We start from the raw sequence: 256,496 nt of genomic DNA on the forward strand, positions 1-256,496 counted from the left end.
ATTATGTGATTTTCTGAAATGAATGCAGAATATATCTTCTTTTAAATAACTATACTTTTGACTGTAAATTCTGACTCCACATTATTACAAAAAATGTATTTGCTGCTGATGACTGAACTCTGAACACTGCACTGAACCACCAGTGATACTCTGTAATGTCGAAGCACGACTATGTGAATATATTACTTGGAACTGGTTGGCGTTTGCAGCAGATTCCCACACTCTAACACACCTTCCAGTTGACTAATATGTGAAGGAGGTGATTAAAGCATAAAGACATATACAGAGATGCACCAGTGAAAGCAGTGCACAGACCTCTGGAGACAAATGAATGAGTCAGTGGAGTGACCGCCCCCTCCACACACACCGACACACACAACTACACGCACAAAGACACACAGCGATACAGCGCGCTGACAGGCGAGGCCTTAAAAGCTTATTTTATCCCATTTGATGGCAATTACCCACTCTTGACTCATCATCCCTACTTGCAATTTCTTTCACCTGTGGAAAGCCTGATAAATGTCATCTCAAATAGCCAAAGTTAGCATCACCTGCTGAGCCCACCCAATGTCAAAATGCCCGAGCTAATTGGCTGTAGCTTCAAGCAGAGATAGAAGATTTGCACTCGAGTAAATTTGTTACTTCACAATGTTTAGACGTGACATATGATTTGTTTCAGTTGATAGGATTGGCAAATTTTGATCAAAATTCATCACAGTTGCATAAACGTGGCCAGGGATCCAGATGACACACTCTACTTTACAAAGATGTGAGTCAGATCACTCTCCCCAGACTTCAGATAGGCATCATTGACAGGTGGATTAGCTAATGAGGGACATGCATGATCTGTCCTTATCAAAACAAATATGGCTGTTTACAAGGAATAAATAAAGGAAAAAATATACTAGGGGACTGAAAACATTCTGCAGAATCAATGAGCAAAGCACTAAACTCTCTGAGGTGAGAGAAATGTAATTTTATTTAAAATGATGAGTGACCAATGAGCTTCTTCATTTCACATGCATCACTGAAACAAACAAATCAGATGTGACGGAGGGTGTGGTAATTAGACTGATCGAAAAATATAAAATCAAAAATACAGACAGATATCATTCAAGTTTAAGAGCTTTTAGCAGTGCTCCCTTATTATTAGCCTAGTTTTATCTTGACTGATTTATGCATGTTTGAGTAATCATATATTGTCCTGCATTTGAGGCGTGAGTGCTCAGAAAATCTTTGTTTTCACCTACCCCCTATCTCCACCCACTATTCTGTACATGCAATTAATGTAAATTCAGCAAGTATTTGAGACTTGTATTAATTGATTTGTTCATTTATTCTAAAAATGAACAGGACATTGGAAGGTCACTGTTGAGTGATTATAGGATATAAAATTACTGATACATGACAAAACTCAAGTCAAGCGAGCGAGGCGTTCTTGAAGTAGTCCATGAGTAAATCCCTTCTGTATTTCATACCCACCGTGTAGACTGCACATTCCTCCTTGAGCAGACACCAGACCATGTTGTGGCGTGTGCTGGTGACTCACGGCGCCATCTGCCCGCGCTCTCACTCTGATTAGCGGCTGTCACCGTCGCCGTGGTAACAGTGATGGTGACCTGGTTGTGACAGGAGCCTGTGAGGTCAGACCGCAGTGAGATGTAGATGAGAGCTGCGTATTATCAAAATGTACAATGTTAACATGGACCTGCGGTGACAGTGTGACAAGTACACATGGCACAGTGTGAATGCAGGAGGGCTGACACGCAGCCACACGCTCTTTAGCATAAGGAAGACTTGAGTATACCACACGTTTTGTTTGAAATGCAGATGCTAAATGTGTAGTAGAACCAAATAAAATGTCTTTAGAAATAATGCAATGTCATACTAAATCAGCAAGTTACACACCATGTGATAGGACGGTTCAGTTTGTGACTTTTGGGGGAAATTCACTTGTGTCATTTGTCTCATTCATTCATGTTTTGTTTTCATTCATTGAATTGCAGTAGTGGAAAGAACAGTGAGAGAGAGCGTGGCTGCGGTACTATACATGAGAATTTCAGTTGTACTTTCCGCATGAGAGGAGGAATCCCCCAAAGACCCCAGATACACGTGTGGTTCTGTGTGAGTGAACAAGAAAAATGAGTAAAATACTCACTCAAAGTCTCTCGGTATGAGGTGGAGGAAAAGTCCTACAGTGGCCTCATATAAAAGAATGTATTTGAGTTAATAAGTTAATTATAATTTCTATTTTGTGATCACATTTTTAATCAGTCAATCTACAGTACACAGTAACAGTGTACAAGTTACAGTTTGATTAGATTTTTTCCTCTTTTTACACTCTACACCTAAAAACGCATAACTTCAGCATAACAGTTACCATGGTAATTATCAAGTTGAGCCCGTTGAAAAACACTCCCAAACCACAAATGAGTGCTGTGAGACTTCCTGAGATGAAACGCATTAGCAGCTATAAAGTTTAGTGGCACTGGCTCCAAAGGCTCATAAAATGCTGAATGAGTAAATGTTTTGAAGTCATAAACAAATTCTTTTAATGTGACAAGACACTTCAAATACATGATTAGCTCTACTTTAAAACTGAAGTGACAAGAGTTGACTGGCAGGTTTGGCAAAAGTGTAGAGTCAGCCGTTCTCAATTATAGACATGTCCCGAGGCTGTAGCATAATGTGAGTGTGAGAAGCTGACTTTCCTATTGGGGGCTGTGTTGTTCCTGTCGTGGGCAGGATGTCATCCTCACACAAAGAGGGGAGTTTTTGTGCATCCCCAGAATGAAAAAAAAAATCCCAAAACTTCAGATCTGTACTTTAAAGCAGCGTAGTCTCATGCACAGGTAAACTGGTGATGTTTTGAAAGAGTTTAGTGTTAAAATATATCATTGATACCACATGCAGTATATTAATCTCCTAATATACACCAATATGCCTTTTTATTTATTTTTTATTTAATTTTTTATTAATTTATTTATTTTAATTAGGACAGTGCATATTAATCAACAACATTTTAGGGCTCTATATGCCATACTGTGTAACATTTCAAGAAACACCACACATGAAAAGTTACTGCACCTTCAAGGCTGAATAAACTACTGACAATAAATTGCCTCTGTTGCCATCAGTGGTAGAAGTAGTAAAATATTGTACGCAAATATAGTTTTTAGGTATCTGTACTTTACGTAAGCACATTTTACAGCAGATATTTTTTAGTTTTACTGCTCTACATTTGGGAGCAGGTATCTGTACTTTCTACTCGACTATATTTTGAACTGGACTGAAAAGAAAAAAGTACTTTTCATATGATTAGAGGGGTTATTTTTACCATAACATCTTGACTAAATTTGTCAAGTTTAAGCTTCGGATATGAGCAAACAAAAATAAATACACAAAATTCCTAAGAAAAATTAAGAAATTCATTGATATTGTTACTGTTGAACTGTTTCATTATGTATCAATATCACTACATTTAACACTTTACAACAAATTAACAACACTTGTGTGAAATACTTTTTACTCTTTAAATTCTTTTTCAAAGGGGTACTTAAATATGTTTACTTGAGTAGATTTTTTCACGTGACACTTTTATTTTTTAGCTCTGCATCTGTACTTTTACTTAAGTAACAAAACTGAGTACTACATCCACCACCGGCTGCCACATATCAAATAATATCACATAGCAAAATGACAAAAGGCTCTTTTGTAAAGCATCTGTTACATTTCAGTGGGTTTGTTTGTAGGCGTGATGGTGAGTGCAGCGGCTCCGTGGGGGAAGGAAGCGTCTGGGGAGGGGCAGGGGTATCTGGGCTGACTCTACTCCGTCTGTTTACCACCAACATCCTGCACAAACAGTCCTCAGACCGTGGAGTGACTAATCTGTCAATCTGCACGGCTCCTCCGCTCCTGCCACCTTCCACGCTCTGCTCTGCACACACAATCTTATTTACATCTACACCTAATACAGCCTTGGCTAAAATGTATTTTTTGGTTATTTTCCGAGCGAGATGGTCTGGTAGCTCAGTTGAAAAAAGCGGTATTGTGTATTTCTGTTAGATTTTCCTTCAACTTGATGAATTTGATGATGTCACTCTCACGTTTTTGCTGAAAATCTAACTCTTAAACAGGACCATGAACACACGTATTGATCACAGGCTCTTGGAAAATGTGCTTTTTAAGTCCATTTTGTGTTTTTTTTCTTGCAATTTCAGACAATTTAAAAACTTTTTGGCGGTGTTTGCTAATGTGTCTATTGTGCCACCATGGTAACTCCTACAGATTCCATTATAGAGAGACATGTAGAACACCCCAAGCATGATGTCACTGCATAGTATCAGCTCTTTCTATCTTTATTGTGACAGGCCTGGATTTGTTTACCTCAATATCAAACATCTGTGACATTCTCCGAGCTCCAAAATGGCTGTCTGCGGAGGGGATGTGGTCTGAGGGCGGCAACTGACAGGTGTGACTTCGAAACATGAAAATATAAACGCTACTTCTGCTTTTTTACATTCGGCTGAGAGGAAACACTCACAAATGATGTACGCAAATTGGAAACACTGTAATTTCCTCTGTCATTTGCTTTGTATTCAAAAAAACACGTTAAAACATGGCAGCTAAACCCACTTCTATACATTCTGTACAAAACAAAGCCACCGTTCTGTGTTGCTGGGGGAGCGCTGGTGAGAAATAAGACGTCTGAGAGAGTGACGGGAACTAGGAGATGACAAATATAAGTGATATCACACTGGCAAAAACCGCATGGCGCCACAGCCAATCATCTGTCTCCATCTTCACCACATCCTCTTCACTGTCTTAACCTATGTGTGACCTCTGTGACCTACAACTAGTTCCCATGAGCTGTTATTCTGTGTACATGCAGTCTTATTGATACTTTGCAGCTCATGTTGTCAACATTCCTTGGGGGTGTGATGCTAACTGTAGGCTCTGCTCTGTCCCCGGTTTTATTAGACTTTAATCTGTGCTTAATTTTAACACAATCTGACCTAAATGAACTGAATTAGATTTAGACAGATGATTTGTGCTGTTAAACAAGTTTCTCACACGTAAAATTACAGTCACAAGCTACACTATCACGACTTTTGCTGAAAATAAAACACCTAAACAGGAACATGAACGCTCGTGTTGGTCACAGGCATCTGAAAATGTGCTGTTTAAATTCATTTTGTGTTTTTTCTTGCGATTTGAGACAACACCCTCGGTATGACGTCACTGCAAAGTACCAGTTCTACCTATCTTTGTCACACACACACACACACACACAAACTCCAAATGAACATGTATTTCTGGTTTCACCGTGTTATACCTGGGAAGCCCTAATTGCTGGGTTTCAGATGACATAACAACATTCTATAGGCTAATATTTAATACAGATAAAAATTATATTGTTATTATGGAGAATGCCAATTATTAATAGAAATTACCAGGATTAAACTCAAGTAATCACATTCTAGATTAGGTACACTTGCTAAAACTTTTAATAATGGCTCTCAACAGTGACCACCCAGTTTTCCATTCATTTTTCCCATAGACTTTCCGAAAAAGATTAACATTGTGTGAAAGCTACGGGATAACTAATACCACAAGACCTTTGATTTTAATTAAAGTCTTTGGAGTTATTAAAACATGCGAATTTTGAGTTTTAAATGTGCTTTTTAGACTTAAAACAACCACGTTATGGGTATAAGTCAGCACGTCGTGGGTTAGCCTCTGTGATGCTTTTGAACTCTTAATATTTGAATTTTTCTCTGGGGAAATATGGATGGAAAATCGACTACCGGAAACAGAGCGGACTTTGAAGTGGGCGGGACTGTTGAGCTTCATAAACAAACAATTTTCTGTTTTGGCTGCTCTCAACATTACGTAATATAACACTCACTTGTTGACCTGCCCAGTGGATTGAATAAAAAGAATGAATGATAAAATGAGAAAGAAGGTGTGTCCGTCTGAATCATGCGATCAATCATGTTTAATTTTCAGTTTCATGATGGAGTTTTTTGTTTTTTTTCATCTCTCGAAACAAACCGATGACACCAGTAGCAGCTCTGGGCTCTGACTCATACTGACAACCGCACACTTCCCTTTAGCCGCATTCGTTTATGTACAGTATTTATCAACAAAACAACACAAACTAGATAATTTCAGTAGTTACACATAAGCTTGTCACGATAATTACTATATCGACTTATCGTTCGGTAAACGAAAGCTGGAATAATATTTTTTGGGGGTCAGTATTTACCAAGTGTACGTTTTCTTGGGGGAGTTTTGGTTATTTTTTGGCTGTATGATAAGATTTAAACCGTCAAAGGTTGAATTAATAACTTGCATGACTCATTACAGACGTAAACTAAGAACTGAAAAGTGAAAAATGTTTCATCCTGCTGTTTATTTACTGCAGCTTGTGTTTTTTTTTATTTTTTATTTTTTTATAATATTTTAGGTTTACTGTAGGTTTAGTTTTTATAGTATAGTTTTTTGGTTTAAAACTTCTCTTTCAGTTTATCGTTTACTGTCTATATTTACTTGAGCAATATATCGAACTCCAAAATGTGTTTTAGTGACAGGTTTAATTAAATGTATGCTGTGTCCTGGTTTGGTCCTGGTTCGAGCCCAGTTTAGTAACAACGTTGACTTGTTTTGGTCCTGTTCTAGTTTGGGTCAAGTCCAGAATCAGTCCCTGTTCAGTCCCAATTGTGAACACAGCCTACATCAGATGCCCTTACAGAGAAACAAGGGTACTGTGAGGGAGTACATGAATAGAGCCTGGTGTATAATATGGGGAAAGATTTGTGCTATTTATTGATCAGGATTGATCAGGTTGTGAATTAAAGAGGTGAGGAAGCTAACCTCTTTGACACAGTTTTATGGGCTCAACTAGGTAAAACTTTGAGAACTGTTTTTTTCCTATCCTTTACCGCAGACATTTTGTTCATAGTGCATTCGTGATTCATAATGATACATTTTTGGAGGTGGCAGATGAAAGTCCTGGTAACAGTGTTGTGGAGAGCTGCAGTTGTCAAACAGTGAGCAGTTTTTATGTGTCATCTCCACACCCTTCTCTGCAGCCTCAGGCGTCTCAGCATCAGCAAACTACTCCTATGAACTGAGTCCAAGTTCAAAAATAAAGCTGACAGTTATGCATGTGGAAGTAATTACTCAACAAAATAGTTTGAGTTAAACAAAGGCATTTATTTGCTGTTAGTACTACATTTCATACTACATTTGCACTGTACACAGCAGGTTTTGCAAAGTTAAATCAAGTCCCGGGAAATTAATTTCAACACTTTTCAGTGTCTATATGAGACCAGCCATAAAAGTGTTAAAGTAACCCTTTTTGGGGGGTTAAAGGTCCTATATTATGTAAAATTGACTCTTGTGAGCTTTAAACCATGTTAGAATATAATTAGGAGTTGATTTATAACTTTTTCAGAGTAACATTTTAACTGTTATTAAGAGTTACATTTAAAAATGACTATTTTAGGGGTGTGTTTTTCAAACAAATGTTCAGTAACATGTTAACTTTATTAACATCAACATTTCTAACATTCTCTACTCAAAAATGTGACAATATGGTACGATATATGTACATCCAGCATCATTACTGGAAAACGGCCAATCAAAGGGCTTCAAGTATGTGAACTTATTAATATGAAAACTCCTCACTTTGCTCTTCTCACATTAGATGTGAAAATGTTCTTCAAAGTCCAGTGTCTGAACATTACAACAAAACATAAAAGCCTGGTGCCACTGGATTAGACTTGACTTCGTTTTGTAAAATCAGGCAGGTCATTAGACACTCCAGTCCATAAATGAAGTCCAAACTGGCAACAATCCATATTGTTACAGAAACATCAGAGGTAAAGTCCACACCCAACAGCACACCCAGTATTTCAGCACCTTTCAAATAATTCAGGCTTTAATCTTTACTGGACCAAACATAAACCTGGGATATAGGATAATTGTCACAATATAAAGCCAATTTATGCTGACACTGGTTAAATAATGTTTTGGTCAGGTTTTTGAAAATTTTCACAGATGTTGTGAAAATGTTGTGTTTAGCCAGATTTGTGTCAAAGGATCATTGTTTCTTATACACCTCAGATTATGCATCATCAGGTGGTGTCTTGGTCATAGATTGTATGAATAAACGTCTTTATACAGTCTCTGGATTGGGGATTCACTTTTGTTCTGGAAACACAGTTTGAAACATGTTATGTTGGTTCCAGAAGTGACTCAGAAAACACACCACACTATCTGTAAGAAGTTGTTGTTGTTTCCGCTTTTCAATTATGTCTCCAAATATAAGAGCTGTGCTGGGGATTAAACATAGAGTGTGGATTCAAACCTAAAGATTTGGTCTTATCTTTCATCTTCAAGCCATGCTCCAAAAAGCCATAGTTAAAACGTTGTATTCTGTCTGACAAAGTACTGATGTAACCATATAACCTTTTAACCATATAGTGGGACGTAGTAAGTTGAGCTCATATTGAACAAAAGCCTCTAATATGTCGTCCACAGAGACACTTTCACTATTATGAAAGTACGTAAATTAGTTGAGGACACTGTCTTTTTTAACAACATACACAAGAGATGGCCCAGATTCATTTTACGCGGCTTTAGAATCTTCAGTATGAAGCTCTTTAGATCACAGTACAATTCCAGATTCAGACTCAGTGAAACTAATTTGAATGACAAACAAAACTTCACCAATGGGATGCACTGAAAGAGAAACCCTAAGCTGTTCTTTGAAAGATTGTCTCCAGTGACTTGTAGTAATGTTCCACATAATGGTTCATCATGATATGGAAGTTTAATACTCTCAGTCTCTAAAATCGTCAAAGCACTCATTAGAGGCTTTAATATCTGTTCAAAACCATATTTTTCAAATCTTCCGTGTGGAACAGAGCAGCAAGATGAATATTCATTAGTATTGAATTGAACTTTGGTGTGTCTGCTTTTTCAAACTCATCAGAGTATAACAGAGTCTGCAGTGCATGTTTCCTTTTTGAAAATAACAGGTGCTTTCTAAAGAATGAACCATTGTGAATGTCTTTACATGTCCCATTTAAAAATTTTTTATCTATCTTATTATTTTTTTTAAATGATCTCAGTGCATCTAAGGGCTACATACATGTACTTATATGTTATAGTTTACATTCTTTAAGTACAACAATTTCCCACTTTTCATCAAATTACTGAAGTCTTTTGTTCTGTGTCAAATGAAGAAAAGGGATAATCAAGACTGTTAAAATTCTGCTCTATTGTTTCATAAATATCTGATGCAGTGGCGGGCCGTCAGGGCCAGCATGACCTTCTCTTCTGGCCTAAACATTCTCAGAAAAGTGAATTTATTTTATTTTCCAAAGCATGCGTATCTGTTTTAAAAGCTCCTGAAATTAAGTGCTGCTTGACTAGCCTATTTTGAGGTGATGTTGTAAAGTGTAAGTGGGACGTCACTGAAGGCCTAAGGGTGAACTGCACGGCCCGCCACTGATCTGACGCTAGGAGAGAGTTTTTAAAACCTCCTCTTGAGTTTCTCTTTGAGCATCGTTGTTTTAAATGGAAAAGAAAAATAATGAATCGAAACTGGACCAAGAGTAGGAAGGACACAGACTATTTTGGTGTCTATTTTTCAACAATATACAAAGCTAACTGTGAATATCACACAGCATTTGTGGTTAGAAGCACTGACATGTAGTCGTGATGATGTTGTCACGTTTGAGCCAAGTGGCTTCATCTGGAGGCTGACCTTCACAGAAAACCCAGTGTTACCTTCATAGAAAAACCTCATAGAAAAACTCCTTAATAGAGGCTAAATGAGGGTTATTCCCCATTGCATACCAGTCCGACAGGTCCACGGCCTGTCCAGTGCATGTGTGCTCTTTTTCTCAGAGGGAGAGTCGTTACTATAGTAACTGTGATGGTTAGGCCCTGTGGAGTCAAGGGTTAAAACAAAATCACTACTAAAAAAAACTACCTCATGACTCTCAATTTTAACCCCTACTATGAGACAAACAGGAGTGAAACAAAGTAGGAAGTGACTCATAGGGAGTAAAATCAACTCTACACTTGCTGAAAAAACATGAACCCTCAAATCTGAACACTTTTGAATTAGCTGTGCATGATAACAAGTGCACAGTACAAGTGATGCTGTTACTTCTACCACATATTATTCTTAAGTAAAGGTGCACTGTGCAACTTTTTGGGTGGGGGCTCCACACATGATAGTGCACGATTGAGTCAAGCAAGCAATCAAAATAAAAAAGGAAGAAATAATAGTTTGACTCATTCCATTTGCTGCATTCCACCTCTGACTCAAAAATGAATCGTCTGTTTAAATGAACAAGAGCCTGATGTGTTTTTAACCAGACTGTCATTGTTCCTGTCACCTGTGTAATATCCAGGTGCTTGGCTTGTATCACTGTGTGTTTTGATTTGTGCTTATGTGAAAGACCATTGCAGAACATTCTGGTCCTGCAGCTGCCTGTGTGTTTCTGATATTTACTCTGCGTCCCGCTGTTGACTCAGGACCTGGCAGCTGATCTGTTCAACACAAGTCACAGAACGAACCCAATCTACTGCATATAGACTCTAATCCATCAGAAAACCACATAAAACGTGCATGTAATCTCTTTTTCCAATGAGATTTCAGATCCTGCTGATCCACAGTGCAGCTGCCTCACCTGGTAATGTATGATTCACCGGAAAGGCATCTGGGTTTTTTTTAAGATGATTTATGAATGTGTGAATAAGTTAGTATAAAGAGAAACTTGTCAAAAATCATATCCTGATACTAACTGGTAAAACTTGTACTGAAACTAGAGACACATTTGAGTGATCTAGATTTTGTTAGAACTAGTATGAAACTACATGGTAAGATTAAAGAGACTACTATTATTTTGTATTGAAATAATCATTCTATTGTAAAATTAAAAAAATAATAATAAATAAATAAACAAATAATAACAATAATAATAATACATAAACAAATAAATCAAATAAATGAAATAAAATTATTATTATTATTAATAATAATAATAATAATAATAATAATAATAATAAGAAGAAGAAGAAGAAGAAGAAGAAGAAGAAGAAGAAGAAGAAGAAGAAGAAGAAGAAGAAGAAGAAGAAGAAGAAGAAGAAGAAGAAGAAGAAGAAGAAGAAGAAGAAGAAGAAGAAGAAGAAGAAGAAGAAGAAGAAGAAGAAGAAGAAGAAGAAGAAGAAGAAGAATGGTTTTGTAATTATTTTTACTGCATAGATTCAATATAAATAAGGCTCAGAACCTTTTCTTATCCTCAAAGGTAAAATCTTGTTCAGGAATGTGATGATGAAGACAAAAGCTGAGGATGGGTAAAATAATAGAAGATGATGAAGTAGGTGATGATACTGAGGAAGATGATGAGGAAGAATAAGAAAAGAAGAAGCAGAAGGAGGTGATGACATAGGAAATAATGTAGAAAAAGAAGTAGATCATGAAGAGCATGATGATGACGAAGAAGTAGATAATGATGAAGATGACAACGAGGAAGTAGATGATGATGAAGATGATGACGAGGAAGTAGATGACGACGACGATGATGATGATAATGATGAAAACGAAAAAGTAGATGATAATAATGATGATGAAGAAGTAGATGATAATGATGATTATGAAGATAATGGAGACAAAGAGGATGATGAAGAAGTAGTAGATGATGACGAAAAAGTAGATGATGATAAGAAAGAGGAACAAGATAACAAAAAGTTGTTGATATTGATGATGAGGAAGAAAAAGAATAGAAGAAACAGCCAGAGATGATGAAGGGGATATATTCAATTCAATTCAAGAAGCAGTAAGAGATGATGAAAACGATGATGATGATGACGATGATGAATGATGAATAGAAGAAGCTGGTGATGAAGAACATAATGAACAGGAGCTGAAAAAGGACAAAGAAGATGTTGAGGACAATAAAGAAGAAGATGAATGAATGATAATGAAGAAGAGAAACATGATGATGTAGTTTGAGCCAAACTACACACGAATATAGTTTGGCTCTTTGGATATGTGTCGTATGTGATTAGAGTACAGGGGGAGCCGCTGAGTCCCCGTGTGTAGTTTGGCTCTTTGGACATGTGTCGTATGTGATTAGAGTCCAGGGGGAGCCGCTGAGTCATTTAGCTGTTAGTTTGGATGACTCCTCTCAACTGTCTCACTCAGTATCTGTCACTGCAGCACATCTCCATGTGACTCTGCCTCGGGACATGTGATGGGCCCACCTGTTCCACACTACGGATCATATCAAACCCCTCGCTTTCATTTTGAGTATCTGACTCTGACAAAACATCAACTTGGTTAGTTCTGAAGAAGCAGCTTTTTTAGATTTTAAATAGTGTGACATAGAGTATAGTATAAGTATTGCGTATAATTCTAACCACAAATGGTACGTAAACATGTTCTGTGTCCAAATACCATGTGATTATTCTATGTTTTTTTTGTTTTGTTTTTTTTATTTCTTTGGCTACCCAGATAACATGTTTAATCAAATATGGAGTGGCTGTTGTAACTAAGGACATGAAAAACCTTATTTACATACACATATTTACATTTAAAGGCCCTACATTATGCAAAATTGACTCTTGTAAGCTTTAAGCCAAGTTATAATACTGTTACCTCCTCAAAAACAGACCTGGAGTTGTGTTTTGTTTCATTCACACATATTTGAGTAACACTTTATTATTACTCCGTCTATATCTCCAAAGTGCAAAATGCTCTGTTCCACCTTGTGACGTCATGAAGCAGTAGTTTTCAAGTTAACAGCACCTTTTACCTTTAGTTTCCTAGAGACTAGAAATTCCAGGGCTGAAATTATCAAAATGATTGTAGTGAAGGTGTATAAAGTTTAAAAACACAGTGGAGCACTTCCTGTATTATCACATGTGTGTTTTCTGTTTGAGAGGAGCCTAAATATACAAGGATTTCTGTGTTAATGTCATGATGTCAGTTTCCCTGTCCTCCCGTGCTCTCTCCCCCTCCCCTACCTGTGTGTCTGGAGCTGGGTGGAGTGCCTGACTCCTCCCGTGCACACCTGGGGTGCATCAGCCTAATCACCACCACCTGCTGCTGAGTACAAGAAGGCTTGGCAGTCTACACTCGGTGCCAGACCGTCCGCGTGTAAAACGTGAATGTTTCTTGCTAAGCTTTGTTATATGGTACTTTCCGGCAAATGCTCATTTGGATTTATGCACCCTCCAGATTCCTGCCTCTACTCGCCCAGCTCCTGCCGCCACGTTCCAGTCCCGGTATCGCTTCCAGCTCGTCTTGTCTCCTGCTCGTCTCGTCTCCTGCTCGTCTCGTCTCCTGCTCGTCTCGTCTCCTGCTCGTCTCGTCTCCTGTCCGGTCCTGGTCTCTGGTTTGTCACCCGCTCCCCGCTCTGGTCTTCGTCTGATCCGCCTGCCCTGGTACCGCACCTGCTTCTATCCCCGTCCTGGTCCTGTCCTGCCCGCCTCTACCTGCACCGCACCCGCCTGACCCGTCTCCCGCTCCCCGGTTCCTGTACCTGCTCTTGTGACCTGTTTAAAGACTGCATTTTCACCGCTGTAAATAAACACTGTTAAAACTGCTCTGGTCTGCATCCTTTGGTCCTATCCGCACCGTTACGACAGAACGGTCTGGCCACTATGGACCAAGCAGGCTCAGATCCGGACCAGACGCGCCGCCTCACGCACTCTCACCCCGAGGCGGTGCTGGGTCAGCATGAACAATCCATTCGGACTCTATTGGAGCTAAATCAGACATTGTCCCAGCAGGTGGCACAGCTTAACCACCAGGTGGCCGCGCTCCTCGTCACCCCGCCTGCTGCAGCCGGAGCGCCGCCACGCCTCCCGGAGCCGAGAGGCACGGATCCGGAGCCGTATGCTGGACAACCTCACCTCTGTCGCGGATTCCTGTTCCAGTGCGAGTTCATGTTCCAGCAATGCCCTTCTCGTTTCAGCTCGGGGGCCACCAAGATCCGATATATATGTGGATTACTCCGGGGCAGAGCTCTCCAGTGGGCAGAGGCGCGCCTAATGAAGACGTCTGTGGATAGCCTGGATTTTAATGAATTTGTGTCCACGTTTAAGCTGGTGTTTGACCACCCGCACTACCAGGACAATGCTGCCTCCCGGTTATTGACTCTCAGCCAGGGCTCCAGGACGGTAGCGGATTATTCCATTGAATTCTGGACACATGCGGCGGAGCTGGACTGGACGGACAGCGCGCTGCGGGCTGTGTTTGTGCGGGGCCTGAACGAGACTTTGAAAGATGAATTGGTTTCCCGGGACGAACCCCCCGACCTGCGGACCCTCATCTCCCTCACTCACCGTATAGACAACCGCCTACGGGCTCGTCGCCGAGAGAGACGCCGGTCACCGGTCCCGCCGGAGCCACGCGCTGCCCCGCCCCCGCCGGATGAGCCCATGCAACTCGACAGGACCCTTGTGTCGGCCGAGGAGCGTCAACGGAGGCGTCGTCTGGCCGGGGCTTGCCTCTACTGCGGTGAGCGCGGACATTATGTGGTCACTTGCCCAGTTCGGCCAAAAGGGGGGGCCCACCAGTAGCACTGGGAGTACTGGTGGGCGAGCAACACATCCTGGACTCTTCTAATAGACTGCGGCTCAGCGCCACCCTGTGCGTTCGCACAGAGACCTTATGCGTTTCCGCCCTTATCGACTCCGGGGCTGAGAGGGACTTTATTGATGCCCAAGTCGCGGAGCAGCTCGGGGTCTACCTGGAGCCCCTCGAACGCCCCTTAAATGCCCAGGGGCTCAATGGACGTTTTCTGGGGCACATCACTCACATCACAGAACCTGTCACCGTGATTCTGTCCGGCAACCACCAAGAGAACCGTCAGTTTCATGTCCTGTCCTCCTCCGCTTCTCCTCTGGTCCTTGGTTACCCCTGGCTACGCGCCCACAACCCTGTTTTCGATTGGGCCAGGGGCGGAGTTTCGGGCTGGAGTCCCGATTGCCACGCCAAGTGCCTTCGGTCCGCCCTCCCTCCGGCCGGGAGGTCCGTTCCTGTCGCTGATCCGTCCCCAGACACCCCCAATCTGTCCTCGGTGCCTGCTGAATATCACGACCTGGGGGAGGTTTTTAGCAAGAGCAAGGCCCTCTCTTTACCGCCCCACCGTCCATATGACTGCGCCATTGACCTCCTGCCGGGTGCCCCACTACCATCTAGCAGGCTATATAACCTGTCTAAACCTGAACGCGAGTCAATGGAGGACTATATCCGTGGGTCCCTGGCTGCCGGAATCATCCGCCCGTCCACTTCACCCGTGGGAGCGGGGTTCTTCTTTGTGGCTAAGAAGGACAAATCCCTGCGGCCTTGCATTGATTACCGGGGTCTGAACAATATAACTGTAAAGAATAAATACCCGCTTCCCTTACTGGACTCGGCATTTACGCCCCTCCACGGTGCGACCATCTTCTCAAAGTTGGATTTGCGGAATGCGTACCACCTGGTGCGCATCAGGGAGGGAGACGAATGGAAGACGGCCTTCAAGACACCCCTGGGACATTTCGAATACTTGGTTATGCCCTTCGGTCTCACCAACGCCCCTGCCGTATTCCAAGCCCTCATCAACGATGTGCTCCGTGATTTCCTTAACCGATTCGTCTTTGTTTACTTGGATGACATCTTGATTTTCTCGCGGTCCCCCCAGGAGCATCATCAGCACGTTCGCCAGGTTCTCCAGCGCCTCCTCGAGAATAAACTGTTCGTGAAAGCTGAGAAATGCGAGTTTCACGCAGAGGAGGTCAGCTTTTTGGGCTTCATTGTGGGGCGGGGCCAAGTAAGGGCTGACCCTGAAAAGATCCAGGCTGTCACTGAGTGGCCCGTTCCTACCAGCCGGAGACAGCTCCAGAGATTTATCGGCTTTGCCAATTTTTATAGACGTTTCATCCGGGATTTTAGTAGGGTTATCTCGCCCTTAACTAAACTCACCTCTCCTGCTTTGCCGTTTGCCTGGTCTCCTGAGGCGCAGACAGCCTTCGAGAAGCTTAAGAGACTATTTACCTCCGCTCCCATCCTGCACCAGCCCGACCCTTCACGGCAATTCATCGTGGAGGTCGACGCCTCCGACTCGGGAGTGGGGGCCGTGCTTTCGCAGAGGTTCGACCCCCACAACCGCCTCTGTCCCTGCGCCTTCTTTTCCCGGCGATTGTCCTCGGCCGAGGTCAATTATGACGTGGGGGATCGGGAGCTCCTTGCCGTAAAGCTGGCCTTGGAGGAGTGGCGCCACTGGCTCGAAGGGGCGGAGCAACCATTCATCGTCTGGACCGACCATAAAAACTTGGAGTACATCCAGTCCGCCAGGCGCCTCAATCCCCGTCAAGCTCGTTGGTCCCTCTTCTTCAGCCGCTTCAACTTTCTCCTCACCTACCGCCCCGGATCTCGGAACGTCAAACCCGATGCCCTCTCCCGCCAGTTCGCCCTGGAGGATAGCCCGGTCACCGCAGAAACAATTATTCCCTCCTCGTGTGTGGTGGCCGCGGTCCATTGGGATATCGAGGACACCGTCCGAGAGGCCCAGACCAACGACCCCGACCCAGGTAACGGCCCTCCAGGTAAACTGTTTGTTCCCGATTCTGTCCGGTCTCAGGTGCTCCAGTGGGTCCATGCCTCCCGTTTCGCCTGCCATCCTGGTGCCGGTCGCTCTCTCTCCCTCCTCAGGAGACGCTTCTGGTGGCCCACGATGGACACAGACACCCGGGCTTATGTCGCCGCCTGCCAGGTATGTGCTCGGGCCAAGGCCTCCCACTCACCCCCTTCTGGTCTCTTGCATCCTCTCCCAGTTCCTCGTCGCCCTTGGTCCCACATCGCCTTGGACTTCGTGACGGGCCTTCCCCCTTCCCAGGGGAACACGGTGGTTCTCACCATTGTGGACCGCTTCTCCAAGGCCGCCCATTTCGTTGCCCTGCCTAAGCTCCCCACAGCCAAAGAAACTGCCGACCAGCTGACCAGTCATGTCTTCCGACTCCACGGCATCCCGGTGGACATCGTGTCCGACAGAGGGACCCAATTCACCTCTCAGGTATGGCGGTCTTTCTGCGACGGTTTGGGGGCCACGGTTAGCCTCACGTCCGGGTTCCATCCACAATCTAATGGGCAGACGGAGCGGGCCAACCAAGACCTGGAGTCGGCCCTACGGTGCACAGCCTCCGCCAACCCCGCGACCTGGAGTACTCACCTGCCCTGGATAGAGTATGCTCACAACTCCCTCGTGAGTTCCGCCACTGGTATGTCCCCCTTCGAGGCATCGCTGGGATATCAACCCCCTCTCTTTCCCACGGAGGAGAGGGACCTCGCCGTCCCGTCTGTTCAGCGCCATCTCCAGCGCTGTCGCCGGATCTGGAAGAAGGCCAGGGCGGCCCTTCTTCGGGCTGGAGCGCGCACTAAGGCGACGGCCGATCGCCACCGTGTCCCGGCGCCCGTATACCAACCTGGCCAGATGGTTTGGCTCTCCGCCAAGACGGTCCCGCTGAAGACGGACTCCCGTAAGCTGTCCCCCCGATTCCTGGGACCGTTTAAGATCATGAGGATCATAAATCCATCGGCGGTGCGCCTCCAGTTACCCCCGTCTCTCCGGATTCATCCGACCTTTCACGTCTCCCAGGTTAAACCAGTCCGGACCAGCGACCTGTGCCCTCCGGCCGATCCCCCACCGCCCGCCCGAGTCATTGACGGCCACCCGGCGTTCACCGTCCGCCGCCTGATTGACGTTCGTCGCCGTGGTAGGGGCCTCCAGTACCTCGTCGATTGGGAGGGTTACGGTCCGGAGGAGCGATCCTGGGTGCCCAGGGCACGCATTCTGGACCCCGACATGGTGAGAGACTTCCACCGCGCTCATCCTGACAAGCCTGGGGGTCCACCAGGAGGTGGACCTTAGGGGGGGGGTACTGTCATGATGTCAGTTTCCCTGTCCTCCCGTGCTCTCTCCCCCTCCCCTACCTGTGTGTCTGGAGCTGGGTGGAGTGCCTGACTCCTCCCGTGCACACCTGGGGTGCATCAGCCTAATCACCACCACCTGCTGCTGAGTACAAGAAGGCTTGGCAGTCTACACTCGGTGCCAGACCGTCCGCGTGTAAAACGTGAATGTTTCTTGCTAAGCTTTGTTATATGGTACTTTCCGGCAAATGCTCATTTGGATTTATGCACCCTCCAGATTCCTGCCTCTACTCGCCCAGCTCCTGCCGCCACGTTCCAGTCCCGGTATCGCTTCCAGCTCGTCTTGTCTCCTGCTCGTCTCGTCTCCTGCTCGTCTCGTCTCCTGCTCGTCTCGTCTCCTGCTCGTCTCGTCTCCTGTCCGGTCCTGGTCTCTGGTTTGTCACCCGCTCCCCGCTCTGGTCTTCGTCTGATCCGCCTGCCCTGGTACCGCACCTGCTTCTATCCCCGTCCTGGTCCTGTCCTGCCCGCCTCTACCTGCACCGCACCCGCCTGACCCGTCTCCCGCTCCCCGGTTCCTGTACCTGCTCTTGTGACCTGTTTAAAGACTGCATTTTCACCGCTGTAAATAAACACTGTTAAAACTGCTCTGGTCTGCATCCTTTGGTCCTATCCGCACCGTTACGACAGTTAAACGTGTGAATGAAACAAAACACAACTCCAGGTCTGTTTGTAATGAGGAAACAACATTATGACATAGATCAGAAATAGCATAATATGGGCCTTTTAAATTATAAGTCATACGTTTTCACAATTTAATGAATATAAGTTGTCCCAGCAGCCCGGTATTGTTTATTATAAGCACAATGCTACTATTAATTCTTATAACACTGGCTGAATAACAGGTTGTGAGGCAAAAGTAGTCACTTGGTACATCTTTTTTACACACCCCTCAGTGAATTGTAGGTGTATTGGTCATTCAAGTGAGTTTTAAGTTTACTTGTCAAGACTCATGCTGATACTTGTAAATGGGTTTGGCCTTGTGATTGACTCAAACCCCCTCCTCTCTCAGTTAACATAACATCACAGCAGATGACTGGTGTGATGACAGGGATGACGTTAAGAGTGACTAACTCCAGAGCCTTGGTGTTAGCCGCAGATTGGCAACAATACAAGAATGGTGGTACGTCAGCGCAGTAGCACCTCCTCTTCTCCTCCTCCTCTTCTCCTCCACTTCTCCTCCTCTCCTCTTCTTCTCCTCCTCCTCTCCTCCTCTCCTCCTCTCCTCCTCCTGTGGTACAGTATAAGGTCCCAAAATATCAGAGAGGAATTTTGAATCTGATCTTGTTCAGAGGGACTGAAGTGTGAACACAAAGAGGAGAGTGTTGTGTTCCACTTGAGACTGGTGACCAAGTGTTGTATTAGTTAGAGCACTTTCAGTTTATATTAAAACCAGAAATAAAATATGTTTGTTTACTGTTGTTAAATGTCATATATTGCACAAAATTGACTCTTGTGAGCTTTTAGTCATGTTATAATGCTGTTACCTCCTCAAAAACATACTTAGAGTTGTGTTTTGTTTCATTCACACATGTTTGAGTAACCTTTTATTATTAGTCTGTCTGTATCGCCAAAGCTCAAAATGCTCTGTTCCACCTTGTGATGTCATGAAGCGATAGTTTTCAAGCTAACAGCTCCTTTATCAAATTATCAAAATGATTCTAGTGAAGGTGCATGGAGTTTAAAAAACAGTGATGCGCTTCCTGTATTACCACATGGTGACATCACAAGGTGAAACAAAGTGTTTTCTGTTTGAGAGAAGAGCTACATATGCAGGGTTTGTGTGTTAAACATGTGTGAATAAAAGAAAACAAAACTCCAGGTATGTTTGTGATATGGGCCCTTTAAAGACCTGCTGTTTTCCAGTACTGTAGTAAACTATAACATAAGAAGATCATTATTTTATCAGCTCAGACTTCCTGTTCCAGTTTGCAGGTGATAAGTAGATTATGTGTTTTTCTTGGTTTCATTGTTGAAACATGGCTATATAACATTTTGAATTGTACATGTATAACCCGCATATTTCTGAGCACTCATCTGTACAACTCTGTGTAAATTATTGATGAGGGAGGACCATTTAAACATAGACAAAAGCTCATTAAAAAGGTGATTTTGCATAACACGGCCCTTGAATCTTTTGCTAATGTTCTTGATTGTGTTGTACTCATTGCAGTGGACACAAAACTCACCTATGACAAGCGTAGTGGGCCTTGGTAATGGATGCCACTGTCACATGTCCCTGAGCCCTGTCAGACCTCATCCACTCACTCCTTTTTTGGTCAACAGGAAGTGACCACAGCATGAATCACTGCGCATAATACAGCGTCCTTATTGAATAAAGCCTTGAGATGCATGTTTTTCACCTGACTATTCATCTCCATGTGTAAGTCAACATAAGTGTTCACTCAGACCATTATTTTACAGCTCCTATGTGAGAGGCCTGGTAAAAGTTTGAGCGTGAGCTGATCTTGTGACGTGCTCTGTGTGCATTATTGCACTGTAATCAGGGGCACGCAGCTGATTTTTATTTTTGTTTTCATAGATTTTTTTTTTCATTAGGAGAGCACAATGAGAGCACTCTTTTTCATGAGTGCCTTGTTCAAAATACAGAACAAAAAACAGGAAAAATCAAAAAACAGGTCTATCTAAAACATAAAAAATGAGCAGATGTGATTATAAATGGTCATGGAAATAGTCACATTTTTATATAGCGCTTTTCTACCTTCAAGGCTCAAAACACTTTACATCAAGCAAATACTCACCCAATCACACACATTCATACACCAGTCTATGCAGACACTGGGGCGAGGTGGGTTAAATTTCTTGCCCAAGGACACAACAACAAGATTCAGCTGCTGGAGCTAGAATCATGCTGTCAACCTTTGAGTCACTGGATCTGACTGTTCAAACAATGAAGTTCAAATGTTCATCATCAGATTATTAAAGAGCATTAGTGGTAATCTATCCAGTTTTGCATGTCCTTGAAATATATTCTGTTTTTCAGAAGCAAAATAACCAAAAGCTTTTTTCTCATTTCAGTTCAAGTGCGTTCAGTTTGTATTAAAAGTTCCCGTATCAAAGTTCAACAAACGTGAGATTTTCAGTCAGTCTATTATCGTAGTCCCTTAAAAATTCATTTATACAGTGTTGTTCTTCTGACAGATAGCGATGGCCAACCTACTTTTTCATAGAGTGCACAGCGATGGGTTTTATATTCATCACCTGTTATGAAGCGAAGGGCTGAGTGAAAGAGTGAATGTAAAGGTTTCAAAGTAGAGCCTGAAGTCTGCATGGAGATTATATCTCCATAATCCAGTACAAATCCAGACAGATGATGTATGCATGCCTTTACTGAACAACATTTATATAAATACATCAATGAACTCCAGAGTATGGTTCCAGCTCTATATGATTAATTTCATTTCTATCTACATAGGTTTGCTGGAAGAACATGTTGAAGCATAGGTCCTGTCAAAGCATCATGGAGTGTCATTGTTAACATCCACAACACAATTAGATGTGAATGAATGTGAAGTGAATAGACTAAAACCATGTTATTTCTCCTGTAAAAGCACCATCCCTTTAGAGGCACAGGTCTAACAGAGTATTATGTGTTTGACAAGCATGACTCACCCTTTGATCATATATTAATGCTTTATTTATGGGTCTGCCTTTCTTCTCATTCCCTCTCTCTATCTCCCCTCTCTCTCCTTCTCTGTCTCTCTCTTTCTCCCTCTCTCTCTGTCTCTCCCCCGTTCTCCCTCTCTCCCTCCCTCCCTTTCTCTCTCTCTCTCCCTCTCTCTCTCTGTCTCTCTCCCTTTCTCCCGTTCTTCCTCTCTCCTATTCTCTCTCTCCATCTCTCTCTCTCTGTCTCTCTCCCTCACTCCCGTTCTCCCTCTCCCTCTCTCTGTCTCTCTCTCTGTCTCTCTCTCCCGTTCTCCCGCTCTCCCCTTCTCCCTCCTTCCCTCTCTCTCTCTGTCTGTCTCTCACCCTCTCTCCGTCTCTCGCTCTCTTGTTGACCCTCTCTCTCTCCTTCTTTCTCTCTCTTAATCTCTCTCTCTCTGTCTCTTTCCCTCTCTCTGTCTCCCTCCTTCTCTCTTTCTTCCTTTCCCTCTCTCTCCCTCTCCTCCTCCCTCTCTCCCTCACTCTCTCTTTCTCCCTCCTTCTCTCTTTCTTCCTTTCTCTCTCTCTGTTTCTTTCCCTCTCCCTCTTCCTGCCTCCCTCCCTCTCTCTTTCTTCCTTTCCCTCTCTCCCCCTCTCATCATTGCTCGAATCAATCAATTTAACTTTTCATTAATTTTCCATGTTTGCTCTAATCCGACAAAGAGCAGGAGGGAGTCAAAGGCAGAGCGGAGTGTGACGCCCGTAGGTGCTGTGTGATGTCACTGAGCGGACAGACAAAAGGTGTGACGCTGTATCTGCCTGGAGCTGCAGCCAACGGCAGCCTGTCCTTTGGCTTCTCTTCAGTCATTCACGGTGTGTCTCCAGCCGGTCCATCCAATCTGAGCTGGAGAAAAGTCTGAGTCCAGCAAAAGGAGAGAACGGTTATGTTTGGACTGACAGTTATTTTCAAAGGCAAATGTAAAAGGAAAAAACATATATAAACATCAAAAGAGCAGAGACCTGGTGAAAACATTTTGTCCAGCAGCTTTTAAAAGTGGATCATATAAAGTTGCTTTATATTTCTGGGTGCAAAAATGTGTGCGTGCATCATGAATGTCACTTAAATAGCTGAAGGTTGAGGTACTGTCGTATGTCTTTTAAATGTTGTATATTTAAAGAGGGGCTATGCATGTTTGGGTAATTTAGCGATCTCTCCAGGGCCATATTCAAACCTTTCTTATGCTTAGCTGTAAGATTCCCACGCTCCCACACGAAAATTCTCCATAAAGATACAAAAACATGATACAAAACTGTACACAGCAACTTGACAAACCTGATGTGATGTGCAGTAACTCCATTCGTGGGCTCTATGCTCATTGTGTTGTGCTAGGGGGAGTGACTTAGCACAGAGAGCAAAAGCAGGGGAGACTCCGAAAAAAAAATGAAACGTAAACAGGTTAATGCATTGTTTTCAGCAAATATAGCATTTTTAAAAGGAAACACGGTGATCTAAATATGTTATGTGTTAGCAGTGGAAGTAAAATACGTCATTTCTCAAAGTTGAAAATGCTTTGTCTTTGTATATGATGCCATACCATGAGAATAATCTTTTGTTACTTCCTGTTTAAGTTTATATCTTTGGCCCAATCTTGCAAACACAATATTTTTTTTATTGCCATGCTAATTGGTTTGCAGTGAGTCAAAAATTAATACATACACTGTGCTCAGAGTCTGGTTCTCAACAAAAAAAATATGTTTGATCAACTGATAAAATGTTTTTGTTTTTTTTAATCTAGCCATAATGTGTAGAAGCCTTAAAACTATACACCAACCAACAAACCAATGCTTTTCCTGTATATGATCTCGCTGTAATAGATGTATACAGTCTGGAGTATGATTTAAATGCATTGTGTGTTGTGAGGCAGCTCATTTAGCGTGGAGCAGGTGAGTGTGAGGTGAGATTATCATAAGAGAGGGGGCTGGTCCTCACAGCGCCTCTTGTGTTGTGCGTCATCCTTTAAAGACACAAAGGAGCCCCCTCCCTCATCGCTCACACAAATCACACTTCGGTTTTCATGCCGTCACACTGTACAAAGATATCACACCAGAGCCTTAATCCCACAGAGATACACGAGTAAAAGTACTGAGTGTGTCCACCTGCTCAATGGAATGACAGGTAATACAAATCTATATATACACACGTTAATGAACGAAAAACTCAGAAGGGTCACAGAAATAAATTGAATCTGATAAAAGTAATAATAAATAAAAATTCTGTGAAATTGAACCAATGAAAGACAGACATTGCTTTACTTATTTATATATTTATTTGACAGGGACAATGCAATCTGACATAGTTACAACATGAACATTACAGCTGATGTGATGCATATAGAGTTTATAGCAAGAGCTAATTCTCAACTCCCGTCCCTGGTTGGGCTTCTCCACAATTCACCAATATGCAAAGTGTATTAAAACACCTGCCCCTTAAAATAGTTACATCAGCGCCCAAATATACATTCAACACTCACACGTTCTCTCACTCACCAACTGTCCTACTACCTATTTACAAGTGAGTACAGTTTTGACTCATTTTCAGCCAGTTCTTAACCCTAGAGGTGAACATTTTCAACTCAGAAATGTTTTTTTTTTTCAGTGGGCAGTGAGTTCCACAGTTTGCAGCTCTGATATGAAAAGGCAGACTGTCCAAAAGAGGTTCTGCGTTGTGGGATTTTACAGTTCTTGTTTAAGGTGCCTCTTGTCACTCTGGTGCTGTTTAGTCTTTGTATAAATGTACTGAGTGGTTCTGGGGCCAAGCTATGAATACACTTAAAACATAATCTAGTAAAAAACTTTCAAAACTTAATAGATTATATTTTTGTCGTAACGGGTGTGTGTAGCAGACCAAGGGATGCAGACTCGGGGCAGATTTACAGTATTTATTGTAACAATGAAACAAAGTATGAACAGCGGGAGATCCGGAGGTGAACAGGTGCACAGGAACACACAGGAACCGACAGGAATGCAGGAACAGGCAGACCAGACGGGCATAGGGCAGAGCGGGCAGGAGACATCCAGGGCCAGAGCACGACAGGAACACATGAGGACGACAACGAACTCGCACTGGGTGTCTTCTCCCATCTCCCTTTATCCATGGCAGGTGTGGTGATTAGCCAGATGGAGAGCAGGTGCGCGCGGGAGGAGCCGAAAGCTCCGCCCAGCTCCAGGTACAGGCAGGCGAGGGAGGGGGAAGAGCACACAGGGAGAACAGGAAAGGCAGGATCATGACAATTTTTTAAGGATGTGACAATGATGAAAACGGATTGGCTTTCGATCCATAATTTTGATTGCTTGGTTGTACAAAGAACCAATGCACTTTGTGGCTGAGGGAGCTGCCTGGGCCCATGCTGTCATGCAGTAGGAGATATGAGAAAAAATCATACCATGCATGTACAGCAGGGCTGCCTGATTTGGAATATATTGCCTTATCAATTTAAAACAATTTAGATTTATTTGTATTGTTTTGGCTATACTCTTAACATGCTTATCAAATTTTAGTTGGGGGTCTAGGACCAACCCAAGATATTTAAAATCGTTAGCTACTTGTATTTTATCATTTTGCAAATTTATTTGAAATCTTTGGTCTACATTTATTTTTTTAATAGAAAAACACATAGAAGCAGTTTTTGCAAATTTTGAGTTAGCCACTGACTAACCTCAGCCATGCATGCGGACAAAACATCCGCAGCCTGCTCTGGTGTTTTGGCGGGAGCCATGTTTCAACAGAATTATTTAAAAAAAATAATAAACTCATGAAACAAAATGATGTCTATGTCGAGAGCGGGATTCGAACCACCAACCTTCAGCTCGGTGGACAAACACTCTCTCAGCTTATTCCGTTATTGACCTATTTTAGCTTATTCCTTCAAGAAATGCTAGATCAAATCCATCCTTTGACGAAACAGGGTTTAAAATGATACTGATCACTCTTAAGTTTCGCTCAGCTCACAAATGTGTTCTGAATATAGGCTCGTTCAAACTGGGTTGCAAACTGCCATGCTTTGCTGTCACATTTTCACTCAGTGGGCGAGGACTGATGGAGTAATGAGAGGCCAAAGGGACAGAATGACTCACCCCCAAATAGCAACTTCAAATATTTAACAGTTAAAAGTGTTTTCACCCTAATGGCAAAGTTAGCAGAGCAGAGATGGCTGGCAGTAGCAGTTTAATAGAGATGGTATAAGATATGGTTTGTACTTGTGCTTGTAGTAGTGATAGTTAGCAGCAGTAGTTGTTATTTTTGATGAAGTACCATTGCAGAAAGCCTCATACACACAACTCAAAATTAATTTCATGCAAAAACTCAAATCCTCAAACAAAAATCTGTATTTGCTCTCATCACTTATCCCCACCCAAGGCTGAGTTTTGGTAAAAATGTTTAACTGTGGCTTGCCTTGGTGAAAAATACCATTATGAAGATGCAGGGTCAGCAGCAGAGTATCAGCCCTGCCGTTGTGAACAGGAAGTCAATAGACCTATTTATCAAAATCCTCCCTTCTGCCGTTTTCCCTGTTGTTTCCCTCTCCCTTCTGTATTGTCTTGCTGTGCCGGTTGCACACTTCATCGGCTGCATTTGACGGGCACTTACATCACTTCTGGCGCGACAAGGCCTGTCCCATTTCATGTGATGCAGCTGACAAATGTGGCAAATGATCGGCTGTGAACAAAGCGTGCATCCGAGCAGACTTCGCGCACTTCTGTATCCCATCACGCACCGCACATGACTTCTTCTACGGGAGAAACAAGGTATATTTTCTTAAAGTTATGTAATACTAGCTACAATTGGGGGGGGAAAAAATCACCTGTAACGCTATATTTGTCTATTAATATTCAAAGGGAAAGATTAATTACTTACTTCAATCAATCTAAACAGAAATGCCTGACTCTTCTTCAATTAAACAATAAATAATTAAAAGTAAAACTGTAATTATTTCAGAGTCCATATTAAATGTTTAGCTCATTAGTCAGCGGCCATCATGGTTGCTAGGCGACGTAATGTAAGGACACGAACAGAAGTGGCGTAGGTCTCTCACATTTTGTCAACGGTGGCTACACAGAAGAGCACCCTTCATCAGCCGGGTACTTCGATCAGTACTTTGAAGTGTGCAAATGTTGAATTGGGACACGGCACCTGTTGTCTTCCTTCTGTGCAGTTCGTCTCTCCTCCCACCTGGGCGTCGGCTTACCTGAGCTGACAGCCGGCACTCCTGGATCCAGGTTCCCTCATTACCTGCAGTATAAGAAGCCTATATTTTTTGTTCATCACTGATACTACACAAAACAAGTTAACTAGTACTACAGCATGTACGTATCACATTCACCTGATTACTAGTTTGGACAATAAACAGTTGAAGTACTTACCAGTTGTGTGCTGCTTTTGGGTCCTAAGTAAAACCGTGACATTATTTCTGTTATGCAGTTTTACTATGCACAAAATGTAAGATCACACTGTATGTACGTGATGTTTGTGAATAAATACCATTACTATGTTCTAACAGTGCATGTTTAGCAGGACATAGTCACACGTCGGCTGATGGACAGTGACACATCATCAGGACTGTCTTTCTGCAGCGGTGGCATAAAAACAACACAAGTCAGCAAATCATGGAGGCACACTGGATCGGGATAAGGGGCAAAAAGAGGGGAGCGATCTGCCAAAGAATGGGGACGCGTAGTTGTTTGGGCAGCAGTCAGACGAAGATGCAGTGGTGAAGTTAGCTGACCGTTTATGAATTTAGCCGTGGCATCACTTTAGCAACGAAAACTTTGACTACACTTAAAGGTGCTGATCTGGTTTTTACAGCCTTAAACATGTGAAAAAAAACAGATCTAGTTCATTTTATTGTACACTGTATTGCATTGGTCCAAATGTATTCCTCACTTACCTTATGCATTCTGAGCATTTTAATAATTCACCATGATGAGTTTATAAGCACTTTTCACAACTTCAGAGGCCAGAGTGGAGTTTGTCGTCACGGTAACGCTAACAACAATAACAACACTTTATGATATAATGTAGACAGTAAACAATCTACCTATTTTGGCCTCAAGAGCTGCTTATACAATATATCTGTACTTGAGCAAGACACGTTTTTCTCAAATAGGCCAATATGGAAAAAAACAAAACAGATACAGGCTATCGTCAGTAATTAGACTGGCCGACCCGTCCCTGTTGTGTTCTCACATAACACCACTAGATGCTATTTACGTTCCTGCAGTCTGATCGTGTGGCAGCTTTGGACGGACAGAAGAAGAGGAGAGAGCACAGGTGAGTCTGAACAAAGATCAGATGAAGAACAGGTTTCACATCTGCCATCTACTCGTGAAAATAAATCAAATAGACTTATGGATGGTAGTGTTGTAGAATAAATTGCAGTAGCCCATTAGTTTGGACCCAGGATCTGAAGACATGAACCTTCAAGACATTGTGAGAGTGTTGTCCATTTCAGTTTAGTACAGTCCAGTCTGACCATGCTTCTGTTGTAGGGAGTATTATATCTCTGATGAAGCAGGCAAATAACAAGAGCCCTAAGAGGCACCTGCTGTTGGTATTTTTGGTTCTACAAAAATAATTTGAATAGAACTGAACTGAGCTGACAGAGAGGGACCTCATCAAAAACCCGCCTGAAGAGGTTTTACACATCATCCATCCATGTTTGAGTATTTTAGCGAACTCACCTGGGCCCTATTCTAACGCTCCTTACTGTAAGTTTCTGTCCAATGCTCCGTCCACAAGCCCACGTCACCCCTGCTCTCACACGACAATCCTTCATAAATATACAAAAGCATGATACAAAACTGCACTCTTCACCCGATGTGATGTGCAGTAGTTTGATTAGCCAGATGATTGCGCTGATTGTGCGGTGCTAGTGCTCTGAAGGGGTTGTGACGTAGCACGGGGAGCAAAGGGAGGGGAGACTCAGAGCATCAAAAATTAAAGTAAAAATTAGAAAAAAAATTTAATACAGTATGCTGTTTTTGGTGAATATAGCATTTTCAAAACAATTAAAGGCAGCATGGTAATCTAAATATGTTATGTGTTGGCAGTTAATGCACCATCGAAGTAAAAACGTGAATAGACAAACAGCACTAGACATTTTTAGACCCTACTATTCACTCTCATATGCATTCACTGTGGCCACTGATTCATATTCTGGTGAGGTCGTTGTTTTTAACATACCTCAGACCTATTCATACTTGATAGTTCACTATGTTATGCAAGTGTCAGTGCCAGATGCAGCCCTATGGAAATCAAATGGAGGATTGTAATAATAATAATAATAATAATAATAATAATAATAATAATAATAATAATAATAATAATAAACCAATTTTTTTTACTAATGCTAAAATAAGATGTATATTGATTGTGGCTCAGTAATAATAAATAAACCTTTTGACTCTCATATTTATGTATCTGTAAATATGTCAGAATGAGCCAGAATAAAACGTCAGCCGATATCTGATCTTAAAAGTAATATTGCTAAACTGTGAGAGGGACAGGACTGAACGTGGTCTAGCTATATCGGTCTCATCACAATTTCCTGCTGCACCTTTCCCCATCTCAAACTTCCATGTGGGGAAAAGCAGTATTTCGTTTCAGTTTGAAGCACACAAATGCTGCACATGTCCTTTTGTAAACCCTTAAGTGTGATACATTGTTCTCTGCTCTTTTTCTCGCCGTTATTTCAAAATGCTGTTCATTGACACTATTCGAACATTTGGTCAAACTCCACTCCCCCTCATCGGATATTTTGGCAAGCTGAGTCTGAAGTTCCAGGACTCTTTCTTGTTAGTTTTGTTTGTGTCGTTTTTCTGGTGATACATTTTACAGTGAAACAATGATGACAGAGAGTTATTCCAGATTGTTCAATCTTCAGACTTGAACAAAGTGAAAATTAAAAGTCACGTTTTCAAACATTTTAAAGATCCGCTATGTGATGGAGATGCTTTGTGAATGCTCCACAGTATGGCATTAAACGTCTCTAGTTCAATGAGGTTCAGCTGGTCTTCCGGTAATTTAATTATATAGATTCTTTTTTCAGACCGAGGTTTAGGTTGTTTTCATATCAGAGTTTCGACTTCTAGGGACAATAAACCGGGATGACGGGACCTTTTTACTCTCCTACACCTGGAAAACTGTCCTGAAGAAGTCAGACTGCAGATGGCGCTGTTGTCCTGCCTCCACCAGTAGCAAAACAGTGCCAAAACTTGTTTAAATCAGCTGACCAATCACGTGACAGCAACATCACATGACCAGCAGTCCAAACTGTCAAGTATAAAAACAAACTAAACCTTCATCTGGAAAAGGAATCCATTAAAATATATTAAACTTCTCTATCGCCATGGAAACGGGCAGGTGACACCAATGCCTGTGTGGTTTTCACGAGAATTTGAGCATTAATACCTTTAAATACATGAAATATAGATGCTATTTTCTGATTTATGTTATAATGCCGTTTCCTCATTACAAACAGACCTGGAGTTGTGTTTTATTTCATTCACACAAACAGTGCAGACTCAAAACACGCAAAGGGTTACTCAAATATGTGTGAATGAAACAAAACGCAACTCCAGGTCTGTTTTTGAGGATGTAACAGTATTATAAAATAGCTTAAAGTTCGCAAGAATCAGTTTTGCAAAATATAGGATGTTTAAGCTTGTTTCAACTCGTCAGTTAACTTCTTTATCTTTCAATTTTAGTTTTAAAGCTGCGGTAATTTGTGATTTTGATTCAAATAAGTGAGAGCCTTCATCAAGCCTTAGCAGAGGGGTTGGGATATGGCAGCATTGACCTCCTGCTCTGCGAGGTCACAGGAAGCTTATTTGTGTGTCGTGAACGGGACAGGTACCAGTCAGCCTCTTTCACATCACAAGGAGCACTCCAGAGCCCGCGCACACATTCGCATCCTTCAGAGAGAAAAGGCCTCACACAAAGCAAACGCAGGTGATTGTCCTGGGAGTGTCAGAGCTATTTGTGTCCGGGCGGCTAATGTGGCTAACTACATGCAGCGTCGTGTGAAAGCTCTTGACAGGTTTTGTTTGGAAGCTGAGTCACCTCACTGATTTGCCATCCAGGCCCTTGTTAGCGTGTTGAAGAGAAGCCAGAGGAAGAGGAGAGAGGAAGAGGACGATTACGTGACGGTCTCCTGACTCTTGACGCCACATGAAGGCATCTCCGTGTGTGATTGGGCGACGCTGGAGCCTGCCTTTGACAACCTGGCCAATCTCCAACACTCATTAACCAGCCAGAAACACAATGAGTAGCTCTGTTTGTTTACACCTGTTACTATCTTTAGAATCTGCCCTTTGATTTCTAAAGGCAATTGTTGATCTTTTAGTCATGCACTGGTTAAAAATAGAACAGATTTTTGCCATTTGAACAAGGTTAACTTTCACATACACAGTTATTATATTCTCAAAAATATTCAGCAGAAAGATATAGCTGATCATGTAGATAAACACCAGGAAAGACTTGCCTGGGGAGCAGAATACTGTACGCACATCTTCAGTACTTTACAAAGATGTGAGTCTGGTCACCGGTGAATCTGCCCGTTTACAAATGGGCGTGATTGAGAGGTGGATTAGTCATTCAGGGACAAGCGTGGCCCATAGGTATCGGAAAAAAACAAAGGAAAAAAATATCACGGGGCTGAAAAACATGGCAAATTTCTGCAAGATCTATGAGCAAAGTACTAAACTGTTAATCTGAGGTGAGATAAATTCAGTTTTATTTGTAAATCACAGGTGACCAATGAGCTCCTTTGTTTCACATGTGTCACCAAAAAAACAGATCTGATTGGACGATGACATTTGACTGGGCTTGAGACGCAACAGACGACGTGGAGACCAGACTCATATCAATCTGTACAAAAAATACAGAGAGATATCAGTGTGGATTTGCCAGGAAACAGGAAAGATGCAACTATACACAAACTACTGGACAGGGAATACACAATATTAGTGCAGTGGTGGAAAGTAACAAAGTACAAGTAGTAAAGTGCTGTACTTCAGGCGATTTTTAAGGTATCTGTACTTTACTTATACTGTTACTTACCTACATTTGAGGGCAGATAGCTGTATTTTCTACTCCACTACATTTCTGAACAGGCCCGAAAAGTAAAAAGTACTTTTCATATCATTTGAGGGGTTATTTTGACCATACTCATGGTACATCCTGACTAAAGTTTTTGAGTTTTTAGCTTTGAGCAAAGGAAAAATGAATATACAAAACTCACAAAAAATAAGTAATTGGTTTGCATTGTTACTGTTGACCAAAATATGTATCATTATCATATCATTTTTAATCAATATCACTACATTTACACTTTAACAAGTGAACAATACTTGCGTGAAATACTTTTACTTTTTTCTCTTAAAGTACATTTTCAAACGGGTACTTTAATACTTCTACCTAACTTGACTTTTTCATTTGCTACTTTTTACTTGAGTAACTTTTTACCTCTGTATTTGTACTTCTACTTGAGTAACAAAATTGAGTACTTGATCCAGCACTGTATATGTGCCAGGAAAAGAGCTGACTGCCTAAAAGCCCTGACTCATAATAAAGTAAGTGCTAGTGTCCCCGTCTCAGGCCCATAGTTTGGGACGTCAGCTCATTTTTGTGTTTGTCCACTGATCCAAGGTCTTTGCTCCTCTACATCTCCAGAGTAATTCATGAATGAATACTGTTGCTTCCAGGTGAATACTGTTATTGTGTCCTTGTGCAAGCACTTAACCTGCCCTAACCCTCATCTCTGCATACGTGGTTGTATGAATGAGTGGTTCCTTGACGTAAAAAGTTGTTCAGTGCCTTAACTGAGTGAATCAAACTGCACGTGCATGTGACCAAATACAAAAGAGTGACCCTGCTACTGTTATTTCACTAAAAGAATATGATGTGCAGCGAGCCACACTTCCACTCTGCATCCTTCAAATACAAAAAGACACTCTTCTCTTTCTCTTCAAATCAGTGTACTGCATCTTAACATACGACTGCATTAGGCTTTTCCTTGAGTGCATGTCTTTGGGGAGGGATTGTAACCTGTTTTGTAGCTCCCTCTCCTCTGTCTGGTTGAAGGATGTGTTTTGAAGCTGCGGTCCAGTCACAGTGGGACAGTGACTCATCCTCCCTAAAGCCCCAATGACCTGCTTTATTCACTCAGCCCAACTAAGCTACTGCTAATGCTCCCAGTTTATCTCTGCTCTTTAAAGGTCCTATATTACTAACAAAAATGCACTCTTTAAGTCATGTTATAAAGTACCCACATTTGTGTTTTGTCTGAGTAACCCTTCATTATTAGTCTGTCTACATCTCCAAAACTCAAAATGTTACACCTTGTGATGTCATGAAGTGGTAGTTTACAAGCTAACGTCTACCTTTTACCATATGTTTAGCAGAGATCGGAAATTTCCAAAAGCTGAACTGATCCAAATGAGTCTAGTGACTTTAAAAACATAGTAAAGCACTTCCTGTATCACTGCATGACATCACAAGGTGGAACAGAGTGTTTTTAGGTGAGAGAAAAGCTCCTAAATGTGCGGGGGTTGTGTGGTGTTTGTGTGAATGAAAGAAAACACAGCTCCAGGTACAGCACAATAACAGATCAGAAAATAGCTTAATATGGGCCCTTTAATTGTAATGTAATAGAGTCATTGCTGTGTTTTTACTGTTATAGGCCTATTCTAACATCCCATAGTGTAGCCTCTAATGTCAATGTTTGTACAAATCTACTGATAAAAATTGACCCCTCTTTAAAAAACCAAAAAAAAAAAAAACCCAATAAAAACCCAAAACAACAACAAATAAATAAATAACACAAGGCTTAGTCACCCTACTTCACTCTAGTGTCATTCTGGGCTTCCTGTCGCTCTAATCAGACGAGCTGCATCTCATTTGAATAATAGTCTATTTTCTTTCATAAATAGGTTATAAAAAGAACAATACGTGAACTGTGCTTTTTTTCCCCAAACGTGTTAGAATTTACTGGAAGGTTTTGGAGACAAATGTGTCTTTTTCTGAGGACAAGTTGTGGTCTGGCGTGGTCTCTTCCAGAAAAGTGCGTGGGACAGTGATAAAGTGCAGTGAGACTAGAGTGTTCAGAGCAGACTGCTGTGACAGAGCATGACGCTACTCAAAAATATGTGTCAAATGAGACTATGGTTTGAGCCACGCTGCCTATAAAAACAGAGATAAGCTCCTGACTGATTTTGGATATGTTTATGGTGAAGGGCTCTGACTCTGTCGACCTATGCCTTTGTTATCGTGTCTTATGTATTTGTAAGTTTTATTAATTCATTCATCCATGGTGTAGTGACAGTTCCTTGTTGAGTAGAAGCACAGCTCTTTAGCGCGACCCAGTGGCGAATTGGATCACAACCATAAACAGCCTTCCCCGTTAAGAATAAATGTCTTTGTTTTCTTTTTCCTTTTCTTGTTTTTTCTGCTGGGCTTACAAGATTTATAAAACAATAGGCTGACGGTGATCCACAGGTATAAGTAAGGCATTATAGCTGTGGTAGTTCATAGTTCATTCTGAGCCGTATAACGCAACACAGATTGTCCACTAGATGGCAGCAGCGCATTGATAATACAGTATAATTAGTGTGGCTGATTCCCAGGCTCAGCTGCTCAGGTTGTCCATTTTGTGGCTCTCATAATTTTACATGCACAATGTTCAGCTGTAATAAATGATATGCACCAGTGTTGTCGTGCAAATGTTAAAACAAATTAAAAAAAAAAAAAAAGTTTTGATCATGTACGTTATGTCCGTGTGGCCTCTAAACATATACACATATTATAATCAGCTGCTCTTCTCTGTGCTATGACAAATGTACTAACAGTGAATCCAGCACTTGGGAGGTCGTGTCTGTGAAGAGCTTCTGGCCTGCAGTTTACACAGAGTAATATGAAATGAGGTGGGTGCTCCTGTGACTGCTTTAGGGCAAAACCTCAATGTTTCACATGACTCCTTTGATCATACACACATCATGTGCCTTTGGAGATTTACAGCACATGCACAAGTCTGTGGTCTACCACACAAATCTGTAAAGTCTTTATTTTGACACTGGGGCTAAAACAGAACAAAATACACATGTAGTAATCCAGGTTTGAAAATCTTGTTTTATTGTAAGTATTGCATCTTCAACTTACACAGCTAATCACCATCATCACCAGAGTGCATGTTTACAGAGAATGGCCACAGGTTTTGGAGAGCAGGAGGACTCCCTTTGGGTTTGACTAACTTGACCCCAGCACAAGGGCGGTCCCTAACCCACTAACCAGAGCACTCGTCTAATCCTAGACACAGAGGTAAAGTATCACTTTGTGACCAGCTCATGAAGATATGCCATGTTTTGGAGTTCGCAGCAAAGCCAGAAACCATCATCAGACCGCGTGACTGACGTGATGGACCAGACTGCGCTGCAGTGTGGAGATTCAGTCAACAAATAAAAGCTGCATAGAGCCGTGCAAACTCCTCAGTGGTTAGATAATGGCTGAGTAATTGTGCAGCCGACAGCTCTTCTGACTTTGGTGTAGTCTGGTACATGGAGCCCACACACTGCACACTGTTTTACCCGTTTTGAAAAAAAAATAACAACACTGTTTCCACGACAGATAACAGCGCCTATCACCTGTACAATTTTTGGACAAGCATCAGTTCAGCGTCACAGCGGTCTGACTCAAGCCTGGAAGGTCTGACTCAGGTGAGACGTCTAATTTAACATAGTGGGACCTTTATCTTTTCAACAGTGCAGGTTTCCCGAAATACAAAGAAATGAATAAAGAATAGATGAAAGGTAATAATAACTTAAAGGGGCAGAGTTCATGTAAACTGTCCCCGGCAAAGAGAAAAGAGGACACTGAGGTGTTTGAGGTCGTTTTGGCATTTCTGTATTTTTTATATTGGAGCACCAAAATGGTGACATTCGGACTCTGCCATGTCGTAATAACCTCAACAGAGCTCGGGAGGAGCTGTTAAATTAGAACACCTAAAATGTTAATATGTCTTTCTTTACTAATTTGTTCTTTATACTTTAAATCCTCAATCCGAGGCATTAAAAGGTAAGACACACTTTGTCAACTGAAACAACACAAGTGTAATAGAGACTACAGTCCTCCTAATAGAGGACAGTGGAGTTTTAGACCCCCGTAATTGTTTAGTAGCTGGCTCAATGTTTGCCATTAAAGTCTATGGGTTAGCCCCATTCTCCAGGAGACCCCTGAGCCCCTGAGACAAATTACACTATGCATCTCCTTGTACCTGCTTTTAGAGAAACTGTTATAGGACTTTTACATGTTTTAGCTTTGCATGTGTCATAGGGGCACAACTGAGGGGTTAGCCCTGAACAAGGCTGGTGACTCTAACTAGGCGAGGCTCAGCACTAGGAGCAGCTTAGGGGCCAATTACATTTCAAGTGTCCATTGAATAAAACATCAGAAATAATGAAAACAACATGGCTACATTTTTGCCCTCCCCACAAAAACAATAAAATATACATTTGTTAAAATAAGGAATGAGGAATATGCATTCAAAGGAGTAAATAAGACCCAAAATAAGTTAACTCATTTTCTCATGTGTTTTGTGAGGGATGATAAATAAATATTCAGAGGGTGTTCTTGTTCCACACGTGGGGCAGAGGGACTGGGCTCTTAATGCCAGTGGAGGGTGAGTGTTTGGACGGCACAGCCGTGGCACCACACACCTGTTTGTTCTGCACCTCAGTCTCCTGCACTGAGCACTGACCCCGGTGAAAGCCTTTTGTGGCCATTACCCCCTTTAATCTCACAGTTCCATAAATACAAGCCACACAATCTCTTCCAGCTCAAGTTCTTCTGGTCAAGTCACTTTCAGCAAGGATTTCTTCTTGGGGCAACAACACAATGAATAACTTTCGAATGTTTCGATCAAGAGGAAAATAATAGTGTCCATGCCACTTTGAAGATAAAATTTTCCAAAATGTAATTGAAAATGCACAATAACACAGGGCAAACAGCAACAGAGGCAATAGATCTATCTGTGAGCTCTAACATTTTTAAAACCCATTTTTGTTAAAATTTTTTATGCTATTTGTATGTACAAAAACAAGAAATTTTGTTTTTTGGACGGCCACGTATTTGTAAGGGAATATGCACATGAGGAGTTAAACTGACAAAAAGACAAGAGTTATTGCTTCTTACTGCTGGAAAGAGGATGGACATGTATTCCAAAGTCTGTCATTTGATTGTTGCTGTTTTGTTTTTAAACTTTGAAACTTTCGCTTTGTGCTGTTTCTATTGACAGCTCTAAAGTAGGCAAGTGCAGGGTTGCTTGTTGTAGCTGCTTGTAGAGGGAAAAGGGAACCAAACAAAAACACACACACATAACAGTTTCCAGCCACATTCAACAGAAGTGCTCCCTCCTTCCTCTGCTTTTGTGGTGTTTTTCCTCTGGGTCAGACTGGAACAATCACTGCATACTTGCTGTTGGCTTTGAAAGCTTGATGGTGAATCTGAGTTTTCCCATTGGTCTGTTTGACAATAGCACCAATAAGTGTCCAAGCTTCTGCAGTGTTGAGCAGAGGAGAAAACAGACGAAGGGCTATAGGGGAATGTGTTGATATGGCATGTTGTTGAGCCAGTGTGACAGTGACCCCTCAAATCCTCATGCACGCACACACACAACACAATACTCTCCTATGACGTGAATTTAAGTGCATTTTGGATCCAATCAGGGGGTACACACAAAATAAAGGAAACATCATTCATCGCAGTAGTGTGGGTTTAAAAATTATCACTTCATATCAATCATGTGTCTGCTCTCCCTTTAAAGAAGTTTAAATCAGTTGGCAGCCTCACATGGACATCAGGACTAAAGCTAGGAGTGGGAGGGAGAGGACAGCGCCATTAGCTTAGCCATGTCATCCAGGAAGAGGTTGACATAGGTACGGCAGGAGAAAACGAGGGGGTGTGTGTTGGCAGAGGGGAGGAGGGGCAGACTCTAGGAGGAAAAGGCAAGTTTGACACTGCAGGAGGAGTAGCCCTCGTCACTGGCCATGCTCTGCAGGCTGCTGTGGTCGTCCAAGTCGCTGGTGCTGGCCGTGCTCACACTGTCCAGGTCTCCATGGGAGAACTCCGTGCTTTCTACATCCACCTCAATCTCCTCTGTGGACATAAACAGGAGGCAATTTAAGCATTCACCTAAACAGGCCTCACAACTTTTTTTAAGTTTTATTCTTTTACTTCTTCTACCAGGGCTTAACTTCAATCATTCTAAACTAAACCCTAGTTAACGACTAAAACAGATCAGGAAGTCCCCTAAGAACCAGCAGAGGAAGCTTGTAAATCTTTTGTATGTATAGAATAAACTGTATATAGCTGTAATAAACTGTGTCATGTTTGTGTGTGCTAGTAAAGGTTACTGTGTGTGTCATTCTGCAGACCAGAACAATTCCCTCTTTTGTCCAGAGCTCAGCAGCAGTGGGCTCACCTTGGTCGGAGTCGGAGCGGTCGGAGCAGAGGGTGGAGCCCACACTGTCCATGCGTATCCGCTCACTCTCCACAGGGCTGGGGGTGCTGACTCCGCCCCTCAGCAGCTCCAACTGCCGCTGGAGGTGCCTCTGCTCACGCTCCAGGGACTCCAGCTGATACTGGCTCTTCCTGTCCGCCTCTTCAAGTTTCTATTTAGAGAGAAAAAGAATGAATATTCAGGTTTGCACTAGAATAAAGGAGTACAGTCCATAAGTTTATAAAAGTTACGATTCAGCTTCAGGCCTCTAAGCAGGCTTAACCCCTGTGCTGAGCCCTACTGCGGTGTTTACCATGTTATTACACATTTACATTTGACCGTATTGAAGGCTGGGACAGTGGGCAGCACTTCTGGGCTGCTCTGGCTCTAACCTTGTACCTGATTTCAATGCTGCTGACAGTGACAAGCCTGACCCAACAGAAAACAATGGCTGCCAATTGAAAGCCAAGCTGAGAGCAGCAGTGTTGAATCAGACATGTTAGTGCCATATGAACCATCTGGCACTCTGAGGACCTCAGGAACCAGCTTCCTGCTTTAGTCCTGGCGTAGTTCTGGTTTAGTCCTGGTTTAGTCTCGGCTTCCTGCTGTTGCAAAGAGTCAGGACAAAACATGGGGTATCAGCGTTTTAGTTTTATCCAGCTAAAACCTGGAACAGTCTTCCTGAAGATGTGAGACAGGCCTCTAGTTTGGGCATTTATTTTTTATTTTTTATTTATTTGATAGGGACAGCGCATATTAATGAACATCTGTAAACACAGTGTAAATATGCCAGATTATAGCAAAAATACTAATTTCCATCGGTTGTCCCTAGGCAGGTACACAGACAACAAATACAACATAGACATTACAAAGATACAATAAAAGCAGCTAAAGGTGCTCACAGACCTGGTTTTCCTTCAGCCACAGTTTAAGGTGCAGTTTGGTGCATATGAGTGAAAGTTTTTCATTCTGCACTCTTCTCTTTTAATATTAATGTTATGATGATTATTTGTTTTGATTTGTTTGTATTGTGATTTTAATGTCTTTCTTATTCTGTGAAGTACTTTGAATTGCTTTGTGCACCAGTTGTGCTATACAAATAAACTTGCCTTGCCAGACACAACACTATATGAGTTCTATGACCTCTTGTGGATGGCTACTTTCTTTTTGAGACACTTATAGCTAGTGGTCACCTGAGATCTCTGCTCAATACACAACAAACAGATCAGTAAACGTCATCTAAAACCTAAAGGGACTCATCACTGGAATCATATTCATTATACAAGCCAGCCTCCATGTGGCTCACCTGTCAACAGGACAATTTTGACAGTCTAATGTTACTCCAGTATATTACACACCTCATCTTGCTTATCTAATCGATAAGCCTGGCTGATATTCCAAAGAATTAATATAATTTTCCAGAGGCTTGATCACAATTTCTATTTCATCACAATTCATAAACACAAAGTTGTTTTAAGAGGAAACTATAACTATAAACAATATATATCAGCTTCTCCTGAGAGATCACACTTAACTGTGATTAGCTAAATCCACCTGTCACTCCCTCAGGCTGACGAGTAGGTGGAGTGGGTGCAGTAAAGCGTCAGAAGATTGTCATAGGGAGATCACAATTCAGTTTTTATTGCCCTACCACCCAGCCCAACAATCGTTATACCTTTGTACTTCTTCTTTGCTTTTGAATGTTCACATGATGCTTAAAAGTGCGCGCCTCTCAACTAGCCACAATCACTTCTTCAGTCAGTAATTGTTTTGGCTAGATCTGGGACAAAATCCAGTGCAAAAAGATCTCATCCCATCTATAGTTTTTCCTGATAATGATAATAAGGTTCCTAAGTTATTATAACATGTCCAATTTAAACTTGATTTTGGAAAACACTAGATACTCAACCAATTCTGATACCACAATGATAATAAAAATCACTCTTTATTTAGACAGTGGAAAGTCTTTTCAACATTAAATTATAGTACTTTCTTTTATATCCCCATGTGGCCTTATATCTGTGTAATCCCTCAGTCGAACAGGTAGATTCCATAGTGGTCCATGGGCGTATACGAGTCTTTCTGGTCTTATGCTTGTTCTGATGCAGCTCAAGATCATTCTAGGTTTCAAGATTCATTTCTGTCTTGTTGTGAATGTGACTTTTTATTAGTACTGATACCTGTGCAAATGAGCATCTAGTTTCGGTAGTGATTAGTATCTGATTCGTGATACTCTGACGGTTAGTAGTTACCTTAATATGTGCTTTGGCTTTGTTGAGCAGGCCCAGAGTGGTGTGGCGGTTGCAGTCCGGCCCCAGAGGAATCAGGGCCTTCAACCTTTCCAGACACAGCCTCAGGTGAGCTCGTCTGCAAAACAAAACAAAACAATAAGCTGTTGGACTTTGCTAGGTAAGGTGCGGCTACAGACAGGAATTTACGCATCCTTTCTGTTGCTTTCGTTTTGAGGAAAAGTCCAAACCAGTTCCATGATCGTACCACACCCTTATTATCAAATAGAGACAATAGCGACAACCAGACAACAACTCCCTTTTGACAATAGGCAAATAAGAAGAGTAGCCATTCAAGTTTTCTGAAATTTTAAAACCTTAGTCACTTAAACGTGTCACAATCAAGTTGATATCACCAACAAAACAACGATTTACAACATGTTTTACACCACAAGTACATAAATGGATAAATGGAAAACTATTCTAAATGTACAATATATACACAAACTGCAAGAAATAAATGGCAGAATGAAACACTATAGTATTTTGTATCTATTTATGGGTTTCAAGCAAACAACTCCTTCCTGATTTGGACCTTTCCCCATTCAAAAGATATAATTTTGATTTGAATTGCTTAATTGCTATGACTACAGAAGACGGTTGCCTAGGTAGCTTGAAGCCCAGGAATAGCACATAGAACAGAAAAACAACAAAACCTATTAATACTAAGAAACAGTACCCCAAAAATGATTATTCCATCTCTCATGTAGTGCACGGTAAGTCGATATAGTATTTATAGTGACAGGCCTAGTTGAATGTACTAGTATTAATCTGGTTGGTTTCAAATTGTAGTATATGATAATGCTTCATCAGTCTCATTTACTGTCATGGAACAAAGACTGAATTTAAAGATTTAAAGCCAAATATAAAAAACAACACAACTCCGATACTACACATATAGAACCCACACTGACTTCATGTTGTGCGATACTAAATCCTCCTGTCTGGGATCCCTTTACCTTCTCGAATATTGCCCAAGAGCTGAGGAGGTAGAACAGTGCAGCCCTGGTGGTGGTGGGTGGGCCAAAGGGGGGGCAGAGGGGTGTAATGGTATTTCCTGGACCTTGGCTAGGTGCGTGCTCTCCATCATCCTGACAGTTCCTTATTCAGTGACAGCGGACGGGCCGGGGGTACTATCTATCCTGCTAATGGCCACAGTTGAGAGGTAAAGAGAGATAATTGAGGCTATAACATAATCAGTGGTCCATTAGCAAGAGCTGCCCTTTCAGTCCAGCCTAAAGGGAACATAGGATGGGCACGCAGAGGTGATGGGGTATACACGTAACCCCGGCAACCTCGGGGCAAGTGCAGTAGGTAAAAAGAAGAGAGAGGTAGAGAAATGAAACACACATATAGGGACTGGACAGCTGTCTGCCATGCCGTGACTGATGGACAGACGATGACTATTTGAGTCTGAGTGTAGGGAGGTCAAATTGTGCATGGCCATAACTGATAAGAGGGCAATATGTGTATTATGTATGTTCAAAAGAAGAAATGTTAACCACTTTGCCACCATGAGATAGTATAGAAATAATGTTTAGGGATGGGTAATATATTGTTCCCCAGATATCAATACTGGTCCCATATTGAAAATCATAATATTTGGCACTAATATATTTTCTGGACTGGCCCATGTAGAGTTCACAGTTTGTACATCCACAGCACATAAGATTTGTTTTCTTGAAATTCTTCAAAATAGAAGAAGAATCAAGCTAGAAAATATGGTTCGTGTCTGTTTAACATGTCCCCAACATGTCCCCTACCTCTGAGCTATCAATCACCTCTCAGTGACTGTGAGCCAATTCAGGGCATGCCACTGGGAAATGCCATGTGCCAGGCTCAGAGGAGGCCCAAGAGACACTTTCACAAATATATACAGCTGTATTTTAACATATTTGGGCCCAAGTGCTGCAAGTTAGAGCATTTACCCCTAAACTAGACAAACCAGATCAAGCCCCGGATCGTCTCACACTTTTTCACATTACTTATATTTATAGTACCTGTTTTTTACTGTCTTAAATACATTACAAACAATCATTGGTAAAGCTAACATACATTAGCATGCCAACAGCACACTTCCTGATTATCTGAGGATAAAATCCCTTATAATTAGATGCAGACAGCACACAGTGGACTCATTTATACCCCAAGAGTTGCTTACACAATATATCTGTACTGGGGCAAAACAACTTTAGTTCAACTACACTGGCCCCTTAAACTGTATAATTATCAATATCAATAGGGACGGGCCAATATGGAATCTGTGTCGCCCATCCCTAAAAATCAAATGATCAAATAATCTTTGGTGATGGCTGAAAGGCCAAACCAGGATACAGTAAGTTTGAACAGGCGTAAATAACTCTAGGGCTTTTTTTTTACTGAAATCTTTTGCCAGACAGCCTCAGATAACACTCCCAAACACTGTGCTGGTCTGCTGGAGGTTTTCCTGAGGTGAGACGTGATGTGGGACTGCACTGGCACAAGGCTCCGGACCAAAGACCTCATTATAGTCTTTTATTAGGCAGTGTGGAGTCATCGCTGATTCATCGCTTCATTTCAAAACCAACGTGAAAACCAGGCTCTCCTGCCTGATTTGTGAGTGATTTTCCAGTGTGTGTGATGATTCACAAGCTACAGGTTCTGGCTGTTCCCTGCCTCTTGAGATGGACTATTTGTCCTAATCTTTATAGTTACACGACAATCTCTCCTCTGGTACACACAGACTACAGGCACAGTCTGCCATAGCAATAACAAGTGTGTTCTTAGGTTGCAAAATGTGTTCAGGCAGCACTTTTGGAGATGCTTACACAACAGCTATTAACACTCAAGTATCTTTGCACAAACTTACTGCATTTAATATATCTTCAAGGTCAGCTCATTTATTGTGTCAAAGGTGGTGAGCTAATCTGTAAAAGGGCTTGTCTATCACATGGACCCTCAGCCAAAGATCTTAAGCCCTCTGCAGATTAAAATATGAGGGGCCACTTCCTGACTCCGCCCAATTTTGAGCACAAACAATCACCTGAGCAGAGCAGCAGACTAGTTAAATAAACTGTTGTGGATTTACACTTCAGCTGCTCAAACTAAGGCTGCTGGGTAAATTTAGACAAAGGAAGTGACATCACAGGATCTGCTGACAATTCAAGCAGTTTGAGTTTCAAGTTTGAGTGGAACAAATGAATGATGGCAGGATATCATGTGTTATTCACAACTTCAGAGAGAATGATAAAAAGGACACTTCCTCCACTTTTCCATGATAATGAATGGCCAAGTTGAATGAGTATCTCCATCTGTGATGGATTACGTAACACGTGGCTAGTTGCTACCACCAGGACCTGTGCTACAAACTGTCACACACAGTACGGACATCCAGTCCCTCTCGACAGCATTCAGATCTAGAGCCGAGTCCACATCGGGAAAGAAGATCATAAAGAAACATAATAGAATTCAAGACGGAGGAGTTACAATCAAACAAGTCAGATCAGATCTTTTAAGACATTGATCAGATGAGGAGCAAAGAGGTGTAATCTCATCTGTTGTGAATGTCAGAGTGAGAGAACGAGCCTACAGTGTGAGTGTCATAGCCCTGCATGTGTTTGCTCTGTGGTGTGTGCTGGTGCAGATGGGACACAGGCAGGAGACTGTGCCTCTTGGCTCTGACATGTGAGTGAGCGGCCAGCCTGCCCCGGGTCAGTGCTCCACACCTTTACCCCTGTCCACCCTCTCCCCCTGGGCTACCCGCGACACACACCACCGCCTTTTGGTGCTGTTTACTCTCTGCTATGAAGAATACTAAGCATTGTCCAAGAAGCACTTTTAAAGATATACATTTGTACATGCATGATGATGATTATCGAGACAATTATTGCAGCGTTTTGTAAATACCAAAGTCCTCATAATACATAATACATTCCATAGCCGCAGAGTACCATTCGGGAGTCTCTCTTGTACCTGTCAAAGCAACAACCCACCCAAACCATGATCAGTCTTTCATATTTCACAAATGTGCTTTCCTCTGCGCACCTCCTCTGCATCAGACTGCCTCCACTCTAACTCAAGTGGAGTCTTTTTAAGCAGCACTTTGAAGCCTTTGCCTGTCAGTGCTGGAGAGCTGCCCACATCAGCTTTGCCTGATCCTACGCTCTTTATATGAACACTACTCACCTCATGCTTTTTCTCCATTCACACACGTGTACATAGGTGACATTTATTTATTTTTCTGACAAACTTTGTCATTACGATCGGATGTATGTTTTAATAGTTGGATTCTGTTCAAAGTGCACATTTTAAACATGTAACAAATGGTAGGAACAAATGAGTAATTTTGCAGTTAAGAAATCATCTCAGAATGGCACAGAACTGAGCATTGGAAGAGGAATATTAGCAAAAATGCATATTCACTTTAGCCCCTTTTGTGTGAAATAAGTGGACCAATATAAAAGAGCACCTGGGCTTGGATTGTGAGTGAACTGTATTTTTAACTCTATTCAGAAAACCAAAGCAGCTGAAAACAACAGCGACAAAGCCAAGCATAATTTTCCATTGCATGTCCCCTGGAAGCTTCACTGTTAAGACGCAGCACAGGCGATGGGGGTTGAAAATGCAGGAAGGGAAAAAAATGGCTGCCCTAGATTCCAAACTTGTGAATGCGTTAAATAATAAATAAGTTCTCAAGCTATCCAAGATGTCTGACATAATTACTGGACGTGCTCTTAAAAGGGGAAGAGGTCAGATTTCAGGCCAGATACCAGTCAATACATTACAGTTTCCAGCCAATTCACCCGCACGCTTGTGAAGCATCTAACACACTCATAATATGACCTAGTTCAAACGCATGCAATGGGTGAGAGGAAATCTGACCCTTCACCTAGATATTACTCTAATTACACTTTACTAATGGTATTGTTAGAGCGGCCATTCTCAAAGTCTGCTGTGCTGTGGCCCCTCGTCCATGCAAACATCACAGGCCCATCACCATAATTAATATAGACATAACAGATGGAACAATTATTTTTGGAGGTCAATATTTATCATGGGTACTTTTCTTTGTACTACTGGGGAACTTTTTAGAATTTTTTGGTATTTTTCTGAAGATTTGAGCAGTAAAGGGTAGAATAAATAATTTCCATGACTCCTTAAGTGTTTCATTGACATATTGCAGCTCACATTCATAAAAAAATACTGCACTGAATCCTTTTTCTGGAGAAATTTAACTTTAGTTTCACTGGCATTAAGGCATTCAGTATTATCGCTTATCGTGTACAGTTGTCCTTCACTATAACGCGGTTCACCTTTCGTGGCCTCGCTGTTTCACGGATTTTTAGTGCAATTTTGCTTGGGTTTTTTTGCAGCGTATGAACGTGCATTGTGCTCTGCGTCCTGATTGACTAAGGGACTGTAGACCATTGTTAATCAATCTCCTCTGTGCCGTGTCTCCTGTACAGAATCCATTTTAAAAAATTACACACTCTAGCTAAATTTACATAAATGTTCGGTCGCTAGCAATGTGACTCTGAAGTGCTCTGTGTTTGCAAGTTTTCTCCCTGACAAAACCCACAATGTCGATGAAACGTTCTGCACCGACAAAGGCACCTATGAATGTTTGAACTCTCTGAGTGTTTAAATAAGAGAGAAATGTGAGAAAATGTTAATGCCTGTCTGAGAAAAGTCTATAAAGTGTGTGGTGAGGGGTTTTACAGTCTTAAAACATATATAATTGGAAAAAAATTAAGCTGACTACATCGTGGATTTTGCCTATTGCGGGTTATTTTTAGAACGTAACCCCGCGATAAACGAGAAACGAAAAAAATATTAATAATAATATTTTATACTGATTTGTGTGCTGTGTTTAGGAGACTTACTACTCACTGAAGCCTTGTTATCTTGGCCTATGTTATCAGAAGTACAATACTCCCTACAATGGAGGTACAGCCAGACCAGACTGTACTATACTTTCCTCAAATTATGTGATTTAAATTTACTCCACCAAGCCCTTTTTAACCACAAACCTATAAGTGACATTTGTTTTCACATTTTGTGCAGCCATCTCTTTGTATTAAAAGGTGTATTTTTAGGCGGAAGATTGACAGTCTCCGGAAACTCTCAGGCTACTAAAATTTATTCTACAACAGGTATCAGCAGAAAACAGGCTAAAATATGCATGAAATCATATATACCTTTGACAATGGGTAGAGATGACAACTGCCTTTGTAGCTATATTGTTTTTGAAATATAAAAAAGGTAAGGATCATACTCATTTAGCTTACCTCACATGTTCTAATCCTACAAAATGCCATATTAAATTCATATTAAATGAAAAGCGAGCCATGCCAGCTATGTGGAGGTTGCTGATCTGAAAACCTGGCTCGATATTTGGGGGATTATTTTTTTTTCCTAAATTGTTCCAAATGTTGTGTTAAAAATATGAAAAATGGTTTGCTGCTTAGAGGGTTCAGCATTTTATTTTCCCAACTCCTACGCTGCACATACTGAGAGAACATGTGGCACATTGATCCATACTCCGCAGATGGCCACATACAATATAGATGGAGAAGGCGACGTTTAAACCACATGGCAACTCTTTACATTCATATACCTTCAACAAGAGACCGCCATTTTGATCTGTTATATGATGAGCTGGATTAGTGTTTTTAATCTCACTTATGAAGCTATTAAAATCAACTTTGTCACTCAAAAGGAGCATCAGTAATTGTGGTTTTCCAAACGGAGCACAATATATGGCATATTTTTGTTATTACCAAGACATTATAAACCATATATACCGCAGATACTACAAGTAATATTGTGTTTGCTATATCTGTTTTCTAATATGGAGCTTGGGACGATATCGTTTATCATGATAAAAAGAGTAGGTGATAATGGCTCATGGGACATTTTATATAATCATGAGAATCGTCAACAGAGATAATCATCATTATATCGTCAGAATGTTCACAAAAAACTACTTAGCCATGATGCTTCTTCTAGATGGTAAATGGTGATATTTTTATATAGCTTTTCCACCTTCAAGACACTCAAAGCCCTTTACATCAAAGAACCACTCACCCATTCACATACACATTCACACACCAGTGTACACAGACACTGGGGGCGAGGTGGGTTAAGGTTCTTGCCTAAGGACACAACAAAAGCATTCATCTGTACGAGCTGGAATCACTCCACCAACTGAGCTACTATCACTCAATTAGATCAATGTTGTTTTCTCTTAAAACCAAGTACAATTATATAAAAGTTGTTAAAATATGAAAACTGTTCATAATATTAAAATCATAATGATTCATGTCCATTTTTAAACTGTAAGAAGGTTTAATAATTTCCGTAATATAATTGTTAAACAAATTGCTTCAGCCATGATAATCGTGACACCAAATTTCAATATCGTCCTAATGGAGCTAAAGTCTTTATTTTGAACCCAATAGAGACAGAACGTTTTAGGCTCATCCAATGCACTGGTCAATCAATCAAACTGTATTTGTGCTTTACACTTGACACCGCTGAACCAAAGTGCTCTCTGTAAGCATAGTACTGAAAAGAAAACATGTCAATGCCAGATAGCGATCAATGCTAAACTATTACACAAAGGCACTAGTTATTCATTTGAACAAGTATCGATTCTGAACAAAAATCACAAAAATAAACATTGATAAACAAAAGTGAAACTGAAGAAATGAAAAACTACAAAGCATGAGGTGATGGTATCTATCTGAAACGTTGCTAGAAGCTAAGATCACATGCTTCTCCACAGACTGACAGACAGAGGCACCTGACCAAATACAGGGTTTTAACAGGGAAGTTCAGGCACACACGATTACTGCACATGTCACACCACCGCAACAAGGGCCAATGAGCTACTTTATACTGTAGCTGTAGTTGACTCATTTTAGTTACACCTACACTGATGGTGCAAGTACATTTGGAGTGGGTGATAATGATCAAAATTATAACTTGATATCTTTTGGGATTATCCTAATGAAAATAATCAGATGACATTTTGGCAATCCAACAGAAATGTGTCTTAAAATGTATTAGTTGAGGTCTAAGTATCTGGCAACGCAAATGAACCGTGAAATTAACCAGCTCCTTTTGCAGCGTTTACAAAAGTCCCGATGGTGGGCAATTAATCACATTTTATTCAAGACTGAGATTGTATTATTTCTATTTGCCAAAGATCAGCTGGAGTCCTTTTAATTGTTAAGTATACAGCTAATCTTTTGTCAGAGAAAGCGCGTAGTTCGGGGGCAGACTTCACACTTTGGAATTAAAAATTTGACTTTTGTTGCAGTATTTAAAGCCATTTATATTTGTTTTAAAGAAGACCTGTTATGCTTGTGTCGGCTATATAGCTACAATCTTTGGCACCCGTGGATCATTAGGTTATAATTTGAGCATTTTAAACCTCTGACTTTCCTGGGGAGCTGACGGTGAAAACGGGATCGACAATTGATCAACAATATGGCATCTTTAGCAAAACAAACATTAAATTCTGTATTGGACAAAAGTTTTGTGAAGACTGAGTGTGAAGAGAGTGTGAAGAGAGTGAAGACTTTTGTTTTGCTATAGACCAAACCTTGACGACTGAGGAATTACACAGACAATACGGCATTTTGAAAATCAGCCATTGAAGACCACTCAAACATGCACAAATCGCTCCAAATACAACTAGACCTTCGTGATAACACATTTTGAAACACAATATATCGGTACAGAGAGATATTGAGATAAACGATAATATTGAAAGTACTTTATGCCACGGATTAAAATTTAAATCATTTAAGATAATCCTGGTAAACCATTTTTGAATACACTGTTTAATTAAAAGACATGAGCTGCAACAAATAAACAGCAGAATGTACCAATAATTAGCCATAAAAGAGACTTATTCACCTCTCCACAGCTCGAATCTTATTGTATTACAACAAAAAATACCCCAAATCTCCTCAATTTTGCAAAGAAAAAGTACTCATGACAATAATAATATTGAGGCAAAAAAATATTGTTGTTGTTGGGTGAGTAAATGGTGAGGAAAAACGACTATAACATCGTTAAAGCTCTGAGAAGTCCATTTTGTAGAATAGATATGCTTTAATATGACAAAAAATTAAGTGAAAATTGTGATTGATTTATAGGAGGATTTTTTGTTCATATCGCCCAACTTTACACAATATTAATTTTTTTCATATCTTCAAACTGCAGTTGCAATATTAGCAATAGCTGTGTGTGTGTGTATATATATATATATATATATATATATATATATATATATATATATATATATATATATATATATATATACATTTGCCACGTTTACTACTACTACATCACACTGTATTTAAGAAGTAATGTTAAGGTTTGAGCACAAAGTCATCAGTATCAATCCCCATTACCCACAGCACCGGCTCATTCAGACCTGTGTGATAAGGTCATATTTGGCAGCAGTTTCTCCGTGAGGTTCCTCAGTGTTGTAGACTCTTCCTCGATCTCTGAAGATTAGAGCGATTTGTGGCCTCCAGCGAAAGGAGGCCCTGCTTTTCTGATGCTTCCCTCATCTCTTTTATGAAACGCCGACAGATGGGATAGATGCCGAGTCGGAGCGAGATGCAGCGCTTATAAAGAGAGCGAGGGTGAAGGAGGTTGGTGTTCTCTCCCTCTCTCTCCCTGTGAATGTAATCTGCCCAGAAACGAGTCAACGCACATGACACTACAGAAGTTCCACTGGGTATAGGAACCACAAATAGCTATTGTGTTAGTTGTAATGTGGAAGCGAGTGCGTTAAGTTGATGTGTGCCTTTAGAGCATTGGAGGCTCATTTTGAACTTAGGAGCAACTCATCCAAGTATTTTGTGATTTCTATTTAATAAAAAGATAGGGCTGTCATGATAATTACTATATCGTCTTATCGTTCTATATATGAAAGTTGGAATTGCAATTGAATGGAATGCAATTTTTGGTTATTTTTTGGCTATATGATAAGATTTAAGCCTTAAAAATCACTTCTATGACTCATTACAGATGCAAACTAAGAACCAAAGTGTTTAATTCTGCTGTTTATTTATTGTGTTTAATGTGTTATCATGACAGGCCTATCAATAGCTCCTTTCCATCTGTTAGATTATTGCACCAGAAAAAAAAATACTATAAGGATTACTGGTAACAATGCGTAAAAACAAAGATTTACCATAAACAGATTTTAATTTACGAGTCATGGATATAAAATAAATACATGGATATTGTTAGTGATTGTGGCCAACTATGACATTTGTTAAGTGTGTGTTGCAATACTGAAATGACTGAAATAATTGGTGCACAAACTGTTAGCTGGTCGCTTCTACCAACAAACAAAGCCCAAACAAAGCTATCTGGACCAGTTAACTCCCAGAGCCTGCTTTTGTCACTGCTCCAAACTCAACCAAAGACCCAAACTATTTTTGGCACATCTCCCTACTTTCAAACTCCTCCACTGATACTGACAGCCAATAGTTACTTTCAACTAAATTATCAGGCAAATAATAGGAATTCTGTCTCCCACGCACCACTCCGCTGCAGAAACTCAACAATTATAACTTGGGATTCCATGGGAACCACACTGGATGATGACCCACATTCGGTCGGATGGCGGTGAACAGAAGAAATGCAGAAGATGGCTGCTGCTGCTGCGTGTGCGGGCGGGAGGGAATCTGACTTTGATATTTCTGAGCGTTCAGGCAGTAGTTGTGACCTCAATCCCCAAAAATGAGATTTAAACACAAAAAAAGAGGCTAGCTGAAAAAAAAAACTCACATGGAATCAGAGCATGGGCCAGATTGCTAAACAGGGCCAATAAAATGGAAACGACTGCTTAAAAAAATCAATTATGGTCCCAACTACAATCTACTTGAACCAATGGTGCAAAACGTGTTGATTATTTTTCTGTGTGTACAAGAGCATAACAGAATTTTACAGGGCGAGATGAATGCAGTGATGTGGCTTATACTCTCACGTGCGCACACTGGAATATGCATGCACGTGATGGGGACTCCGCCGGGAGAGAGAGAGAGAGCGCAGAGAAGAGAAAGAGGAGAAGAGAGAGAGAGAGCCATAGAGAGAGGAGAGGAGAGGGGGGTTGTGGCTCTGTAGTGCAGCGAGGCCGACCAGAGACCGAGGGGCTGAAACCATCACTAACGCACGGATTAGTCCACACGTGCACACTGCCTTTTAATCTGCCTGGCTCGCACAGGCTGCAGAAACAAGGCAAAAGACAAAGACTTCAAAGATTGGACAGCCCATAACACTTGATACTATAATACATAATGCATGCAGCTGCACTGTGTACGAAATAACAGGGAATGGTGGAATTGCATTAGTTAGATGTTGTATTGTTTTAAAATATATGTTATTAAAATTTTTACTCATCAGTCAGTAATTTTTTACTCCATTCTCTCAGAGCAAAAGGTTTAGATACAATTGTAAAACGTTTGAAATATGGAAGTTCAACCATATTTAGAAGTGACTCTCCATGTAAGTAAGGGATAGGGAGCTCTGCGTCTTTAGCGGTCTGCTCTGGTTGGTCGATATCAAAGCTTTATGATTGGTCAAAAGGAGACTGTGCTTTCCCCTTTTTCCCAGATGTACACACTAAAAATAGAGCCGGTAGTCTGATTGAGTCTAATTGAGTCTTATGTCTTCCACAAACATCCTATTTCCACACTTTCTATCTTTGTCGCTGACTTTCTCCTTATGGCACAGATTAACGAAGCTGTGCTCTTAACAACGCACGCTGCACCAGGAAAGAGCCAACGAAGTCAACACAAACATTTAAAGGAGACTCAAAGGTTTATATGATTTCAGTAATAGTAAAGTTCACTTTACCCTTAGCATTATGGGGAGAAATACAACCAATCCTGTTACACACTGGGTGACAGTGGGAGGGATACAGTCTTAAACAGGTAGCTCAGGGTTAGAGCCTTCTGACTGACAAGAACATGCTGACTAAGCTCATTCACCACTGTGGCCCTTCTCCATTTGGTAACAGTGTCCTTACCTATATTATATTCTAGTATAAGTATTCCATCCAAATGAAAGCTCTTTTCAGTTTTGTCTTGAAGTATCTGAATAAAAAGGTGTAAAAAAGTTAAATGAGGACACGGAGCTCCAAAAGTTACAGCTGACAAATCCAGCAGAAGGTGATTGAAGCAAAATCAATGAAACTCTCTCTCTCCACTGGCTAAGAACTACAGGCGCACATGACAGAAAAAAACACTATTCTAGCTCCCCTGAATAAACACTATACGCTCTTGTGGCGTACCTGGAATCGTGTCAAGGAAACTATTTAATTACATTTCATAGTGCAGTGCTCTGTCAGAGAAGGTGACAGGCTGTTAGAGAGTAACGTCTGCTGTTACTGACTTCAAGGGGCGCTGGTGAGTACAGGGTAAAAGGCCTGGTGTGCACACAGACACAGTAGTAGCACCCATGGGAGACCTGGTCTAACTACCTGAATCAGGAGGGAATCCTTCAACTCATCCCATCAGTGTATGAGATACTTCCTTGTGCTCGGGTGCATCTGTTAGAAAGTCTAAAGCTGTGCTTGTTAAGCAGCAGCGCTGGGTGGCCAGTGGGACGGGGCCCTGCACGTGCACACTCTGGGCTCACCAGACCAAAGATCAAGTTCCTTAAGCTGCTTTTCCAAGCCAAGAAAAGCTTACAGGTCGTCACGTTGGGAAGAACAAACGGTCCCAGTTTGCTGGTGCTGCCCTACAGCAAACTGGGAGACAAACAAGAGAAATCAGAGCAGGGCCATAAGAGCACAAAACATGTTCATGTTTGAGTGATTATTCCAGCCCATGGCTCCAGCATCACTCTGGAGCTGGCCATAAAGGTATTACTACTATAAAAGCACTGATGCTAAATACAAAAACTAAAGTTATCGTATGCACACACAAGTATAATCAGGAGTTATTGTTAAAGTGAATGTAGCACAAAGTGGCCAAAACAGAAGGCCAGCCACATTCTCATGTACTGGGCACACAGACCTGCTGTAACATGTATATGTGCTCTCAGAAAGGCCAGCACAGTAACACAGAAACGCTGAGCACTTGTACACACAGACAAGAGGATTTCATTTTAGCTTGACATTTCATGTGTTTGCATTGGATATGGAAATATGGATCCTACAATGACATAACAACAACTAAGCTCCCGGGGGTAAAAATGATCAAAGAAAGAAATAAACAACAAATCGTGTTATGTCAGATGAAAGACGAAATGCTGAACCGATAAAACTGAAATCAGCATAATTTAGTCACGACATGTGGAAGTAGTCCAATTTGAGGTCGATGATCAAAGCAAAACAGTCACCTCAAGGGGTGGGACGAGACTCCACTTCCACCAGACGAGACGGGACACAAGATTAGGTCCATATTTATTCATAATAAATACATTGTGTGGTTCTGTTCACAATTTGAGCCTCAACATTTTTAATTGACTTTATTTACTGTCATTGTGCTTTTGCTTTTTGGATCTACGACTTCTCAAGAAATGTAACTGGCCAGCACTTAACCTCTTTTTTGTCCTTCCAATCTGCTGCTGCGCCATGTGGGAATGTGGAATGAGTTTTTTGGAGTCCTTTTTATCAGTGCTCTGTCACAATGAGCCTACTTGTTGTCATGGGGGTTATCAGGACCTGCCCTGGCCATGCGCGACAAACCGGCTCACCACAATCAGATATGCAGCGTTAAACAAGGCCTATTCAGCCTGTGTGGGAGAGAAGCCCAATTTACAGACAGCCAGAACAGCCCGAATGGAACCGAGGCTTTCACTGCTACTGTAAAGGCATAGCTTAGACACACTCGGGTGAGCCACTGCGCCGCATACATACAGCTTACGGTAGGATCATACAGGAAATTGGATTAAGTGCGGGTGGATTATAAATGATACCGACTTGGCTGTAGTAGACGTATTATTTTTATTTCATTATTTTTCTGTATAGTTGAGCAATATTAGTTTTACCTGTTATTGTAAAGGCTGCTCTTATAGTACAAATGAGTCCACTGTGAGCTGTCTGCATCTAATTATAAAGCGTTTTATCCTCAGAGAATCAGGAAGTACGCTGTTAGCATGCTCGTTGTTAGCATTAAGGTGACGGCAAAGCTCTGAAAAGTTGTGAAACGTGCTTACAAATTAATTGCAGTGAATAGTTATGACGCTACCCATACATTAGGTAAGCAAGGAACTTTTGGAAACTGTTGAAGATGGGTTTTAGTTTGTTTTGTCACCTGCTCTCTTTTGCGAATAGAACATTATTTTGGGAGTTTTCCAGTACTCAGCAACAACGGAGTTCTTCCAGAGAGTTTGAGAGGAAGAGAAGACAAAAGTGGGGACAAACAAGATGTCAGTGTTATTTGGCTTTGGTACAGTAGTGGTGGGCGGGACAGCCTGTTCTGGGCAGGCTCTGTCCTACAGCAGCCTGCTCCAAAACGACATGTGAAAAACACCAAGGTGGAGCCAGGAAGAAGAGGAACAGGGCCACTTATAGCAGGAATAAAAACGGCAGCAAATCACTACCTGTCAAACTAAAGAATGAAAATGTACTCATCTAGACCTGTTATTATTATTACACGGTGCTTCTTTCAGCCTTCCTCTTCTGCAAATTATCCTCCTCTTCTAAAGAGAGTCAGGGGTTTTACATCAGACCATTTTAACACTACCCTCTTTTTATTTATGTTTGGGACTGGCGCAAAAACTATGGTGGTCCTCAGTGGCTGCTTAGTTTTTATTTAAATTTAAAGCAATTACATGAACCTTTGCCAATAATAGACTAAAATAGAAGCATGTTTATTCATTATGGATGTTTTTATTGCACTGAAAAACATAAAAATGTGTCCCTGCTCTGAACAGGCTTTTATCTCCACAAAACAAACTCTTATTTGGCCTCGAGCAGAGCCTCCTCCTGCAGGTTTCCATGGAAATGTTGCCCCTTTCACTATAATATTCCATAGTGTGACATAAAACACTTTCACTTTCTGTTTCAATGGAATCATACAGCTGACTTTCCACCACCAGAAAGTTGCATACTATCACTTTAAACATAACAATACATCATATTTTTGGCTCAATATCACCTATACATTTTTTTACAAGTGGGTAACTTCATGTTTTTGTAGTACGATAAGATCTGAGTGACTTAAGTGTTTCCTTATGTCATTTTTATAGCTGAGGTTTTCTGGGTTTACTTCTACTGAAGGGTTGTTGTGTCAGTGGTTTGAAGTAGTTTCAATATTATCACTTCTTGTTTATAGTTTTCTTCATCAATATATCTCCCCATTAAAATATATTATCGTGCCAGGTCTAGTTATAATATCACTTATTAGTAGCCGCTCATGGTCTGAAGTCAATGTGGTCTTTGTGCCTGGTCCAAGTAAAGATCATTCAAGAGGATTGTATCTGAAGGCACCTAGTTTAAACCCTATGTCTTATCAATCCTAAGCAGATCCCCAAAAAAGTCAAGCCAAAAGATAAATTCTGTTCATTTTTACTTAAATCAAACTAAAAATGGCTGACAACCTTTTCACTTCAGTGTGTTTAAAAAAGCTGTGAATCTGTTAATGCCCTTTGCTGAATGCTACAAAGTACAAGCACGAACAAAACCTAACTTCACACTTTGCGACAAACAAGTGGAGTTTTACAAGAATACACTGGTGTGGGTGGATCAGTCACAGCGCTGCATGGGTCCCACAGGCCGTATGGAGCCGTCAGCCTGGCCTTGAGAGCCGTCACATATGAAAGACCCAGATGACACATCAACTCCTGTCTATATTTAACTCAATGGACACCTCGCTTCCCGATGTTCCCGTCCATTTGGAACAAGCTGCAGTGAGAAAAACAGGCCGACTGATATGCAATTACACTGAATGGATCTAGCCTCCCACATACTTCCATTGTACCCACACCCTCAGAGATAATGAAATGGAGGCAAGCGAGCTCTTTTTTTTCTATTTACCATAAATCCAGCCAGTCTAGTCTGTCTTATTTATGGTGTTGAAGAAGACGCTGCTAGAACGCAAAAGTCACAGTGCAAAAACACCAGCATACAGGTTGTGTATAAAGCCGTTACTCTTGGGTCCTGGAGACTCAATGGCAAGTTCTTTGATACCTCTCAACAGATTAGATTTTTTTTTAAAACCCACACACACACACACACACACACACACACACACACACACACACACACACACACTTGGAAGCCCATAACAGGTCGAGACTGTTGAATGTGCTGCTTCTATACAAACTGAGAAAACATTTTATCACTACAAGCTCTGACCCTCTGGCTAACCGCAGAGCAAACCATTTACTTAAAGCCAAACAGGAAAATGACGGTGTCCTCCAGTAAAAATGTGTTTCTTTTCTTGAGGCAGTGAACTGAACCACATTAAAATATAAAAACACATGTTAGACTATGAGAAATGTAAACTTACCTATTCTTCTCCAGCTCATTATGTGTCGACCTGTAACAAAAAGCAAGGACAAGATGAAGAGCAAGTATGATTTATTAGTGTATTAATTAATCCCTGTTAAAGCCCAGTGCACACGGGGCCCATACATCAACAGTCGTTAAGGTAACCGTCTAGTGAGAGTGCATGTAGACATTATTCATTCCCCTGACCATAACAATATATAAGAAAAAAATGTATATGCGTGTGTATGTGCGTGTGTGAAAAAATACAACCATTTTGAAAGTTCCCAATGTCAGGTAATGGTAGAAGCGGACTGAAGGCATGCCCGTTCACACAAAAGTACACTCAGGGTTCAGCGCTGTGTTAATAATGTAAAGTGAATCCGCTGGTCCCTAAGAGTGTCTTTGTATGGCAACATTGTGAAAGGAGACGGGCCCGCCTCCCGATGCTTAAATGCACGTGTTTTTATCTACACAAAATGGCTTCACTTAACCTCGAGGGGACACATGTTTTAGGACGAGATGATGGATGGGAGTTGTCCTGAGTCATTGTCAAGCACATTCTCCGCCTGGTTGGTCAACTATCCACCCAGTCATTCTGCCAGTGTAACAATAATATTGAGAGACACTCTATTAGGAAGAATTATGATGCTGGGCTTAATGTATGCTTGGTACAGACATTGTAAAAAACCCACCCGAAACTTGCTTTTTAAAAACTTATTCTACAATACTCTCTTGGCCTGATAATCACATTTACAGAGCTTTAATGCACTATGCAGTACTGTGTGATTGCCACAGTAATAATTCTAGTAGTAGTAGTAGTACTGCAAATTAGTAGTAGTCAGAAGAAATATAGATGTTTAGTAATATGTGTTTGGTAGCAGGAAATTGCACTGTAACTGCAAAAAATATGGAGTTTTATTATTATTTAATAATTTAACATAATACGCCTTTGGATGCATTACGGCTCATATAGTTTGCTATGCAAGGCTGAAAAATCAAGTGAGCTGTGGTGGTATATTTGATGTAAACTGACAAGTGGAGGACCTGCTATCACGGCAAACACATGTTAAGCTAAGCATGTCCTATTTCTTGAAAACTGACAAGGGGCGAAGATCTTACATGAAGACTGACAGGTTTTAACTTACATATTCTTTAAGTGCTGCCCACTGTGGAAGTGCATTAGCTACACACTATTCATCAACAGCAGGAGTCCTTGCATTGAGTGTTACAGCGTGTGAGCTTTGAGCCATGTTATAATATTGTCCTCAAAAACATACCTGGAGTTGTGTTTTGTTTCATTCACACATGTTTGAGTAACACTTTATTATTAGTCTGTCTGCATCTCCAAATCTCAAAATGCTCTGTACCACTTAGTGATGTCATTAAGCAGCGGTTTTCAAGTCAACAGCTGCCTTTTACCTTTCGTTCAGTAGAGAATGGAAATGCAAGGGCTGAAATTATTCAAATGATACTAGTGAATGTGAAATATGCAGGAGTTGTGTGTGAATGAAATAAAACAAAACTCTATGTATGTTTTTGCAACAAACAACATAAATAAGAAAATAGCACAATATGGGACCTTTAATAGGCATTTCATATACCATTTTGCCAACAAAGATTATAAAATAACTGTATTTAGAGTTACCAAATAAAGAGTCAATATGGTTTAGACTAAAACAAAATGGTGTGCCAGAGTCCACTGTCCTATTGATTTCTCCAGGGCTTACAGCATTACTTCTGCAAGCTTTGTCAATCAGATATTTGAGCATTTAAAGCTTAACTAAAAAGAATGCAGAGTATGAACTTGAACCCATAATATTTGAAGTGTACAGCTGCTGTAGGTCTGCCTGTGTGAGTGCTTGGTGTGTGAGTGGATACATACACCAAGAGTGGGTCAATGAGATAACACAATCCTGCTATAAACAGTAGGCAGCAGAGGACAGCGTAAGATAAGCCCATCACTTTAAGCCGCAACATGCTCCAAAGAGAGGCCTATACGCTCAGAGTTGAAACCAGTGCAGTTAGAAGTGGAGGGCAAACAATGACCCCTGACAACACAACATGCTAATGCAAAATCTCAAGAAATGTGTCATGACACGTTGAAAATTACCTGCAAAAAAACTCCAAAATAGAGGTGTTTAATTGATGTAAAGCGAACAGTGACCCTGACAATGACACAGTGGTTTCTAAATATGGTTCAGCCAAATGTGTGACTCTACCCGGAATAAAATAAATTGCATCACAATATGAGGCAGGGAACTGTTTAGCACCATTTCAGAGGCAGACGTGACACTACCATCGTGCACTGTTATCAGTCGCAGTGCACCTGACTGGCCTCTTCTGCTGTCTCTGCTCTGCAAACTTCAAAGTATTCTCTTGACTCTATTCTTCCAAATCAAGAAAACACATAACCTATATTTGTTGATGGCTGTTGCTATGCAGAATTCAGTTGTGTTTGCTGCTCATGATGACTAATACACAGTTCCTGTTTGTAGCCTGCATTAATATTAAAATACTTGCAAGGAAAAGGGTCTTGATTTCATGCATGTGTAGATGGATCAAATAATATGAAGAACTTGCATAGAGCTATTGAATAGCATTCTTCATAAAGGGTTAACAAACATGCTGTCACTTTTGGAAGTAGGCACTTGAAAACTGTAATACATAAAACACTAATATAAATATGACAGCCTATGTATGTATGTATGTATCTTTTGACAAAAATAGCCCACTGGACATTTCCTAAAACTTGCGCTGTTAGATCAGCGACATTAATGTGTGTGCCTTATCCTCAGATAGGCTACAGCAGGTTATTTAACAATCAGCTGATGCAAAGCTAAAGGGCTCTATGTGCGTCGCTGCCCCAAACCAGCAACTAAGCACTAGGGTGGTCATGTGCCGCACATATACCTGTGCGCCACGAGCCATTCATGCTGTGCGCAAGACCATCACGTTAACACACCATACAATGCGCGCTTTCAAGTCAAATACAATAATGTTCCAGTCTATTCACCGGAACTCCACTAAAACATTTGGTAAAGATAAGACAGACAACTCATCCTCACGTAGCCTGCTAATGACTGACGTCTACTTTTACCACTGAACATACTCTGCACGTGCGGAACACCTGAATAAATTATGATTTAGAGGAACACAGGACTTACCTATTGTGGTTACTGCTGAACTTCTTATTTCTGAATTTCCTTTGCCGCTGGTAGTTCGTGTTTTGATTTGAGGGAAATGTTGAGGCATATCCATGTTCACACTCTGTGAAAAGAGACGCGACATCAGCAACAGGCAAAAGCTTTAACCTGAACAGTATAACCCGAGTTTACACAACACTCTTAAAAACATGTAATAAAAACAGTACCTCGATCTCTCCTCTCTAAATATTCCGCTGCTTCCAATAATCTCTGGATGTTTATGAGCTGGACAGCGGTCATTATTTTCCGGTTGACTTCTTTTTGGACGCTTTTTCCCTAGCGTTTTCTGGCACACGAGGTAATCTCTCAATTTAAACGCAAGGAAGACGATACATTTGTTGAATTTATATCTAGTTGAAATAAAGCGTAGTTTTATCTCCACTTGCTCATCAAGAGGATTTGTGGAAGAACAGGAGGAAAGAGGCTAACAAGCTACACCGAGAACAAACCAAGAATGTTCGAAGATCTCAAAAATGTCTCGGTCAAGTTGGTTTTATCAAATGTGATAGCAAGAATAATAGCTTTTTACAAAAGATCGTATAAAATTATAAAATGTCAGAGGAACCCTCCAGCCTCACAGCCTCCTGCTCGTATCCTCTCCTCACGGGTTTGTTTACCTAGCTTCACAGCTGAGGGGCGGAGTGTGACTGGAGGGCAGGCCGCTTTACACCAACTGCATTGTGGGAAATGTAGTCCACATGTTCAACGGCTACAAACCTATTTTAACCTATTTTCTATGTAATTTTGTTGAATTAACATTAGTGACTGTATATTTAAATTCACCCAAGCAACGTAAACCCTGACAAATAATAGGCTATATAAGATTGATAAAGAGACTAATGTTGAAATCAGTATTCTTATAATTAGTGCAGTAAGATAAGTAAAAATTCTTAGAAATAATTTAAACGAGATGAAATGTAGTAGAATATGAACACTCGAATGCAAGTTACCTTTTAGGCAAACTATTTTGACTTAAAGGATGTTTTAAGAAGATAACATCTGTCTTATATTAACAATAATACAGAGATGGTGGCAATAACGTAGCTTATATTTAACTGGTCAAAGTACTGAATGTTTATTAAGATCTACACTGAGATATTAAAAATGTACATTATGACATTCAAGTGAATACCGGATTTATACAGGACTCTGCTGTCCGCATAGACTACACTTTCCATGATTCTTTGCGAATGTGGGACGTACAGGCCGGTCCAAGCCAGGCCCAGCAACACGTGACGTAGCACCTACACTAGCAATTGATTGGCTAATGACTTTGACAGACATTAGGGGCAGGGATATTGACTGGCCAATCAGCGGAGGGAACTGCGCCATGTGGAAAGCAGAGCCACACGCCCACAAAGAGCAGGAAGCAAACAATCGAGAAGAGAGTAGAGCCCTGGCGACGCGACGTGCAGCTGTGCATACCTCGGTGAACTATAAAAGGTGATCATTTCATTAGCTGCGGGAAACGTGCACTTTACACCCCTTTTAATGGCCACTTTGATATGCGAATGATACCCTGAGCAAAGGCGAAGATGGCTCAAGCTTTAGACTCATGAGTATAAAGCTGCAGTCTGTCAGAAATTAAAAATGTCACGATTAACTCAATAAGGGGAGATTGTTTTAAGGACACCCGATGGGGAAAAGTAGGACTGGCAATGATGTAAGGGCTTTTGAACAAGCAGTGCACCGCAGCCTTCACACGCACATAATTATGTTGTCGAACACGTAATCCACGCAGTTTTCTCTATCATATTTCAATGCACCTCTTAGATATGCAGCCTATTCACAAAACATATCAAGTTTCGTTTTTTCCCTTCGATCCTGCACGAGCACAATGACATCATCCTAAACGCGGAGTTGGAGGGCGCTGCAATGTGCTCAAAATTATCACTGGAAATATGCCATGCACACCCACAGATTTAATCATAGCATCACAGTTCAGTTTGAATGCACATGTACATGTTGCAAAAGCAGAAAACCCACTAAAAAAGTATTCTGTTTTAAAGTGCCCTGGCTGACTAATCGCATTCGTCCGTGCTGGCATCTCAAAGCGCATTTTACACTGCAACAAGCCTACGTTATTATCATGTAGTAGCATAGGCCTATCGGTGAAGCCTTGTAATTCATTTTAATAAGGTCAACCATTTACTGTTGGAGTTTGATCACAGTGAGGGGTTGTTTTCTTGAATTTCCTAGGCTATGAAAGCAACGCAGTAGAATAAACTCACTTCCGTCCTTCCTCTCGGCGCTTTCCAGATACCTCGCAGCCTCCAGTAAAACTTGTACATTTTTCAGAAAAGTGTTGATTTGCTCCATGGGGGAGTCTTTGGAGTTGAATACGTCATCGAAGGGATAATTAGACATCTCAAAATCCTGCTGGTCCAGGAGAGACGCGTCCGAATCAAAAAAGAACTCTTCACTCTTCAAACTTCTTCTTTGCCTTTCGCTTTTGGCCATTTTTTTTGCTTTCAGTTTGTGCCGTGGCGTAGCGCTGAGGTCAGTAAACAACGGGTTGCAGCTAATGCCAGTGCGCGCTGCTCTTGTCTTGTCACAGAAGAGTCCCCGTTTCTTTTTTATGAATGCGGAGTGCTTAATGTGGAGCGCTGGCCAATGTCAGTAGATGGTGGTGCATGGGAAAAGGTCCGGCCCCTCTCCGCGTGAGGATGTGCGCATGGTCCCAAAGCCGACCCGATACCGCTGCATGAATAAGTGAGAAAATATGTAGGCTATTACTCATATGATATATCTTTTATGGTCTATAATAACACAATGTGACAAGGCAAAAACACACTCACTAATTATTACTTCTGACGACCCTATGTTTAAAAAACAGATAAGACAAATATATGTAGATAGAGTGAAAAATGTTTTGCTTTGATCAGGGCTGGCCCTAGCTTTCAGGGGGCCCCCTAAGCAGAATTTGTCTCTGGGACCCTAGGCTGTGGATGACCTGGGCTCAGCTATTGGCGATTCACATTTGACAGCCTTATGACCATGCTCTCATCACCTTGTCCAATCATGTTTCTATTTATATGATCAAAAGACTGAATGTTTTAATCCAACCTGTAAAACAGCCATTCAAAAGTACCTCAGCACACCTCGGGGTGTAAACGCATAGATGAAACAAATGAAGGCAGCAGATATTTTGCTATTGTATATTAAAAAAACAAACAAAAAAACAATAAATGAAACAAAACAAATGCAATCTTTATAGAGGGATATTTAGGCTGCTGTAAACACCTGAGCACTGTTTCCAGTATAACTTTACATATTATATTATTTTCAATACGAATATATGTGCTCTTTGGGGCCCCCTGGTAGCCTTGGGGCTCTAAGCAGCTGCTTTGTCTGCCTATAGACTGGGCCGGCCCTGGCTTTAATAAAAATCCACATTTGGAGGTTATCTCTGTTCACTGTGTTAGGCTAAAGTAGTTTGTATCATCTTACTCGCAGTAGACCTTTAGCTGAGCTGTTTTTAAACATCAACAAAGTCAGTTTTGAACCGGAACATGTCAGAGCACAGGCCTGCACTCAGCCGCTGTGATTCTCCCCTTTGCCACTTCAAAGAGCCAGCAGCAGTCCAGGCCTGTTTGATGTAAAGTTCACAGGGACACAAACTTTAAAGTCCGACACAGGGGGACCCGCCTCTGCTCCACCTCTCCGTACACTCTGCGGAGGAAGGAAACGCATTTGTTGGTGCTGATGTTATGCTTATATTTTCATAGGTGCTGATGGTTTTTCTACCAATATTCAATGGATGTGTAAAAAACTCACCTCTAGCTTGTCTGTTCATGTAATACTTGGTCATTTCTTGTGCAGGGAGACAATGAAGTGGCTGACACGTCACAATTTGGACCATTCCGGTCACATGCTGTGGAGAGGGGACAGGGGAATGCATCAAACAGGGGGGAGCCCAGGTCTCAGTGGGCAACTTTATGAAGGTATGGTCTTAGGAGAGGTATTGATGTCCTGCAGTCTCATTGTGAGTCACCTCCCCTTTAACACAAAACAGGTCGGCCCAGAGCTGTTTTACACTATCATTGTGTCTAACTAGTCTCTATAGTTTTTAATTTAAGGCCAACACCCCAAACAATAAGACTATTCTTAGCAAAAGAGACCCAGTTTAGACCTCTGGTGACAGGTGTATTAGGTTAAGCACTCATTTCTCATATATTATTTAGTAAAGTATAAAGTATGAAAAAGTATAAAGTGTAAAATACATTAAATAACAGAAATAGACAGAGGACCCATTACAGTAATACAGCTTTCAGCCTTCTTCATTCTTTGTTCAGCCTTTCTTTAATAAAAATGAAACACACATCACCAATGTGCAGAAAAGCAGCATCAGCAGCATCAGAAGTGTAGTACTGGAGTACTTGTGAGTTTGTGAAAGAGTTCACAGTCAGGCACTCTGTTTGAGCATGGACAGTATAATAATAAGAAAACTCTTGGGATGGACTTGGGATTCAACCGACCAATGAGGACTGGGATTTGGACTTGGACAATGAGGACGTGCGTCTGATTCAGACTCATCCATTAACAGGATTATTTATTGGCACCAGAGAGAAGCAATAGTGCTTCAAGACAATGAATAATCATATTAATGTGTGCATTCTGTCTGTAGTCATGACTCAACAATAGAATTGAGGTGTTACATAAACAGTTGTGATATATGCAGGATCTGCTGAAAGTGTGGCTGATTGCTATTCCTATTTCCCTTGTTGCTTATATTGGAAACATAACAAGTGCCCCCAAATGCATCTTAACATTTTGTACAGTATTACTTTTTGGAAATTACATCTGGCCTGGGAAGAATTGCAGAGTTTTTTGTTTTTTTTGCTGAAGACATTTTGCAACATCCCTGAGTCAACACCCGCTATTCAGCCTGTGTGTACTGAAAACACATTAAAAGGACTAAATGAGACTCTCAAATCTTCTACTGGCTCTGCCGTACAGACTGGAGATACATGGATGTAATAAAAGGCCTCTGTTATAATGGGGTCTTTCTCTTGGGTTATTGCTTTCATTGAAGGCCTACTGACATTTTTGTAAATGCCAGCGATTTACATCACTCTCTGAGGACTCAACTGGTGGAGTGTTCGGTGGTAATTACACTATGCTCACTATGTGCACTCTTGATGAGATGGGTGAAGTAACACTAGGGTTTGAAAGTGATATTTCGGTGATGAAACATAGCTTCTGTTGCTTAAGACATATGCTAATTTGAAACACCAAAGGCCCATAGTTATTGGAGTAGACCATTCCCTCAGCAGGCTATGGAGTGAATATTACTTTGTTTTTTTCTTGATCACACTGTTCAAGTGGCCTGTGGATTTGTCCATGTCACTTTCACCTTTACTGTTACTACAGTCTTCAGCTTCCTCTTACAACAGCTGCCCTTTTGACCTTATCAAAGTCTGTGTCTCCACTTCAGCTGCAACAGGAAGATTATTGTAAGTATTTAAAATTACAATATACATTAATGACACTGGGGGTAGAGCATGTGAGCGCTACCCTCTTCAATAAATCAGGCTCCCGTCTTTTGTTTTTGCTGATGTCCACTGGTGAGCTAACAAGGCCTATGAAAAAGCTGCTCATCTTAACCTCTATGTCCTGTCCTCATTGCCAACAATAGCTATTTGTTCTCTGTGGGAGGTCAGAGCTAACCACACAAACGCTGAATGCAAGCCCTGCCGCTGTAACTCTCCTCTCCTGATCAATTTCTGTATAGTTTGCATGTGAACCAGCCCTACTGTTTTACAGATCTGCAAATCCAGGGATTAGCTGGCTATTACCACAACAAATAACTATCTTTCAGCATGTTTTGGTGTCATTATTTACTGAGCTCAAAGCAGTGGCGAGCTTGTACAGGTGTTGTTGGATAATTGCAGGGTGAGAATGATGCTTTAAGTTTCAGTTACTGACCCCATGTTGACTCCATGTGTGTGTTATGTGAATATTTTCCCAAGGACCTTAAGCGTTGGTCTTAGTGCTGTGTCAGATTTTTTAAGGAAAGATAGAAATCTGCCTCACATTGAGATTGTTGTTCTTGTTTTCCTATGTTTGGTTTCAACTTCGCAGCTACTCTGGACTTCCTGAGAGTTATCTTTGCTGCAGGATATCCAGCCCTTCCTTGTGATACAGTATCAAAATAACACATTATAAAACTTGACCACGCCTTGTTCCTCAAATCACCCCTACTACAACTACTACAACGAACTACAACAATCACTCCCACTTCTGCTGCTACTACTACTCCCACTACCACTATTACTGCCACTACTACTACTACTAGTATCATTGCCACTGCTACGGCTACTGCTACTACTACACTACAACTACACTACAACTACCACTACTACTGTTCTGTTACTACTGCTACTATAACCCCCAGTACTACCACTACTACTACTTCTGCCGCTCTCATCACCACTCTCACATCCTGTCCCAACTTACACACAAACAACTCTTTAGTTAGACAGGCCTCAGAACACACTCTCTGATGGGATAAAAGGTGGGCTAAACATGTTATACAACGGACGGTTAGAGCCCATTCCCAAAGCCCTGGCCCATGGTTACAGCCCCTCCCCAAACCCCTGGCTCATGGTTAGAGCCCCTCCCCAAAGCCCTGGCTCATGGTTAGAGCCCCTCCCCAAAGCCCTGGCCCATGGCTCTCTCTGACCATTGTCTGCCTCTGTTCCCATGCATTGTCATCTGTTGACAATTGACACGATGGGAGAGAGGAAAGAGCCTTCAAGCAACACATGTACCAGCCACACGCGTCCAAGGCTGGATACTGCTAACCAAGCAGCCAAGAAGAAGAGCCAGATGGTGGGAGTAGAAAGACATAAAAACAACAGCAAAGTTGTGTATATTGTTAAAGGTGCACTGTGTAACATTTTAGTAGAGGATCCACTAACCTGGTTGTCTCCATGGATATGCTTTTTTTATTATTGCTTTACCAGGAATATTTCACAGTATGGTATTATGGCTGTCATGCATTTATACTGGTGTTTTTAAAGCTCAAAATGCTCTGTTCCACTTTGTGATGTCATGTAGCTGTAGTTTTCAAGTTAACAGCTACTTTTTACCTTTAGTTGAGAAGAGATTGGCAATTCAAGGGCTCTAAATGATTCTAGTGAAGTTGTATGAAGTTTAAAAGCACAGTGGAGCACTTTCTGTATTACCACATGGCATCACAAGGTGGAACAGAGTGTTTTCTGTGTGAGAGAAGAACTCAGCCTAAATATGCTGGATTTGTGTGTTAAACATGTGTGAATGAAACAAAACACAACTCCAGGTCTGTTTTTGATGAGGAAACAACATTACATAACATTACATATTACTTTGAGCTGGGTAGCCTCTTCACAGATCTGAACTGTCACTGGACCTGATTGCATTACCTGCTTCTCATTTCAGGTAAAGGAATGACACTTTTTTGGAGACAAGCAGATGGTGGAGACTCCATCAGAAAGGTTACGTAGTGCGGCTTTCACTAAAATTGAAGGTAGGTAATGTATCTTGGGGAAGGCATTTTTTATCATTGTGAAATTCAGAAAATGTTCACCTAAGCTTGAGTAATCTTTCAGCTCTTTATGAAATAGCAGCAGTGTGTTCATGTCTACGTCTTGTCATTCAAAATATGAATAATATCTTTGTACCTTCTAAACGTGTTTGAAACATTGGACCCACCGTCTGTTTATGCATAGAAGCCCATCATTTCACCACAGGGGTCACAGACTGCTGTCTCTGAGGCTCCAGGAGAAGGCGTGGCACTGGTTATCCTACTTGTCTAAATGAACCTTTACTCTAGTAGCGTGTCTAATGTGGGACCCTGCCAAATTAGCCAGGAGGGCCTTGGGGCGCTCTCTGTCTCCTCTGCAAATTAGAGAGAAAGAAAACAGAGAAGACTGAGGAGGAGTGGGTGTCGGTGGGACAGGGCAGACTCACAGACAGGCCCTGCAGGTTCACTGAGATAATGACTTCTTTTGATAGTCTAACAAGAAGCTTAACCACATGTACAATTTCTGTGAACAAGTTAGAATTTCTGTGTTCTGTGACATATATAAAACTGTCACCAAATAAGCAGATACCTTGTCTTACTTCAGGACTTGTTTAAATATAGGGCTAGTGCAGTTTGAACACATAGCTTTCTCTCTTTTGTAGAAAATGAAATATCCTGGACCTATGAAATCATATTACGTAGTATGTTGTAGTGCTAGAACAACCCAGATCTCTACACACAGTGGTTCAGCTATTTAAGAAAAGATTGTGCTCTTCAAATTGAATATGGAGAGCTTTAAAATATTCACTGAAAATTGAAGTTTTCTTATAGAATGTAAACTACAAACCTAATTCCAACACATGTATAAAAATGTGCCTATTTTGGAAAAGTGTTCAGCTCTTGTAGGTAGATTAAGACCACTTGTTGAAAGATCTTTATTATTTTTGAATCCCCCGTATGTTACCATGGAGGTATTCTATTTCGAGTTTTATTTCTCTGCCAACATTATCTGTTTGCAGTGTGTGCTCTCCTCTTTGGCTCAACTGCGTACGAGCAGTCTTGGACCTCAGGAGACTTTGCTGCGTGACGGCCTGTGCACAGAGCAGACGCTGAGGGGAGGGGGAGGAAGAGGAGGGAGGGAGAGGAGGGAGGAAGAGGAGAAGACAGGAGGGATGTGCTGCTGGGAATCCTCTGCCACTTTCACGCTGACTTCCTGTTGTCACCGCTCCCGTTTCCTGTCTCTGAGGAGCGCCTTTCTTCTCCTGCCCTGACACAATTCACAACTTTTGTTTTGTTTGTTTCACAGTTTCATCACAAAAAGCAGGCTGTCAAAAGAAATGCAGTTTCTTCTTTCATTAAGCTCTCTACACTTGAAAACTGTGATAGCTGGATGTGCGTATAAGTTTGTGTATATTTGATCTTTGCAGTTTACATATTTAGCTAGATATGTACATAAAACATGACAATGAGAGTGACTGTTAGGGTCACGATAATTACTATATCGAGGTATCATTCATTATATATTAGAATCTAATATATAGTGACCCCCAAAAATGATTGTTCTATTTAATAATTAAATAGAATTAAATAGGGGGTCAGTATTCATTGAGGGCACACGCCTCTAAACTGCGCGCGTGCGCAATTGCGCACTGCTGACACGGTCTCCGCGCACAGAAAATCTGTGCTGCGCACAAAAAAATCGACCCGGAATTGAAAATAAAATAAACACGCAACAATTCATTCTGCGCTATTTTTCAATGTGAGTCAGTGAGTGTGACCGGGGACGAGCTGCTCCAGCCAATTATGTGATTCACAGACGTATTTGCGCAGCTTATTAACGTCATTGACAGGCTCCTCATGCGCCGCTCCCAGTGTTTTAGCCGATGTGGAGTGAAGACTCGCTAATGATGCTAATGATGCTAATGATGCTAATGATGCTAATGATGCTAATGATGCTAATGATGCTAATGATGCTAATGATGCTAAGTGTTTAACCCCTTAACGTTCCCACGGCCCGCCCTTGGTCGCACTGTTACGCACTGTTTTGCAGCAGTTTTGCGTTTTAAACATGACGAAACGGACAAAACAAAGGAAGGACGCGACCGAGGACACTGTGGATGTTTGTACAAGTTAAACTAGAGGCATCTCGGACCTGGAGCGGTTCGTGGAACCGAGTGAAGATCTCATGGTGGACTCAGGAGCAGAGGACCTGATGATTTGATGGACTGGATGAAGTTCCTGGTCGGTAAGCGTGGTTTATTCTGCTATTGACCTAATTATGGGTCAAATGTGTATTATGTGTAATCATTAGCACCCCCCCCCCAACCTCTGTCACAGAATGACTGTCACACTGTCACATGTACGGTGTATTTTTAGTTTCCACTGTGTATTTGTTTACATTTTGAAGTGTGTGTGTGTTTGTTCACTGTTTGCCGTGTGTGGTTTGTAAATATATATTTATTTTGACCCATACCACTTGTTTTGAATATATTTTATATACAAATACACATTATATATTGTGTTTTGATATGATTTATAAATGTACAGTAATAGAGCAGCTGGGTGTGCAGATACAGATTCCTCTCAGTGTGTGTTGGTCATTGAATACTGTCATTATTTTATGAGTTGTAAAAATCAAGCAAAAGCTTCACACAATGGCTTATACTCATAATACAAGTCAGAACTTTATCATAAAAATGTTAAGTGTGTTTTCAACATTGGAGTTTACAGTTGTCTTGGTTTGGTTGGAAGCTCATGTTTTGCCATAGTTAAAATGAAATATTTACACTTCCAATAGCATTAACATACTACACAGCTCATGAGCAAGATTTTTGTCATTTTCATTGTATAAGTGGCTAAAGCACTTAATTAAAAGTATTATAACAGAAATGTAAATGCGGTAATTTGATTATTTTAATAAACCATTTAACTTGGATGGATGCGATGCAGCATGACCACAGTGCGCACGTCTGATGTTGCTCACAGTGATCCATGGGACCGCTCAGGGAGTTTGTGTGATTGCTCAGAATCGTGAAAAATTAGAGGGAACATTGATTGTGGGTACTTTTTCCTTGTAGTAGTAGGGAATGCTTTGCTATTTTTCTGTACTACAATTAGATTTGACCTGCATAAATAACTTATGGTCTATATGATCACATTTTTATATAGCACTTTCCACCTTCAAGGCACTCAAAGCACTTTACATCAAGGAACCACTCACCCATTCACACACACACTCACCATATACATGTATAAACCAGTGTACACAGACACTGGGGGCGAGGTGGGTTAAGTGTCATGCCCAAGGACACAATGACAGTGTTCAACTATGGGAGGTAGGGTTACTTATGGATCAGCCTGCTCAAAAGTGATGTTTATGTCAAGAACGGGATTCAAACTGTCAAACTTCTGATCAGCAGACAGACACTCAAACAATTGAGTGACTGCCGACACAAACTAAATGTTGTATATCGTATTGTACATTGAGAATCGTTTTTTGGGGATAATTCTGCTCTAGAATTCTTGTGTCTGTGGCATACATTTCAATATCATTGTTTATCGTCTACATTTTTTTTCAGCAATATGTCATACTTCAAAATTTGTTAGCGTGACAGGCCTAGTTACAGTGCACCTTGCGTTCAAATATTGTTTACTCTAACCACTAAATTGAATAACTTCTAAATTGGAGAATTGTACTTCCATCACTCTGATTTGCCCCCCTGCCTTCTGCCTTGTGTCGGGAGAGTAGACCTTGCATCATGGGCGTCTGGCTGCCCTGTAAGTGGGGCACCTTTCTTTCTTTCTGCCCTTGCTTGATTTCATTATTTGTATTATTGGGACTTCCACCGTGGCAATCCCATTATAGAAGACAGAGCCCAGCAGGAGAGGGTGTGCTGCCTGCGGAGAGCGGCTGCGTGCGGGTCTGAAAACATACTCAGACATGAAGCCTACCGTTTAATGCAATTGTTCGGGCATGGATTTTGGAATGTGATATCATTACTTTGGTTTTGTAAGGTGCTTTGGTATTTACACACTGCATTTCGTCTGTGGCTGTGTGTTTGGCTTGAATTGCACGTCACTACTACATCCTCATATTGTACAACATAAAGGTCCCATATTACTCTATTTTCTGCTATGTTTTAATGTTTTTCCTCATCAAAACATACCTGGAGTTGTGTTTTGTTTCTTTCACTCATGTTTAACCATAGACTGTACAAAGAAGTGGACTATAACTGGAAGTTATAGGGGCGAATTTGGAGCCGATTTCCGACCGCGAGTATCATAGCAACCAGAGAGCAAATCCGGAGACAGACTGTTGAAGGTAACGCCCCTTCCCACCCACACAACTGGTTTAGCACGGAGCTTAGCAACGCTGTCAATCAAATCTCTTGTTAATGCTAGCGGGAGCAACCTTGGGGAAAGAAGGCACCTGATTTGTCTGTTATTAATGTTCATATCTTGATTTAATAGCGAAATAAAAACACCAGAATCATGTAGAGCGGGTTAATACAAACATTTTAAGATCAAAATGATGAGCCTGACAGCAGTGGTTACAGAGGGGTGAAAGTTTTCCAATGTAAAGTGAATTGGAGTCTGAGTTGATGGAGCTGGAAGTGCGCCCATGCTCACTTCGTATTTGGAACATGGCGGATAGCAGGTTAGCTATCTCCATTTATATATACAGTCTATATGTTTAACACACAAACCTTACATATTTAGGCTGAATACACTTACACCTTCATTAGAATCATTTGGATGATTTCAGCCCTAAAATTTCCAATCTCTACTGAACTAAAGGTGAAAGGTAACTGTTAACTACCATGTCACGTCACAAGATGGAACAGAACATTTTGAGCTTTGGAGATACTCAGACATGTGTGAATGAAACAAAACACAGGTCTGTTTTCGAGGTGGTAACATGGCTTAGAGCTCATAAGTGTCAGTTTTGTGCAATATAGAACCTTTAAATATCATTCACAAGGATATTTTGCCCTTTTTCCTGCCCATGAGCATTTAAGATTAATTAATGTTTTGACTTCATGCTGGCTAAATTAAACTTAGTTCATATTTAACCATGCTAGCTCATCAGTTTTCAGTTTACAGTCTACACAGGACACTTTCGTTAGTAAATAACTGTAGTAAGTGTATGCAGTAACTATATTTAAAGTGCTGTGTTTGTCTCTGTCAGATACTCACCATGGGGACCAGAGGATGAAAATTAAACTACTTTTTGTTGACAGGAAACTTATTTTGCAGGTGTGATGTTTCATAGAGTCTTACATCAGGTGACAGAAGCCAAAGCACGTGGTGGTAGAGAAGAATGGAGACTCATTAGGCGAAAGGCATGCCTGCATATTCCTCCTCTCTCAGGGACAGTCTGTGGCGCTGGCTGATTGAGAATTATTGGGGTCTGAATGTATGTTAAAAGGTCGCTGTCTAATCCAATTACCTTGGGTAAACAGGGGCAATGTGTCCTGTAGAGGCTAAGACTCAAACGGGTTTATTAAAGGGGAGGTTTCAGCTCAGACCCTGGAGATTTTCATTAGAAATTGCTCTGGTCCAGTGTCCCTATGTTCCCCAAATAGTAAATACTTCAGTTGATACTCTGCAGTGATATCACACTGGGGGTGCTTTACATGTATGTGTATGGCAGAATGTTTAGAGGTTACCATGGTGACGCAATACACACATCAGCAAACACTGGCAAAAAAGTTTTAAGATGGTAATATGTTTGAAAACTCAAGAAAAAAAATACAAAATGGATCAATAGGAGCATTCATGGTCCTGTTTAGGAGTTTGATTTTCAACAAAAAGGTGAGACTAACTGAAAAACCTTTGGCTAATGCTAGCTAGCGACTGTAATGTTATGTGAGAGCAACTTGTTTAACAGCACAAATCAGCTCACCTGTAGTAGTTCCAGGTAAATTCTATCTTTTTGGTCAGATTGTGCTAAAATAAAGTTCAGATTAAAGTCTAACTTGAGTAACAGAGCTTCAGACAGAGCAGTGCCTATAGTTAGCATCACACCCCCAGGGAGTGTTGATGACATCAGCTGCAAAATATCAATAGGTCAAGTTAAAGCCTATTTCAGTGCATGTCCAAGTGAAACAGTGATTTCTTGATATCCCTGTAGGACTGGTGTACACTCATGTAAATAGGACAAACACTATACTGTATATACTGTTGAGTAGAAAGTATAATCTGGTTAATGCATGTGTTACCTCTCTTTACATAAACACACCCCTCCTATGTAAATGTATAGCTGCTACATGCCTATAAGCCTAATCCTTCTACAGTGCTGTCAGCAAAATAACTGCACTATCTGCATCAAACTGTACACAGGCTGTACATAAAGTGCTCCTGTTACATATAGACACAAAGTAAACCTGCAAAATCAATAAAGTATCAGGTTTATGTAGCAACAGTAAATATATATGAAGGGACATACTAGGAAAACATCTGATTTATATATTTCCAAGTTTTATTTTTTTTTTTAAATCAACTAGTGGTGAAAGGTAATGAATTAGTAGTAGAAGAACTTTACTTAAGTACATTTTAAAGTGGATACTAGAATCATTTATAATATATAAGATAAGATATATAAGACCTTTAAGTGTAGCTCAGGGAAGTTGTGTATAGGGAATGAATGAATAATGATGTACTGAAGCACTTTTAGAAATGTGTCCATGTTGTAAAGCAAAATAAATCCCAAACATTTATGATTAAACTGTTAAATATTGCGTTTTACTAGTGAATTGCTGAAATAAAATGATGTCACAATGTTTCTTATGTGTCTTTCTTTTGACTGGGTAAGTAGGTCCATAGCAAGTCCTCAAGCCCACAACCTCCCCTCCCAAAAGTAGGTCTTCCATTCAGCCTCTGGGACAAAGGGGTTCTGTGGGGCGAATGGGGCGAGACACTGGGGGTTCAGGGGCATAAGCTGGTACTAAGTGAAGTAGTAAATATACACAAGGACCAACATTTAATGTATGAAGTTATTTCTGTTGGAGATGGTATGGTCTTCAACAGAACATCTCCTTTTGGGATTTGTTACAAACGCTCGGCATATGATTCATTTTGGAAACACTGTCGTTTATCCAGAGCTGGGACTGACAAGAGTTCACTGATGTCTCATTGTGTTAAAGCTAAAACTCCTCAGTCTAAATTAGTCAATGGAATAATAGTTTTGCTGGTGTGCAGATTTGGATGTGGCCTTCTTTCCCGGCTCTCGTGATAGACCCTCCATGGTCCAAGTGCGTGTCCCCATTGAACATCTGTGTTGTATCCAAAGCTCTACCATCTTGTGTATTCTTCCCTCTCATAGGCTTTGAATGGTGATGTGATTTCCATTGTTCAACCTTCTGCTTGTGAACCTTGCTCTCAAGAAGTTTTTAAGACTGCAAAGTAATATGGATACTATGTGCACTGAAGCTCAGATTCAGACCATTTGGTGGGAAGGAGAAGTTCTTTCTCTGTTGTTGGAGTGTTCAAACATGCATCTTGAAAAGGGGGAGGCTGGTGTTTTCATTATGGCCAAAAATGTCTGGGCAGAGACAATGAGCTATGCGCACAATTTAGCCAAGTCAATTGGCAACTCCCAGTGAAGCCCGGCCCCCTTTTGTGAACCAACAGGAGGGAACAGTGGAGAGTTTAACTATTTATATTGTCAAACTTTACGTATAAGTCTGTTTCTTTTTTCAATATCATAAGCTGAATAGACTTTTGGGTTTCAAATATAATACAAAAAAGTAATCAACATTAAGGCAATTTTAAGATATACTCAGGTATTAGGGGCTTGACTAAACCGTTGAATGTTATCTGCCAGATGAAGTAAAAAATGTACATTGTTGAGTGAGAAACAGTGCAAACATGTCATTGCAAAATATGTCTGTGTATATATATCTGTTTGTATTGTGAAAAATCCATTTGTTGAGATTACATCGTTGGTAAAGTATGAATTTTTAGGTAGCTGGACTGTTGTGGCGAGCAGATTTCAATGTGCTGTACTCATATTGTCTTGTTCAGCATTTAAAGATCTCATTTCGGTGTGTGCCCCTTCCTGTGTTTGTCCGATCCGAAAAGCAGCACTCGCCCCCTCTCTAGACAAAGGGCACAGATGGCTGGGCCCTCCTTGGGTTCTCAGGGTGGGGTCCCATGAGCAGACGTCTGTGAGGGGAGCGCCTTGCACACCCCCCCGCCCCACGAGTTCATTTCAGTTCCCCGCTGCAGAGACGACAGACAGGGGGCCCTGCTTATAATAAGAAGGGCTTAGAGTGTCCCCCCCGAAACAGCCCAACGCCTCCTCAGGACTGCCCCATGACCCTTGCCCTTCTGCAGGTCACATGCACGGCTACAGAGGTGGGAGGAATGCCAACGCAGGCCAAACGCACAGGGAGGAACAACAGCACAACTTGGACATGTCAAGCTTGTCGTTAACTCCCTGAACTTTTTACCATCAACACATATTTTTATAGTTTTGAAGGACTTTGTTTTTCCAAATCTGCCTCATGTGTGTTTTGGTTTATAAAAGTGTTACTCTGGTTGCTCTTCCTGTTTTTTCTTCTCCAAGTTTCTCCATTTATCCTGTCTTAGGACGGTCACAAAGAGCGCCTTATGTGTTCAACCTTGAGTTTCTCCTAAGTATGCAACAGTCCCCAGATCATGTCAAAGAAGAGTACATATGAGAGCTACATGTAGTATAGTCAAAACGCTAAAGCAGTTAAGCTATTTACTGTTGTCATGGTTACAGCATCACTCATGTAGTGCTCTTTTTCGTACTGGTTTTACGCAGTGGTGGAAAAAGTACTCAATTTTGTTACTCAAGTAAAACCAAAAATTAACCAAGTAAAAGTGAAAGTGTCACATGGAAATAAATTAGTCAAGTAAGTATTAAAGTATGTACTTAATGATTTAAAGCTTCAAATGTAGTGATTTTGATTAAGATTTGTGCTGAGTTTTGTTCAACAGAAACAATTGCATAAATAGTTTTTCCTAGTTGTTATTATTTGTATATTTTTTGAAGGTGAATAAAAACTACAGGTACCTGCTCTCAAATGTAGTGAAGTGAACGTAAGAAGTATCCAGTTTAAAATACATGCATATAAAGTACAGATAGCTACATTTTTTACTTAAGTACAGGACTTTACTACTTTTACTTTGTTACACTTCACCACTGGTTTTATGTTGCATGACTTCCCTAATGGAGCATTTACGAACACCTCTGTGAACATATCTACAACAAAGTGGACTGGTAAAGTGAATCGGTCATGTCCAAAGAACGCCTGGAGTCAGACCATCTCCACTGTTATCTCCCCTGCTTCCTACACTTAACTGCATTGCTTCGCTCTCATCTGTTCTTGATAGCTTCTTGATAGCATGTTCTCATTTCAGAAGATACAGTTCGCAATGTTGAATAATCAATCAAGGTGCCTCTGATTAGCTGCGAGTCCATGTTTTGGCTCCGTCACAACATAAGACGGACTTTCCCTAAGCACGGTTTGATTAAGGCCAGTATTCGATGGGGGATAATCTGCGGGCGATTATCTGTACGAGATAGGAGGCAGGGACAGCGCGGCACATTCATAATTCCTATGTAATACACCGCACTTAGTCCGTGACCCAATGACCCACATCCAGTCTTGTAGATGGGGGAGTGTATATTGTGATACTGAAAGGCTTACAATGGCTTATGTGGAGGGACTTGAGGCACAGTGAGGCGCTTGTCAGACCACTCCTGATCCAGGGGATTGGACCACAATGTGAGCTTTATAATGGGGCGCGGGGAGTGGGATGGACGTGGGTTTGCTGGCAGCTGTCCCATGCACTGTACACAAAATGGTAAGGAGAAGAAAAGAAGAGGGGGGCTGTTGGCAAGTGTGTGTGATCAAGGCAGAAAATGTGGTTTGTATGGCAAAAGAGGACATGTGCTGTACGTGTGCAATGAGACTGTGGTCCAAAAGTAAAGTAAATACATTTACGGTCGTATCTTGTGTGGTAAATTGTACAGGTGCAGTAGTAGTACACAGTAGCATAGTCGTAGCACTGATAATAGAATCTGTAGGAATTAAGACTCATTTGTCAAAGTAGGCCAGTTTTGGAAGGACACATATTTGCAATTTTCTTCAGATCTGATGCATTTTTTCAGGATTCAGTTGACAATGCACATTGAGAAGACTGAAATATGAACTATATATAGTAATTTGCACTTCTTGTCCTACTTGAGTAATACAGAGTTTTTATTGTGTTCAGAATCCACTCTGGTATTCACAGCATAAACCTCTAGTATGCGGTTACTTACTAGTTAATTCAATAGTTCTCCGAACCAGTTTCTGCATGGTCCAGAAGACATATGAAACTTTAATGCAGATAGAGCCTAGATGCCAACTGTGTCACTTGCCGCATGCTAAACACAGTCAATGCATTTGTGTGGCTACAGTATAGTGTCCTGGCTCTGTGGAGTTGGAGGGATAAAGAACGGCCTGTTTTCAGTCAGTGTGCTTGAAAACATTGCATGTCATTAGTGTGTGGGAGTACACAAGAAAAGGTTTTGTGTTTAGCGGTTGTAGGCCTCAGTGGATAGTAGCGTCATACAGTGGACAGTGGGCGGGGCTTGTTAGTGTCCTGTGAGTGAATAGAGGTCAATGTGACGCCTGAAAAAGTAAAGGCACTACATGACAGAGGATGAGTCAACAGCACCCCCTATACACCCCCCCCCCCCCCCCCCCCCCCCGCTCAAATACATGTCGCTGTGTCCTATACGTACATAACTCTCTTCCTACTCCCTCCCCTGACAACCTCAGCACTATATAGTCATGTGAAAAAGCTTAGTATTTCAGTTTCCAATAGCCAATACTATTCAATATTACTAGAGTAGGAAAAGTAAACAACTATTAAGATAGAGACAACTTTTATTCAGTAATTGAGCAAATTGACCGAATATCATCTAATCCACTGCAGCTGTTTAGCTACGACATTAACTTGCTATGGCTTTTAAGTTAATTAATGTCTATTTGCTTAAGAAAGATGTATAAACTGTATAAAGAAGTGGACTAAGGCAGTATGACGTGAACCCAAATTGTTCGGCTCCAGTCTAATGAAGTTCATCGAGGCTCGCGGTTACAGGACGAATTTCGAGCAGAGTTATCATCAGTATCATAGCAACCAAAGAGCCTATCCAGAGCAAGGCTGTTAAAGGCAACGCTGTCAGCCTAACCTGTGGCTAATGCTAGTGGGAGCGACCTTAAGGAAATGTTCATATCTTGATTTACAGACAATATTGCAAAATAAAAACACTAGGATCATGTAGAGCGGGTTAATACGAAAATTTTTAGGCCAAAATGACGAGTCTGACAGCAGCAGTTACAGAGAGAGGAGAGACAGTTTTTCAACAGAAAGTGAATTATAGTCAGAGTCAGTGAAGCCAGTATATATACAGTCTCTGGTAGCATCAGAAAGGCTGAGAAAGGACTGGCTACAGAGGGTTGTGCATATAGCATAGTGCATTATAGTACACTTATAGTAGGCTCAGGGGTGTTACATTAGACAGAAAAAGAGGAAGTGAAGGGGCCCTTTGAGAGATCATAAAGAGTCGTCCCCCATGCCTGTGTGGTCTTTTGAAATACATTTGCCTAAGATATGTATTTAGAATATTAATATTGTAGAGCAGCATACGGTTACAGTGCACAGAAAAATGTCGGCATACACTTCAATCATGAAATCTAGAGCAGAGGCATTATGAAAACAAGACGATGATGCAAAACAGAGCAGAGAATAGAGCTGAACTCGTAATTCAAAGCACATTTATTTGTTCCATGTTCCCTCCCCTCCCTCTATCTGCATCTCCCCCTGTGTCTTTAGCAGAAGGGTTGTCACGGGGGACTCACACGCTCCTCACCCCTCCTGAGATTCTGTTGTTGTTGTCGCTCTCCCAAATCTCTGCGGGTTGAGAGCGAACAGGAAAGCCACCAGAAACCCCACCACGACTTCCACCTGTACTCTTCAAATCTGGACTGCTCCGATAAGCCTGATAACGCGGACTCATTCTCAACACGGAGAGTACTTTTCGGGACAGCAGGAAATTGTCCCTGTTTTTTTTCAGTAATCCGTTTTTAATATCAGGTTTGGGGCAAGTGGGTAAAGGAGAGGGAGAAGTAGGGAAGGAGAGAGGGGAGACAAAAGAGGGTTTGGGGCCAGACAAAATGATTGGCAGGTCCCGGGGGTACGATAGCGTGTGTAAATAACACACAGCTCAAGTTCAGGAGATGAATAGTTTGTCTAATACCGCTGTTGTAAAGCCAACCACCCAAGTCAAAAACATGCTTTGACTTTTTCTTTCAGAATATGAAGTTAATCCAAGAAAACTGTAACATGAGGCTTTAAGTGTTGATTGAAGGCGTGAATGGATGTTTGGGTTGTAAAGTTTGACTGAATTCAGGGATGTGGGTGACAACAGTAGCTGGAACTGGTCAGACCTGGTGTAATCAGCTGGTTTGACACGTGGCTTAAAGGGAGTGCATGTTTCTCTTTCATTTCACTTTATGTCATTACAATGTTTAGGTTTAGATTAGATTTGAACTATGGTGTCTCGTTTTCTTCCCCATGATCCAAAAACAACTTGAACAGTGATACTAAATTAACTATAATACAAACATACAGTATAGGTGAGAAAATAAGTGATACTTCACTCCCAGTGTTGTATTAAAGTTCCGAGTGAAGGTTCTGCCATCTGCTTCTCTCCATGGAGTTGTTATTGCTTTGACTAAAATGGTCATTTACTCAATTACAGGTGATTTATTGCTCAATAAACACACTTTCATGTGAACAGGCCTGACTCTCCACAGATCTGACTTGTAACTTGGCCTGGTGGCAGCACATGCTTGTCTAAAGATACATCAGAGCTTGACGCAAATGCTAGCACCTGATACAGACAAATCAGGCAGTAGAGATAGCAGGTGTGATTGTCATCGTTGCTAAGCGCCCGCTCCAACAGTCTCACTCCGGATTGGCTTTTTGGTTGCTATGATACTCACAGTATCATCGAAAACCTTGATGACCTTCATTTGACTGGAGCCAAACACGATGGGTGACGTCACACTTCTTTGTCCACTTCTTTATGCAGTCTCCATCCCTCCATCAGAAAAGTTACATAGTGTCCCTTTAAATAAAGAGTGCCACCATGGTCTCATCAGAAAACATTGATTTACTTTTACAAATGTTTTATATTCTACATCTGAAAATGTCTCTAATCTTGTTATTTAAAAAAAAAAGATGCATTCAATGCATGCAAAAGATTCTTTTGTAACTTTCCCCATACGGTTAAGTCCTTTCAATCATTATCCAAAGTCTGTCATCCTAAAACTCCCAACAGGGCAGTAGCCTATGCACAGCCCATGCACTCACACTGATAAGAGACAGGAGGATGAGCGCTCACTCTCAGACATTTATCAGTGTCACTTAGCTGGAGAATGGGCTCACATTAGCGTCCCATTGTAGAAACACGGCCTGACACAAAGAGCAGGACAGGCTCACGAGACTCTCCTCACAGTAGCTCAGTTGTACCTTATTGACCCGCTTTATGGCTGAGGCACCCTTTTTGTAAAGCGGATAGGCGTCTGTCTCACCCTCCCCTCCTTTTCCTCCCCCTCCTCCTCTTCTCGGGCCACTCCAGGGTGTGGTGAGGAACAGGGGATGGCAGAAGAGAAAAGGAAGCACACTCACTGACTGTCTCTATAAAGGTATTGTCCAACAAGCGTGTATTTAAGCCTCTCTCTGGCGCCCCCTGACCCCGGTATTTAGCGCATGGGTGATATATGACCGCACAGCACAAACCACACATGTGCATTATTTATCTAGCAGGGGTCAGAACTGCTGCTGTGGCGGGAGGTCAGGGCGAGAAGGGAGAGCGGGTCAAATAGCTGCACCCAGACACATGACTCATCGCTGCATGTGTAGACCTAAACCTGACCGCCACAAAATTACATCATTTCGTAATGTAATCCTTAATTTGTCCAGGAGTGAGTCAATGCATAGAAGGTTTCATCGGGAGTCATTTGGAGTCTGTGTTTGCAATCAAGATGTTTCAGCTCACATCCAGAAGCCAAAACGTCTTGATCGAGAAAAAAAACAGAGTCCAGATGAGCCCCAATGAAACCTTCTCTACATCAGTACACACTTTGTCTACTGCATATTGTACAGTATATGACAAGGCTTATACATATACATCTTCTGAACAAAATAAGCCATGGGTAGATCCACTATATAGAAAAACATGTCTTGATCAGTAAACATATTCCATGGATGACAGATCAGTGGCTCTCAAAGTGTGGCTCCTTCTGCTGGTATACAGACAGCTTTTCAGGTTATTTCAGGTTTGAAGTAAATTGTATCCACGTTTTTGTCCTACTTTCACTTTTTGGTTGTAACTACTATGGCCATGATGTAGTCCACTTTGGGTTAGCCCTAGAGTGGACTGGGAATAGTGCCATTATAGACCTGGTTTTGGTCTTGTACTCAGAAAAAGCCAAGTATTTACTTTGGTGGCCCTTGATGTGAAATGTGTGAGAGCCACTGGCCTGGAATATCCGGCTCAGACCAGAGCAGAAGACTAAAATGTGTTTATATAAGATTAGATTTTGAAGTTTGGTTATATCACCGAATAGAGTTCACGCTACCCACTAAAAAATAGCTAGCTAAAGTAGTGACTTATAATATTTGTGTGATATTGATACTTTGCAGCTGATGTGTGGGAGTTTGAAGCTAACTATAGACACTGCTCTGTCTAAAGCTCTGTTAGACTTTAATCTGAGCTTTATTTTAACCAAATCTGACCATAAGGAACGGATTTAGCTGGAACTACGACAGGCGAGCTGATTTATGCTGTTAAACAAGTCCCTCTCAAATAACATTACAGTCACAAGCTAGCGAGCATTCACCAGCAGTTTTTCAGTTAGTCGCTCTACGTGTTTGATTTTCAACAAAATGGTGAAACAGGACCATGAACCATGTATTGTACCGCAGGCTCCTGGAAATGCGCTATTTAAATCCATTTTGGGTTTTTTTTGGCTTGAGTTTTCAGACTATCTAGTGTTTGCTAATGTGCACATTGTGTCTCCATGGTAACGGCTGAACATTCCACTATAGAGACACATGTAGAACACCCCCAGCGTGACGTCATTGCAAAGTATCAATAGGTTGAGCGAGCGACCTATTCTGTATACAGTCTAATAAGAGAAATAACTTGATAATTTACATAGCAACGATTGGAAATGACCAATGTTTTGCTCTGAACATAAAAATCCGTTGTCAGTAATGTGATCAGCTGCTGAAATGAACTCAATTCTTCTGCCATATTTTCCACAACATAGCAGCCAGTGTTTGTCAGTAATAACATTTTGATATATCACATTAAGCCATTTGGTTATGCAGTTTACAAACCATAATGCTAATAAGCCATCGAAATCTAAAATCCCAGAAATCACCAAATGAAATTACAATCATAAACTGGGTTCACATAAGGCCACTTTGAAATAAAAGCAACATTGTGCTGCCTTTACCAAATCCCGCCATTAATTTTTCATGTTTGCCATTAGGAGTTCATTTGGAGGATCGCGCAGCAGCAGCAGCAGTAGGAGGAGTGTGCTAAAATGTGCAGATTCAAACTGATGTGGTAATAACACAAGGGGGAAGTGTCTGCTCAATTAAAACAACATGTGGGAAGAGTGTGAATAATACAACAGAGAAACGGGTTAAAGTTCCGCAAATCTGTGCCAACCCACGTGCATTGTGTTGCATTATCGCTAACATCAGGCCTACAGTTTCATTATTATTAGTTTAACGTTTTGGTTATCATATACAGTATACCATAAACTAAACAGTATTGACAGCGATGGGAAGAATACTTTGAAAACGTATTTAGTTTAGTAGTTTAGTAGTGAATACCTGCAGTAAAATGTATTTTGTAATGTATTCTGATCATAGACTGTATATATAAATGGACATCGCTAACCTGCTACCCGCCATATTCCAAATAGGAAGTGAGCATGGCCGCACTTCCGGCTCCATCGGCTCCAGTTCACTTTACATTAGAAAACTGTCGCCCCTCTCTCTGTAACTGCTGCTGTCTGGCTCGTCATTTTGGTGTTACATGTTCGTATTAACCCGCTCTACATCATCCTGGTATTTTTATTTCGCTATTGTGTCAGTAAATCAAGATATGTACATTATTAACAGACAAATCGGGCCCCTTCTTTCCCCAAGGTCGCTCCTCCTGGCATTAGCAACAGGTTTGATTGACAGCGTTGCTAAGTGGCCGCTCCCAGCTAAACCAGCTGTGCGCGCGAGAAGGGATGTTACCTTCAATAGCCTTGGCTCTTTGGTTGCTATGATACTGATAGAATTCCTAATATGGGACTCGGCTCCATAATTTGCTGCTATAACTGCTCTCACCTCGATGAGCTTCATTTGACTGGATCCGAATGCTATGGATAATATCAGTCTCACTTAGTCCACTTCTTTATACAGTCTGTGATTCTGATACATAGTCCAATCAGAGCACTGTATTCTGACAACTGAATATTCTGAATATTCTGAATACAAACGCAACTCACACAGAGTTGCGTTTGAAAACAGCTTTATGTTTGTTTCACTGTGGAGCTGTTCTGCATGTCTTATCACTAATTAGTGAAGGAAAAATTACACATGCACTCACCACAAGAGCTGGGTTTTCTATTTTTCTCACTAATACTGTGCAGTCTGAAGTATATATTTTGTAATCAAGAACCACCATGTATTCCTTTGATTTTAGAAAAGTAAGTGAATACCACCAAATGACAAAGTAACTGTACCAGAATGCAGGTATTCAAAATAAGTATTCTGAATATGTATTCTCGGTACATGTGTACAACACTGATTATTGACTTGAATAAAAACTGGCAAAAAGTCATCTCTCTAGTAGAATATAGCCAAGTAAAGTAAAGTTTCTACTGAGCTGTGAGGTAACATTTAAAATCCTTATAGTTTCAAATTGATCTCAAATTGAACGTGTGAGAGTTTATTTTAGAGTAGACATATTTAGACATATTGCAGATTTGTTGACCTGGTTTATGGTTAATATTACTGTAAATACCATAGTCCGTTATGAAACAAATACTGACACAAAGTTCAACAGCCCTGTCAGTACAAAAGAGAATTAAGAGAGATTTTTTTTCTTTTTCCCCATAATGACTTTAGAAAGTCATGCCATTATTAATCTCTCAGGGCGTGATTCATTCAAACGCAAACCCTAACAAATGGATTATACATTCGAATGTTTGAGTTTTTCAATTCAAGTTCATGCCAGTGTATTTATATAGCACATTTAAAACACCTTCAACTGACCAAAGTGCTTCCCAAAAACAAATATACAAGACAATACTTGGGAAAAGTACAAACACCAAGATATCCTGTCTAGCTAATATTAAATGCCAGGGAGAAGACATGGGTTTTCAGTCTAGTCTCTTAAACTGCGTGAAAGACTGAGAGGATCTGACAGGCAGAGGGCTCTGGGTGGGATATAGCGCTGCAGTAACTGCCTCAATGTCTGCACCCATAGAGTGGAGAAAGTTTGAACACAATAGTTTGAATTTAGTCTTGGTTCAGTTATAGTAAAAGAAAAATTCAAATCTGTCAACTGGACAAAAAGTGTTAGAGGGAAGACGTTTCACTGTTCATCCAAGCCACGTCTTCAGTTCTGGTCAGATCGCTGATGGACACTATCTTATAGCTATCTGACGGGAGGAGCTTACTACACTGAAACTAACACACCTGTTGTTTACTTTTTTCTGTTTGTTAGCAAGGTTTATTGAACTACACTAAGTGCAATCTGTGCCTGAGTCATATTTTGTATAAACATTCAGGCCCTTAATGGATGCTCTCATACCCATTAGCAAAAAACCTTTTGTCCAGTTGACAGAAGTTTCTCTTACTATGGATCATACCTGGACGACTCGGGGATTACAGAGACATCTCGGTTCAGTTATGGTATTGTGCGTGAGATATCAGGAGTTTCAGAATCATTGTTTGGACAATATAATCAGTTGTCCTGAAATGTTCCTACCCTCGTTATATCATAATCACACTTTATCATGTGCCTTCATCATGTGACTCAAAGAGCTGAAGTCAGTGCATCGCTTTGGCTTCTGTGCGTCTTCCTTCCTGGATCCCTGTGCTATGGCGATAAGGAGGTCAAAGGGCGCGGCTCGTGTGAAGGGCCTGACGGGGGGCTATAGATCACCCTGAGTGACCATAACATTTCCTTGTTTCTGCTTAGAATGCACAAACACTGCACTCTATCACTTCGAATCCCACCTTTACGGGTTCTGTTAAAGAAGAAACAAAGACAAGACGAGACAGAAAAGATCATCTTTATAGAAACCTTCAAATGTGATTATTTTTTAATTGTCTGGTCTAGCTATTGAACAGTAGACAAGCAAAGGGGAAATAGGACGCTATTGATCTCACATGCAGGATTAGATTTCCGATAGCAAATAGGATCCAGGTCTCTTTGTACAATGGGAGGAGTATGTGACAGAGTGCCCTATATATATCCCATAGCAGGGAGTCAATAGCCACAAGAACAAATGATACTGTGGCTAACGGCGATCAGGGCTAGCACTAACTCTCAGTGGTCTCTAGCCTGTCACGTGGAGAACTTAATTGTAAGATGAGACACAAAGATTTACAGTTGATGGGTGGTCCAATATGGCTAGACACTTCACTACATATGTAACGACCTTTTTCACTATTACCAGCCGTCTATGCCTCCACTCTTCACTGATATTGTTGTTGCTAGTCATGGCTACATTTTATATCAGATCTCCTCCCATGAAGCAAATCTTTACTTTCATTTATGCCTAAAATGACAAGAGTGAAAGTGAAAATGTTGACACTCCTCATGATGGCATTGACGAACTGTGATTAAAGTATAATTTGGACCAACACCCAAACCATGGATTTGATTGACACATGGTGAGATTGTGGTACAAAAGTCATTATATTGATAGATTGACTTGGCTTGTACAGACCATGACCTTTACTGTTGAGTGACTGTAGCTATATATCAGAGGGGGAAATACTTCCTTGTGCCCATGAAAACATATGGTGTGACAATGTCCAGTGTCCAATAAGGTTCATCTGATCTTCTGTGAATTTATTTGAATAGATAGACCAAGGTTTAGTTTGTTTTCATACTTAACATTTTTACTGCTCACTAGTACTGTTCCTTACAGTGGTCAGGTGATGTTACTGTGATGTGTCAAGTTAGCTATTTTAAGCAGGTTTTGGCACAGTCGTCCTATGTTGAAGCAGGATGACAGTGCCATCTGTAGTCCGACTTCTTCAGGACAGTATTCCAGGTGTGTGAGAGTAAAAAGGCCCCCTGTAAAAGAGAGAACCCCATGATAGACTGAGACCGAGGACAACAAACATTGGATTAAGGAGGCAATCGAAATACGTAAACATGCCTACAGGACTTTAAGCTGGGATGAGGGAGCCTTTTTACTTTCACACACCTGGGATACTGTCCTGAAAAAGTTGGACTGCAGACCGCCTCCACCAGTAGGAAGACGGTGCCAAAACCTGTTTCAATCAGCTGACCGAACACCTCACAGTAACATCACGTGACCCCTCTGAGGACGAGCACTAGTGAGCAGTCCAAACTGTCAGGTATGAAAATAAACTAAACCTTGGTCTGGAAAAAGAATCTATTAAAACAGATGGTGTGACAGGGCTGGCACTGGACGACATTGTAATTATATAGTCAGGTTTCATTAGTCAAAATCGATCATGTCAAGACATTTATCACTTTGTGTGTCTTCTGGTGAGGAGTCTGCCACCTGGTTGTCTCAGCTGAGATGTTATTGCTTTTCCTGAATGTTCCACATTATGGCATTATACAATCTGTCTCATCTTTATTCAATTACAAACACACATTCTTAGTGTGATGTAAGAATCCTTCAACAGAACCTACTAGAGCCATTTTGAGGCAATTGAAACATTTTGCATAAGTGTAAAATAAATGCTGTTTTTGTTCCAAACCCCCAGTTGCTCTCTGTGCCCTTTGTGCAGAGACAGGTATCCTCTCTGACAAAATGAAAATGCCACAAGAATGAATGTCCAAATGCATCTGGATCCTCTTTTATGGGTTCACAGTAATTTTCAGAAGAAATCAAGCGTTTGTGTGGGTTCTGAGTCATACATTTAAAAAATGTGGACTGGCAAAGTGGCTTCGATTGTTACTGTCTTGTATATAGAGAAATGAAATATTTCGAAAGAAGAAAAATCGTGATTTAAGACTGGATGACACTGGTCTCCTTTTCATACTTGGAGAAATGGATTTAATTTCAGCTTTTATGAAATATGCATAACAAATGTAGCCACATCTGGCACGATAAATTATGATTAGTCCTGGATCACAAAGGACAATGTCAGTTGCTGGTGTGGGTGGTCCTGGGGATGGGTCAGACCTGACTGACCCCTCTGTTATTTACCAAGGCCTAATTCGCTCTGTTGGCGTCAGCTCATCGTCGTCCTCCTCATGAGAGCGGTGAGGCTGTAGGGGTGGGTGCTCATTGGGTGGGTGCTCTTTGGGTGGGGTCTGTCCTAAAAAGACCTATCATAGTCCATAGTCCCTGGCTGGACCATCCATCTGGACACAAGTGCATTCACTGTTGTGACATTCCCAGCGTGGGGTTGTCTGTAGCGGGTGAACTGGAGTGGTCATTCTTCACCTCCTAAATACTAACCAAAGCTTTATTAAAGAAGACCAATCAAGTCTTTTAAACAAATAAAATGAAGTTGTGCAGTGCGCGATCATGTATGTGTTTGTATGGTCTATTAGTATGTAAGGAAGAGTTATATATAATGGGAGCTGAAGCTTTATTGATCCGAATGTAATTTCCTCCACAGCAATCAATAGCCTCATCTCTTGTATTATTTGTCTTGTCGCACACAGAATATTTACTGAACATAAATGAATTAAAGTGCCACACAATGAGACCCCCCTGAATCAAATGGATGCATACAGTATATTGTTTATTTTCTGAAATGCTTAAAATGCATAAGATACAACACAATGCAACCTGTCATTCATTTTGAAACAATCCAGAAATAAAAAGCCGTGTATTGACACAAAGCCACATAACAGGCCTGGATGCAGTATGTACTATTATATGTAAACACATAAAACACAAACAATACAATATTTCACTACTCAGAGGTTTCAACTTTCTGTTTTATAGGCCACATTTGAACAACATGATGACATTTCCCTATTCAAAAGATGTAATAATATATAATGTTTTGCATTCCTTAAGTGCTTCTAATTTTTGATTATTCTGAAACCCATGGATGAAGTTTACCCTATTTTCATGCACTCTCAGAAATGTCCTTCTACTTTTGTCTGGCTGGAGTGCATGTTTTATATTTTGTATCAACAAATTATTGTAAAAATTTCTTTGTATTAAGAATGAGTCTTAAAATATGTTTAAATCACTTGGAATGTGTGATTTACACAGTTGTCATGTTGGTGCGGGATAAGCAGAGTTGTAGCTAATATTTAGATTACAAAACAGGAAGTAATTAAATGTGACATCTATAGATTGTCTTTGGGGTTTTAACAGTGCAGATGCCTATGAACAGCATAGGTCTCCTGCAGCCCTGTGAAGCCTGACTAGTGATGAATCAACCTGATAGTGTTGTAAATGTAATTCATTAGCACTCAGTGTATGGCCAATGATGGGGACATAATGTCATAGACTATCACACTACATGTTTTGCATATTGTTGTCGTTTTCCATTTGAGTCAAGGCACATCGGCTGCTGAGACAGGTGCAGTTGCCTGGTTACGAACACAAGACGCCATATTTGAGTTTAATGACCAGCATGAGTCAATCATTTTCACATTTGGATCATCTGCCTCCACTTAAACTCCTCTGCACCCTTTACACTCACACCATCTGCCCCCAATGCAACTCCTCTGCACCCTTTACACTCACACCATCTGCCCCCAATGCAACTCCTCTGCACCCTTTACACTCACACCATCTGCCTCCACTTAAACTCCTCTGCACCCTTTACACTCACATCATCTGCCTCCACTTAAACTCCTCTGCACCCTTTACACTCACATCATCTGCCTCCACTTAAACTCCTCTGCACCCTTTACACTCACATCATCTGCCTCCACTTAAACTCCTCTGCACCCTTTACACTCACATCATCTGCCTCCACTCGACTAGTCTTCCTCTTCTCTTTGGTCTTCCTCTTTCCCTCCTGTATTTCAGTTCCTGTTTATTTGTCCACTCTCTACTTTACACGCATATAATTACAACTAGTAAGTGTGGGGCTTAAAGGTGCACCATGTAACTTTCCTGGTGAAGAGTCCACAATCTGGCTGGTTTCCATGGTGTTGTTTTTGTTTTGCACTTTATTTGAGGGAGTCACTGCACTGAGGAGGTCAGCTGGCTCGAGACCAGAGGTGACGGAGCCTTTTTTGTGGCAGTGCCCAGACCGGAACAGCCTCCCTCTGCCTGTCCGATCCTCTTAGTCTTTTACACAATTAAAATTAGACTGAAAACCCACCTCTTCTCCCTGGCATTTAATACTAGCTAGACAGGATATCTTTGTGTTTATTGTTATTTCCCTATGTGTTGTGTTAAAAGTCAAATGAAGTGAATGTAATTGCATGGAAAGTTCAACAGTAGGACAGTATCATTCTGTCTTGGATTTATTCATACTGGGGTTTTTATTTCTCCAAAATACTTTGAAAAGACTTTGGCCTGGTTGCACTTCCTGCTTCTCTTCATGGATATATAAGTAATAATGTCTCCATGGAGACAGCAGGTAGTGGACTCTCCTCCAAAAAGTGACATAGTGCACCACACATAGGAAACATATATATATAAATATATGTCATATATTTACAAATGGTTCAATAGATAAATAGTTTTTCTAAATGTGCTTGTGATTTACATAAAGAAAACTGGCTACTTAAATGCTCTATAATAATGTGCTGCAGCATAAGGACAATTTATCATTTTAGTAAGTAGTAACACGCTAACACGCACCTTAATAACAAAAGGCACCAAATATAAAAAATATATATTTCAGCTGTGCATTTCAAAGTAAAATGCTTCAGCTTTAGTCATTGGAATATTCTGTAAACTGATAATGGATCAAACAAAAATAATATGGGTTATGTTGAACGAAAAAGGTGTTGAAATGGACAGTGGCAATAAGGAAAATGAAAAACATAAATAGTTTAAAATACTGATTTATTTATGAATTTACACTGATTAGCAATACAACTAAAGCAACTCCATTAGATTAACCATTTATATAGGATTTTCACAGGTCACAATGAAGCTTGGCTCAATCTGGCATGCCAAAGCAAAAACACAGAAGGAGGCATTAGTAAAAGCATGGTGCAAACGGCAGGAAACTGAACAGAAAATGTAAATGGAGTATGCACATTCAATTCATCTTGGAGCATTTTCAGCTCAAATCAAATATTTAATAAAACAGCCTGCTTTCTGCGAGCTAAGAAAAATGAAACAAATGGATGACGATGACAGAAACGTTGAAAGAAAACAGAATAAACATGGTGTGCTGCTAGTGTCAGTCCATTCGTACACTTAAACTCATTTACCCTTGTTTTAGTACACGGACCAACTGCCCCTCCCTTGCTTCCTCCAAATCCAATAGTTCACATTGCTTTCTGGGATATTGGTACATCTGGTTACGCTGCAGGGGTTGCTAAGGGGGAGATGTGGCAACCCATCACACTTTGGTTTACAGAGTTCAACTGTGGGTCATTGGACTGTTACAGAATGATCGTGTATTAACTGCCCAGAGGGGGGCTGAGAGCAGACCTACTGATCACTGCACTGTAGCTTACATACACAGAATATTGTGGACATGTGCCTGATGTGGGTAGTTTTAGTTTTGTCATCACTACCTCACTAAGTAAGTCGCCCTATACACAATTAGTAACAATTGCACTGACTTTCCTGACACCTTTCAGAACCAGCTCTTCTTCAGCAATTTAAGTTACAGCAAACCACAAAATCTCTATTTCAGTTGGCGCAATTGGCTCTGTGCACAACAGCAACTACTTCCTGTCCAGTTTTATCTCTGAGGTTTTTGCGGAGTCACGCAAAAATGACTAAATATTTAAAGATGAGGCAGTGGACAGGGAGCTGTGGGTGGATGTGACTGACATGTTAAAAACTACACATATAAAATGAATACTTCACCCGTTAAGAAAGAGATATTTGTGTCTCAGTGCTAATACTAATGCTAATTTTGAGGCATAATAAATCGGCCTATTAAAATAACCACAAACTCAAGTATTCTAACATACAAAATAATTAGGAAGTCTTCACTCAGAATAAGCGACCTATTAAAATTCAAATTAATTCATGTTTTCCGATTTTAATAAAAGCGCCTGTTAGCTTTGAGACACAGTGAGCTAGCTAGCATCCTGCTGTGCACAGAGCCCATTAACAAATCACCAATATCCTGTGTTTTGATTGATCTTGTTGTACCTTTAATTTAGACCTCTACAAACTCATGTGTTTCTTATATTAGTTTAGCAGTCCATATTTCTTTTCTCATGTTAATACATACACTGCAATTTGATTTGTTCTAATATGTATTTCAGCAATAATAGTGACCACTGCAGGCAAAGTCCACTCCACATGAGCCACAGTTTTGCAAATACTTCTACCCAGTTCAATAGTCCTACTTACAAACACACGTATAGCCTGATCTACCATTAACCTCACCCATTAGTGGTCATTATCTTACGCCTAATCAGTATCTGTTATCAAAAATACAAGGCAATTTAAAATATAACATCATTTGTATATGTGTTGGAAGCCTGAGATGTGTCTATGCAGTCACTGGGGTAGTATTTGATGGCCAAAGCAGGAAGAAACTTAACCTTTGTCACATGAACAAAATAAAGCAGTAAAACTACAATATGGCTTTAAAATACACTCACAACAAACTAAAGACTTCAACGTTATCGACCCATTTTAACATGTGATTCTGGACTGGATTTATTTATTGAGAAAAGGAATTATTTCTTCTATGCGACACCATGGAAACGATATATTTCTAAATCTAACTTCCTGCCCCCTGGTGAGTTGCCCACTACTGCATCTTACGTGCTTGCACAACCAATCACTTCACATCTCCTTCACTGATGAAAATACCTGTAGCTAAAATGTTACTGTCTTCTACCACAAGAAAAGTGCAGCACGATAAAAAATATAATATAGTTAAAATATCCAGTTTTTATAATTCTGTGTTATGTAGTAGCTCTGTGTACATGCTAGCAAAAATAGTTAGCCACTCCTTTCTTGGAAACAGAGATGCTTAACAAATGTAATATACAAAACATGAAGACTAATACAGAATTTTCAATCAATAGAAATTAAATTCATTTTCAAACAAAAGGCAGAGACAGCACAACGAGATTGTTTTGTTCTTTCTTCCAGTTTGTTTGGCAAGAACAAAACACTGAGATGAAGACATGAGACGAACGAGATGCTACATAAACGATAGAGATGTTTGTAAATGCTCATAAAAGCTTCAGATCTCTGACCCTGTGGCTATAGTTTTGTTAAAGCAGTTTCCAGTGTGACTATTTCAATGCAGATTTCATTTTCAACAAAATAATACAAAAATAAGGGGGATTTAGTTACAGTTTGGCAGTCATTTTCCAAAGTGTTTTCGAGATGGGGTTTCAGCCTGTAGAGAACATGTTATTCAGGATTTAAATGGCCTCAAGTGACACTTTTTGGCTTTATCCAATGAGCCCTATTGAAGTACTGCATAAGTAATCAGGTGTGTGACATCCAACACCCACCGAGTTGCACAACGTCTTCTCTGACCCCACCTGATCGTTTCCCAAAGTCTTTAGGTCAAGTCGTAACATAAAAATATTTGTATGTAATCCTTTCTTTTTTTGCACATAAAATCTTTGTTAAAAAAAGTCAAATAACATTAAAAACAAAACGATAAAAGCGGAGACAAAATGACACAGACATGAACAGAAAAGGCGACTCTTGCTCGGGATCTGCTCTCACGCCTCCATCTTTTCTTTCTTCTTGTTTTTCTTGAGGAAGGACGGGGTGCGAAACTTCTTCTTCTTCTTGGTGTTGGGAGACTTGGAGGGCGAGCTCTCCTGAGACAGCACCTCTTCGATCTTGTCTCCGGGACGCACCAGGATCTCGACGCTCTCCACGCTGGTGGTTAGTTGACTCACACGCTTCGACAGCTCCTCGTCCAGGCTGTGGTGGTCTTTGCCGTTCACGAGGCCTGTGTGGTTGTCTAAGGGAGGCAGTTAGGGACAAGTTAGGATAAGGCAGACACAAGAAATTCATGTAGACTTGTGTATTGCTAAAAGTTCACTATGTAGCTTTTTTCTGGTCAGATCCACCACCTGCTTATCTTCCTGGATAAGTCATTGGTTTACCTAGAATGTTCCACAGTATATATCTTGTATATTTCTTATACATTTATCTTACATATTTAATTGCATTTTTTTGCCTTGAACATACCTTGAAAAAAATGCATTCCTACTGTGAACAGGTTTGCCTCACTCCTCATCTGACATCAGTAGTATGCCATTAAACCTGGCTTGATTTAATCATTAAATCAAGCCAGGTTTTAATGGCATACCATGGAACATTCCAGGAAAGCCAATAACATTTTCATGGAGACAAGCAGGTGGCAGACTTTCCACCAGAAATGTTACTAAGTGCAGCATTCAATTTTAATGTTATCCTTTATTTGACACATAGAGCATAACATTATGACCACTTCCTGCTTGTTTTAATAAACTGTGAAACAACATTGACTGTGCAAATATATGTTGTTTAATCCTCATGGTTACTTTTGAGTTTACCCTAGCACAACTACACACACACTGATAAAACAATAACACAATGGTATATGAACTCTTCTTGGGTCACTTCTCCAACTAAACAACCTCTCCTAGTGTCCAACTATTGTGAATGCATTAACAACATCAATCTTTCCCCATATAATCTTGGGGCAGTTATATCTACCCCTTCATACCTACCCAAACATATTTATGGACGTTCTGTTGCCAAACTCTAATGTACTAAGAAATCCAATACTCTCGCTCCACTACAGCAAATGACACATATTTGAGTGAGTGCTAAGAGACCCACTGCCCCTGTGTTCTGCATCCTTCATAATATCCTGCCATAAACCTCAGACCCGCTAGCCCGGAGAGCATGTCCTCCTTTCACCTCCAAAATGGGCCTTTTAAACCACTGCTGCTCCTCATTCACTTAATGAGTGTTCACGTAACTCACAACCCTTTCCCTGTTGTAACAAACAGATTAGGGGAATGCAGGGCAGTCGTATCATATTTCTACTCCTTACCACAAAAACACCGATATCTCCATGGCTTCATTTTACTTCAACACAAAACATGGCCACGTTAGCTAGACACTAGTATAACGTCTGACCTGTTTTTTTTCAGCATAACAACTGGGTGACCTCACTGCGATGGCGTCAGGAAAAATATGGGTCCCCAGCGCCAGTATGTTGCCATCGGTTAATTGTTACTTATTGTGCGTGGTTTGAGCTGCAGGAGAGTGCACAGGAAGTCAATGCCTCTGTGTCACACTACTATTGTCTTGCCTTGCATGGAGGCCAACCCACTTTAAATGATAGGGATTTTTACCATATAAGTGGGTCTGTGGGATTTCAACTTGTTTTACGCAAATGCCCACAAAGCTGGGAACGACATGAGAGCACATCACACCTGTGGCTCTTATTTCATATCTGTGCAAATCTAAATGTTATTGTGTTTAAATGTGTGCACTCTATGGGTCCTCTTTATTTGAGGGAGTTACTGCAGCTCTATACTCTACCCAGAGCCCTGAGGTCAGCTGACCAGCTCCTGCTGCTGAGCCCAAAGCCAGGCTCAAGACCAGAGGTGACAGCCTTTTCTGTGGCAGCGCCCAGACTATAGAACAGTCACAATAACTGCCTGTCAGTTCCTCTCAGTCTTTAACGTAGTTTAACAACCTACCACTTCTCCCTGGCATTGGGGCGACAGTGGCTCAGTGGTTAGTGTTGGTCCCCCAACACGAAGGCTCAGACCAAGTTCTGTTGTTGTGTCCTTAGGCAAGATACTTCACCCACATTGCCTAGTATGAAAGTGGTGTGTGCGCGAATGATAGGTGGTGGTCGGAGGGGCCGATGGCACAGATTGGCAGCCTCGCTTCCATCAGTCTGCCCCAGGGCAGCTGTGGCTACAATAGTAGTTTACCATCACCAAGTGTGGAAATGAATGAATAATGACTATAGTGTAGCGCTTTGAGAGGCTTTGAAAAGCGCATTACAAGTTTAAGCCATTATTATTATTATTATTAATAATACTTGCTAGACCTAGACCTGGTATCTTGGTATTTTATTGTTATTTTCCTAAGTGTTATGTTCTCTCTTGCTATATCTATCCATCTATCTGTCTATATAATTTTTTTAATTTTGACTGTAGACAGACGGCATATGACCCATATTTGTCATTTGCTGTCTGCCTGAACTATGAACTATGTAGTTATCTTTTATGTGATGTACTCTGATCAGCTGAAGTTGTTTTAAATTGAAATCTCAGGCTGAAAACAACCAACACTATAGACAACAGGGTGAAGTGAACATAAATGACTTCTTTTTCAAACCTCATAAGTAGTAGGAAGTTCTAATGTTATTCTCAAACTTTGAATTGCAAGTGAATTGAGTGAGCTCGACCTGGGCCAAACGTTTATGACTATAGACAGTTTGCAGATCTCTCAAAACTGCACTTCTGAATTGTTTTTACCAGGTCTGTAGTACGGTTGGTCCAAAGAAGGAACAGTAGTAAACCAAAAACAGTTTAAACCTATAGGGCCAGGGAAAAAGGCCAAGTTCTAAATATACATGAATAAAATATGAGAAAGTGGTCACAATGTTATGTTAGGTCAGATTTTTGATTTATACTCATGCAAACACATATTAATTATGTAGTAATGTTAAGACATAAAGCATTCATGGAGATATGTTGTCGTGAGTGATACCTTCTTTGGCCGGAGTGCTTTGTGCAGACTGGGTTACAGACAGAGACTGAGACAGAGTAGAGCCATCGTCAGAGGTTAGCTCGTGCTCGCCATCTGCAGGGAGGGAGGGAGGGGTTGCGGAGAGGAGGGGAGTGGTGAAGGGATTGTACAGCAGCAGGGGTAAGTGGATGAGAGGGCCAGGGTAAAGGGGGCGGTTGGAGAGATTCGGGATGAAGGGTTGAAGGGGTGAGGGAGTGGGTAGAGATTAGCAGTAACACAGACATGTTAGGATCAGGCCATGCACAGCTGCGACCACACACCCTAACTCACAAAATCCTCCACTGCTGCAAATGAGAGGGTCAAACAGTCACGATCATTCTGTTATGTAGCAGACAGATCCAACAGGGCAAGTGGGTATAACAGCCCTCTGCCAGTTTTGGTTTTAGTTTGCCTCTACAGTGTGGGAAACTCTTCTTTTGAGTGTTTCTTTTAGCATGTTTTAGCCACATGCCTATGTATCTATCATCAGAGTTTAGAGCTATTACAGTAAACACAATGGCACATGTGTCTTTCATTTTGAATGGCATTTGATATTTCTACATTTGGAGTGATCACAGTAGTCCAATATTTACTAGTATAATTATAACTTGCCTTATAATCTCAGAATCCATTTCCAATAAACTGCTCATACTGTTTTAAGGTCCGATATTACACAAAATGACTCTTGCAAGCTTTAAGCCATGTTATAGTGCGATTACCTCATCAGAAAACATACCTGGAGTTGTTTTTTCTTTTATTCACACGTGTTTGAGTAATCCTTTATCATTAGTCTGACGTCACAAGGTGTAAAAGTGTTTTCTGATTGAGAGAAGAACTAAGAAGGTTTGTGTGTTAAACATGTGTGAATAAAACAAAACACAACTCCAGGTATGTTTTTGATGAGGAAACAACATAACATAGATCAGTAGATAAGAGTAATATGGGCCTCGATGTCATTTTGCAGCAGTTACAAACACTTGTTATTGTATACTTTAAAAATAAAGTCTGCATTACTGGCGTCATTAGACTGGAATGCTGATTAGAGGAGCAGTGACTTTCCCATATCACTTTATTAACACCCTCATTAGCACATTCACTTGGCTGAGGTGCCATCGACAGTTCATTCATGCAACACTGAGCGGTCTGAGTGAGGCTATGTTCTGCAAAAGGCCTTCGTTCAGTTTAAGGCCAAAGTAAAGTTATATCATATTTGAACTGTATTACAACAACTATATTTAAAGGTGCACTATGTCATGTTTCTGCGGGATGTTTCGCCATCTGCTTGTCTCCATGGAGATGTTATTGCTTGGCCTGGAATGTTTCACAGAATGGCATCACACTAATCTATAGCATGGACACGGGTGGCACCATCAGGTCAAGTTACAGTCAGGGTTGTTTTTTAGCACTAAAAATGCCTCCAGTTGAAAATAGACAAATTTAAGGTCATACTGTGGAATATTCAAGGGAAGATTAGCAATAAAAGCAATGACATCTCCAAGCAGCACCACCAGAAAAGTTACGTAGTGCACCTTTAATGAAAGTTATAGCCAAAGAAAAATTTTATTCTGCCAACTGGACAAATGTTCCTGAGACAAAAGTTACAAAAGCTCCAGAGCACCTATGAGAAGGCAGTGTCCATTAGAAATCTGACCAGAACTGAAGACGGCTTGGATGAGCAGCCAAACGTCTTCACTTTAAAACTTTTGTCCAGTTGGCAGAATTGTATTTTTCTGTTGCTCTGGATCATACCTGGACAACTGAGGGATTACACAGATGTCTTTAATGAAAGCCGTTTGTTAAAATCTTGAGTTTGGTTGATTTAGAGGATAGTAGATTTGACCCAGAATAAGGAAATAGTTTTCACAAGACACACTGTACACACCACTGATTCCTGTAAATGTGCCACAGCAGCTTTATTATATTGGCTGCTCCCATAACGTGTTCAGACACATTCCTTTATGTGAGTACCGGTAATATCCAGCTTTATAATTAATTACTATTTGTTTGTTTTGCTTTCATTTTAAAATAATAATATCAGTAAGTTAGTAACAATAATATAGTGGTGGAGGAAGTACTCAATTTTGTTCAAATAAAAGTACAGATACCGGAGCAAAAAATACTCAAGTAAAAGTATCACATGAAAAAATCTACTTGAGTAAAAGTATAAAAGTACCCCTTTAAAAATGTACTTGAAGAGTAAAAAATAAAAGTATATCCCAAAGATTTTGAGGAAATTGATAGTTTTTTTCCAGCTGTTTTTAATTGTATATTTTGTTTGCTCAAATTATCAACAACGTTAAAAATAAATCTGTCTGACTTTTCAACAGGTTTCAGACAATAATAAAAAATACATTTACTTTTCAGTCCAGTTGAAAAATGTAGTGGAGCAGAAAGTATACATAGCTGCTCTCAAGTAAAAAGTATTCACCTTAAAATGTATTCAAGATAAGTACAGTACTTTTATTTTGTTACGTTCCACCACTGCAATAAGATAAAGGTATAATTGTAGTGTTTTAATGAATGGAAGTGAAATAGTGTGTTTGCACAATATAGTGCCCCATAGGGTACTATCGGGCAGACCCATCTCCAGCTTGTATCCAGATTGGCCTCCTGAGAATCATGGGGCTGTGGGGGCAACAGTGTCATAGCAACGGGCTGCGCTCCTGTGGCGGGTGTGAAGACCTGCTGTTTGATCAGTCTGTCATCTTACTCAGTCCTCATGCACATATGCACAAGGGTGATGCACACGGGTGGTACCATGCTCATATGCACATGGCACATTGAGGCATTCAAACTTCAAAATCACATGTTCTTTCAGACGGGTGATGGAGACATCTCTGTCCAGTCTGTTCATTATTGATTTTGCCCGTGCGTCTCATAAAGGCAATAGGGCAGAGGGCTAATATGATTATAGCATTGACTTGACTGCGTGCTAGTGTGGACAGATAAAGAGCGGGGAGCCATTAGAGACATGTGCTCATGTTTAAAGACCTAAGCACTGCATGTGTATCCAAGGTGTTCAGCGTTACCCTCTGGGATGAGCTAAGACAACGGCAGGGTACACAAAGTACCAATATTATGTCATAATGGTACTACTCCAGAGTTAAAGAGATGTTCTTAGCAGGGACAAAAAGCCTTGATGTTATTTGTGGGATTTAAAGGTGCACAGTGTAAATTTTCTGGAAGAGTGTCTGCTACCTGTTTGTCTTCTTGGAGATGTTATTAATTTGCCTCAAATGTTTCACAGCATGGCATTAACATTATCCATTTATCATTCATTTCCATATGTGGTTTTATTTTCAAAAATATATCGGAAAACCTAATTCCAACTTGGCCTTGTGATGTCGCCTGCTTGACTCCATGGAAAAAGATACGTTTATTGCCATTCTAGGAAAAAGTTCAGGCAAAATAATACAATCTCCTTGGGGACCAGAAAAGTTACATAATGTCCCTTTAAAGGGATTTTACTTTGACCCACTGACCATACAGGCATTGTATAAAGTCAGTTTGGTAAGTAAATATTTTAACATGTTCTGGCAAATTTGGACTTTTCATCTTGTAATCCACCACATTATGAAGATACAAAGCTTCATAAATGTTTAATATGTTGTTCAGTTGTACAATAATGATGGTGGAGGAGACAGGTTCTGCCTCTGTGTGTGTCCGTACATGTGCTGTGGCCATATGTCTCACAGTGTGACTTGGCTTTTGTGCAGTTTGAGCCACTTTGGTTAAACAGGAATAAACCAAATATAAGAAAAACACTGGCCAGTTAAAGTTGTTTTATTGAAATGGGCTCGCAGTTAAAATATCCCTAAAATGAACTGTTGTATCTATAAAGTCATTACTGCGTTATCCCCGAGCTACAGATGCCTCATACTTAGGTTTCATCACCGCAAATAAACTACTAAAAGACCAGTTAAATATATAATAAAGATGCTGTATCGTTGTTGTTCTTGTAAAGTTGTCAGAAAAATTTAAAATAAAACACAGCAAATTCATTAAGTTTAGTGTAAGAAAATGCAAATATTTTCTTTTGTTATTATGCCTGTCTTACCGCTAAGGCCCAGTTGTCTCCTTTCCACATTCTTGCGGTACTCTTCGAGTTCTTTCTGTGACAGTTCACTGAAAGGGTTGGGAGGCAGGGGCGCCATCTGGTCCTCCTCTGTGGGTACGTACGGCTGTGGAGGAGGCGGACACAGGAACACGGGTGAGTTTGGTAACACACTAAAAGCCATAAAAGCAAATCACACTCACATGCTACAAAACACTGAATTGTAATGCAATGTGATAGATCTGGAGCAGATTTGAAATGATACACCACATCACACACAGGGGCTAGGAATCAACGACTCCCCTCCTCTCTTCTCAAGTAATTAGTCTCCAAACCATAACGTGTTCAGACTGTGGGAACCATCACAAGACTAATGCAATTTACAATAGTGAGACCACAAAATCCAGAGACAAGCTTCAAACATGCACACATGGTGAACACATGAGATTTCAGCACTTTGAATGACTGAATGATATGTGCAAGTTTTAAGGCTGTCATGCTTCAAGAAATATTGAAAATAAAAGAAATTTGTGTGACATCAGATATAAAGTTGAACAATGTAATGTATGTTTCTGGTGGAGAGTATGCCACCTGCTTGTCTCCATGAAGATGCCACCGGGCCAATTTACCGTTCAGATCTGCAGCAAAAAGTTCCTACTCAGCATAAGAAAGCAAGTTTTTCAAAGGATTTTGGATCAATTTAACAACTGTAATTATGTTATGATTTGTATATTTAATTTGTATAGTGTAATTGTATAATACAGAACATTTCAAGCAACATCTCCATGGAGACAAGTACGGTAGGTGGGTGATTCTTGGATAATACACACTTCATATTATAATGACATGCACCAACTATCTTAAAATAAATGACACACAACAATGAAAAACACCACTGCAGTTCATTGTGCATAGTTACCAGGACATGGATCTGCACCGTGTCCTTTATGACAAGACATCAACCAAAAAGCAAAGCAGTCATCACCATTTGTTTTCATTTAAATCTGATCAGCTGTCTCCCTCTAGTGGTCAAAATGTATTTAGCCTATTCAGTTCTTTGGTAGTGCACTGTTTACCCACACATCTGCTCTGTTATCATTGTTCCTGTCAGGTTGCAGGATATAACAATTATAAGATTCACCTCATCAACAACGCCTTAAAGTAACTAATCAAATTCATTAAATGTCAAGACAGGACACACAAAATTACTCACCGAGTACAGTTAGGTTCATTATATCCTCATTTATATCATGTTTTGGTCTAAGTAGAATAATGCAGTTACCTTGCGCGGGGGATCCACTGGGATTCCTGCGAGGTGCTGAGAGACGGGCCCAGATGTCTTCATGTCGTATCTGTTTTGGTCTCTTATCTAAAGAGGCAAAGACCACACTCAGGATTTTACAACATAAATACAAAGTATAAGATCACCACAAAGATTAGAAAACAACATAGGCCTTTTACAATAAACAGGCCAAATGTTCTTAGATTACATACGTTTTAGGTCAGTGTTATACTGAATGGAGTGACATTCAGTTACAATGATCCATGGATAAGTAACTTATATTTTTTAGTAAAAAAAAGCTCTCATCTTAAGGAGAAGCCCCTGAGGGCCGCAAGGGGATTGTGACATTTATCAATCTACCCTCCATGAAAATAAAGCTGAATAGCCCTGCCAGCTCACGATACCATTTTGTTCCACATACAATTATTCAACTGACCAGTTAATGAAATATTTTTTAAATACAAAAATGACTTACTTTGTTCCTCTTTTCAAGCACTTCACTGGGATCTGTGTTGAGTGGGACAAACTGATTGGGATCTTCAATTCTGATTGGTGTGCCCATCTCATCTGCCTTCATCCACTGAGAGCAAAGAACACACATTTTAGGGCACTGTATGGGGCAGTTGTACACGCAGGAACCACCAGAGGGCGCTCTGGTATAAAATATCAATATTGTCCAGTTACAGGTCAGGACTCAGTCACCACATTTAACTTCAAAGGATTTAGGTAGAAAAACATCCAAATGCACAGCATTCTGGTATAAATATTAAAATGCTTTGACTTCTGAGAGCAGTAAAATGTCCCACCCAGACGCCTTGTATTTACCGTGCATGTCCGGCTGTTGTAGCGGTCTTCATTGTTTTCCACATTAACCTTTGTGTAACTGTTGGGTGAGTTGAGCCAGCGTGTCTTCTCTCGCTGCTGCCTCTGCTGCAGGAACTTAAAGGGGAGTCTGGTGGCCATGTCCCCGTCCTCCTCGAACACAAAGGATGTGACTGTGGCTGGGATCTCCACCTCACTCTTGTGCCGTGGTTTGTCCCGTAGAATGGGCTGGCGATAGGCATACCCCGTCCTGTAACCCTGCAGCAGAAAACAGCTACACGTTATGTCACTGCAATATATCACATAATATAAAAATACTTTCCCTAAATCAGTGAAGTACACATAAGCATAGCTTTGGGCATCAAAGATTTTGTATTTAATGATCTCTTCCATTTGTCTTCAATGTTCCCACATTTTATGTCCCTAAACAAAGATCTGCTGTGTCCTGTTTCCTCAGAGCTTGGCAGTTTTCTTCTTTTCTGTTTGTGTTTTGTCTTTATGTCACTACCACCGCCAAAGCTGAGACGCCGTCCAAGCAGGACACTGTGTTCTCTCTAACTCCGTTTTTCATGAGGACAATTTAGAATTTTCAACAAATACGCTACACGCATCTCTTTTATCTGCTAACAGAACAGATCATGCCAATGTCTTATTGAGCTCACCATGTTGTCAAGCATCCTCATGAGGGACTCAAACTCCAGCTCTCCACACTTCCACTTGTAGGTGGCACCATGGTTGACATCAGCAGCTGTCCCCACATCATGAACTCGAGGTTTGTACGTTTCCTGGTCCAGCACTATTAAGTTGTCAACACTTCCAGCGCAAGAAATCGCCTTGACCTACAAGAAAAATGGTTTTAAAAACACATGAAGCTCAAATACTGCAATGCAAACACATGTATTTGATGCAGAGATTACTGCTGACATGGGTGGTGGATTTATTCATAGAATTTAAGATGAGCTTTGCATGATGGATTAATGTTTCCTTTTGCCAATCAGATTTGCCTGACCAGGGACAGAGAGGGGACCATCTCAAAATCCTGCCGTGCTTAGAGAGAACAGAGTGCCCCTCCTGCACTACACAGAGATATCTCAGTCTATTTCATTGTGTCTTCATTGAAGTAATAGAGACTGGGGCATTTTTAGTATGCTATTTACATAAAGGCCATAGCATATTGTTTTTATTGTTTTATAAAATGTAATAAATTGTACCTTGTAAACCCTCATTCTTTCCCCCTGAAACCTTTTCTCCCTACACAGTTACAATATGAATAATGTACCAGAGATAGCAGAGTGGTGTTTGATGTGTACCTGTATTTCACAGGCGTACTGAGCGTTGTACATGTGGCAAAAGGCCTCTTCCACAGTCTCTCCCAGAGTAAGGACACCATGATTTCTCAGAACCAGCACCTGCATACACACGCACACATGTGAAGTTATACTTATAATGTGAACTCGATAACAGCTGACAGAAACAGGAAGATAATCAACTCATTTCCTCTGGTTGACCTCAAGGAAGGCCTAAAATATACTGCTTCTTTTATCCAAAATAACTCTGGGTTATCGTGACATTAAAAATAGTTTAGCTTGTACCTTTGTTGTTGGCCCCAGGGCCTTCTGAAGCTCTATGCGCTCCTCATGCTCGTCAATGCTGCCCTGGTAGTTGTAGTACGCAATGTCCCCCAGGAGCAAGGCCTCCTGGGAAATTGGCAGAAGCCCACACTTCATGGACGACACCTTATAATGGAAACAAAAAAATAACATGCTGCAGCTCTTTTCAACATAACACTTTTTCATATAATCTGGCATGTCGTCACACTGAAATAGAAACATGGCCATTTGGCCTTTGCAGATTACTGTCTTTAAACATTATTGAGAATCGGTCAGTAGCTTCTGAGGCTAGTGAAGTGAAGATAAATGTGCAGGTATAAAAGATGAACTTACAGCGGCTGTGGCAGGACTGTGCACATGCACAACGCAGCGGATGTCTGGTCTCATAGAATAAATGGCAGCATGTGGGCTCAATCCGGACCGGTCAATCCTTAAATTGGTGGAACCCTGATCGATTACATTGCCAATGATGTTCACCTTGACCTGAAGAAAAGAACATGTTCAGAAAAGAGGTTTATGTAACTATATACTAAACAAGATGAGACTTACATCTGATTTGTAGCTATTATCAGATCATAGACTTTAACTTTCAGTATTATTATTATAAAAGCACATTAGGAATGATCCAATAACTGAACTGAACATCAAGCAGCACTATACTTTCATTATCTACATAACTCAGTGGTTTTAGGTTTATTAGATTCACCGTGGCAGAGAAAAGAGAAAGGATGGATGAAGATGGAATAGCTATGTAACTTAACACTGTAAAACGGCAGGTAGATGGAGGCAGAATAATAAAAGGCAAATAGAAAACTAAGAACAGATGTGGTGTTCAGACTCCATAAAGTGCATATGACAAGTTCTGACCATTCTGTAATTTTGACATAATCTGGTGGAATAATATCGGCTGTAAATATAAATTATAGTTTTACTTCGATCAAGAAGCAGTAGTTGAAAATTAAAGGAAGTGGCAAGTTCTGTTTTAAAGAGTCCCACATTGATGACACTGTGAGAATTATATACAAATGTTTAGCACAGTTTAGTCAAGTCAAGTTAAATGTATTTCTAAAGCACATTTAAAAACAACCACTGCTGCCCAAAGTGCTGGACAATATAAAGTACAATCTGATAAAACAAAACATGCAAAAACACATTTTTCTGACACTTTAATCATGATTTTAACGACAAAATAAAGGTATTTTCGTATACTTTTATTTGTCAAATTATAATCTTTGTATACATTAGAGGAGTTCTAGCCCATGGTTGCTAGGTAACAGTTATGGAACCAGGAAGTAAAATTTGAAAACTAAAAAATGGCCAAAATGAGGAACATAAAATTGTAAAATGTTTAGTAAAAGCTTAAATATATGTGTGTTTTAGTTCAATGAGTAGTTCAACCTGTCATAGGGAGTTTAATCTGAAGCAAACAGTAAAGTAGAGAGGAGGAGGAATTTACTCAAAGCTTATGTATTCAAGGCCAGCTACTTTTGCAATAACAAAAATAAAAAAGATGAACGTCACTCTGTGCAGACTGTATTTGGTTCAGTAAAAATCCCAACTTTGTAAAACCTTTTTAGAAGTTACATATTGATGTGTGGAGGGACAGCTGTATTGATATGGTCCCCAGCACACACAGCATAACTGCAGCTCCAAATAACTGTGCCCATGCATGCCTACATTGATTTAATATTGACAATGCTATGCAGCCTGTCCGGTTCAGTCCAGTACAAGTTCACCCTGGGTCTTTGGCTGTGGGCGCTATAAACCCATTACATGCTAAACGAATGGCATTGAAAAAAGAGGACATATTATGCCTTTTGCTTTTCTTAGTATAACTTATGCATTTTGTTCACTGTAAATTGTAATATTAAAACAGATTAATAATACAAACTGGTCAATTGACTTTCTGTTCACAACTGTACAAAAGACAACCCTGCCTCATAATAATGCCATTTAACCATTAAGCAAGCAGCAAATGTTCATTTAAGTGTGTTTACTGATGAAAAAAAAAATCACATTTTAGAGCCCAACATCCATGATCTGGAGTCTGAATTTTAATAAAGTATCTTCAGAGCTCTGTGTGGAGCTGGGGGGGTAGGTGAAAATAATATATCCAAGAATCAACTGAAATAGAAGTTAAGAGTAAACTAGTAGTACATGAATACTGTTCTAACCTGGTAAAACAATCATAAAAGTTGAGTTTACATAATGCCCCCTCTAAAGAAGTATATTTGTGTGTGTAACCCTGAGCAGATAAGGAAGTACCACAGTCAACTCAGATCAGTGTGACACAAACCTCAGCTGACCTGCACACAAACCCACACATTCTTGATTCATGATGTTTTTGACAATGTTCCCTTGATATCAAAAGCACAGCTACTTAAATGTGTACAACAGTGGTGGAAAAAGTACTCAGTTTTTAAGTAAAATACATATACCAGAGCAAAAATACTCTTTGTATGATTTGTGGTGAATTTTGTTCAACAAAAAACAATTTAACCAATAGTTTTTTTTCTAGCTGTTTTTATGGGTAGATTTTTGTTTGCTCAAACTTTGAACGTGCTAAAAATAAATCCCTCGGCCTTTTCAGCAGGCCTCAGACAATAACAAAAATACAGTAACAAAAATATTTTCACTTGTCAATCCAGATTAAAAATGTAGTGGAGTAGAAAGTACAGATACCTGCTTTCAAATGTAGTGAAGTAAAAGTAGAAAGTGTCCAGTAAAATCTACTTCTTTATTTATACAGGGAAACCCAACAGGTGCACTTGGGCTCTCTTTTTCATGGGTGCTCTGTTTAAAATACAATACAAACCTCAGTACAAATGTAGACAATGTAGCCATCTATACTTAAGTACAGTACTTTACTACTTTTATTTTGTTATTTTCCACCACTGGTGTACAATAAACAATAAACAGAGTAAAGTAAATGTAAAGAGCAACACTTATTAAGGGCAACACAAACTGACTGAACTGTGGGTTTAAAAAAAAAAAAAATGTTTCTAAGAGTTATTAAGAAGATGTCATATTTATTATTTTTGCAATCTTAAATTTTGTTTACATTTTTAGATTTTTCAAACTGTGGCCAAACAGTCAGAGCAGCAGTCCAGTTTCACTCTCTATTAAAGTTAGTCTGTTTGTGCCGGTGATGAGCAACAAGGCCACTCAGAATCAAACTGGTTATTAAGAAAACACTCAGTAAACATACTGGCCCTAAAACACAGGGCCAGACTCAACAAACATCACGCATGACGTGCCAAGTTTGTCATAGACTTTGCTTCCACTCTATTTTAACAAAGACGCAGTACTTCCTCCAACCTAACAGTTATTCAGCAATGAAAATAAATATTGACGCAATATATTAAGGTGTTATTTCTTACAGCATCACAGTCTACACAGTCTACCTTTAGTTTTAGACACTTTTGAACTTCTTGAGTGCCTTACCAGATTTGACGCAGAAGCTTCAGCATAGGAAATCCCTCTTGGTATGATGAGGATGTGGTCCTGCTCTTTGCTGACGCGAGCCTGAGGAAAAAGGATAAAATTGACAAAATTCCACAAGAAATTACAAATAGCCTAAAATAAATCTGTGTTTCAGAACTTCTTCTTATCAGGTAAAAAATGAGAAATATGTTTGGTCACATTTATGGGCTGAAGCATAGACTGTATAAAGAGGTGGACTAAGAGAGTGTGACGTCACCCATCGCAAACGCATACGAACGTTTTAAGAGCAAAATGACGAGCAGCAGTTACGGAGAGAAGGGAGGGCAGTTTCCCGGTATAAAGTGAACTGGAGTCGATAGAGCCGGAAGTGCGCCCATGATCACTTCCTATTTGAAACGTGGTGGCTAGAAGGTTAGCTATGTCCATTTATATATACTGTCTATGAGCTGAACTAGTACCACATACATGCAGCCGTAAAAACCCTTACTGTGATGTAGGAGTTGGCAAGATGTGCCCAGCTGAACAGGTCCACCAGTCTGTAAACACTGGCCAGTTTACAGCGCACCTGCTTCTCCCCCTTCACCATCGAAGACAAGTCCGCTCCGTACAAGTCATTGATGGGCGTCACCATTCCCAGACCTTTCCGGAAAAAAAAAACAACAAAAAAAACAAAAGGGTCAAATTAAGAGGCAGTAGTCGAGGTCCCCTGTGCCGCACCTGTGTCTCAATCTCACAACAACATTCCAGTGTGTTGATGCCGTCTTGAGCGTACTTGAACATACTCATTACGGTTGTATTTTTAACCATGGACTAGACAGGACCTCTATAGGAGTTTTGGTCATGTAATTGGGCATTAGTTGTGCATTCCTGCCCTGTGATTAAAACCAGCTCCACATATGGATTCATGGATGGGACGACAGGATCAAAACCAGGGAAAAATGTATGGCTCTTCCGGAGTCTGGGGCAGGGCTGTCCCACAGATTATAAGACCTTAAGCACAAAAGCTTCAAGTTTGGTAATGAACTATCTCATGAAATATTAATGGTCCGTGTCTGACAGTAATTAAAGAAAGAAATGCTTTTGGGGGGAATTTGGTATTAAACTATAACATATGTAGTTCATGATTTTACTTTTTATTCATTGTAAACTGAATTTATCATAGAAGTAGGTCCTTTGACTTCCTGTTTCAAAAGCACAGACTGGATTCTCTGTAGCTGGTCCTGTCTTTTCTTAGTAATATTGCATTATAGCAAGGAGCAATATTCATGTAAGTGTTTTTATTATTGAAAAAACACTGTGTGACACATTTGAACCCTTCATATCACTTTTATTGGCCTGTATGAAAGATTACAAGAGCTTTTCCGTTTTTATTTGAATCAGCTTTCTTATTCATATTTGATATATAAAGTAACTGTACTGTATTAGTAGTATTGTTACTGAAGCTATACTAGGAATAGAAGCTTTTAGATTGACTTAAATCACACTTCTCCATCCTTTTACTCTTATGTAAGCAGAACGTCCAACATCTTTAGAAGGCCTTCCTAATTAAATCCACACTCAAAATGGTTCTGTTTAGCTGTGCATATGACTGATAATCTCTTTTAATGTTCATATTAAGATGATTATTTATGTTTTGATTTGTTGTATTGTGATTTTAATGTCTTATTCTGTAAAGCGCCTTCAATTACTTTGTGTTCAAATTGTGCCATACGAATAAACTTGCCTTGCCTAATGCCAAGAAACAAGAAACACATAAAAGACTTGAGTGAAATTTCATGCTTGGATTTTGGCAGCTTCCAACATTTTTCCCACCACAAATACAGACTCATAAATGTTTTCTTATATTATCTTGGTTAAAAGGTTTGTGTATAGGGTTTTGTTGTACTCACTGAGAGGGGAAGTGTTGAACCCGGCCACTGAGCTGGTCATGAAGAAGTCTGCGATCTGTCTGAGAGCCAGCAGCCCAGACGGGACGCTGCCTTTCCTCTGCTGTTCTGTGATGAGGCTCTCCAGCTCCTCTTTGAACGCCTGCCACACACGCACACACAGACTGTTATTAAGATTGAATAAAGACATCTTAGAATAATGTGGTAAAACAATTTTCACAATAATTCAAATTAAATATCAGCATAATATTGCAAAAATACTTCATCAAACAGACAAAGCATAAAGTTCAAATTACTGGGACTTTTTAATTTTAAATCAGTTTTTGTCATTACAGTAAATGTAAAAATAAAGGAAAAATTCAACTCTGGATGTTTTTGGCTTATTCCAATACCAATATTTAAACGATATTGCAGCAGTCCTTCAAAATTGAGGATTTAATGTCTGTGGTTAAGGGTCAAGTATCACATAAGCCCCCCAAAAAACAGTATATTTAACCACAAAAGTAAGACCCTCATCTTATATGATTGTTTGGAAAATTACACTGTAAATCTTTTTATTCTGAATCAGCTGACAGAGGATCAAAGCTTGTTGTCCGATTGGTTGTTTTGGTGTGAGTCAGTTTATGGCTAATCCTTGTGTTCAGTTTAATACAGGACATGCTAAAATGATGTTATGCAACTACGGATTATCTTATGATGAAATATACAGTTTTATGCAGTTTTTCATGATAAATGTTTTCCCTCATGAATCAAACACATACAGTTATCACAAGGTTCAAGTACAGAACATTATATCATGCACAAACAAACAGCAAGATTATTCAATAGACTGACGTAGGGGCCAGTGAAGACATGGCTCAGATCATCTTTATAAGGCAGTTGGGGAGGGTCTCTTTCTCTCTACAGGCTGTCGTTAAAGCCAACAATGCAAAGGAATCCAGGAAGCAGACTATAGGAATTTACACACATTTCAGTCAGGTATTCGGTCATTTCAAAGACGTAGTGAAAGGGAAGCGTCATCCGGGATGGCCCTGTGAATTCTGTGTCAAGGTAATATACGCAGTAATCACTCTCTAAATAAACCATCTAAGGTAAGATCATAGACTGTATAAAGAAGTGGACAAAGGGAGTGTGACGTCATCCATAGCGTTCGGCTCCAGTCAAATGAAGGTCATTGAGGCGGTTATAGAGGCAAATTTGGAGCAGAGTTCAATATTTGGAGTTACGACCTCAAGTATCAGAGCAACCAAAGAGCCAATATGGAGCGAAGTTGTTGAAAGTAACGCCTCTTCCCGCCTGCACTGCTGGTTTGGTTCTGTCAATCAAACCTGTTGCTAAACCCAGCAGGAACGACCTCGGGGAAAGAAGGCAGCTGATTTGTCTCTTATTAATGTTCATATCTTGAGTTCCTGACACAATCGCAAATTAAAAAGCGGTAGAGTGGGTTAATATGAACATTTTAAGACAAAAATGATGAGCCTGACAGCAGCAGCTACGAAGAGGAGCAACAGTTTTATAATGTAAAGCGATTTGGAGCCGGAGTCGATGGAGCCGGAAGCGCAACCCATGATCACTTCCTAATCGGAACGCAGGGGCTAGCAGGTTAGCTATGTCCATTTATATATACAGTCTATGGGTAAGATAGGATGCCACTTTTCTCAGAAAGGAAAACTCTTGCCAGAAAAGCGAATCAAAGATAATATTAATACAAATCATATAAACCCTATTATTTGTATTGTAACATTTCAAACTTGATTTTAAAAGCAGAAGTTTGACTAAATACTGATTGCAATACCGCACCACAAGTAAAAACACTTGTATATAATGTAATAGTAGTTTGTGGCTTTTTAATGGTTCCAATACAGCTAAAAACCATATAAAACTATTCAATAAACTTCCTCAATATGAAAGTAATTATGAAAGATAATGTCATAAACTCGTCTAAACCCCCACACTGTACTGATATAACAGACAGATCGAAGTTTGATGTCTGACTGGTAAAAATGAGAGAGGGGAAAAATAGGCCATGACACCATTTCCTCACCCCTCCTCTTTATCATTCAATATTCATGCATTTCTTTCATCCCTAATGCCAACTTTTGTTTGTGCACACTCAGCTTCCCCGTACCCCCTCTGGTGCCCCATGGGACCCTCCATTACTGCGATGTGAATAGATTTTTGGCCCATTGGTTCTATGTCATATTGAGTGTATTGTAAGAGCTCGTTACGTCTCGTCCGGACACACTACTGTTTCTGAACTGGGGCCAGACATTCCTGTGTCTATGGAGAGGTCACCACGCAACCGTCCTCAGAGTGTGGGGCTTATGTGGCATTCAAGTGACCCTCGGAAACTACGGAAAGCAGTACTAGGAGTTGAAAAGAATATAATTGTAGGTGTACTTAAAAGTGTACTGTGACTTTTCTGGTTGGATATCTGCCATCTGCTGGTCTTCATGTTGTTGCTTTGCATGGAATGTTACCCAGTATGGCAATAAACGTATAGTACATTTTTTCAATTAGAGGTTTTTATTGTTAACAAAAATACCTTGTAAAACACTGATTCTTACAGCAAGCAGATGGTAAATGGTCACATTTTTATATAGCGCTTTTCCAACGTCAAGGCACTCAAAACTGTTTACATCAAGGAACCGCTCACCAATTTATACACACATTTATACAACAGTGTACACAGGCACTGGGGGCGAGGTGGGTTAAGTGTGTTGCCCAAGGTCGAAAGTGGGATTTGAACCGCCAACCTTCGGATCAGTGGACAAACGCTCTGCCAAGCCACTGTCGCCCCCATCATTGATTCTTACTGTGAGCAGATCCCGACCTTGGCCTTGTCGCATTACCTGCTTGTCTTACTGGAAAATATTCAGAAAAGTCACATAGCGTACCTCTAAGTATAAGGAAATACACTATTATTTGACCCACTTAACAAATATTGATTTCAACAAAATTCCATGTAGTTTATATTATGGAGTTGTTCTTGCTTTAGAGGTTGCTGCCCCTCACTTTGGGGGAGCAGTTTGCTGGCTCAGCTCAGTCCTAGCGTAAACTCTGAGCTTTTCACAGAGGTGGCGAAATGATACAATGATGTGGCTTGTTTTAACACTGACGGAGCGATTTCAAAAGATCGGTCTTGTTTAGTCCAGGACTGAGAGACTAAACTTTAGACTAAACAGAAAAGTGTATCCAAATCAAAACAGCCAGCCCCAGGAGTCTGTGGTCAAATTCACCATAATTATGAAGTATTTTATTTAGTCGCAGTTTAAGAAAGACACATCAGACATTAGTCAAAAGAAAGAGAAAGTAAATATTGTTATACGGGACTTTAAACTGAAACACAAGGCATTAGAATTGTGCTGTAAAGTACCTAAAAGTAACCGGTTGCGTTTTATAATAAACAAAACCCCCTTGGCATCTGCTCCACGTGCCCAAGCAGATTATGACAGATTATATTCCCATCATCGACACATTAATCCAGAGGTCTCCAGTGGATCATTTGCTCATTTCACAAAATCTCCACATCTGCAGCTCAAAACAACAACAGCATTTGATTAAAGTGACATTCCTGTGCCTCTTTAGTTCAGGTACATTATTGGGGTTTTACAGCAGTTACACAGGCAAAGCAAAGCTCATGTTAATCCAAAAAACAGATTACTACTTCACCAGATTTTGTGACTTTCTGAATGAGGAAATGAGATCCTTTTTCATAAATGATGTTATCGGAGTGTCCTCAAAAACCACTAAAAACTTTTTTTTTTTAAATGGAAGCAAAAGACTTGGGCAGGATTAGGATGGCAGACATAAGAGCCTTTTCAAGCTTAATGTACAAGTGAAAGCTAAAATACATTTATCTTCTGTTAATGCAAATAAAAATACTCCCAGCAGTATATTTGACTACTCTAATTAAACGCCCGGGGCTTTAATGCAATTTTGAAAAGTTTTACATATTCTTATTACTTTTCTATAACTTTTATCGTACTGCTATTCTTGTACTTTTAGCTGCCAAATAAAGGTATTATTCACTGGGTTTGCTCCAGGAAAATCAAACATTTTCACTTAAATCTTTAGAGAAGGGGTCAATAAATGAGTTTATAATGGAAGAAAATGGATACAGACATTTCTAAAACAGCCTCAGTGTCTACAAAACATCTCACATCAGCAAAATTGGAATGGGATGAAACTCATATATATCTGTAACTCTGTAAAAACACACATCTGGGTGAATTTCCATGGCAAATGACTATCACTAGAACTGCATCCTCATTAGAACACATCTCTATGTAAGGACATTTGAGTCTCTGATCCAAATTCCCACAGAAACAATATTTGACATATTTTTTTCACTCCAGCTGTGAAAAAAAAAAAAATCTCCGCTGGTTTGTAGGCACCAATTGTTCAAAGATGGCTATTTTTCATACACGGTCACAGTAGTGAGGGGGGAAGGGACTAAAAGTTGATACAAAAACACAAATACTAAATTTATTGCGTTTGCTCCAGACACATGAAAATTTATACCAAACAGATTTTCACCTTGATTGAGTAGGGGTCAAAAAATAATTTTATAATGGAAGTCAAAAGATACAACACATTTCCAAAACACAGTCAGTGTCTATAAACTCTCAATGTCACCAAAATTTGTCAAATTAGGATGAAACTCATATACGTCTAAAAACCTGTAAAAATCCATACATGTGTGGATTTTCATGGTAATAGCAGATACACACATTTACCTAGGCACAAGGGTTAAAAGTCAAATGACTAATGTTACTCAGACATAAATTAAATAGCACAGTTTTGTTGTTTACAGTGTTGTTGTTTCCTTCAGCCCGCTCTAGTTCAATATTGGTCTTATACATTTCATTGTGTACAGAGATTGTTGTTGGTTTCAGATACCAGGAAGTGTTCTGAATGTCCTCTTGTGAGTCTATGAAACGCTCTGTTGTTGTGTTGACCCTGTTTAAGCTGGAGTTACTGTTGAACATTAACAGTTGCACGTCACCCTTTGGGGGCGGCAAATGAGACCTTTTACGACTTTTAAGACAGGTCTGAACTTGAGTTTGAATCAGAGCAAAGTCTGTGGATCTGCATTACGCCATCTCTCTTTGAATCACTATTTACAATGATTTATACGACAAAGAGAACCAACACAAACCTAAACGTCACTATAAATCACTCGTCAATCCACCAGTACAACGCAGTATTTAGCCTCAGTAGAAAGAGTAAGGTAAGGTCACAAAAAATTCTGAACAAAAAAACAATAGTGCAAAAAAAAAGTGGCGTTGACATATTAACAGCTCAAAATAATGCATCTTTTTAATTACGAAAAGTACTCAAAATGGCACCTATAAACAGGAACCTGAATAGGACGTCTTAGTCGGGTTGTCATGGCGATTATGTCAAAGATATTTTCAATGCATCCCATAGTGGCTTCAGAAAGTTTTCAGCACCCCATTTAATTCCTTCCGTTTTATTATGGTGTAGCAGATATAAAATCCTAACTAAACATTAGCTTTTAAATTTGTTACTACCCAAGAAAAGTAAATTCAAGGAAGTTTTGCAAAGATAAAATAAATAAATAAAAAAGGTGGATGCTTTCAAAAGTTTCAGCTGCAACTTAACAATTCCTATTTCACAACCTATAAGGACATTCGTTCAAAGTACTATAGTCCACACGCCGCATTTTGAGAACCAAAGCTCTAGCTGCTGCATATTAAATGTCGTGGTTCTCTTGTGTGAGTGAATGGCGTGTTTTGGGTCACATCCCCTGGCTGGTTAGGATTACACTCTCACTAAACTGCAGTTCATGGGGAAAGCACACAGGCTCGAGTTGTTAGAGAGATAGTTAAGACAAATAAACAGATATATGCAGACACGTAATTATAGTTCTACTTTACAACAAACAAGCTTTTATATGCACACAGTATTGCTCTTTCAGGCCATATCTCCACGCCGTAAAAGAGTGCTCAGTTTAAATGTGCTTGGAATTCAGACATTCAACATAAAAAATAAAATATAAAAATGGTCCTACCAGAAAATCTAATTAAATGATTATGAATATACTGAATATACTGTATTGTAGTAGAAGTAGCACATCTTCACATTATGTTATTGTTCCAAGACTGGTTGGCCCACTTATGCAGAAACTGAAATAGTAGCGAGACTAATTTAGTTTTTCAAGGTTTTCTCAGCAGGCTCTTCTTGCTGTGGCCCAAAGCAAAAGTCATTTTATACTCAAAGCCAAAACACGTTTGTATGACCAACACATCATCTTAAGTGAATATTACTAACATATTAATACTACTAATTAATACTAATAAATAGGTGTAAGTCTATTTTCACAAAGCTCATAGTTGCATTATTTATTCCATGTTAAGCAGCTACTGTAGCCACAGGTGCCCTGAGGCAGACGGGGAGTAGAGAGGATGCCAATATGCAAAGAGAGGATTGACCATATGCCTCTGACCACCACCAACACTCAAGTACAAACTACATTCATCAAGGCAATGTGGATGAAGTGTTTTGCTTAAGGACACAAACAACAACAGTTTGCACTGCTGCTCCACTAGACCTGTCACAATATCTCATTTTGATGCACGATATATTGCTACAGAGAAATATCGCAATAAACAATAATATTGAAACTACTTTATAACACTGACACAAAAACAATAAAGCAGATCTATCCCAGTAAACAAATGTTTTTATATAGCAACATTAAAAAGGCCTGAACAGCAAGAAATAAACAGCAGAATGAAGCAATAACGAGCCATAAAAGTTAAATTTCAAACCCTCTGCAGCTCAAATCTTTTCATGTTACATAAAAAATAACCAAATCTCCTGACTATTGTAAAGAAAATGTATGAGAAATATTGAGCCCCAAAAAATATTGTTCTAGGTTTCATATATTGAACAACAGTGATTATCAGGCCTATGCTCCACTGCAGTCCTGAGTATTCCCAACAGTCTCCCATCCAAGTATTCAGCAGACTGACCCTGCACAGCTTCCCAGATCAGATAAGATCAGAAACAGACAAGGTGTTATGGCCATACAGCTGAAGTGCATGCAACAAGAGTTCATTCCAAAGCTTTTATTCTGAGAGCAAATAGCTGAGTGTGTTATTTGTTATTGGATGTTTCATTGTGAGGGGCCTCAGATGTACTTAACAGAGTTATACTCCACTCCTGAGGCTACTTCTCCACTGCAGGAGCTTTCACTGTTACCACTGGAAGAGAAATGTAAAAAGTCAAAGTGCAAAAGCAGCTGCTGTGATATGGAACAAGTGGGTTTTCAAAAGACCCAATGGAGAGATTTGAAGCACTAATGTGTCTAATGAGACCTCCACAGTTTTAACACTGAAAAGTGAATACACAGACAAGTGGCCATCTTTAAGGGATAGAGCAGATACTCAAAGACTGGACTGATATGCCCTTTATTATAATCGATATACAAATGCAATAAGACATGTGGATATTATGGAACTAGCATTAGGGCTGGGCATTGCCAAGTACCTCACAATACAATATACATTCTGATATAGGGTCCATGGAGTTTCATGTTCACAATGCATAAAATTGATTTATGAATGACCCACTTTGTCATCTCATTAGAATAAGCCTATGCAGTAGTCATATATGCACTGCAGTAATCATGTATGTAATGCTGTAGTCAGTGAAGTTAGAAGTAGTAAAGTTAACTCTTCAATTAATACATATGTATTTTATGTTTAAAAGTATTACAATATTCATCATAATGATTCACGTATTACCAAGAAGTCTGTCATGATTATGTTATCCTCAATGGAACAAAAACAACAACTCACTGATGATTCACTGATGTCCTAGTCTAATAGTCAAACACTTCTCAATACCTTAAAGTGCATCTGCTGCCCATGTCCAAACCATGAAGGAAAATGGTAAATTTCACCAAACTTGTCAAACGGGGGACAACTAGACTAAGATTTGTACGTTTTTGTAAAATGTAAAGTCTAAACTGTCTAACCATCTTCACACAGTATCTTTTATTTTACCATTTGATCAAGTACACTGTTCATAGTAAAAGATACCTGCTCAGAGGAGTATCTAGTTTAGAAAGTAGATTCAGTATCAATTAGCACGTGGGTATTGAATTTTGGACAACCCTACATCTGCATCAGAGAAGAGAACATTGGCACAAACACAACACACTCACACCAGCCAAACTCAATTCTGTCTAAACTCAATCTTGAGCATCTTCTGACCTCTTGACTTCTCGTACAGAAACCTGATTAGTGACACAGCAGTTCCCGATACAGATAGTGTGAGAGGAGCAAGTATATTTTATGTCCAACCAAAGCATTCAACAAACTGATAACATCTTGGAGCAGCCGTGACATCATGAGACAGACTCAGAGAGGCTGCAGGGCTCCTTAGGCCAGTTGCACAAACCAGTCTTTATCTCCAGAGCTATAGAGTAGCTCAATTATCCCCTGCATTCACACAGCTCTTCTCATATGACCTTTACGATTCTGAGGTCAATGCAAGACAAGTAAAACAAACCATATGCCCAGTGCGTTTGGAGAATATTAACGATGATTGATGACGAGGGCCTAGAATAGTTTATGAAAGGGTAGGGACAAGATGCTGTTGCAATATCTTGTAACTACATGTTTTATATTATTTGGTAAGCCAGGGTAGACTTAAGTGCTTACAACTGTCTGATTTGTGATAATCAGTTTAAGATTTTGTAGGAGGAACTTCAGGGAGAGAATGAGGTAATGTAGATTCCAACAGCTGACTAAAGGTGGGGAACATAAAGAAAGCAATAAAAGTAATAATAGGCGTTTTAAAGACATCTGAAATATTATGCTATGTTGTAATAATGAAAGACTATTACAATCTGCAAAAAATACCTGATCAAAAATAAAAATAAATGTGCAATGTAATATGAAATAAAGGTAAAATGGGACAATACAATGGCGCTTTTCCACCTTCAAGGCACTCAAAACACTTTATATCAAGGAGCCACTCACCCGTTCACACACACTTTCATACACTCGAGTTTCCAAACACCGGGAGAAAGACAGGTTAAGTGAGACAAAACGACAGCATTCATCTGTGAGAGCTGAGATCGCCAACCTGCAGGTCAGTGGATCCGACCGCTCAACCAATGATGTTTATGTCAAAAGCGGGGGTCGAACTGCCAGTCTTCGAATCAGTGGACAAACACTTTAGCACTTCTACGGTCTGCACTTCTGTGGTAAATTTTGCAGTCTGTTTTGTAGAATAACAATCTCAACACTGGCTCACATCAGTCAGTAAAGCCAAACTTGCCTTGTCATTGGAAAACAAAGCGTTCTCTTCATTGTCCCGTTCATAAACTGGGTGGTGTGGTGAAGTTGAATAATGTTCCCTGAAATCGCCGTCAGAGTTACAACACATCATGTTCTGGTTTGATTCAAGATAATTATCCTGACTCAGAGCAGACAAAACTGTGGTCACAACTACACTCCTTTGCCTGCGAGTATAGATCCGAGGCCAGATACGTGCGAAATGGTGTTAAACTTTGAGCCTACTAATTTCAATTAAAGGCGGGCGTTTGGACTAAAATCTATCAGGTTCTACGAATCCCTTACACCTGATGTTTTCTGTTGTTGCAATATTCAAAAACACATATTTTATAAGCATAACTATAAGCGTTTCTTCTTGATTTTAGAACGTAGCATTGCTTTAAAACAATGTGGATATCTTGTGGCTGATACCCACCTGATTTGTATCGTTACAAAACCCATATTTACGCTGCTTTCTGATCTATGTTATAATGTTGTTTCCTCATCACAAGCCTACCTGGAGTTATGTTTTGTTTCATACGCACAAATCCTGCATATTTAGGCTCTCAGTTCTTCTCTCAAACAGAAAACACTCTGTTCCACCCTATGATGTCATGTGGTTAATAAAGGAGGTGCTACACTGCATTTTTAAACTCCACACACCTTCACTAGAATCATTTGTATAATATCAGCCCTGCAATTGCCAATCTCTACTGAACTAATGTAAAAGCTAACTGGTAACTTGAAAACTACCACTTCATGACATCACAAGGTGGAACAAAGCATTTTGAGCTTTGGAGATGTAGACAGACTAATAAACCAGTTGTTTTTGACGAGGTAACGGCATTATAACATGACTTAAATCTCATGAGAGTCCATTTTGTGTAATATAGAATCTTTACATAATCGCTTGCCTTTAAATACAAAGGACATTGTAAAGTCTTAATCCACCAGATCAAAGGAACATGCCACATCCCAAATACAAACATTACGTAATTCAAAAACATCTAATCCCTCATTACGTGTGCATTATCTCATTGCAATGATTGGCGGTTTTGTATGCACAGACCAGCTAGCATCCAGAGGTGAGAATGACTTGAGCTGGTTGTATAAGAGAATCCGCTGTCCCGCCTGGTCTATATTGGTCCAACTTTAAACACAAGCTGCCATCTGAGTAACATGTAATCTTCGACCGCGGCTGGAACGCCAACACTCAAACCAAAACAAACCACGATGAGAGAGAGGGGCAGGAGAGGCGGGCACACAGGATCATACCCACTTGTTACTGCTGTTGTTGAAGCTGAATTTGGGTAGGGTTAATGTACCCTTTATGACCTCCACGGGGGCCACCTGTTACTAGGGTGGAGCGAAGCTTGGCAACGGTTCAAAAGCCACATCAAGCGAGGAGAAAAATGCATACCACGCGAGTAACATACAAGCTGAAATGCACATGCTTTGAGAGAGCGGTAAATAAGAGCCATCAGTGACCAATTAACTGAAGTAACTGCATGCTACGAGCCAAATGATCCATGTCAGACAGGAGAGAGGGAAGGAGTGTATCAGATAAAGGGTCCATGTCAGAGATCGGAGAGTGAAGGAGGATATCAGCCAAAGGGTCCATGCAAAGTGAAGCAGGGTTCCAGCCAAAGGGTCCATGTCAGAGAGGGGAGAATGAAGGAGGGTAGCCATAAAACAGCTGCTTGTCAAATGCAAGATAATAGTTTTGGTGATAAAATACAACTCAGTGAGAACATGTACTCGAACATTCTGTGTTTTCACATCATAGACTGTATAAAGAAGTGGACTAAGACCTCAAACAGTCTTCCTGAACATGTGAGACAAGCCTCTACTTTGACAATGTCAAATCAATCCACGCTCAAAATGGTTCTGTTTAGCTGTGGATATGACTGAAAGGTTTTTATTCTGCTCTCTTCTCTTTTAATGTTCATTTTATGATGATTATTAGTGATTTTTTTTTTATTTGTGGTATTGTGATTTTAGTGTCTCTTATTCTGTAAAGCACTTTGAATTACTTTGTGTATAAATTGTACTGTACAAATGCAAATAAACCAGCCAGGCCTACATCAGGAGTGATAAAAAAGCCGACCTAAGCAAAGTAACATATTTTGAAAATATGGGGGATGGTGTGATGGCTATTTTGCTACATTGATAAAATCTCTCCTGCTGTTCCAAAAACACATTCACATAGAGTATCAAGTGTGTGAACTGGGATCAGACCTCCTGCTTTGAAATCTGACTAAATACAACATGCCACACTAACTACTCTGGGTATGTGCAGAATGCAGCTCACATTAAAGTCTAAAAAAGACCAGGGCCAAACCATCAGCACAACCTAGTATCAATCACACACACTTGTACACTTATATGACTCCATCTACTACTGTGGGACTGCCATTCAAGACATTTATGGCTCAAAAGTATCGTTAAACTTAATCTTTGGACTATAAATCTATTTGTAGTAGGTTTCAGACTATATATGTCATGCACATGGCGACTGTCCTCATGCATAACAACCTAAGTGCAAACAACATCGGACCACTTTAGGTAGAGCGCAACCTTAAGTCAATACAAGAGACTTGTTGTAAAATAGGCAACGGTTCAAAGGGCACAGAAAAAACAGAAAATGTCAGTAACAGTGGTGTGTTTCATGTGCCACTAAAGCCAAACGGGTCCGCAGGTAAGAGAAGTGCTCAAGCTCGAATGCTAACAAAATAAACAAGTGGAAAACAGAGGAATCCAGAGCTCCAGGGGACTGATACGACAACAGGACTTTGTGTTTGTTTCAGCACAATCTGAGCCCACAGCAGAACCACTGAATACAGAGCACAGGAGAGAGGGTGACAGAGGAGGCGAGAGGAGGAGAGAGATAGAGTGAGAGAGAAGAGAGGGAATGAGGGAGGAGGAAAGAGAAAGGACACAGCTCCCATTTTAAAAACAATGTGGAACTACTTGTTTGACAAGGGTCTGATTTAAAGTCTTCATGCAGACCCATCCCCCATCTTCTAAATCACTGGATCAAAACCTTCACCTGTTGACTTATATAATCTTAGACAATTGTCAAGATGAGCCTTGTATTTTACCCAGTGTCACAGCTCACCAATAGACAGCATTAGTGTAACTCACAGGGCTTTGCAGTATCTGTGTCACACGTTTCTTCTGCTCCAGGATGTTGAAGTCTTGCCGCAGGTCGGGAGACATGTTCCTGGATCTGATGTACTCAGGATCATTCACATCAATACGGTCAAAGTAGCGCTCCTTGGAGCCCGAGGCGGGTGGAGGGGTCGTGACCACCTTCTGGTGACTGTCTGTGCTCATACTGGCTTCAGCCTGATGCACTCTATGGCTGCTTTTCTGTAGATCACCTGCAAAAAGACAAATGGATCAGAGATATATTGATGATACTAGGTACTAGTACTCATACTCGTCAATGCCGATATCAAGAGCCCATACCACTATGACCACGCTGCGTCTTATTTGATGCTCACAGCTGCCCCTCAGCAGAGCAGTGAGACTCTGACTAGAAAGGAGTTGCGCAGAGAGGAGTTGAGCATAAAGAAGCACAAACTGTTAACTGCATAGTACACTCAGATTTAATCATAAGTGTCTGGCACATGAACTAGGAACATATTTAGGACTCTTAACTATAAAGGTTTTATAGTTCACAAAGGACATCAGCTCAGTGCTTGTGTTTACACAGTAACAGGCTAACGTGTAATTGACAAATCTAACAACTAAATAGAGCTGGTTCTTAAGTTTTAAAAAGAGGTAGAGCATGTCCATGTTGGTCAAAGTGTGGTCGTGGTAAAAGAAAACACTCAGTTATGCTATAAGTGGCTCCTTAGCAGTTAGTGCTGAGTGCAGTCTGCAAAGGTCAAGTAGTAAATACTAAATACCTCTCCACTGGGATTATACCCAACTAAAGTGAAATTTAAAACAGCCCCTCAATAAGTATTTCAGTGGAAAAGTAGGCAATCTTATAATGAAATTATACATACATTACATTGTTAAAAAATAAATTGGATGATAATAATAATATATGATAATAAATAATGAAAAAATGAATTTGATTTGCCACTGTGAAAGACCCTCTGTAAAAAAAAATGTCTACATTGGAATTGGAAAAAAGTGGTATCGTTGCATCTGTAGACAAAGACACTGTAAACATTTGGTTATACATAAAAGGCTTGAGTCAGTTACAGAACCAAAATCAAAACCTCATCAAGGCTAAGACTCATTCATCTGGAACTTGAAGCTCGGACTTGAATTTGTTTTAGGGTTGTCAAAATACTTTGGTATTAATTGATGCAAAAAGATATATATATATATATATATATATATATATATACTCATTTAAGCATATTGATACAAAAGAAAATCATAAATAGGACAAAAACAGACATTTCTTGAATATTTCAGTATGGACTTCATATATTATCACTATAAGATCATATGGTAATATGAGGTTAAATCAGAATCAGTGTTGTGCATCAAGCTAGTCCTTAGTATTGACATAAACTGTAAAATGTATAAATTGTGCCAACATTCATTTGGTCACAACAGTTCTGCGGCTCCGTTGTACACATTTCTGTGTACAGTACATGTTGTACAGTCTGACAATGCATCATCATTTAGGGACTACAGACAATCTGGCTGTATGAAAAATGAAACAAAGATAGCATTACAGTAATAAATTGCATAATTGCACTGAAACAGGCAACAGAAAGCGGAAATTGCTGAGTAAACAAGATGAATGGGATCATGGCCAGTTCATTATTGGCAGCTGATGCCATTTGTCAAACAGGAAATGGACAGTTGTGCGATTGCAGAGCCGCATCTCGACAGTGACGCAGATAACAGCATTTGTTCCATACACCACACACTATGAAGACTGGCATTAGACGCAGCTATGACGAGCCACCGCTACCTCTGCCAAGTTTAAAGAGGACAGATTTATTTGACAGTGACTTTTAATGTTTACTCACTGGGTTTATTCTTAGGTCCAAGCCAAGTACTGTCATCATCTCATCGTGTTGACATGGTGTTATAACTGATTAGTAAAAAAGTGTCTCCTTTACCTTTGTGAGAGAAAATTGAGCCTGTTAGAATCTAGATTTAGGGTTTAATTTTTTTTTAAAAGAAAAAAAATCTAAATGAGCACCTTCCATCCAGGCAGAGACATTTAGGCTCTTTCTATGAACCCACTCAATTTGTCCATGCTTGGTACAACAACCAAAGACTTAGTTGTATTATTTTAAGGAATATATACTTTATATATAACTTTCTGTTAGAGGGTTAGTCACCTGCTTGTCTCATGAAAACATTGTTTTGTCTTGAATGTTTTACTGTATGATATAAAGTTAGCTTTCATTTATTAAGTCACAGGTAAAGACATTGGTAAAAATACCTGGTTAGGGGGAGTCAGCTGCTTGTCTCCATGGAGATTGCTAACTTTTATGCCATTCCTTGAAACATGTTAGGCAAACCAACATCTTGATTGGGGAAAAGAAGGTTTAAGACCCTCCATCTCAGACCTTATAGGGAATGGATGAAAATATTGATCCAGCAAGACCCAGATATATATATATAAATCAGAGACATTCCATTATCCAGAATGCATTGCAGCACTGCCCACGTCTTGTGTAATGTCTGAGGATAAGCTGGGGTCACATTAAGGAGGGGCGGGGCTTATGGCTGCTCCAGATGGCGTCTTGGCTTTAGCAAGTGGACAAGGAAGCCTATGAGCAAAAGCGATCCTCCTGCTTTCCACCATTAAAAGTTCAGTGGTCGTCTGACATGGGGCCAAACCAAACGATTGTCCCGCTGCCAGAATATGACTCCCACTCCACAGTTAACGCTTTATGGTGGGAGACGCAGGAGGAGGCAGAGGCGATGTGATTCTGCCCGACACACGCTGGTAAGAGGGGTCAGAGGGCATGCAAAAGATGGCTGAGATTACCAAGCAAGTGCATAGATCAGCCTGAGAGTTTCATTAAAGAGGGACCAGGAAAACTTCAATTAAAAGTCAAGTGGAAGTCATTGGAGTGTTTAGTAAAGAAAGTGACTGTAATTACCCAGATACTCATCTTTATTAAATGTAGATAGTAGTAAATAGTAGTAGTAAAGTCATTTCAACAACCTCAACATCTAAAGCGGAAGAAAATCGCATAACTAGGACCAAATTTTTAAATGTTCTTGATATGTATCACACCTGCAAGATAATATTAACATTAAGAAAATGCAATTATATTGTGCTGAAAAGGACGTTTTAATGTCCAAGAAAAAAAAGTGCTATCATATCAATACTGAGCCTCTTCCTATATATCAAAATCAAGTATGTGATGCTTTGGATAATAATAGTGATCCTTCTGATCTTGATTATGTTGAATCTAAACTTCTGGCAGATCGCAGCCAGACTTTCTCTTTAAGACCTTTCACTTACATAGAGGCCTTAAATGCTTTCCGCTCCATAGATCCAAAGAAGTCCAGCCGATTTTAAAACTGCAGCAAGATTTTAATGGAATGCAAATAAAGCTAAGTATATGATTTTTTTCTACAAAACATCTAAGTGATACAAATCTTTATATACTAAATGGTACAATGATTGACAGTGTTACCACCTATAAATATCTTGGAATTTGGTTTACATGCAAACTTCAGCCTCTACTTTGAAACATTCTTACTCTACTTTGATACACTCTTTCACTCAGCCTTTTGTTGGTGATGAATTTAAAACCCATCACTGTACACTCTGTGACAAAGTGAGTTGGCCACATCGCTATCTGTCAGAAGAACAACACTGTATAAATGTATTTATAAGAGACTACGACGATAGACTGCCTGAACATCCAACTTGTTTGTTGAACTTTGATACAGGAATTTTTAATACAAGATCTCATGATTGTCTAAGTCTAAAATCTAGCCGCACTTGAATGAAAATGGGAAAAAAACCTTTTGGTTATTTTGCTACTAAAAATGGAAAACATTTCAAAGACATGCAAAACTGGATAGATCAGTGCCACTAATGCACTTGGTGATGAACATTTATACTTAAACCTGAACTCGTTTTTGATGTTTTTAAATGGACCTATGCGGTTATTTGTTCCATTACTTTTTTGTTTGTATTGTATTTTAACAGGGCGTTCATGAAAAAGAGAATCTGGTGTTCTCATTGGGCCTCTCCCTGTGTCATGACTGCACTAATAAAGAATGATAAAGGCATTTTTCACAGTGCTTTAAGCTAAGCAACAAAGTCCAGTGGCAAAGAATGCACTCAGCTTGCTCTAGTGGGGGCATGTCCTTAAAAGTTATTGCTTCAGGATAAATCAACTGTTGAATGTAACCCAAACCTGGTACTTTCCACTGCCTTATCAGCGCAAACAAGTCCACAGGATCACTGAAACAGCCTGTTCCAAAAGCCATGGCTCATATGGGGAAAATGGATCAAATCCTCTTTAATTGAAAACAGCTGGGCAGAGTGGCGTTATGTAATTATGAATTCACTCTGCGCTGTTCTGCACCACAAAGAAAAGTTCATACCACTACAAATGAAACAAAAAGGAAGGTTGCCAAAACAAAAAAATGCAAATGTGTTTTTGTCATTTGTAAGTTCATCCATGGCTAAAATCCAATGTATGTGTGGCATTCGGTACAGCTGTAGCTCACCAAAATAAGGTTACACTCCTGTCAGTGTTAGAGTCTCGGTGTATTCCAACCACCAGCTCTACCCCTGCACACAGCTCCTCTCCAACCCAGCAGCACCCTCACAAACTGGGGCTTTGTAAAGGGATCATTGTCCTCCCCGCTCCCGTCACAACCAGAGAGATCCACGACAGAGCAGGGAGTTCAAAGTGGTGGATTCTAGATGCACTTTTACTTTCAGATACAATACAAAAAAAGGGAAATTGCATTATTGTGGCAAGTTTGCAAGAAAGAAAGAAAGAAAGAAAGAGTTGTTGTCTTCTACTTGAGTTAATACAAAGCCCCAACTGTGAACCTCATCTCAGCTATTTAGTCCTGGTTTAGCTCTGATTTGTGAATTTATCTCTGGCTTAAGTCTGTATTGCTTTTAACTAGAATATGCTTCAGACTTATTCTAGTTTGTCCAGTCTAGTCCTAGCTTCCTTTCAAATATAGCTCACTGTTTTCTTTATTACATCATTGCTTCAAGTTGCTTATTATCATAGTTCAAATTTTATCTGTTATTAATTGTTGTCTTAAAGTGCGTGCTGTAATTAATAAATTAAAAATCAAATGACATTTAGACAGAGACCCAGTTGGAAAGCAGTTGCCCTTTTTAAGAAATGCCACTACACAACATTGATATAAGCTTTAATAGCGAGACTGTGACTGTGGCAAGAGGTGCGAGAATCTGACGGTAGCCCGAGGTGAAGGAGTCATGACCTTTCACCCCATGACCTTTAGAAAGCAAATGGCCTTTGCCGCTTTGGCCACAGCCCCGAAACACATGCCGTCTCCATCTGTGGGGAGTCTATTAAAACTTTCAGCACCTACAAACGCTCATTTAAAAGCTATTAGTTAAGTTGTCGCTTACAAGTTGGTGTGTGTTTAGAGAAGCTTATAAAGTTATGGTGAAAATACATATAATATAGAAACTGTGATGCGTTGTATCATGTATTATATCTCAGTGGTAGGTTAAATACGAGTTTACTGTTACCCTAGAACTCTAATTGTCAGCTTTACAGTCTGTAGTGTTGTTTACCGTTATGCCCTCACTGGCCCTTTCACATTTCGATACAGCCTGAAGCGATGACAACACAAACTTCAACATTATAAAGGACAAGCAGTTCTTATGTAAGCCTACCCCCATATCGGCTGCTCATCTTCCTGTTTGGCCTTGCCTCGTCTCACACTACATCTCGCCTTGTCCCGCAGATGATTATATTTCACATAAGGGTTCACCGGTATTCGCAATCTAATCGAAAAGGCATTATGAGCTGGCACAATAATCAAATCGCCAAAGCCCTATATCAAACGCTATCTAGTCACCACAACAAGAACAAAAGAGCGTTATACTGTCCGCGAGGGGAATGCTACAAGCTGGGACAAGCCTTCACTGACCCTCTCTCACAGACAGCCATCCACTCACACGTGCAAATATCTTTATCATGGCTCCAGGGGCAGCTTTAAAGTGTGGCTACTAGTATCTCTGAGCTCCCACCCCTAAAAATAGATAGTCTTTGGGGTTGAGTTACCACTACAATGACAACAATGCCAGGAAAGAATCTAGACATTAGCTAAGTTTATCTACAACTGTAAAAGGCAGTCGCAACATGTCAAACAGACAGAAAACATAGTAAGTGTGCACTGTTGTGATTGACTGCAACAGGAGTTTAAAAAAAGGAGTTTTATGTCATAGGATCTGACGGCTTAATTAAAGAGAAAAAATATAATCACAATATTTCAAACAATTACTTCTAGTGACAAGATGTACCTGGATGAGAAAGTATAGCCCTTATATATTGTATTAGTAATAGTTTGTGATACTTTTTCTTTCAAAGTCACTGCAGATTAGCCAGTGGTTTTGCTCCAGGGCACACATACACTCTCATTAATTGTATGTTCAAAGACAAAATGCATATAATCAAATAGAGCAAACATTAAAATCACAATTTTTTATTTGACACATTTTCCCACATTATGTTTGTAGAATTAAACTCGAATTAGAATCACTGGTTGCATCTCAAAATGGTTAAGATACAGCGTTCACTCAAAGCTAAAAGTACATTATTATTACATTTCTCAATTATAATTAAAAAAAAAAAGTGGAATCCTGGTTTCTTTCAGTACTACCTTCAAATGATATCTTGGATCCATACAAAATCATTAATTCAACCTTGCTTTTTACTGACTTCAGGCAAAATATCCATCCCCAGAACAAGCACTCAGTTGTTTTTGCTATTCACTAAAACCTTTGTACAGTATTCAAATAACACCACTGTGCCAAAACGCAAACATCACTGTAACCATTGCTTTCTGCTCCAGTTAGATCCTGTTTAATTATTAAATCATCCCTAAAAACACATACAGCATGTCATAGCAACTGTACAGCAATCTTTGTGCACATACTGTTCCTCTTGTTGTCTACATTCAAGATAACCTAAGCTAATCTTCAGCTAAAGCCCACATTCGCTGCCCTGCTTCTGCCAAGTGTGTCCATCAGTGCCTATCTGTGTGTGTGTGTGTGTGTGCGCGTGCAGCCATGCAAGCACGCCTAATACTCTGGAATTCCCCCTTAAAATTACAAATTACTTTTCGGTACAGTAATCTTCAGTGCCATGCCTTGTAGCAGCCGCACAATGAGAAATCGTGCTCAAACAGTGCAATCACGTTGTAAAACCACTAACCTTATTCAGATTACTTCCTCCTCAGTGAATGGGAGACAGCAGGGAGTAGTAGCAGGCATCCATAGCAAAACACATGTCGCTGTTCTGTTCTATTGGTGGATTCCAGAGCACAGAGAACCCAGGAAAAGAGGGAACGAGGGAGAAAAGGGAAAGTCACAAAACTTGTCCGTCCAGGTGTTTTACATGCGCGAGTTCCTTCTACGGGAGAGGTGCTGCTAGCAGACTGGGATCCGCAGATTCAAGTGAGCTCGGCTACGTTGTGCAGATATGGATCAACAGCTGTGAGTGTGGTAGGAGCAGTAGCCTATCTGTGTGTGTTTGTGTAGAAAAGAAGCTAAAGGAACCACGTGACGCTGCTGCTTAATCCCCCGCCCAATACAGACACACACATACACACGCATAGACCTATGTCCGCGCTGGCCAATGGGAGAGCGGAGCCATGATGAAAGCCCCTCCCCTTCTCCTCCACCTCTCTCTCCCTCTTCCTCTCTCTCCTTCTCCCCCTCTCTCTCTTCGTCTCTCTCTCTCTCTCTCTCTGTCTAAAGGAGTTTTTTCTTTGATCCATTCACTTTTCTCTCACACATTCCTCACTCCACTCTTTTGGTCTTTCATTCAGTATGTCCTGCACCAAAAGAGCCACCCCACGCTTCCCCCAGACTGTGCCAAAGGACAGGCGGGCCACAGAACCTGCTGCCACAAAATCACAGGAACCAATTGGAAGTAAAGTATTCCTACTGGGACAAACAAGTGCTGGTATATAGTTTTACTCACACTTAAAGTGATTAACAGCCAATATAACAATTAGTAAACAGCAGTGGTTCATCTAAACGTCTCACCATAATAAAGACACCAATGACTGTACAGCAGTAAAAGTCTGTTCTTGTAAAAGTACACCGCTGAAACAGAACGCTGTCATGGATTACATAATGAACACCAACGGCTTTTATCAGCATGCATAAACCTGTAAATGATTCTGAATGGCAGGTTTAAAGAACATACTAAAAGTGAAACTGTAAAAGACTCGATAAACATCACAACGAGTATGTATAAAACACTCTTACAGGTTTAGCTTTGGAACCTGTTCTAGCTCACAGGATGTACTTATAATGTTACTGCTATATGCACCATCATTCGTTCAAATAGTCCATATTGATGCATTACAAGGCCTGTTATGATAACTGACTTTAAGGTGCAATACACAGCTACACAAAAAATAACATGAGTTGGAGTAAATAAATAAGCACTTGAATACTCTGTTACTACAAAGAAATGTACAAACAATAAATATTTATCCATAAAAAATATGGTTCTATTTTTTATTGAACGATCAGTCGCAACATAAATAATCATGACTGGCCTATACAATACAGAATATTATAAAATGCATTGGGGCATATATGTAGTGGAAATTTTGTGTGTTTTACTTAACTACATTTGAGAGCAGGTATCTATACTTTCTGTAAATTAAACAGGTACTTGAGTACTTTTACTTAAGTAGAATTTGTCATTTAATACTTTTACATGAGTACTATTTTGCTCTGGTATCTGTACTTTTACTTAAGTAACAAAATTAAGTACTTTTTCCTCCACTGCATATATGTAACATTGCTAAACAAACAGGGAAGTCTGGGAGTCCCTGGTTAGACGGCTGCCTCTGCGACAGGCCCCGGATAAGCGGAGGAAAATGAATGGATGGATGCTAAACAAACAATATTGGAAATACTTGAACCCTAGACTAACTCAACAATGTAGGGGGAAGTATTTACCTTAACAAGATATAGACTAAGGCCCCTCACAATAAAAACTACATCAGCTTTTCAATACATGACAGATGGAACTATAATTTTTTGGGGTCAGTATTTATCGTGGTACTTCTCCTTTGTACTAGTTGGGGTCTTTTTGGTTATTTTTCTGTATTATGATGAGACTTGAGCAGTAGAAGGTTGAATTGTGAACTTCTATGACCCATTACAGATGCAAACTATCTACTTAAGTGTTGCATTCTGGTGTCACAAAATATTATGCAGACCTGACAGTTTGGTCTTAAGCTTTTGTGCTCGACTTCTAAAATCTGCAGCGTGGATGTGGTTGGGTTGTTTTGGTGGCTCTAAAGAACATGTTCTTCTAAAGGGAATCATGTGGAAGACGTCAGTATTTGCTCTCAGGGTGGATCTTCACCACATGACAATAGCCCAACACACTCCACCGTGCAACAGCGTGTCCTGGGATGTATCTGAGCTGCTGTTGGTCTATGAAACTTTATTAAGGGCATGATTATGAACCGTAAGCTGTAAATCTGCAGTCAATAAAAGTGACTCTGGGAATGGGCGTTCTCACCTGCAGTGCAACAGCCAGGCTCTGTAATAAGACTGCTCACTGCTCTCTCCACTCAGCGTTTTCTGTCCAACGCCAGCGCCAAGTCTGACTCAGGAAATCAGCACAGGCCTAACCTCTGCACAATATCAATGTAACAAAGCAACAGCAACTATGCACTTCTGCCAAACAGCATTCAAAAACACACAGCTGAAACACAAAGCACACGCAAATGGGACTCATGATATCAGTCCATAGTGACACAGATATAATGAGGCTGTATCAGTGTGTGACTAAACAACTGGACATGTTTATAATGCTTTAATCCTTTATGGCAAGCTACAATGAATAGTGAATCTTATCTTATGATTCACAATAGGTCATAAAATAGAGTAGATAAAGTTAAAAAGCAGTAAAACATTAGAGAGGGAAATGTGGGAACGAGTTCATTTATTATCAGTGTCTGCAAAAGGAACAGTAGAGTCTGGGGCTGACCGATAAGGTGATAGCTGTAATCTGATCCCTGTGACAAGCTGATATTTTAATTAAATTTTCCTATTAAATGTAGTTGTCTGCTCAAAAAGACACACTGTTCCCACCCACTTCTACTATTTCTTAGGCTCTGACGTCACCAATAGCGTTCGGCTCCAGTCAAATGAAGCACATCGAGGCTAGAAGTTATAAGGGTGAATTTGGAGACGTGTTCAATATCTGGAATTCTGACCGCGAGTATCATAGAAACCAAAGAGCCAATCCAGAGCGAGGCTGTTAACGGTAACGGCCCTTCCCCCCCACACTGCCGATTTAGGACAGAAGGGGGCACTTAGCAACTCAATAAAACCTGTTGCTAAATAAAAATGTCAGGATCATGTAGAGTGGGTTAATAGGATCATTTAACACCAAAATGATGAGCCTGACATAAGCAGTTACAGAGAAGGGTGACAGCTTTCCAATGTAAAGTGAACTGGAGTCAAAGAAGCCAAAATCGTGCCCATCATCACTTCCTACTTGGAACGTGGCGGCTAGCAGGCGGCTTAGCCACATCCATTTATATAAACAGTCTGGCCTTTGAGTAAGTGACAGCTGGATTTAACCAATCACAGTGAAGCGTGAACTTTCAGAAAAAAATTATGTCGCCATTTACCTCACAAAAAGGACTCATGATAAAATGAAAATTGTGATTTGGCTCCAAAAAAAAAATCATGATATTCATTCATTCATGTTTTGCCATATTGCTCGCCCTTCGTACAGTTTACCTCGCATTCTGTTTATTTGTTTAAAAAAAAACAAAAAAAAAAAAAACGCCTGTCACAATAACATATTTTCAAGCATGATATACAGTTACAGAGCTATACTGGGATAAATGATAATATTGAAACTACTTTATACCACTGACACAATAACAATAATGCAGGAGTAAATCTTTTTTAAATGCAGTCTCATTAAAAGGCCTGAGCTGCAACAGATATATTCACTGGTAATTAGTCCTAGAGGTAACTTTTTCCTCCCTCTACACCTCAAATCTTACCGCATTACATAAAAAAACAAAAAAACAAAACAGAAACCTCCCTACCACTGCAACAAAAATATACACATGATAAAAAAAATACACATGACAAATATCTTGTTCCAGCTTACATATGTTGTACTATGATAAGTTGATGTAGTAATTATGGTGACAGGCCTAAGAAGAACCTGATTATGAGACAGATTGGCAGTGTCCAGTACACTATCTGCTGGTAAAGTGCCTGTTGTGTTCTAATGACAGTCATTTAGGCCTCAGTAGCTCATGATCGGCTGTTGTTGCACGGGGTTGGCTCATGTGACACATTACAGACACGACTATGAAAACCCTGGCAATTGTCTCTACTGCACTACTGTTATCTCACCTTGTCATTACGAGGCCTAGCCCACCGCGTTACAAAGAACAAGCATTTACGAGCATCTTTGAAAAACATACTCGATACAGGATTCTAGCTGTATGACAACACTCCACTATCAATGTTCCCCACCAAAGAGCAGCAATGACGCCAACTGTTCAGGAATGTACGACACATGAGCTAATTATTACGACCACGGAGACCAGTTTTAGGGTCTGTACCCCCAAGAACTGAGAAATGGACATCCAGACAGTCCCCGAGGAGCACAGACGTCAGATGTGGTGGAGTTTGAGAAAATATAACCCAGGCCGCTAATGGTTCTTAGGCTACCTCCTGACATGAGAAAAGCATTTGCTCTGTTTTGACTACATTGACTTGTAATGACTTTTGCCCATAGAGCAGGAAGGTGAAATGGCACCCCTGAGGGAAGTGTACCATACTAATGTCTAAAATAACTCATTGTTAATAGTCTGTCACTGTATATGCACAAGGACTATTTTGTCACAACCATAGACATAGTATATATAAATGGACATAGCTAAGCCCTAGCTGGTGTGTTCCAAATAGGAAGTGAGCATGGGCGCACTTCCAGCTCCATCAACTTTGGCTCCAATTTGTTTTACATTGAAAAATTGTCACCTCTTCCTCTGTAATTGCAGTGAACTTTGTCACTTTGGTCTTAAAATGTTCGTACTAAACCGCTCTACACAATCCTGGTGTTTTTATTTCGCTAATTTATCCGTGATTCAAGATATGAACTCTAATAACAGACAAATCAGGCCCCTTCTTTCCCCGAAGTCGATCCGCCTAGCATTAGCAACAGGTTTGATTGACAGTGTTGCTAAGCGTCTACTTCCTGCTAAACCAGAAGTGCGGGCGGGAAGGGGCTTTACCTTCAACAGCCTCGCTCTGGATTGGCTTTTTGAAATTCTGACCACGAGTATCAAAGCTACCAAATCTGAAACTCTGCTCCAAATTCACCCCTGCTAGCCTCGATAAGCTTCATTGCACTGGAGCTGGACACCATGGATGACGTCACACTCCCTTAGTCCGCTTCTCAATACAGTCTATGGTCACAATGTAAAACTTTACAAACTCAAAGAGAACCACCTTGTCAGAGATTGCCCAATTCCACAAAGACACAGCTGAATTGTTTTAAACAGCTTAAATCAAACATCTGAGATTGCACACAGGGTCACTTGAGAAGAACTATGCTTTGTTTACATGAGTCTGTGTCAAGTTTGTGAAATCAACAACATTTTTCTCAACTCAGAACTGCACATCTGGTAATGATAATACTATATCTGGGACTTAATCTTATCCAAACAGAGATATGCCTATAAGCTACAAGGCCCACCTTAGGTCATAATACGAGTTGTTTACACTGAACACACATGGCGCTGTAAAAACCTGTATGCTTCACTCTACCGTTGTCCTGCGCTCACAGACCTGTCTAGTTTTACACTTGTCTGACGGTGATCCTAAGTAGGCCCTAATCCGTGTTTGAGGGCTAAAGAGCAGCTAATGTTTAACGCGCTCATTCAAAAGCGCTGCAGGCAAACAATACGGTCTGTGTCTGTGCAGCTGGTAACTTAGCAAAGAGACGAAAAACAGGGCCCTTGACAGTGGTTATAGAAGCAGGTATAGCACAAAGAGGCGCGATATAACATGTGTTTGTGCTCTGATTAGGTGCAGAGTCCACTTTAACCCCTCACTTACTATAATGATGAACATGAGACAGTACAATTGACCCGTCTCCTCAGTCCTGCTTGTTAAACCAATAGTTTTCTGCTTTTGTGTTCAGTACAATTGTCCCTAAAATGCATAAACCCAGAATAATTATCTCGTGCTGTAATGGGCTTTTGGAGCTCGCACAGCATACAAATCACTGTGGTAGGTAATACAGTCTGTCTTGTCTTATCTGACTTGTGAGGCATTTGACCTTATTAACTGAGACAAGCGTCTGTTCAAATCAAAAGCACAGTTAGTTCGCTTCATGTAAGAGCCACATCACTAGACTCGCTCGTGTTTAATAAGTGTTCATTACTTGAGCGTTGTGACAAGTTCATTTTCCTCATACTTGACTACTGTATTAATCTCGATGCGATCTGTTAGAGCAGTGCTTCTGTTTGCCCTCATATCAGATAACACAGAGTTACACCGCACCTGTCCACTCCCTGGTTGGAAAGAGGAAGAGCACACGCCCAAGTCCCGGACAAAAGCGGGACAAAAGACAGCAAATCCACCACTTGCTCAAATAATGGTCCTGTATTTTCAGTGTTCAGCTCGTGGACCGAACCCAAGCAAGTGGAATCCTGAATGAACTACACGAGTAATAAAAAGATTAGTATCCATTATTGCTGCAACAGTAGAAATTAAGGGAGCTATAGAAATGGACTACAGAGAGGTTAGGTGTTGCCGAGCGCCTTATTTCCAAAGCAAATTATTTCAGATTCAACTTATGCGAGCGAGAGATGGTGGAATAGTTGGACAATGGTCATGTGCATTGAGGTATTTCATGGTTTTATATAATAAGACAGTAATATACATAACCCAATTTTTTGTGCTAGCTCAAGCCTGGTTAAAAAGTGAGTGTCCTGAAATGAATGGGAGGACAGGAAAAGAAGGAGAAAAACAACAGCAAAATGAAGATTGGCATTTCAAATTAGACTTGCAGTGTTAAAGGGCCCATATTACGCTATTTTCTGATGTTATAATGTTGTTTCCTCATCAAAACATACCTGGAGTTGTTTTAGTTCATTCACACATGTTTAACACACAATCCCTGCATATTTAGGCTGAGTTCTTCTCTCAAACAATAGAAAAAAACACACAAAAAAATAAAGAAAACACTCTGTTCCTCTTTGTGATGTCATGTGGTAATACAGGAAGTGCTTCACTGTGTTTTTAAACTCCACACACTTTCAGTAGAATCATTCAGATAATTTAAGACCTGGAATTGCCCATCTCTACTGAACAAAAGGTAAAAGATACCTGTGAAAACGACCGCTTCATGACATCACAAGGTGGAACAGAGCATTTTGAGCTTTGTAGATGTAGGCAGACTAATAATAAATGGTTCCTCAAACATGTGTCAATGAAACAAAACACAACTCCAGGTATGTTTTTGATTATAACATGACTTAAAGCTCACAAGAGTCCATTCTGCATAATATGGGACATTAAAGTTGATTACATAACAACTGTATCTAAATGCAACTATTTCCTCAAGATTTATTGATAATGATCTTCTTGTTAACATCTGTTTAGCATGAAAACAACAGATCCAAGGTTACGGTGAATGTGTCTTAAATCAATATTATCCTGTAATAACCACGCACAGTAATTCTCCAGGGGCAAATACATCTTCCATAGTGAACAGACACCGTCCTCACTGAGACATTAAGTCATGAAAACACCTTAAAGTTTGTTGTCTGTGTCTGGCATTTTATACTGTCTGAGAATAACAGCTGAGAGTGTTTGACCAGGCAGATAAGGTGGGAGTGAACCGTAATCAAATACAGAAGGACAATTAGTCACGAAGAAGACATGGCTGGGTACCATTACTTTTCTTAAGCAATATCTAGTTTACAAAACCTGTGCTTGAACAATATTTTAGGGGCCTGCGTTAATCTCTATCTAAAATAAACACATAATGACTACTTCTTTGTGCAAAACCATCTATTTCTCTTGGGACTACCTGTAATCCAGTTTCAGAACTATTAAAACTTGATATCAGTCAATGGTTTGCAGTTTTACAATACAATGGAGGTATCATTTATCATTTGCCCAGCCCATGTTGTAGTGCTACCCTATGGCAACAGCATATGACAGAGATCCGAATAGATAAAATCATGAAGTGAACCCTGTTACATAAGTTGCTATAATTCTCAGCCTGACAACTGAAGTAACTGTAGGCTACTCCCTAAGCCAACTTCACACTTTCAACATGTCTTTTTTGTGAAGTTGTAGGGACCCCATGGCCAAAACGTGGCTAAGCACTGGTGACAAAAAAGGGGGCGTGGGCCAAATGAGTGGGAGGGTCCCGTGGGACAGGCCAATTACGCAACCCAGTGGAGCAGACACATCCGATGTCCAAGTCTGGTGAGGTCATGGTGCACATTTCCAGGCTGAAGCACAGCACTTTTACAGAACTCTCAAAGATCACCACGGTAACGCCAAACAAACACCAAGAGCCCGCACTCAAAAAGAGGAAGAATCTGAGGGCGGGAAAGTGAAAATAACAAAGTCTGATAAACACTGCAGAGATGAGCCATACGTCCAACTGGACTTTGGTACATGCTTTGTTCACCATTAGTCCCAGAATTTCCGTGTTTATTTTGAGCAGTTTTAATGATCGGGAACTTAAGTTACTCATTTCTCCAGTAGGCCAATAAGTTAAAATACACATACGACAGGGCCTTCCTCGCTGCTGCCTTCCTCGCTGCTGCCCCCGAGCCTCTGGAACCCCCCGCCCAAAGAGTTTAATACTGCTTTCAAATAATGGCATCTCCTTTTTATCCATTTTTCTTTTGTGTTTGTCTTGAATTGTGTAAAGCGTCATTGAGTGTTATTATGAAATTAAGAAAACACTGACCTTTATATCCACGGGCTCTAAACTGAATTATTACAAATTATATTATGAAAAAGACAAAACAATTTATTAAATGTCATTATGCATAAACAACAGATTTTATGCTTTTGTTTTCAAATCACATTGTACATGATCACGATTCAAAATGTGACCAGAACATGCAAACATAAAAAAAATGCACTTTTTTATGTGACCCTCTCCTCATCCCACTAATGCCCCTGCAGCTCCTATGAACAGTCCTGCTGCACAACTCACTTTGAAATGACCACACAAGCACCGGGCAGGTCTATTCAGAGATCTAAGAGCTGTCAATCAAAGACTACAAGGGACAATGCTGCTTTGAATTGAAGTAAAAGCAGTTTCTGAGACTGAACAGCACCAAGGTCCAGCACAATCCAAAACGCCCACATCCGCAGATTAACAGTGAGCCCCTATAGGGACTTTCACTTGTGAAGAAACCTGCTTTTTTGTAAAAGTTTAGGAGTCGGGATATAGTTTAATTACCTGTATATGAGAGGATCCGCAGTACAATAAGTCAACATGAAGGTAAACACTTTAATCCTGAGAACCTTAGACACTTATTATTGCATTCCTCACTTTTCAGGAAAGTAAATATGTAACTGTACTAATCCATTAATTAAGAAACTTCAGATATACAATAGACAAGACTTGTGTATTTGCTACAGTGAAATATACCCACATATAGTAGAATAATTAGTAAATGTAACGTAAAAAACATCTCTATTCAAGGTTTAGACACACTTTGTCCTCTGCATTTGACCCATCCATCAATGCTGCCGGGGCAGTGAGCGACCACAAAGAGTGCTGGCACTGGACAATAGGACAAAAATGAATCATTATGCTTTTTTCTGAAATTGTTCATTTACAATTTGATTCAATTTTATTTTGTGTCATAAAAAAAAAAAACACAAATGTTTTTGATACAAACATCTTGAATATAAATGGTCGTGGTAAATAGTCAAATTTTTATATAGCACTTTTCTACCTTAAAGAAACTCAAAAGACCCACTCACCCATTCATCGGTGCAGAGAGCTGGGTTTAATGTCTTGCCCAAGGACACAATGGCAGTGGATTTCTACCAGTGATGTTTTATGTCATGAGCAGGATTTAAACCACCACCCAACGGATCAGTGGACAAACACTCTACCAACTGAACTACAGTCGCCTCTACACAACACTTTTGATCACTGCCATTTAACACAAAAATAATCAAATTTCTTCCTCCAACTGATCATTAATAACAAGAAATAACTGAATGTCAATCTTTAGTCAAACTCGATTAACCGTGTCGCCCTAGTTTAGACCCATCTCCACATCTTGATCAGGACTTGCAGTAAGATAAGCCTTAAGTCTCGGATAAAAAGCCATTTTTCCAAACATAAAATGAAGTTCAGATTTGATAGACTCTAGTGACTTTTATGAGCCTGCTGAACAATGGAGAGATTTTCTATGAGAGGCCCAGAGCTGGCACATGCACTGCACATCAGACGGGTGGCCTCATCGCAGTGGAATCCAGCCAGGGCCTTGTGATGATCTTTTGTTTAATGTAAAAAAGAAAATCCCAGCATGTTACTACGACAACAGGAAAGTTTGTGCGAGCTGGTCCCTGTTACCACACTGTGCGATGACCTCCGCTGTCCCAGCTGACCGCTCTGTGACATGTTTTCAACACTCAAGGCCAAAAGACTGTCCCTCTACACAGCACATCCGGCCTTGTCAAAGCCCCCGGCCCTCCAGGACACACTTTAAAATACACAGCGTCTGTCAGGGAGTGGAGAGGAGCTGATGATATGTGCATAAGAGGATGGCCACACATGAAAGGAGAGATGATTTCACATAGGCCTAATAAAAAAGTGAATAACAGAACACTGGGTCATCAGGAGGTCAAACTTTAGTGTTACAAATATCACCAGTATTGACACCATCACCAAACACTCATGAATTCACTTTTGTTCACAAATCCGTATAGTTATTGATGAAACAATTAATATTCATCTCCACTGGCTGTTTGCAGGACAGCGCTGGGCAACCTCACTGTTAGCGTCACTACCTCCTGCTCAATTTTAACTTTTATCTTTTTGCAAAATCACGCGAAAATGAATAAATATTTAAAGATGAGGCAGTGGACAGGAAGCTGCGGGTGGATGTGACTGACAACACTCCAAAAGTACTTCACCTGAGGACTCTTCTGTGTTTACAAAGAGACATGTTTGTGTCTCAATGCTGAAGCTAATGCTAATTTAAAGGGATAATAAATATTAAAACAGTGCCACAAATTGAAGTATTCGACATATAAAAATAATTGGGTAGTTTTTATCTTATTTACTTAATTAGAATTTTAATAGGTTGTTTATTTTATGTTGTCCAGTTTTAATAAAAGTGAAAGTGACTAGCCTATTGAGCAATATTATCAATACTTAACGGGTAGTAAATGATAAAAGGTGAATTATGTGAACATGTAGGACTGCAAACACTTAAAATAAAAGTAAAAAGTACTGTACATGGGTAATTTTACGCCTATCAACTAAACATGAACATAAAATCCTGTCACTTTTGTCATCAGGCCTAAATAGTCTTGAACATATTAAGTTTAAATATGGGGTCAGGTCACTTTAACAGTCCCAGTGACATTCAGGCTTCACTTCCTCCTTGGTGGTTAGTGAAATTAATCTCATCTCTGGAGTCGCTCAAAGCCCTTTGGCCCACCACACTTGTGACAGATAAACTTTGTGTGTTTGTGTGTGTGTGCGTGTGTGTTTGTGTGTGTACTTAAAGGAAGGACAGGCTTCCTGAGGGATGTACGCTCCACTGAGGGGAAAGGGCACTGTGCCAGAAGTCATGAGATTTTGTTTTATTGCATCCATTGGTGTTCATTTACCCATGTCCAAAGTCGTCTGATAAAATCTTCAGGCGTTATTTAGTAAAGCTCATGGGGAATTTCATTCACTTTCATTCAAAGTAGTTGAGTAGTTACATTTTCAGTCTATTGGACAGTATATGACCACCAGGAATGCCTTTGCACAATGTTATTTCTCCAGGACCAGCCTTTGTAACTGCCATGCATCCTCCTACCTCCACCTTCCTCTTAAATAAACATCAAATATCAAAAATAAATATTAAACTTGAGCTTGTTTACAGTTTATTTTTCTCCATCCAAGAAAGACAATGAATGTAAATGTGTATTATTAATGAGTGAATATCTATGTCAATAAGACCCATGACTGTAAAAATGAAATGGTAACATTAATATGAAGAATAAAACTGGGGTCAAAAGTACTGGACTGAGCATAATTTTGAATATGCAGAAGGAACCAGAGTCCAACAAATGTGGAAGGAGAGACTCCTGCAAATGAAGTGTTGGGGAGTATAAACCTTTTTGTTTGTATATGTCTACAGCTGTTAAAATGTCTAAATGTGTACGCTTTCTGTCTCCCTGCTTTTGATAGATTTATACTGTTTTTCTTTATTGTGAAAAAAACATGAAATATTGTGACAAAGAATGAGACTTGAGACTTGTTAATGTACAATTGAGTTTACATGACTTAACTCAAGTAGATAACTATAGTTGTCTGTAGGCCTGTCACCATAAGACAATTTGAAGCATGATATATCGCTAAAGAGAAATATTGCGATAAACGATAATAGTGAAAGCTCTTTATGCTACCAACACAAAGCAAGATAATCCCAGTGAACCAATTTGTAAGTAGACAGTATCATTAAAAGGCCTGAGCTGCAACAAATAGAGAATGAACCAATAATTAGCCACAGAAGTGACTTATTCAGCCTCTGCAGCTCAAATCTCATCATTTTACAAAATCTCCCCACTATGTAATAAAAAAAAACTGCACACGTGATAAATATTGAGCCCCAATATAGTAGTATAGTAATAATAGTACTGATAGTAGTAATGATTATTGTGACAGGCCTCGTCGTTTGTCTATGTGCCTGAATTAGTTTATTTTTCTGTGAGAGACAGTTGTATAAACTACTACATTTCTTTGATGGCATCTGCGCTCAGGACTTCAGCTGTTTCCTCACACACTGTAACACAACCCAAACATAAACAAACTGACATCTTTCCCGGACAGGAAGACACACACCAGCTCCAATGGGAAGAGGCCTCCAATACGGCAACTCATTGTTTCAGATGACAACGAACGCAAACGAGTCTCACACACACAAGAGTGATGTCACCAGGAAGGAACAGCTCTCAGCACAGGAAGAGATTACACAACTCAAATCCTTATTTCTAAACCTGACTTGTGTTTATGTTCTGGGATCTGCTTGTATCCAAATTTTATTATTGATTTGCCTAGAATGTTCCACTGTATGATATTTAATAGAGATAACGGGAGATTTGGACTTTTTAGCGTGTTGGCCTTAAATCTCTAATATAGACCAATGTTTTGTTTTGGTGAATCTGCTGCCTAAAAAAATACACACAAGGCTTTCTATAAACGCTTCAATAACAGCCTTACAAAATGTGACTACAGCTCTCTTATAAGTTTGGGGTAAAAAGGAGTTTGGAATAAATTTGATGAATTTTTACTATGAGCGGGGGCCCTCACCACAGATCTTACTTTTAACTCTGCCGCTTGTCTTCATGAAAATAGACAAGTTTAATGCCATACTGTGAAACATTCCTGACAAATATACCATCTCATGGAGACTCTATGGTGGCAGACCCTTCACAAGAAATGTTGCAGAGTCCAGCTTTAAAAGAAGAGACCAACCTCATCAGCTGAAATGTTTCATGCCATAAATGAACTGTGATTGTTTTCATTTTAGATATTAGACAAAAGAGTAAGCAAATAAGGTAAACCAGAGCCGAGCCCAAATGCAAACCACTGTGACACTCAGGAGGAGGAACTTATTCGGGTGATTCTTGAATGGAAACGGAAAGAATGTATCAAAGCATAGACTGGATAAAGAAGTGGACTAAGTGAGTGTGATGTTACCCATGACGTTCGGCTCCAGTTAAATGAAGCTCATCGACGCTAGCAGCGAATTTGGAGCAGAGTTCCATATTTGGAATTTGGAGCGCGAGTATCATAGCAACCAAAGAGCCAATCCAGCGCAAGAGGTAATGCCCGCCCACACCGCTGGTTTAGCAGGGAGCAGGCGCTTAGCAACGCTGTCAATCAAACCTGCTGCTAATGCTACCGAGCGTGACCTTGGGGAAAGAATGCGCCTGAGTGGTCTGTCATTAATGTTCATATCTTGATTCATGGACAAAATAGCGAAATAAAAACATCAGGATCATGCAGAGTGGGTTAATATGAATAATTTAAGACCAAAATGACGAGACTGACAGCAGCAGTTACAGAGAGACGGGCAACGGTTCTTCAGTATCAAGTAAATTGGAGCCAGAGTCGACGGAGCCAGAAGTGCACCCATGATCACTTCCTATTTGGAATGCGGCGGCTATCAAGTTAGCTAGGCCATTTATATATACAGTCTATGATTCAAAGTATTAAAAAAAACTGTTTGAGGGTTTTAACTATTTGGGAACAACTGATCCCAAATAGTATCCAAATAGTGAGGACTGTTGGCGGTCTCTATATGTGGCAAAATTTCAATGGTCTGAAAAAAAAAAAACTTTTCTTTTTCAATTATCGTTTGTATTAAGTCACACTATGGCGTTACTTAAAATCACGGAAGTAAATGTTGGCGCACCATAACAACACATTAGCCTTTCACCCAAACTAGCACAAACAAGCTCACCAATTAATAACTCGTAATAAATACCTACCTCAGCCTACCTCATTGTGAAAAACCAAACGCATGCGTGAATGAGTTAAGTCAGATGTGAACGCGCAGGTTCTAATGTTACATCTCAATTAGTCCGTGATCTATTGTGGACACAGAGGAACAGCCTCGGGCTCCACATAGCAGCCTGTCACATCACATTAGACTGATCAAGCCGGAGGAAATGGACTCAAACCCAAATAGTAAAACGCGGGGCTTAAATATCACATTAATGCCGTTTTCAGCTGTGGAAGAGGATACTGTCACTGTGCACTGGGATAATTCTTCGTCTCTGTTCTTTTACTTCAGCGTCCTCACTTTGACAGCATCACCGTCGTCGTCCCTCCTCCTCCTCCTCCTCCCCCTCCTTTTGTTCATATGATCCCCTGAACTATTACCTCTGCTTTCACATCAAAACAGACAAAAGAGGTGAAGAGTTGAATGAAAGGGAGTCACATCAGACCGGTTAACCTCACTTTAGTCTGGTTAAACTGTAGCAGACATCAAGGACAGAAGAATAGACGACTTTCTCACACACAGACACTATTACACAAAGCGTCCCCTGGGTAGAGCTTTGCACCCTGATCCATCTCAAGTCTGTTTGAGCCATCACAGCAGCAGCATCGCACAGGCACACTCGAATCTGAAATTAAATCTTTTTATGAGAGAAAAAGTTACTGTTGTGGGCAAACGTTTTCACAGGGATTTTTTACTTTTATAGAGTTGGTAGCTGAAGAGATTTGTGAAGAATATTGATTTTGTTTTAGGAATAAATTGCAAGAATACTATGTATACGCTCTACAAGTGAATATAATAATCGCTTTTTCAGATAAGGGGGAAAAAAATACAGTTGAAAGTTTACATATGCTATATAAAAAGACACATACACTTTTCTCTCACTGTTAGACATTAATTGAGACTAAAAATGTCCTGTTTTAGGTCAATTAGGATTAGCAAAATTATTTATATTTGCTAAATGTCAGAAGAATGAGAAAAGGATTTTTTGGGGGGGGGCAATTTATTATAATTTCTATACATGGCAAAACTTGAATCGTCTGGAAAATAACTTTTCTGTTCCATTTAACGTTTGTATTTAGTCACATTACGGGGTTATTTAAAGTCACAAAAGTAAATGTTGATGCACTGTAACTTGCAAAATCTTATGGCAAATTTGCAAATTGTCAGAATAATGAGAGAAGGATTTTTTGACCTTTTTTTTTTCATATGTGAATCGCACAAGTAAAGATATCACAAACGTCTAAATGGGAATACACTGTAGGGGAAGCAGGAAGGTTTTGACATAGCCAGACAGATGATGAGAGCGAAGAAGTTTTTGTCCACTGATCATAAAGTTGGCGGTTCGAATCCCGCTCTTGACATAAACATCAGTGGTAGAGCGGTCAGATCCACGGACCCACAGGTTGGCGGTGCGATTCCAGCTCCCACAGATAAACGCTGACACTTAAAAAAACGTCGCCTCCAGTGTCCGCCTACACTGGTGTATGAATGTGAGTGAATGAGTGGTTTCTTGGTGTAAGGAGCTTTGTTTATTTTGTTTAACACATTCTTAAAACACTGTCAGTTTATCCCCCCCCTCTTCCTCCTCCACCTCCGCCTACGTCTCTCCTCTGCCTCACTCGTGCTTCTGTCATCTCCACCTCTCCCATGTCCACTCTCACTGACTGAAAATCAGCGCAGCGTCCTGGCAGCTTTCCACGCTCTCAGCCTGGGCGGGAAAATAAACAAGGGACCACATGTTCCCGAGGAATTTTAATGACTTCCATCATTCTCATTTTTAATTTATGAAGTTGAGCAGACGTGCGGGGGGACAGTGAATGGGCAATAATAGCAGCAGGAATGACGAGTGTTTTATGTGGGCGACAATGGGAAACTTTTTTGTTTAATCTGAAAGAAAAAAACAAAAGGAGAGCTTTTTTTTAATGTAACTGATGAGTACAGTTACCCAGCCAGTGAGTACATACTTTGAAGTGACAGGTGTTAGGGTTGTCCTTAATGTGGTCCCAGCAGAAACCTCCTGTCAGCTAGAGGCCTGTCCAAATATGTGAAGGTGTATTTTACAGAGGTCATGACCCCAACAGCCAGACCGAATACTCCAGTGACCTGACCTGGACATGCTGAAGACCGTAGTAAAGCTGTAAATCTGTGGACTATTTTTATATTGACAGGTTACACTGAGGAGGCCAGAGGAGAAAATGCAACTCAACTCAACTTACTTTTAAAAAAATTATAATAAAATGATGATTGTAATGTGGAAACAAAACTCTGACATTCAAAACTATTGCATTTTTTCTTCTTCCTGCTTACTCTGCTTTACCTAGAATGCTCCAGTTTCATATCCACACAGTATGGCGTTAAACTTATCTCTCTCCGTGAATGCAAGCAGATGAACCCACGAGTTGAAGTTATAGCTCAGATCTGCGGAGAGGAGGGTCTGCTCTCAAGAATCCATGTTTTTAAGGTATTTGTTTAAGCAATAAAAACACCTGCAGTTAAATAAATAAGTTGAATGTCTGTGGAACATTCCAGGCAATGCTAGACCCCGCACCAGAAAAGTTACACAGTGCACCTTTAAATAAACATACCAAAGCAGTATTATTAATATTAGTGCTACAGAATAGGAACATGTGCAGACGTCTGGCTTTGTCTTTAGCTTCATTAGGCGCCCATTATGAGGTCACACAATATGTTTTATTACAGACGTGTCATCAGCCCACGAGCAGGACTGCAGTTTCACTTTAGAGTTTATTCTGATGTTATTCTTTCCATCTAAACCTGGGTCCAGCTGTGGAGGAAATGACAACTGTTTAGAATAATACAACAGAGATTAATAACAGCGCCGTATAATGTAGCATTTAGAATTGTTATGCAACGTCCCGCCTTACAGCTCAACGCACACCTCCACCTCTTTCACCTCATGAACGACCTCTGACCTCCACAATTGTCGCAAACTCACAACATCTCAGCACCTAAAGATTCAGTTTATGCCTTTGTGTTTCTTACAACTTTAGTGAGAACATGCACTTCACATAAACCGTTATATGTAACAACAATGACAAAAGCGAGGCTGCTGCCAGTCTGCCCCATGAGCACCTCCGACCGCCACCAAACACTCACACACACATTCAAACTAGGCAATGTTGGTGAAGTGTCTTGCCTAAGGACACAACAGTACCATCCAAGCAGCAATAATGAGACACAGCCTTACTTAGCTTGCAGGTATGTTATTCCTGAGCAGGTTAATTTCATTGCATATAGTTCTGTAAACACAAAGACATTCTATTGTATTCTGTTCTTTCTATTCCACGTGAAAGGCATTTGGGTTTTATTATAGAAGGTCAGCAGATCTGAAATGATGCCCTGCAGAACTGTAATAGAACTGTCATGATAACGATAATATTGAAACTACTTCATGCATTGTTTTAACTTAAATAAGATTCAAATAATCCAAAATATAATATAAACAAGTGGATCATGACATCGGGCATTTGAGGCAGCTGATAGTGGTCCGTCACCTTCTGGACTATTTCATTAAAAGACATAAGCTGCAACAAAAATGGCAGAATCTACCAATAATTACCCATAAATGGGATTATTCACCCCTCAATACCTTCTCAAATCGTATTGTATTACAACAAAAATACCAACAACAAATATATCTCCCCATTTTTGCAAAGTAAAAGCAATCATGATAAATATTGAGCCCAAAAAAATACTGTTCCAGCGTTCACATATTGAAAAATAAGCCGATATAGTTATTATTGTGACAGGCCTAGTAATACAGATGTTCAACACAAGAGAATACTTTCAACAACATATTCTCTGGTCCATTCCTCCTGAGGGAATCGGGAATCACGACAAGATGTGTTATTCATTTATTTAAAAACAGTTATATTCAAAGTAGCTGGACTAAATCTTAAACTTACAGCTGGCGCCATGACAAAGACCTCTTGTTCACCTCTGATGTAACTCCCCTGATATGAGGATGCACGTCACACACAGCGCCCACACTCTGAGCTGTGTGCACTTATCAGGCTCTGGACAGCGTAACACAAGACTATATAAATGACTTCCAGGCTGTACTTCCAGGAGAAAAATGGGTGTGGTGCAACAGGCTAAAATAAAATGGATGGGATTTCGAGAGGGTTTTAAGTCCCCTCCCTCACTCCCTTTGTCAATATTTAGAGATCTGTTAGTAAAGTGCTGAAAGTTTTAATCCATAAGCCAGACCCAAATAACCACAGTGTAGAGGAAGGTCATGATATAACATTTGAATTATTGCAAGGAGAAATATCACAATTTATTGACAGACACTAGAACTAGGTCTGTGAGATATATTACTGAAGTTAGATATATTACTGAAGTAAATGAAGACAATAAACGATAATATTGAAACCAAACCATAAAGCAGAATTATCCCCCAAAAAGTATGAGCTGCAAAAAATACATAGCTGAATACATAATAAATTAGTCTGTATCTATAATGAGTCATAGAAGTTCATAATTGAAACTTCCACAGCTTAAATCTCATCCTATTACTTAAAAATGTCCCAGTAGTACAAAGAAAACTACCATTTACAAGTTTCACCTAACATGTATTGAACAATAAATCAATATATTTATGGTGACAGGTCTGTCCAGATCAAAAAACAGAAATATCATAACATCAGTTCAATTCAAGTTTATTTCTATAGCACATTTAAAACTATTTCAGCTGACCAAAGTGCTTCATATAAAACTCAACAAAAAACAAATACAAATACAGATAACAGGATACACTGTTGATCTAGTATGAGCCCAGCTGAAACCAAACTCAATGATAGAGATAAGACAGCAGGAGACTCACTGGTATCTTTAAGATGGTCTGAAGTGAAATGATTTCACCTCTTCACTTCTAACACTGTTGTGATTATACATTACACACAAAGCATAATTATACAGTATACATGTTTTATGATAAAAGTGTGACCTGTAATCATGATCATCCATTTACCAAATAACCCTGACAGCCTTCATAAAATAGAACAAGCTAAGTATTTCTTCCACCTCTGTATTTTAAGATACTGGAGCAAAAAAAAAAAAAAACAAAACTCAAGTAAAAGCATTAAAGTACCTGTTTAAAAATGTACTTAATAAGCAGAAAGTAAGTGTATTTCGTGCAGATTCTGAGGTCTTAATAAAACTTCAAATGTAGTTATTTTGATACAGATTCGTGCTGAATTTTGTTCAATGGAAACCTTTCCTAGCCGTTTTTATTTGTATGTTTTTTGTTTGCTCAAACTTTGAACCTGTTAAAAATAAACTTCAGTAGGTCTCAGGCAATAATGAAAAATATAAAGGAGTAGAAAGTACAGATACCTGCTCTCACATGTAGTGGAGTAAAAATAAGAAGTACCCACTAAAATCTACATTTGTAGTTAAATACAGTACTTTACTATTTTTACTTCGTTACCTTCCACCACTGTTAAAATACCATGCGTAATAAAAGCACCATTTGCCACATTATGATCACAAATAAGACTGGATGATCATAGCTAAAAGTGAGGAGACACTTTGTACACTGGTCACTTGATGTCCACAGAAAATGGAGGCTCGTCACATCTACAGCTGCAGTGAACTGTTCCCATGAACTCTGACAGGGCCAAAGCACAAGTCTATAAATATGGATGGGAGACATTTTCAAACCTTATGGCTCTCACCCTGTGACCTTAAGCACATTGAGTTCAAGGCACCTGAGAATATGAGGTCAAAGACAGGCCAACAGGTCAAGACTAATGAGAGAGAAGACAAATCCAGTGTTTAACACAGTTTATACTGAGACTATGGTGGCACAGGCAAACAGTGGCGCATGAAGTACAGTACTCACGTTGTTACTTAAGTGAAAGTACAGATACAGAGGCAAAAAGCTACTTAAGTAAACGTATCACATGAAAAAATCTACTTGTGTAAGAGTATAAAAATTATTATTAAAACTGTACTTAAAGAGTAAAAAATAAAATATTTATATTTTCAGGATATTTCAGTTGTTCATTTGTTAAAGTGAAAATTTAGTGATACTGATAAAAAATTATAGATATTTTGGTCAACAGTAACAATACAAATTACTGTCCTAAATTTATTTAAATATTGTGTATTTATTTTTGTTCAAGCAGAAGCTTGAACTTGAAAACTTTAGTCAGGATGTTACCATGAACAGGGTAAAAATAACTCCTCAAATCATATGAAAAGTACTTTTTACTGTTCAGTCCAGTTCAAGCATGTAATGGAGTAGAAAGTACAGATACCTGCTCTCAAAAGTAGTGAAGTATAAATAAAAAGTATCCACTGTAAAAAGTGGACTTAAGTACTGATATAATCCATCTTAAGTACAGTACTTTACTATTTTACTTTGGTAGCTTCTACCACTGCACATAACCCCTTTTTGGATAATTTAATGAAAAGAGTTCCAGTAATAAATCTCACTTATATATTCAGGTATTGCCTCTACTTCATACTTCGATACATGACAATACAGCGAGTAAAAAGTACACCACCTTATTTCTCAGTTTGTTTGTTTTTTCATGGGGACAAATAGGGGGTGACTATATGTATTGTTAACATACTGTACTACTTTTACACTCATGTCTACATTTACACAGCCATTCCATTTCAAACATTGTAAACAACTGACACTGAAGCTTAAATGAACTGCAGGTGCCTCAGACTCAACCACACTATGACATAACCACACACAGATTGGCCGGTCTCTTCAACACAAGTTTTATGAGTCCAGACTTAAAGAGAAACAGCACAACAAGGTCCATGTGTGATGGGCCGTGGTCACAGCGTAAGGGAAAGGAGACATCACTGTTACTCATACATACATACATGCATATATAGGCGCACATGTGTAGACTATCTATTCACCAGATGTACTTAAGTGGAAGCAGATGAGACAATGGAGAGTGAATCTGGCCGAGTGAAGCAGCCTCCACAGACCTGGGCTCGGCATGGGACAAATTTGATATCTAGTTGAATAGAAGGAGCACAAAAGAATCTGTTTATAAAAAGATAAATCTGAGAAAGACACTCAGAACTAGAAAAAGCAGGCGGTGCTGAATTTCGACAGATATAAAAGTCTCAAGAGAAGACGTCAAGGCTAGTGGAACTGCAAATCACAGTCCTCAAGCACCAATATTCTCTTCTCCACAAATTCATTTAAAACAATGAAAGAAAACCCTGAATGGCCAAATAATAATGTCAAACAAAGGCTTTTGCAATAAGACAGATTTCTGCTCCTCTGGCAAATATTTGAGGAGATCTGAACTCATCGCCATGGCAGCCAGTGCCAAGGGAGCCCCAAGTGTATGCAACTTTTGTACAGCCACAGAACTCAACAACACAAGACACAAGTCAGAGCAGGTTCTGTACTGACAAAAATGGATACTTTGCTATGCTATCTGAATTAAAAAAAAGTCTTTATATTTTATGTATTAGTTGTTTTAGCCACAAAAATAAATTTTTAATCAGCTCTTTTTGTAGCATTTTTCATTATAAACAATATACTTGATATTCAAATGTGGCCTATCTTCAAAACAAATGTGGCCCCATGATATAAACTATTTTTGGATAATCTGCTCAAAAGGTGTGGCTTCCTGTGGCTCAGAGAATAGACTTCTCTGCTTCTGTACAAGTCTCTCCATGGCCTAGCACCAAAATACATCTCCTACATGTTAGTGTCATATGAACCATCTCGCACTCTGAGGACTTCAGGAACCAGCCTCCTGCTTTAGTCCTGATGTAGTCCTGGTTTAGTTGTGATTTAGTCCCAGTTAAACATGGGGTTTATCAGTTTTATGGAGCTAAAACCTGGACCAGTCTTCCTGAAGATGTGAGACAGGCCTCTACTTTGACAATGTTTAAATCCAGGCTCAAAATAGTTCCGTTTAGCTGTGCATATGACGGAAATTATTTTTTCTGCACTCTCCTCTTTTAATTTAGATTTTATGATAATTACTTATGTTTATTTATGTTTTGATTTGTTGTCTTTCTTATTCTATAAAGTACTTTGAATTATTTTATATATCAACTGTGTTATAAAAATAAACTTGCCTTGCTCATATAATCTAAAAATATATTCACACCAGCCACCAGATGTTCACCTTAGTCATTCTCAACTGTGTGTGGTTTTATACGATTAAAACCCTGGTTTAAAGTGAGTATGAAAGGTTTTTAACATTCTGTAATTTTGACTTCATTTGGTGGGATAATACCTCTTGTAAATATAAATTATAGTTTTTACACCAATGAAGAAGCAGTTTGTGAAGATAATAAATATGTTGAAAATTACAGTAAGTAGAGCGCTCTAAAACTACACTGATCACACATGGAAGAATTCTGTCAAAAAGTTCGACACAGTTTACACAAGAAACACATCATTCCCATGCGCATTAGAGAGTTTTGGCCTTTGTACCAGATGATTGCTAGGTAACACTTATGGATTTTCCAAGTGTGATGTCATGATTTCCAACCAGGAAGTAAAATTTTAAACCTAAAAAATGCCATTATATTTTAGCAAAACATCAACTATAACAATTTTAACTGCGTTTCAGTGAAATGAGTGGTCATAGACGCTTTAAGGTCTGGCTCTCTACCTCAAAGAGAATATTACAACAAGATCTGACATGGAGATTCCCTTCACTTGCTAATCCTGTAGACGCCTGCGAGTCACAACGCACAACAGGGACTCGTCATGGCAACTCTGTGTGAACTACATGGAGACAGGAACCTGGTTAGATTTAGATTTTAACGCTATTCTCGTCTCCAAAACGCACTCCCATAACCTTGAGATGCGGTATGCTCACCCCAGTCATGCAAAACACCCTGAAACCATAAACGCGGCTACATCAGATGAACTTAACCACAACTCTCTATTAGTTACACTGCTGTTCATGAAAGAGCGCTTTATGAACCCAAACCTCCAAACCTGTTATTTCAAATTAATTGCACAAATAACTGGCGTCTAGAGATGTTTGGGATGTGAATTAGGTCAGTTCATTATATTGCATTGAAATGTCAGTGTTGTTTTCACATTGTTTGCCTGTCTGGTGAATAAGTCCGCGGTAAATTGTAAAATTGCCTGGAGTGTTTTGGCTTGATATAAAGCACATGTTGTTTTTATTGAGAAAGTAAAATCAGAAAAGGTCCCAGGAAATCCCCCTTGCTCCAAAGTTACCTTTTTTTTATCAACTACCAAACCACAGGGCCACATCTCAGTTCTTATTCCAGAAGACGTTCAAATATAATAAAATGTCCTCGGCAAAGAACATCTGCATCCAACATTTTATCATCAATAAATCTTCTGCCTGCAGTTTAGACCTCCACAAACATGTTCTGAAATGCATGGGATTCTTGTGTAAGTTTATCAGTTCACATTATCAGTTCAGTTCTCTCAACTGTTAATGCTCCTGGGGTTGTTTACATTGAGCTTCTAATCTTAATTGAAATACTTGTCAGAAAATTCACAGTTCGTTTTTTTTTTTTTTTTTCCAAAATCATGCAGCCCTATGACAAAACAAAGTTGTATTCTAGTTTTAAATTCCAATTCAAGAGATCTGAAGAATGCATGCAGCCCCCACATTATCAACAGCACCCCCACCCTGTGAAGCATGCTGACACTTGAGAGGGTGGCACCTCTCTCTTACGCACACAGAAAGCTATCCTAGACTCATTCACAGCTCCTATTCTTCTCTACACTCAAAGACCTCTCCATTTAAAAAAGGAGGGAACTCAGCCACTGCAATGGCAACTTGGAAGCAGGCCAAGAACTGTTTGTTTTCTGCTCTAATTTACTTACTTTCAAATGCGACCTCCTCTGCCAAACCTCTGTAGCTCCACACTGAATGGAAATCAGTTTAGCTTATAACAGACAGCGTTCCCGGCTTAAACACATTTGAGCATTATATGAGGCCAACATTGCAAAAAAAACATTGAAAGTTAAAACAAACCTGTAAATAAGCCACTGGAGAAGTGAAGTTTTCTCCTTTAGATAAATGCTGTGAACACCTGCAGTGCAGCCAGTCCAGTCACGGCTCAGCTCGGTCCCTCTAACACGCCTCTCCCATAGTCACTGTAAAACTGTTGCTCTGCCGCTCCACGCACTCTCCGTGAAGCCCCGCCCACTTGCCTTTTCCCTCCAAAGATATCCTCCGCACTGCTCTTCCTTCCCAAGTCCTTGAGCCTTATCCGAGCAAAGTTATCTGCTGCATTGGCTCACAACTATGCAGAGTGGGGTGCTGCTGTAGGGAGGTGGCAGCAGAAAGGGGGGAGGGGAATTCACATGGACTGACAGGGTGCCTTAGCCCCTCAGGGTTCCCCAACGAGCTATTGTGAAAAACACCTCTGATCTGCAGGGGTTTTTTGGCACAATGACTAAAGCACACACACAGTTTTAGGTGTGAAAGATGGAGAAATGAAAGGAGGGGAAGGACTACACCTTGTTCCTCAATTTTACATCTATTTTTATGTCTCACTAACTATTTCAGCCACATTTCTAGAAAAAAAAAAAAATCGGAAAACTACATCCAGAAAATAATGGAACAATGGAATATTCCTGGTAAATGATCCAAAAAGCACCACAAGGCGTCGTTTTCCTTTTGCTAATCCAAAATCGGAATATATGAGGTCGCTCGAGTCAAATACTGCAGCAAGTAACATTATCCTTGCAACAAAAATAGCATAAATGAAAGGTTTAAAATATATAGTGGGTGAGATGGCCTTGTTTCTTACCCACCAACGCAAATTATCTCGATATTCTTACAGGAACCAAAAAATCCTGTTTGGGTTTAGTCAAAAATAGCATAAAGGATCACATAAAGCACTTCAGTGAGCATAGTCACAACATTGCAGTTAGGTCAATTTGTAAATTGGGTTCAATGTAAAATAGGACATGAGGTGGCATTAGATTAGCATGTGAAAGGCACTCTTCAGTTCACACCACTTACATACAGCAGTTTGAACCATATTGAGTGCAAATTCTAAACTGATAAAATACTAAAAGAGTTTTGATAGATTATATACTGTTTAAGTTCTGCTAACATAGAAAAGCAAATGATACATGCTTATAGTTTACAGTTAGACAATGCAATAAACCAATCTAAAACCTATGAATAGCTGTTTAATGGCGCAGAATTAGAGGATGCAAGCTCTTCTTATTGCTGACTCCACAGAGCAGAGTCATTACAGGGGACAAAATACATCATCTTGTGTGTGAGATTTGCAGGAAGTGGTCCAGCTGAGCCCAGATCAATCCGCAATCAATTATTCTGCTTGGACAGTGGGAGACAGGGGTGTTACGTGTGGCCGTGCCGTCAGCTGTCAGGCTCTGGGTGTAGGGATATCCTTCTGTCTCTGCGGTGGGGGGCTGATGGGGGCTGCGGATTTGTTTAACTTTTTCTGGGGAAGAGGAGGATCAATCCCTCATCGTCTCTGAGGGAAGGGACGCTCCTACACTGGAAACTATTTTATACAGAGATTTATTTAGCGAAGAAAAATATAGTTACTTCATTTGTCTTAAAAGGGCCCATCTTATGCCATTTTTTTTCCTGATCTATGATATAATGTTGTTTCCTCATCAAAAACATGCCAGAAGATGTGCTTTGTTTCATTCACACATGTTTTGACACATCACAAAGTCGAACAGAACATTTTGAGATTTGGAGATGCGGACAGGCTAATAAAAAAGGGTTGTGTGAATGAAACAACACACAACTCCAAGTATATTTTTTATAAGGTTACATTATACATTATAACATGTCTTAAAACTCACAAGTCAATTTTGCGTTATATAGGACCTTTAAGTATAGTTATTTAATTTAGGTGAAGAAGTTAAATGACATAAAAGTCTCACATGATGGTTCAAAGTGTCAAAGCCGTCAGAGTGCTACATTTTTCATAAATATCTGCAGTAACCTTTACAGTAATTAAAAAAACACAGACCAACAGTGAATGAGAAACACTGCAGCACAACCTGGACTTTCAGTTCCTCATTAACATGAGATACCAAACAGGCAACTAACCTAAATATGAATATGAAAATGTGATAAGAATTACATTTACCGTTTTGTAAATAGTATTTTTTCTTGTATCCAAGATCAGTTGTTGCCATGATTCAAATAGTCATGTGACATTCGTGAACGAGTCAGCTCTTTTGAACGATTCCTTTATGTGAATGGTTGGAACTGGGTTTCATTTTTTAAAAGAACTGAATCTATTTATTTCTAATGTTATGCATTTTTAAACTGGTTAATGCCGAACCAACACAAGAATCAGCAAAGAAGCAGAGCAGACAGCACAAGTTGCCTGTTTGAACCATTTTAACCCTTCATATCTGAGCCTAGGTCATTTCTCTCTGATTGGTTTGTAGTTACACAAGTTCCCACATTGACTTCTGTAATAAACATTAATATAGAAAGAGCCAGTCTATTGAACGGCTCTTTGAAGTGAACTGATCTAAAAGATTCAGATCCCATCAAAGAGCCAAAAGTCCCATCACTAGATCAAAAACATGCTGCAACAATATACTAAATATGAATATAATAGTATGTAGTTATTTATAACCTTTAAACCAGTCCATTATTGTATATTGTATGAAGGCAGCTGAAATGCCACCCAGACAGGTGCTTTCTTATCTTGATATCAGCGATAACAGATTCATAACACACCTACATGCTGACATGACACTGTTCAACTGCCAGATTATTTTCCTGTAGGTAGGAAGAATAACTGCAGTTGGTGCATGACACGATAATTACTATATCATTATTTGTATTGTTATTTTTGTTGTAATACGCTAAGATTTGAGCAGTAGAGTGCTGAATAAGTCAGTTCTGTGGCTTAATTCTGCTATTTATGTGTTGCAGCCCAGGCCTTTTACAGAAACTGTACATTTTAAAATGGATTCACTGGGATTATCCTGCTTCGTGTCAGTGGCATAAAGTAGTTTCAATATTATCATTTATTGTGATATTTTTCTGTAGCAATATATCGTACTTCAAAATGTGTTATGGTGACAGGCCTAATACCCGTCCCAGTATAGTGCAGTGCAGGGCTGGAGTCCCGCTCTAACATTAGCACATACGTGAGTGTAAAGTGCACAGGCCTGTCTCTGTGGGCGAGTGGTTAAAAAAAGACACATGTAGATTATTTATGAGGCCCAAGTGTTTCTCTGGACTGACGGCTTTAACGTGGATAATCATCTGAATAACTGAGTTAATGAGCATGTATCCCTCACAGGTAATTATAGGGTTTCCATGGAGCGGCTTTCTAAGGAGGATATACTAAATCTAATTGGGTTGATAATTACAGGAGACATATTTAAACATACAAGATGAGGATCAACGCTCTATACCTCTTAGAAACAGCATTTGTGAAAAACATTACTACTGTGAACCTGTATGAACTACACCAGACCAAACGCATGCTAAACCATAAGGATTATCAGCTCAGAAGGACATTTATTTTAAGTAGAACATGTAAATAAGGAACACTGTTAAACCCACAGATGTGCATAGATGAAAATACTTACAGTAACGTTTCTACTGCTTTGTGGCTGTCCTGAGGCGACCCGGGTCCAGCGGCGCCCCCTGCAGATCAGGAGTCTGGGGTCAGGTTTGACAGTAACTCTGTGTGACAGATGTAAACATAGACTTAACTAATGAACCCAAATGTGCCCTAGGTCAGGAGCTGTGATTACAGTGCACCGTCTGACTCTGGTGTTCAGTCAAATCATGTTAATACAGCCTTTAATAGCATTCTGGTGGTCACATGGACACAGTAGGGAAATGTAACTCGAGTCTCCATGGCAATGACAGAATGTATGTGGTCCATAGACATTATACATTTCCCTCTGTCAAACTGGATGAACTCCAGCCTCACATGGCAAAGAGCCATCAGTGTACCCACAAAATTAAACATAATATGGAATTTGTATATTGTTAGACCAGATTGCTTACCACCCTGCCACGGTGCCCCCAACACCCACAGCAAATGTTCTATTTTCATAACTAATCAAATATTTAACAAAAACAATGCACTCATCATACTGCAATGTCCTCATAAGAGTTTACTCCTTCAGTAGTATGCAGCGTCATCTAGCCAAAAGGGAGTGGTCCAGTCCAACACCCTGCCAAACTGTGTTACTTAAAGCCCACTCACTCCTCGTCTCATTTCAGCACAGGCTGTTAGCTGCAGTAATGATGACATTAAACAAAAATGACCTTTAAAAGTCCTACAGAGCAAATTGGATTCATTTGAGGTGTTGTTGTTTTAGTCTGTCTGGAGTGGGAACACAAGGGGTTGTTAACACATTACAGGCTGGTAGATAAGTGGACATTGTGTGACATTTGAGGTCATTCTGTACTTGTTATACTATTTTGACATTTGTAAACATAGGTTTATTGAATTTACAAATTAACTTAAAAGAAGCAGTGGCTGAGATAGCTCAATCCACACACAAGTTAACACAGTCACAATCTAGTACCGGTAATAGAGATGGGCAATATGTAAAATAATATATATCATGATTATTATTTAGATCACACTTGATGTACACTTTATATTGTGTTTAACAGGTAACAGAGTATACACTTATGAATGGTCAAATTTACCAGTCACACAGAGAATGACAGACTGACCAATAGGAGGAGTGGGTGTGTATTTGGTAAAGTGTATTTGAGCACATAGCTGCATTAAACAGAAACACATGGAATCACAATGTGACAATATCAATAAAATACAATATCATCACTTACTGTCACGGTGTCCTTTGAATAAGACATTAATAACTATACATTTCTTAAATATTTGTATACAGTCTCATTGCATGTGCCGTTCAGCTCTGGCTCCCCAGAGGGCACCTCTGTCAGGTCACGTCAGATGCCCTGGCCCCACTGTCCTCTGGGCTTGTCCTCATTTCTCTGCACTTCGTCTCTGCCTCAGTGTCACGACGAGGCTCTAATGAATCGCTCTTTGAGAGGGACGCCACAGTGAATGTGTGTGAGGCCCAGAGCTTTCCCGGAAGACACAGGCACAAAGCACATGATTGTGGTGTCCATCAGGACAAAAGGCAGACTTAGATTTAGTTACAGGGAGTCAGGCTGTGAGGTATATAACAAAATTATCATTATCGCAATAGTACATCAGCCTAATCTTACTTCAACTTTCACTTGGTTTTATACAGTTTGACTTATGAAGGCATTTCCATGTTAATATAATTTTGATACAGAATTTTCAATGAAATTAAGTGCCATAGTTGGGCGCATGTGGCAAAAAACTGTTGTATCCTTTGGCAACACACTTCATCCACAGTGACAAGTTTGAATGTGGTGTGTGAGTGAGTGTTGGTGGAGGGGCAGATGGTGCAGCTAATTCACTGTAAATTAACTTGATGCATCATAATACAATATTGTAATTTTGTTGTTCATCATAAACACTGTGTTATACATAGGCCCATCCATCTTAGAATTCCATTAAGCCCTAAAAGTGGAAATGAGCTGGAGCATCCTTTCAATTTGGCATGTGTCAATTTGTTCCTGTGGTGGAGCTGTGACCACATGAGTTTTAGTGGGATGTGCTTAATGATTATGAGACACACGATGAGAGGAGACTATAAAACCAAACAAAAAACACACGCAGCCAAATGTGCACCGTTAAAGATATACAAGCACATCATCTTTCAGACTTGACACGTGGGCAGATCCGCAAGTCGTATTACAAATAAAAAACAAACTCTACACTGTCATTAGTGTTACCAGGGAAACGCCCATTTTAACTCTAATTGAAACCATGTGTTCATCTCTCCACGATAATAGGGAATAATAGGAGGATATCATGTTCGTGTTAAGTGATGAAGGATGTCTCCCAATGCTCTAATACTAACTTACAATAAAAAGCCAGTGCCCAGATCGGACGTTTACCATCTTATCTCACACAACATCTGAAAATGCTTTATTTAGAGTCCTTGAAATATGACAAAACAAAACAAAACAAAACTGATCTATTCAAGAATGCTTGTAAGATAAATAACATTATGTATTCATATATTCTTCAAACCTTAGAACAGGGTGGATTAAAGTACACACCTATGAGATCAGATGAGCCTTTAAAACACTAGTATCAGATGTGCTGTGCTGAAGGGTTGGGCTAAACATCTTTATACAGAACAGTGTCAGATGTGCTCAGGTGTTTTATGATTTACTCTCAAGTCTGTCCAAGTAGAGCAATCTCTACAGCTACACCCAGCACTGAACCCTCTCTCTGGATCTGTGCCCTCTGGTTTTCTCTGTTACACTGCCATGTCCAACAACTGCAGTCCACCTCAGCAGTAAATGTACAAAAATCACAATCACATGTGTTTTCACAATAGAAAGGCTTGTCTTTTATATTTTATGAATGGGCATTGTACAGTAGGGCTTTTAATAATTGGGATTTCGAAAAATTCCAAAATATATTGGAAAAAAAAAAAGTTCAGTACTGCGCTTTTAAGTTAAACGGTAGAATTAAGTAAAATATTGACGACAAGCTGAGGTCTGAGCAACATGCTTAAACACAGGCTCTAGTTGTGCCCATATGACACAGCATACAAATTACAGCGAGTGAGCACCAGGTGACTTTGAAGGCAGAAGAAATGCTGACGTATCTGGATTAGGTCACGCTGAGGTTAAGTGTTAATGAATGTCAAGTGAAAGAAGAGAAGGGAGACGTTGGCTTTGAACAATAAGACACAGAAGACAGGATAACCAAGCCAGCCCACAATATAGGCCCCAAAAAGCAGCCATCCAATAAAATCCAATACCATTATACTGATAATTGTGTATTAAACGTACATTAGGCAACTTTTTTTTTTTAACCTTGTGGCATTGCCTACGTGTTTCCATAGAGATAAATAACTTTAATGGTAGATAGTGACACACCAATCCAGTTTTTTCTGTTCCCATACCAATTGCGATACTTTGACTTTAAGTATCTGCCGATCCCCGATATCAAGCGATACCAGTGCAGGGACTGAAAATATGGTTTATTTCCTTTAAACATAATCACCACATGCGTTTTGTAACTGTTATATTTATCATTTAAAGTAACGAAAGAACAGGTTTTAAAAAAATACAAGTTCAATATTACTAACAATGGGCAGTAAATCATCTTATTACAGTAATTTATAGACCTAAACGAGACATCAACTGAACCGATATGTTGGAACTGATATCCGATCCACCAAAATGTTCAATATCGGTGCCAATATCCCACACCAGAATCATATTAGTGCGTCCCTAATGGCATGCTGTACAACTTGATGAACAAAAGCATCTGCAGGGAGTAAAACAGGTGGCAGATACTCCACCTGAAAGTTTACATGGTGCACCTTTATAAATATCACATTCACACTACATGTACAGCATTACAGAAAGGATGTCTGGCTTCCTTCGCTGTTCTGCTCATTAGTGATAACAGACTGGTTCAGAGGAATGACACAGGCTCATTATCAGCAGAGCCGTGCGCGCCCATGTCACATTAAATCATTATTAAACGAGGAATTACATCAACATCTATAAATCCAGTTTGTTTTATCCTCTCATTTTGAAATAGAGCATCCAGAGTTTATTTTTCACATTACAACAACATAACACATCAAATCACTTGGTTAAATCTAACGGAATTATAATCTTCACTTGAAAAGTACTCATCAGTGTCACAAGTTAATATTAGCCCTTAGGTACATGGAAAAAATGTGTAAAAGACGAGCAATAATTTTATTTTGATTATATAGCACAACAGCAGAAAGGAAAGTAGTATCCGTCTTTATATTAATTGTCTTTTTCTAGCACTTAGTTTTTAGTATTTTTTAGTATTTTTGTAATCGTGTGAGAGCAGTTTTGGTCCGATACAAAGATATTCGTAATACTGCTGAGAGCTTTTGCCAAATCCCTTTTTTAGCCGATCGGCCAGGGCATGTCTTTAGTTGACCAAGAATTTCTACAGAATCTGCTAACAGATTATAACCTCATGCATCATAGCAAAATCTTCTGAAAAACAAGAGCTGGCAGATGTGTTAAAGTAGGACACGTCTCCCAAGGATGACACAGGGGTAATGAACCAGACTGATTAAATGTTAAGATTCGTTTGATGACTATGGAAAAGCTGCCATATAATCTCATGTGCTGCTACATTAACGACAAACAGATAGACCTGTCATGATAACACATTTGGACACACAATATATCACTAAACAGAATGGTCAATGCACCCCTATAGGTCTGCCAAAGATTTCTGCCCCACTTTCATAGCACATCCAATCGTGTCTAAAAATGAGACTCCAATAAATAAAAAATAAAAAAAAATCAATATTAGCTTTTATAAATCACTACAGGGGCTGACTACATTTATACTAGTTTAAAACAGCGACTTAAGGGGGTCAGTGTATTGTTAAAATTCTCTAAAATTAACATGTTAAGTGAGCACCCACATTGAAGACCTTAGCACCCCCTTAGCTCCTCCAACCAAAAACAGAAATATCACGGTAAGCGATAATATTGAAACTAATTTATGGCAGTGACACAATAACAATAAAGCAGGGTAATCCCAGTAAACCATTTTTAAATAGAGAGTATCATTAAAAAGGCCTGAGCTGCAACAAATAAACAGCAGAATGAAGCCATAAAAGTGACTTAATCAACCATCTACAGCTCAAACCTTATCATATGACAACTATTACTGCAAAGAAAATGTACACACGAAAAATACTGAGCTCAAAAATATAATGTTCCAGTTTTCATATATTGAATAATAAGTCGATATAATAATTACTGTGACAAGCCTACAAACAGATTATGTTGATACTTTTGGTTTATATTTGAACAACATGCCATTTTTCAAAACCTGTATTACACGTGTCCTTGAAGTAACCGGAGGTATTTCACTTACACTTACACACGTTCACAACATTTACGTTTTATTTTCAGTTCCATGAGCTCAAACTCAGCCTACTCAAAAGCGCGTTTTAATTCTGTGCAAAAGAAAAACACAGAAAAGTACTGCAAACAATGAAATCCCAAGGTCTGTCATTATGGGCTCTATAATTTGAGTGCAGAGCAAAAAAAGCCAATTTCTCAAACTAATCTCTGACATTTATAACAAGCATCTATTGAAACAAAGTCATGCAATCCAACATGTTTGTACTGGTATTCTGAGTAATATATCTATTCAATTCTCATGTTTCACAATATTACAAACGGGAGCACCTCCAACAATACTACTTTGCAAATTTGAGTGAAACGTAAAAACATACCCCTAGTTACCTCAAATGCTCAGTGACATTCCCAGCCAAAATACTGCATTTTACTACACTAAAATGTATTATAACTCCTCTGATCCTGCACGGCTCCTCGGGGGGTGATATGAGGCAGTGTCCGGTCGATTTGTCCTCCATTAGAGCCACCTGTGTCAACAACAGTCGGCTCTCCAGAACCGAACACGTGGGGCTAATGTTAGCATCACAAGCAGGCAGTTCAATGGAAACTGTAATAATTAAACAGTAATAAGTGTAGAGGCTTGGATAACACCTCAAGTGCAGGAGGGGACAAATTTGATAAAACAGTGACAAAACACTCTTAGGATTAGGGATGCACTGATCCGATACTGACATCAAATATCAGTGCCAATACTGAAAGATTTGCTGGATTAGATATTGGCTTCTACAGATCGTTTCAGTCGAAATTCTGAATAAATATAAATTGATGTAATAAGACCTTTTCTTGGTCGCAGTTGGCTCAGAAAGTCTCATGTTTTAACTTTTGGTTATAAAATATGATTAAACTGATCCTAAGGTGTTATGTAGTGGTCATTTACCATCAAGTAACTACAGAAAACTTTGTATATTAGTTTAAAGGAAATAAATATTGTTTTCAGTCTCTGCATTGGGATCTGTTCATATCAAGTTTGGGCAGATACTTAAAAACTAGAGTATTGGAATGAGTATTGGAACTGGAAAAACTGGACCAGAGCATCCCTACTTACGATTTGCAGATGCTGAAGTTGTCATCAGATAATATTTCATTATGTTTTCCAAAGACGTTGCAAATACTGCATCTACTACGTCTCCTCGCCCTATGCCATACTATTCACCTTATATCCCTTCAGTATCACATCAGTTACAGAGCAGAGGCAGGTTAAGTCAGGTACTGATGTCTGTGAAACCAGGAGTGACGGTTATCCCCAGCACAGTTACATAAGTGTGTTTTCTGCTGACCACCTTCACCACACTGACTTTATGGATGTGACAGCTCTGACCAGTCCTTGTCATTGCCCCCTCACCCTTGTTATATAAGTCATACAATTATGGTCTTATTATGGGACGTCAGCTTATTCCATTCAAAACAGACTCCAAGAAAGGGCTCCCCAGCCAAAAGGACCAGAGGAAAATCATACGTTAAGTTCATATATAAGGTTTATGTGTTGTACATGATATTAGGTGTGTATATAATAATCAATTGCAATCACAATTCTCATTAGTAGTAGTCATTTATACAAATCTCCTATACAAAAGATGGTTTCTTTGAACACCTTTAGGGCTGGGCACTATGACAAAAAGACATGTGTTTTCCTCATATTGATCAATCACAATTTCCTGTTCGATTATTTTAGTTTTGAAAACAAAAATTATATTGAATTGCTTTCAATTGTAATGTCAAGAACATAAACTGTGATCTACATTTCAGTGCCATTTAAAATAAAATATATTTAAATTTTTTTCCCTTTTTGCCTCTCAATTCAGTGTTTAGGCAGTTCACTAAAAAGGGTAATGACAAAGTTATAAATAAAGTACAGGCAGCAACTGCTAGTCTTTCAAACAGGGAAGCTTTTTACATTTTCACTCTTACCAATTTCTATTTAAGAAATTGTAAACTGCCTTCAATTGGCTCTGAACAACCATAGCCGGCTAGTTCCAATCAGAGGGACAGTCAGGCCGACCATTTCCAGCATAATGTAATGTCTATGAGGTTTCTGAGTGGCACTAAAATAACTAAATCCTGACAGATCAGGCAGTGAACAGGGATCTGCAGGTGAATGTCACTGACAACATGTTCAACACTTTACAAATGTGAGGAAAACTTCACCAGAGGACACGTCTGTGTTTACAAAGGCACATCTCTGTGTGTCAATGATAATGCTCATGCTTACTAATATTAGAATGTTAAATGTAATATAACAAAAAAAAAAATCTTTAAAAGATATGACCCAATTATTTTTACAGCAGCTCCCTGTCCCTTGCCTGATCAAACCAGGATTTAGTGATTTTGGCAGCAATCAAAAACAAAATCTCATAGTCATTACATTACACTGGGATTGTCTAACTGACCTGTACTACTTTTTTACATGTAGTCCAATAACAATTACTCACTATAGCAACGGGTAAATAAACTACTGTTAGGAGGAGCTCGCTTGTCACACAATTAGTGTTTCATATTATTTCATTCATTCGTTTGTTCATTTGTTGGTTCATGTTAATTTTACAAGCCGAGCCGCACCCAAACACAAATTCCCAGGCCACATTTTCCATAGTGCATCACAGATGAAACCACACGTAGAAAAGAACATGTGCGTTTAAGTGTGAGCTGGACTGTGATACCTGCTGTCTGTTATTGTCTTGTTGTTGTGGTACACGGCAGCTGTCACACTCCACACACACTCCTCACACTGACAGCTGTATTAACAAACAGAGAGTTGCGTTGAAAGATGAGTTCACACAAAGTACGCTGGAGAAATTAACCACTCACTTGGTTTATCTTTTCTATTCAGCGAGTTTATCACTAATAAGAGCTTAGATAATGGGATGTACTGACTGTAAAAACACAAAGGTTAAATGTGTGTCACTAATCCAGGGATTGGTGAAGTTTTAAGTGCTTTTAATCACTTATAATTGCCTAATACTATTTGTTATTTCATCTTTTTACTTTTAAGCAAACCTAGCACTGAATATAAAAAAAAACTGATTAAAATAAACATAAGAGTGACTTGTATGTAAATATCAACTGATGAGCATAACTGAGACAATGAAAACTTATTGAAGAATTCATTTTTTTAACATTGCTCACTCCTACCAGAAAACCAGGAACTCGTATACAACGTCACTCTAATTTGGACCTATGAGAATAACAGGGACACCGCTTAAGTCCACCAATCCATTCGTCAAGCTTTCCCTCGGCTCTGTAAAACGCCAAATACTAGGTGGAAAATATAAGTCACCATATTTCAGGCATTCTACACTGATCAAAAACATGTGACATCAGCCTATATTACGTAATGATGTGTTTAAGCCATTTCTTGAGTCATAGTAAAAGAAATTCAAATCTATCAACTGGACAAAAGATTTTAGAGTGAAGACATGTTGCTGCTCATTTAAACCGCTTCTTCAGTTCTGGTCAGATTACTGGTGGACACTGCTTTATATCCACAGGAAAGGAGGAGATAACTACACTGAAACTAACACACCTGTTGTTTACAGTTTCTGTTTGTTGGCTAGGTCCAGTGAACTACATTAAGTGTGAACTGTGCTTGAGTCATACTTGATCATCAATAATCATTCAGGCCACTAATGGGTGCTCTCATACCTATTAGCATCCTGGCTAGCCCGTGTAAACCCTCAGTCATTCGTTTTACTATACTGGCTAGCCCCATTGTTTTCTTGTTTTCTATTGGTTTGATTTGGGTCCGAGGATGGAGTTATAAATAGGAGATAGATGATGTCTAAGCCACCCATTCCTGTTCAAAGAATGTTTGTATTTCTTTACAAAAATGGCCTCTTTAACTCCATTTCTTTTCTTTGGCTAAGGTCTGTACCTTACCATCTTCAAAGGAGGTTAGTTGAGATGAAGATGTACAGCAGATTGGCGTCCCGAGCTGCTCTTGTGACAGTGTTGGTACATTCTCTTATTCTCTAAGTGGCAGTTTAGTTTCTCCAATGTAACACTCACTGCACTCTTCACTACACCACATGGCTTTGTCTGTGGCTCGAGGTTTTGTCCTTTGGGTGAACCAGTTTCTGTCTTAAAAAGTGTTTGTAGTTCATTCTACTCAGCACACAGAAACTCGATATAAAAGTCACATGAGCAGCATCACTGTGCATTTGTGTGACTGCGCTCGGAGCATATCAGTGACAGGGACAAAACAAAGAGGTTAGATCAAGTCACTTCCTCTTGCGTCCCCATGTTTCCATAGAGACATGACTCTGGTATCTGTACTTCAACAGATACATCCTCAGTGGAAAGGGAGTGCAGGATGACCATCGCAGGGACGCAGATAACAAAGGGTCATGTGTTGTTGTCATCATGGTGAGATTTGTCCATGTCCATGGTGAGATTTGTCTCAAAACTTTCGTCCTTGCATAAGATCTGCAGCAATGAGCGGCAAAACGCAAAGACGCATGTGGAGAGAAAAATACGTGAAAATACTGCAGCACACCGCGCAAAAGGTGATCAGAGCAGAGCCGACAATGATGACTCTGTGCGGTAAAGCGAAGAACAGGTCGATCACCGGCAGCCTCGCCTAAAGATGACCCAGCAGAGGAGAACGTGTGGGGGAAGGGGGTGTTTGGGCTGTGTGCCCATCACGAGAGTCTGTGCGGCTGTGAGAGTGAGACGATGATGTATCGATGATCAACGGGCCACTGTACAAAGTTTGAACTCCAAATGAACTATTACATTTGTGACACAGTCTGCTTTTTTTCTTGGTTGGATAAAACAAATTGACCAGGTACAGAGGGAGAGACGCAGGGACAGACAAACCAGCAATTCACACCCTGGTTGTCATGATAAAATTGGAGATTCGATTTCATACTTTGAGGAGAAAAATTGATACTTGTGATGCTACAGTGATATGTTTTGTAGTTTATGAACGTAGCTCTCAACACAAATTAATAGTAGTTTTTTAATATACATTTCCATAGGTTTTTACTCAAGTTCTGATATAGATCAAGACTCTGAGACTATTCATTGTTTCAGTATGTTTTGATAACTCTAGTGTCATGTGTCTCTGCTCCTAGATTTTCTTGTTTGAGGATTAGAGATAAAAAGGAAATTATCCAAGGGGCATTTGGCAGTATATGTAGGCCTGTAACAACAACTTATTTTGAAGTGTGATAGATTGCTGAAGAAAATATAGATGATAAACGATGATATGAAACTAATTGTGCATCTAAAAATACAAAAAAAAATCATGAGCCACAGTAATTAAATGGCAGAATAAAACACTTCAGTTGTTAGTTTGCATCTATAATGACTCAAGTTATTTATTCGACCCTCTTATTGTATTACTGAAAACAAACACACCGTTTCCATAGTGACACGGTTAAATAGATGTTAATGTTGATGTAGAGTACGGTTACAAAATGACCAAAGAAATCAAACAGAAGGAAATGTGGTAACAAAACGCCTGTGTAAGATAAACTGCCAGTGCTGGCTTTAAGAGCTCATGCCTTTAAAAGATGCATGTGATGTGTATGATTTTGGTAGAGGGTTCGTGACCTGCTTGTCTCCATGGAGATGGTGTTGCTAGGAATGGTCCGATATGGATTTTTTCAGCCAATACTGATATTTGATGTGTGATGCTATTGTGGCAATAACAGATGCCAATACTTATCTTTTAAAACTATCATATGCACAATTGTTAGATGTTTTTTCACCAATGTTTTTTGTTTTTTCATGCAGATGTGAAAGCTTTTGTGTTTACCTTTGTAAAAATAATAACACAATAATATTTTTACTCATTAGTCTGTTCAAAAAGACAAAACTGATGCACTGAGGACACACTGGGAACAACATGGGCACAGGCCTGTAACAATTTCATTCAATATATGAAAGTTGGAACAATATTTTTGGGGGGTAAATATTTATCGTGTGTACATTTTCTTTGCACAATTGGCAATATGATAAGATTTAAGCCGTAAAAGGTTGAATAAATAAATAACTTTTATGACTCTTTACAGATGCAAACAAATGACTGAGGTGTTTCATTCTGATGTTTATTTATTGCAGCTCATGATTTTTTAATAATATTTCAACAACATATTTTGGGGATAATTCTACTTCAGGGTTATTGTGTCAGTGGCATAGATTAGTTTTAATATTCTAGTTTGTCTATATTTTCTTCATCAATATATCACACATCAAAATGTGTTACTGAGACAGGCCTACATGGACATACAAAGATTGGGGCAGTGGGAAAAAATATCTGTGCCAAATATCGGCGAAATTTTCAATATTGGAAGGATACCAATATCTGGGCAAATCCTCCGGTATCACAAATATTGGATCAGCGATAAAACCTCCCCAGTTATTGCTTTGCCTGGAATTTTCCACACTATAGTAGAAACGTATCTATCTTCCATTGGTCTAGAAGTAAGAAGACCACTGAGAATTGACTTAAACATGTTTTTGTAAATGCATTGCACCTCACACTGGGTGGATATTGGAGTTATTTCTCAAACACTGACCTGTGAAATTTGAAGTGACACTAGATCCTGTTCTAGGAGAAATACTTCACAATATTTGTCCAGCCTCACACCACAAAGACACATGACATGCCTCGATCCAGAGTCCCTTGAGGCAGTATGTTTATGTATTCTATGAATGGGAAGATGAAAGATGAAAGATTGTAGCCGGGGAATCTGTCCCGTAAACACAGGTCTATTTGTGGTCGAACAGAAGGACGAAGTAATGAAGGCCGGCTTAGCAACAAGGTGGGACTTTGGATCTCATGTCCAGAGACCATGACAACAACATGCCAAAATACTCTCTATGATTAGAACTACAGACACAGCCAGGGCCAACACCCAGTTCAGGGACTTGCTGTAGTAAGATGTTGTAATATAGAGATTTCAACACATATGCAGAAATAGGAACCCGCAAGTGAACATTTACTTACCCTCTCCTCCCATTTCAAGCATGTTAACATAAAATACAAGATTTAACATGCTGCTATATATTCAAAATCCGTCATTATCCTTCATGGAATTAAGATGTTTGATTTTAAATTGTGTTTAAATGTATAACTTTTGTGGAGCGACCCATACCTGGATGTCTCGATGGAGATGCTACAAATGTTCCACAGGCATTGAACTTATCTATTCTGCATTTTTCAATTAAAGGCTAAAAATATCTTGAAACCTCTCTGCAGATCTGACCTGTGCCTTCACATCACATGCTTGTTTCCATGGAGAGATAGAATATATTAATACCGTACTATGGAACAAAGCAATAATATCTGTGTGAAGACAAGCAGGTGAACCACCAGAAAAATTACATAGTGTCCCTTTAAATACTGCTGTAATCAGTCCTGCAAACCACAGTACTTTGTTTATATGGTGTTTATGTGGTGGGTTGTGTTGTATTCTTCTCATGTGGAGGTAGGTACATTACAAGGCCAATGCCTCATTATACAACTCCACACTGATACAGCATTTTAACTCCCAAACAAGGAAGATTAGTGCTCAGGCTGACCCAAATAGTCCAAACACACAGTTTATACACGCAGCACAAGCAGCAGTATGGCCAAAAACACCTCCAGAAATAATTTGAGGTTGAGCACCCATAAACAGGAACAAGGCCAGGGTGTGGTAACTGATGATGCAGTCAGCGGGCCAATGGAGCATGTTTCCTGGACACAATAACAGAAAATAGGGATGGGCAATATAGACAAAAGAAAAAAGAACTGGCAACCCAATGGAACAGAAATGTGTCAAAACATGTCTTTAAAACTATGACTACAAATCCACAAAAGTGAAGAGAAGAAGAATCACTTTAACACAATGAAAGACTTTAATTTTTGATCATCTTTTTTGCAGCATTATGAGATTATGAGGATTTTTTTGCATATCTTCACAATATTATGAACACTTTGACATCTTGCCCATCTCTAATAAAAACACCAAATTTGAATGCATGCTTTAAATAATATATATTAAAAGTAGCATTACCACATTATGAAGCAATTCTATTATCAGGGGGGGCTTGAGGGGGCACTAGCCTCCCCTAGAACAGTCAATGCACCCCCCATAACTCCACCCAAAGACTCTCTCCAAAATTAGACTCCAATAAAAAAAGAATTCCATATTAGCTTTAATAAATCGCTAGAGGTGCTAATTACATTTAAACTGGTTTAAAATAGCGGCTCAAACATAGTAGGGGGTGTGGGGTACCCTCCATTGTTAAAAGGCTCTATATTAACATATTAAGTGAGCACCCACATTGAAGACATTAGCACACCCTTAGTTCCTCCAACCAAAAATGTCTGGCACCACCCCTGACTATTGTCTACCAAAATATTCAAGTTAAATAGCAGAGATATAATTAACAAGTAGCGCTTCAAACATCTAACCAGGTGTAAGTAATGGAAAATGGCTTTGAACAACAGAAAAGCAATAAACCACACCTCCATGTGAGTTGACCTTTCAATCTCTCTATATGGCATCGCACCCACACCCTCAGATCCCCAAACACCCAGGGATCAAGAGCAGTAATGAAAGCATCCATAGACACTGCTCACATGGGCCAACACATGCACAGCTATAAATGGACTCAATGCATCTCACATGAAGAGTGTGAGAGGGGGCTTGGTTCACAGCAGTGACCACGAGACAAACCAACTGTCTGTCTTCACATGGTCCAGTTGGCCTGCTCTGCCCTGTGAATGTGCGAGATGACAGTTCATGAATATAATGAGCTGGTGACCTGGAAGACTGAAGCTTCATTTGCATATTTATACAGCGCCTGAAGAAAACTAATTAGCAAACCCCCATCCTCAAAAAACTGAGGTCTCCACACACTTGCACTTGACAATGTTTAACTGCCTTCCATTTCAATGTAAAAAAAGAGGGTATCTGACAAAGACCCTATTGCAAAGAAGAAAATGATTCTAGTCATTCTATAGGAGGTAGATGACTTACACCTGTCACATACTAAAATGAATAATGAAGAGGACAAATATCACAAAAACAAACAAAAATATCAGACTGAACTTTGGACTCCGCTAGACAAGGTGCGGTGAGATAAAATATCTAATATATAGTTTTAGTCCAACTGATAACAGGTCTTCATAGTTGGAAACCCAGATGTCATGGTGATGCCCATGTGGGACATCCCACAGCTGGCTGCACTCTGTACCTTCCTCACCCATTCTCACTCAAACACGCAAGGATCACACTACAAAGCATATGGAAGCTCTTTTCTGCTCATAGGACAGACAGATTGACAAACATGCATTTGGCTTGCTGTCTCTATGTAAACATAAAAACTGCTGTTGTTTTGATGCACACTTTGCACAAAAGCCTCTGGGTTAATCAAATTATTTTACTTTTCTGTTTAAACGGACCATGTGTGTGCACTGTGCAGTCAATTTGAAGTCAGTTTATTCTAGTCTACATTAAAGTAACAATACGGTAAACATAATACTATGCACCAGTGTTTTTCATTTGGTTTCATTGGGTGTAACTGATCCAAGATCAAGCACTTAGGCATGCAGCATGTCCTGCCCAGTCCCGCGCCTGTGACCAAACAGGACAAAACTGGCCAAATAAATGACAGATGTAGTTAAAGTCTTCAGAGAGCAAAGGAAATTTAATGTAATAATAGAGACACACATGCCTTAAACAAAGGGAAACACTGCAGTCCAAAAGCCAATCAGTGTGCAGTGTGTATGAGAGTGGAGACACATGTTTTTGATAAGTCCTCCAGCAGAGAGTGAGGTAATGATGAAGTCATCTGTGTCCTCTGGACAGGTTCAAATTCACTGAGCCGTATGCATTTTAAACAGCTGCACACTCGCCTTTTAGCACCACACATTTCTAAATTATTCAAGCCAAACATTTCATTTACCTCTCCAGGAAAGAACAGACTTTTCAACATGCAATGACCTTACAAAACTATAATGTTTATCTTTCATAATAGCACTGTCTCAAAAAAAGTCCCTTTTGCTAAAAGACAAAACATTTTGATGTTCATTGAAAGAGGGTAATAGTGTTGTGATGAATGCAGTCTCCTCTAACACCATTCAACAGCTACTGCCATGTTGAGTCTAGCAGCTATAGGAGACTCCTGCGGTGCTATGAGTCAGCTTACTTCATACAAACAGTCAGAGAAAAATGTCATTTTGTGTTTCATGGCCATGTGGGCACTGGGCAGCGGACACTATAGGCTCAAAGCAATACATGTGCAGATTGTGCAATACTGCAGACAACTAAAGCAACTTTTTGGTCTATTCAGGCTCCACTGGGGATGTAGTAGCTATTGATATTCCCAGAGGCAGTGAAGGTGGAACAGAACTCACTACTGCAATAGTGCTGTGGGTGGGATTTTGCATCATGACTCTGCCCCTCAAGGTGATAATCAAAGAGAAAGACAGACTGATCTGACTGAGGTCTGATATTCACCTTATTCTTATTCAACACATGGCTTACGCACGTGGCAGGACACAACGTAATCACTCACCTGCAGCAAAAGATGTTTCACGAGAAAGACTTCACGCTGACATTTGTCCTGAGGTACTTGTAGCTCACAGATGTTCACTGTCGGTGCACACCTCCCCGGACCGGTCGCTCGTGACGCCCATGCCCCGCTCCACGTCCCGTTCAGCACACCGGCTCCTCCAGCGGAAACCTTCAAATAAGATAAGATAAGAATAAGATAAGAATCCTTTTGTGACAGGAAGTAGGGTCCGTTTTGATCCGTGGGCTAGTGACCAAGCTCGAGACAAACACGTGCCATTTTGACCGAAGCTTAGCAATGTCCCACTAGCCCCCACGTGTGTGCTATGCTAAATGTGCTAGTCAATCGTGCAATAAAATATACTTAAAAGTTAATATGCATTGTTTGATGGACAGATTATGATTATATTGTATCAAAATAACGCAAGGAGGGGAGTATAAAGATCAAAATTAAATCTATAAAATGACTGAGCTACATGTCTTCTCTCCACTTTCTTCTTCATAGCGTCTCTGAAGTTACAATAGCTCCATCTCGCGTTCAATATAAGGTACTACATCAACACAGGATTTTCTTTTTTTCTTTTTTTTTCTTTTTTTTTTTTTTTTTTTTTGCAGTTGTAATAGGTTGTTATAATAAATAGCCAAGGGATTTGAATTATTCCCATTACCAGAACATTGACCTATGTGGTGCTGTTTTTCAGTCATGCAAACTGCCATTGCCAAATACATCTTAGGGCTGTCACAGTATACATTTTTGTCTTAATTATTGTGAGAATATTAAAAATCTGTCATTTCTACAACTGTTCCTAGTTATTGACACACATACAGTAAAATCCTATATTCACTTTCATTCATAAATCATCAGACTATAGCTTTATGAAATCAAATTTAAATTAAAACATTTACATTTATACAATTTTTATCTTGTTTCACAGATATACTTGGGAAAAATAGACTAGATAATACAATCCTTATATTTTGTTATCTTGTGATGATTATATTGTGAGCTGAAAAAACACGATTATCAACTAACTGCACAATCTTGGCTTCACTAGACACAGCAATTTGATAGAAACCCTTGAAAGCCAAAACATTTTACATTTGGTCATGGGAACTAACTGCACATTTGCTCACACAAATTAGTTCAGGATACTCATTGGACAAACGTGCATCATGCCACACAATGCTGCTTTGTCACTACAGGTGCAACTGCAATTCAATATGTGATTATGTGGGGACATGGTTAAACCTTTTATAAAAGCTGGCGCTGGTTTCGTTTTTTAACAGTGTGAAGGAATAATATCCATGTACTAGGGTTGCGAGGTTAACCATATTTGAACCAAGTGAATGGATTTTTAGATTTTTTCATAATACATACATATTATGAGAGTGAGATGGGAAAAGGAAATTATTTTTACTCTACAAGAAATCTCATCGTGATCTGTTCCCTGTACTACATAAACAGAATGCAAATTTATTGAGAGGGCACTAAAATGGCTAATGCACTTCCATAGCACCCCCAATTTAAAAAAAACTGTTTTAAACTTATTTAAAACAGCGAAACAGACATGATAGGGGGAGGGAGTCCGCTGGAATCCATAAAAGGCTCTAAATCAACATGTTAAATGTGCACCCCCATTGAAGAACTTAGTACCATCATAGCTCCTCCAGCCAAAAATATCTAGCGCCGCCCCTGTGCTAAGGTTTTTTTTGCAGCAAAGGACATATTCACAATTATAGGCAAGCTGCAATCAGCCATTTTGGACCTGTGCCACTTCAGAGACTCTCCAAAATGTGTCAACAGCTGTGTGGTCCACCCAAAACAGCGCACAATAATGGGCCATCAGGCTGCTATTCTTAGATCAAGTTACTATTTTCTGACCCTGTTTCTTCTTTACCCTGTCACAAGGATGACTAAAGTGTAGTTACAGGAACAGGAAGGAGGCTAAACGTGCATTTCAGAAGAGTTACTAAATATATTTTTCCAGATGTCACAGCAGCACTCAGCAGCTATTTGGAAAACAACGCCCAAAATATTAATAACAGAGGCTACAGTGACAATGAATAATCAATGAATCATCATTCAGTTTCATTGGCATTCACTAACATAAAATTAATGTGACATAAGCAGACAGATTAATAAGCTTTAAATACAGGTTTAGCTGGAACGACAGCAGCTCAATTGGTGGTATGTTTGTCCACTGATGTCAAGGTTGGCAGTTCAAATCCCACACCCACAGATGAATAAACATCATTGTGGTCCGATCCGCTGACCCACAGGTTGGCAGTGCAATTCCAGCTCCCACAGATGAATACTATCGTTGTGTCCTTGGGCGAGATACTTAACCCACCTCACCCCCAGTGTCTGCATATACTGGTGTATGAATGTGTGTCAATGGATGAGTGGTTCCTTGGTGTAAAGCGCTTTGACTGAGGTTTAAAAGCTACATCAAAAGTTCCCATTTACATTTTCAGAGTATAAATTGAACTGAAATAATAATTCTCGACATGGTTATGAGTTGGAAAATGTAATGTAATATTTTACTGTCAAAGCTGCAGGACCATGATACCTTTGTCCAAATGTGAATCTGATCCTTCTGCCTACTCCATAAACTGTATTTGAGTGCCACCCTGTCGACCAATCACAGGCCAGCTCTCCTCTGTGCACTGAACTGGGGAGACTGCTCTGAGCTGCACATGTAAGGAGACAGGCAGAGGTGCACAGCTCTCAGACACTCCACAGATCTGCACTGCTGCGTCCGTTGCTTCTGTTAAGTGTCTTTTTTGATCCTTTAAAATACACTCCTTTTGTCTTGGTGTGTTCGTCTCAAACTTAAATGTCAACATGGGACTTCTGACTGCAGCTCTACTGTTTTTGTTTTATGGTGAGTTGATGATTGACATGATTCAATTCAGTATTCAAGGAGTATTAACCTTTACCAGTAATGATCTTTGGTGCATGAGCGTTTTGTTGTTGATTCATAAATTGCTTATTATAGGCCATTGTGAATATTTATCTGTCTTTGTCTTCAGTAATCAGCGTCTTTACTTGAGAAACATATAGATATGACATGTAAATTATACATAAGTAAAATGTACTCAAAGTAAACCATTTTTGTACTGCAGAGTTTAAAATGGGCAGGTAGTTTGTCTTTACTCTTGTCTGACTTTTCTTCCAAACCATATTGAAACTCTTAGCACTGAAGTAAATCACCTTGAGAGTGCTGTAACTCTACAATCATACTGCACTTAAACTAACCTTAACTTCAAAATACTACAGTTTAAAATGTGAAGAGCAGAAAGTACACATATAAACATGCTCTAAAATGTATTAATACAAATAGATCAATTAGAACCATGTGACACTGCGAGACTATGGACTTAATTACGCAAAATTGAGTCTGGCCCTGTACTAACTTTAAAACTGGTTTTAATCACCTCCTGTAACAGTAGCATTTGGTTTGTTTCTCATTTTGGACACATTATATACAGTGAGGGAATGTTTAGATTTTCCATTTGATTCGAGAATGTATCCATGTTGTTTCTGATTATTTTATTGTGACAGCGTTTTAATCTTGTTTTGTTCTCAGAAAATGTTTGTGCTGTTCAGTTCATGGCTCCTCTGAACATGGGCGGTGTAACGGGACAGGTGCAGTTTGACTCCGTGTCCCAGATGGCCACCCTCAACATCTCGGGTGCCGGCTCCTGCTCCTCTTTGAACTTGTCCCTCACTGAGTTTCCTGTCATGTACGGAAACGTGGCTCAGCCCTGCTCTGAAAGCCACATCGGCCGCAGATTTTTCAACTTCTCCGCTGACGGACCAAATTCCACCGTCAGTGTCTCCGAGCTGTTTTCCAACAGGTCACGCCTAGATGACTATTCACTGATCATACGCACTTGTGACGGCACTGAAGTCTGTGCTGTTGTTATTGGAGATCAGAAGCTCTTAACACGCCAGGCCAGGTTCACCGGTTCCATCGCTGGAAATGTTTATTTACGCTATACTCCCGAACTAACCAACCAGTGGCTTCTCATGGATCTGGTTAGAGTTGATCTGTTTGGAGTTGATCAGATTGACACAAATAATGTTGTAATTAGTGGCTCTTCAAGCACTGCAGCAAACTGTGAAGAATTTCTTCAGAACATAAATTCTCCACCATTAAACAATCTCAGCAAAGTAGCTCTGTCTCCCACTATGCGACCGCAAAAGGTTCGATTAGATTTGAACAACTCAAATGAAAACACACGCTTTTTTGTCTTCTCATATGGAACAGTTTCCCAGTGTGCTCAAATCGATGATCTACCAGGAAAACAGGTTAGCGCCATGATCAATATGAAAGGCATAAAAGGGTATTTTAAATTCCAACAGGATTCTCCCTTCAGTGTAACAGAGCTGACTGTCAATTTGACCAACTTACAAAGCAAAGTTGGTCCGTACCATGTTCATCTATTCCCCGTCCCCTCTCTTAGGAATCCTCTTTCTAGCCTTTGTTCAAACGATAATATAGGTGGACACTTTAACCCTTTTGGACTAAACACTACAGACCCAAATTATCCACAAGGCCCAGGGTCTACCCATGACAGATATGAAATAGGGGATCTTGGTACAAAACACATGTCTTTAGCAGGTTTAACTGAATTTGAAGGCATGTTTGAAGACTATAACCTGCCTTTGTATGGTCAGAACAGTATTGTAGGTCGTTCTGTAGTTATTCATGAATTAGATGGGGCTAGATACGTTTGTGCTAGTATTAGCTATCCCGGAGAGGTGGTGGTAGCTAAAGCCACATTCTTAAGTCCCGTTGTTGGTGAAGTTTGGTTCACTCAACTTAAAAACCATCATCTGTCTGATGTTTCAGTCTTTTTGGATTTAAGTTATGGAAATCCAGCTACAGCGCCGACCCAAAATCACAACTGGCATGTCCACACCTATCCTATAAGTTCTGAACGGGACGATAGTGTTGGACGATGTACCACGACAGGGGGGCATTGGAACCCTTATGGAGTAGACACAGAGAACATGAACTATAGCATGTTCTGCAGTTCTGAGAGTCCTTTTTCTTGTGAAGTTGGAGATTTTACGGGCAAATTTACCACACTCAACTTGAGTGTCAATGTGGGCAGAGTGGAGGCAAAACACTTCTTCACCGACGTAACTTCATGGGTGCCTGGTATTGCTGGAAGATCTATAGTCATTCACCAAGCAGAACGAGCTGGCCCGAGGATAGCTTGTGCCAATGTCACAACAGTTCGGACGTCCAACGCAAGTCTACGAACCTGGTACGGACCCGGGATGTCAAACGGAGATATTCAGTTTACTCAGTCCCTCCCATTAGGTCCCACGGAGGTCAATGTGTCTCTGACCAATTTAAATTCACTGGCAGGAGGTTATCATGTTCATATACTACCCATAATATCTGGACAATCAAATCCCTGCTCTGACGCAAATATTCGCGGACACTTCAACCCTCTGAATTGGGACATCCAGAACTCCCCTGCTCCTGGGGTGGGCACCTTGGATCAGTATGAAGTGGGCGATTTAAGTGGGAAGTTCGGGATGCTGACGGGGCTTAACGAGTTGCAGGACGTTTTCTCAGATGCCAACCTGCCCCTCACAGGACCCTATAGTATTGTGGGGAGGTCTGTGGTGGTCCACTACACTAATGGATCAAGGTAAAAAATATAATGCATTCGAAATACAGTTTTGAGTCAAGTTTCAGTTTGAAAAATTGTTAAAGTTTGAAAAGTTACAATTAATCTTTTATTTTAATGTGTTTTATTTAGGCAACACATATTGGTTGTTCACAGCTCAAATGCATTATGAGTTTTTATGTTGTTTAAATGTTACTGTTCTTTAAAATATATTTTTGATTTTTTTCTTCCAGAATGCGTTGTGCTAATATCAGAACAAATACAGACACAGAGGGACAGTGGGCCATGGCTAAGGCCGTTTTCAACACTTCTCTGAATGGGACTGTGACGATGGTAATGCTAGTGTTATATTTACACTCTTCTGAACCACTATAGAATATATAATACAACTAGTGCAATGTATTTATTAATAACTTACAGATTTGCTGGAGGAGGTGCTTTTCTACAAACTTATTTCAGCACATACACAAAACAGTGATTATTAAGTCAATTACATTTTGTTCTTTCTGTTTTCCAAAATGTTTCTGAGGTATTTGAGTGGTAGTTTAGAAAAAGAAAGAAGTAAATTAATCTGATAATAACTGTTTTGAGTGTTTTCATACCTGGATGAGTAAAAATGAACTGAATTCAGCACATATATTTCTATTGCTAAAAATATGTATAAAATCCCGATTCTTACACTGTTAATGTGGCATAACGTAGTGTATTGATTGAAATGTGCTCCATGTTTAAACCCAACCCAGCTGCCACAAAAACATGACTGAGGATGTTTCTTTGCTGTAACAGGGAGTTGAGCAAAGCGGGCTTATTAGCATAGCCGTAGCTTTGGCGTCCTGGTTGGTAGAATCTAAATTGCAGGAATAGCTGTGTGTGTCAGCCCCCTGTCCCAATGCCCCCACTGAGCTGTGCATCTTTGACATAGGCAACAACTACAATCAAACTATAAACAAATGAATGAGGGGGAGGGTATCTTTCATTGAAATAAAGATGTTTAAATTTTTATTTTTTTTCTGGTTTTAGCGTCAGCAAGTATTCCCCGATGGAAGCAGCATGGATACTACTGTTGAAGTGGCTTTCAATATATCTAGTGGAGTGAACACTGTAAGTTTCCCCGACGTGTGACTGTTTGGCACAAAACTCCAGCTCTGATAACTTGAGGCATCATAGTAAATACAGATTTTGCCAACCCTAAATAGATACAATCACATACAGATGGTCTTGCATTGAGCTGGTCTACAGTCACCAAGAGGCGCTGCAAATGGTGACTGTAGACCAGCTCAATGCAAGACCACCTTTGGTCAAAGTGCATTTGCTGTTAAGGGGCCACAGATCTGGAACACTTTACCTGCCGAACTGAAAACACTCACAGATCTGAGCCAGTTCACCTGCAACGTGAAGCAGTTGCTAAAACTAAATCAAGATTGTGAACACTGAAGTAATGTAATTGTGTATTTTTTAACGCTGTAATAATGTGTTGCATGTCTGTCAATATTTTTGTCTGTTTTTATGTGAGGGACCAGGCCTGCACATTAGCCTTTGGCTAGATGGCTTATGGACATGGCATCGGTTACTGTTTTAAAATGTGTCCATTTTAAATAAACATTTATTCATTCAGATATAAGGTGAACAATAAATATTTGTACAGTGTGATACATGTTTTTTAGAGCCAAGTATGGTCTGAAGTCTTCAAGGAAGCTCTCGTGTTACAAACTGAGCCTCAATGCTAGTGCCAGGGTTGTATGTCCAGAGAACAAAAGATACACCTAAAGTTTCAATTTGGAGACTTCAGCAAATTAAGTTGCTCAAATCTGTTTTACAGACAAATGCTACACTGTACATCATGACCAATCGAATAGGTGAACGTGGGTGCAGTGAAAATGGAGGAGTGTACAATCCCTTCAACATGACAAACATGGTAATTTATTGGTTTTATTCCTCTAATACAAGAAAAGTACAATGTAATACAGTTATATTTTGATGAAGTGTTGTCTTTCCTCAGAGCTCTACTTGTTCAAAGGCGAATCCGCTGAGCTGTGTCATCGGTGAGTTTTCTTTGAGGCAAGACCCGCTCAATCTGACCCAGAGGCAGGTCTACACTGACTCCAGGCTACCCCTCACTGGAGACTTCACTGGTGAAATAACTTTATAATTTCATTCACTCACACAATAGTTATTTATGTGATTGATTGGATTGAATTGTTCTGTTTTAGTCGTCCATCGATCTCTAGCTATAATGTCTGGGGACACCATAATAGCTTGTGCAGACATCCTGCCAGAGTCCCGTTCAGCAGAGCAGACCTTCCCTAGAGTAACAAACTTCAGCAGGTGAGTCTGTACTGTATATGTAGCATTAACCAATACAAAAAATGTGTGCTTGTGCTATTAATGCTAATAATGTTACCATGATATTTAACATAAAGTAGAGCAGCAAAATCCAATTGTTTTTGAGTAATTATTTAATTCCATTAAAGGGCCCCATGTTACACTGTTTTCTGATTGTTTTCTCATCACAAACATACCTGGAGTTGTGGTTTGTGTCATTTACACATTTAACACACAAAACCTGCTTATTTAGGTTGAGTTATTCTGAGTTCTTCTCTCAAACAAACTCTATTCCACCTTGTGATGTCATGTGGTAATGCAGGAAGTGTTCCACTGTGTTTTTAAACTCCATACATCTGGCTCTTTCTTAGATATGACTTCAGAAGTAGAGTGGCTGATGTTCTGCAACTACAAACATCACGAGTCACTATTTTGCCTGGCTCTCCTCAGTCTGCAGATAATGAAGAATGCCAGAAAGTCAACTTCATGGTAGCAGGTATGTTTCCCAGTCTTAAAATGAATACCCAGATGGAATTCTTTTATTAAATAGTAAATGTTATGATGTGGTTTCCAATGTGTGAATATACAATGAATATGTACTTTTCAGAATGATAAAGATGTTTTATTCCAAAACATCTGAATAAGAGGTTGCTTGAATTAGATTAGAGACTCTTAAACCCTGAGTCCCTCCATTCCCTGCATGCTTTATATAAGCACTGTGAGGTTGTCCTCTTTTCCTTATCACACTCCGTATCACAGTACCATGATAGCCAGCACATTATTTGTTGAAACAACAAACAATTACACCCATTGAAAACTTTAGGAACCTGAAAAATTACTCAGCAAGGAACAGAGAGCTGCCTGTACACAGTATAGCAGCACTGCCATATACGAGCAGCAAGGCCCCGCACAAGTTTAACAGTGCATAAGCTATTATTAGCTGTAATAGACCCAAATTAACATGTAATTTTCAGTGTTAAGTTACTGTTGTGGAAACACTAGACAAGCCCAGGCTGGTGTATCATAAACCACCTACATGAGGGCATCAGTGGGCATCTGATAAGGTCATGTGCTTAATACTACTTTATCTTTGTATTGTCATCTCTTTTCTTCACATTTTAAGTCACTATAGGGCCAAAATACTGAAGCTCAACAATTTTAGAGCTAAACTGGTACTTTAGTGTGTAATTATGGGTTTCCACATCTGTGTCTCAAAGGTGATGTTGACCCCGAGCTCCTGAACTCTGTCAAAACAAGTGAGAAGATGGGCTTGTTTCAAGAGTCAGATCAATGCTTGAGTAAGGTTTTTGTTTTACTTTCATATACTGTGCTTAGTTTAAAATGTATTAATACAAATAGATCTATTAGAACCATGTGACACTGGGAGACTGTGGACTTACTCAAAATTGAGTCTGGCCCTGTACTAACTTTAAGACTGGTTTTAATCACCTCCTGTAACAGTAGCGTTTGGTTTGTTTCTCATTTTGGACACATTATATACCGTGAGGGAATGTTTAGATTTTCCATTTGATTCGAGAATGTATCCATGTTGTTTCTAATTATTTTATTGTGACAGCGTTTTATTCTTGTTTTGTTCTCAGAAAATGTTTCTACTGTTCAGTTCATAGCTCCTCTGAACATGGGCGGTGTAACGGGACAGGTGCAGTTTGACTCCGTGTCCCAGATGGCCACCCTCAACATCTCGGGTGCCGGCTCCTGCTCCTCTTTGAACTTGTCCCTCACTGAGTTTCCTGTCATGTACGGAAACGTGGCTCAGCCCTGCTCTGAAAGCCACATCGGCCGCAGAATTTTCAACTTCTCCGCTGACGGACCGAATTCCACCGTCAGTGTCTCCGAGCTGTTTTCCAACAGGTCACGCCTAGATGACTATTCACTGATCATACGCACTTGTGACGGCACTGAAGTCTGTGCTGTTGTTATTGGCGATCAGAAGCTCTTAACACGCCAGGCCAGGTTCACCGGTTCCATCGCTGGAAATGTTTATTTACGCTATACTCCCGAACTAACCAACCAGTGGCTTCTCATGGATCTGGTTAGAGTTGATCTGTTTGGAGTTGATCAGATTGACACAAATAATGTTGTAATTAGTGGCTCTTCAAGCACTGCAGCAAACTGTGAAGAATTTCTTCAGAACATAAATTCTCCACCATTAAACAATCTCAGCAAAGTAGCTCTGTCTCCCACTATGCGACCGCAAAAGGTTCGATTAGATTTGAACAACTCAAATGAAAACACACGCTTTTTTGTCTTCTCATATGGAACAGTTTCCCAGTGTGCTCAAATCGATGATCTACCAGGAAAACAGGTTAGCGCCATGATCAATATGAAAGGCATAAAAGGGTATTTTAAATTCCAACAGGATTCTCCCTTCAGTGTAACAGAGCTGACTGTCAATTTGACCAACTTACAAAGCAAAGTTGGTCCGTACCATGTTCATCTATTCCCCGTCCCCTCTCTTAGGAATCCTCTTTCTAGCCTTTGTTCAAACGATAATATAGGTGGACACTTTAACCCTTTTGGACTAAACATTACAGACCCAAATTATCCACAAGGCCCAGGGTCTACCCATGACAGATATGAAATAGGGGATCTTGGTACAAAACACATGTCTTTAGCAGGTTTAACTGAATTTGAAGGCATGTTTGAAGACTATAACCTGCCTTTGTATGGTCAGAACAGTATTGTAGGTCGTTCTGTAGTTATTCATGAATTAGATGGGGCTAGATACGTTTGTGCTAGTATTAGCTATCCCGGAGAGGTGGTGGTAGCTAAAGCCACATTCTTAAGTCCCGTTGTTGGTGAAGTTTGGTTCACTCAACTTAAAAACCATCATCTGTCTGATGTTTCAGTCTTTTTGGATTTAAGTTATGGAAATCCAGCTACAGCGCCGACCCAAAATCACAACTGGCATGTCCACACCTATCCTATAAGTTCTGAACGGGACGATAGTGTTGGACGATGTACCACGACAGGGGGGCATTGGAACCCTTATGGAGTAGACACAGAGAACATGAACTATAGCATGTTCTGCAGTTCTGAGAGTCCTTTTTCTTGTGAAGTTGGAGATTTTACGGGCAAATTTACCACACTCAACTTGAGTGTCAATGTGGGCAGAGTGGAGGCAAAACACTTCTTCACCGACGTAACTTCATGGGTGCCTGGTATTGCTGGAAGATCTATAGTCATTCACCAAGCAGAACGAGCTGGCCCGAGGATAGCTTGTGCCAATGTCACAACGGTTCGGACGTCCAACGCAAGTCTACGAACCTGGTACGGACCCGGGATGTCAAACGGAGATATTCAGTTTACTCAGTCCCTCCCATTAGGTCCCACGGAGGTCAATGTGTCTCTGACCAATTTAAATTCACTGGCAGGAGGTTATCATGTTCATATACTACCCATAATATCTGGACAATCAAATCCCTGCTCTGACGCAAATATTCGCGGACACTTCAACCCTCTGAATTGGGACATCCAGAACTCCCCTGCTCCTGGGGTGGGCACCTTGGATCAGTATGAAGTGGGCGATTTAAGTGGGAAGTTCGGGATGCTGACGGGGCTTAACGAGTTGCAGGACGTTTTCTCAGATGCCAACCTGCCCCTCACAGGACCCTATAGTATTGTGGGGAGGTCTGTGGTGGTCCACTACACTAATGGATCAAGGTAAAAAATATAATGCATTCGAAATACAGTTTTGAGTCAAGTTTCAGTTTGAAAAATTGTTAAAGTTTGAAAAGTTACAATTAATCTTTTATTTTAATGTGTTTTATTTAGGCAACACATATTGGTTGTTCACAGCTCAAATGCATTATGAGTTTTTATGTTGTTTAAATGTTACTGTTCTTTAAAATATATTTTTGATTTTTTTCTTCCAGAATGCGTTGTGCTAATATCAGAACAAATACAGACACAGAGGGACAGTGGGCCATGGCTAAGGCCGTTTTCAACACTTCTCTGAATGGGACTGTGACGATGGTAATGCTAGTGTTATATTTACACTCTTCTGAACCACTATAGAATATATAATACAACTAGTGCAATGTATTTATTAATAACTTACAGATTTGCTGGAGGAGGTGCTTTTCTACAAACTTATTTCAGCACATACACAAAACAGTGATTATTAAGTCAATTACATTTTGTTCTTTCTGTTTTCCAAAATGTTTCTGAGGTATTTGAGTGGTAGTTTAGAAAAAGAAAGAAGTAAATTAATCTGATAATAACTGTTTTGAGTGTTTTCATACCTGGATGAGTAAAAATGAACTGAATTCAGCACATATATTTCTATTGCTAAACATATGTATAAAATCCCGATTCTTACACTGTTAATGTGGCATAACGTAGTGTATTGATTGAAATGTGCTCCATGTTTAAACCCAACCCAGCTGCCACAAAAACATGACTGAGGATGTTTCTTTGCTGTAACAGGGAGTTGAGCAAAGCGGGCTTATTAGCATAGCCGTAGCTTTGGCGTCCTGGTTGGTAGAATCTAAATTGCAGGAATAGCTGTGTGTGTCAGCCCCCTGTCCCAATGCCCCCACTGAGCTGTGCATCTTTGACATAGGCAACAACTACAATCAAACTATAAACAAATGAATGAGGGGGAGGGTATCTTTCATTGAAATAAAGATGTTTAAATTTTTATTTTTTTTCTGGTTTTAGCGTCAGCAAGTATTCCCCGATGGAAGCAGCATGGATACTACTGTTGAAGTGGCTTTCAATATATCTAGTGGAGTGAACACTGTAAGTTTCCCCGACGTGTGACTGTTTGGCACAAAACTCCAGCTCTGATAACTTGAGGCATCATAGTAAATACAGATTTTGCCAACCCTAAATAGATACAATCACATACAGATGGTCTTGCATTGAGCTGGTCTACAGTCACCAAGAGGCGCTGCAAATGGTGACTGTAGACCAGCTCAATGCAAGACCACCTTTGGTCAAAGTGCATTTGCTGTTAAGGGGCCACAGATCTGGAACACTTTACCTGCCGAACTGAAAACACTCACAGATCTGAGCCAGTTCACCTGCAACGTGAAGCAGTTGCTAAAACTAAATCAAGATTGTGAACACTGAAGTAATGTAATTGTGTATTTTTTAACGCTGTAATAATGTGTTGCATGTCTGTCAATATTTTTGTCTGTTTTTATGTGAGGGACCAGGCCTGCACATTAGCCTTTGGCTAGATGGCTTATGGACATGGCATCGGTTACTGTTTTAAAATGTGTCCATTTTAAATAAACATTTATTCATTCAGATATAAGGTGAACAATAAATATTTGTACAGTGTGATACATGTTTTTTAGAGCCAAGTATGGTCTGAAGTCTTCAAGGAAGCTCTCGTGTTACAAACTGAGCCTCAATGCTAGTGCCAGGGTTGTATGTCCAGAGAACAAAAGATACACCTAAAGTTTCAATTTGGAGACTTCAGCAAATTAAGTTGCTCAAATCTGTTTTACAGACAAATGCTACACTGTACATCATGACCAATCGAATAGGTGAACGTGGGTGCAGTGAAAATGGAGGAGTGTACAATCCCTTCAACATGACAAACATGGTAATTTATTGGTTTTATTCCTCTAATACAAGAAAAGTACAATGTAATACAGTTATATTTTGATGAAGTGTTGTCTTTCCTCAGAGCTCTACTTGTTCAAAGGCGAATCCGCTGAGCTGTGTCATCGGTGAGTTTTCTTTGAGGCAAGACCCGCTCAATCTGACCCAGAGGCAGGTCTACACTGACTCCAGGCTACCCCTCACTGGAGACTTCACTGGTGAAATAACTTTATAATTTCATTCACTCACACAATAGTTATTTATGTGATTGATTGGATTGAATTGTTCTGTTTTAGTCGTCCATCGATCTCTAGCTATAATGTCTGGGGACACCATAATAGCTTGTGCAGACATCCTGCCAGAGTCCCGTTCAGCAGAGCAGACCTTCCCTAGAGTAACAAACTTCAGCAGGTGAGTCTGTACTGTATATGTAGCATTAACCAATACAAAAAATGTGTGCTTGTGCTATTAATGCTAATAATGTTACCATGATATTTAACATAAAGTAGAGCAGCAAAATCCAATTGTTTTTGAGTAATTATTTAATTCCATTAAAGGGCCCCATGTTACACTGTTTTCTGATTGTTTTCTCATCACAAACATACCTGGAGTTGTGGTTTGTGTCATTTACACATTTAACACACAAAACCTGCTTATTTAGGTTGAGTTATTCTGAGTTCTTCTCTCAAACAAACTCTATTCCACCTTGTGATGTCATGTGGTAATGCAGGAAGTGTTCCACTGTGTTTTTAAACTCCATACATCTGGCTCTTTCTTAGATATGACTTCAGAAGTAGAGTGGCTGATGTTCTGCAACTACAAACATCACGAGTCACTATTTTGCCTGGCTCTCCTCAGTCTGCAGATAATGAAGAATGCCAGAAAGTCAACTTCATGGTAGCAGGTATGTTTCCCAGTCTTAAAATGAATACCCAGATGGAATTCTTTTATTAAATAGTAAATGTTATGATGTGGTTTCCAATGTGTGAATATACAATGAATATGTACTTTTCAGAATGATAAAGATGTTTTATTCCAAAACATCTGAATAAGAGGTTGCTTGAATTAGATTAGAGACTCTTAAACCCTGAGTCCCTCCATTCCCTGCATGCTTTATATAAGCACTGTGAGGTTGTCCTCTTTTCCTTATCACACTCCGTATCACAGTACCATGATAGCCAGCACATTATTTGTTGAAACAACAAACAATTACACCCATTGAAAACTTTAGGAACCTGAAAAATTACTCAGCAAGGAACAGAGAGCTGCCTGTACACAGTATAGCAGCACTGCCATATACGAGCAGCAAGGCCCCGCACAAGTTTAACAGTGCATAAGCTATTATTAGCCGTAATAGACCCAAATTAACATGTAATTTTCAGTGTTAAGTTACTGTTGTGGAAACACTAGACAAGCCCAGGCTGGTGTATCATAAACCACCTACATGAGGGCATCAGTGGGCATCTGATAAGGTCATGTGCTTAATACTACTTTATCTTTGTATTGTCATCTCTTTTCTTCACATTTTAAGTCACTATAGGGCCAAAATACTGAAGCTCAACAATTTTAGAGCTAAACTGGTACTTTAGTGTGTAATTATGGGTTTCCACATCTGTGTCTCAAAGGTGATGTTGACCCCGAGCTCCTGAACTCTGTCAAAACAAGTGAGAAGATGGGCTTGTTTCAAGAGTCAGATCAATGCTTGAGTAAGGTTTTTGTTTTACTTTCATATACTGTGCTTAGTTTAAAATGTATTAATACAAATAGATCTATTAGAACCATGTGACACTGGGAGACTGTGGACTTACTCAAAATTGAGTCTGGCCCTGTACTAACTTTAAGACTGGTTTTAATCACCTCCTGTAACAGTAGCGTTTGGTTTGTTTCTCATTTTGGACACATTATATACCGTGAGGGAATGTTTAGATTTTCCATTTGATTCGAGAATGTATCCATGTTGTTTCTAATTATTTTATTGTGACAGCGTTTTATTCTTGTTTTGTTCTCAGAAAATGTTTCTACTGTTCAGTTCATAGCTCCTCTGAACATGGGCGGTGTAACGGGACAGGTGCAGTTTGACTCCGTGTCCCAGATGGCCACCCTCAACATCTCGGGTGCCGGCTCCTGCTCCTCTTTGAACTTGTCCCTCACTGAGTTTCCTGTCATGTACGGAAACGTGGCTCAGCCCTGCTCTGAAAGCCACATCGGCCGCAGAATTTTCAACTTCTCCGCTGACGGACCGAATTCCACCGTCAGTGTCTCCGAGCTGTTTTCCAACAGGTCACGCCTAGATGACTATTCACTGATCATACGCACTTGTGACGGCACTGAAGTCTGTGCTGTTGTTATTGGAGATCAGAAGCTCTTAACACGCCAGGCCAGGTTCACCGGTTCCATCGCTGGAAATGTTTATTTACGCTATACTCCCGAACTAACCAACCAGTGGCTTCTCATGGATCTGGTTAGAGTTGATCTGTTTGGAGTCGATCAGATTGACACAAATAATGTTGTAATTAGTGGCTCTTCAAGCACTGCAGCAAACTGTGAAGAATTTCTTGGGAACATAAATTCTCCACCATTAAACAATCTCAGCGAAGTAGCTCTCTCTCCCACTATGCGACCGCAAAAGGTTCGATTAGATTTGAACAACTCAAATGAAAACACACGCTTTTTTGTCTTCTCATATGGAACAGTTTCCCAGTGTGCTCAAATCGATGATCTACCAGGAAAACAGGTTAGCGCCATGATCAATATGAAAGGCATAAAAGGGTATTTTAAATTCCAACAGGATTCTCCCTTCAGTGTAACAGAGCTGACTGTCAATTTGACCAACTTACAAAGCAAAGTTGGTCCGTACCATGTTCATCTATTCCCCGTCCCCTCTCTTAGGAATCCTCTTTCTAGCCTTTGTTCAAACGATAATATAGGTGGACACTTTAACCCTTTTGGACTAAACACTACAGACCCAAATTATCCACAAGGCCCAGGGTCTACCCATGACAGATATGAAATAGGGGATCTTGGTACAAAACACATGTCTTTAGCAGGTTTAACTGAATTTGAAGGCATGTTTGAAGACTATAACCTGCCTTTGTATGGTCAGAACAGTATTGTAGGTCGTTCTGTAGTTATTCATGAATTAGATGGGGCTAGATACGTTTGTGCTAGTATTAGCTATCCCGGAGAGGTGGTGGTAGCTAAAGCCACATTCTTAAGTCCCGTTGTTGGTGAAGTTTGGTTCACTCAACTTAAAAACCATCATCTGTCTGATGTTTCAGTCTTTTTGGATTTAAGTTATGGAAATCCAGCTACAGCACCGACCCAAAATCACAACTGGCATGTCCACACCTATCCTATAAGTTCTGAACGGGACGATAGTGTTGGACGATGTACCACGACAGGGGGGCATTGGAACCCTTATGGAGTAGACACAGAGAACATGAACTATAGCATGTTCTGCAGTTCTGAGAGTCCTTTTTCTTGTGAAGTTGGAGATTTTACGGGCAAATTTACCACACTCAACTTGAGTGTCAATGTGGGCAGAGTGGAGGCAAAACACTTCTTCACCGACGTAACTTCATGGGTGCCTGGTATTGCTGGAAGATCTATAGTCATTCACCAAGCAGAACGAGCTGGCCCGAGGATAGCTTGTGCCAATGTCACAACGGTTCGGACGTCCAACGCAAGTCTACGAACCTGGTACGGACCCGGGATGTCAAACGGAGATATTCAGTTTACTCAGTCCCTCCCATTAGGTCCCACGGAGGTCAATGTGTCTCTGACCAATTTAAATTCACTGGCAGGAGGTTATCATGTTCATATACTACCCATAATATCTGGACAATCAAATCCCTGCTCTGACGCAAATATTCGCGGACACTTCAACCCTCTGAATTGGGACATCCAGAACTCCCCTGCTCCTGGGGTGGGCACCTTGGATCAGTATGAAGTGGGCGATTTAGGTGGGAAATTCGGGATGCTGACGGGGCTTAACGAGTTGCAGGACGTTTTCTCAGATGCCAACCTGCCCCTCACAGGACCCTATAGTATTGTGGGGAGGTCTGTGGTGGTCCACTACACTAATGGATCAAGGTAAAAAATATAATGCATTCGAAATACAGTTTTGAGTCAAGTTTCAGTTTGAAAAATTGTTAAAGTTTGAAAAGTTACAATTAATCTTTTATTTTAATGTGTTTTATTTAGGCAACACATATTGGTTGTTCACAGCTCAAATGCATTATGAGTTTTTATGTTGTTTAAATGTTACTGTTCTTTAAAATATATTTTTGATTTTTTTCTTCCAGAATGCGTTGTGCTAATATCAGAACAAATACAGACACAGAGGGACAGTGGGCCATGGCTAAGGCCGTTTTCAACACTTCTCTGAATGGGACTGTGACGATGGTAATGCTAGTGTTATATTTACACTCTTCTGAACCACTATAGAATATATAATACAACTAGTGCAATGTATTTATTAATAACTTACAGATTTGCTGGAGGAGGTGCTTTTCTACAAACTTATTTCAGCACATACACAAAACAGTGATTATTAAGTCAATTACATTTTGTTCTTTCTGTTTTTCAAAATGTTTCTGAGGTATTTGAGTGGTAGTTTAGAAAAAGAAAGAAGTAAATTAATCTGATAATAACTGTTTTGAGTGTTTTCATGCCTGGATGAGTAAAAATGAACTGAATTCAGCACATATATTTCTATTGCTAAACATATGTGTAAAATCCCGATTCTTACACTGTTAATGTGGCATAACGTAGTGTATTGATTGAAATGTGCTCCATGTTTAAACCCAACCCAGCTGCCACAAAAACATGACTGAGGATGTTTCTTTGCTGTAACAGGGAGTTGAGCAAAGCGGGCTTATTAGCATAGCCGTAGCATTGGCGTCCTGGTTGGTAGAATCTAAACTGCAGGAACAGCTGTGTGTGTCAGCCCCCTGTCCCAATGCCCCCACTGAGCTGTGCATCTTTGACATAGGCGACAACTACAATCAAACTATAAACAAATGAATCTTTATTTCATCTTAAAGAAGATGATTTAATTAATTTGTTGTTTTTTTTTCTGGTTTTAGCGCCAGCAAGTATTCCCCGATGGAAGCAGCATGGATACTACTGTTGAAGTGGCTTTCAATATATCTAGTGGAGTGAACACTGTAAGTTTCCCCGATGTGTAAGTGTTTGGCACAAAACTCCAGCTCTGATAACTTGAGGCATCATAGTAAATACAGATTTTGTCAACCCTAAATAGATACAATCACATACAGATATAAGGTGGACAATAGGTATTTGTACAGTGTGATACAAGATACAGCAAGTTATGTTTTTTTAGAGCCAAGTACGGCCTGAAGTCTTAAAGGAAGCTCTCCTGTTATAAACTGAGCCTCAATGCTAGTGCCAGGGTTGTATGTCCAGAGAACAAAACAGATACACCTAAAGGTTCAATTTGGAGACTTCAGCAAATTAAGTTGCTCAATTGTGTTTTACAGACAAATCCATCAATGTACATTATGACCAATCGAATAGGTGAACGTGGGTGCAGTGAAAATGGAGAAGTGTACAATCCCTTCAACATGACAAACATGGTAAGTTATTGGTTTTATTCCTCCAATACAAGAAAAGTACAATATAATACAGTTATATTTTGATGAAGTGTTGTCTTTCCTCAGAGCTCTACTTGTTCAAAGGCGAATCCGCTGAGCTGTGTCATCGGTGAGTTTTCTTTGAGGCAAGACCCGCTCAATCTGACCCAGAGGCAGGTCTACACTGACTCCAGGCTACCCCTCACTGGAGACTTCACTGGTGAAATAACTTTATAATTTCATTCACTCACACAATAGTTATTTATGTGATTGATTGGATTGAATTGTTCTGTTTTAGTCGTCCATCGATCTCTAGCTATAATGTCTGGGGACACCATAATAGCTTGTGCAGACATCCTACCAGAGTCCTCTTCAGCAGAGCAGACCTTCCCTAGAGTAACAAACTTCAGCAGGTGAGTCCGTACTGTATATGTAGCATTAACCAATACAAAAAATGTGTGCTTGTGCTATTAATGATAATAATGTTACCATGATATTTAACATAAAGTAGAGCAGCAAAATCCAATTGTTTTTGAGTAATTATTTAATTCCATTAAAGGGCCCCATGTTACACTGTTTTCTGATTGTTTTCTCATCACAAACATACCTGGAGTTGTGGTTTGTGTCATTTACACGTTTAACACACAAAACCTGCTTATTTAGGTTGAGTTATTCTCTGAGTTCTTCTCTCAAACAAACTCTATTCCACCTTGTGATGTCATGTGGTAATGCAGGAAGTGCTCCACTGTGTTTTTAAACTCCATACATCTGGCTCTTTCTTAGATATGACTTCAGAAGTAGAGTGGCTGATGTTCTGCAACTACAAACATCACGAGTCACTATTTTGCCTGGCTCTCCTCAGTCTGCAGATAATGAAGAATGCCAGAAAGTCAACTTCATGGTAGCAGGTATGTTTCCCAGTCTTAAAATGAATACCCAGATGGAATTCTTTTATTAAAGAGTAAATGTTATGATGTGGTTTCCAATGTGTGAATATGCAATGAATATGTACTTTTCAGAATGATAAAGATGTTTTATTCCAAAACATCTGAATAAGAGGTTGCTTGAATTAGATTAGAGACTCTTAAACCCTGAGTCCCTCCATTCCCTGCATGCTTTATATAAGCACTGTGAGGTTGTCCTCTTTTCCTTATCACACTCCTTATCACAGTACCATGATAGCCAGCACATTATTTGTTGAAACAACAAACAATTACACCCATTGAAAACTTTAGGAACCTGAAAAATGACTCAGCAACCTGACACTGGGCTCTCAGCCATCTCCCTGTGGGGGAACAGAGAGCTGCCTGTACACAGTATAGCAGCACTGCCATATACGAGCAGCAAGGCCCCGCACAAGTTTAACAGTGCATAAGCTATTATTAGCCGTAACAGACCCAAATTAACATATAATTTTCAGTGTTAAATTACTGTTATGGAAACACTAGACAAGCCCAGGCTGTTGTATCATAAACCACCTACATGAGGGCATCAGTGGGCATCTGATAAGGTCATGTGCTTAATACTACTTTATCTTTGTATTGTCATCTCTTTTCTTCACATTTTAAGTCACTATAGGGCCAAAATACTGAAGCTCAACAATTTAGAGCTAAACCGGTACTTTAGTGTGTAATTATGGGTTTCCACATCTGTGTCTCAAAGGTGATGTTGACCCCGAGCTCCTGAACTCTGTCAAAACAAGTGAGACGATGGGCTTGTTTCGAGAGTCAGATCAATGCTTGAGTAAGGTTTTTGTTTTACTTTCATATACTGTGCTTAGTTTTTAAAATAATACATGCATTTTTGTTCACCTTAGGAGCCGCCAGTTTGCTTCTACAGCCTGGGAAACTTCTTGTCTTCGTAGTTGCTGTTGTTCTGTTACTGTGAGAATTTTAAAAAAGACACAGGCCTATGCCTTAATAATGATGATTATTTATGTTGGTGAATTGTTGAAAATGTTGAATTGAAAAAAATCAAGGAAAAAACAAGCAACCACTGCTTGCATGATTGTTTACATTGTATTTTGTATTTAAATCGATAAATGTACTGTAGCTACATTTTTGTTTTTCACTAAACTTGTCTGTGTGTTTTTATTTTTTATTTTAAATCAGTTTACCATGCACTGCCAAGGATTCTTTATGTCAAATTCACTGTAAATGTATGTGAATAAAGCATAATTATATTTCTACATCGTGTCACTTTTCTGTTCACTGGCACATTTGAGCTGTTGTAACTTTGTGAACAGTAACATTCATTCATTCATAGAGTGTTTGTGCATGAAGGATGATGTATTATGCAGAGAAAAGAGGCGAGTCTGCATCCCTCTACGTCTACTGGCAGAGCGCGCAGTCACGTGACCAGAAACGTCAACAGCACAATGGCAGCCTCCTGTTTGTAAATGAACACACGGTCCAAGCTGCAAAAGGAGCGCACAGTTTTTGCACAAGACCGACCATTTCGAAGTACAACGACTGGGTGTGTATTCAGGATTACATGTGTGTCCATTTGGGCTTAGTTGAAGTGAGCTAGCAAAGCCTTTCTGTCCTGAATGTGCCGTCGTGTTGTTATTGCGTGGCTATGTTGTGTTTTCAAAGGCGAGACGAGTCCACACCCACGCATGTGACCACATCGTCCTGTGCAAACTCCCAGATCCTTTACTTATCAAAATTGGAGTTCGAATGTTATTATAGAACATGTTAACCGGGACGTACCACACCCACTTGCGTTATACACGAGACACAAATGCTGCTACGGCTGATTGTATGTTATGTATGTGCAAATTAAAGACCGGTTAATAAAGTTAAAATGTGCAGGCTTTAGAAAAAAATATTGTTGGAAATATTGAAACATATGCGTTGAAATCATGAATGAATGTGTTTGTGAATAATTTGTGAGCAAGTTGTAAACAAAAATCTCATGTGAGGTGTGAGCCAATAGGAGGGCGCGTGGAGGAGAATGCTCGAATCTGATTGGTCCGTGTTTATGAACGGAATCTGTCTGTTATTGTGGCATAAAGATATGACTATACCACTTCATCTGTTAATACTTAACCAAATGTGCGGTTTGACAGTGCACACTCAGCAGTTTTTGTAAGGTGATAGGCTCAGGTGGCAGTGACTTTGAGCTCCACGTTATTAGTCTGTAACTCCAGCAGCACAGTCTGTGGTCAGGGCCCAGTCAACATGACCTCCGTTGAGCCAGGTAAAACTAAAGCCTATTGTTTGTCATTTGAGTTCATTTATAAGGCTTAGTTAACTTCCTTCAGAGCTCATTTCTTTTCATTACTTGTGTTAAAGTACAGAATACTCCTGGTAATAAGTGAAAGTAAAATGATAACCTATGCTGAAGTATTTGCTGTCGGCATTACTACAGTACTGTTTTTTTTAACTTTCATTTTTACAAATCATACAAACTTATTATTTAAATAAGTTTTGTGAATAATAATAATAATGTGACTTCAATACAATAGGCGACTCACTGAACACAAGAAAATGTATTTTAGTCATATCCGGTTCAGTCCACTCTAGTCAACTATAGCATACAATGTATATCTAAGCTGACTAGTTTAATTATCTGAAGAAAACATTTTTGGTTATAAGTAAATTGGAATCAGAAAGGAGCACAACTGCAAACTGGCTAATCAAATCTATTCCAAATTCACTACCTCTGCGGCAACACTAGTGGGACAAACCTCCATCCTCCTTGTTGTGAACCATAAGACTTTTAAAAGAGACAAAACATGTGACCAACTTCATTGCAAGAGGTAATGGACACTTTGTACAATAAGTAAAAGCGATAATTTCGAAATAAATAAAAAACTCAACTAAAGTAAAGATCTTCCTCATAAACTACACTACTAACTAACTCTGATTTTATCTCAATCTTTTTAGATACTACAATGTCTCCAAAGATCACCGGAGAGCTGCTTCGGCTTCTTCGCCAGGCAATGAAAAACTGTAAATACTTCCCTGAACCAATACAGGCCTACATCGTCCCGTCTGGCGATGCACACCAGGTATTCTCACTCCTTGTTTAGGGGAGACACTACAGGCATTCTTTTTGGCCCGGAAAGAACAATGCCCAACAATGGAGGCATTGTTCTTCCATGGTTTCTTATTATTATTATTTTTCCACCCCAAACTATTGCATTTTTCACCCCCTGAACATGCACAAAAAGTCTCACATGGGGGTATAGAGTCGACCGATACACATACAAAAATCAGAACAGTGATAGAGCACGGTGAACCAATCATAGAAATGAATTGAAGCACTGCTCTATGACGGACAGGAATTTGGCCATATTGGATTGAAATTCCCATGCCACATTGACATACATGCAAATGAAACGTATATAGACCTTGGTTTTTCATCCAAATTACCTCAAACTCCACATGCCAAATCTACAAATGTGGTTCGTCAATAATCATCCACGTTTCGGGGATATTCTTTTCAGTTTATACATAGCCCGCCTTCAAATTATGACTTAATTTCCTGTTTCTTTGATTCCCCCTCACAGACACATGGATCAGCCTAAAAAGCTCAAATTCGTCCGCTACTGTATACGTAAAAGACACAACTTTGTCTGATTGGCATGAGACTTGAGGAGATAATTGTGGGCCTCAAATGGGGCAAAAAAGTCAATTACACCATACCTGTATTATGCACGAGTTTGCCGGTTCAACAGCGTGGACCGCCATTATAATGCGATGGCACGCATATACAGAAACAGGGTGAAGGGGGGCGGATAGCGGCCGGGCGAGGGGAATGCCGCGTGGGGGCGGTGGCCAGCCTCGGGCAGTCGCGCAGGGGGCGAGGGCCATCATCGCTGCTTGCAGCTTTGAATTATTATTATTATTCTTTCCGGATTGAAGTCATTTTTGGCCCCCTGAACGTTAATGAAAAGTACATTTTATTGTACCAAAAATTCAAGGTTGGTGAAAAATAAATTATTTTGATGTTCAAAATGTATCAAAATGACTCAATAGCGCCACGTCAAAAATCAAAATACATTACGGCAATGAGAGACCTTTTTCATTGTAGACAAATGAAATTTAGTAGAACCATAGCACATGACAAGTCAAGTAAAAATTATACTATGACCCCACCCTAAACTGTAAAATGAAGTCAGCCATTTAGGCGGAACCCAATTTAAATAATACTTGTGTACCACACCCGTGCTGCTGTCTTCTGTCCCACTTCCTATTGGTAAAGGCCAGCTTACGTTACAGTTTATAATTATAAAAATTAGAGTCCTGCCTGTGTTAAACCCATGGCATGAAGCTCTCTAAGGGCCATGGTAGACTGCCATGCCCTGAACTCAAGGAGTGTCTGGGATCTGCCTACATACCACGAGTTCTTCTTCAAACACAGTAACTTGTAATTGTACTTGTCTTATTAACCCCGTTTATAAACTTTGATATTTATAAAGCGAAATCAAAATGAAACTTACTAACAGAATGGCTTCCCCTTTCTTTCCCGATCATTGCTGCTTGCCACTATATTTTATCTATTGAAATTGTCATGTTTTCCCTTTGTTGAGTAAAGAAATGTCAGGAAATGGCAGAAACACCTTTAGATCATTTAAGAGTCCATCAATTGTGTATATCACAATTCAAATATTCCCTTCTCTCACCTAATAACTTTTACTTGTATAAAGTATTTTTATTTTTTTTTACATGGTATTGCTTCTCTGGGAACACATATTACATTAATAAAAATCCATCCATCCATTTTCTTCCGCTTATCCGGGGCCGGGTCGCGGGGGCAGCAGTCTCAGCAGGGACTCCCAGACTTCCCTCACCCCGGACACGTCCTCCAGCTCCTCCGGTGGGACCCCAAGGCGTTCCCAGGCCAGCCGGGAGACATAGTCCCTCCAGCGTGTCCTGGGTCTTCCCCGGGGCCTCCTCCCGGTGGGACATGCCCAGAACTAATACAAATTTTGAAAAAAAAAAAAAAAAGGAACCACAACAACAACCTTCAAAAACAAAAGAAACTGGTACAAAAAGATTCTAGATAAACTTGCCATGTTGTCATTGGCGTTTATCTAAACACAGGTTTTACAGGTTATGTTCCTTCAGCTGCATTCTTAGATCATGTGCGTCAGAGATGGCACATCTGTAAAAACACTGCCAACAATAGATGATTTATATAAGATAATTTAGATGTTTTTGTTTTTTTAAGGTGGAGACATAATTTCTTACAGGAAAGCCAGAGAAAAACTGAAATGAAACCTGATGAGGCTTAATAGCACCTTTGGCTCTTGCTAAAGGTGTTACTAAAAGTACATAAGGAAAAAATAAATTAGAAGCAAAGGATGTCTGTAAACATTTGTACATTTAATTTGGGACATTTAATTGGATTATAAATTATTTAAAAACAATCTTATAAAGTTGGAAAGACGTTACTATCAGGGAATGTGGCATCAAAAGTTATCCAGTTTATGATGATCCTATCATGGCTTGCGTGCGGTGAAGCCGCAAAATCCATCCGAATTTTTCAAATTTTCACATGTCAAAATTTCCCGTTTGCGCATGCGAAGTACGATTTTGCTCAAATTCGAATCAGTTGGAAAACTTTCTGGCCTAAATCTACTCATTAGAAAAGAAACTAAACTGGCGCTATAGCGCCCCCTACAGAATATCTAATATATTTGTATGGAGGGCCGAAAACGTAGTTTTCCGAAATATTACCAAATTTGACACAAAATTCCATTGGGCAATCCCAATCAATAAAGTCAACCAGACCCATGTGGTTTTTTTGCACCGTGTTGCCATGGCAATGCGCCAAACTGCCAATGTTATCCTAATGGGAATGCTCCCACATTTTCCCATTCATCAGAAAAATATTAGTTTCATGGAATATTGTGAAAATTGCCACAATGACTTTTCATGTCATTCTGTTCAAAAAAGTCAGTTGGAACCATGTCATATTTTTCACTGCGTTGCCATGGCAATGTGCAAAAATGCCCATGTTATCCTAATGGGAAAATGCACAAATTTTCATACATTTCAAAGTCTTATAACAACTTATTACCTTCAATGAAGAACGTGAAATTTGGCACAGTTATTCTTCAGGTCCCCCCGTCAACAAAGCCCAGGTGGCCAAGTTTGTATTTTGCATGGTGTTGCCATGGCGATGCCTGGAAAAACCCATGTTTTTGCATTATGTGCATCAGCGCTTACAATGTCTTTTGACTTTGTTTGATGACAGGTGCAGCCCAAAGCCCCAATAAAACAGAGGCAAGCGCGCATCACCCTTAGGGAGTGCCGGGTCGCCGAGTGCGAAGCACAGCCCGAGAGGGCCGTTTGATGTCGCTTGTGGCTTTAAATTATATATTGAAATTGTCATGTTTTCCCTTTGTTGAGTAAAGAAATGTCAGGAAATGGCAGAAAAGAAACACCTTTAGATCATTTAAGAGTCCGTCAATTGTGTATATCACAATTCAAATATTCCCTTCCCTCACCTAATAACTTTTACGTGTGTAATATAAATATATATATATATTACATGGTATTGCTTCTCTGGGAACACATATTACATTAATAAAAATTTTGAAAAAAATAAAAAATAAGGAACCACAACAACAACCTTCAAAAACAAAAGAAACTGGTACAAAAAGGGGGAAAAAAATTAATGAAAAGAAAAAAATAAAAGATCTGTATAACCTCTATTTAACAAAAAACAAAAAAAACTAAACTTGTCGATAAGTCTATGCTCTGGTAAGATTCTAGATAAACTTGCCATGTTGTCATTGGCGTTTATCTAAACACATGTTTTACAGGTTATGTTCCTTCAGCTGCATTCTTAGATCATGTGCGTCAGAGATGGCACAGCTGTAAAAACACTGCCAACAATAGATAATTTATATCAGATAATATAGATGTTTTTGTTTTTTTTAAGGTGGAGACATAATTTCTTACAGGAAAGCCAGAGAAAAACTGAAATGAAACCTGATGAGGCTTAATAACACCTTTGGCTCTTGCTAAAGGTGTAACTAAAAGTACATAAGGAAAAAATAAATTAGAAGCAAAGGATGTCTGTAAACATTTGTACATTTAATTTGGGACATTTAATTGGATTATAAATTATTTAAAAACAATCTTATAAAGTTGGAAAGACGTTACTATCAGGGAATGTGGCATCAAAAGTTATCCAGTTTATGATGATCCTATCATGGCTTGCGTGCGGTGAAGCCGCAAAATTCCATCCGAATTTTTCAAATTTTCACATGTCAAAATTTCCCGTTTGCGCATGCGAAGTACGATTTTGCTCAAATTCGAATCAGTTGGAAAACTTTCTGGCCTAAATCTACTCATTAGAAAAGAAACTAAACTGGCGCTATAGCGCCCCCTACAGAATATCTAATATATTTGTATGGAGGGCCGAAAACTTAGTTTTCTGAAATATTACCAAATTTGACACAAAATTCCATTTGGCAATCCCAATCAATAAAGTCAACCAGACCCATGTGGTTTTTTTGCACCGTGTTGCCATGGCAATGCGCCAAACTGCCAATGTTATCCTAATGGGAATGCTCCCACATTTTCCCATTCATCAGAAAAATATTAGTTTCATGGAATATATTTTGCATGGTGTTGCCATGGCGATGCCTGGAAAAACCCATGTTTTTGCATTATGTGCATCAGCGCTTACAATGTCTTTTGACTTTGTTTGATGACAGGTGCAGCCCAAAGCCCCAATAAAACAGAGGCAAGCGCGCATCACCCTTAGGGAGTGCCGGGTCGCCGAGTGCGAAGCACAGCCCGTGAGGGCCGTTCGATGCCGCTTGCAGCTTTAAATTATATATTGAAATTGTCATGTTTTCCCTTTGTTGAGTAAAGAAATGGCAGGAAATGGCAGAAACACCTTTAGATCATTTAAGAGTCCGTCAGTTGTGTATATCACAATTCAAATATTCCCTTCCCTCACCTAATAACTTTTACTTGTGTAATATATATATATATATATATATATATATATATATATATATATATATATATATATATATATATATTATATTTACATGGTATTGCTTCTCTGGGAACACATATTACATTAATAAAAAATTTGAAAAAAAATAAGGAACCACAACAACAACCTTCAAAAACAAAAGAAATTGGTACAAAAAGGGGGAAAAAAATAAAAGATCTGTATAACCTCTATTTAAAAAACAAACAAACAACTAAACTTGTCGATAAGTCTATGCTCTGGTAAGATTCTAGATAAACTTGCCATGGTGTCATTGGCGTTTATCTCAACACATGTTTTACAGGTTATGTTCCTTCAGCTGCATTCTTAGATCATGTGCGTCAGAGATGGCACATCTGTAAAAACACTGCCAACAATAGATGATTTATATAAGATAATTTAGATGTTTTTGTTTTTTTAAGGTGGAGACATAATTTCTTCCAGGAAAGCCAGATAAAAATAGAAATGACACCTAATGAGGGTTAATAACACCTTTGGTATATTATGGCCCGGCCCTAAAATGTACTGGAAGGCGGCCATATTAGATTAAACCCAGGAATGACAAAAGCGCACACCCTGGCATTTAGGACATCTCCTCACACATCTTTCATCACGAACACTTCAAATTTGGCCAAAACCCACTAATCTCATGTGTGATTAAAGATTATCAATTACATTTTGAATAAGACTTTGGATGTGGTGATGGTGAATTTTCAGTAAAATCGCAATTTTTGGAATATGTCAATAAAATATTTCTCTTACACACATTTTTTGTTGAGAAAACGCTAATACATGCACATTTGCGAGCTGAACACACTGATATGCAAATCATGACTCTATCTCACAAAAGGACTCTCTAGTGCCCTCTTCAAATTTCGTTTTCAAAAATTTGTAAAAAATAAAATTTCACAGGGGCCTTACTTGTGATGGGGCACAATGTGAGAAAGTCACATGACTGTAGCTGTTATGGTTTAGGAGAAAAATAATGGGTGGAAAATGCATTTCCATTATTATTATTATACTTACCGCTCTGAGGCCATTTTTGACCCCCTGAACGTTAACAAAGTCACTTTTATTGGACCCAAAATTCAAGTTTGGCGAAAAATTAATTATTTTGATGTTCAAAAAAATTATTCTTTCAAAATGACTCCACCCTAAACCCTAGAGGAAGTCGGCCATTGTTGGCGGAACACGAAAATGATAACTCTCACATTTGAATTTTTTACACTGTGAATTTTCATTCAAGAAACATGCAAATAGGACAAAATGAACTAGGCCCATGTGGAATTATAGGCAACTGTTTTGGAATTTTCTAAGTCATAAAATGTGGGTGTGGCCAGCCTGCAAAGAAAATGCTAATTTTTGAAGTTTTTAATTGCGTATAACTCACACATGCCGTGTCCTATTTCCTGGCATTAATATACATTTTGTTCAAAATGTTGATCTGAACACATACATCTACATTTTGCATAGGTCAGACATTATATTGCTGCACAGCACCACCTTGAACTTTTGAATTGGACCAAAAAAATTACTTTGACATAAACATTTCAGATACGGCATGGACATCTAGTTTGGCAAACTGAACAAAAAAGCCAATGAGAACATACCTCTATCTGCAACTATGTTACCGTGGTAACATAATAAATGTGTCATTGAAATACATGGGGTTCAGAGTACTGGACTTTGTTGTAAACTAAATAGATGCTCTACACTAATTCAACTATGGCCTAAAATTCATGATTGGGGAAAAATTTTGTATTTTCATGTGCAAAAAAATTTATGTTTCAAAATGACTCAAAAGCGCCACCTCAAAATTCAAAATACATTATGGCAATGAGAGACATTTTTCATCGTAGACAAATGAAATTTGGTACAATCATAGCACATGTCAAGACAAGTAAAAAATTATATTATGACCCCACCCTAAACCCTACAGGAAGTCAGCCATTGTGGGTGGAAACCAATTTTTTCAAAATTTTAATTTTCACATTTGGATTTTTTATGCCGTGGATTTTCATCCAAGAAATTAGCAAAATGGTTTTTAGGTTTCTTTGCTGAAGTTATATGCATTTCTACCAGCACTGTGTTTTTTCATGGGATAATCTTGATTAGTTTTGTCTGGTCTGACCTTCCAAAGTAATTACAGCTCTTTACCATCGGCTCCTCCCATTTCCCTCTTCATGCTCCAGTCAAGATGTGAGACGAATAATAATCTGTCTTCTCCTGTTTTCAGAGTGAATACATTGCCCCTTGTGATTGCAGACGCGAGTTTATCTCTGGGTTCAATGGCTCTGCAGGTATCGTCTTTAGTATTGGGTTTCTCTCAAACCTTTTTAAATAGTTATCAAATATCTGCACTCAACCACTGTTTGAAAGTTGATCCCCCTTTGATATAATAAAAATGTCAATGAGGTTATTATGTGACTGGCCTGATTTTAGATATTACTTTACTTACTATTTTCTTTGTGATCTGCTATTTTGTAATGTAGGAACAGCCATTGTGACAGAGCAACATGCTGCGCTGTGGACTGACGGGCGGTACTTTCTGCAGGCCAGTCAACAGATGGACAACAACTGGACTCTTATGAAGATGGGTAAATGTCCAAAGAAAAACAAGTGCTATTTGGTTTAGCACTCTTCACTGATCTTTACAACACTGGGGGGTAGGGTCATACGCCACTTGCCACTTGTCAGCTGCTTGTCTCTTTGGAGATGCCATTGCTTTTCCTGGAATGTCCCACAGTATGACATTAAATGCTTAGATTGGATTATTCAATTGCAAGTTTTTATTGTTCAAAAGTACCTTGGAAAAACTTAATGTGAGCGGCGTCACCTTTCCTCTCCTCTGATCTGATATGTAACTTGGCCTGGTAGGTCACCTGCTTTCTCCATGGACAAGTTTAATGGCATACTGTGGAACACTCAAGGCAAAGAATGTACATAGTGCACCTTTCATTTTCTGTGGGGTGAGACATTAATTATAAGTGGATTAACAAAAAACACACTCAGGTATAATAATAATAATAATAATAATATTTTGTACAATGTAATTCATATTTTTTGTTACAGGCCTGAAGGAGACGCCATCACAGGAGGACTGGCTCATCAGTGTCCTTCCTGAAAACTCCAAAGTTGGGGTCGATCCTTGGATTTATGCTGCTGGTGCTCTATGCTCTCTTATTTTCTACGTGAATTTTGTGTTTGTCATTTTTAACATAGTAACATTAACTTTCTTGTTTGTGTTTCAGATCAGTGGAAGAACATGTCCAAGGCTCTGACCGGTGCCGGGCACTCTCTTGTGTCTGTGCATGAAAACATGATTGATGTTATTTGGGCAGACAGGCCTGAGCGCTCCAGCACACAGCTACGGACTTTGGGTTTAGAGTATACAGGTCAGTACACAGTGGTATTCAAATTAGTAGGGTTTGTTGTTGTTTATTTTGAACAACCATAGAAAAAAATAGTATCAAGACATAACAATAAAGACCATAACATAATCTGATGGGGGTGAGTTTTTCATATAAGGTATAAGAAAACCAACAAATAGATTCTTAATAATCCACGGTGGCTGAGTGCCATCACTCATGCCTCACAGCAAGAAGGTTTGGTTCAATCCCCAGGTCGCCCAGGCCTTTCTGTGTGGAGTTTTGCATGTTTCTCCCCGTGTCTGGATGGGTTTCCTCCGGGTACTCCGGTTTTCCCCCATCAACCAAAACATGAACGCCCTTCGAGACAACTGTTGTTGTGATTTTGGGCGTTACAAAAATAAAATGAATTGAATTGAATTAATCCTTTATATGCAAAGAATTATATACATGTTGGAAAAGGAGTGGAAGTATAGACTTTTTTATTTCCACCAGGGGTGTCGGACTGGAGGGGGTAAAGGGTACTTTATACCTAGGTCCCAGTGCAGGGAGGGGCCCCTCACAAAGTCTGTAATATGTATTCTTCATAAGACAATCTGTAGTGTGGGCCCCACAAGATGATTTTTTTCCTAGGGCCCAGAATTTGGTGCTACACCCACTGTTAATTTTTTTAATGTAGTCCATTTCCTTATCATTGGATCAAGATATGTACAATTAACCTTTAATTTGGGTATTATTTTATTAAACCTTATTCATACAATATTCTTACCGTTTTGCATGATGTAATATCTTCATTTATTTCATATCTTATGAAGACTATATTTTTATAATTCTTTTTGAACTGTTTTATGTTTTCACCCTGTTTTAATTCCTCTGGCAAAATGTTCCATAGTCTAATTCCACACACTTAAGGACAAAATCCAACATATCAGTTGGCTGATATATCAGGCCAATATTTGGACTTTTTAGCATATTGGCTATCTCCAGCACAGGCCAATTTTTTTTTTTTTTTTTTTGTCGATCTGCTGCCTTAAAATACACACAAAGCTTTGTTTTAACACTTTAATACCCAGAGATGGCTGCACAAAATGTGACTGCACATCTCTCTTATAGGTTTGTGATTAAAAAGGGCGCATCTATTGACCATGGCTTGTTCTGGATTCTAAACAGTATCAGTATCGACTATGACAAAACCCACATCGGTCGATCTCTAAAAGCTTTTCTTAGCTGTCCGCACGCTCACAGATTTAAAGTTTGTTCAGCTTCTTGAATTATAAACCTCTTCCCTCCTCCCAATAAAACGTTTTTGAATATTTTCAGGTCGAGCTTTATTATTGGCCTTAAATATCAGTTTATATGTTTTAAAGGCAATTATATCAGAACATTTCAGTAGTTTTAATTTGAGGAATGTGATGGTATGTGTGTGGTATGATCCAGGTTCTCAGCCTTGTTTATATCTTGCATCATTTCATGCTGCTACAATTATGTCAAATGTGCTTATTAGTCTGATCTGATACAGGTTTGTCCTGGCAAGACAAGATCACAACCCTGCGGGCAAAGATGACAGAGAGGAAAATCACCTGGTTTGTGGCCACAGCACTGGATGAGATTGCATGTATGACCAAAACAGTATTATTTTCACACCAGTTATATAGAAATGTATATGTAACTCCTATTCACTAATATGAGAGAAGACAGTATGGTGCATTTGATTTTTTTAAGTAAAAGTTTAAAAGTTACTTTGCAATTTACACGTACAGACAGTTTATTAGTTCTTATTAATGCAATTTCTAAAACATAAATTATAGCATAGTGGTCGCTTTACATAAGCTGGTTTTGATAGCTGATCACGATCCAAGGACCCAGGGATGCACCAGTGTTGTTGGAGAAGGCTGTTGGAGCACCTGGTCAATGGGACCTAATGAGCTGAGTTTGTGATTGTTCGCTCTGAAGGGCTGTGTTAATTAGACTTACACTGATTATCATTATTAACATGTAGTATTGAGCTAAGAGGCCTTTAGAGGCCATTTCTTCAGGCATCCACCAAATTAGTTTTTTATATATATGAATTCATCATTAAAAGAAAATCACAATATTGAAATTCTTTTCTCCTCCCAGGGCTTTTTAACCTCCGTGGTGCAGACATCGAATACAACCCAGTTTTCTTTGCATATGCTATTGTGGGGATGAACACGATAAGGTAATTATAAACGATGGCACAGGTGATCTTTAGTCTGAGAAGGGCAGCACTTTTATAAAGGTTTTATACAATGGGCGACAGTAGCTCAGTTGGTTAAGTGTCAGATCTGCTGATCCGAAGGTTACCAGTTTGAATCCTGCTACCTAGAGAAATGCCAGTTTGTGCATACACTGGTGTATGAGTGTGTGTGTGTGTGTGTGTGTGTGTGAATGAATGAGTGAGTGAATGGTTCCTTAATGTAAAACACTATATAAAAGTGTGACTATTTACCAAACAATCATTGGCAACCAATCCAAATGCATGTATTTTGAGGGTTTAGCAAAGATCAGATGAAATTTAATATTGAAAATCCAAATTTAATACTGGCTATTTGCTAGATGGTGTCACAAAGTACAAAATTACAAAAAACATTGTAAAAATCAAACTTTTTGCCGCTCAGGTTTTTCATTGACCTGAAGAGGCTGAATGACCCTGCGCTGAGGTCCCATCTTCAGCTGGACTCTCCGCTCAAACCCGAGCTGAGTATCACGACGCTTCCGTACGAGTCTGTGTATTCTGAGCTGCAGGCCGTCTGCGCCGCTCTCGGCCCCAAGGACAAAGTGTGGATCTGTGACAAGGCCAGCTGTGCACTGACCCAGGCCATCCCCAAGGTACTGACCTCCTTCTGCCTTTTATCAAGACAGTCTGGTCTACTGTTGTAATTGTATTTAAACTAAACTCTTTTAGAATCACCGGACCCCCATCCCCTACACTCCCCTGTGTTTGGCCAAAGCTGTGAAGAACCCAACTGAAATCCAAGGAATGAGAATGGCCCATGTAAGCCTCATAATCTAAAGGTACATTCCATTTATAAATGATTAATAATTTATCACATGTGTATTTTCTACACAGATCAAAGATGCAGTAGCTCTCTGTGAACTTTTTGCCTGGTTAGAGAAAGAGGTAGGTGTGTGGTTAAACATTATCATATTATTATACAATGTGCTGAAGAGGTTGTGTTGGTTTTTTTTAGATTCCCAAAGGCACAGTGACGGAGATATCTGCAGCTGATAAAGCTGAAGAATTCCGCAGGTTAGCTGTAGTGTATATATGTGTGTGTGTGTGTGTGTGGGTGTGTGGGTGTGTGTGTGGGGGTGTGTGTGTGTGTGTGTGTAGATAGATAGATACATATATAGATAGATATAATCTGAATAGTCTAATTGTTAGTCTAGTAGTTATTAAGTCGTTATTTAGAATTATTGCACCATCTGCTGGTTGAATGAATAAATGCATTGTCAATGTCAATTATTATAATGCTGTGTATATATCTGCGTGTATTGTGTTTGTGTCCAATAGTACTACAATACTTCTAGTACTACTACTACTATTATTATTTGCATTGTTATTTGAATTTTCTCTGAATATACATACATTTGAATTTTCTTTTCAGCCAGCAGAAAGAGTTTGTAGGTCTCAGCTTCCCCACCATCTCAAGTGTCGGACCAAATGCAGCAATCATACATTATCGGTGAGTCAAAATAAGAAAGGCATTTGTTTTAGTTAAAGATTATTATGGTGTGGTTTTACTTTTTGTGTTTTTTCTGTGTAGTCCACTGCCTGAAACCAACAGAACCCTCACCGTAAATGAAGTGTACCTGATTGACTCTGGGGCTCAGTACATGTACGTAAACAGTATAATAACACATCTATGCCTCCAAGAGTGAGACTACTGTTGTTTTGCTGCTGAAATATTCTTTCACATGCACTTTTCTATTGTCAAGCTTAATTGTGTGTTGCTTTTAGTGATGGAACCACAGACGTCACTCGCACCATGCACTTTGGAACACCTTCTCCTTTTGAGAAGGTAGTTATGGCAACATCTTGTCTTCTTTACTCACTTACAGCAGATTGCAAAATATCATATTGTGGTTATTTGTGTAGGAGTGCTTTACTTATGTACTGAAGGGACACATTGCCGTCAGTGCTGCAATTTTCCCCAATGGAACCAAAGGTAACTTGGAGTCACTGTCATTCTAATAACATACAAAATGAGCATCTTTTAATATCTATAACTGTCTTTTTCTATCCAGGCCACTTGTTAGATTCGTTTGCCCGTGCAGCCTTGTGGGACTCTGGATTGGACTACCTTCACGGGACAGGGCATGGTGTGGGCTGTTTCTTAAACGTTCATGAGGGCCCATGTGGCATCAGCTACAAGACATTTGCCGATGAACCTCTGGAAGCAGGCATGATCGTCAGTGATGGTACGAGGGAGAGCCCATTTAAATATATTCAAATTTTGATTTTAAAACATTTGAGCTGACACCCCCTTCTTTAGAGCCTGGCTACTACGAAGATGGCTCATTTGGCATTCGTATAGAAAATATTGTTCTTGTTGTGCCAGCTAAACCCAAGGTAGGGGTCTTTGTATATTAATTGTAAGTACTTGTTGTTAAGTGCTGTGACCAGCTGAACAAAACTGTTGTTTGGTTTTGTCTAGTACAACTACAGAAACAGAGGAAGCCTTACATTTGAACCACTGACTCTAGTCCCCATTCAAGTCAAAATGATGAACACAGAGCTGCTCACCCAAAAGGAGGTAAGAAGTCAATGTGTGCACTGCTTTTCAACATTTTGCACTTTGGCATTTTCAATCTTGGATAACTAAATTGATAACAAAATATATTAACCATGAAAAATGCTTCCTATTTTTAAAGGACACCCATTTTACTTTAGCATGAGGTAAGTTGGGTGACTGGTGCAGATCGGCAGCATCGCTTCCATCAGTCTGCCCAGGGCAGCTGAGGTTATAGTAGAAATTTACCACCACAGAATGTGAACTGAATGATTAATATCTAGTGTGTGATGCTTTTACAAGTGCAAGGCATTATTATTTATTACTAAATAATAATAGATAACTATAGGGATAACTACAATAGAATATAAACTAGAAAAATATGGCCACACCAAGTAATCAATAAAGGCCTCTCTATGAGGGAAGATTACCAAACAACAGGAAAACATTTTACTGGAGATTTTGCTTGTACCCAGAGAATGTAGAGCTTATCAGACCCTGTGTGTATATTTTGCAGAGGGACTGGGTGAACGAGTATCACAGAAAATGCCGGGACGTCATCGGGGCAGAGCTGGAGCGTCAGGGCAGGAAGGAGGCGCTGCAGTGGCTCATAAGAGAGACACAGCCAATCGTCTGAGGACCTGTGTGCACCTATGTGTAACTGGACGATCGATCGCTCTGCACTGATAATCATTTGTATTCTCTCTCACTCTGTGTCTCACACTCAGCTTCTTTTGTAAAGCACATTGTATCTGCAGTTTTATTAAATGTGATCAAAATCCAAACCATTATCTTTATTGTAGTTTTCTTATTGCTGCTTTTTCTTATTTGTTCTGTGCAGAGACAATATTGTTAACAACACAAAATTAACTATTTTTATTGTAAAATTTAAGATATTCCATTAACCGTTGGCTGGTCAGATTTCACCTCGTTAGTGAGTGCTATGGCCATATTATACAAAACAACATACCACATGAGTTTGTTGCTCAGTATTTCTAGAAAAAATGTATTATTACAATATATTTGATTTAGGACTATTTTGCTACAGGTAAATTGAAAACTGAGAAGAGAGCCACTGACGACAAGTGTAAGTCTTAAGACAACTATATAAATTCCAACAGTCTGTAGCACTAAAGCTGCATGTAAAAAACGGGTGGGTCCAGTATGACTCCACTGTTGGGGTCCCTGGCATACTCCTCAAATGTGGGGCTGCTCTTCTCCTCAGGGTCCCAGTTGACTTTGGCCTCCACCTCCTTTTCCTCATCCTCTTTCAGGCCGATGGGCAGAGGGTTGCTGTAGATGTAGTAGATCCGTGAGTTGTCCTTGGCTCTCTCTGATCTCCTCAGAAAAGCCAGGGGGTTGAGGAAGCTGGTGGACCTCTTCACTGCTTTGACGGAGACTGGGTGGTCCGGTTCACCCTGGGTCACAGCACTCTCATACACATGGGCTCTCTTGGACTGTCTACAACAGAACCGACCCACAACAATAATTAAGACACAGCAAATCAGGCATAAAGTTATGGCTACTGAGAGTTCAATTAATTATATTGACAATGTGAACATTTTGGATGGGATAGAAGAAAGTGAACGCTGCAATTTTGGAAGGTGATTCTGGGCAAATGAGCAAACGAGAAAAATCTAGGGATATATTGTAATGGCTAGTTTCTGCATTGGAAGAATATAGTTTTAATACAAAGCGCTGAAGTTTCCACATGCGCTTACAATATCAGGCTAATCTGAATCAATCCAATCACTTATTACTTATAGGGGTGTCTGAAAATTCTATGACCACGATTCTATTCCTGATTCCAGCCATGGCTATGGGGAACGCAAGCATTTACCAGGGGCATTTAACAGTAGCTCAGTTGGTAGAGTGTTTGTCCACTGATATGGAGGTTGGTGGTTTGACGTAAACATCATCGGTAGAGTGATCAGAACAGGTTGCGATTCCAGCTTCCACAGATGCGGTCACTGTGTCCTTGGGCAAGACACTTAATTTGGACTTTCAGTTGTGAAAAATGAACTATTGACGCCCTCATGTACAGAAGTGAAGCTGCTCTCATTAAACTCTCATAGGTGCAGTGAGTGATACAGCTGCAGCGTGTCGTCTTGGAGCTCTTTGTCCTCTGATCCACGGTGCCACTGAAGCTCCCACATGAATGCTATCGTTGTGTCCTTGGGCAAGACACTTAAATCACTTTACCCCTAGTGTCTGCGCACACTGGTGTATGATTGTGTGTGTGTGTTCGTGAATGGGTGGCTGTTTCCTTGATGTAAAGTGCTTTGAGTGCCTTGAAAGTGGAAAAGTACTATATAAAATGTGACCCTTTACCATTTTACTTTGTAGTAAAATAATAGTTTGTTGGCGCATTCTGCCACAAATATCATTTAAACAGGAAAATATAATCAAGTATAATTGACAATATAGTAGTAAACAGATTTATACTTATTAAAAATTGCCATTACACATGTTAAGGGGTACTCAGTGTGAAACAAATTTTAGGTGGTACTAGAGAACCACTGTGTAAGGTATGGATAAAGTATGAAAAGACACTGCATTATGGACTGGGACAACGCAAATATCACTGGGACAGAGGACAACAAACATCGCTGCTGGACTAAAGAGTCAAAACAAATACGTTAATGTGCTCATGGGACATTAAACAGTGACGAGGGGGCTTTTTGACTCTCACACACCTGGGATACCGGCCTGAAGAAAGTGAAAATATGAAAAGACATTAATTACCTGGTTCGATTATAACAAACAGTGATGCAGTAGACGCCGGTAACAGCAAGAATGCACAGGGCCAGGACAGTGATGACAATGTTAAAGACTTTAAATTCTGCAAAACAAAAAAAACAAAAACAAAAAACTATTGCAACTCTATATCCAAGAAAACACCAACTTTTAAATGTTTTTAAAAAAAAAGTTTAAAATGTTTGAGTTTAAATGTTCACCTTACCAAACACTGCAGCACTTATCTCATTGTCTTCCTGCACCAGAGCATCCGTCCCATTCAAATGATTTTCCATAATCTTTGTTTGGATTTGGAGTGTTATGTTGTTGCCATTCGGTTCTCCTAAACACTTCCCAACTTCAAATGCCTCTCTCTCTCTCTCTCTCTCATTTGGCCCAGTACGTGTCCAGTCCGTGGTCCAGTCCCATGTGATCCAAAATGCTTTACTCGGTTGCCGTGGAAACGCTTTCTCTCTCCCCTCCATGGCTTGAATGTGCCCTCCCCGGTCCCCCATCACCATCTCCACTTGTTTACTGCTCATTATTCTGCACAGCTCTGAGAGGAACAGAGGGGGAAAGATGCAGGGGTCTTTTGTAAAATTTAAATCAACTGGTGACCCAAAACTGCATAGGTCAGATCTGTAAATTAATACAACTTAACCAATGATTTTCACTTCTAACTGACAGACATTTCTCTGTTGGCATTCAGCATATTTATTTTTAGAAATGTAGCCAGGTACAAAGTAGTCGTTCACACTCCTAGACCATTCTTGTACAAATTGTGATGGCCTGTATACAGTCTGCTGGGTCCAGCTGGAAGACCCCATTCTGCTCCATTGACAACAAAGGCACCATTCATCTCAGTTCATGGGACATTATATAATTAATGGTTTTATTTGAATTAGAGCTGCACCAACTCTCAACACATTACAGTAGCCTACATTTAGTCAGCAGAGCTATTATAGGCTACAAATAGCTAAGAATTGTTGATTGATGTAGGCTAATAACTAGTTGGCCTAATTAAAAAAAAAATCCCAATAGCAGCAATAGCCTACAATAACAATAACCTCAGCAGATTAGTGTACTTTTAAATATAGCCCGGGTAGTTTAGATAAATTAATTCATACTCGAAGTAGTTTAGCATAAAAAAAAATGAAAATTACAGTATATTGTGGTGCAGTTGTATTTGTCACCACTAGATGTCGCCCTTCACCAGCTTCTCACGCCGCAGTCTGGGGTCCGTCTGTTCACGGCTCCTCGGTGTGTCTCGTTCCTTCGTTCAGTTTGATTGGCGTCCAGAGCTTTAGTATCCGTGTCCATAACCTCAGTAAGAAAAACAGCGTCGGAAAAAGATTGACTGATTAGGAAATAGGCCGTGGCACCGACTCTCATTGAACGTCTTTAAAGCGTGTTTGACGTTCACATCCATCACAGTGTTTTGATTCCAGGGGCTTGTGGGTGGCATTAAGTTGGTTCAGTTTATTTGAATGGCCCGGTATGTAAACTGGTCATTCTGTGGGGCTATAACATGGGAATGCATGGGAGTCAATTATAAATACAATTTATTTTCATTAATGTGTGCTTGTACAAACCAGAATAGCACATCTCTCAAACATGTTCAGTGTCCTGCTGAGCAGCAGGGCTAATGGTCATGGTAAATGGTCACATTTTTATACAGCACTTTTCCACCTTCAAGGCACTCAGAGCACTTTCACACATTCACACACACATTCACACACACAATCATACACCAGTGTGCACAGACACTAGTGGCAAAGTTATTTAAGTGTCTTGCCCAAGGACACAACGATAGCATTCATGTGGGAGCTTCAGTGGCACCGTGGATCAGAGGACAAACAAAGAGCTCCAAGACGACACGCTGCAGCTGTATCACCCACTGCACCTATGAGAGTTTAATGAGAGCAGCTTCACTTCTGTACATGAGGGCATCAATAGTTCATTTTTCACAACTGAAAGTCCAAATTAAAGCATGAAGTTATGATAAAAACTACACTCAGTCACACTGAAAGGTGCAAGAGTAGTAGTCATTTTATTTCTCAAATTTAGTTACAGAAAGATGGGAGGATTGTACGTAATGTGGCCTAACACTGTTCAAATAAATACTCTATAAATTGACTTGGGTTCAAATGGTCCTGAACTGTCAGCATAAACCAGTTTAATTCCCATTAGAAATGCCAAATAAAAATTACAGTGTTGACCAATGTTAAAAATATGCCTGCAGAATATGTTAGCAGCACCTCTCTTATCATTATAACACATCTGAATAGTACCACAGTGTTTCCACACTTATCTGATGTGTTTTGATGTGTATTAGAGCCATTCCTTAAAGCTGCTAAAACCTTGACAGAGTATGTGAGATTTTGCTAATTCCTTTCCATTAGACATACTGGTCTAACCTAAACACTCTCCCTTCATAACTCCCATGTTACGCTTTCTTATCTTATCTAAATATATATCACAATGTTTGTTTTGCTCTATTTTATGACTGAAAGCTGTAGTTACACTCCTCCCATGTTGCTCCATATGTTTTTGGCACAATTCATTTAAAGTGATGAGGTTCAACGCCAATGTCCCACTTTGACTGATTATACTTGTCATTTGGGCCAGTGGTGAGTCGGTTAAAGCCTGAGAGAGCACACAGAGCAGGCCTCATTAATTGTGTGTCCTCAGGGGGGTTAATCACAACTTAGAAAGAACATCCAACCTAACATCCGTGCTGTTTTTATTTGATTAGCATTTGTGTTTACATTTTCTGCACTTCCTTACTTTAAAATCTTCTACAGTATGTGAAAGTAGCTAATAACAACAGTAATACGTGTTTAATTATGCTCATTTTCAACGGAGAATTGTACCGCCAACCTGTGCATCAGTGGATCTGACGGGTCAACGAATAATGTTTAAGTCGTGAGCGGGATTCGAACTATCAACCTTTGGATCAGTGGACAAACATTTGACCAACTGAACTATTGTCACCCATATTATATTGTCTGTGTAATCCTTCTGTTGTAGGTTCCATCGCATAAGAAAAATGAATTCTGTCAACTGGACAAAAGAGTGGATACGTTAGACACTCATCCAAATTGCCGTTCTGAAAAAGTTCTGAAAGTCACTGCCTTAAGTATGTGTTGGAAGGAGCTAACAGCATTTACTATATTTATTTATAACTAACACACATGGTTGTCTATCGGGTATCTGTTATTAATTAAAGGTCCTATATTACGCAAAACTGACTCTTGTGAACTTTAAACCACGTTAGAATTTTCTTACCTCCTCAAAAACATACCTGGAGTTATGTTTTGTTTCATTCACACACACATGTTTGAATAACCCCTTATTATTAGTCTGTCTACATCTCCAAAGCTCAAAATGTTCTGTTCCACCTTGTGATGTCTTGTAGTTTTCAAGTTAACGTCTCCTTTTACCTTTAGTTCAGTAGAGATTTGCAATTCCAAGGCAGAAATCATCCAAAAAATGAAGAAACAGCGTTATAACATGGATCAGAAAATAGTGTAATATGGGCCCTTTGAGTCCACTGAACTACCTCAAGGTGACACTTTGGGGGTAGTTCAAAAGAATCACACTGTATTTTCTGTAATGATACCTGCTACATGACCCATATCTGTATCCTGACATCATCAAACACACACAGGCAATGTTCCTCTGATCTGTTTATTTACTAAAGCTGCAGACAAACACACAGCAGTGGACTGAGCTCTGAGCTAAAGTACACAAAGTACACAAAGTACACAAACCAAATGACCATTGTCTGAAGACTGTGAGCGCAAACAATATTGAGACGCTTTATCTTTATCTAGTTTAGATCTGACAGGATTCCCACTGGCAAGTTTTCTTTATTAGTTATCTCCTTTGTTCTCCAAACGGGCTGCTGTTCATAAAACTCCACAATCTGTAACATAATCTCTGTTCAAATTGAATGCTTCAGGGATTTATGTTTGTGTGTGTGTAAGTGTGTGTGTGTCGGGGTGTGCGTGTGTGTGTGTTTAATGTTGAGCTGAGAACACTTTGGCTTCTTTGCTGAAATAAATCTGAAATTGCCAAAGTGCAGTTCCACGTCATTTCTAAATGTTCAGTTTACATTGAACAGATATTAATAAAACACATGTGATGGTAGAATGAGTTTGTTTTGTTTTACTCAAATAACGATGTGAAAAAAGTACTCGATTTTATTACAGATGGTGGAGCAAAGAATCCTCAAGTAAAAGTAAATGTATTGCATGAAAAATTTTACTTAGCTTAAAGTATTAAATGTACTGAAAGAGTAAAACGTAAAAGTATTTTGCTCAGATTCTGAAATCTAATAAAGCCTCAAATGCAGTGATTTTTGAAGGATTTGTGCTGAATTTTGTGCAACAGAAACATTTATTTATTTATTTTTTTCTAGCTGTTTTTTATTATTATTTATTAACAGGTCTATTTATATAATAAGAAAAAAAACTTTTACTTTTCAGTCCAGTTAAAAAATGTACAAATGTAGAAACAGAGAGTACTGATGCCTGCTCTCAAATGTAATGAAGTAAAACTCTAAAAAAAAATCAAATCCACTTTAAAATGTTCTTAAGTAAAGTACAAACACCTAAAATCTGTTTTTACTACTTGTACTTGCTGACGTTCCACCTCTGTATTTGCCCTCTGTTGGCTTGATGAGACTGTGCTCTTCTGGAGATGTCCAGGCCTCATCTCGGCACAGCTCTACAAACACTAAAGCCACGCTCTTCTTGTGGGAAATGAGTTCAGTTACTATTAAACCATTTGTTTCAAAACACATAAATTTAACCAACACTGAATATTTGTGTTGTTTTGCAGCCCCATAACAGCCATAGTTAGAAATACAAAAACATGTTTACAGACAGAGTGACGCTTGGACAAATGAGTGAAGCTAACGATGTAGCTAATGGCATGTTTCAAGTGGTTGGGGTCAGCTACTTCATCAAGGGCCAAATGAACAACTTCCTCCAAAGACTCGTTTACAATTTATGAAGTATTCTGTACACACCAGACAACATTGTGTAATGACAACAGTGTGTACGGTCCAGGTCTCCACGGGCTGTCATGAGTCTTGTTTATAGCCCCAACAGGCCTGTGTGTAATCTGAACAGGGGTCACTCTACATGTTTTACTGTGTGACAGATAAGGGAACACGAGGAACGCATCCCAAATAAACTGGACTATAGGCGTCTGGGGTCGTCTCAGGACACAGAGCTGCTCCTCGGGGGACGGGGTAGAAGGCACAGAGCTGTGTTTGGGGCTTGTTAAAAGTTACAAATTGTTGGAGTACTTTTGTTTTTTTTCTGTAGACAACCGCAACAATCCAGTGTGCTCATTCTGCCAGTCGAGAAAAGGATAGTAGCAGTGTTAAATCAACAGGAACAAAGTCAGTATTCTTACTTGCATGTTATGTAAAAGTATTAAAGTACGCATTTAAAAATGTAAGGAGTAAAAAGTAAAAGTATTTTGCACATATTTTGAAGTTTAATAAAGCTTAAAATGTAGAAGATTTATGCTGAATTTTGTACAACAGAAACAATTTAATCGATATTTTTTTCTAGCTGTTTTTATTTGTATATGTTTGTTTGCTCAAATTGTGAACGTGTTAAAAATAAACCCTCAGCCTTTTCATTAGGTCTACTTTTACTTTTCAGTCCTGTTCAAAAATATAGTGGAGTAAAAAGTACAGATACCTGCTCCCAAATGCAATGAAGTAAATGTAAAAAAGCATCCACTTCAAAATGTACAGAAACCTATACTTACTTACAGTACTTTACTTTTACTTCATTACATTCCAACACTGATGTTAAACTCCGTCACATTCACGGCTCTAAATGTAAAGCCCATTCTGTTTATTGATGCTTATTTGTCAGTTTTCTTAGTAACTTTTTTTCACTTGAAAAATGGTTAGTGAAGATAAACATCAGCCTGACAGAGGCAGATGGAGATAAAACATGAGTAAATATCTGTTATAAAGTAAATGAAAGGGACCATGTGCTGCTCATAGTCACATGGTTCAGTTCAAACATGAAAAATGTTTCAACTCAAAAAATATTTCACTCTGACACGTTTGCAATAGAACTCTCTCTTTTTTTCTTTTTTTTTTTCTTATTTACTACTCGTGTATATATTTCTGCAGATTCTTTCTCTTGTCCTATTGGAAAATATTTATGGAACAGATCCCCCATCACGTCTGGCAATTCATGCACAACACAGAAAATGTATGGAGACAGTGACAGTGTTAGATAGAAACCACATTTACCACATATCACACCTCTGGGTTTCTTTCTAAGGGGCTATGTTAAAGATCGTGTATCGAACAAAGATATGGGACATTACTGAACAAAAGCAAAAGAGATCGACTGCAGCCATTGATGAGGCTCTGCTACAGAGAACATGGCAAGAAATCCAGTACCGTAATGTTGCCCAAGATTAAAAAAACTTTGGAAATCACTGAGTACAGTAGAACACGTCTGATTAAAATATCTTATCAACTGCCTTTGTAATTCAGGACACTGTATGGACACTCTGTATTTGAAAGTACACTAATATACACAGACAATACACACTAATACACAGACAATGCATCAGTAGGACCTGGTGGAATGATGGAATTTAAGTATTCTTTAACAAGTTTTCTCAGTAAAATGATACAAAATGACATGAATAACTACCGTTCTACTCTTTCACATGGGTTTTTACATTCACGTGAGCAGTTATGAAGCTTTCAACTTTTACTTCATTCAATTTTTCCACGTTATACAAACTAAGCGTCTGTTTTGGCTCCAGCCCCAGTCTTTCGTCCCGTGGTATTTCATGAAACCCACTCCTGGAGTTTCTGCATTCACCTGTTGAAAGATAAACCCCACTACTCCCATGCTCCCCTCTGGCTCTGTATCAGATGGTCCCATAAAAACCTCCGTACCCCGGCCCACACTGTAAAAGCCTCAGATGTGTATTCTCAGGGCAGACTGGGGTTGGGACATTCAACGCCACTGGCCAACTAAACGTCAGATTGTGCTTTGGTGTGAAGGATTTTCTTACTTGGGGCTGGCTTCTTCTTGGACAGCCACCATGTTAAAAATGTCTAAAAGCATTATTACTGATAGAGACTCAAAATAAAGTGGGAATCAGACCAGCAGCTACCAGAAATAATCTGCCGTGAACATCAACTTGAAACATGATATTTTAATAGTAGGCCTGGTATAAAGGGATTACTGTGTTTTTGCTGGTACCTCATCATATAAAACTAAACTTTTTTCTAGTGTAATTGAATAAATACAAGATATATTTCATTTATCTTTATTTCAACAGGGAGAGTCCAATGAGAGCACTCAGACTCTGTTTCATGGAAACCTGTTCAAATACACAACAATAAAAAACAAAAAAAACACATAACTGCAGGTCCATTTAAAACATTAGAAACAGGAGGAGGTGTGATTATAAATGTTTATCACCAGATTATTAAAGTGCATTAATGGCACCAATGTATCCAGTTTTGCATGTCTTAGAAATATATAATAGGTTTTATCTCCATAAACCAGTACAGAAAGAAAGGTGCTTATACTATTTCATTTCTGTAATTCAATGGAATATAAGATTTCTATAATGTAATGATCATTTTGCTTTTAAACTGTTACATAATTCAGAGATATGTATTTTAAAGGATACGTTTTCATCAAGCCAAAACCCACGATATTTGGGTAGATGGTGACTCTTTCAAACAATGTACCATTTAGTGTATAAATATTTGTAACTTGCACATCAGTTAGATGCTGCTCCTGTTTTGTATAATTTTAATACCACACATTCTGCACATATTCTAGCCAAGAATGGAGAGTTGAAGATTCTAGGCAAAGCAATAACATTCTCCATGGAGACAAGCAACTGGCAGACCCCCCCACCAGAAATGTTCCGTAGTGCATCTTTAAGGTTATTAGAGTCAGAATAAGCTTTAATTGTATTGTCAACATCAGTTCACATACTGTGAATGTGCAGTCGTAGTTTGGTGCAGTCAGAGGAAAAACAATTAACTTATCTTAGAGTAAAATAAAATGCAAAATATCCAGGATCAAATAAATGACCTAAAATCTAAACAACAGTGTAAAAGTCATTGTGGATCTGCATTTCACACGTTGAGTAGAGCATCATGACGGCAAACGTGTCCATCTGAACACCCCCTAACACATTCACCTGTGCGCTGTGTAACATAACACATTCACCTGTCTATAACATAACACATTCACCTGTCTATAACATAACACCTTCATCTGTCTATAACATGACACATTCACCTGTCTATAACATAACACCTTCATCTGTCTATAACATAACACATTCACCTGTATACGTCTATAACATAACACATTCATCTGTCTATAACATAACACATTCACCTGTCTATAACATAACACATTCACCTGTATACGTCTGTAACATAACACATGAGTGGAGTGTGATGTGTGCATTATGTGAGCGTGTGCTGTGTCAGTCTGTGGTGGACTGGTCTGAGACGATGGAGAAGAATGGCCCTGAGTCCAGAGTCAATGGAGCCTTTGTGCTTTTATCTGCCTTTATATCAGCAGAGGAACGCACTCCTAAAACAAAACGTCAGACTTCACATAAATATCATACTACACTAGGAAACCCAGGTTTAAGCCCTAGAGCTGTGTTCTGTTAAAGGCTTTTTCAAATGTATGTCATAGTGTCAGGTTTAGGTCATGACAGACATCATGTGTGTGCCTTAAAATATTACTATTAATCCACAGACTTTTCACGTCATTATCGATTTCAAAGATTTGAAATGATGTGATGGAACATACTGCTGGCTATAATATAATACCAGATTTTCTTACTTTGAAAATGAAAACAAAGTTTTATTGACTAGACATTTTACAAAATTCAAATGAATCAAATCAGATCACGATTTTAATTTTTTTTTTTTTTGTCTTTGTTTAGGAGTTTGCATGGCTAATGTTAGCTTGTATATACTTGTTTAACAGCACAAGTGAACAACAGACAGTGGAAAAAAGTAGAATTCACTTGAGTAATAGAGCTTCAGAGAGAGCAGAGCCTCTAGTTAGCCTGCTCCCTCTCATGGACTGTTGATGACATTATATGAAAGGATCATTTGTAATATATTCTTTATAAGTCACCTGCATATAAACTCGCATAGCAAGATGGATTCTCATGATATTTGTGAGTTCACAAACTCACAAGAGTCTTGAGATACTGTTGCTGCAAAGTACAATTTAGCTCCAGCAGTGAGTGGACCAATCACAGAGCGGCTCTGAGGTTTGTGCAGAGCCAAAGTGAAGCGCCCAAATGAACCAAAACAAACATGTTCATGGGTGTGATATGGAGTTTACGATTAATCAGACCAGAACAAACATGGCAACACCAATAGACGTAATTCAGCCAATTTGAGCATAAATACAGACTACTTTGCTTGTGAAAAACATGCAGAAGGTCAGAGCTTTGTGCAGTTGTGGACAGGGATGACGTCTGTGCTTTTCTCTCAACTGGATGTAACAAAAGTTTGACTTTTGGCCTTGTTCCACTGTTGTGATGCTTCGACCAATCAGATTCAACTAATTATCATGACACTCTGCCCTTTCCCAGTTGCTTTCAGCGAGAGCTGTTCCAGATTGATAAATGTCCATTGAGTGTGCTCCGCATCACATCACATGAATCTGGCCAGAGCTTGGTTAGCATACATTCACTGTGCATGAAATGATGATTTTGCATGTTCTACCTCTCTCCTTGATCTATTACCTTCACTGTACAGAGTGTATGAAGTCAGTGCCAGCATCACTCTGCACTCTGACAAACACTGAAGTGACGCCACATTATGTCAGCCTTCAGTCGAGCTCATGGATGGAGGAGCTACTGCTTCTGATTCATTTGTATCGGAGAAGAAGAGAGCAGGACTTCTGAGTGGGACCAGGTCCTGTCGAAATCTGGGAGACAGTCCAGTCTACCACTGACATCTGGAGCTTTTCATCCGATTCTATGTAAAAAGGAAATCTGCTCTTATTCCAGTTTGAATAGGTCATTTTATTTGGATCATTTAATTTGGATAATTTTATTTGGATGTGACTTCTGTTTTCTTGATGATTTATGTCTCACCCTGTTTGTCTGTTTTCTCACCACATTGCCCCTTTACACAGGCAGACAGTGTCCTTGCAAGGGTCAAGGATAAATAAAGATGACCCAGGATACAGGCGGATCTCTGGGAACGCCGCACTGGGGCCTTATGTTTGTGTGGGACGCCGGAGTTGCACCTAAAAATAGTGATCTTGTGTGGACAGGAATGCAGTTTTTTCCACATCAGACTGTTTTCAGGACGAACACAGGAAAGAATTTCAAAACACATTTTTTACTGCCTGTTAATTTTAACCGAATGATCTAGATTTAAGTCACAAATTTACTCATGAATCTATAGCAATTTGCAACAAAACATGAACATAAAGATTCAATAGTCCATAGCAAATCCAAGTTTATCTCTAAAGGTCCTATATTACATAAAACAGACTCTTGTGAGATTAAAGTCATGTTAGAATATTGTTACCTCCTCAAAAACATTCTTGGAGTTATGTTTTGTTTCATTCACACACTTTTGAGTAATCCTTTATTATTAATCTGTCTCCGTGTCCAAACTCGGCCTAAGTACGCAGACTTTGTGTGTTAAACATGTGTGAATGAAACAAAACACAACTGCAGGTCTGTTTGTGATGAGGAAACAACATTATAACAGAGATCAGAAAATAGCATAATATGGGCTCTTTAAATATATTAGCAAAAAAATTAAAAACAGGTAAGAAAAATGACAAAACATATATTAAATTAAAAAAAACAACATGTTTCTTGTTTCTTTGTGTGTTTTTTCTTTTAATGCCAAACCAAAAGTTTGAAGTCTCTATATAATGATGAAAATAAAAACTATCGTATTCAGTGTACTTTTTCATATCAATGTTGAATGCAGATTAAAATAAGTACACAAAAAACGTCTCGTGCTGGATTTGTCATCATCATACAGTCATGATGTGTAATGTTTACTCTTTACATGCTCATATCCAGAAACAATGTACAAAAAACAGCTCCTTTGTCCTGCATTCACTGACCACAGCTGTGAACATGAAAAACACCAACACCCCATAATAACACGATGACATAATACTCATTCAGTGTCTCAGGGAAGAGGTATTCTTATGACTCAAGATTCTATTGTTGTCTCGAGTCTAAAACAATGTCCCCTGCTATTACACCAGCTCCCCTCGATCACTTTTAGTTCAGTATTGGACTCCATAATCCTCACAGACAGCTCAGGTGCTTTCTGCCAGTAACCCAAACAGTGAAACCCCATCCTGCTCGTCCCGCTACAGCGACTGCAGCCGATGGAGCGAGGAGAGAGAGGTCTGGTTCTGTCCCAGAGACTCACTGAGGGCGCGAGAGAGGAGGCAGCTGCAGCAGTGTCCAGCACTGAAGGACCCGCACATAATAAACTGGTGTCTGTGATTGGGGGGATTATTTCTAGATACATACAGGAATGTCTTGTCTTGTTGACAGATAAATAGCCAAACAAAATAGTTGTGTGTATGATTGATGATTGTTGATTATGTTCTGACGATTTTCTAATTTTGACTTGAGTTAGGTGGGATAATATCTGTTACAAATATCCATTACAGTTTTATACTATTACTAACCAATAAGCAATTTGTGAAGAACAGTTGAAAAATATGTTGAAAATTACAGGAAGTAGAGAGTTCTATTTTTACGTCACATTCACACTGGTGTTTTTGAACTGTGCCGTGCTCAAGCATGATTGTGTCGGGTTCTTTGGTTCTCTGGCCTGTGGCCACTCACACTGAACAAACGTACCCCGCTTTAGGGGCTGTCCGTGCTCGAAAGCCCATATTGATGATATCACATTAGGGAGAATTCTGTCCAAAACTTTGGCAACATTTATACAAAAGAAACACATTGTTGTGATACTGTAAACATTATTTCAACCAAAAAATATTTTCTTATAATTTTATTTGTTAAATAATAATTAGAGGGGTTTTGGCCTACTCTGTGGCATGGTTGCTAGGTAACAGCCCAAACTCTTTTCACCAAGGGCCATATCTTAAAAAAATATTCAACACAGAGGGCCACAGACCAGTGGTCAATACAATGAATAATTCAGATGGGTGCATTTAACACGCTTAAAATAAGGCTTGAAATATTAATATTAGGTCTGTATGACAGTGCAATGTGATGTTATTTAGGTTAAATTGGCAGGATTATGCAAATTTGCAATAAAAAGTACTGATGATGATCAATCAAGCCAGTTCAACTGAAGGCCTGAGGCCCAATAAAAATTGGGGCCGGATTTGGCTCCCGGGCCATAGTTTGGACACCCCTGACCTAGCCAATGTCATGATTTCCAACCAGGAAGTAAAATTTTAACCTTAAAAATTCCCAAACTGGGAAAAAGTGCAAAATTGGTTAGTAGAATCTTAAACATAATGATCTCAGCGGTGTCTTAGTAGAATGTGTAGTTCAACCTGTCAACCTAAAATCATCTGCATATTGGTTGCTATACAACATATGACTACTGTAATTTGTCTTTACAAGCCCCAGTACTTAACTTTTTTCTTTTCATTTTGGCAAACTAAAAAAGGAACTGAAATGTTGTTCCTTTGGCTATGATCTTCCACTCTATTGCATCAAATATCAATCTCTGCGGAGAATGTTCCAAAGCACTTACTGGGTTGCAACTAACTGGCTCCCTAGGTCTCTTCTCCAGGTGCTGAAAACCCCCGAAGAACAGATAAACTGGAAGGAGCCAAAACACTCAAACAAACAGTGTCTGCACAATGTACGCGCTCATGTATCGTCATAAATTACATGCTCAGATGTGGGTTTGCAGGTTTCACTTTCTGCATTCACACTTCACTAAAACAACAAATGCAGACCACGGGGATGACTAACTCCACTTAAGATTTGTTTTGAGAAGCTGGGGTCAAAAATGAGCTTGTAAAGGTGAAATTCCACCATGAGCTCACAGGTGGGCTCAGCAAAAATCACTTCCAAAATGTAAACTGTGCCTCTATAAACCATTTAATATCATCAGAATGTTAGAATCTCCAAATCCCAAATCAAAATAAGGAAAACAAAAGGGCTAGCCAGTACTAACAGGTGTGAGGGGCCTGAACCATAATGCAAACTATGACTCAGGCACAATTCATACTTAGTCAAGTTTAATAGACCTAGATAACAAACAGAAACTTTAAACAAACACACGTATTTACTTCAGCGTAGTTAGTTCCTCGCTTCAGATTGATACAAGGCAGTGTCCACCAGTAATCTGACCAGAACTGAAGAAGCGGCTTGGATGAGCGGCAAAACGTCTTCTCTCTAAAACCTTTGTCGCTTTCTTTTTCTATGTATCAAACCTGGAGTACATGGGTTACACAGATAAATGTTGAAAAAAGTAAAAATTCTGCAACAGAGATGAGTGGATGCAAAATGAAATCAACCATAGCACTTTTCCAATAATTAACTAACATCAGATCAAAGTGATTTTAAGTCTATAAAAGAAAAGAAAAATAAGATAAAGTCTGAATTTCCAGGGTACAAATGCTTTCCTATTTCAAAACGTGGAAGGAAAGCCTCAAAACAATTTTTAAGCCATAGTAAAGGAAAGATTTAATTCTGTCAACTGGACACTTCTTCAGTTCTGGTCAGATTGTTGGTGGACACTGTCTTATATCTGAACGGAGGAGCTGACTACACGTAAACTAACACACACTTATTGTTTACAGTTTGTTTGTTGGCTATGTCTGTTGAACTACATTAAGCATGAACTGAGTCATATTTTGCATCGTTTAGGCCCCTAATGGGTGCTCTCACATCTATTACCATACTGGACAGCCCTATTGTTTTCCTTGTTTAGGTGTGAGGATGGAGTTATAAATGAATAAATACTTGACAGAATATTTTTTTGTCTTTTACTATGCATACCTGTGTATCTACCTGGACGTCCGATTTGTTTTCATTTTCCACACGCCCCCTTCAGATTTTTCAGATTTTGCGATATTCTGTGCTTAACCTCAGTGTATCCTCTGAAACGGCATTACGTTCCATTGCACTTTTGCCCCCGTTTGTATCTCCATTCCAGACTTAAAAAATGTATTTATTTACACATTTGGAAAGGGTCTATATACGTTTGAAAAAATGCAAAAAACTTAACTGTGCTGGTTTAAAAGGAACATGACAAAGTATGATTTATTTAACTCGAGCCTTCATCCTAAATTCAAAGAGGCCTCCACGAGCTGCAGGTTTAGCTGAACATAAAACAGGACTGCCCCAGAGCCTTGGAGGGCCCTCACTCCCTCCACATCTTTCAGACACGAGCGCCATAGAAAAACAAGCCGTCTCCAGCAGCTCTTTGAGACGCTGGTCACGCCACACATCACCAGTGCTAAGTGCTAGCCCAAACATTTCCCCTTCTTGTCAATGCCCCTGCACAGTCCATGTTGGCTTTAGATTACTCGGCAAGTGCTGAGTTTATTGTTTCTGTGCAATTAAATCCAAACCTGATATGCAAAAGAACAACATTAAAATGCATAGGGAGAACTCGTAATCGGAGATCATATTTTTAAGACTTGGCATTTTATCTGAAATGTATTAAAGGGGCAAAAATGTGAACAGACTGAAAGTAACTATACCTAAACAAAACACGCTTATTAGGTGAAATTTTTTATCTAAGGTAGGCCTAAGCAGTGGTTTGGACTACCTTGGATTTTTAGATATCTATACTAAAAGTACAAAGTACCCACAGTAAAATGTACTTAAAGTCGTAGTAAAGTACATTTTACAGTGGATACTTTTTACTTTTACTTCACTACATTTGAGAGCAGGTATCTGTATTTCTACTTCATTATATTTTTTTACTGGACTCAAAAGTAAAAAGTACTCTTCATATGATTTGAGCAGTTATTTTTACCATGTTCGTGGTAACATCCTGAGTTTTCGAGTTCATGCTTCAACTTTGAGCAAACAAAAATAAATACACAAAATTCATGAGAAAAAATAAGAAATTGATTCATATTGTGACTGTTTCATTTTTAATCAATATCATTACATTTTACACTTTAACAAATTAACAACACTGGTGTGAAATGCTTTTACTTTTTCCTCTAAAAGTACATTTTTAAACAGGTACTTTAATACTTTTGCTTACGTAGATTTTTTCCATGTGGTACTTTTACTTTTACTTGAGTGACTTGGTATCTGTACTTTTACTTAAGTAACAAAATTGAGTACTTCTTCCACCCCCCAGTCCTGAGTGATCCTAGTTTAAGATCTGCAGATACACTGCAGCACTGAATGAAGGGACAGTAGCACTTTATATTTTTACTCAAGTTTATCCATCACGCTGTAGTACTTCTATCATTGTAAAATGAGTATATGAAACTTAAAATTGATTACTTCTTCCACCAGTGGTGATTTTTGTTACTTAAGTGAAAGTACAGATACCTGAGTGTAAGAATGTCCGTTTCTGGTGTAAGCGTCAAAGAGACTGAAACAAAGTCAGAAGGATTTAATGAGTGTATGAGTGTAAAGTGAACAATAAAGCAACAGACTCTCCAGAAACGATAGGTGGAGAGCCCTGAGATGTGCATGTTGACTTTTATAGAGTCTCCCAATGTATGTGTTTGTGAGGTGAACCTTCTTGTTTGCATGGCATTACACATTAAGAAACTTCAGGCAAAGTCGTACAATGGTGACTGTCTTATAATCCTCTCAAAGTGGGGGTTCACACATTCCTGAGATGTGGTTTTAACCAAAATTACTAGGACATGGCTGTTATCTTATTGTCCACAGTCTTTGTAATCTCCCACGCTGGTCTCCACAGGATCCTGGTGATCCCCCACTCATTCCATGTCCACTGTTGGGCATGTGTTTTTTATCTTTGCATGAGTAAATCAAGATGCCAGTTTGGAGTAGTGCTGCACTGCTAGAAAATATCTTACATGAGCAAAAAATACTCGAGTAAAATGAAAAGTATCACATGAAAAAAATCTACTTAAGTAAAAGTATATAGTTATAGTTTTTTTTAACTGTTTTATTTGTATATTTTTGTTGCTCAAATTATGAACTTGTTAAAAATAAAACCTTGTACTTTTCAATCCAGTTAAAAAATGTAGTGGAGTAGAAAGTACAAATACCTGTGTTTAAAAGTAAAAGTAAAACGTATCTATTTTAAAATCTACAGAGAAACTTTAGTACAGATACCTGAAATTTATATTTTAGTACAGATCTACCACTAGAACCAGCTTTATAGTTACAGTCTGAAATGTTTGAAAAATTCTCTTTAAACCATGAAATCGCTTTGTCTAAACTCCAGTCCCCTGCTGCCCAGTATACTGTGTGCCAGAGGAAATACTGTCAAACTCCCAATATTGCTTTCATCACGCTTCAATGCAATTTCAACACCAAACTACACAGGGAAAGATGAGAGCCAAACGAGCCCAGAACATGTGCTACTTTATATCTTACACAAGCCTGCTGCCGCTAGTAAAAGTAACCGTACTGATTGCTGAAGACGTGTAGATGTGTGACTCCTAACCAGCTGCGCTCTTGTAAATAGTTGGGCAGGACATAAAGTAACCCGATTAGACTGGTAAAGAGTAATGAGATTTTAGGAAAGGATTTGACTGAGTTTAGCTGCGGCTATAGTCTCATAAATCAGACTTGTCTTAAATTGGGAACAGGGAAAAGCTGAGAGGACAGAAGAATTCAGAGTGTGCGCATTGCAAAATATCCAGCGAATACTGCAGTTATGAATCTAAACTTGTAGCGCTTATACTTTCACAGGCGCTGATGCATAGATAGAGATCAGTGAGAGCCGCGCTTGATGGGGGTGAAGAGTTGGCTGGGAGTCAAATGTAGGCATGTAGACAGCAGACACAGACCACATCACACAGAGCAGAGTATGGGGGCGCTTCTGTCAGACCTTTATCACTGCTGTTCACGAGGTCAAGGGATGCTTTGAGTCCAGGAAACTTTATTTTTGTTTACATAAATATTTCAGTTGAATAAGTGATGTACCATTTAGTGTGTTAAGACTTGTACCTTGCACATCGATGGAAAGAGTCTTAGGTTTTGGCTTTAAGAAAATGTATCCTTTAAAATACATATCTTGGAATTATGTCTTGTATCTCATTGAATTACAGAAAATAAATCGTTCAAGCACCCATTCTTTCTGTACTGGATTATGGAGATATAATCTACATGCAGACTTCAGGCTCTACTTTGAAACCTTTACATTCACTCTTTCACTCAGCCCTTTGTTTCATAACAGGTGATGAATATAAAACCCATCACTGTGCACTCTATGAAAATGTAGGTTGGCCATCGCTCTGTCAGAAGAACAACACTGAATAAATATATTTATAAGGGACTACGATGATAGACTGACTGAATATCGCACTTGCTTGTAGGAACATTCATTACAAGATCTCATGATTGGATATGTTTAAAAACTGGCTGCACTAGAACTGAAATGGGGGGAAAAAAAGTGGAGCAGTTCAAGTATCTTGGGGTCTCATTCACAAGTGAGGGAAGGATGCGGTTGCTATACTGGACTGTTGTGGTAAAGAAAGAGCTGAGTCAAGAGGCAAAGCTCTCGATTTATCAGTCATCTACATTCATACCCTCACATATGGTCATGAGCTTTAGGTAATGACCAAAAGGACAAGATAGCAGATACAAGCAGTTGAAATGAGTTTCCTCCGCAGGGTGGCTGGGCGCTCCCTTAGATGTAGGGTAAGAAGCTCAGTCACATGGGAGGAGTTCAGAGTAGAGCCACTTACCCTCCATGTCCACTTATCCGGCTGAGGTGGCTCAGGTATCTGTTCAGGATGCCTCCTGGAGTCTCTGCTTAGAATGCTGCCCCCGCAACTCGGCCCCGGATAAGCGGAAGAAAATGGATGGATGTTTATTTGTATTTTGAACAGGGCGTTTATGAACAGGAGAGTCTGAGTGCTCTCACTGGGCTCTCCCTGTATAAATAAAGATAAACTTTAACTACCTTAAAATGGAACAAATGAGTCACTTAAAAATAAAATGTGTTTTATTCATTTCCTGCTTTCAAATTTAATCTCATATGATTTTTAAATAACAAAACATTTAAACACATTTTGACCCATATATTTTGTTTTACATTAGAGACCTCAGTGCGTGACTACAGTGTAGACTTCATTTCTGCTCTGGTGGTGTGGGTCTCTCAACATTAATGTGATTGAGTCGATAAACACTTGGTTTTGAATGAGGACCTCCTGGACCTGCTCCTCTGGAGGACCAGGGGCCTGTTGGTTTTCATCTCCCTGACACAGTAACACACTGCAGCCCTGATACATTGAAGAATACTTTTGGAGACCTGGATTTTTGTTAAATGACATTTTTTTGTGAGTGCTACAGAAACCAGAGACGTCACCTCAGTGCGGGACACGTTTTGATGTTTAAGTGCTGTGTGTTTTCTTATGGACTTAGCTTCTATTCCATCACTATGGTTGTTTATGCTTTGCAGTATTTTGTTTAAACAAATACCCAAATTTAGGCAAAACTGGTGTGTGTGTGTAATCATTTGTCCCACTCACAAGACTTCAGCATGTAATCCCTAGTGACATCTAATCCCTACATAGTAACATGTAATCCATACATGTTATAGGTCTGGGTGAAAACGGGAAACGACCAAAGCCAAAGTTGAGTTTCATTTTGAACTATGAAAGTCACTTTTCAAGTAGACATGCTCCTTTACATCTCACTACATCCCACTACATACACACAGAGATGCAAGTGCCACATGTTTTCTCTTTTCTTTTTTTGAAAAAACAAACAAATGTGACATGTAATTTTACCCAGTGGTTTTAGATTTGACTAAACCAAAGCATATGTCTGAGACACATTAAGGACGATAAATCATATAGAATACATACTAATAGTAGAGTCTGGACTGGAGCCATGTTGAAAGCTGAATGTGATTTGATTATTGTAATTCATCATAGTGTATGCTGAGCAGGTGCTGGTCACATTGAGCCTGTTATAGTTTGTTGACACATGTAATTTACCTTATCTGGGCCTTTCACAGACGTTCAGTTCAATAATGCATGTGTTTAAACAGCTGAGACCAGAATCTACATTTATTTGTTAATCAAATAATCAGAACCATGAGTTAACTCACGGTATCTCAGTTTTAAAAATGTGTGAACCTGATGAGGAGTGTCTTCCTTAAGGCCACACTCTCCTGAAACACAGCGGCACATTAATCTCACAGGCCTGTCTCCACTTTCTGTCCATGGGTCGAACTCAAATACATTTAACAGGTTTTGTTCCATTCACAGTCTGCTCTTCATCATTATATCCATCATGCCATATTTCAGAATGATGACAAATTAGGACTGTTGTCATAGTAATCAACAATTTAAAAGAAAGCAAATATTATATCTTCTGAATGGGATCAGGGTTATAAAACCACCATCTCCTTCACCACATGTATGTTAGTATTTTGTTAGCAGCTATTTCGTGGTTTAAATCATGGGAAACTGATGCAAAGTCCAATAGTGAAACCAGTATAAAGCTTCTACACTTTTAAAGAAACATTTATAAATATTTTGACGCTGCTGTTACACTTACAAAGCTTAACAGTGCAGAAATGGTAATAAGTCTTTGTGATTTCTTTCATCTGCTTTAAATCACTATGAATCACTATCTGGCCATGCTCTGTTCCACATGATGCATTGGACAAATACAGGGGTTACCTGTACTTCCTGCTGACCTGACAGGGGTTGGTGACTTGAGCGGTGACTTGGGCGGGGAGCAGCATTAGAACTGGCTATGGTTCACTGTTTGATTTGTCCAAAGATTGATTGTCCAACATAGAGACAGTGAAAATCTCCTTGACCACATCTGCTTTTCACATGTCACAGAAATCAAGTTGATCTTTCCTTCTTAAATGTGAAATATTTGCAGCTATCACAGTAGTTGCTTTTGGACCCGTTCCTCTTGCTCACTGTGCAGTTTGCAGCTCAGGAAAAACATTTAGTTTAGTCAGACATTATTTTCTGGCATCATTTCTCTGTTCTCCTCAGAGGCACAAAGACATAATAAATCCATAGATCTGATGGATTATGATGCCTGAATATTCACCTGCACTGACGACATTCTGTGTCAGACAACTGGCTCAACAAGACTGTTTTCTCCCAATACTAAAATCCCATATATATCCCGTATTATATTACTTTTATTTAGGGACAAAACCCCGTTGAGCTTACATAAAGACTCTATATGACCTTTACAAGACGTTTATTGTTCTCATCGTAAGAGGCTTAAGTGACTGGGGATTCTGAGGTAAAAATGTCAAGTATGTTCACAGTGGCGGAAATATACTTAATACTTAAGTACATGGTTTGGAACACAAGTATTTTCAAAGTTTTTCAAACCTGCAAAAGCATGACCCAAGATGGCAAACTAGATGGTTGTACTACTACTACTAATACTGTGACGTAATATGTACTAAGTAGTAAACTAGGGCGATAGTAGCTCAACTGGTAGAGTGTTTGTCCTCTGATCCGAAGGTTGGTGGATTGAATCTCGCTCTCGACATAAAACATCATTGGTAGAGCGGTCACATCGGGTTGGCGGTGGTATTCCAGCTCCCTCAGATGAATACTATTGTTGTGTCCTTGGGGAAAACACTTAACAAAAAAGTGCAATTTTTTTGACCATTTAGTCTGGGTATGTCCTGTGCCATTTCCAAGCTTGCAGGGACAAGTTTGTAAGCGCATCTGGTCTAAAATAACATAACACAACACCACCACTACAAGGAAAGTAGCAACAACTCAAATAGTAGAAGTTGTCTTTTTCATAATTTTCTCTATTCATTGCAGTGATACAGTACTTATGTATACTGTATATTCGTTTTTAAGTAATGAATCAAATTGAGTAAGAGAAATTGAGTAAATGAAGTAATATAAACAGTTTTGTTGAGCCTCCTATGAGTCTACGGCCCACATGTAACCCACTGCAGCGCTTTTGCTCGTGTGTGATCATTAAAAGTCCTCCGGTCCGTCCTACACGTCCCATGAGCACCTCTTCTTTCATTACATCAGCCATCGCTGCCTCTCTCACTCCATTTGTTTCTCCAAAACGCTCTACAGCTTAAATTAATTTATACTCCAGAGGGAAGCGCACATATTGAACAAACTCACACATGACTGACAGCTCACAGCAGAGGGCTCCACCGAGGAATGGAAGACTGACCTTTGACCTATAGGAGCTGCACTGACCCATGGAGCCGCAGCTGCAACGGACAGACAGGAAATGACACATTATTCAAGCTTTACCTTTTGTGTTTCCTTCGGTTGGTAGTATTTTGGATTGACTTCAGAACATTTTCGGCATCAGCACTTGAATTTTTATACAGTTACTGCCTGTCGCGGCCAGAGTCTTACATGTAATTGTTCCTCTATTGTTTAGTTGTGGGTTTAATCCTCACTAATCCTACTACTCCAATGACTGATGGACTCTGATAGAGAATGTTATCTTGGCCTACATCATCAGAGGCATAATACTCCCTACAATGGAACCCTGTGATGGTGTATACACTTCTCCAGCATTTGAACTTTAGCCTCATGCCTCTTCTTACAACTCTTGGGCTACTTCTGTTTATTCTCCAACAGGCTCATAATTGTTAAAGGGCCTGTATTACACTATTTTCTGATCTGTTCTAATGTTGTTTCCTCATCACAAACATCCCTGGAGTGTTTTGTTTCATTCACACATATTTAACTCAAAACCCTGCATATTTAGGTATTTAGCATTCAGAAAAAAACACTCTGTTCCATGTGGTGATACAGGACGTGCTCCACTGTGTTTTAAACTGCTTCTAAACTTCACTAGAATCATTTGGATAATTTCAGGCATGGAATCTCTACTGAACAAAAGGTAAAAGGAGCTGTTAACTTGAAAACTACTGCCTCATGACATCACAAGGTGGAACAGAGCATTTTGAGCTTTGGAGATGAAGACAGACTAATAGTAAAGGGTTAGTCTGACTCGAGGTTTCATAACACGAGAAAGGCAGAAATGAAAATGATTCAGTGACTGTTTAGTATTAGTTTAAACTGTGCAAAATTTTGAAACCTTTATCATATATTTGACAGAAAATAAACAATTTTTCTAAACCTGTTGGTAGTAATGGTTAACCTATATGTTTCAACTTCCTGTTAGGTTACATGCAACATTTTGAGAGCATTTAATCTCTAAAACATAGTAATATTTTGAGTTAAATTATTTTAGGCTATGGCAACAATCAATGAAACCCAATAGATAGAAAAAAAAACTTCCATGATGCCTCAGTGAATACAGCCCCATAATGGGCTTGCGATACAATGCAGTGGTGTGTGGCAGTAAAACAGCCCACTTCTTCCTCTCTGCTCCTCTTCCTAACCAGTCACTGATGCACATCCCTGCTGATCTCACTAGTTCTGGTTCAGTAAGATCTGGTATTCACTGTCTGCGGGAAGAACACTAGATGAACCCCCTCTGTCTGATTTAACTAGAGCTGTCATTAAAGTGTCGCTCCACTGGTATATCCTTTCACCCACATAGCACAGAGATAGGTTCAGAACATTCCCAGACCCTCTTAAACTTGTCTTTATGGCTAACCTGTCCACCCCAGGATCATCTAAGGTTTATGGGAGCCCTATAAAAATGCTGCTGTGGATCAGAAGCTCCCTAACTCATACTCTGGCTCACATCCCTGCCCCCTCTGAGCTTCTCTGTCAGTAGAGATTAGAGAAGAACCAATAAAACCATCAGTACTGGAGCACCTCTTCTTTGTGTGGTCACTGGAGTCGAGTGGTCAACACGTACACCACATTAGGACTTTATCTGAGCGTATCTAAATGACTTGCGGGCTTTAAGTTGTCATTGTTCTAATACTGATGCTATCTCACTGTACAACTTCCTCCTCAGTTATGCATCAAATTCTCCACATTGTGATCAAGGAAGTAACTTTTTACAGCTAATGTGATCATAATGTGAAAAGAAAACTGCTATTGAACAATTATTTGGTAAGTTTTGCACTCATTTCTGCTTCAGTCAGCCATTTACTGCACAATGTGGGTAAAGTGTATTGTATGTTAAAGCTATTTGATCAAGATGCAAACTGCAAAGTAGCTAAAACAGCTACACCACCTTGAGAATACCCAATGTGTTATGTATATTTAACACGCACTGTATTGAACAAGTTAACAAATAAAATGATCCAAATACATTCTTTCACAAGTCTGTTCAGGTTTTTATCCAAACACTGGTGTACTTTGTTGGAGTTTCTTGTTTATGCTTTAGTGGTCAGACTTTACAGCTGCTGACCTCTCTCTCTGTGTCCATCAAAGCAAACATGTGGGATGTTTTCTAACCTGTGTGCGCACAAATTGAAGGCGACAGTTTTACCAGGGGCACCAAACGCAGCTCGGGTCATCCATTAACGTCTGGACAGAGGTCATGAGATGGGTTTATATTTTGGAGTATGGTTTAGACGACACATGCTGAAGCCATCGCTAAATCAAGATGATATAGGCCTGGTTTGAATTGGGACTTTTTATTTCTATATTTGTACAAATTTTGTCCCTTAGAAGGGCATCAAATCAATAAATTAAACTTTAGTCTTTTACTATAGTCATCAGAATGTTAGCCTACCTTTTGTTTATACTTAAGTGACAGATTGCTTCCTCATTGTTGTCAGTTTTAGTGCCTGAAACTTTTGTGGAGGAGGGTCTGCCACCTGCTTGTCTCCATAGAGATGCTTTTGCTTTGCCTTGAACGTTTCACATCTGGCATTAAACGTATTTTTGCATTAATGTGAGTTTAGTTCACCGTTGAGCTGTGAATATCTCGAGCCTTATCTCTTGAGTTCATTCAAAACAGAATCCAGTGGCAGAATCACACACAAATGTAAAAACAAGATCCAATTCTCACTCCACTGAGAATATCCGAAAAGATCTGAATGTAAGACACAGACACAGCCAGGTGCGTGTAATCCATAAAGCCACATGATACATACACACACAGACACACACACACCATAGAGATGTTCCTATTCTCGCCTCCCTTTGGGTTTACATTCAGTAAAGTGTATCCAGCTCCGAGCCAAAGCAAAACAGATGTTGTAGAAAGATATAAGAAACAATGTATAAGACAAATGTATAAGACAAATAGTGCACTAAAAGCTCCGGCTCTGTGTCCAGACAGGAGATATAAAGAGATGTTTTTAATGCTGAGAATGACCAAAAGTAAATAAAATCACAAGAGGTCACCAACTACGTTATATACTTTGTGCAAGTTATAAAAAGCAAAAGGTTTTTTCCAAGTTTCCATTTTATGCATTGGTAGGGTTTTATTTAGCGTAACAAAATCCTAGATTTCCTTTGGGAACAGTAAAGTATTAATCTTGTTTCATTTAAATCTGGGACTCATAGAAAGGCCAATGTTGTGGTGAAAGTATATAATGTATATCTCAGACGTATATTTTTATTTTAATGAGAAGTACTTTGTCAAATGAGTATGATCATATACCATAAAAGAAGTAGTAAACAGATACAGTATTTGACTTACTTTACTTTAAATCTATATAAATTAAGTAAAGCTGAGTGTAATTAAGGTTTATGTTGGAGCAGAATGTGTAAGCGTCACTTTCACTCCAGACTAAGACATTTTCAACACATTCAAGTGTTAATAATGACATGCACCTAGAGCCGTGGTTATTGCGCTAATACAAACCACATGTAAAACTGTAAATGGTCTTAACAGGCACCCGTAACCCTGCTGCTGCCTCTGAGTCCTCCACTTAAACCATTATCTGTGAATATTAATGCTGATAAACACGTGTTCAAAATTACTGTCTACTGAACATTTGCAGACTTAAGAAAACAGAGGGAAATAGAAGCTCACAATCATGATAAAGACTACAAAGCTATAGTTTTTATCTTACCAATATTACACTTAAGCTGCATGACCCAATTTTCAAACTACAAAAAGAGAAAGAACAGTTTTTAAAATGGGTCTAACTCTCAGCTCTGACAAACACTGTAATATTTATATGCATTCTTTTTTCGGGCATATGCACAGTTTTAGGACAACTTTTTTCAAACTCCAAATTGAAGGCTTTTGAGTTTACGATACACAAGATACAAAGAAGATTAAAAACTGGTAGATATCTGATATTGTAACAAAGTGCAAAACTAAATGTCCTTATTTAAAGTAGGTACCCTGCAGTGCCTGCTCTTAATCAAAACAAGAAACACTGAGATCCATGGTTCATTTTTAACGGCACTGCCCACTTTTAATATGATGCCTGAAGCCATGTTTGCATGAATGACTTTGACAGAGAGCACATGGGGATAGGGAAACACTACCATGATAGTCTATAAGGTAAAGTCTACGTATGTAATCTGCACACAATTATACATATATATACATACACATTCATCTGAACCTACAGCCCGTCCTCTGCACCTAAAGGCTATTTACCATTGAGTATGTCCACGTTTAGTGGAGGTCTGCTCCACTCTATAGGAGAGGTGACCCAAGCATCTCCTGCTAAGGACTGAATAGACACATCTTTGGTGAACTTTAACCTTGTGGTTCAGCTCAAAATGCTCTTAATGACACGCATCAAAAGCCCAGAACATCACCGAGCACCCATTCACAGTTCACTGCTCAAAGTCTAACCATAGACTTAAAGAAACAGAAAAACGCTTTGCAAGTTTCCTTTCTGAATAGCCTTTGTGGCTCGTCCAGTGGAACAAGATGGGATTTTTGAATGATGCCTGTTCCCCAAAATGTTTGAGTGAAAATGGGGGCAAAGGAGGGCTCCTGTTTGCGATTTGCCTAGAGACTTCACAAAACTAACATCCTCTGAGTGGTTTCTATAGAGGCTGGGGCTATTGTGTGAAAGTCATGGGGTTAATGCTTCTTCTAGAGGAATTGGGGGGTCTGGTTGGGATGTCCCGTAGTGGAGTGCCCCTTGTTGTTGACTCTCTTGGTGTGTGGTGGGACTGTGTACACTGTTGGACGATCCATCAGCCCCACTGGGTATTTGGACGCCTTGTAGGGTTGATAAAAAGAGAGCATTTTTAAAAGTCAGACATGGTTTATCTGCAGTAGGGACTTTTTGGGTTGATACTAGAATTTTAACAATACTGAGATTTTTCAGATTGAGGTTAAAGGTGCACTATGTACTTTTCTGGTGGGGGGCCTTTACTTGCTTGTTTCCATGGGGATATTGCATAGGCTGGCAAAGTATGACAGATAATTTTACTTGCATTTATTAAATTGCAGCTCAAAATACCATGTTCTGGACTGTGGTTTGGTCACCTGCTTTTCTCCATATAGACAGATAATTTTAATGCCATATTTTGGAACATTCTAGGTAAAGGAATAACATCTCCATATACACAAGACCCTCCACCACAAACATTATGTTCACTACTTCAGTGCTACGTCCCTTGCAAATGGTAATGGACACATAAAAAAGCATTAACTTTTTTTTAAAACTTCCAACGTATTGCATTTTTTTTAACAAAACTTAAAAAGTCAAAAGTATTTCTTAGGAGGGTACTAAATGTTCTCTTAAGTCACACACAAGTTCTGCAAAAATCTAGTTTTCTGTGCTTGAGATGGAAATGTGCAGTGCTCGTGGTGCGGGCTGAGAGGTAGGCACTCAAAATGTTTGGGCCCTTTAGCTCTGAGTAAACCCCTCTGGATAAAGGCTCTATATAGACAACTATAGGAGCTGGACCTGTGTATGCCAACACTGGTCTAATCCTAGGACAAGCACATGACCAGACTCCCAACTCCCCCAGACTAAACTCACAGACTGACGTGTTGATGGAGACGTTTAGATGGGTCCTTTGTTTGGGTGGACGTCACGCTCCTGTCTGAGGAGACACATTCACCGTTTGGACTGAGAAATGCAGAGTGAGGTTGTGTCTCCAGAGGATTGAGATTTGAGACGCTTCCAGAAGATGACATCTGCTTCATGACCTTCAGACCATGATGATTAATAGATGAATGGCTGCACTGGAAAAAGATTAATCAAAAAATCTGTAATTGTCCAGGCAGGGAAAAAAGTTAAAACAATGAACAGGATCTTTCAAAAACGTATTCATTAAGAACTGCAAACCAAAAATTTTTTTTTTCCCTAAGCTTGAATAAATTATGTAAGTTATGTCAGGAAATAAAGTCTTGAGCATCTGGTGAAAACAAACCTTCCAATTCTGTTACTGTGGCAACCCCTGATGAATAACAGCAGCACTGATTTTAAGAATAGCGCCGCGGTGTGAGGATGTTAGATTCATGGTCCTCTTTGATGCTTACACCAGAAACTGAGATGAAAAGTCAGAAGGATTTATTGAGTCTCACCCAGGGAAAGCTACAACATAGCCAGGCAAACAGTGAACAGTGTATCACTTAACGATTAAACAATTTAATTATGTATAGATCTTAGACTGTATTAAGAAGTGGACTCAGGGAGTATGACGTCACCTATAGTGTTCGGCTCCAGTCAAACGAAGTTCATCGACGCTAGCAGTTATGGAATTTCGATCACAAGTATCATAGCAACCAAAGAGCCAATCCAGAGCAAGGTTGTTGAAAGTAATGCCCCTTTCCACCTGAATTACTGTTATAGCAGGGAGCGGGCACTTAGCAATGCTGTCAATCAAACCTGTTGGTAATTTGACCGTGGGGAAAGAAGGCACCTCACTGGTCAGTTGTTAATGTTCATATCTTGATTTACAGTCAAAATAGCTAAATAAAAATACCAGGATCACGTAGCACAGATTAATACGAACATTTTAAGACCAAAATTAAGATAGCAGTAGTTATGGAGAGAGGAGTGACAGTTTTTCGATAGAAAGTGTTGGAAGTGCACCCATTCTCACCTCCTATTTGAAACACGGCGGCTAGCAGGTTAGTCTATTTATATATACAGTCTATGGTATAGACCAATTTCATGCCAGATAAGGCTTTGTTATATTTCATATAATATTTCAAGTTATAGTGTATGAAATAGCAACTGTTTGACAATTGAAACAGATTAATCTAAAAAACTGACATAATCCAAAAAAGAAACGTAGAGGTCAGATTGACCGGTGTCATGTCTTTACAGTATCCATGTCCAAAACGTCCAGTGTGAAAACAGAACGATCCCTGAGCAGAGACGCTGATTAAACCAAACAACTGTGGAAGTGAGAATGTTGAGTGTTTATTTTGTAGAAAGCTGATTGATTTTGACATAAATCAGTACAACCTCAGTGTGGGAACATCTACTGTGCAAATAATGTTCTATTAATTATAAACCAATCACTAATCACAGGAAGTGAAGTGGAGGTGAAGTGTGTGTTAAAGGACTTAAAGGACTGTGAGCTAATAGCGAATAGGCCCATTAGGGGGCGCTGGTCAGATGTTATTACAGGATTATAAAGGCTCTGCAGGGTTGTAAAGTCGGGTGTGGGTTATATTATGAGGATTATGGACCACAGACGCTCGGATCAGCACCGGCTCATGTTCCTGCCACTGAAGTTCAACAGAGGAACACACAAGGGTCACACTCCCCGAGACCAGTTTATACATATCACTTTACCTTTAAAACTTAAAAGACTAAACAAGTGGTTTGTATAATGACAGATAAAGCCCTTTAAAAGTATGTTGGGGTTTTGTTTCTTAATTTTTGGATCTGTTTATTGCACTGAAAAACATGCATCCTTACTGCGAGCAGACATGCATTTCCACAAAACTGATGTGTAATTGACCAGAAGGTGGGCCTGTTTGTCTCAATGGAAAGGTTCTTGTGGCTATTGATACTTTGCAGCTGATGTCATCAACACTCCCTGGATGTGTCTTGTTAATAGGTGAGCTGATTTGTCCTGTTAAACAAGTCTCTCTCACATAACATTACAGTCACAAATTAGCTAGCGTTAGCCAATAGTTTTACAGTTAGTCACGCTCACCTTTTTGTTGAATATCGAACTCCTAACAGGACCATCAGCGCTCGGATTGATCACAGACTCCTGAAAATGTGTTATTTAAATCCATTCTTGAGTATTAAAACGTTTTGGCTGTGTTTTGCTAATGTGTGCATTGCGTCAACGCGGTAACTGCACACAAAAATTCCATAGACATACATGTAGAGCACCCCGAGTGTGATATCACTGCAAAGTATCAATTATATTACACATTATGACATACATTGACATGAAACTCGATCTCAGTGGAGAATGTCATGAGCAGTTGAAGCGTCTTGCTGAAAGGCACAACTGCATAATATAGTTAATGGGCGATACCTCCTTACTGCCCAAACGTGACAGTTCACAGCCTCCTCCCTGTAGTTCAAATCCATGTCTCCGTTGTCATTTTTCAGGTCCTGCTGTGTGTCTGAAGTGGGTCTGTGTAAATGCTGCCGCTCACAGACTACTGACAAATGAACTGGGTTGTAATGGAAACCAGAACTACTGCTTGACGCCATGTTTTTTCTTAACCCTTTGTTATTGCTTTAATTAATCTCTTTTGTGCACATACACACTCACTTTAGTCTTAAGCCATTAATCAGCCGCTAATCTTGTATGTTCTGCTTTGAGGTGTTTTGGGGCCACGCGCTCAAAATGACAAATAGCACAAAGGGGAAAAACATGTACAACTGACCGGGGGCTAGCTTAAATAAATATTTGGGCCCATAAAGGCAGTTAGCGTCGACTTATAATTCATAAAACTTGTTCAACAACCGTGTAAATAAACAGCACAGCGGGACAAGGCTCTCCCTCAGTGCCCCACACATAAGTCAATTCAAACTCCACCTGGACTACACAGGTCAGTGTTGTTGTGTGGGCCCAAGGCATGCTGGGATATGAGAGGTAAAATCAGCGGGAGAGGAAGTGTGTCCAACAGCTCTACAGAGACCTGCGTGGAAAAATACTTTGTCAGAGGTGATTCCTTTTACTGTTTGTCATTAGGAAGAAGTTAAAGTTTATGATCCGTTGGTGATTTGGTCATAAAGAAAAGTCAGAAGTCAGCCAACCACCCGCACAGGAGTCTATGTGTATTTCAAACTAAATAAATTGGATTAAATTAAATTGTTTCAAAACAGCGGTGTCTGTCATGGTAAAAGTCAAATTTAACACATAATGTTAAATGTTCTGTATTACGCAAACTTGACTCTTGTGAGCTTTAAACCATGCTATAATGCTGTTACCTGCTCAAAAACATACCTGAAGTTATGTTTTGTTTCATTCAGACATGTTTGAGCAATCCTTTATTATTAGTCTATGTCTCGCAAAATGCTGTTTCACCTTGTGATGTCATGAAGTGGTTGTTTTCAAATGAATAGCTCCTTTTACCTTTTGTTTAGTAGAGACTGGCAATTCCAGGGCTAAAATTATTTAAATGGTTACGATGAAGGTGAGTATTTTCTGTTTGAGAGAAAAACTCAGTCTAAATATGCAGGATTTGTGTGTTAAACATGTGTGAACAAAACAAAACACAACTCCTGGTAGGTTTGTGTCAAAGAAACAACATTATAACATGGATCAGAAAACAACATAATGTGGACCCTTTAAATAAGCGAATGAGTGGGGTTAAAAGAAGTCACAGTAGAAAAATGAGCACTTAAGTAATTAGCAGCACTTATAAATACATTTTAAGATTATTTTACATGTACTATTTTATCTTCACAACCAGAGAATACATATTCATGAGAGGATACCATTGAACTTGCCTATCACCTTGGTTCCCAGCCTGTGTTATGGTGTTTTGAAGCACTTTGGTTCCTGTTCCTGTCCCAGTAGAGTCGTCTTAGGGTTCATCCAGGGCCACACATGTGAACATATGTAAGAGCATTTATCATGAGGACAGTTGGACTCTCACACTGACACTGATAAACCAGAGCAACACGTACGCGCACACGCATGCGCACACACACACACACACAACACACAAAAAACACACAAATGGACGCACACAGATGCATGTGCACACACAAACCTCTGTGATGGATCACGGACAATGAGGTCACCACTTGGACCTTCACAACATTGTCAGATAAGACCAATTACAGTACAATTTTTCTGTACAATTAATTCATACCGCCAAAGTTTTGCAGCCAATGTTTTACAGCCAAAATTAGTTATCATTAGTACGAAAGTAAAGTAAGTTTTCAATTATTTTCTCAAGCGTTTTCAGAGACATTAAACAAATGTTTTATAGATGCTCTAAGTCCTCACTCCCCTTTCTCCCTTTGCTGAGTCATTCCCCCTTCAGAGCGCCATCACAACACAATCAACGCGCATCTCGCTAATGAAACTACAGCACATCAATTTGCATCAGGTCTGTGAAATTGTAGTCAGTGTATTTTGTATCCTGCTCGTACTGTTAACCATAAACGTGGGTTCGAATAGGGTCCAGGAGAGATCGCAAGATTACTCAAAATGCATGTATGATATAAAACCACTTCAGACATGTTTTTGATCAGGGAACAACATTTTAACATGGTAGAAACCTACAAAGGTCGATTTTGCATAATACCCCCACTTTAATTTATCTAAACTATATTTGGACAATTTAAGATGCATACAGTATAACCTCTACTAGTACATGCACAGAACTAAAATTGTTTTAGTATTCAATTCAAATGATAGAATGATATAGATTCAAAGTGCATGAGAAAGTATTTTAAGTTAATGTTCCTACTTCCTCTTGACTGAAAAATAACCAAAAACATGCAAGACTAGAGTTTTCAAAAATATGCAAAATCCAAAGTCCAATAATAAATGACAAAGGCCTTCAGTGTGAGGTATATTTATGAAAAACCCTCACAGTCATCTTGTTTCATTGCACTCTTCCATATCCTCGTTCACTCGGTACAGTTGGCTCTTATACAGGCCTCCTCTGTGCTTATTCTGCACATGTGTCTGGACATGTAGCTTTGCTCTGTGCTTCACCCCACTACAGACTGAAGGCCCTGGTGCAGAACGGTAGTGTGAACATCATCAAAATAAACAAATCAAAAACCATGTACTCGGTTATGTTGATATTTCCTGTTTAAACATTGACATTCTACTGACCTCGTCTGCACACTGAAGCAGGTACACGTTTGTTTACCTTTACTTCCTCTGGGTTACTTCCTTCCTGTTTTGGTTCTGGCAAATGATCAAAAGTGGCATTTAAATTGTGACTGAACTGTATTTCAACCAAGAACAGCTGGAACAATCTCCCAAGATAAATGTTGATCTACAATTTTCTCTTATTTTGAACGCCCAGCCACTTTTTACTTGTAATATGTTTTAAAGGAGCACTGTACGCAGGTTTTCTGATAGAGGGTCTGTCACCTGCTTGTCTCTATGGAGATACTATTACTTTTTCTTTAAGTGTCCTACAGTATGGCATCACACTTGTCCATCTGCAATGTATTCAGTTACGGGTGTTTGTATTGCTCAAAAACATGCATCCTTGCTTTGAGTCGGGTCGCAGCTCCACAGATCTGACCTGTGTTGCCGTCTCAATTGTTTCCATGGAGGTAATTAAGTTTGAAGGGCCTATATTACGTTATCTTCCGATCTATGTTATAATGCCTCATCACAAACAGGGCCAGCCGTAGCCTTTAAGAGGCCCTAAGTTGAATTTGCAGGCCCTCGCCACTTCAGTGCCACTTTCATATTTGACAACATTAAAACATCATCACAACCACTTATAAAAAGACTGCAAATTCTAGAGGCTCACAACAGCAATAACCACAAGTATAACAGTATAAAACCATGTGAGGAAGGGGGGTCTGCCAAAGAAATGTTAAATTTCTGGACATTTTTTTCTTGGTTTCTGGTTCATTTTAATGTGTTCCATTTGACTAAAGTGGGCTTACATTAAGCAAGGGTGCACTTACTTCAAAATCGTTTCACTCAAGAAGTACAAAGTAGTAGACAAGTTAAGAGTTGCATAAGAGAAACAGCCTGAACATAACATCAGATTTATAATAATCAGATAATTTGGAAGGACTGAACATTAAATTAGAGAGTATTTTATAATCACATTATTTTCATTTTTATTGTCAGGCTTTGGATGCAGTCATTTGATGTAAATGCACATATTAATGAGTAGGATGCACAGATACTGATACCAGGATTGGGTGCCAGCACTTGTACTCGTCAATGAGATGCCGATACCAAGAACCGATACCACTGTACCTGTGGTGCCTCTTGTTTGACTCACAGCTCATCTCTTCAGAGCAGTGAGCTCTGGACAAAAGCTGCACATTCACTTTTCTGCACATTAAACAAAGCTGTAATCACATGTGACTGTCGCATGAAATATATAAATATTTAGGACTTTAAAAGGTGTTTATAGTTCATAGAGGATATCAGCCCAGTGCTTGTGTTTACAATAGTAGGATGCTAACGTTGCTAAATGGCGCTGGTGATTATTTTCTTGTGCTGCAAGAATATATAACTTATTATAATTGACAAACAATTATACAGACAACTGAATAGAGCGGGTACAGCATGTCCATATTGGACAAATAGTGGCCCTGGTAAAAGTAACAAAATAGTCATTATTATGCTAACAGTGGCTCGTTAGCAATTAGCGTGTTAGCCGTTAGCGCGTTAGCAGTTATCGCAGAATGCAATTTGCAAAGAGGAAGTGGTAAATATTAAAGCCAGACGCTTAACTAAATAAATTACAACAAGCCACAACCACGAACAGCCAGTGTAATAAATGGACTCACCTGCTGTCCTCCTGTCCCTCTGAGGTGTGTCCTGTCTGTCCTCTGTCCGTCTGAGGTGTGTCCTGTCTGCAGAATTATACACGTCCAGCTTCACTGTTTTATCTGCAGGTCCACTGCTGTAAAGTGGTGACATATTTCGAGTCCTCTCTGAAAAGTCCTGTCCCCAAAACAGTCTTCCTCTGGGCTCTTCATGCATTGTCCCGTAACTTTTAGTCTTGTAGTCTGTTCAAATGCACCTCTGTTGCCTCAGCGCACACAGTGCACCTCGAGGGGAGGGGTCCTTCACACCGGTGTAAACACGTAGCTGTCCACACCACTGCCTGACTCAAAAAATGTAGGCGGAACATGTATAGCTACTGGAAATAAAATACATCTAATTGTTCAAGAGGGATATGTAGACTAGTATAAACACCCACGTGCCATTTAGTTAAACAAAACTAAAAACTTTTCCAATCATTATTTTCAATATAAATGTATGGGCTCTTGGGGGCCCTCTGGTGGCCTCGGGCCCTAAGCAGCTGTTTATTCTGTTTATAGGCTGGACCGGGCCTGATCACAAACATACCTAGAGCTGTGTTTTGTTTCATTCACGGTTGTTGAACGCACATATTTAAGCTGAGCTCTCCCCTCAAACAGAAATCACTCTGTTCCACCTTGTAATGTCATGTGGTAATACAGGAGGTACTCCACTGTGTTTTTAAAGTCCACACACCTTCACTAGAATCATTTGAATTTCAACCCTGCAATTGCCAATCTCTGCTAAACTCAGGGTAAAATGTAACTGTTAACTTAAAAACTAGCTTTTCATGACATCACTAGGTGGAACAGAGCATTTTGAGCTTTGGAAATGTACATAGACTAATAATGCTGAATTACTCAATGAAATAAAACACAACTCCAGGTATGTTTTTGAAGAGGTAACAACATTATAACATTGGCTTGAAGCTCAAGAGAGTCAGTTTTGCCTAATATAGGATCTTTAACCTTTATTTTCTTCAAACTCCCATAATCCTTACAAACACGTCTTCTGCTGTCAATCAATCAATCAAAATAGACAATAGACCTGCACTTAGAGACCCTTCCAAAAACACAGGGGCGCCGTCTGCCCCCCAGCACAAACTCTCCTGGGGCAGAGGCATGCTGTCGGGGCAGGTACAGCTCTTGACTGTGGTATTGTTTGAAGGTGTCGAGCTGTTTATATGTTTGAGCTGCACGGTTGATGTGGCGACCTTTGACCTCTGCGGCGAGTATATGCTGAAGCTAAGTGCCCGGCGTTTGTGGCTCGTCTGTGATAATGCGTCCCAGATTCTGCTCCTCTCATCACATAACAGAGTCCACAGACATGTAAACAGTTTACAAGCCTCCTCTGATGGAGCAGGACCCCTCAACACGCAGCTGACCAGAAGACGACATCATGATGATGAAATAAACTAGATAGTTTGGGCTTTGTTTGTTTGTGAGGAAACAGTGTACCAGTTTGAGCAGATGATTAAAATGTTAATCTCTGAACCAAAAACATTCGTGCTTGTTTTATTTGGCCAAAGATAAAATGCTGATTTTTTATTTTTATTTTTTCATATCAGCAGTGTCAGAATCCTGTGCCCAATCCCATCAATCATTGCAAAATGCTGCATCATGTGGCATATGGAGCTCAACAGGTTCCAGAAGCAGCATTCCAGTTCAGCTTTCCTTTTTATAAAGTACAGATACTGGAGCAAAGAAAAATACTCAAGCAAAGGTAAAAGTGTGACATGAAAAAAAATCTGCAGTAGACTAGAATAAAAGGCAGTAATTTAAAACCAGCCAAGTGAAAGTAATTATTATTTATATTCTCTGTTTGCTGCAACTTTTTAAACTCCAGCATCGCTCATTTTGAATCCTCATTGCCTTTATACAGATGTGATACTACTCCTGGAACTAAGAATTTCATAATACAAATATACACTGCCAGACAAAAGGTTAGACATACCATCTCATTCAGTTTTTGTTTTTTATGTTTACAACTTTGTACATCGAATATATCATACAAGATGCATGGAATTATGTAGCAAAGAAAAAAAGTTAAATAACATTTTAGATTCAAAGGCTCAGAGTGTCCACCCTTTGCTTTGTTGAGCTTCATGATGAAGTCTCAGGGTGAAGAAATGTAAAAAGTGCAAACCAGAGTCCAAAGCAAAGGGTGGCTATTTTTAAAAGATATTTTACTCCATATGTGCCATTAATAGTTATATTTTTGTTTTTGTTTTTTGTTTTTGTTTTTTTTTTAAATATGAAGCACTTTTTTACATCAAGGAACACTCACCCATTCACACACACATTCATATACCAGAGTACATGGACATGGAGGCAAGATGGGTTATGTGTCTTGCCCAAGAACACAACGGCAGCATTCATATGTGGGAGCTGGAATCTCACTACCAGCCTGTGGGTCAGCATATCTGCCTGCTCATCCAGTTGTGTGGAGAATGGGACGAACACCCTACCAACTGAGCCACTGTCACTCCCACAATGTAAAAAAAAAGCAACATAAAAGAAAAGTATGTCCAAATGTTTTACTGTCCGTGTATATAAATGTAAATTAAATTAATCTATGGTTTATCGAAAACGAAACATTGCAGTTTTTATGATGCACTGGGGAACGATAAAAAATCCACAGCTTTTCTCTAAATATACAAAGACTACTTCAAAAGTAAAGCTCACATACACACACACTAGAATCGTTGTTGTATGCCGTATAGGGTCACTAGTGCTTCTCCTCGTGTTCACCTCAGCTCCCAGCATGAGGTAACTGGACCAGGACCATCAGATACAAAACTGTGCCACAAATAGCTTGGATGTCATAAGTTTGGTTTTACTATGTGGGAACAGCTTTCTCAAGAGAGCTGCCAGTGCCGTGGAAACTTTGTACCAATGGACGGAGCCAAGGTCACAACAGCGGGTGTAGCAGAGATGATGCATGGCTCCAAACTCAGGGGTTTCACAGATCCAATGGAAATGTCTGTTTATAGAAGCTGCTCCACTGAAGGATGGGAAGACAAGAATACTACTACTCTGAGATTTAAGATTCTATCCATTGCCCTTTGACATTGAAAAATACATCTACTGCACATGTTCAGGACTTTTTTGTCTGACAAGGGTTAGAAACAGGTATTTATCACAGTAAGTCAGAAGCTTTTATAATAATTTCACCTTTACTAATTAATTTCACCTTTACAAATTAATTTTCACCTTAACCTATTTAAAATAAATATGACCACTTTTTAGAAGGAGGGCTCTCTCACCTGCTTTTCTCCATGGAGACACTATTGCTTTGCCCAGAATGTTCCACAGAATGGCATTTGACTTATCTAGCTCCATGGAGTTAAGTTCAGGTCAGATCTGTGGAGCGGCAACCCCACTCACAATAAGAATGCTTGTTTTTTGAGCAAGAAAATATAATTCAATTGTTGAGTTTAATGTCATACTATTGTTTTGTCCAAAATGTTCTGAAATGATGAAGACACAAGAATTTAGTGCGCTCTCCATCTGAAAAGTTACATGGTTCACCTTTAATGTAACAAAAACTTAGAGTGTGATGATGTTGTAATGTTTTTTAATTAATTACTAACAAAATCTATTACCCTTCCTTTGACTTAGACCATCTCTTAGGTAACAATAGTAGGGCCATATTCACCTGTCCTGTTGCTGAAACCTAAATGAGATCAAAGATGGCTGAACACGTAATCCTAGTGCTGCTCTTAGCCCTGTCCTGGTCGTGTTCTGAAACCTTCTCGGACCATCTGTTCCTCTGCTCACACCAGCCCTCGGCCTCAGGCTCTGCAGAGCGCTGTGATTGGCTCAGAGGTGGCGTACGTTGACCCGGTTACACGATCTCCACAGCACAACAGCACTTCAAACAGTAGGACACTCTTTTTATTGATCAAACCAGCTTTGTTTTAAATGGCAAAGACAGATCGGTGTATTTTTCACATTGGCTGTGTCCATTGGCATCTATGTCCTCTCTTTTCAGTCTGGAGGTGAATAGGTTTGAGGCTGTGTGCACTTTCACATCTCTATCCATCATGTTTGCGGTCTAAAGGATCAGGTCTCTAAGAGCTGCACAGACCACACACATCAATAATGTCCAGAATGCCCCCTCTCCCTGGAGTCCTCCTCGGTTTACTCTCATCGATCCCCAAACGCCTGGATGTGAAAGGCAACAGCTCTGAATGACCCAAAGCCCCTCGGTTAGCAAGGGTTTTCAAATCATAATTTCTGAAATGGGTCTGTTCAAAGTTGATACTAATCGATAATGAAAGTAGTGTTGAAACAAGATACTCGTTTGACATTATGAACATTATTTGAAGGGCATAAACAGTTTTGATGTGATTCAGCTCTTGTGAACGTTTCTTTAACTTGAACGATTGAAACCGGATCTCATTTTTTAGAAGAGTCAAATCTTTTTCTTTCTAATTTGTATGTATTTTTATCTTGATTAATACTGAACCAACATAAGAATCGGCACAGAGGCAGAGCAGACGACACAAGTGAACGTGTTGACATTTTAATAACAGTTAGTTTTTAAATGATCATTATTGCAGCGTTTATTTCGATTTTTATAATTCCAAAGGGTAAACACACTCCTAATCTCAGTTTGAACCATTTTAAACAAATCTGAACCTTGGTCGTTTCTTTCTGTGATTAGTTTTTAGATAGAATTAGTTCTTACATCGGCTTCTGTCAGAAATAAACATAAAACAGAGCCAGTCTTTGGAATGTCTCTTTGGAATGAAATCCAAAAAATGTGTCTCTCATAAAAGAATTGAAAGTCCCATCACTAATAAGCAGGGCAAATAGGACCTTTCCTGATAAGTTTTAGAATGGTCTTGATATCAGAACTATAAACCACATGGTAATTTTGAATAAAGTGCTGTTACCCATTATTATTATTATTATTACTGTGGCTTTGAAATCAGTATCACATATCAAGACTTGACCTTATCCAAATGTTTTACTAATCACTTAATGAAAAGAACGAATATGATCTTCCTGCTCTTTTGCAAAGTTTTTTTTCTTCAGTTTGGCAAAGCAGACACTTGCTATGTTCTGGCATTTGTATTGATTAGTCTTTTGCATTTTAAGGGGCCCATATTATGTTGTTTTCTGATCTCTGTTACAGTGTTGTTCCCTCATCAAAAAACAAAAACATACCTGGAGTTTTGTTTTCTTTCATTCACACAAACTGTATAGGACAGTAGGATGAGTTCTTCTCTAAAACTGAAAACACACTGTTGCACCTTGTGATGTCATATGGTAATACAGGAAGTCTCTACTGTAGACAGAGTAATAAACCAGGATCACTCAAATGTGTGAATGAAACAAAACACAACTCCAGGTATGTTTTTGAGGAGGTAACAACATTATAAGATGGCCAAATGAGAGTCAGTTTTGTGTATTAAAGCTTTAAACTATAATATTAAAATATAAAAACTGTTAACGCATTATTGAGTAACACAGTGTCCATAATGCTCCATGTAGTATCTCCCTAGATGCCGGAGGTTTGTTTTAATAAAAATAATTGCGCCCAACTTGTGCCACTGTTGAATGCGTCACGTCACATTTAGTTCAAGGCTGTGGTGCATTCTTGCATCTGTTAACCATCTCACACTCATCTTATCGCTTGTCCATGCGGAGGAGAACAGAGGGGAGAGAAAGTGCTGTCCTGTTTTTACAGATGGCTCATAAATTGGCCGTGGACAGAAGAGGGGCTCATAATAACACTTAATGGTTTCTATTAAAAAACTCAGCAGCGAAAAATGATTTGAGCCTTGGCCGATGCTCAAAAAAGAACTAAATCTGAAATTATGACCAGTGTAATGATAAACCACTACGTTTAAAGACACAGGACTATTTTTAGCTGTAGTAAAAATATATTAAGGTGTAACTTCTCAGTAGGGGGGTCCGCCACCTTGCCTGGACTATTCCACAGCATGACATTGAGCTTATCTATTTTACATGTAGTGAATTACGTGTCTCTGTTGCTCAAAAATATCAATGCAAAAAACATGCATTGATACTGTGACTGGGTTCACCTCACCACAGATCTGACCTGGCATTTGACGTGGTGGGTTCACCTACTTGTTTCCATGGAGATAGTCAGATAAGTTCATTGCCGTGGGGCGACAGTAGCTCAATGTCTCTGTACACTGGTGTATGAATGTGTGTGTGAATGGGTGAGTGGTTTGTTGATGTAAGGTGCTTTGTCTTGAAGGTGGAAAAGTGCTATAAAAAATTTACCATTTACCAAGTTACCATTTTTCCATACTGTGGAACATATAGGCAAACCATGGAGACCAGCAGGCGACGAACCCTCCACAAAAAAACTCACATAGTGCACCTTTAAATAGCTGGGTTTTTTCTTCTAAAACATGATTACCATTTGCATACATTTTGACTTCAGCCTACTCATGTTATTTCCCGTTACTATGCTGTTCCACAACTTTCTCTGCACACCTTGCACAGGCAGCAGTTTCATTAACATCTGTGTTCAATATTTCCTCACTGAGCATTGTGTAATTTCCTTTGTTGGATCCTGATTGTAAACCAACGAAAGCGAGGAATTTATCTTTGTCATTCAATATAAATTAGAGGCTGAATGCTTTTTAATGGAGGCTTGTCTTGGAATAGTTATCCCGTTTCCCAGCTAAATCTGTCAGTGCAGAGAAAATATGAGTTTCAATAAGCTGTCGATGATGTTTGTGAGCTGAGGACGTGTTATTTTAAAGATTTATTGCTTTGGATGTGAGGAACTTTAAAAAAGATATTGGAAGCTGAAATCATTACATGTATTGTTTGGCAGGATATATAAATTGTCAATCAAGCATCAAATAAAAAAGCTGGGAGAATAGTTATTCTTCCAAGGCGCTACACACATAACAGAACTAAAGCCCACTGCAAAATAATATGCTCCATTAAGGACCTAATTAGCTTCTTCTCGATTTGAGGAGGTGTGACTTGATTTAGGATCCTCTTATGAGATTTTTAAGCCGCCGGGATCTTAATGTGTGTGGTGTCCAAGCGACTCTGAGCTGTTCTGTCATATCTTAAATTCATAACCACAAAATATCACCAAGGCAACAGCCAATAAAATAGAGTGTCAGGGTGCAAATGGACTGACGGACACAGATGCACAAGACACAAACTCAGGAAATGGTGAGAATAATTTGAAGACAACATTATTACCACTCTTGCAAATTTGTAAAACATTTTAGAGTCTTAAAGGGAATTGACAGGACTCAGCTGACACGAGAGGTGGTCACAACTTTTAGCATGTGGTGTGCCATCTCTTCGCTGCCATATCCTGCTCCAGTCTCAAGTTCTGACATATAAAATTTCATCTGATTCTCTTTGTGTCTGTGGTCTGGGATTTTTTTCTTTTTGGCATGTTTAAAAATCGTTTAAGACTGAAAAATCCTGAAGTGTGTTTTGAGTTTAACAAGAGAAAGTGAACACATAGTATTTTGCGACTTTAGTAAAAGTGTTGTTTTTGGTGGAACAGTTCACTTAAGCTGGTAGAGGCTTTAATAATGTAAAAACATGCCTCCTAGTTTGAGTTAATTAACAGAACAAATGAGCACTAATATTAAAAATGCCCACAAACATCGCAAACATCATACAATCTGCAGCAGCAACTTGGATTTGAAAGTGGATCTATATGTAACTGGTGGAGGGAATGTTATTAATTTGTCTGGAATGTTCCACAGTACGGGATTAAACCAATATATCTCCATCGATATTTGCAACTGACACCACCTGGCTTAGTTTCAGGTCAGGTCTGTGGACAAGAATGCATGTTTTTTCAATTATTTAATGCATGTTTTTTCAATTATTTTATTCAACACCTTGAATAAATGCAAAATACATGTCTTTTTTGTTTGAATATTTGAGGGACAATCCAGGTAAAGCCCCAAGAAGCATATGGCAGAACCCCCCACCAGAAAAATTACATGGCGCACCTTTAACAAAACATTTGATTGAGCCACTTCTTTTTTTTGTCCTGCCTCTCACATCCGATACAAGACACCCACTCTTCTCCACCTCCAGCCCCTTTCACCCCTGTTTGGCCCCAGTTCTGGATCTGGTCCCACACTATTTCTTGTGTTGCAGGTTCAGCAAACTCCAGTCTCCAAAGTGGATGGATGTGTGGGGCATCGGCTGTGTGTGAGAAGGCCAAAGCTAGCACATTTCTCCCTCATGCCAGACACTCATTAGACCTCCTCAGACCATACAGAATTTACATCACAAAGATCTGCATCCCCTTTCCTATTCAAACACAGCTTTTTCAAACCTGGAGCGATATAAAAGATTTGGTAGAGCACAAATTAGATTTTCAATGAATTGTTGCTGTTTGAATCTATGTGCACGAAATCCTAAGAAGCTACAGTTTTCAATTATGTTTGAGTCAAGGATCTAGTGAGCACTGGCCAAACTGGGAAATTAAACAAGTACCAGACCAGCCTCGATGATCAGCATTGCCATGGGAACCAAATATATTTAAAAAGGGAAGAGCAAACCCTTTTTTTAGCCTGGCGTTATATAGGACCTGTTGCATCCAAAAACAAGTTCCAAGTAAACTGATGGTGAATAGAGTCATGTTTCTGGAAGTCTCGTGGAGCATTACTGGAAATGGTATTAGTAAGAACAGAATACGGGTGTATGTCAAAGTTCTGTCTTTTCTTTTTCTCACATTTTAGTGTGGTTTTTGCATTTATTTCACAGCTCTTACAAATTCTTAGCCTGATGTAAAACTCGGCAAATTGACAATCCAAATAATGTCATACACTATACAAACACCCCATTTTTTAAAAACCATACATTGTAAAGGAAACAGAACTACAGACACATGGGACGAGTAATAAAAGGTACTCAGTGCAGACCTCCTCAGGCATTATCCCACAAGGTGCAACGCTGACAGAGCCACACATAGAGCCAGATTCTAGAGCCACAAAGGCAATGACTAAAATGTACTAAATGATTCCAGGAGAAACACTTACGCAACCTCATAACACAGAAACTTTTAGGCAAACAGATTTTAAGTGTAACTGTCCTGGTTGTTTCTGTTAAGATGCTTTGCCTGGAATGTTCCACAATCTGGCCTGGACGCAAGCAGGTGACCCAGCTATAGCGATAAGTTACAAGTCAGATCTGTGAAGAGGTGGCCCAGCTCGCAGTAAGAATTAGTATTAGTATTTTTGAGCACTAAAACATCTGTAATTGAATACACCAGTATACACAGACACTGGGGGTCTTGCCCAAGGACACAACAACAGCATTCATCTGTGAAGGCTGGAATCACACTGCCAACCGCTGCTGTATCGCTGATTTGAACTGCCAACCTTCGGATCACTCTAAACACTCCCAACTGAGCTACTGTCGCTATATAAAAATGTGATCATGCCCCATTTACACAACTATGGGAATAAGTTACAAGTCAGATCTGTGAAGAGGTGTCCTGGCTCACATTTTTGAGTGCTTAAAACATCTGTAATTGACTAGGAGGATGAGATAATTTTAATATATACTGAGGGACATTCCAGACAGAGCAATAACATCTCCAGGTGCTGACTCCACACCAGAAAAGTAAAATAGTTCTCTTATAAACTGCACAAGCGACCATTTAAAAAAAAAAACTTTTTTATGTATAAAAGAAAAAAAACTTTTCACATCTATCTTGCAAGCACTGCACAAGCCACAGCCTATACAATCCAATTAAACATGTCATGATAATTATCTAGTGCGGCCTCCCATTAAAACCACTTTATTCACTGCTGCAGACAACATAATGGCCTAAAACACAGAGACAAAGTTGCTCTAAAGAACGCAGCCCTCCAGACCGCCCTTGCTATTCTCGACATCCCATACATACAGTACACACGGCAAGCGTCGTGAAGGAGCTGAAACCATGGCAACGAGGTCAGGTACAAAACACGCTCTTGACAAATATATGAAAGACGACTGGGACTGAGTGAGGAGAGGCGAGGAGGGGCGGCCATTTTGTCTTTTGT

General features: G+C 39.7%; 5 protein-coding genes across 18 annotated transcripts; 2 read left to right on the top strand and 3 right to left on the bottom strand.

Moving 5' to 3' along the window:
- Nucleotides 1-34,773: 34,773 nt before the first annotated feature.
- Nucleotides 34,774-62,699, bottom strand: mxi1 (max interactor 1, dimerization protein). Of its 2 annotated transcripts, none has more exons than XM_033991690.2 (6): nucleotides 62,324-62,699; nucleotides 60,054-60,156; nucleotides 56,909-56,938; nucleotides 40,404-40,518; nucleotides 38,134-38,323; nucleotides 34,774-37,808 (listed from the first exon to the last, which is right to left on the bottom strand). In XM_033991690.2, the coding sequence occupies exons 1-6, from the start codon at nucleotides 62,550-62,552 to the stop codon at nucleotides 37,645-37,647; spliced, it is 831 nt and encodes a 276-aa protein (XP_033847581.1). In that variant the 5' UTR covers nucleotides 62,553-62,699; the 3' UTR covers nucleotides 34,774-37,644. The 2 variants fall into 2 exon arrangements, with proteins under 2 accessions (XP_033847581.1, XP_033847589.1); XM_033991698.2 differs by lacking the exon at nucleotides 62,324-62,699 and adding an exon at nucleotides 60,260-60,707.
- Nucleotides 62,700-90,891: 28,192 nt separating this feature from the next.
- Nucleotides 90,892-173,935, bottom strand: add3a (adducin 3 (gamma) a). Of its 11 annotated transcripts, XM_055222200.1 has the most exons (17): nucleotides 173,635-173,750; nucleotides 157,686-157,782; nucleotides 122,306-122,544; nucleotides 109,851-109,989; nucleotides 108,449-108,600; nucleotides 107,962-108,042; nucleotides 104,851-105,000; nucleotides 104,500-104,643; nucleotides 104,218-104,316; nucleotides 103,570-103,746; nucleotides 102,911-103,165; nucleotides 102,561-102,665; nucleotides 102,086-102,172; nucleotides 101,723-101,746; nucleotides 100,807-100,930; nucleotides 96,732-96,824; nucleotides 90,892-93,969 (listed from the first exon to the last, which is right to left on the bottom strand). In XM_055222200.1, exons 3-17 carry the CDS (start codon nucleotides 122,495-122,497, stop codon nucleotides 93,722-93,724), a joined length of 2,070 nt encoding a protein of 689 aa, XP_055078175.1. In that variant the 5' UTR covers nucleotides 122,498-122,544; nucleotides 157,686-157,782; nucleotides 173,635-173,750; the 3' UTR covers nucleotides 90,892-93,721. The 11 variants fall into 11 exon arrangements, with proteins under 11 accessions (XP_055078175.1, XP_055078176.1, XP_055078180.1 ...); XM_055222201.1 differs by lacking the exon at nucleotides 101,723-101,746 and having other exon boundaries at nucleotides 173,635-173,935; XM_055222205.1 differs by lacking the exon at nucleotides 101,723-101,746 and having other exon boundaries at nucleotides 157,686-157,743; nucleotides 173,635-173,781.
- Nucleotides 173,936-176,323: 2,388 nt separating this feature from the next.
- On the top strand, nucleotides 176,324-194,963 carry cusr (Copper-only SOD repeat protein). The gene is made up of 26 exons (XM_055222184.1): nucleotides 176,324-176,515; nucleotides 177,221-179,303; nucleotides 179,516-179,615; nucleotides 180,303-180,383; nucleotides 181,102-181,197; nucleotides 181,282-181,414; nucleotides 181,493-181,607; nucleotides 181,976-182,100; nucleotides 182,822-182,902; nucleotides 183,206-185,288; nucleotides 185,501-185,600; nucleotides 186,288-186,368; nucleotides 187,087-187,182; nucleotides 187,267-187,399; nucleotides 187,478-187,592; nucleotides 187,961-188,085; nucleotides 188,807-188,887; nucleotides 189,191-191,273; nucleotides 191,486-191,585; nucleotides 192,269-192,349; nucleotides 192,683-192,778; nucleotides 192,863-192,995; nucleotides 193,074-193,188; nucleotides 193,559-193,683; nucleotides 194,438-194,518; nucleotides 194,592-194,963. Exons 1-26 carry the CDS (start codon nucleotides 176,476-176,478, stop codon nucleotides 194,660-194,662), a joined length of 8,553 nt encoding a protein of 2,850 aa, XP_055078159.1. The 5' UTR covers nucleotides 176,324-176,475; the 3' UTR covers nucleotides 194,663-194,963.
- Nucleotides 194,964-195,127: 164 nt separating this feature from the next.
- On the top strand, nucleotides 195,128-210,649 carry xpnpep1 (X-prolyl aminopeptidase (aminopeptidase P) 1, soluble). 3 transcript variants are annotated; one of them, XM_033969170.2, is made up of 20 exons: nucleotides 195,128-195,250; nucleotides 196,666-196,790; nucleotides 203,979-204,042; nucleotides 204,235-204,339; nucleotides 204,815-204,907; nucleotides 204,994-205,137; nucleotides 206,630-206,725; nucleotides 207,229-207,310; nucleotides 207,750-207,960; nucleotides 208,037-208,126; nucleotides 208,202-208,252; nucleotides 208,323-208,381; nucleotides 208,740-208,817; nucleotides 208,899-208,970; nucleotides 209,093-209,153; nucleotides 209,231-209,300; nucleotides 209,380-209,553; nucleotides 209,628-209,704; nucleotides 209,790-209,888; nucleotides 210,382-210,649. In XM_033969170.2, the coding sequence occupies exons 2-20, from the start codon at nucleotides 196,674-196,676 to the stop codon at nucleotides 210,499-210,501; spliced, it is 1,863 nt and encodes a 620-aa protein (XP_033825061.1). In that variant the 5' UTR covers nucleotides 195,128-195,250; nucleotides 196,666-196,673; the 3' UTR covers nucleotides 210,502-210,649. The 3 variants fall into 3 exon arrangements, with proteins under 3 accessions (XP_033825061.1, XP_033825044.1, XP_033825053.1); XM_033969153.2 differs by having other exon boundaries at nucleotides 195,135-195,237; XM_033969162.2 differs by lacking the exon at nucleotides 195,128-195,250 and adding an exon at nucleotides 195,870-195,976.
- Nucleotides 210,645-212,977, bottom strand: si:dkey-246e1.3 (uncharacterized). The gene is made up of 3 exons (XM_055222250.1): nucleotides 212,827-212,977; nucleotides 212,610-212,706; nucleotides 210,645-211,325 (listed from the first exon to the last, which is right to left on the bottom strand). Exons 1-3 carry the CDS (start codon nucleotides 212,894-212,896, stop codon nucleotides 210,995-210,997), a joined length of 498 nt encoding a protein of 165 aa, XP_055078225.1. The 5' UTR covers nucleotides 212,897-212,977; the 3' UTR covers nucleotides 210,645-210,994.
- Nucleotides 212,978-256,496: the final 43,519 nt, after the last annotated feature.

Source organism: Periophthalmus magnuspinnatus, chromosome 1 (assembly GCF_009829125.3).
Source record: "Periophthalmus magnuspinnatus isolate fPerMag1 chromosome 1, fPerMag1.2.pri, whole genome shotgun sequence".
Classification (NCBI taxonomy): domain Eukaryota; kingdom Metazoa; phylum Chordata; class Actinopteri; order Gobiiformes; family Gobiidae; genus Periophthalmus; species Periophthalmus magnuspinnatus.

Bases quoted from the DNA above. Each gene is read 5' to 3' on its own strand.
- si:dkey-246e1.3 (XM_055222250.1), bottom strand. From the start codon at position 212,896: ATGGAAAATCATTTGAATGGGACGGATGCTCTGGTGCAGGAAGACAAT. The intron at 212,707-212,826 runs GTAAGGTGAACA...TTTGTTTTGCAG, and splicing joins GATAAGTGCTGCAGTGTTTG to AATTTAAAGTCTTTAACATT. The intron at 211,326-212,609 runs GTAATTAATGTC...GTTCTGTTGTAG, and splicing joins GTTTGTTATAATCGAACCAG to ACAGTCCAAGAGAGCCCATG.
- add3a (XM_055222200.1), bottom strand. From the start codon at position 122,497: ATGAGCACAGACAGTCACCAGAAGGTGGTCACGACCCCTCCACCCGCC. The intron at 104,644-104,850 runs GTAAGTTCATCT...TTCCATTATAAG, and splicing joins ACAGTCCTGCCACAGCCGCT to GTGTCGTCCATGAAGTGTGG. The intron at 104,317-104,499 runs GTACAAGCTAAA...GTGTGTATGCAG, and splicing joins CCCTGGGGCCAACAACAAAG to GTGCTGGTTCTGAGAAATCA.
- cusr (XM_055222184.1), top strand. From the start codon at position 176,476: ATGGGACTTCTGACTGCAGCTCTACTGTTTTTGTTTTATG. The intron at 185,289-185,500 runs GTAAAAAATATA...TTTTTCTTCCAG, and splicing joins CACTACACTAATGGATCAAG to AATGCGTTGTGCTAATATCA. The intron at 188,888-189,190 runs GTAAGGTTTTTG...TTTTGTTCTCAG, and splicing joins AGAGTCAGATCAATGCTTGA to AAAATGTTTCTACTGTTCAG.
- xpnpep1 (XM_033969153.2), top strand. From the start codon at position 195,174: ATGAACACACGGTCCAAGCTGCAAAAGGAGCGCACAGTTTTTGCACAA. The intron at 204,043-204,234 runs GTATCGTCTTTA...TTTGTAATGTAG, and splicing joins TGGGTTCAATGGCTCTGCAG to GAACAGCCATTGTGACAGAG. The intron at 209,154-209,230 runs GTAGTTATGGCA...TTATTTGTGTAG, and splicing joins CACCTTCTCCTTTTGAGAAG to GAGTGCTTTACTTATGTACT.
- mxi1 (XM_033991690.2), bottom strand. From the start codon at position 62,552: ATGGCCAAAAGCGAAAGGCAAAGAAGAAGTTTGAAGAGTGAAGAGTTC. The intron at 60,157-62,323 runs GTGAGTTTATTC...CTCTTTTCACAG, and splicing joins CGCCGAGAGGAAGGACGGAA to AGTGTGAACATGGATATGCC. The intron at 38,324-40,403 runs GTAACTACTAAC...CTCTCTAAATAG, and splicing joins AAGCCAAAGCACATATTAAG to AAACTTGAAGAGGCGGACAG.